Raw genomic sequence first — 260,453 nt, forward strand, 5'->3', positions numbered from 1 at the left:
GAAAGCCAGAGTCCAGCTGTTCTAAGACCAGAAGCCATTTCCCAGGATTATAGTGCTCAGGGTGACAGGACTTGAGACAGCAAGGGGAGGGAATAATCTCCCTGAGGAGGACACAGCATTTACCCACAAGGCCGTCCGGCACCCCTCCCCTTGCCAGGTGAAGAGAGCACAGCTGGGGCTCCCCAGACATCAATGGGAAGATTACAGAGCGCTGGTGAACGACCAGTCTAAAGTGCCCCACGTGGCACTGAGGGATGCTGTTCAAGGTGGCCTTCCTTATCACTGTAGCTGTATTGGTGTCCAGTGAGCAAGAGTGGAGAAAGGAGCTTTGGTAATCCTTTGCTAATCTCAAATGAAAAACTACCAAAGTAAGTATACTGATACACACAAATATACCAAAAATACCACAGACAAAAACACGTATATCAGTTCAAACATAATCTTAAGTCAACAGAACGTCAGCACCTCACACATTAACAGGACCACAGGGGGACACTGGGATCCCAGGAGGTGCCGAGACAGAGACCATGGGAAAAGAGAAGTGGCAAACCCAGGCACTCCCCGCTAACAACAGCTGTTGATGGCTAGGACCCCAGCAAACTGGCAGGTGCTTTGAAAAAAGAGCTGGGATCAAGAACAGGATGGCCAGCCCCCAGAGCCCCCAGTCTGCAGTGTGCCCCATACCTTGTGGAAGACTGCATGCCAGAAGCAATGGCGGGCCCAAGGCATATTCATCGCAGCCACCCCCCTACCATGGCATCTCCCGTGGCCTGCACCTCTCCCTCAGCAAGGAACAGGATCATTCATATCAGGTGGCAGCCGGCCTGGGGGCAGGTCTCAGTGCCCATATACACCCAGTGGCTCAGACACTGCTACGTTCCCAAAAAGGAGCTCTTTCAAGCCATGACTGTCTCATCTGTGACATACAGTTGTGCCTTGTCTGCCAGCCCCCGTGATTGACATCTCTTTCCACTCTGGCCACACTTGCCTCCCACCTCATGAAGAAATGGCTGCAGGGCCACAAGAGGATACCAACAGAGGAGAGAACACATGTGAGCAATCAAAACTCCTGCCCAGCACCCGAGGGAAGTCCCCTCGTGATTTCATCCTGGCCCAAAATGCACAAGAGTGGAATGACTGTAGCGCAGGAGTAGGAAGCAGGATGAGTGCTTACTTCATCCTGTTAGAAGAACTAAACAGGGCTCATGGCCCAAAGGACTTAAAAACAAAACCTACTGAAGGTGCATGTGATACTCCAGGGCAGAGGACTTCTGAGGGTGTTCCTAGGAGCCCACGTACCTGGTAAAGCATATACTAAGCACGCGGATTCCTGACACCACACCAGATCTGCCGCTGAATTGAAAGTTTAGGACCAGGATCCTCAGAAGGGCTAACAAGCAGCACGGATAGTTCAGACGCACACCAGCATCTGAGAATCAGTGTTTGAGATACGACATTACTTCTTCGGAAGATCATCTTTCAGCCTTGAAGACAACTCAACCTTGCTCCCCTTGTCACTTTTTTGGTATATTGCCTCCTCCAATAAAGTATAACAATTTATTAACCAGAAAAAAACAAAAAAGCAAAACTGAGAGATTACATGCCTCTTAACAGAAGCATCAGGACATTGATTTTTATTCACACAAGCACCTGTGATTATGTGAACATGTCACATTTATCACAACCCTTTTTGATTTCTTCTTCGTTACTCTTACCTATTTCCTTAAATCACTGCTAGCTAATAAGGACAAAAACCAAGAATCCAAAGGACAGAAAGAACACTAGCAGCACTGAGGCTTTAGGATAATAACTCTACCAGGGTCAAGGTCCAAGGTCTTCCCCGTGTCAGCCTGCACTTATTCCATATACGAGCAGCGAGGTGTAGGAAACAGGGTTGAGGGCAGAGGGGAGCTGTAGTCTCACGCGGAGCTAGAATCACTCTAAGGAAGATGTGACGGCAGCCAGAGGCTTGGGCTGTAGCACATGCGGGGACCTCCCGCACTCGGATGTTATCGGCTCCGTGTTTATACAGACTCCCCCTCCTGACCCCTCAGAGCCAGGGTGGGTGCCCGTGCTGCGTGCTTTCCGAGCACCCACACCCCCATCATGCTCTGACCACACTCTTCTGGGATTAACTTCTCACTTAGCCACAGCCACCCTGATCTCATCTGAAGCTTTGGCCGAGCTTGTCCCTGAGTGTGTGAAGTAGGGACAGCTGTTTGTTCCTGTGTATGCTGCAATCTGCAGGCCCTGGAGATGTGGAACCAGGCGTGCACCCTTCCTAACACATGCTCCCATTTGTACTCACCATACCGTTCCATTTCATTGCTTTGAGCCAGACAGGTTGTTTTATTTGCCAAGAAACGCATTAATAATTTATAAAAGCCATTTAAAAAGCCAACATTCAAGAAGACAACAAAGAGCATCACTTTGAAGAGACTGACTTTTCTTTTTTAAAGTGTATATTCACTGCTGGTTAAAACTATGGAGAACTTTTATCATTCCTATGTGTTCCACTGCATTCTAGCTAGGAGTACAAAACAGGGGCCAAACAGCACACGAACACATCCAGGAGCCCTCGGCCATCCAGAAAACTACAACAGTTTCTAAATCTCCACAGACTCCTCAATTAAGGGAAACCACCAGAACACACGAGGCCCTTGGCACTGGGGATTTAGCATTTACAGTTCTGTCATCTGGGAATGACTCCAAGGGTTCAGGGCATGTTTTTGAAACCTAAGTGTTATGAGGCTGGAGTGTGGACAAGTCACCAAGCTGATGAAAAACAGACCTGCTGTCAACACAGCCTTGCTGTTTTCTACCTGTCTTCACACGTCAGGAGACCACCTTGTAACTACACCCACACATCTGAGAATTCACAAAGGACCAGATGATGTCTTGCCCGTGAACCAGCCAAGGACAAATGGAAATCAACTAGTTCCATACACAGACAGGGTTTGTTTTCAGGAAAAGGGACTAAAGCACAGAGGCAGAGGATAAGAAATTTTCAGATGATAATCATATTCTCATAATACCCTCCTAACCTTACGTCAAGCTTATATTAAAGGGACAACACCTTAACAAAGGGAAGCACACAAATAAAAGAAAGCAACGAGGGAGAACTAAACTTAAAAACAAAAATTCCAAGTTACTTTCGACAATAATTTGTTTCCAGAACAAGAAAAGGTTTCTTATTACATTCTGTACCCCTTCTTTATCAACTCAAGGCTACTACACCCTTTTCCACACACATACAAGTTCAAATGTCCTGCACTTTAGCTCTGCCCCTCAGGCGATTTTAGCCAGCCATTTCTCCAGGTCCCGGATGTCAGCAGAGCCAGCGTCCCCTCTTCCGCCCTTGGCACTGCACTCCAGGAACTCCACTTTGAGGGGCAACTGTGAGAACTCAAATTCTTTGCCTTTCTTTCCCAGCTGAACAGGGGCAGTGCTGGAACTGTCCAGTGTGCTGGGGGCAGCAGAACGGGTGACTCGTAAAGTGTTGCTGTGACACAAAAGAAAAATGAGTCAGGAAGGAGAGAGTAACTTTTATATAGTGATTAAAGGCCTTTAGAAAACCACATTCATTCCTAAATATTTCAGTATTCATTTAAATACTTAATCATAAACCTGTCAATTACACTATTAAGACTGTTGAATAACCCTTTGCATTCATATACCATTCTCAGCTAGGAGAGATGTGGGTCCGGCCTGACTTCGCTTGATAAAGAGCAGGTCAGTAACATCCCCAGGTCATACCAGTGCCCCCTTTATATATCTATAGAAAATCAAGAGTCGGACACTCAAATGACTGTGCCACCCAGGTGCCCTGAACACATTTTTTAAATACACGTTGTAAATGTTATAATAACTTAAGTCTCTGAAAGTTAAATGCAGGTAGATAATTTACATTTATCACAAGTCTATGTGGATACAGAGCTTAGAAATCCAAACTCCAAATTCTCATATCCAGTTTGGGCCCAATCACTATTCTCCAACCTCTTTCCCACTAAAACCTTCCCAATTTAAGTTGTCTTACTGCCACCTGCTGGCCCCCCAAAAAAGTGCATAGCAATGCTCATTTGTCTACTTCTCCCACACTTTCTGCTATCCAGAAGCAGAGGAATACATGCTCCCCAAAGTGCTTTCTTAACAAAATAAAAAGCATTTCTTGAAGCTGTAAGGCTGCATGAAAATTAGTGAAGAATCTCCAAGAAAAACTAAACAATACCTTGCTTAGAAAAAGACACACATGAAAAAACTATTTTGAAGAAACAATTAATACAAAATTCAAGATATTACTTACCTCTTGATGGAAAGGAAGAAAAACTTTTGGGGAGAAACCCCTAGGACCTTCTAAGCAAGGTGGTGGGTCCATGGGTATTCATTTTAGTATTCTTTAAAGTCAATATATGTGTCATATCTATCCCTTTATATGTAAGATATTTTACAGTAAAAAAAAAAAACAAAAAAAACCAAAAAAAAACCACCAAAAAACCTTAGGGGAGGCTGGGTGGCTCAGTCAGTTAAGCATCCAACTCTTAATTTTGGCTCAGGTCACAATCTCACGGTTTTGTGGGTTTGAGCCCCACACTGGGCTCTGTGCTGAAAGCATGGAGCCTGCTTGGGATTTACTCTCTCCCTCTCTCTCTGCCCCTTCCCTGCTCATGCTGTCTCTATCTCTCAAGTACATAAATAAATTAAAAAAAAATTAAAAAAAAAAAGACTTAAAAAGGAAAAAAGGCCAAACATTAAATATGTACTCAGCTCTTGCCATAAAGCCACATGAACATAGTTAACCTTGTTATTCAGGAGACTATGAAATGCTTCAAAGCTGATAGGGCCTAATTCTCACAAACAAGTTAGACTCCTGGGATGCCCCGCTGGCTCAGTTGGAAGAGCATATGACTCTTGATCTTGGGGTCATGAGGTCAAGCCTCACATTAGGAGTAGAGATTACTAACAGAAATAAATAAACTTTAAAAGTAAAATAAAATCAGGCTCCTAATTTAACTGATATTAACCTTCCTAACTTTTAACATTTTGCTAAGTTACCTTGTAATGCATTTTCTTCTGTATTGCTTTTATATGGCTCTTTAGAGTAAAAAGCAAATGGACTAAGGAAAATATGTACTTTGAACACAGGAAGACTTGGGACAATACTGCTAAATAAAAAAAAAAAAAAAAAATGGGATACACAAATATGATCACTTCTTCCCCCAATTCCCAACAATTGCAACAGAGTTTCTAGAAAAAATAAACCAACTAACTGTTCCAATTTCCCTAGTCTAACAATAAACAATTTACAGTCTCAAGAGAGAGCATCAAGAGTAAGGGAAGAGGTGAAAAATATGCAATTTCAGAAGGGACAGAAACCACTAACAGTGACGTCAGCAAGAGGGCAGAATAGCAATTTCCAGCACAAGTCTTGTCACAGAACCATCAATCTGAATAACCACCTATGCATGAGAGATAAGGGATCCAGGTCAAAGATCACAGGACCTGGGTATTATACAGAAATAAAAAAAGATGCACTGAAGAGAGTAGGAAGGACAGCTTCACATTACCCACATTACTTCTCCTGCAAGCATGGAGAGATATGCTTCACTTGGGGGAAGGACAGTGAAGTGAGCACTCACTATCCCAGAGAACCCAGCACCAGGCTGACCCTCATGGCCCCAGCCCACTCATGTGGACCCAAGCTCCAGGACCACCCCAATGGACCCCAGCACAAGGCCTGCCCCAGGAGACCCAGGCACCTGGCGAGACAGGAGAGATTCAGGTTCCAGCCTGCCTCAGTGGACCCTGGTGCCAGGCCCGCTTCTGTGGACCCAGGCAGTAGGCCCACCTACCCACAGATCTAGGAGCCAGGCCAGCCTGCCCAAGGGCTCCAGCAGCAAGCCCACCAAAGGAACAAAATAAAGTACCAACAACTAACCTTAAAGAAATGGAGATCTACTAACTGACAAAGAATTCAAAATAATCCTTTGAAAGTTCATTGAACTATAAAAGAAAAAGACAACTCAATAAAATGAGAAAAACAATATATGAATAAAAATGAGAAGTTCAGGGCATGTGGCTGGCTCTGTCAGTAAAGCATGTGACTCTTGATCTCAGGGTGGGGTGTTCAAGCCCCACATTAAGCATGAAGCCTACTTAAAAAAATAAAGTTCAACAAAAAGAAACCATGAAACTTTTTTATGATATTCTGGAGCTAAATAACACAATGACTAAGGTGAAAAATTCAGAGATCTTTAACAGCAGACTTGCCAGAGCAGAAGAAAGAATCAGAGGAGCTTAAAATCAGGAATTTGAAGTTACCTAGTGAGAAGAACAAAAAGAAAAAAAAAAGAGTAAAGAGAGCCTATATAGGGGCACCTGGGTTTAAGTGTAGACTTCAGCTCAGGTCATGATCTCACAGTTGGTGAGTTCGAGTCCCACCTTGGGCTCTGTGCTGACAGCTCAGAGCCTGGAGCCTGCTTCGGATTCTACGTCTCCCTCGCTCTCTTGCCCCTCTCCCACTCACACTCTGTGTCTCTTGCAAAAAGAAGCAAACGTTAAAAAAAAAAAAAAAAAAAAAGCCTATATAATTCATAAGACATCATTAAATAAACAAAGTACATGCATTATGGTAGTCCCAAAAGGAGCAGAGAAAGACAAAGAAACAGAAATCTTATTCAAAGAAATAAAACAACAACAACAACAACAAAACCCAAATCTAGAAAGGGAAATGAACATCCAGATCCATTAAGCCCAAAGAACCCCAAACAAATTAAACATGAAGAGAAATTTTTTCTCTCTCCTTCATGTCTGATGGACAGCTTTGCTGGGTATAATATTCTTGGTGGCATTTTTCTTCTTTCAGCACTTTGAATATATGATTTCACTCTACTGGCACATAAAGTATATGCTAAGACTAAGAAATCTAGTCTTACGGGGTTTCCCTTGTTTGTGACAACTGGCTTCTCTTGCAGCTTTCAAAATTCTCTTTGTCTCTGACTTTGTCAATCTGATTATAGTAGATGCACAAAATAAAGCACCACAAATAGCACCACAAACAAATAATTAAATTATAAAGAGAAGAAAGGGACAAAGGAATTATAAAACAAAACAAAACAGAGTAAATCCTTACCTATCATTACTTTAAATGTAAATGGCTTAAATTCTTAAAACAGAGTGGATGAATGGATTAAAAAACAAGATTGAACTATGTTCTATCTCCACGAGAGACACACCAGATTTAAGGTTCTACATGAAGGGATAGAGATAGATATTCCACGCAAATGGTAACCAAAACAGAGCAGGGCTGGCTAGACTTATTTCAACAAAACAGACTTTTAAGTCAAAAATTGTCAAAAGAGACAAAGAAGGTCATTATATAAAGGCATAAGTTCATCAAGAGGATATAACAATTGTAACCATATATGCACCTAACATCAGAGAATCTAAATACATAAAGCAGATTAACAGAACTAAAGGGAGAAATAGATATCAACACAATGATAGCAGGGGACTTTAATCTCACATTTCCAACAATGAACAGATAATCCAGACACAGAATCAGTAAGAAAACAAAGTATGTGAACTAGACTAAACACAAATATAACTAACAAATATAGAACATTCCATCCAACAACTGCAAGAACGCATTCTTTTTTGTTGTTGTTGTTTATTTACTTTTGAGAGAGAGAGAGAGACAGAAAACGAGCAGAGGAGAGGCAGAGAGAGAGGGAGACACAGAATCTAGAGCAGGTTCCAGGCTCTGAGCTGTCAGCACAGAGCCCAACATGGGGCCCGAACTCATTGCGAGATCATGACCTGAGCCGAAGTCAGATGCTTAACTGAATGAGCCACTCTGGTGCCCCAAGAATGCATTCTTTTTAAGTTTACACAGAACAGTCTCCAGGATAGATAACATATTAGGCCATAAAACAAGTCAACAAATTTAAGACTGAAATCACATCAAGTATCTTTCTGACCACAATGGTATGAACCTAGAAATCAGTAATAGAAGGAAAATTTTAAAATTCACCAGTATGTGGGGAGTAAATAACATGTTTCTGAAGAACTAAGAAGTCAAGGCAAATAAAACAATATTTACACAAATAAAAATGGAAGCCCAACACACCAAAACTTACAGGATGCAGCAAAGGCAGTTCTAAGAGGGAAATTTGTAGCAATAAACATCTACTCTAAGAAAAAAGAAAGATCTCAGAAAAACAACCTAACTTGACACCTCCAGGAACTAGAAAAAAGAACAAACTACCACAAACTTAGCAGAAGGAAAGAAAAAATAGACATCAGAGCATAAAGAAATGAAATATAGACTAGAGAACAATAGAAAATATCAATGAAACTATGAGCTGGTTTTTTGAAAAATAAAACTGACAATCCCTTAGCAAGGAGGAAAAGAAAGAAGACTAAAATTAATAAAATCAGAAATGAAAGGGCTAACTTACACCACAGAAATACAAAGGATAAGACACTATCAACAAATTAGACACCTAGAAGAAATGGATAAATTCCTAGAAACACACAACACACCAAAGCCTAATCATGAAAAAACAGAAAATTGGAACAGACGGATAATGAGTAAGGAGACTGAATCAGTAATTAAAAGCCACCAATAAAGAAAAGCCCAGGACAAGATGGTTTCACTAGTGAATTCTACCAAACTTTTTTTTTTTAATTAAATTTTTTTTTTTTTTTTTTTTGAGAGATAGAATGCAAGTGAGCAAGGGACAGAAAGAGAGAGGGAGAGAGAGTGCAGAGCCCTGGAGCAGGGCTCAAGCTCACCTGATGCAGGTCTTAAACTCACAAACTGTGAGATTATGACTTGGGCCAAAGTAGGATGCTTAAAACATTGAGCCACCCAGGCACCCCTCTACCAAATATTTAAAGAAGAATCAATACTAATTCTTCTCAAATCTCCTAATTAAAGAGGAAGTAACACTTCCAAACTCATTTTATAAGGCCAGCATTACCCTGATATCAAAGCAAGAGAAGGACACTACAAGAAGAGTATAGGCCAACATCCCTAATGAACATAGATGCAACATTCCTCAGCAAAATACTGGAAAACAAATTCAACAGTACATACGTTAATGGATTGTACACTATGATCAAATGGGATTTACTCAAGATGAAAAGTTCAACATATCAATAAAGGTGATACACCACTGTAAAAGGATGAAGGATAAGAATCATATAATCATCTCAATAGATACAGAAAAATCATTCGACAAAAATCAACATCCTTTCATGATCAAAACTCAACAACAGGCACAGAAGGAATGTAGTTCAAAATAATAAGGGTCATATATGACAAGCCCACAGAAAATACTCAATGGTGAAAAGCTGAAAGCTTTTCCTCTAAGATCAGGAAAAGGCAAGGATGCTCACTCTCACCACTTCTATTCAGCATAGCACTGGAAGTCCTAGACAGAGTAATTAGGCAAAGAAAGAAATAAAAAGCATGCAAATCAGAAAAGAAGAAGTAAAATTATCGCTGTTCACAGATGACTTAATCTTATATACATAAATCCCTGAAGACCACTAAAAAGCAGAACTACTAAACAAATTCAATAAAGTTACAGGATAACAAAATTGATACACAACAATCAGTTATGTTTCTATGTATTACTAACAAACTATGAGAGAAATTAAGAATTAACAATCCTATTTACAATAGCATCAAAAATAAAATACTTAGACACAAATGTAATGAAGTAGGTGAAAGATCTATACACTGAAAATTGTAAGACATTCATGAAAGAAAGTGAAGACATGAGTAAAGGAAAAGATGTCCCTTGTTTCTGGATTGGAATAATACTGTTAAAATGGTTATATTATGCAAAGCCGTCTATAGATTCAATGCAATTCCTATTGACACTCCAATGGAATTTTTCACAGAAATAGAAGAAACAAAGGATGAAGGGATAAATAAAATGTGGAACATAGTGTGGAATATTATCCAGCCCTGAAAAAGAAGGAAATCCTACTACTTACAACAACATGGATGAACCTAGAGGACATTATGCTAAGTGAAATAGCAGACACAGACACAGTAAGACAAATACTGTATGATCACATTTATATGTGGAATCTAAATCAAACACAAAGAAGCAGAGTAGAATGGCAGTTACCAGGGGTGGGGGAGGGAGAAATGGAGAGCCTTTGACCATTAGGTCAAAGGTTATAAAGTTACAGTTATGCAAACAAGCATATGCTAGAGATCTACTATACAGGATAGTATCTATGGCTAACAATACTACCTTGTACACTTAAAATCTGCTAATAGGGTATCTTAAGTATTCTCATGAATCTCTCTCACACACACACACTTAAGGGAGCAGGAGGAAACTTTGGGAAATAGTGGATATTTTGATGGCCTCAATGGTGGTGATGGTATCAAAGGTGGTATTTATCCCCAAATGCACTGAGTTGTATATATTAAATATGCACAGCTTTCTAAATATCATTTACACCTCCATTAAGGGGTTTAAAAAAATCTCTTGATATTCAACTTGAATATTTTTTTTTTTTTGAACATTTATTTATTTTTGAGACAGAGAGAGACAGAGCATGAATGGGGGAGGGTCAGAGAGAGAGGGAGACACAGAATCCGAAACAGGCTCCAGGCTCTGAGCAGTCAGCACAGAGCCTGACGCGGGGCTTAACTCACGGACCGCGAGATCATGACCTGAGCCGAAGTCGGACGCTTAACCGACTGAGCCACCCAGGCACCCCAACTTGAATATCTTTGATAAATGATATCTTTGATAAATCTGATGAAGAGCTAACTTTACTCTTTATATTTTAAGAAGTTTAAAGCATATGGAATTAAATATATCATTCTCAACTAAAAGAAAAAAAAAGAAAGAAAGAAACCACAGAAAATGGCAGACTAGGCCTGGTAAAATTTTTCTGTCAAGAGCCATAAATTAAATGTTTTGGGCTTGTAGGTGACATTTAGTCTCTGTCACATATTTTTCTACTTTTCTTACTATTTTTTTTTACCTGTCCTTTAAAAATATAAAACTAAAAAAACAAAACAAAACAAAACAAACAAAAAAACCCATACATACATACACACATACATAAATACATAAATAAATGTAAAACTATTCCTTGTTTGCACATCCTGAGCAGGAATTTGTCAACCCTAAGCTCCTGAGTACAGGAACCACATTGTATTTCCCCCTGTAGCTACATTCTAAATGCAGGGCTTACCATATACTAGATGAATTATAGGTGCCTGTTAAATGAATAAAGGAGTAATAAGTAAATCCTAGTGGGAAAAAATGTGCTCAAAGTTGAATTTATGCAATTTTTCCTCATCAGGTTCTTTTCTTTAATAAAAGAAAATCCTGGGGCGCCTGGGTGGCTCAGTTGGTTGGGTGTCCAACTCTTGTTTTTAATTTTTTTTTAATGTTTATTTATTTTTGAGAGAGACAGAGTGTGAGCGGGGGAGGGGCAGAGAGAGAGACTGAGAGAGAGATTGAGAGAGAGAGAGAGACAGAATCTGAAGAGGCTCCAGGCTCCGAGCTGTCAGCACAGAGCCTGACGCGGGGCTCGAACTCACAAGCCGTGAGATCATGACCTGAGCCGAAGTTGGACGCCCAACCGACTGAGCCACCCAGGCGTCCGGGGGTCCAACTCTTAATCTCAGCTCAGGTCATGTCCTCACGAACCATGGGAATCAAGCCCTGCGCTGGGCCCTGCACTGATAGTGTGAAGCCTGCTTGGGATTCTCTCTCTGCCCCTCCACAGCTCTCTCTCAAAATAAAAAAAATAAACATTTGAAAAAAAAAGTCCTTATACACAGCAATAAGAAAACAAACTTGCTTCATTATAAGGTTGATGTTATCTCCTAGGTAAGCTAGCTCTTACAAAGTGGCAGAGTACAGATATGTTAGATTCCTTAAAATTCAAAAGGTTACAGCTCAATTTACAAATGTTTAAACATTAAATTCAAGCTAAATAATGTCATGTAGCTTGAAAATAAAATAAGCTATAAAATACAGTATCATAGATATTTAAATTCTTCCAAAGTGCTCCTTTCTTACTCCAACAACAAAAATTTCCATGGCTTTCAAAGTCTGTAGTTTCTAAAACCTTTCCTAACTACTATAAATGAACTAGAAACAGTGGGAAAATACACTGAATTTATAGCCTCAAAAAAGCTGAGATCTTCTATCCATGAATTTTTTTTTTAATTTTTTTTTTAACGTTTATCTATTTTTGAGACAGAGACAGAGCGTGAACGGGGGAGGGTCAGAGAGAGGGAGACACAGAATCTGAAACAGGCTCCAGGCTCTGAGCTGTCAGCACAGAGCCCGACGCGGGGCTTGAACTCACGGACCGCGAGATCATGACCTGAGCCGAAGTCGGCCGCTTAACCGACTGAGCCACCCAGGTGCCCCAATCCATGAATTTTTGAAGTATCCATGAACATCCCATTGATACTTTTTAAAATTCCATTAATTTTGTCAATTATTTAACAAATATATTTCACACTATTTATCAGACTATGATAATCATATACAACCAGACTTTAAGCAATATATCTGTATTTCCTAAGAGTTAAGATCTACATTAACCAATATGACTTATTCATACTTACAGTTCTTTCTCAAGCTGCTGCTGAATTAATTTTGCAGATTTTGCCATTGTAATGTCTGTACAGAAATAAAGACACTGTTATAGTTTAAACCAGAAAGGGTCTCTTCCCAAAACTTCTTGCACATATGGAAAATTCCTATTTAAACCAGTAAGTTTCTTTTCCCTTTAGTTTTTTAAAAGAGCTTTTTACCATTAGTAGCTCCACTATCAAAGTAATAAGCTTTATATTTGCATGCATGGGTTTTCCTACAAAAATGCTTACAAATGTATTAAGCTTGTGACCCTAAAATTGACTAGTTCTTTCCTGAAAGTTTTCTACATCTTACAGACCTTTTAAATTAATATGTACAGAAGTCCAGCCAGTGTAACAGAAAGAACACCTACCAGTTTTTTTATTGTAACAAGAGCCTTCACTCTAACAGAAAAACCCTGTCATATAAAAGTAAACTAAGCAGATTTCCAGCTGATACTAAGATGGTATGTTACTCAAGTGCACCTTGGTAAGAGATAAACACTGGTTTGCACATAGCAGAACCCAAATAAATATTACTTACTCTCTTTATACTGAAGAGAAAAAACAGAGAGGTCAGGTAATGATTCTAAGACCGATTCCTGATTAGACATCATTAAGGTTATTACTACCTGATCACTTCTGAGAAATGCAATGGGCTCTTCATAGAATCAGAATTTTAATCTGAAAGAGGACCATAAAATCAACTAGTTTATCTTATTTTAGAGGTAATGAAACTGAAGCCTAGTTTCACTTGGTATGATGAAAAGTTTTTAATGGCTATGAGGTTAAAGAAAAACAACTTCTGCAAACTCCCCTTGATGAAATGTGCTGGAAGGTAAATTTGTTTGAAAGGAGAGACTCCCCCTCTGGCCCTCCACAACTGTGTGTGAGATGACATACTGTCAATCTGACAAAACAGCTTGGTAAATAAAGTAAAATGATTTATAATTTTAAAAAATGCAAAACACTGTATCAAAGAAAAACTGATCATAGTCACTCCTTTGTATGGTAAAACTAATGAAAATGCAGATGTATAAACAATTTTAAGATTTAAAATTCTTCGTAGTCCATTAATAATTAGCTTTCTCAATAATAACAATCATAGATAAATGTATTAATTCTTAGTAGCAATCCCACAAAAATCTCAATTATGATTGCTGGAAAACATGATGGCACCTTGCTTATTGCAGGCGATTAAGAATGACGGTGTGTTCTTCAAACTCATACTGTCAATGAGAACTTGATAGAGAAACTCTGCCACATCTTTCACCTCTCGTTGGAAGGCTGCACTATCCACAACAAACACAACAGCCCTGGAGACGGAGAAAGAAAAAGCAGCATGTGAACATGCAACAGTGCAGCAGTGTGTTGAAAAATCATGTCCTTAACCTCAGCCAGTTCAATGCTAATGAATAACACACAACAGACTCACATGCAGATAGATATGCACACATGTAATCACACCACACAAATACTTAACAAAGGACTGCTGAGGAGACGCCAAGTGAAGTGTGTGCTTTTTTGATAACTGTACTTCTGGTGACTGTACAGCTTGAAATACTATTTTTTATCGAGTTGTATAAAAATGCAAAAAAAAACCCAAAAACAAAACAAAGGACTACCAAGTGTTACTATGTATCAATGACTGATCTAAAAAGATCAGTGCCTGGGTGGCCCAGTCAGTTAAGCATCAGACTCAGTCTTGGCTCAGGTCATGATCTCACAATTTGTGAGACTGAGCCCAATGTTGGTTAACACACTGGAGCCTGCTTAGGATTCCTACTCCCCCACACCGATCTCCCCTGTGTGTGCGCATGCTCTAACATACATACGTTAATATAATACATATGCATGTATACGTACATATATACACATATACACACTTATGTATACACACATATGTGCATATATATATACATACATATATACCTATACATATATATACGTATGTATATGAAGACGTTAATAGCAGAGCTGAATTTTAGCCAGACACAAAACTGGGACACAGATAGTCTGCAAAGTAGTGCATGCAGAGCACAAAGGAGTGGAACAGCATGGCCTAGAGAACTGAAGGTAGGAAAGGGGAGGGAGGAAACCAGGTAGCAAAAGGGAAAGACACACTGAGCTACAAAATTTATGCTCTTCCATTACAAAGAATATTGGTGCTTAATGGAAGACAGATACATATAAGAGGGTAATCTTATATTACCCAAGTAGGGCCCAACCTAAGGCAGCAACAGTGAGAATTCTCACGTGCTAGAAATAAAGAGGTATCAAAGCTTAAGCAAAGCAGTTCAGGAAAAATAACAGATAATAGACTGTAGGGACCAGGGTTTGAATACTCAGGTGTAGCTGGAAAAGAGCAATGGCCAGAATGCAGTTGGGGAGCTGGAACTGAACACCTAGCACAAAGCCTAGAACTCAAAAGCAGTCTAGTGGAGTCTGATGTGGGAAAATAATCCAGGAGGAATTGAAGTATCAGGTATCTTGAGCCTCACACAGCAGGGGTATGAATTTACATTCTGTCATGGTGTAAGATTCTCAAGCAGAAAGAGGGAGGCCCCCAGAAGGTGGGGCCAAGATGGCAGAACAACATGAAAGTTTTTTGTGTGTGTCTTGTCCCTGAAATGCAGCCAGATCAAAACTAAACCATCTTGCACACCTAGAAAACTGATTTGAAGATTAACACAACAATCTGCACAACCTGAACCACAGAACTCAGCAGGTACACAGCACAGAGAGGTGAACTGGAGGAGAGAGAAGCCACAGAAGGCAGGGAGCTGTTTTTGCTTGTGGAGAGAGGACAGGGACGGGGGAGACTATGGGAAAGCACCCCCCCACCCCACAAAAGCAGTTGGGGAGAAAAGGAAGAGTCTGCGAGGGACTGAACAAAGAAGGGAGAAAGGAGAAAAGAGGGGGGTTAAATTCCATTAAGACGGGGGAGCACAGAGTCTGAAACTCCGCAGCTCAATACCTGGCAGTGCTCCGGTGGGAAGAGTGAATCCCCAGGAGCAGAGAGTGAGGTCCGAGGGATCCTCGGGCCACATGTGGAGAGGCAGTTCCCCTCCTGGGAGGACATTTGGTAGAGGCTGTGTGGCCTCCCCACAGGCAAAGGTCCCAGCAGACCCCAGAGAACAACCACATTCATTGGTGTTGGGACAAGGGCATAAAGGGGAAAATCTGGTGCCAAACGTGTGCTGTGATTTACCATAATCCCTGAAACTCTGCTGCTACATGATCACACGAACTTCTTCTGGGGCGGGGTGGCACCCAGCCACAGTCTCTGGGCATCCGGCAGCAGCACCGTCTCCCGAAAGTTCCTGGGGGTGGGCAGGCACCTGGCCATTGCTCAATGAGACCCTCCCCAGACAGAACGGGTCAAAGCTGCAGTCCCTCAAAAGTGAGGGATTGGGAAACACAGCCCACCTTAGATAAAGCTCAGGAGGAAGGTGCCGCCTAGAAGCCTGACAGCTTGGTCACAGACAGTGTAAACACGGGGAGTGCACAGGAGCCAGAGACAAAGGAGGGAGGCTTAACTGATGGTCGGGGAGAGAACAGAGTTCTGATACTACAGACTGAGTAGGTGGATGATGCCATTTTCACTCCTCCCACGCAGGCACATACATGCCTACATGTGCCACAACAATCTACCCCAATAAGCTAAGCAGCACCACCTAGTGGAGAATGGAGTTGTTACACTAGGCCCCATCCAACTGGGCCAACTGCCCTCAGGAGGACCACCACAAGTCTCTGCATGCTTAGTTTACAGACTATAAAGTGCTTCCTAGTTTGACTTCTAGGGGAAACCAATGTAATTTCAATTGTATTTTCTTCACTGATCCATCTATTCAATTTTTTTTCTTTTTTTGTTATTCTTAAATACAGAAAGAGAAAATATTTTATGTTTTTATTGAAAAGATCTTTTCTTTTGTTTACTATAGTTTTGAATTTTTGGTAAATTTTTAAAATTCTATTTTCCTTCCATCATTTTATTGTATTCTATTTTATTGTGTTCATTTTTTCAAATGTTTTTTTAATCTTTGTCTTTTTTCTCTAATATACCAAGCTCCTTTCAACAACCAGACCAAAACAGATATAGCATCTAGTATCCTTTGATATTTTTGTGTTGTCTTTAATTTTTATATTTTTTAATTTTTATTAATTCCTTTTCTTCCTTCAAAATGACACAAACGAAGGAATTCACCCCAAAAGAAAGAACAGTAAGAAATGACAGCCAGGGACTTAACACAGATACAAGCAAGATGTCTGAACTAGAATGCAGAATCATGATCATAAGAATACTGGCTGGGGTCAAAAATAGATTAGAATCCCTTTCTGTGGAGATAAAAGAAGCAAAACCAGTCAGGATGAAATAAAAAATGCTATAACTGAGCTGCAATCTCGAATGGTTGCCATGGTGGCAAGGATGGATGAACCAGAGCAGTGAATCGACAACACAGAGGACAAACCTATGGAAAAGAGTGAAGCAGAAAAAAAGAGGAAGACTAAGTCAAAAGAGCATGATTGAAGAATTACAGAAATCAGTGACTCATTTAAAAGGAACATCAGAATCATATGAGTCCCAGAAGATGAAGTGAGAGAAAAAGGGGTAGAAGGGTTATGTGAGCAAATCATAGAAAACTTTCCTAACCTGGGGAAAGACACAGACATCAAAATCCAGGAAGCACAGAGGACTCCCATTAAATTCAACAAAAACAGACCATCAACAAGGCATATCATAGTCAAATTCACGAAATACTCAGGCAAGGAGAGAATCATGAAAGCAGCAAGGGAAAAAAAGTCCTTAACCTACAAGGGAAGACAGATCAGGTTCACAGCAGACCTATCCACAGAAACTTGGCAGACTAGAAGGAGTGGCAGGATATATTCTATGTACTGAACTGGAAAAATAGGCAGGCAAGAATTCTTTATCCAGCAAAGCTGTCATTCAAAATAGAAGGAGAGATAAAAAGTTTCCCAAACAAAAATTAAAGAAAGGAGTTCATGACCACTAAACCAGCCCTGCAAGAAATTTTAAGGGGTACTTTCTGAAGGGAGAAAAGAGGGGAAAAAAATAGACCCAAAGCAACAAAGACTAGAAAGGGCCAGAAAACACACCAGAAACTCCAACTCTACAGGCAACATAATGGCAATAAATTCATACCTTTCAGTACTCACTCTAAATGTCAATTGTCTAAATGCTCCAATCAAAAGACAGAGTAGATAAGAAAACAAGATCCATCTATATGCTGTTTATAAGAGACCCACTTTAGACCTAAAGACACCTTCAGATTGAAAGTAAGGGGATGAAGAACCATCTATCATGCTAATGGTCGCCAAAAGAAAGCTGGACTAGCAATACTTACATCAAACAAACTAGACTTTAAAATAAAGACTGTAACAAGAGATGAAGAAGGGCTTTATATCATAATTAAGGGGTCTATTCACCAAGAAGATGTAACAATTGTAAACATTTATGTTCCAAACATGAAACACCTAAATATATAAATCAACTAATCACAAACATAAAGAAACTCATTGATAATAATACCATAATAGTAGGGGACTTCAACACCCCATTTACAACAATGGTCAGATCAACTAAACAGAAAATCAACAAGGAAACAATGGCTTTGAATGACACATTGGACCAGATGGACTTAACAGATATATTCAGAACATTTCATCCTAAAGCAGCGGAATACACATTCTTCTCCAATGCACATGGAACATTCTCCAGAATAGATCGCATACGGGGTCACAAATCAGCCCTCAACAAGTACAAAAAGATTGAGATCATACTATGCATATTTCAGACCACAACGCTGTGAAACTCAAAATCAACCACAAGAAAAAATGTGGAAAGATAACAAAACTTGGAGACTAAAGACTATCTTACTAAAGAATGAATGGGCTAACGAAGAAGTTAAAGAGGAAATTAAAAAGTACATGGAAGCCAATGAAAATGATAACACCACAGCCCAAAACCTCTGGGATGCAGCAAAGGCAGTCATAAGAGGGGAGTATATAGCAATCCAGGCCTTCCTAAAGAAGGAAGAAAGGTCTCAGATACACAACCTAACCTTACACCTTGAAGAGCTGGAAAAAGCACGGCAAATAAAACCCAAAACCAGCAGATGACAGGAAATAATAAAGATTAGAGCAGAAATCAATGCCATGGAAACAAAAAACAAAACAAAACAAAACAAAACAGATCAAGGAAACCAGAAGCTGGTTCTTTGAAAGAATTAACAATATTGATAAACCCTAGCCAGTTTCATCAAAAAGAAAAAGGAAAGGACCCAAATAAATAAAAGCAAGAGTGAAAGAGGAGAGATCACAACCAACACAGCAGAAATACAAACAAGAGAATATTACAAGCAATTATACACCAATAAAATGGGCAATCTGGAAGAAATGGACAAATTCCTAGAAATATATAAACTACCAAAACTGAAACAGTCAGAAATAGAAAATTTAAACAGACCCATAACCAGTAAAGAAATAGAATTAGTAATAAAAAATCTCCCAAAAAACAAGAGTCCAGGGCCAGATGGCTTTCCAGAGGAATTCTACCAAACATTTTTTTTTTTTTAATGTTTATTTATTTCTGAGACAGAGAGAGACAGAGCATGAGTGGGGAAGGGGCAGAGAGAGAGAGGAGACACAGAATCAGAAGCAGGCTCTGAGCTGTCAGCACAGAGCCCGATGCGGGGCTCGAACTCACAAACTGTGAGATCATGACCTGAGCCACAGTTGGTCGCTCAACCAACTGAGCCTCCCAGGCACCCCTCTACCAAACATTTAAAGAAGAGTTAACACCTATTCTGTTGAAGCTGTTCCAAAAAATAGAAATGGAAAGAAAACTTCCAAACTCTTTCTATGAAGCCAGCATTACTTTGATTCCAAAACCAAAGACCCCACTAAAAAGGAGAGCTACAGACCAATTTCCCTAATGAACATGGATGCAAAAATCCTCAACAAGATACTAGCAAACTGGATCCAACAATACATGAAAAGAATAATTCACCACAACCCCAAGTGGAATTTACACCTGGGCATCAGGGCTGGTTCAATATCTGCAAAACAATCAATGTGATACATCACATCAATAAAAGAAATGAGAAGCATATGATCCTCTCAATAGATGCAGAGAAAGCATTTGACAAAATACAGCATCCTTTCTTGATAAAACCCTCAAGAAAGTAGAGATAGAAGGATCATACCTCAAGATCATAAAAGCCATATATGAACAACCCAACACTAATATCATCCTCAATGGGGGGAAAAACTGAGAGCTTTCCCCCTAAGGTCAGGAACATAACAGGGATGTCCATTCTCGCCACTGTTATTCAACACAGTATTGGAAGTCTTAGCCTCAGCAATCAGACAACACAAAGAAATAAAAGGCATCCAAATTGGTCAGGAGGACCATCACTCTTCGCTAACCATCACTAACCATCACTCTTCGCAGATGACGTGATATTCTTATGGAAAACCCAAAGATTCTACCAAAAAACTGCTAGAACTGACCCATGAATTGAGCAAAGTCACAGGATATAAAATCAATGCAGAGAAATTGGTTGCATTCCTATACACCAATAATGAAACAACAGAAAGAGAAATCAAGGAATCGATCCCATTTACAAATGCACCAAAAACCATAAAATGCTTCAGGATAAATTTAACCAAAGAGGTGAAAAATCTATACACTGAAAACTATAGAAGGCTTGTGAAAGAAATTGAAGAAGACACACACAAAAAAGGAAAAATATTCCATGCTCCCAGATAGGAAGAATATTGTTAAAATGTCAACACTACCCAAAGCAATCTACAATGCAATTCAATGCAATCCCTATCAAAATAACACCAGCATTCTTCAGAGCTACAACAAAGAATCCTAAAATCTGTACACAACCAGAAAAGATCCTGAATAGCCAAAGCAATCTTGAAAAAGAAAACCGAAGCTTGGGGCGCCTGGGTGGCTTAGTCGGTTGAGAGTCCGACTTTGGCTCAGGTCATGATCTTGCAGCTCGTTGAGTTCGAGCCCCGCGTCGGGCTCTGTGCTGGCAGCTCAGAGCCTGGAGCCTGTTTCAGATTCTGTATCTCCCTCTCTCTCTGCCCCTCCCCTGCTCACGCTCTGTCTCTCTGTCTCAAAAATAAATAAACGTTAAAATAAAAACAAAAAACAAAACAAAACAAAAAAAACCCCGAAGCTGGAGGCATCACAATCCAGGACATCAAGCTGTATTACAAAGCTGTAATCAAGACAGTACACTACTGGCACAATAAGAGACACTCAGATCAACAGAACAGGACAACCCAGAAATGGACCCACAAGTGTATGGCCAACTCATCTTTGACAAAGCAAGAAAGAATATCCAATGGAATAAAGACAGTCTCTTCAGCAAATGGTGCTGGGAAAACTGGACAGCGACATGCAGAAAAATCAACCTGGACCACTTTCTTACACCAGACACAAAAATAAACTCAACATGGATGAAAGACCTAAACATAAGATAGGAAGCCATCAAAATCCTAGAGTTCTGAGAAAGCAGGCAAAAACCTCTCTGACCTCAGCCGCAGCAACTTCCTACTCAACACCTCCCAGAGGCTAGGGAATCAAAAGCAAAAATGAACTATTGGGACCTCATCAAAATAAAAAACTTCTGCACAGCGAAGGAAACAATCAGCAAAACTAAAAGGCAACCGACAGAATGGGAGAAGATATTTGCAAACAATGTATCAGATAAAGGGTTAGTATCCAAAATCTATAAAGAACTTATCAAACTCAAGACCCAAAAAACAAATAATCCAGTGAAGAAATGGGCAAAAGACATGAATAGACACTTCTCCAAGGAAGACATCCAGATGGCCAACAAACACATGAAAAAATGCTCAACATCATTCATCATCAGGGAAATACAAATCCAAACCACAATGAGATACCACCTCACACCTGTCAGAATGGCTAACATTAACAACCCAGGCAATGACAAATGTTGGCAAGAATGTGGAGAAAGAGGATCTCTTTTGCACTGCTGGTGGGAATGCAAACTGGTGCAGCCACTCTGGAAAACAGTATGGAGGTTCCTTAAAAAATTAAAAATAGAACTACTCTACAACCCAACAATTGCACTACTAGGTATTTATCCAAAGGATACAGGTGTGCTGTTTCGAAGGGGCACATGTACCCCAATGTTTACAGCAGCAATATCAACAATAGCCAAAGTATGGAAAAAGCCCAAATGTCCATTGAGGAATGGATAAAGAAGATGCGATATATATACATATATATATATATATATATATATATATATATATGTATATATATGTGTGTGTGTGTATATATGTATATATATGTGTGTGTGTGTGTGTATATATGTATATATATGTGTGTGTGTGTATATATATATGTATATACACATATATATATAGGATGGAATATTACTCAGCAATCAAGAATGAAATCTTGCCACTTGCAACAAAGTGCTTGGAACTAGAGAGTATTATGCTAAGTGAAATTAGTCAGAGAAAGACAAATATATGACTTCACTCATGAGGAATTTAAGATACAAAACAGATGAATTTAAGGTAAGGGAAGCACAAATAACATAAAACAGGGAGGGGGACAAAACATAAGAGACTCTTAAATACAGAGAACAAACAGAGGGTTGCTGGAGGGGTTGTGGAAGGGGGATGGGCTAAATGGGTAAGGGGCATTAAGGAAGCTACTCCTGAAATCATTTTTGCACTATATGCTAACTAATGTGGATATAAATTTAAAAATAACTATAAAAAATTATCTTCTAGAAAGTTAATACTTATCAAATATTAGCTTCTTTCATATGAGTAACAGTATATGAGAAGCAAAATGTCAAGAAACAAATGGGGCAAGAACCATACAATGGAGGCAGAAATGCGCCCCCCCCCCCCGCCTTTCTTTAAAATAAAGAGGCTAATTGAGAAAAAAAAAAAAATGGGCAGACTCCATGAACCCCTAGGGCTCCCAACAGGAGGAAATATGAATCCTTTCTAGAGAGAGGCTTTCATATCCTAAAGCAGTAAAAAACAACAATCACAACAACAACAAAATATTAAAAACACAATACCATTATCATCCCCCCCCCCCCCCCAAAATGAACCTTTGGTATAAGTCTAATAAAATATGTCAAGATCTGTATCAGGAAAACTACAAAACTGATCAACAGAATCAAAGTGTAACTAGATAAACAGAGACATTCCACAATCATGGATACAAAGACTAAACAGTTTCAAAATGTCTCTTCTTCCCAACTCAATCTATAGATACAATTAAATCCAATCAAAACCTCAGCAACTTATTCCATGGATACTGACACATTCTACAGTTTATATGGAGAGGCAGAAGACCCAGAATAGCCAACATAATAATGAAGAACAAAGCTGGAGGACTGACTCTGCCCAACTTACTATAAAGCTTTAGTTAACCAAAACAGCAGGTCCTGATGAAAACAGAGATCAAAAGAACAAAGTCCATTAATCTGGTCAAGGGCAATACAGATGGTCCCTGACTTACAATGGTTCAACTTACAATTTTTTTTTTACTTTACAAAGGTGTGAAAACAATACGCATTCAGTAAAAACCAGACTTCAAATTTTGAATTTTAATCTTTTCCTGGGCTGGCAATATGCAGAACAATCTCTTGTGATACTGGGCAGCAGCAACGAGCCACAGCTCCCAGTCAGGCACTCGACTGCAAAGGTAAATAATCAATACACAGAACCAGTCTGTTTTTCACTTTTACTACAGATTTCAACAAGTTACATTAAGATTTTCAACACTTTTATTATAGGCTTTGTGTTAGATGATTTTGATGAACTGTAGGCTAATCTAGGTGTTCTGAACACATTTAAGGCAGGCTAGGCTAAGCTATGATATTCGGTAGGTGTATTAGATGCATTTTCAATTTTCAATTTACTACGGGTTTATCAGAATATAATCCTATTATAAGTCAAGTAAGATCTGTACAACAAAACAAAGATAATCTTTTCAACAAATGATGCTGGAACAGCTAAATACCCACATGCAAAAATATGAATACATACAATGAATAAATATAGGCTGTATACTTTTCAGAAAAATTAGCTCAAAATGGATCACATACCTAAATGTAAACCACAAAAGCACAAAACTCCTCAGAGAGAACACGGGAGAAAATCAAGGTATCTTGGGTCTGGCAATGATTTTCTAGATACAACCCTAAAGGCACAATCCATGAACAAAGATCAATAAACTGATCTTTTATTGAAAGATACAAATTTCTGCTCTACAAACGTCAGCATCAGAAGAATGAGCCACAGACTGGTAGGAAGTATTTGCAAAAGATCTGATAAAGGACTGTTATCCAAAATATATAAAAAACTCATATAACTCCATTTAAAAATAGGTCAAGGAACTTTTATAGACACCTCCCCAAACAAGATTTATAGAGAGCAAATAAGTACATGAAAAGATGTTCCCCATCATATCAACGTCTTCATGGAAATGCAAATTAAAGCAGTTAGGTATTACTACCTATGTATTAGAACAGCTAAAATCTATAACACTGACAACACTAAAGGCTGGTCAGGATGAAGAGCAACAGGAACTCTTGTTTATCGCTGGTGAGAATGCAAAATGGTGCAGCCACTTTGGAAGACAGTTTGGCAATTTCTCGCAAAGCTAAACATACTCTTACCATATAATTCTTCAATTGCACTCCTTGATATTCACCCAAAAACTAATGTCCATACAAAAACCTACACGCGATTTTTATACCAGCCAAGAAGTCGTTAGGCAGGTGAAAGGATAAACTGTTTACATCCAGACAAAGACATACTATTCAGCATTAATAAGAAATGAACTATCACACAATGAAAAAATATGGAAGCAACATGAATATATATTAGTAAGTAAAAGAAGCCGCCCTGCAAGTCTACATACTGTATGATTCCAATTATATGACACTCTAGAAAAGGCAAAGCTATGGGAACTATAAAAAAGATGAGTAGTTTTCAGGGATTAGTGGACAGACAGGGATGAATTAGCATAACACGGAGGATTTTTAGGATGGTGAAAACAGTCTGTATGATACTGTCAATGGTGAATACACGTCATTATACATTTGTTCAAATCTGTAGAATGTACACCAAGAGTGAATCCTAATGCAAAACACAGACTCAGGGGCACCTGGGTGGCTCAGTCGGTTAAATGTCTGACTTTAGCTCAGGTCATGATCTCACAATCCGTAGGTTCGAGTCCAGAATCAGGCTCTGTGCTGACAGCTGAGCCTGAAGCCTGCTTCAGATTCTGTGTCTCCTTCTCTCCCTGCCCCTCTCTCGCTCGCTCGCTCATTCACTCACTCACTCTCTCCCTGTCTCTCACAAAAATAAACAAACAAAAAAAACACACAGACTCAGAATGATTACGATGTGTCAGTGTAGCTTCATCAATTGTAACAAATGAACATTCTGGTGGAGGGTGCTTATAACAGGGAAGGCTATGCATATGCTGGCTCAAGGGCAGGGGGATGTAATATGGGAAATCTCTAGATCTGTTGCTCAATTTTGCTCTGAACCAAAAACTGCTCTAAAAAAGTTTATTTTTTTTTTTTTTAATTTTTTTTTTTCAACGTTTTTTATTTATTTTTGGGACAGAGAGAGACAGAGCATGAACGGGGGAGGGGCAGAGAGAGAGGGAGACACAGAATCAGAAACAGGCTCCAGGCTCCGAGCCATCAGCCCAGAGCCTGACGCGGGGCTCGAACTCACGGACCGCGAGATCATGACCTGGCTGAAGTCGGACGCTTAACCGACTGCGCCACCCAGGCGCCCCAAAAGTTTATTTTTTAAAAAATTCACACAACAGTCTCATCCATGATAGACTGCTCATCATCACCATCTTGTGGGCAAGGAAGAAACAACAAAATAAAAGTCAAGACATCTTCATAAATAATGAAAGAAATAACTACCACATTCCATCAAACCTAAGATTCCTCAATTAAAAGACACATTCTTATTTCAGGTACAACTAAGAAAGAGAAAAATACTGCCAATTAAGCTATGACACAAACAACCATAAAAAGCATTCATTCTAATTTCATAGATAATAAAATGTCTTAAAATCAATGAAATGTGGTATTAAAAAAAAAAAATCAATGAAATGTGGTATATTATTTCCCTCGTAAGTTTTCACCAGTGTGAGAGACAAAACAAGAATAAACTGCAGCACAAGAATTTCAGGAAATAAGAGTAACACTAGGACAATACTAAAAGAAATAAGAAAATATTGTTCTGTACTTTTGAGACATTAAATTTGGGTAATTTAAGAACAGAAATATATAATATTGGATTTAAATAACTTCTAGGATTTCACCTAGCTTTAAAATTCCTTTTTCAGATTTTAATAGCTCTACATGTAATTACAATTTGTCCTCAAAGGAAATGAAAATTTTATTAACATGGTAAGTGTTAACGCTTTCTGAACACTCTTGAGAAACACTTTCAAACATTATCTCATACAATCCTCATAAAAACCAGTAAAGGTGGGCTTGCAAACCAGACATGGTTGACCCCAGGGTCTATGCTTTCCTTGGCAGGGCACCAGGCTGCCTCCTGAATACCACCAGAGCAAATATGGGTGACCTTGATATACAGATTCAGGCAAGTTCACTCTAAATCCTACTTACCTGGCTGAAGCCTTAAAACGCTCTAAGAATTGAAGTCTCAAGCTCTCATGGCCAGGGAGATCAATCAAGGTCAGGCTAGCACCCTAAGGATGACAGCAATAACATTAAATGAATATTGTGGTCCTGATTCACATTCATAACATAAACTTTTCATATCAGATTTCAAGTACCAAAACAGTGTCCAATTCATTAATGAACAAAAAAAGGTTCACCATAATTAATGAATCAAACAAAAGTTCACAAAGCATCTTCTGTTTATAAATCATTAGTAGAGGCTCCAGGGATTTAACAGGGAGCAAAAACAGACATGATCCCTGTTCCAACAGGGTTTATAATATAATATATAATAAAAGATCAACACGGGGTGCCTGGGTGGATCAGTCTGTTAAGGGTCTGACTCTTAATTTCAGCTGAGGTCATGATCTCTTGGTTCGGGAGACTGAGCCCCACGTTGGGCTCTGTGCTAACAGCTTGGAGCCTGCTTGAGATTCTCTCTCTCCCTGCCCCTCCCCAACTCAAGTGCTCAGGCATTCTCGAGCACATGCACTCTCAAAATAAATAAACTCTAAAAAAAGAAAGATCAACACAATGCAAAATTATATATAAATGTAAAATTACAACTTTGATAAATGCTCCAAGGGCACCTAAGAAACCTGACCCTGTGAGGGAGTCATGGAAGTGTGGTCCATCTGAGGCTGGAGAAATATACCAGTATGAATAAAAACAAAAACATGTGAAAAGAGTAGTAAATTCTAACAAAGTAAATAAAGTAATAGGAGACCTACACTTTACCACACCATGTTACCATTACAGGGATCCCCAATCTTTGTAACAACAAAACATTCCTTTACATTCCCACTATAATTTAATTTTTAAATATTTGTTGACAAGACACACCATTTATTTGTTCCAAATGTCAATATTTTGTGTGAATCACGGAAACGGGAGGGGGGGGTTGTGTCCCTCCTGAGTCGACTCATTAAGCACCCACTTAAGGACTATTCATTCCAGGTCTTCATTCTTGAGCTCAGGTTCAATATGGATATGGCTTTGCTCATAGACTCTCTGGTATAATCCTGATACACTTATCAGGCCCATGGAACCTTTCTCCGATGTTCTACCTGATCCACAGCCAGCCTTAACCACTGTTCAGCAGGAGGGAGTCAGTATCCTGCACAGATCTGACATGATTACAGCTGGATTATGACCTGTCACTTTGTGTAGTCTTTTATGGGTAAAAATATGTGTGCTAGCTTAAAAAAAAAAAAAAAAAAAATTCCGTTAAGAGTCTAGGGACCTCAGGTTGGGACCCACTACCACATTTCATAATCAGCACTACACCACTATAAGCAATTCAGAAAGAATATTAATGATACACTGAGAGAGGGACTAGATCTAAAACATACTGGAGTGGGGGGGGATGTGGAGAGAAGGATTGAAAAACAAGGGAGGAATGTTCTACATTTTCAAATAAAAAATATGCAGGCCTCATATGTAAAGTTTTCCAAAAGCTGTATTAAAAAAGTAAAAAAAAAGATATAGTAAATTTAATTTAATAAATATATTATTTAACCCAATATATCTAAAATATCTTTTTAATGGGGCGCCTGGGTGGCTCAGTCGGTTAAGCGGCCGACTTCGACTCAGGTCATGATCTCACAGTCCGTGAGTTCGAGCCCCACATCGGGCTCTGTGCTGACAGCTCAGAGCCTGGAGCCTGTTTCAGATTCTGTGTCTCCTTCTCTCTGACCCTCCCCCGTTCATGCTCTGTCTCTCTCTGTCTCAAAAATAAATAAACGTTAAAAAAAAATAATAAATTTAAAAAATAAATAAATAAATAAATAAATAAATAAATAAAATATCTTTTTAACAAGTAAAAAACTCAAGAAATTGTTGCCATTTTACTTTTTTTTTTCTCATGCCAAGTTCAAGATCTGGTGTATACTTTACACTTACAACACCCCTCAATTTGGACTAGTCACATTTGAGGTGCTCAATAGTCACACATGGCCAATGGCTATTCTATTGGAAAAGCACAAGTTTAAAGTATACCCTGGGATATCCCACTTAAAAAATCTGGTCCAAGTGCCCCAAGAATTAAAGATCTCCCAAACCTGAACTTTCAAAACCTAAAATCTTGGGAGTTTAAAAATGACTGGGCTAGAAAGAGTGCTGTTATTGAAAAATGCAAAAAATATCTGTAAGACATTTAAAAGAATGTTTATCTTTGTTTACAATGTTTAATTCTGGAGGCACCAAAAAAGCAGAAAAGGTCTCTAAGATAACCACTTTAATTCATCGATTTATACATCTACCCCTCCAACCAGCCACCTAACCTTTCCTCCACTCACCAAATACCTATGCATTACAATCGACTTGGCAGTCACTTTCCACATTCTGGGGCTACACAGATACACAAAAAGTCCTTCTCATGATTCCTTACTGGTATTTTTGAAATATACTCATATACACTAAGATAGCCATTGCAATACTGTAAAATAAAGATTATAACAAACAGTTCATTAATAGAGCTCTTACTAAATTAGAACTTAATTGAATGGTACAGCCAAATACAAATCAACTAGGCAGCACTATGTGTACAAATGAGGGAGAAAAAACAACCCAACCACATCATATTGTTTAAAAAAAAACAAAAACAAACAAAACAAAACAAAAAACAGTGGGCAGAATAGACTATTAAAAAGAAAAAAAGGGGCACCAGGTGGCTCAGTCAGTTAAGCATCCGACTTTGACTCAGGTCATCATCTCATAGTTTGTGAGTTTGAGCCCTGCATCAGTCTCTCTGCTGTCAGCACAGAGCCTGCTTCAGATCCTCTGTCTCTCTCCCTGTACCCTTCCCTCGCTCACACACACACACACACTCTCTCTCTCAAAAATAATAAATAGTTAGAAAAAAAAGAAAAAAAAATTGAGGTGCCTGGCTGGCTCAGTTGATGGAGCGTGTAACTCTTGATCACGGCACGGAGTTCAAGTCCCAGGTTGGATACAAAGATTGCTTAAAGGGGCGCCTGAGTCTCTGAGTCGGTCAAGAGTCCGCCTTCAGCTTAGTTCATGATCTCATGGTTTGCAGGTTCGAGCCCTGCATCAGGCTGTGTGCTGACACCTAAGAACCTGGAGCCTGCTTTGGATTCTGTGTCACCCTCTCTCTCTGCCCCTCTCCTGCTCGCACTCTGTTTCTCTCTCTTTCAAAAATAAATAAATGGGGAAAAAAAAAAAAAAGGCTGCTTAGAAATAAAATCTTTAAGAGAAAATTAAAGGGTACACAGATATATCTGCATATACATAGACCATCTGAAGGGTACACAGAAAAATGGTAAGTTATTACCTCTAAAGAGAAGACCTAGTAGGGATGGGAAAGGCAAAATTACTTTTCATCTAATATTCTTTTTTTTGTTTATTTGAGAGAGAGAGAGAGAGAGAGAGAGAGAGAGAAAGAGACAGAAAGAAGGAGAGCAAGAGAACATGCGGGGGACGGGCAGAGAGAGAGGGAGACAGAAGACCCAAAGTGGGTTCCATGCTGACAGCAGAGAGATTAATGCAGGGCTTGAACTCAGGAACTGCGAGATTATGACCTGAGCTGATGCCAGATGCTCAGCCGACTGGGCCACCCAGGTGCCCCAAACCAAATATTCTTTTTAACCTTTTGAAATTTGGTCCCATTACATATATTACCTATTCAAAATATAAATGAAAAGGCTTAATGCTCACCCTTAAGAACTCATGGTAAAGTTGGAAAGAAGACAAGAAACAAAAACTAGTAAAATGTGATGTAACATCAGTGTGCATGAGGTACAAAGCAGGGGATGGTATGATTAAATCTGCTGCTTGGATGACCGAGAGCAGAATGTGTTACATGGACTCTACTTATCCATAAAAATAAGATATGAATGGTACCTACACCCTCAGACTAATTCATCCTACAAATGTCCCTTCCTGACAGACCAAAGTAAAGTAAAATTGTCAGACTTCCAACATTCTAGGAAACCCTTACCCTGGTATTGTTGACTCTGTACAGAGCAGAGCTGTCAGTGATCGATGTCTGAGTGTCTCTATAAAGGCCAGTTAACAACTGTTACAAAAACAAACAACAATATGAGGGAGATCAGAGTAAATATATAAATAGCAAATATAAAGAAAATAATTTTGTTCTAACTCTCTAATGGGTCAGGTCAAATAAATGAGTATTGCTTGCAACAACTGAAAAGGACTATATTGTTTTTTCCTTATAGAAAAATCTAATTAATTGCATCTTCATTCCCCTCTCCACAATGAAAGGATGGGGGTGGGGAAACTAGTTTCAAATGGTTAGTGGCCAAATTTACCAACATTCCATAAATATTTTTAATCATCACAAATGACTGCAAATTGTATTTCTGTAGTAGAAAGGAAATAATTTATCCTCTCAAAAGGAAGAATAAGAAGAAAACCTCTGCTATGCTCTGTAACAAAATACGGTTTAAAATACTAAAAAGATTAAATATTTGTGAAAAGATGGCTAAGTAATCCAATATGTCAAAGAATCAATCTTTTAAAAACCTTCCTTGACAAGTTCTCAGAAAAGTTTGTTACACAACAAATTATACACCCTACAGACATCACTGTCTTTTATCTTTCCAGCTTTTCTGGCATCCTTGGCCACAAGAGAAGGGTTACATAAAACCCTTAAATGGGATAAGGACTAAATGTCAGTATCTGGCAAGTGCAAGAAAACAGAAATGGTGAAAAAAAAAATCAGTTTATGAGTTTTTCAAGTGTCTTAGCAAGTTTTTCAAGTCTTTTCAAGTGAGTCAAGAATTAACTCCCCAGTTATCAATATCAGCCTCCTTTCCTTTCACAAGAATATTAGGATGGCCTAAAATCTTCTATCAAGTTTAGGAGAGAGGTAAATCAAAGCATTTACTCTGACAAAGAGCAATGTTTTCCCAGAGTCACACAGGCCAACAAGAAGAACAGCTCTTTGACTGCTCCTTCTGCTCCGGATGAACTTCCAGAACACTGTGGAACAGAGAAAAACAACCAAAGTTATGCCTTGTAGTATCACTAGTATGCCTGTACGGTTGGGGTAGGGAAGTTAACAGAAGTCTACCACAGAACACCTCATTCAGCCGGATCTCAGTTTTTATTGTATTTTTACCACCATTACAATCGTTTTTGTTGTTGTTAACAGTGGGAAGGCCTGAGTTGTGTAAATAGACTTCTCGGTTCTTGGATTCCCATAAAGTGTGATGTTGTGCCCCCAGGCTTCTAACGTGTAACCTATTTAACACCGTCCAGGGACTCCACCGAGTGCCGGCCACTATCAACTGCCAACCTTCCTGTGTCTACACCCCCATCCCGACTGTGGACTCCTCAAGTGCAATCTTGTCTTACTATGTATTCTCAGTTCCCAGGACACAAACTTGGAATAAAGAGCCCGAGAGTCTTGGTAATAAGAGCAAAAAAAGGAAGAGGGGGTGGGGGTAAGGACCACGCGCTCAGGCATAACAGGGGCCGATGAAGAAAGAGTAACCCGTGCACCCAAGGACGAAGACGTCCAAGGGTCGCAGGAGATCCTCTTTAACGCAGCACTACTCCCGCTGCTTCAGGTAACAGGGCAGGTTGGTGTAAGAAGTTAGTCTCCCTCTACAGATGCTCCTCAAACGCCTTCGCCTCCCGGGGTCGGCGGTCTGCACAAGCCGAGTCCAAGCCGGGACCCCGCCCGCCGTGAACCCGCCAAAACCACCGGCCACCTCTTTACCCAGCGTCAGCAGCACTGCGACAAGCGCCACCACGATTGACAGCAACGTCGGGTCCCTCTGCTGTAGCTCCTGCCGCAAGGAGTCTAAGTAGGGTTGGAAGGCGCCCCCGACACTGCCTCCATTCCCCATTCGCCGCGACTCCGCGGAAGCCATGGCTGAGATGCGTGTCTCCAGCGCCGGGAAAGCAACGTGGCCCTGGGCTCTGCGCAGGCGGCCGAAGCGGAGCATCACGGGAGTGGTAGTTCCTAAGTTGTATTTCCTCCTTTCGGGACCCGGATCGCGAAGGTCCTGATGGGAGTTGCAGTTCTCATGAACACTACATCGAGCCAGCGTTATTTCACGAGTGAAACTTTTATCTTTTAAGATAGGAGTCAAATGTCGCCACCCTTTTCATAGTTGTTGACGGAATGATGGATGAATAAAATGAATAGCTTAAGAAATCTGCACTGAGGATTTCCAGTCACTCGCTTTGTGAGGTGAGTCTTGTGAGGATCTCAAGCATTACACAAACATTTCATCTGACTATAATATGGCATGGAATTTGACAGAGGATGTACGGTGCGACATGGAAATACAGAAAGGGACGCTTAGTCCACCTTAGGTTCAGAGAAAAGCTCCTGGAGCAACGTGACGGGAACTGAGCATGAGGGATGCGTTAGCTTCCGCAGGTGTAAAAGGAGAAAGCTTTGTGTTGAAGAAAACGAGCAATTCAATGCACCTATACTGTAAATCTAGGGCTGTAACTGAGATTTCTACACGGAGAGAAGCAACTAGGAAGATCAGAGCGTGGGGTGGAGCTGTTGAAAACTGTAGCTGCCATTCCTCTCCAGAGCGGGCAGCCACTATTTTGCCAGGCGGACATATGTGGGACCAAAGTGGCCCGTTCTTCCAGTTTTTCCAGAGAAGCCAGAAAGGGAAATGCTCCATTTTTCAAATTTCAGCAAGTCATGAAAAACATTAAAACAAACAAGCAAACAAACACTTGTCGCCTAAATAAAACACCTATGGGGCCAGAAGTGGTCAGCTTAGGGGCTGCCACTTTGCATTCTGTCATTAAGCTGGTATCATTTCTGCAGAAGTGGCAGGAGATGAAGCGGGAAAGGTTGGCAGGAGTGACCTGAAGGGATAATGTGTTATGCTGAGGAGCCTAGATTTTATCCAGAATGCAATGAGAAATGTCATTTGGGGGTAACATAGATGAATGGCAGATAAATGGACAACTGTGATTTGAGAGAGGAGAGACTGAGGCAGGGAGACCAACTGGGAGCTGTTCAGTGTTTTGGCAAAAGATGCACAGGGTCTGAACCAGAACAGAGGTAGGTGTGGGAAGGAAGCCACAGATTTGAAAGATGTGTAGAAGGAAAATATAGAATGTGGTGATTCATTGGATGTGATGAGTCAAGAGGGAGAGTTATCAGGACTGCATCTGAAGCAGTTGGTGCGGGGTACTGGAAAGATCAGAGTGCATAAAGTGAATTAGAGAGGGGCTTCGGGACTGAGGGCATAACCAGAATGAAAATTGCCTCTGTTTTCTATATATTGAGTTTCAGATGCCTCTGAGCATGGGGAAATAGGTTCTACTTACATAAATGGGTTAGAAAAAAGCTTAGGGCCGCCACGGGGCAAAAGTGCCTGAAGTTAGGTAGCCAGATACTGTAATGGGATCATGAGCAATTTGTTATATCACCTGCAGGAAATTACTTTCCATCTGGCGCCAATGTATCTTCATCACAGACTCCACTTGCCCCCGGACCCTTTGCTTCTTACACAAACAAGTTAATGATTACTATCTGATAGTTTTCTTCACATTCACCACGTGTATAGGATCTTGTTTTCTTCACATTCACCACGTGTATAGGATCTTGTTTTCTTCACGTTCACCACGTGTGTAAGATCTTGTTTTCTTCACGTTCACCACGTGTGTAAGATCTTGAGCGCTCAATAAATATGGAGATGAAACCCCTATTAAGGCCTCTTGTCTCCTCTCAGACATTAGCCTCTCTCATATTCAATTCTGCATTTACTCTCTTGCTGGACAAGACAGAAGTCCAGTCTCATAGTCTGTGACATCTGAGAATTCTAAAATCTTATATTAAGCTGGTGATCCAGTAAACAAATGTACATTTTCAGCAATAGGTGCTATATTGTCATCTTAGTGTCAAACATAAACAAGTGGTCATTAAAATCATGGAGAGAATGGAAAGTGAGGAGAAAGGAACTTGCAGAGAAGCCTAATAAGGAAGAGTCAGTGACAAAGGAGTAAAACATATCCTGGAAGTGGTCAGCAGCATGTCTTGTAACAAAGGGGCTCCTGTGATGAGGGCTTGAATGAAAAGTGAGCTCAGAGGAAACACTGGGGTAAGTCAGGGGGTAGGGTCATGGTATGGAAGCAAGACTGTGGTAGATGGAGAAGAGGGTGGTTAATGAAGACAATTGTCAACATTAATGAGTACTTGCTAGTACCAGGCATTGTTTTAAATAATTTTAATTTATTAATTTGTTTAATCCTCACAGTGATCCATTATTCCAATTTTACAGAGGCAAACTGAGGCAGGGGTTAAGTAACTTATCTATTAAGCCCAGGCAGTTGGGCTCCTTTATGCTTAACTATATGCTCTAACATAGTACAATTCATTTTCCAGGCATTCCGTTGATAAATGTAGGCAATAGTCACTCCAGATTAAGAAAGGATGTTTAGGATGTGAGGCTAAAGAAAGTAAACCAACTACTTTATTTTAAATTAGAACTATCAATTAAAACTATCAGAACTGGCAGTAATTTTACCACATTCTCTTTTTTTTCTTTCTTTCTTATGGTTCTGGTCCCTGTTCTGTATCCACTACCCAGTGCGTACACACATGCACATGCACACACACACACACACACACACATCCTTTGTAATAACCATTGATTCCTCTGTTAGGAGCTAAAAATGCAGGGAAGGGGGAAGGGCTGAACAGGAGAACACTCACCATAACTGTCCTAACTGTATAAGAATTTTTGGCCAGAGCTATGTGAATGAAAAAGTGCTTGGTGGTAAAATTTGGGAATGATGAAAGAATGGTTTAACAAGACACAGACTTTTTTTCCAGGATGTTTCCTGGCTAAAGGCAGAAGAAATGCCATTCTCATGAATGAGAGCAGGAGGGAATCTGCTGTTTCCTGTCCTCTCACATCTCTGTCAACACATGCTTCCAGGAGGTGTGTGGAGATGAACCCAGAGGAAGGACAGGCAGATACTGACTGCTGCTTGCTGACCGTGTTTTGCTCCTTTACTCAAATAGCAAATGAAGAGAGTTCTAGTGAAACAAACATAGACAATTTTTCCCTCTCTCCCATTAATTAAAATGTCCCATTCTCCAGACACATTTCCCCCTGTTCTTCTGTTCCCAATAGCTCCAAAGCACACTGGAAATGATCTCAGACTCAGGGACATCAATCGTATGATTCCCGTATTCTGGCTTATCTCTTTAACTTTGTTTCTTTGGGGGGAAAAAAAACCACTTAGATGATTTTTCTAAAATAATTAAAATAGGACATGTTTGTCATATTAAAAACTCAAGCAATAGTGAAAGATCAAAGAAGAAAGCCACAAATCACTTCAGATTTATACCTGTAGTATCTGGTGAACATTACTTCATTTTTTTGTACATCTATACTGATAAGGCAGTCTAGAGAGAGGAATAAATCAAAATAAGCAGAAATGATTTCAAGAGACTACAATATGCATAGCTGCATTTACAGTCACTAGAACAGTGTCAGGCTTGTGGTAGACAGTACATTGTTGACAAAATTAGCTTTGTTGCCTCATTGCAATAAGACCCCAGAGGAACTGTTTCACCAAACAAATGTAAAGAGTTATTATAGGATTTAGGGTAAGGGTGGAGTTTAGGTGAATATCAAATAAGGCAGAGTGCTGATAGGCTCAAAGCTGTGTGTCAAAAGGTCAACATCAGGTCCTAACTGCAAAGTGAACCCAGCATCCTGTTAGAGATATGAACTATTGTGTCCAGAAATCCCCCATCTGCGGCTCTACCCCTGAGTGTACATTGAGGCTGTAGTAGGAGTGAAGTAATAAAGGGGCAAACTGGAAAGTCACTTAGAAGGCAAAATCAAAAGAACCTGCTGGCATTGGCTATGGAGTGAGAGAAAACAGTGAATTGAAATTTGACTCCTTGGTTTATGACTCCTGTATGTGGATAGAAGACAATGTCTTCAGCTGTTGTCAAATATATGGAAATGACAGTTGGTCAGTTAGGGAAGCAGAAGAGGGAAGGGGCAAGATGATCCCCTCTGTTTTCTATTTGTTGGGCTTCTGATTGCTGTGAGAACTGTGTAGTATAGATCCATAGGCAGGAGGAAGTATGAGTATGGGGATGCAGGCGGCAGGGGCCAGGAATATAGTTAGAGATGTAGGTGCCCCAGAGTCATTCGCATTGCGTAGGGAGGGCCTAGAAAGTAAGAGCATTGGATCAAGAAAAGAAGCCCGAGAAGATTTCCCTACAATTTCAGGGCTGGCAGGATGAGCCCACGGTAAGACCACAAATGGACAGAGAGGGTTAGGAGCCAAAGCAGGGAGCTGCCATGTCAGAGAAATTTGAGAGAGTTCCCAGAAAGAGTGACCAGTCAGCCATTCAAGTGCAGTAAACAGACTCAGGAATGAAAGAATTAAAATTGTTTTTTACAGATGGCAGATGGGCCATGACCTTGGCCAGGGTAGCTGCAGGGAAGTGAGTGGAACAGAAGACTGATTTCTGTGTGTTCAGCCTTTAATAAGAGGCATGGAAAGAGTGAGCCTCCACCTTTCAGAAGAAGGAGAGGAGACAGGGCAGTGACTACTGTGGGAATCAGGGTTAAGTGATAATTTTCAGATGTTCCACTGATTCACTTTTCCAGCCCATTAGAATCAGAACCTCAAGTGTACCTGATAAAAATCATTACAATTTTTTAAAAATATATAAATCTTCTATATTTTTTTCAAGGCAAAAATAGCTGTACTCCACTGAACACTCCATTTCAATAACTCACTCAGCATCCTCCTTCCTGCCCCCCCCCCAACACACACACAGCCACTTACACTTGATTCTGTTACAATGACCATGCAGACCCCTTTCAGAAAGAATTCCTACTTGGCTATGGTACCACAATCAAAGCTGTGGAAGATGTCAGATGAACTTGAGCTCTGAAGGAAGTGCTTAGTTGCAAATGTATTTAGTCAGGTAGTGTTTAAAAAAAAAATTCTTCCATTTAGAAACGAATGAAGTTTTTAAAAGATAACACCATAATAATTTTTATTTTATGTTCTGCAGAGACACCACTGCCAAACTGTGAAGCCAAACAAACCACTCAGGCTAGCTAGACCTAAAGGGAAGCTTATGGGTCACATGAGCTCCCATCTCCATCTGGTGTGGCTCCACCTCTTGAATTTTAATCTTTGTGGAAAGTACAGGCATCCAGGAGTTCTGTGGAGCAGAGAAGAGAGGTAGGTCAGTCAAAATCTACTTATGTTTATTTTTTGTTGAGTGAATGAGCAGTTAAATCAGAGACAAAAGCACTCAGACCCACTAGGGGTCTACAGGTGGACTAGGCCATTCTCTCAGTGGCCTTCTCCACTTGCCCACCCAGCTCCTGTATCTTTCTGGGCAGTACTGTGCACCAAGGATGGTAACATGGGTTCCCTGCCCTGTATCATCCCCCACCTTGTGTCTTATAGGCATGTTTCCTACACCTAAATCCATGTAGCTGGAAGGAGCCTGGTGGGACTGTCCTCTCTGGCCTCCTCAGTCAGGTGAGGAACTAATAACAAGTACCTGGAACATGCCAGTTTCCAAGCTAGGGGCTGGAGAAGGAGCAAAGAATAGCAGACCGAGACTTTGTCCCCTTCTGGAGGATATAGGTTAGGTAAATGTAACCTGGGTGCTCACAACGGTGGCTGTGGGTAAACGTGTTCCTTACGTTGGAACTATGGGACGCTGGCACAGACTTGCTGAATCAGTATCCCCACAGCCTGTGAATCAGTATTTTAAGGACCATGGCTCACTTATATGCACACAGGAGTTAAAGAATAACCTCCCTCCATCCACATGTTATTCTCTCACCTCTTCCAAATGATTTCAAGGGATTCAATGATGTCCAGCATAGTTAAAGTGCAAAGGTGTGTTTTATTGTTATTTTGAGGCTTAGAAAACTGGTGTTCTCAATGAGCAGTAGGTATAGCAACTTTATAATTATAAAAATTGTCATTGTTCAAGCTCTCAAAAGCAGTGCTGTGTAAGGGAACTTTCTGTGATGATGGAAATATTCTGTTTGCTCACCTGTCTGTTGCTACATGTAGCTACTGACTGCTTGAATTGTGGCTGGTGTAGCTGAGGAACTAAATTTTTAACTTTGTTTAATTTTAATTAATTTAAATTTAAATAGCCATAAATAATTGGAGGCTGCTATATTGGACAGTTCAGCTCTATATAAAAAGGAGTTTAGTAGGGGTGCCTGAATGGCTCAGTCAGTTAAGCATCCCACTCTTGATTTTGGCTCAGGTCATGATCTCACAGTCGTGAGATCAAGCCTTGTGTCAGGCTCAGCATGTGGATCCTGCTTGGGATTCTCTCTCTCTCTCTCTCTCTCTCTCTCTCTCTCACTCACTTACTCAAAAATCAATAAATAAACTTTTTTTTTTTAATTTTAAAAAAGGAGTTTACTGCAGAGCAATGAGCATTGGGTACATACAACCTCTTCCTTTCCCTAGTAATAACATGGAATTCTTCATGTCTGGGCAGTTCATTACCTTAGTGCCCTGAGCCTGTGTCCACCTTACCATCTGCCCATACAAGAAGCCTTTCACACGCACTGGGATTACGGTGTTCTCTCATCATCTCGTCTTGTCTATTGGTCATCCCCAGAGGGCCACAGCCCACTCCTCCTTTTCTACTCACCACCTAGAACCCCACCCATGTTTGCTTGGCATCTTTCCCCATGCTGTTTCTCTTACTCACTTGAGGTGGAGCACTGTCTCAGGTTAGCAACAGCTGTGATATACTCTGGTCCTAAGTAAGATTTATATGTTGTGCCTTCCGGAAGTTTGGCCAAACATGTTGTGTCATCCTTGAACAGAAGGTCCTTGGTGTCTGAGTGGAACATACAGAACTGGCTCGAGCAGTCATTTTCAGTTTTTCCAAACAACTCCTGTCAGATAGAGGGAAAACACATGAGGGTCTGTGGCAGTGAATAGCTGAGAATACAAGGATTGGTTTCAGGGGGATGAAAGCTGGAAACCAGCCCTGGGGAAGCAAGGGAAGCTGCAGAGGATGCCTCAGGATGTTTCCATATGTCTCGCCTGGCGTTGACCCATTTTTGGCCCCAGCTTCATGCTTTCATGAGGCCCCATGTCCTTTATGGGGTGCATCCTAGTCTCACCTCTGGAAAGTCCCTCCCACCCACCTAGTCACTCCTGACTTCCCTGATCTCTCTTCCCCACTTCATTGGCTATGGCCTTGGAGACTGCTTCCAGGAAATGAGAGGACAGAAACATGTTCCTTCCAAGTATTACTATCAAAGAAGATAGTAAACGGAGCACAACAAGGGGTGGTATAGGGAGTTGTTAAATTTCATGTTTGACTGCATCTTTGATCCCATCTTGGGCAAGAGGCTTAACTCTAGGCCTTGTAGGATTATAAGTGAAATGATGATTACAAAAAGTTTAACATTCCATTTAGCACCTAAGAAATGTTCATTAAATGCTAATTATTATTATCATTTACCTTAAGAGGGCTCACGAAAATATGCTATCTTAATTTTTTTTTTTTAAAGAAAACTAATGGCAGGCAGGAAGCTATTGTTGAGGAGAAAGTGGTGTGTGTGGGTAGAGGACTCTCAGGATTAGAATACTCAGGCAGCCTCTTCCCCCTCCCCCTCACAACAAGGCTGGCCCTGGGTTGCTTGTTCTCCCCAGAGGACAAGCTGCCTGAGGATAGAGGTCCTGTGTTTCTGGCTGTTGGAGTGGTTCTCAGTCTCTCTAAACAAGAGAAATACAGTTCACATTTCATGACTTATATCAGTGAAGGCTAGGACACAGGATTACTCTCCTTCATTTTCAAAAAGGATACAAGGAGAAAATGACGGTACCATAGAGCAAGGTCAAGGGTGAGCAAGAAGGCAGATGCATGGACCCCAGAGCCAGTGGATCACGTGGGAACTAATCTCCAGTGACCTGGAGATATAAGCAGACCTGGGCCTGGGAGATCCAGTTCCACAAGTGACAGCCTCCCAATTCTAGTTTCCAGAAAGAGAATGCTGGAGTGAGGGCTGTGCTTAACACTGAACTCCCCCAAATAATCCACACACACCAGGAAGAAAAAATGGCAGGCCCTGGCTTGTCCATACCTGCTGCTCAAGTAATGTTTTGCTAACACAAGCTGCCATATCTTTCCGTGAGACCACAGCGTGATTCGGGGCATGGGCTAGGAAGCATTTTTCAGCCTCTGTCACATTCTTCCTGCTGCCATCAGGACACAGCAGCATAAAGTCTTCCATCTTCAGATCCTTAGCCCATTCTTCAGTGTTATTTCCTGGGGACAGAGAAGGTGGGTCAGCCACAGCTGATAGCTTTGGTTAGGCACCTTCACTGAGGGCACATAACCAACCCACTGACATGTGAAGGACCTAGAGCCATTGGCCAGCAGAAGTGCACACACTGGGGTCACAGTGATGTGGAGAGGAAGAGACACTCACATGTATATAAGTCTGATTCAACAGATTCAACATTCAACCAAGAATTCCTAGTGACCATCCCTTCCAACCTGTCCCACCCAACCAGGAGAAAGTGAAATATATCTGTGAATGATGTTCAAAAACATCTTCATTTCTACTAAATTCCAAAGCATCTGGACTTCTTGCTCTAGCACAGGAAGAACGTGGCTCTCTGTGCAATACAATCTGGCATCAGCAAGCAAAAGAACTTCCCCTGGGGCCATTTTGCAAGCTGGACCAGTGTTCTAAATCTGATGTGCTCATACTGGTTCTACATGAAAATAAATGCACACATGCTTCTGTGCGTACAGGTCCATATCCTATTCTCAGCTTCTTCATTGTTTCTGTAATTTCCCTGAAAAAAAAAGAAAATCTCACCCATTTTCAAGGTTTCCTTCCTCCTGAGGCACTTCTCAAATATATTTTCCTAGTTTTTACTTCTCATCTAAAAGGCAGCGTTGCAATCTTTTTCTTAATTTAATTTTGATTTAATTTTATTTAATTGAACAACTAATGCATGAATTAGCTACCATAAAGCTGTGTATTATTTATAAAGTAAAAATACCTCTTTTCCTACCCTCCCCAAATATAGACTTACAGTTTTAATAGAAAACTCCAAATTGCCTGTGTCTCTCCCATGAGTAACTGCACACATCTTTGCTCACCTTCTAACATTTATCCTGCCCTTTCTTACCATTCCCTTCAACTCAGCTCCCTCCAAATGAAACCCACCATCATTCTCTCCAAACCAATTCTGTTCTACTTCATAATTTAAGCATTTATTCAATACTATGTTGTCCGCCCTCTGTCAGATACAGTCTTATTGGAGCGGGAAAATAGCACATAAACCAAAAGCAACAATTCCGGATGCAGATAGTAACATTTTCTATTTATATTTCTAAATGCTGTATGAGCGGAGAACCATCTTGGTGAGAACATATTCATTAGGGAGAGATGGCTGGAGGAGACATGGTTTTAGGTGTGTAACCTGTGTTATACATACTGACTGGGAGACTAACCTAGGCCCAACTGTCAGGGCAGATGATAAAGGCCTCAAAAGGGATAGAAGCTAAGAAGAGGAGTGGATTTTGAAAGAAATAGTAGAAGTTTGGACTCATAGCGGTTGAGGTTGCAGTGCCAGTGAACTTTGTATATAAAAATGACCACATGGCAAATAGAGACTCCAGAGTGTTATTTAGAAGGCAGTTGAGGCCTCTGCTCTACCTTCTCCTCAGGGGGTAAGGATTTTGGAGTCATTGCAGGGTGCAGAGGTGAGAGCTAGAGAGAGAAACCCCACTCAGAACAGTACCAAAGAAAAAAAATTTAAAAATCAAGGGGTAATAAAGAACCAATCTAGGGGTAAAACTCAAGTCATAGGAAAAAGGGCAGCCTTTAAAGGAAAAAGCAACAGTCATAGGAGAAAAGAAAGAAAAATTAGCCAACACAGTAGTCCTTCAAGTAAGTACTTAGCAACTTCTGTGTGCCACTTACCATAGTTGGGGTATAAAAGAAGGAAAAAAGAGCTCAAAGAGTTTCTGTAGCCACAGTTTATTACAGAATGAGATGAACCCAATGTACTAGTCATATGGATGGAAGATTCTGTTGTGGGATGGGGGCATGCCATCTTGGAAGGATTCTCAGAGGAGTTGGTGATAAGCTAGTTCATTCTAGATGAGTTGCTGGGATGATCTGGGATTGGGTGAAGGGACATGAGAAAGGAAGCAAGGTAATACTTACCTGCACTGTAGCAGGTTCTCTAAGCAGTTAGTGATAGGAGGGGGCAGGTGGAGTGCTCATTCTTACTAACTTTAAAAAAATTTTTGTTAGGTTTTTTAATGTCACGGCATCTAATATTCACCCACTAGTTTTAGTACCCATTGATGATTCTTGTTTGAAACAATTATTACTATATTGTTTGCCAAATGATAGTTTTTTTTAACTGTATAATTACAGTATTCCTCCATTTATTCTTGTTCCACAATAAGGAAGATGTTTCCTTTTATCCTCATTTGCTTAATCAGGATATTATTATCCCATATTCCCATTTTATTGAACAAGTCATTATCTTACTACCATTATTATTTCTTCTAGTGCTCAAAATGTCCCAGATTTGGCCAGTGGGGATCATTAAAAATGGCTCCTGTATATTTTGATATATCCCAAAATTTTCACCATGATGTTCCAGGCTCACCTTATATTTTTCCTGCCCTAGCCCTAGAATCAGCTATTTTTCCAAGTGTCCCTGGCTCCTGCTATTGGAGAATGGTTCTAGAAGTAAAGATCTTGGTGTTCATTCCCTCTGGTGTACTATTGTCTCTAGGTTTTTTTCAGTGGACCTAGAATATATTTGGAATATATATATTGGACCCAGAAACATAGGAAATAGTTAAAAAGGACCTTTTGGGGACAATTCACAAAATCTTAGTATGGGCTGTGAACATGGTAAATATTAAATGCATGTTAATATCAATTTCCTGATCTCAGTAATTATAATGTAGACATATAAGAAAATGTCCTCATTCCTACAAAGTGTGCACTGAAGTATTTAGGGGAAAGGCAATGCCTGCACCAATTCAGGGCCACTAGAAGAACCTCATGGTCCTTACCATTCTGCCTACCCAGGTGAACACTTCTCTCTCCACTGAAAAAAACAGGTCAAGGGTCAGAGCTCTGGAGTCTAACAGAGTACATACACATCCACAAAGGCATCCTGACCATAAGTGAACCCAGAAACCCCAATTTGTGGGGACAGAGGAGCATGTGAACATACCCCCAGTGTTCTCCATGACAGTCTGGTCTTTCACAAAGGCCACATCTCCCTTCTCAACCAGACACCTGCAGAGTGCCAGACAGAGAGAGAGAAGAGAGAAGGTCAGAGAGACAACATCTGTCATTCAGGAGGGCCACCTGATAGATCCAGGGCTAGCCATCTGATGTCAGCAATTGTGACTCCCATTCTATCACTAATCTTACAGATTACTAATGTAAGTAATAAAGAAAAGAAAACAAAACCTCCAATTAGCTTTGTGGTTATCTAATCTCAATTCCATACACTAAATGCTAAGTTATGGCATAGTTTCTTCAATAGAGCTATAGCATTTCCCTAGCATCAATAGAGATATTAGAGGGGCAGTGTCCCAATAAGGTGATTTCTTACTCACACTCTACTTTGTAAAAATTGGGAATCTGTGGACTGTGAATTGTATTTACACTAACTCACCAGGTGGTTCTAACTGGAGAATTAGGATAACCTTTCTTTTCTCCTTCACTACTGAGAAGTTCAGTTAGAATACCACCATCATTGTGCAGATGATGGACTCATGAACTACTAACACAAGGCTGAATCATAAGACAGTTAAAAAGCAATAAGGTCAAAAGGTGCATAGGCATCTTTGTATAAGTAACAACTACCCCATGAAATAGACTTGGCAGTTGGGAATGTAGAAGTCCTGCAGGTTACTTTTGTGTATTGCCAGGTGAATATGGCCATAGGTTCCCCAGAGGTGCCTAGAAAAGCATGAACCAGACTCCTGACTCCTGTATTCAACTCTGGCAGTGTTTCCTCACCTTGGCAATTGTGACATCTTGAGCCAAACAATTCTTTGTTGTAGGATGCTTTCCTGTGTGTGTAAGATGTTTAGCAGCCTCTACCAATTAGATGCCAGTAGCACCCTCCCTCAACCCCATTTGATCATCAAAAACATCTCCAGACACTGCCAAATTTCCCCTGAGGGGAAAATCGCCCCCCTGTTGAGAACTTCTAATCTGCATTGTACTGTCAGTCTTTGCTATGAGAGCCAGGTCTAGAGATAGTGTCCTGGAGGCACTTGGATGCTCCTTCACACAGGGTTCTAATACAGTTGCTAAATGGGGCACCCTAATACATGCAAGACTAACAGGCCAGGAACATAATAATCTCACTTTAGTTCCTAAAAAACAATCTTGTCAGGGCTGGGTTTATCATTATATTTGTGTCAGGATTAAAAGACTCACCTGAAAGCCCCCGTGTAACCATAGTATCTCTCATGGCTATTGGGAATACACTCCTTTCCTGGAGTTTTTGCCGAGCCAACACACAGAGCACAGAGACTGGAATTTCGCATAGATCCAGGGGCACAGCTCTGTTTGAAAATTTTATCTGTGTAGAAGGACAAGAGAAAGTCAGCTCTTCCTAACTGAGTCAATATGAGTAGCTTTCATCTAACACATAACAGGTGTGTATGGCCCAGGATAAGTGGAACATATTCATTCTGTGACCCACCACCAAGTCAGGACCTGCCAGGGTCCAGGCTTTAAAAGAAAACTTAATTGAGGCTGGGAATAGATGTCAGCAGAGCATTACAAGTCAGGTACAGAGGATTCCATGGGTACCTGGATAGTGTCATCATTTATCTAAAGAGAGAAGAGAAGGAAATGACATGAAAATTGACATAAAAGTGATAAAATTGAAGGTCTCACTCCCTGAGCATGTGCCACTTGTTTTCAGGATTTTCCTTCCATTGCTATTTTTTAGAAGAGACTTTAATAGAACTTAGAACTCCAAACTCAATTAAGAGCTTGGGGGTTTTACTCACAGCTCAGCTGCTCTCTGATGGCTGTGAAACTGCCAGGAAGTTCAGAAGAGCAGAGGTAGTGCCCTTGCTGGTGGGGAGCCCAAGCTTTCTGGGTATCACCCCAGCCATACTTTGCCTCCTCTCAAACTGCTGTCAGAGAACACCCCAGTGCAGAAATATCCCCGGTCCCTACACACAGGACTTGTCTGGTTCATAACTGTCTTCAGAGGCCTCTCCTTTATTTTTATTTTTATTTAAAAAAATTTTTTTAACGTTTATTTATTTTTGAGACAGAGAGAGACAGAGCGTGAACGGGGGAGGGTCAGAGAGAGAGGGAGACACAGAATCTGAAACAGGCTCCAGGCTGTGAGCTGTCAGCACAGAGCCCGATGCCAGGCTCGAACTCACGGACCACAAGACCATGACCTGAGCCAAAGTCGGACGCTTAACTGACTGAGCCACCCAGGTGCCCCAGAGGCCTCTCCTTTTAAAGCAGTTGCACATATTTGGAGGTGTCAAGGAGGAAGTACTCAGAAAGTTGATGTAAATAACCTTTAGAAACTATTTGTCTATGGTTAACTTACATATACATTTTTCAGGGGTAGAACTAAACTCATACCTGAAGATATTCAGTGGACACAGAGAATAAACTGGTTTTCACCGCTTTGAAAGGGCCTAAGAGCTGGGCAGCCCCTCAGTGAGATTGCCAAGACCTTAAAGAGATCCAAGGATTCCACACATTCACATTACCTAGAAAGCCCAGTGGCAGGGATTGTACTGTCCACCCAACAGTCATTTCCCCTTATTCCTTAGTAACAAAGATCTAGTTGGGTTTTTTTCTTTTAATTTTTTCTCCATTGTTTTTTATTGGGAGATAGATGACATGTAACATTACATTAGTTTCAGGTGTGCAACATGATTCGCTATAGCAATACATTGCAAAATGATTCCCACAATGAGTCTAGTTAACATCCATCACCGTATGTTGTCACAAAATTTTTTTCTTGTAATGAGAACTTTTAAGATCTGCTTTCTTAACAACTTGGAAAAATGCAATACAGTTTTATTAACTATAGTCCCCATGCTGTACATTACATTCCCAGGATTTATTTAGTTTATACCTACAAGCTTGTATCTTTTGCCCCTTCACCCATTTTGCCCATTGCCCCACCCCCCACCTTTAGCAACTATCAATCTGTTTTCCATATCCATGAGCTTGGGGTTTTTTTTTAGATTCCACATATAAGTGAGATTATGCAGTATTTGTCTTTCTCTACCTAAAATACTTCACTTAGTGTAACAACTTCAAGTTCCATCCATGTTGTTGCAAATGGCGAGATTTCTTCCTTTCTCACGGTTGAATAAAAGTGTTTTGTGTGTGTGTGTGTGTGTATCTCAAATTTTATTCGTTCTTCAGTGGACACTTAGGCTGTTTCCATATCTTGGCTGTTATAAATACTGCTGCAATGAACGTGGAGATGTATATAATTTTTTGAGTTAGTGTTTTCCTTTGGACAAATACCCAAAAGTGAAATTGCTAGATCATATAGTAGTTCTATTTTTAATTTTTGAACAAAGTTCTAGTTTTATTTGGGACAGAACATGCCCAAATAAAAGAGGACATTCTCGAACCTCTGTTACAGCTAAGAGTGACTGTGTGCCTGAGTTTTGAACAGTAAGAAGTTACTTGAAGTAATTGATTTAGATTTCCTGGGTAGCTCCTTTAATAAAGCGACAGCAGGTGGCATTACACTTCAAGCTCCCTTTATTCCTTGCTCCTTGAGGCTGCCTGAATCATGGATGTGATGGCTACCATTGTTGACCTTGAAGACAGAGGCCCCGTGCTCACAATGGTGGAACAGAAAGAGAGGAGCCTGGGCTTCTAGTGACCATATCAGCCAGCCATGGACTGCTTACCTCTTTTTTTTTTTTTTTAATGAAAGAGAGAAGTAAACATATGTTTACTCAAGCCATATGTGCAACCAAAAAGAACCAGTCTTATTTAGCTCCCCAGCCCTAGTAACCCTTTTAGGTATCTCCTTGAGGTTCATTTTAACCAAATTTTACTATTATAAAACCAGGGCCACAGCATTTTGCACCATACCACTTTTTTCCAGAATACCTCTTTCCAGCCTGGCTCTGATCACAGCACCCTCCCAGGATTCACTTACCGAATTCACAGCTGTTGATCCTGTTGTAGAGCAGGCCCATGGGGATGTTCCAGCCAGCAGTTCTATCTACTGCAGTGTGGCAGGACTTCCTGCCTTTCAGATTGTTCCAGGTGAGGGATGCATCTGCTGATTTTTTAACCACAGCCACAGCAAGATACCCTACAGGAAAGACACAAAAAAAGAAAGTATTAACAACCCCGGGCCTTCCAGAGTATCTATCTACAATCAAAACCTGCCATTTCCCTATGGAAACAAAATTATCCCCAATCATTCCTTCTGCCTTTGAAAGGGTCTTCCCAATAACTGACTGAGATGTAGCACCTGGCGTGCTCAGTAGAGAATGCAACTCTTGATCTCAGGGTTATGAGTTCAAACCCCATGCTGGGCATGGAGCCTACTTATAAAAACAAAACGTGGGGTGCCTGGGTGGCTCAGTCGTTTAAGTGTCTGACTCTTGATTTTGGCCCAGGTCATGATCTCAAGGTTCGTGAGTTTGAGCCCTGTGTCAGGCTCTGTGCTCACAGTGCAGGGCCTTCTTGGGATTCTCTCTCTCTTCCTCTCTCTCTTTTTGCCCCCCCCCCCATGATCTCTCTCTCTCTCTCTCAAAATAAATAAATTAATTTAAAAAAACAAAAAAGCAAGACTGAGAGGAAGTACCAGTCATTCTGTCAGATGGAGATTATTCTGAACTTAAAAAACAAAATAGTAAGAAAAGATCATCATCAGAGCAACGGTTGGTATACCAGTCTTCCCTAAATGCATAAAACTAGTAAAGTTATAAACCAGCAACTCACCTTCCACTGTGGGGTATCAGAGGAATGGATACTGAAAAGCACATGTGACTCTTACATTTTATACAGTCACAATTAGGAAAGAGTAGTAAATGACCAAATAAACTACAGGGAATATTCTGGCCATGAGGAGAATACAGGTTTGCACCAAAATAAATATGTGAAGTAGAAATTCAAAATCAAGTCAGCTACCATCTGTAGCAGGAAATACAGGCTACTCCTAAAACTGTGAATAGAATATCAACCCATGATTTCAACCTTCCAATTTAGTTAATTCAGTCAACTGTTCACACCAGAAAACAGAGAAGCCTTATCTGTGGAGTAAGACCAGGTCTTTCTATTTTCAGCTAAAGAGTCTGGCTCCTAGAATGAGGGGGAGAGGCTGGGAGGTTGTAACAGGGGAGGTCACAAGGACAAAGTTGCACACTAATGTCTGGAAAATGGCTGGAGAGATCTGAGCACCAGAGCTCTGGGACCCAGTGATCACCTTGACAAGATTTCCAGTCTTGTTCCTATCCCATCTTTCTAGACCCATCCCCACCAGAGCATTAACTGAGAGCCAAACCGGCCTGGGTTCCTGGGCCCAGCCTGGCTGGGAGACTGGGTAATTTCATGCTCCTAGACATATGCCCGTGTGAGCCGCTCTGCTCAGGCCTGCCAGGCACATATGAGCAAGACTCCTGGTGCTAACTCTCATCTAAAACTGTCCAGGCCTCATGTAATACAAAGAGTTGGGAGTGGTGGGGAGGGTGTAAATTTGCTTGCTGGATATAGGAGCCTAGACAACTTGTAACCTCATGAGCTGTTGGTTCTCTTATGGCATCCTTAAAGGATGACAGTACCCACTTAATAGGATTAAATGAGAAATCCTGCATGCAAGTCATGGCAAGTCTAAAAGAGTAACCATCATTATCAATTATCATCCTTCTAGGGTTCTTTTGTACTCTAAAAATTGGTCTCTTCTATTGCCTTACCTACTTCTGATTTGAATTTAAATATACCTTACCCTTTCCCCAAAGTAATAAGAATGAAACTCCTGAGGTACCAATCCCAACTCACCTTTCTCTGGCTTCTTGCTACACTCAGGGTATTTAGTTTCTGGAGGAAAAAATGAAAAAATCATTAAACATTTATTCATTGAAAGTCATGCCATTTCTATGTGCAGCTCAGAATAAAAAGAGCCAGGAAAACAATCTATATGTTACCACATTCCCAAACAGTCCAGGCTGTCTGGATGATTCAAGTTCACTTTCACTCACTGGCCTCTGGAAGTTAGCCAAAAATTGTGCATTTCAAGTTTCCTGCTCTGTTTTGACCTGTGGCCACAGTCCTCCGGCTATACTTGAGTCCCTGCACTGGGACTACAGGAGAAGTGATTTGGGGAAGCAAGAAGACCTTCCAGGAATCCCAGCTGTCCTCTGCAGAGAGGTCACTTTTAGCTGGAACTTCCCAGTGCCAAGCTTCCTATCCCTCTGGTGGAAAGTATGATAGAAGATTCTGTCCTTTGCCATGACTGTGGGGATTAGAGATGAGGGGGGAGCCCAGAGCCTAGGAAGCAGGAGGTGCTCAGTAAGCAAGAGCTTTATGGCCAATGCGGTGTGAATCAGGCTATGATTTTCCCATCTCTTCTCACTGGCCCAAAGGAAATAAAACACTGAGAGACACTCCCTACACTTACTGTAGTTCTCTGCCAGGACAGGCACTAGACCACACTGGCCTGCTATGTAGATGAAGCCTCCATCCAAGCTCATGGCATCAGCCTCTCCTTTCTGCAAAGACACAGCACATTAAAGCAGGTGACGAGGCTATCTCCTGTCCTACCTGTCCTTCCAGCTGTTTCCTTGAAGCAGCCTTCCCAGTACAGGCCACGAAGGCCCCAGGAGATAGCAGGTACTTATACCAGACCCCCAGAGGATCTATCAGTCAGGAACACCCAGCACAGAAAATAAAACGTACTCTGATTTTCACCCAAAGCATGATGAACTGATGATTATTTTGGGGTGCCTTGCTTAGCTTTTCCAGGAGCAAAGACCCACATTGAGTCCTCCTATCCTCTCATAAGGATGCACTGTCCTACAGACATTTCTACAATAACTTTCTGGAAACCAAAGTTCTTATTTGTAAGACAGATGAGTGGCATCAGGGACACAAGGCCATGTCTGTGGCATAGAATGCCTCCTGATGGGGCTCCGGCCCTGAATCATGGCCATGAGGTTGCATTCTCTTTCAGTGCTTGGTGTAGTCAAAGTGTTACTGAATGAGTAAAATATTCTTGAATGACCTAATTGTCAGGTTTATAAGTCCTGAATTATAGAGATGCTTAAATTCCACAAGATTGCCAAGCTTTCCATTGGGCCTGGAAATATACTTTTTCAAAATATACCCTAAAGGAGTAATTAAATATATGGGAAACTATCTCAGTGAAATGTATGATTCATAAAATGTAAAACATGCAAGTATAATTCATAACAGCAAAAAGACAGAAACTAAATGCTATTATAGATAATATGGATAAATGGCTAAGTAAACTGCATCATATCCACACTATGAAATAGATTACAACATTAAAAGATCATGTTTTCTAAAAAATGATTTGTGACATAGGAAAAGCTAACTAGATATCAGAAGAAAGTGTAGTGAATTGTGAATATGATATGATCCCATTTAACAGGATTTTCTCTGAGTTAGAAGATTATAAGTACTTCTCATTTTCTTTTTTGTACCATTCAGGATTTTCAAAATTCCAAAAGCAGACATGGGATGCTCTTGTGATCAACAAAGCTAAACTTCTGCCTGCTTGCACAATCAGCACAGCCCTGTCACACTTGTCATGGCACACCATGGGTCTCAGGCATACCACACCATGGTCCAGCCTCCCATAAGTGGACACAGCTCAGAGTGCCCTCCACTGTGTACTAACACCAGGAGGAAACAGAACCCTAAGGAGCCCTTCAGATCCATAAAATCAAAAGTACTGAAGCTTCTGTGGGGCTGGGCTCCCACACATGAGGGCAAGGTTCCTGGGAACGCAGGTTTTTATATCGTTCCTAAGAACACTCACTCAGCCTTAGGAACAGGCAGAGAGCCGTGGTAGAGATGCTGCCCTGTGGGGGCAGCAATGACATACCGCGATCATGGCAATACAGTCTTCGGTGGACTCGGCTGTTTCACACTCTATTTTCCCTACGCTATTTACACTCCACATATCACACTTGGCCTTCTCATGGTGACTTATTGCACACCATTTCACCTTCTTGCATTCATCCTTTGAGGTATCAGAGCCTAGGGCATAAAGAAGAGAACCAGATTTAGATGAGGCCTCAGAAGTTCCTGCTGGCTACAAATACTGCTAACTGTCTTCATGAAAGTGCTGGGATTTTGCCAGCAATACACAAACAGATCCCATTCAAGGAATTAATAGCCTTAGAAAACAAAGGCAGTAACAATCTCTTTGTTGTATCATTTAGACGATAATTTCTTCTAAGAAGCCAACTTCACTCACAACCCCTCTATCACTTCAGTCAGGCTCTTCCTGTTTTTTTTTTTCTTCTTTTTGAAATAGCACTTAACTACCTGAGTTGTTCCTTTTTTTTTTAATACTTTATTTTTTTAAGTTATTATTTATTTATTTATTTCTTTAGAGAGACAGAGGGAGAATCCCAAGCAGGCTCCATGCTGTTAGCACCAAGCCCAATGTGGGGCTTGATCTCATGACCATGAGATCAGGACCTGAGCCAAAATCAAGAATCAGACACTTAACTGACTGAGCTACACAGGCACATCCTGAGTTGTTCTTATTTATTTGTTCATTGTTTATTATCTGTTCCCTGCAGGAAAACATAAGCTCAGCCAGGGCAAGGGCTATGCCTGTCTTATTCTCCAAGGCACCCTCACTATTCAAAGGCGGTGCCTGGCTTGTGGTCAGTGCAATAAATGTCTGCTGAATAAATGGACATCTATTCAATTTTCAAGTTCAGTTCAAGTCACTTCCTCGGGGAAGCTTTCCCACAGCTCCAGGATCTATTTTTCTTTATTTTCATGGTCTCATCAGACCATGATATTTTGTTCTGTTGTGTTTGTTTTCCCTTCTTTTGAGCAAATCTATCATTTGTAATCAATCATTCAGTAGAGTGACTATTCATTATTTGTCTTCTCCACTGGTGTGAGAAAGTTTTATGGCAGCAGAATCTTATATATGTTGGTCTCACCATTGTATGCGCAGCACCTAGCACAGTTTATGGCTAGATGATCAATAAATGTCTGTTGAATGAAAGAGTGATCAAGCAAACCCCACAATGATCCAAGGAAGTTCAGGAGCAGGATTAACCCGTCCAGAGCTCCAGCTTCATTATGGCACATGTTGATCATAATATGGCTGCAGATGTACAAGTCTGTAGTAGTTTTGTTCTTTTTGCCTTACTTTGTGCCAGGCTAATTGGTTTCACAAAGTGGGCAGGCAGGGTGGCCCTGATTTATACAAGGGAAATAATACTCGTATCAATCCAAATCATTTTAAGCATAAGTTTCCTTCAATGCCTTTTGGTGATATCCGGGCTCATCTCATGATGACCGATACCATTTAGCATCAGTCTGACACTGGGTGGCAAAGCTGGGCAGATAAAGAAATGTCAGGGTGGGCTTCTGGTACCTGGAAAGAGTCTATTGCTGGTCCCTGCCCTTACCAGGTTTCCTAGCTCCTAAGGTCACATGATCCTTCCCTAGTACTTACGCATATCTTCCCTTAGATTCCGAAGAGCAGTGACATACTCATATCCCAGGTACAGCCAGGTGTCCATTTTAGAGGGAATCCTTAAAAGCCCTTGGGCAGAGTCCTTAAACAGTAGGTCCTTCCCCAAAGTTGAGCTGAAGAGCTGGAAGGCTGTAGATTTGTCTTTGCCATAATGTTCCTGTATATAGTAAAACACAATAGTAAATGGCTACAGCAACAAGGAATGCTGCAAAAGGAGACTGAAGAAAAACAAACCCCCCAGAAAATGAAATTAAAACGATGAAATTTTCAAGATTCCAGGAGAGAGGGCAGACAGGCCTGCTCTTTCCCACCCAGCAACTTCCCCACCCCCAGCCCTCTTACAGTCATGCAACATGTTTCTGTGGCCTATCCCCCTGGCTGGGTTGACAGCTCACTGAGTATAAGAAATGGATCTCCTTCAGAGGCTGACCCTGTGTGATTACCACTTAAACTCTTGATAGATGGAATGGCTTGATGAGAGGAGGTTGGCTCAGTGCTGGGATTCTGCTGCTCTAAGGAAATAAAGCTGGCTGTGTGTGTAGCACCCTTGTAGTCAGGCTGAGGGACATTGGGAAAGAGATCATTTCCTTCTGGGGATGTCATGGAAGGCCTTATGGGGGAGGGGGTGTTTGCCCTTGGCTTAGAAGTCCTGGTTTAGATAGAAAGAAATAGAATTAAGCAGTAATGCAGGACTAGACCCCGTGTGACCCTGAGTCCCTGCTGGGCACTTTCACACAAGTGGATAATATGTGGCACAGTTCCCACTATGTCCTGAAAACAAGGAATTCCATAGTGGCCAGAAGGGAATGTAGGAAAATGCCCCAAATCCAATCAGGAACCACTAAGCAGGAGGGAGAACAGTGAATTCAGTACCTGGGCCTTGTTGAGAAGCTCCCAGATCAAGTCCTCCTTGCCCCCCACACTTCGGGCCACAACAGCGTGGGAAGGAACCCTGGCCAGGTAGCAGTCCTCATATTTATCCACTGGCTTCCGGGAGTTGTCCCGGCAGAGCAGCTCATACTGGTCCCTGTCAGCTTTGTTTGGCAGGTTCTCTGGGGGAAGAAAGCCTGGATGAGCCAACTGTAGCCAGGACAGAGCCATGAGCTGTAGTCTCTGTCCCTATCCCTTGCAATCCCAATAAATCATAACATGTACAAGCTGAGATGCCTAGAGCAAATGAAAGCCAGAGCACATAAGAGAACTGACATAAGATCCCACAACCAGTCACAGGTAAGGAAGCTTCTGATGCCTAGTGCAGGGGTGACTGCCTGACACCCACAACAGGTCTCATCTCAGCGGGCCAAGTTCAGGCCGAGGTCAGCCAGATGAGCCCCCAATCCTTTGCTGTGGCAACATTGACCGGCAAGAAGGGTTCCTGTGTCCAGGAGGTTGAATTATGGAAAGAGGCCCAGGAGTCCAGGTGAGGACCCCATATGTACACAACTCTGCACAAGTAGAAGCCCAAGCAATGATAAAGGAGGAACACAGTATGCTCATATCTAACTATGGCCCATGAAGAGGAATGCAGAAGGAGAAAAAAAAAAAAAAAAAGCCCACAGCCTGGAGGAGATATGCAAATTCTTCTCCTGTCACTTACCCAGTACTGTGCAGTGCTTGACAAAGGCCACTTGCCCAGCGTCATCCATCAGACACCTGTGGGAAAGAAATACATTAAAAGGATTACTGCAGGGTAGGCCCTTCTCCTCAGGCTTAAGGGTCTGTCTGATCACACCATCCAGCTTGGGGACAAGGGCAGAGCCTGGTGAAGGCCTCTGAGCAGACCCACAGTTGAGGAAGCGCCATGGGGCACTGATATGCCACTAAGATGGGAGGATGAATTTATAGAAACTAGAAATCCCTCATCATGTTTCCCAAAGCAGCAAAAAAAAAAAATCATTGAAAATATTTTAATATAGAACAGAGTTTTCAAATTTCTGAAATGGAAGATAAATACATCAAGTCTCCTAAGAGAGGAAATGTGGCCTTGGCTGTCTATCAAATTTTAGGATATAACCAAGGTAAAAGATGTAGCAAAAAATCAGCCATTGAGCTGTCTGCACAGGGGTAGTGAGGGAAGACAGGAGAGAGGCCAGTGCATTGAACACGAGACACTACTACAATAGAAAACAGAGGGTCAGTCACAGAAGAATGGTCCAGACACTAATGATGTGCCTGTCCCATAGGCTCTGCTTAGCCCAGTGAGAGGACACATTGGGCAGGTTCATTGGGCTAGACTAAGTTCATTGGGCTGGACTAAGAAATCAAAAGCTCTGGGGAGATAGAAAGGGACTCCAGGAGAGGTGCTTCCCTGTCAGATATCACATGAAAGGCGTATGCACTGGCCTGGCCTGGAGGAGAGTCCCAGCTGAATCACTGAGTCACTGTGAAGAAATTAGGCCTCCTGGACACCTCTTTGCAGGCTGGGCTCTGCTGTGGGCCAGGTAGGGTCTCACAGCCTAAGGACATTGGACACTTTGGCCATCATAGAACAGCAGCTGGTCTCACTCACTTGAAGGCACCTGAGTAGCCGAAGTATGGTTCATGGTTGGAGCAGGCACACTTTTCTGTGTCTTTTCCCACACACAGTTGACACAGTTGGGGGAAGGTGGTCCGATCCACACAGGGAACACAGCTGCCCATGAAGAAATTGGACGCTGCTGCTCAACATAAGACATGTAACAAAGGCCATGAGCCACCCTGGCCACAGGCAGTTACAGCTCCCAGTCCCGGATCATGAGAGAACAGAGAGTGACTAAAGGAAAACCAGTACACCCAGTCCCAGCACACCATTATATGTGTTCACTGACCAAGATCAAGGTTTTCCAAGAGGGACAAGTTAACCTTTGTCCTCCGACTTCCCTCCCCAAGAACTAGGCCTGTGCCTGCCATTGACCCAGGCCTGTCTCAGGTTGCTGTCAGCTCCCCTCTCTGCCTGTCAGACTGGAACATCTCAGAGGTTTCCTCTAGGAATCCTATCTGAGAGATAGGAGACCCCCATATAGAGGTACAGGCCAAGTTCATGGCCAACAGATGGCCACCAGAAAAGCTCCAGCAGAATGGGAAACACAACAGCCACAGACAGGAAAGAACCCCAGGGAAGTGAACAGTAGGGCCGAGCAAACTTGGTCCTGACTGAAGCCCTCTGTCAGGCTTGATGCCCTTCCCCCCCCATTCCTCAGGACAGCTGCTGGTTGGATGTTAAGAGCTCAGAGAAGAAAAACACAGCTGACACCTCCCAAGGACTGCTGATGTGGCAGAACTGACCAGCTTAAAGTTGGTATACCTCCTACCTCTACCCCCAAAACCCATCACACATGATCACCTGATCATGTCTGAGCAACCCCAGTTTGGCCTGTGTAGGCCTGCCTGATAGCACTCACCCTCTTGCCCACTTACCCCTCAGAAGAGAGTCACGTGGCTCAGGCAACTTCCAATAAAGTAAGCCCATGGGGATGTTCCACCCAGCAGACCTGCCAAGGCCTGTGTGGCAGGATTTCTTGCCTTGGAGCTGGTCCAGATTGAAGTCACTGGTCTTTTTCACCACAGCCACAGCATAATAGTGGGTTTTTTTATCTGCAAAGGGACAGTGTGAATGAAAGACCTTTAGCCTGGGGAACAGTTGGAAATATTGCTCCTTGCTGCTGGGCTCCTTAGTAGAAAAAGGGAATCCACAGGGCACATTTCTGTTGGGTTGGGTCATAAAGAGAGAGAGATCAGGAAAACCTGCCTTGACTTGCAGGGGAAAGAAGGCACCACAGAGAGAACATTTGTAATAACCCTCCAGGCAAACACAGGGGCAAGAAGGCCACATACACATGTGGCCCAAATATTTTTGCCTACCATGGCCCTGCAGGGGGTCTGTCTGCCTATACCTACCAATCCAAGCCCACCAGGAAACAGGAGTTGTGGCACAGGGACCACATTCATTCTAAGTACTTCCTGTCCCCTGACACAGGCCCAGGGACAGCTGGTTGCTCTCAGAAGAGATGCAAGGCTGTTGGGGCTCTGAGCATAGGCTCCAGTGTGGTCTCTCCCCTGTTTGTGGCACCTATGGTTCTTGGAGGGCTCCTCTGTGTAGCTCTCAACCCCAGTGGTTCAGGTCAGGTTGTACACAGCCTGCTCTGTTTCTCCAGGGAGCACATTTCCTGGCCCAGAATGTCAGTGTCAGGAGCACCAGTCCTCAACCATCCCAAAGCCCCAAAGGCCTTGAGTTGTGTCTTCAGCAGCTGATAAGACCTCTCATTCCCCACTGATACCCAATGGGGAATGCTCATCCATCTTTAATCCCCATTACCTGCCTGAACAAGACAAACTCAGCATCTACCAGGAGAGAATAAGAGCAACAAACTCTCTCCTGGGTCCTCAGGAAGAACTTACCATCTTGTGACTTATAGAACTCTGCCACTATAGGCTTTAGGTTGTAGGGGTGGAGGCCCGCCTCGAACACCAAGCCTGCATCCAATGTCACAGCATCTGCTTCATTTGTCTGAAAGGGATAAGACCAGATCCTGATGAGGACCTTACTTCTGATAAACTTTTGGTAAACTAAAAGTGTATAGTACGAATTTAAGGAAATCATGAAAGAATATAAATAAAGTGGAAAAAAGGGGAAACAACACAAATGAACACACATGTATGAACTCAATTTTTGAAAACAGAAAAGGAAAAATCAGAAAATGAGGAAAGGCTGAACTAAGAAATCAAAAGTAATATGGCAGAAATAAGTCCATATTTACCAGTAATAACAATTATTAGTGGCCTAGTTTACCACATAAAATAAATGAGATTGTCAGAATGCATTAATAAACAAAAGCCAGCAATAAACAGTTTTCAAAAGATGTACCTGAAACAGAAGCACACAAAAAGTTGAAAATAAAGGAATGCAAAAAGCTATAGAAGAAGACTACTAAGCAGAAGAAAGTTGGTGTAGAATGTTAATATTAAAAAAATAGAGTTCAGTCAAAAAGCACTGCCAGGGATAATTGAATAATGATAAAATACCAAATTCACCAAGAATGATAGGATTATTCCCTCATACACTCCTGGTGGGAGTAGAAATTTAAATAACCACATTAATTGTCAACTACACCCCCAAAAGAAAAAAGAAAGAAAAAGAAACAACATTGAATTTGCTTAAAAATCAAACACATTTGACATTGTCTTAAAAGTCAAATTCATATCTCACGGCACAGCAAGTCTGCTCCTATACACACACACACACACACACACACACACACACATATATACACACACACATATATATATATATATTCAAGAGAAACTTCATACTTGTGTCCCAAGAGATTTATATAAAAATATTTGTCATTCCCTGATTAGAATAACAGAAAGCTGGAAATAGCCCAAATGCCTAATGACCAGAAAAGAAAAAATAAATTGTGGTATACTAACATAATGGACTATTGTAGAGCTCTGAAAATGAATGAACAATGGCTATATTCAATGATATGGGTGAATCTTAGCATAATATCGAGGAGGAAAAAACAAGTAGGAGAAGACAACACATAGTAATGTCACGTTTAGGAAACTTTTCACAAATCAAAAATGTGTCGTGATTCATACATGCCTATATACATCTTAAAATGAAAATAAAAGGTAAGAAAGTTTTAGGATTCAGTTTGCTCAGGATGGAGAAACACATCGGTGGTTTTAAGTAAGGTCAGTGGGATATACCACACTAAGTGGGGCCATTCTCATAAAATCCAGTACTGCCACACAGCAGCCCTAGAAGTAAGCTATTGGCAGTGATGAAGTTTTGAGAACCTGTGTTAGGTTTGTGGATAATATTATGTTATTAACATTTAAAGAGGGGCATGCATGCACTAAAATGGAACAAATGTCATAATTCAATGGTTAGAATTAAACCATGATTGCAACTGAGATCCAATTAAAACACGCACGCACAGCAGACCAGCTGTTCTTATCAAATCATTGATTCCTTCAGTGAATCATACTCTATCTGGCTGATCTCCCATCTCATTACTCCTTCTAGTCTCCTGCTTGCTCTATTCCTGTCATCCTGACTTCCCTACAGCAGCTTCAAAAAGCCCATCTCTCCTGTCTCAGGCTCTTTGCACAAATTGTTGTTCACCACTTGGTGTATTCTACCCATGGCACCCAGCAAGCAGGCTAACCCATGCTCATCCTTAGGGTCTCAGCTCATTGCTTCCCTCTCAGGGAGATTATCCTTGATACTCAGGCCAAAACAAGTTTCTTCTGAAAGTCTCTGTCAGAGCATTCTACTCTTTCCCTTCATTGTACATCACACAATTTGAAATTATAGTCTATGTGTTGCATGTTTTTCTTTTCTCCTGACTGTACTGTAAGCTCAAAACTAATGACCATGTGTGTTTCAATTCACCACTGCAGCCCCATTGCCCAGTACAGGGTCTGACCCACATTCAGATGTGCACAAAGATGAAGGAATGAAGAGTTTGAGGAAAATCTAGAAACAAAGGGTTCAGCAACCATCTGAAGTTCGCACTGTATTTCTCTTCCCTGGGAGCATCGTTCAACTTCCTGTGATATGTCAAGAACTTCCAAAACAATGTCATATAATAATTTTGATAGCAAACATTCTTGTTTTTCCCCTGAATTTAGAGAACTTAGTGCCTCAAAATTTCCCCCTTTTCAGAGCATTGGATTTTGTTTCAAGACCCCTTAAAAGTGAGCACTCCAATTTCCCTTTCTGAAGTGCTTTTATTAGCATTGGAGGTTGACTGTCACACACACCAGCCTCCTACCTGTGGGTAAAGAGTTGTTCCAAAATAACAGAAGAGAAAGGAAAGTACAGATTTTCTCCCACTCCTTTTTAGGCAACAGTGACTTACCGAAATGGCCCTGATGCACTCAAGGTAGGAGGTTTTCTTCACACAGCTGACAAAGGGACCAGTCTCAAGGACCGTTTTCATATTTTCGCTGAAACTGGAGCACTTACTGGCTTCATGATTTGAGACAGTGCACCATCTCACAGTTTTCTCAGGGGAGACAGCCAGACACAGCCCTAGGAGAAAGAGGCCAGAGGTCCCTGTGCTAGTGGGAGAGACAGCAGCACCCTCTGAAGGGTCTTGAAGCCTCCATCCCCTCTATCCTGTCCTCCTCCCACTCCTCCCATTAACACCCCAGGGCACAGATTCTGCTGCCTTCTGAGGCTGGGGACAAGATAAAGGAACGCTAGAGTCCTCCTAGTCACCTGCTAATCACCCTCTGCTAGCCAGAGGGATGTGGGCTTGACCATCAGCTCTCAAGTGGAGACCACTGTCTACTCCTCTCTGTTCCCTCTGCCTCCTTGCCTCACCATCCTGGGACTGCCACGGGACATAAGCCTTATTGGTGTGACAGGGCATTTTCAGCTACTTGAAGGCAGTGGCTTGAAACTACAATTTGGGGAAGCTAACAAGGTAGGAATTAGCATCTTGTGTTTATTTATGTTTTTAATATAATTTATTGTCAAGTTAGCTAACATACAGTGTATACAGTGTGCTCTTGGCTTCGGGAGTAGATTCCCATGACTCATCGCTTACATACAACGAGGAATTACCATCTTTTAAAGATGATGGAACTGGGCTCAGAAAGTGATGCTTTAGCCAAGGTCACCCAGCCTGTTAGTGGCTGAGACTGGCCTAGATACCAGGTCTCCAGACTTTGGTCTCTACCCAGGGAACAAAAGAAGATGACATTCTGAGTTATTTTCCATCTGTTTCACCAGTAGGTAGGGGCAAATGATTAATGAGATAATGAATTTGTCTATGATACTTTTCTATCATCCTCTGTTCCAGGAATAACTAGAACTCCACATCTTTAGTGGTTCTCTCTGTTTCCAATGACCCCTCCTTCAATCTTCATCAGTCTTTTGGGCTGCTATTAGAAGAAGCTAAAGCCACCCATGTCTGTAGCTATTAAAATCATGTGGTTGCACTACTCCCAAAGCCCATTGTCATCTCTACTTTCTGTGGATCAGTAGCAGAAGGCTGACTCAGGGAAGCTGATGAATATCCACAAATCACAAAGCAGGAAAGGGGGAGGGCAGTGGTTCTCCAGAATGCATAAAGAGGGGCCACAGGGAAGTTACTGCCCCAACCACACTTTACCCTACCTGTGCCCATGAGAAGTCACAGGAGGCATCAAGATTCAGTGGCAAACCCTCTCTAAACTGTCCCACCTGCAGTCTCATAGGCAGGAATTTGTCCTGAGTCCTGCATTTACCTTGCACAGTCCTATGAGGTGCTTTTGGTGGGGGGGAAGGGAGGGTGCACAGGGGAAAGGCAAGTAATGCAGGGCCAATTCTCAATGGTAAACTTCTCCAGGAGAGACAAATAAAATAACTAAACACAGAGGCTCCAAAGGTGTAACAAACGCACCGGAGTGGCAGATGAAAGTTAAAGGACAAAGGGAACCAAGCAATCTCAGGAGGTGATGGGCATTGGCAGAGGCCATCCATTGGCAGTCCCCACACCAAGGATGTGCTAGTGCCTGGATCCATGGCCTCATTTACCCTCACCTGACCCTCTCAGGCTGGGGCTGTACTGCCCTTCTCACTGGTGAGAATACAAGAAGCCTGGCTTCAGATATGCTCCAAACCTTTCAGTGGCCCTGCTTCTTAGCATGACATCATCAGTGCCAGGAGCACCTGTGGGACATCAGACTGCCAAGGTTAAGGACAGGGTCAGATCCCAGAGGTCTTGAATACCATGTTCAGCAGTTCAGACTCGACTCAGGCAGCCTCATAGAAGGGATCTGATAAACCATGATGTAAGTGCTCTAATTTGTTGTATTCTAATACTGTAAGTTTTACTGGACAATGAGGAGGAGGAAAGCAAGGAATGGAAGCAAGTAAGCACAGTGGGACACGAAAAGGCAGCAGAGGCACAGAGGGGAACTCGAGGCAGTCCTGAAGCAGGTGCAGGGGTGTGGTGGGGAAGAGTGAAGGAAATGCTCAGGGAACCCAGGGAGTGGTATGTTGGAGTGGGGGGTACAAAGAGCACCTGGGCTGACAACTATGTGGGCCTTCCCCGCGCCAGCACTCACCCAGGACCGCGCAGGCCAGCAGGGCACGGACGGCAAGCCTCATCTTCCTGAGTCTGTGGCTTGGAGCAGCGAGGACAGACCTATGGGCTTCTGCGCAGCCTCCCAGCCCTCCGCACGGCTTTATCCCCCGCACCGCGGGCCAAGCAGAATCTTTGACCTCCAATGTTTGCACAGCCCACTTGCCCAATCACCCCTCATCCCGCCCCTTTCATTCCTTGCCCAGGCCGATCACCTCATTTCCTGAGCTCTAGAAAGATGCACGGATGGTATCCAGCACAAAAATGCTGATTGTAAGGGAATTAAAGAAAAATCAACCCTTTGTTAATACGCGCTCTCTCTGTGCCAGGAGCAGAGCTGCAGCAGAAAGGGGGTTGGTGGGGGCGGGTAGATCTGCTTCTGAATCTGAGGATACCAAAGCTGGCCTTGCACCAGTCCTGTGTATTCATTCCACAGATAATAGAGGAAAGGAACTACCCCAGATCCAGACTAGAAACACAGAATAACGAAGACCTTCCTGAGAGAAGGTGTCAGAGGAGAATAAAGCTGACCTCAAAGATAAGTTCAACACCCTTCACTTGTTCCCAGGTGTCCCCAGAAACCATACCCCCTGGGCTTTCAAAGGCCATCCTAACTGAGGAACTGCTCTCTCCCTGTGTGCCCTGCTGAACTAAGGCTCCTGGACTGAAAACCTTCCCATGATGCAGCCTGCTGGACACCTTGACCTAGGAACAGAGCCACAGGGGAGACATAGGGAGCTTTCCCATAGGAAACTATCCAGGAATGTGACCAAGACTCTTGAGACTCAGAACAAAGTGTCACATGAGCACAAAGCAAGGGACCCAGGGGAGGATGTGGCCTGGTCTCAATGCTCTGGGTCATCCCTGGCCGCATCCAGCTAAGTAGTCTCCAACTGGCTTTGGTTGCACATCCTTATCAGGAAAATAGTGAGATTGTACATTCTGTGTATGTACTTTTTAAACTAATACATTGTGCACATTTCAATAGAAGTTTATAAAGTAGTAAGACAAAGATGAAACACTCATTTTAAAATGTTCCTTTGTTTATTGTGCCTTGTATACAATGAGTAATACCTCAAGGCAAAATCATACATTTAGGGAAATGGCAAGTTTCCTGATAGTAGATATATATCAGTACTCCTGAAAGTCATCAGGATAATTTTAGGGTTCTCTAAAAGTTAATTCTTTTCCAGTCTGATCAGATAATTGTTGTTTTGGGCTCTATCTACACTAATTTACAGCAGGCCTAGAAGATATCAGTACTGTCATTTTATTTTTGTTCAATTGTGTTTGTGTTATCAAAATCATCTAATTCTAATTTCCTTTCAAAAATATTTTTAAGGCACTTGTGCATTTGATGAGGTTTGGTGAGTTAAACCAAATTACCTAATGTGTGCATCCAATTTCCTGAGCACACGCAAACCACGAAATGTGGAACCCCACAAAAGCCAAAAGCAAAGGTCAGGTCAGAGGGTTACAACCACCCAGCACCCCCTTTCACAGCCCACTCCTTGTGAGGTGTTCCTGATCTTCCCTCAAGACACTTCAGAGGCTCTACAAGACATGTATCTGCCTGGCCTACAGACCAGTGAGAGACAGTGCCAATCTTCATACAAAATAGTAGTGAATGTTCATTTGTTAATCTGTTGCATTAAGAATGAACATAACTGGAAGTTAGGTTACCTTCTCTCACACCCCAATAGATTGTCTCATATACAAGTGGTTACACACACCCCACTTTAGAGAGCATTGCTATAGCAGGGACTTTCCATTTACAGTGGAGACATAAGACAAGCCTAGCCGGCCAAACACCCGCCTCACCAATGAGGAAGAATGACTGCTGCTGCCCTCCTTCCCTGCCCATCCTGGGCCCTCCTGCTTAAGCCATGAAAAACCCAGCATCATGGCGGGAGGGGCGTATTCTGACTTGCCTCTGCAACAGGCATTAGGGGGTGGTCTGGCTTCCTGTGGAAAACATTGAGGTACAGAGATGAAGATGGAGGGAGAAAGTAAGGGGAAGGGCTGGCTGGGAAAAGACTGTACAGAGCAAGCATGCCCGCATTCACGGACCCTGCAGTGAAATTGCAGGGTCTGCCCAGAAGTAGGAAGGAGAGTTGCCCAATGCCGAATAAGCCGTAAACTTGGGGAAGCTCTGTGGAGGGCATGGAAGGCAGATGGACCATGATTCTCATGCCTGGGTTCCTACTGCACTTACTCTCATACCAGAGGAGATAGTGAGCCTTTCCTGAGGCAGCTCCTCAAGGGACAGGCCCACAGCCAAGCCTGAGACCCTCAGAGAGAGCACCCTCTGGCGAGTGCACTAGAATCCCCATTTTATTTCATTTTTTATTTTTTTAATTTTAGAGACAGGGGAGGGAGAGAATCTCCACACTGAGCATGGGGCCCAACACTGGGCTAGATCCTGGACCCTGGGATCATGACCTGAGCCAAAATCAAGAGTCGGATGCCCAACTGACTGAGCTACCCAGGCACCCCTAGAATCCCCATTTTAAAGATGAGATGAGGAAACTGAGGTCCTGAGGGGTTAATAAATTGTCCCAAACCAACTGGTGAGTCAGATGCAAAATCAAGCAGTCTAATTCCAGAGTACACATACCCATCAGGTACATACAGAGACCAAGGGGTTCATCTGGGCTCACACTGAGAGGAACAGACAGGGCATTCCCAGCCCTGCCATTTCTCCACAGACACATGACCCCACACTTCAGTTTGCAGAGGGGCTTGTCCCCCTGGGAGAGGTCTGAGTGCCCCAACCGCAGAACCTCAGGCATGCACTGGGGTTTTTTTTTCCCCCCGATGGAAGGAAAGTATCACATTTTCAGTCCTTCCATTTTCCAGGAACTGTTCTGGGTCAAGATCTTTGTGATCTTGACCAACTACCTTGAGAGATGAGATCAGTTCCCCACTTTTCAGATATGGACACTACACTAAAATGACAGGTCCTCCTTCACAGAGCTCTGGGACCTGAACTCAAATCTTCTTAGTCCCAGCCTTCTCTAGACCGCAGTTGCCTTCTGGATATTTATCTTCTCTTTACTTATCCAGAAGAGGAAGGGAAGAAGGGAAGGAAGGGCATAAGAAAGGTGCCGCGGGGGGAGGGGGGGGGAGGCGGGGGGGGGGTGGGGAATGAAGAGAGCTTCCAGTTATAGACCAAGCCAAGTCATGACCCAAATCTTCCACCATAAACTGAATAAAACTCTTAAATTTCAGTGGGGTTGGCCCTCTTGTAGAAAAAGCTGAATTTGTGTGTACGTGCAGGGGGGTTGGGTTGCTGACCTAAAGGGATGGGCAGGAATGCATTGGCTCTCTGAACCAATATTTGTTGTTTCCAAATGTTGCCTCATTTACAAAGAAGCAGAGCAAACAAAGAACTTCTGTCTGGTTGAACTAGTCCCTCTTTCCCTCCCCCCTTCATTGCTCTCTGCCCAACACCAGGGCTTCTCCTCTGAAAACCTGAGTCTCGGTCTTCAGGAAGGTGGGATCAGGCAGCCTGAGAACTGATGTTTATAGGCTGACTGTCCCACAGACCTACTGGCTTAGGTAGAATGTGGTAAGAGGTGAGAACCAAGGGCACTTGATGTTAGAAAAATGTCAAGCCATTTGAAATGCCATATACCGCCACCTCTCTGTCTCTCACTTCTACCCCTCTGAAGTCCCTGGACAAGGGAAGATTTTCAGGCTTCCATTCTTTTGCCACAGGAGTCCATAAAAATATCCTTTTCATGAATAGTCAAGGGCCAGACAGCTCCACCGATGAATTCTACCAAACACTTAAAAAGAATTATAACAATCTTACACATACTTTCCAGGTAATAGAAAAAGAAGGAGCATTCCCTGACTAATTTTTGAGGCTGGTAATTATAGTTTGAAAGCAAAAACCATCAAGGACATCATAACAAAGTTAAAAACTACCTTTTATGAACACAGATACAAATATCCTGAGCAAAATATTAGCAAATTGAACCCAGCGATATCTAAAAAAGAATACTAAATCATTACCAAGTTAGATTTATTCCAAGAATGCAAGTTATCTTTTGAAAAATCAATCAGTATAATTGATCACATTAACAGAATAAAGGAGAAAAATTATATGATCATGCCAGTTGGTACAGGAACAGCATTTGGTTAAACTCAGCAACCATACTTTTTAAAACCTCTTGGTAAACTTATCCTAGGAAACGTGTTTAATCTGATTGTGTATGTGTGTGTACATATAAATACATAAAAGAGATGTTTTGTATATATATGAAATCATCATACTCAGTGGTGAAATGGTGAATGAAAGCTTTCCCTTTGAGATCAAGAAAAAGATCAGAACGTCTAGTATTATCATTTCTATTCATTTTACTTGTGAACCTTGCCAATCCAGTCAGGTACAAAAAAGATATAATATGTAGAAGAATTGAAAAGGAAAAAATAAAACTGTCATTTTCTTCACAGATTATTGTGTTAGAAGGAGCACGATAGTGATTTGTCTCATCATCAATTCTGTTAACTTTGTTTGCTTGGTTAAGGTTGTGTCTGACAGGTTTCTACACTGTAAATTTCCCTTTGTAGTTAATCAGTAGTTTGTGCAAAGATGCATTGAGACTATTTAATATTTTATTCCTCACCAGATTTCCACCCCCTTGTTTTAGCATCCATTGATTATTCTTGACTAGATCAGTTATTATCAAGTACTGATTGCCAAATAGTGATTTTCTGATTGTATCATTCCTTGTACATTTATCAGTTGGCATTCTAAAGTATACAAGTGCTTCCCATTCTCCAAGTATTTATTTTCTTTTATTTGTTTTTACAGCATGGACTTAGGGTTCTGTCTTTCTCAGTGGGTTATAATCCTTAGCTGTCATTTTTTAAATTTTTTATTGTGGCAACATAAACACTACATACAATTTATCATATTAACCATTTTTGAGCATCCTGTTCATTCATATTGTTGTATGATGTGACTATCCATTTCTACAGCTTCTTTTATCTTGCAAAACTGAAACTCTATACCCAGTAAGTAAAAATTCCTCATTTCGCTCTACCCCCAACCCCACCACTCACCTTAGAGACTTTCTGTCTCTATGATTTTGACCACTCTAAGTACCTCTTTTAAGTGGAATCATACAATATTTGTCTTTTTGTGATTGGCTTGCTCCACTTACCATAATGTCCACAGTTCAAGTTGTAGCAAATTTCAAGAGTTTCCTTCTTTTTTTAAGGCTGAATAATATTTCATTCTAGGTATGTACTATATTTATCCATTCATCTATCAGTGAACACTTGGGTTGCTTCCACATTTTAGCTATTGCAAAAAAATATGTCTATAAACATGGTGTATAAATGTCTTCAAGACCTCGCTTTCAGTTCTTCTACGTATGTAGTCAGAAGTGGAATTTCTGGATCACGTGGTAATCTTTTTAAAGTTGTTATTTAAATTTCAGTTACTTAACACAGTCTAATATTAGTTTCAGGTGTGCAACATAGCGATTCAACACTTCCATACAACACCTGGTGGTCATAACAGCAAGTGCCCTCCTTAATCCCTTTCACCTTTTTAACCCATCCCCCCATCAACTTCCATTCTGTTAACCAGCAGTTTGTTCTCTATAGTTAAGACTCTGTTGCAGGGTGCCTGGCTGGCTTAGTTGGTGGAGCATGCAATTATTGATCTCAGGGTTGTGAGTTCAAGCCCCATGTTGGAGATAGAGATTACTTAAAAATAAATCTTTAAAAAAAGAGGGGGCACTGGGTGGTTCAGTTGGTTGAGCATCCGACTCTTGATTTCAGCTCATATTATGATCCCAGGGTCATGGGATTGAGCTCTGTCTCCAGCTCTGGCTGAGTGTGGAGCCTGATTAAGATTCTCTCTCTCTCCCTCTCCCTCCCTCTGCTCTTCTCATACTCATTCTCCTAAAAAAAAAAAAAAAAAAAAAAAAAAGTCTGCTTCTTGGTGATTTGCCTCTCTTTCTCTTTTTTCCCCTTTTGCTCATTCGTTTTATTTCTTAAATTCCACATATGAGTGAGATCATATGGTATTTGTCTTCCTCTGACTGACTTATTTCACTCAGCATTTTATTCTCTAGATCCATCCATGTCATTGCAAATCACAAGATTTCATTCTTTTTTTGGCTGTATATATATATATATATATATATATATATATGCCACATCTTCTTTTTAAATTTTTTTTTATTTAAATTCAAGTTAGATAACATACAGTGTAGTATTGGTTTCAGGAATAGAATCCAGTGATTCACCATCACTTACATATAACACCGACTGCTTATTCTAACAAGTTCTCTGTATTTAAGTTTTCTTATGGTTTGCATCCCTCTCTGCTTTTATCTTATTTTTCCTTCCCGTCCCCTATGTTCATCTGTTTTGTTTCTTAAGTTCCACATATGAGTGAAATCATATGATATTTGTCTTTCTCTGACTGACTTATTTCACTTAGCATAATGCACTCTGCTTTCATCCACGTTGCTGCAAATAACAAGATTTCATTCTTTTTGATTGCTGAGTAATATTCCATTGTGTATGTGTGTATATATATATATACATATATATATACACATATATATATATACACACACATATATATATGTATATATATACCACATCTTCTTTTTCCATTCATCAGTTAATTGACATTTGGGCTCTTCCCATACTTTGGCTATTGTTGATACTCTTGATATATAAACACTGGGCTGCATGTGCCCCTTTGAATAAGCATTTTTGTATCCTATAGATAAATATCTAGTAGAGCAATTGCTGGGTTATAGGGTAGTTCTATTTTTAATTTTTTGAGGAACCTCCATACTGTTTCCAAGAGTGGCTGCACCAGTTTGCATTCTCACCAGCAGTTCAAAAATGTTCCCCTTTCTCTGCTTCCTCGCCAACATCTGTTGTTTCCTGAGTTGTTAATTTTAGCCATTCTGACAGGTGTAAGGTGGTATCTCATTGTGGTTTTGATTTTATCCATCTTCTTTATCCATTCGTCAATCAATGGACATTTGGGCTCTTTCCACATTTTGGCTATTGTAGATAATGCTGCCATAAACATCAGGGTGTTGTATCCCTTTGAATTAGTATTTTTGTATACTTTGGGTAATACCTACTAGTGCAATTGCTGGATCATAGGGTAGTTCTATTTTTAACTTTTTGAGGAAGGTCCATACTGTTTTCCACAGTGGCTGTTCCAGTTTGCATTCCTACCAACAGTGCAAGAGGGTTATCTTTTCTCCACATCCTCACCAACACCTGTTGTTTCTTGTTGTTGATTTTAGTCATTCTGACAGGTAAGAAGTGATATCTCATTGCAGTTTTGATTTGCGTGTCCCTGATAATCAGTGATGTTGAGAATCTTTTCATGTGTCTGTTGGCCATCTGTATGCCTTCTCTGAAACAATATCTATTCATGTCTTCTTCCTATGTTTTAACTGAATTATTTGGTTTTGGGGTGTTGAGTTTTATAAATTCTTTATATATTTTGAATACTAACCCTTTATCAGATATGTTATTTGCAGATATATTCTCCCATTCCGTAAGTTGCCTTTTAGTTTTGTTGACTGTTTCCTTTGCTCTGCAGAAGGTTTTTATTTTGACGAAGTCCCAGTAGTTTGTTTCTGCTTTTGTTTCCCTTGCCTCAGGAGACATATCTAGAAAAGAGTTGCTATGGCCAACATCAAAGAGATTACTGCTTGTGTTCTCTTCTAGGTTATGGTTTCAAGTCTCGCATTTAGGTCTTTTATCCATTTTGAATTTAGTTTTGTGTATGGTGTACGAAAGTGGTCCAGTTTCATTTCTTTTGCATGTTGCTGTCCATTTTTCCCAACACCATGGATGATATGGTAATTCTATGTTTAATTTTTTTGAGGAATCTCCATGCTGTTTTCTACAATGACTGTACATTCCCACTAACAGTGCACAGGGCTCTAATTTCTCCACATCCTCTCCAACATTGACTACTTCCTGGGTATTTTTTAAAAAATAGCAGCCATTCCAGTGGGTATGACATAGTATCTTATTATAAATTTGATTTGCATTTCCCTAATGATTTGTGGTGTGTATCTTTTCACGTGCCTATTGGTCATTTTATAATTTCTTTTCAGAAAAGTCTACTCAAGTCATTTGTCCATTTTTGAATTGGTTGTTTTTCTGTTATTGGGCTTCAGGAGTTCTCTCTATATTTTTAATATTAACTCCTTATCAGTTATCTGATATGCAAATATGTTCTTGCATTCTGTGGGTTGCCTTTTACTCTGCTCATAGTGTCTTTTGATGCACAACAGTTTTATTTCTCATAAAGTTCAACTTGTGTATTTTTGCTTTTGTTGCCTGTGTCTTCATGTCATATCCAAGAAATTATTGCCAAATCTAATGCCATAAAGCTTCTGCCCTATATTTTCTTCTAAGAGTTTTTTTTTTATTTGTTTGTTTGTTTGTTTTTAACTTTTAGGTCTTAAGTTTAGATCTTTAAATAATTCTTAGTTAATTTTTGTATATGGTATTGAGTGAGAATCCAACTTCATTCTTTTACGTGTTTATATCCAGTTTTCCCCACACAGTTTGTTGAAGAGACTCTTTAACCCACTGAATGCCCTTAGCCTCTTGTGGAAAATAATTTAACCATGTATGCAGGTGTTTATTTCTGGGCTCTCTATTCTATTCCATTGGTCTATGTGTCTGTCTTCATGCTAGTGCCATACTCTTGATAGCTGTAACATATGGTAAGTCTTAAAGTCAGGAAGTATGAGTTCTCCAGCTTTGTTCTGCCAAGAGATTTTAGCTATTCAGAATCACTTGAGGTTCCTTATGAATTTTGGGATTTTTTTTTCTATTTATGAAAAAAAGTTGTTGGCATTTTGATAGCAATTAATCTATAGATTGTTTGGGGTAGTATTTACATTATAATGATATGAAGTCTTCTATTCCATAAACATGGGATATCTTCACATTTATTTGTGTCTTCTTTAACTTTTTTCAGCAGTATTTTGTAGTTCTCATTGTACAAGTCTTTCACCTCTTTGGTTAAGATCATTTCTAAGCATCCTGTGATACCATCATGAATGGAATTGTTTTTCTTAAATTCCTTTTTGGACTATTCGTTGTTAGTATGTAGATGAACAACTGATTTCTGTTTGTTGATTTTGTGTCCTGCTACTTTGGCAAATTTGTTAATTAGTTCTAACAAAAAATTTTTGGTAGAATCATTAGGGTGTTCTACATATAAGATCATACCATCTGCCAACAGAGATAATTTTATTTTTTCCTGTTTGGATGCCTTTATTGTTATTTCTTGCCTACTTGCTCTGAATGGAACTTTTGTGTTGAACAAAAGAGGTGAAAGTGAGCTTCCTTGCCTTGTTCCTGATCTTAGAGGAAAAGCTTTCAGTCTTTCACCATTGAATATGATTTCTACCTTGGGGTTTTTCATATATGCCTTTTAATACACTGAAGTAATTTCCTTCCATTCCTAGTTTGTTGAGTGCTTTTTTTTTCATGAAAAATTGTTGGATTTTGTCAAATGCCTTTCTGCATCAATTTAGATGATCATGTGGGATTTTTCATTCTGTTAATGTAATGTATTACATTAATTGTTTTTCATATATAGAACCATCTTTGCATCCTAGAAATAAATCTCTCTTGGTCATGGTGTATAATCCTTTTAAAATGCTGCTGAATTCAGTTTGCTAGTGTTTTGTTGAGGGTTCCTGAATCAATGTTGATAGGAATATTTGTCTGTAGTTTTCTTTTCCTGCAGTGTCCTTGTCCAGATTTAGTATCATAAAATAAATATAGTATCATATAATAAGCCTCAGAGTAAGTTAGAAAGTGTTCCTTCTTTTTAACTTTTTTGGGGGCGCCTGGGTGGCGCAGTCGGTTAAGCGCAGTCGGTTAAGCGTCCGACTTCAGCCAGGTCACGATCTCGCGGTCCGTGAGTTCGAGCCCCGCGTCAGGCTCTGGGCTGATGGCTCGGAGCCTGGAGCCTGTTTCCGATTCTGTGTCTCCCTCTCTCTCTGCCCCTCCCCCGTTCATGCTCTGTCTCTCTCTGTCCCAAAAATAAATAAAAAACGTTGAAAAAAAAATTTAAAAAAAAAAAATTTTTTTTGGAAAAGTTTAAGAAGGATTGGTGTTGGTTCTTTAAATGTTTGGTAGAATTCACCAATCAAACCATCATGTCCAGGGGTTTTTTATGTTGAGAGATTTTTTAATACTGACTCGATCTCCTTACCAAATAAAAGTCTATTCAGATGTTCTATTTCTTCATGATATAGTCTAGATAGATTTTGTATTTCTAGAAACTTATCCATCTCATCAAGGTTATCCAATTTGTTGATATGCTATTGTTCACAGTAATCTCATAATCCTTATTTCTCTAAAATCAGTAATGTCTTTGCTCTCATTTCAATTTTAGTTATTCGAGTCTTCTGTTTTGCCTAGTCAGTCAAGATAAAGTTTTGTCAATTTTGTTGATCTTTCCCAAGAACCAACTTACGGGTTCATTGATTTTCTCTAGTTTTTCTATCCTATTACCTATTTCTTTCACTTCTACCTTAGTTTTTATTATTTCCTTTCTTTTACCAGGTGAGTTTACTTTGTTATTCTTTTTCTAGTTCCTTAGGTTGTGAAATTAGGCTGTTGATTTGAGATCTTTCATCTTTTTTAATGTGTTTATAGTATAAATTTCCCCTTAGGACTGCTTTTGCTGTGTCCCATAAGTTGTGTTATATTTTCATTTCATTCATATCAAAGTATTTTCCAATTTCACCTGTGATTTTTTTCTTTGACCAATTGGTTGTTTAACGATGTATTGTTTAACTTCCACAAATTTGTGAATTTTCCAGTTTTCCTTTTGTTACTGGTTTCTTTTTTTTTTAAGTTTTATTTATTTTGAGAGAGAGGGAGTGAGAGAGAGCAAGAGAGGGTGAGTATGAGTGGGGGAGGTGCAGAGAGACAGGGAGAGAGAGAGAATCCCAAGCAGGCTCCAGCATGGAACCTGACATGGGGCTTGATCCCACAAACTGTGAGATCATGACCTGAGCTGAAACCGAGAGTCAGAGGCTCAACTGACTGAACCACCCAGGCTCCTCTCCTTTTGTTATTGGTTTCTAACTTCATCTTATTGTGGCCAGAGAAGATATTTTGTATCATATCTGTCTTTAAAATCTGTTGAGACCTACTGTGTGGCTTAACATGGTCTGTCCTGGACAATGTCCTATGCACACTTGAGAAATTGTACTCTGTGTTATTGGGTAGAGTGTTCTGTAAATGTCTGTTTGGTTTAATGATTTAAGTCCTCTGTTTCCACACTTACCTTCTGTCTGGTTGTTCTGTCCATTAGTGAGAGTGTGGTATTGAATTCTCCAACTATCATTATAGAACTATCTATTTCTCCCTTCAAGTCTGTCAATTTTTACTTCATGTATTTTGATGGTCTGTTGTTAGGTGTGTAAATGTTTATTATTGTTATATATTCTGGCTGTATTGAACTTGTTATTAATATACAATGTCCTTTTTGCCTCTTGTAAACTTTTGTGACTTAAAATCTATTTTATCTGATATTATTATAGCCATCCCTGCTCTCTTTTGGAATATCTTTTACCATCCTTTCAGTTTCAATCTGATTGTGTCTTTGGATCAAAGTAAGTCTCTCAGTGTATAGTGGGATAGTGTGTTTTTTTCCACCCTAATTTTCGTTTTTTGACTGGAAAGTTTAATCCATTTACATTGAAAGTAATTACTGTGATAAGGAGGGACTTGCTTCTGTCATCATATTATTTGTTTTCTATATACCTTATAGCTTTTTTTGTCCCTCATTTCCTGCATTACTATCTTCTTTTGTGTGTAGTTGATTTTTTTGGTAGTGAAACATTTCAATTCCCTTCTCATTTCCTTCTGGGTATATTCTATAGCTGTTATCCTTGTGGTTATCATGGAGATTACATTTAACATCCTAAAGTTTTAATACTCATTTGAATTTATATAATCTTCAATAACATACAAAACTCTGCTTTCTTACAGCTTTATTACCCAACCCTTTCAGTTGTTGATGTCATAAAATTACATCTTTATACCTTGTGTGTCTAAAAACAAATAATTGGTTTTTTAATGCATTACTTTCATATATTATATACATATAATCGTTTAATGATGTGGTCAAGTCCTCTATTTCCACATTTATCTTCTGATATGTATATGTGTGTGTATATTTATATATGTATAAAACAAAGTAGGAAGTTATAAAATACTAGCTTTTATAATTGCCCACTTATTTTCCTTTACTGTGATGTTTATTTCTCCATAAGATTTCATATTATCTGGGAATGCAAGCTGGTGCAACCACTCTGGAAAACAGTATGGAGGTTCCTCAAAAAACTAAAAATAGAACTACCCTATGACCCAGCAATTGCACTACTAGGCCTTTATCCACAGGATACAGGTGTGCTGTTTCGAAGGGACACATGCACCCCCATGTTTATAGCAGCACTATCAACAATAGCCAAAGTATGGAAAGAGCCCAAATGTCCATAGATGGATGAATGGAAAAAGAAGATGTGGTATATATATACAATAGAGTATTACTCGGCAATCAAAAAGGGTGAAATCTTGCCATTTGCAACTACATGGATGGAACTGGAGGCTATTGTCCTAAGTGAAATTAGTCAGTCAGAGAAAGACAAAAATCATATGACTTCACTCATATGAGGACTTTAAGAGACAAAACAGATGAACATAAGGGAAGGGAAACAAAAATAATATAAAAACAGGGAGGGGGGCAAAACAGAAGAGACTTATAAATATGGAGAACAAACTGAGGGTTACTGGAGGGGTTGTAGGAGGGGGAATGGGTTAAATGAGTAAGGGCATTAAAGAATCTACTCCTGAAATCATTGTTTCACTATATGCTAATTTGGATGTAAATTTTAAAAAAATAAAAAAGATTTCATATTATCATCTAGTGCCCTTTGATCTCAACCTGTGGGACTCCTTTTAGCATTTTTGTAGGTCTACTAGTAACAAACTTCACCAGGTTTTGTTTATCTGGGAAAGTCTTAATTTCTCCTTCATTTTTATTTATTTATTTAAAAAAAAAAATTTTTTTTTAACGTTTATTTATTTTTGAGACAGAGAGAGACAGAGCATGAATGGGGGAGGGTCAGAGAGAGGGAGACACAGAATCCGAAACAGGCTCCAGGCTCTGAGCTGTCAGCACAGAGCCCGACGTGGGGCTCGAACTCACGGACTGCGAGATCATGACCTGAGCCGAAGTCGGCCGCTTAACCGACTGAGCCACCCAGGCGCCCCTCTCCTTCATTTTTAAAGAACAGTTTTGCTTTGGATATAGGATTCTTGATTTAAAATATTTTTCTTTTAGCACTTTAAATATATCCACCCACTGCCTTCTAGCCTCCAAACTTTTTGAAGATGAATCTGCTAGTAATCTTACCAAAGATCCCTTGTATGTGACAAGGCATTTACCTCTTGCTGTGTTCAAGATTCTCTTTTTATCTTAGGCTTTTAACAGTTTGGTTATACTATGTCTTGGTATGGGTCCCTACTTGAACTTCTTGGATATTTATGTCTTTCATCAAATTTGGCCATTATTTCTTCAAATATTTTCTCTACTCATTTCTCCCTTTCTTCTGTGACTCCCACAATGCATATATTGTTCTGCATTTTGATGTCTCACAGCAGGTCCCTGAGGCTCTGTTCACTTTCTTCCATCTTTTTTTCTTTACCTGTTCCTCAAAATCGATAACTTCCATTGTCCTGTCTTTCAGTTCACGGATTCTTTCTTCTGCCTGTTCAAATATGCCTTTGAATCCCTTCTAGTGAATTTTTATTTCAGTTGTACTTTTTAGCTTCAGAATTTCTTTTTGTTTCTTTTTAAGTTTTCTGTCTTTTTATTGATATTTCCATTTTGTTTATATAGTTTTCTTGACTTGGTCCACATCTTTCAGTTCTTTTAACATTTTTAGGACAGTTGTTTTAAAGTCTTTGTCTAGTAGATCCATTATCATGTCCTTTACAAAAACAGTTTCTGTGGTTTATTTTTTTCCTTTGAATAGGCCATACTTTCCTGTTTCATGGTATGCCTTGTGATTTTTTTGTTGAAAACTGGACATTTGAATCTATAATGTAGTAACTCTGGAAATCAAATTCTCCTTCTTCCCAGTGTTTGCAGTTTTTTTTTCTGTTTTGCTTTTTATTTCTGTAGGCTATCTCTGTACCAAGGATGAGATTGAAGTGAAAACTTAAGGTCTTCTCAGGTCTTCTTTCCTCCTGCTTTCCCTCAGTTTGTGCAGTAACTTTCTAATTTCTCTAGAATATATCATCACTTTTGAATGTCCTAGTCTTAAGTGTATGACTCTGAAAATGGAGAAAGAGAAATACGAAAGGGGAAAAAGGTGTTAGCTCATTAAATTCTTTGGAAGTTAACTTGAGGAGGGAAGTCTTGCGATAATGAGGGGAGGTGCAATAATGAAGGCCTCCCTCCTTTGTGTCTGCACCTTCATGTTTAGAAGCAGCAATCAGTGACCGTAACACAGATACCTAATATTGCATGACAGAATCCTTATTGCCCACCCTGGATCCCACAGCTGTGTGCTGAAATATGTGCTCCTGAAATATGTGCAACGCTGCCTGATGTAGGGTGGGAAGAGGGGAATGGGTAGTCACTGCCAAGCTAAAAACTGAAATTAATGGCAATTTACCTTCCTTCCAAGACTTCCCTTAGATTTTGGAAGCCTTCAGTATCCTTCATAATTCCAAAGTAACTGCATCAAATACATATTACCAGTACAATAGTTATCTGGGTGGGGAGACAAATTCCTGGTGCTTCCTATTCTGCCATCTTCCCAAAATCATCCTCCTTACTTATTCTGGTGTTCAGATTATTGTAAATTTGGCCATTGGGTGGCCCTTCAAGTTTGCTTCTATGTATATTTCACAGGCTGCATTAATTAATTAATTTATTTATTTATTTAACTTCAAGTTAGTTAACATACACATTGGTATTGGTTTCAGGAGTAGAACCCAGTGATTCATCAGTTGCATATTACACCCAGTGGTCATCCCAACAAGTGCCCTCCCTAATGCCCATCACCCTTTTAGCCCATCTCCCCACTCACCAGCAACCCACAGTTTGTTCTCTGTATTTAAGTTTCTTACGGTTTGCCTCCCTCTCTGTTTTTATCTTATTTTTCCTTCCCGACCCCTATGTTCATCTGTTTTGTTTCTTAAATTCCACATATGAGTGAAATCATATGATATTTTTCTTTCTTTGACTGACTTATTTCACTTAACATAATATACTCTAGTTCCATCCACGTTGTTGCAAATGACAAGATTTCATTCTTTTGATTGCTGAGTGATATTCCATTGTGTGTGTGTGTGTGTGTGTGTGTGTGTACACACCACATCTTTATTTTTTCATCAGTTGATGGACATTTGGGCTCTTTACATAATTTGGCTATTGTTGATAGCACTGCTTTAAGCCCAATTATTTTTTAAGCATTTCACTTTCTGGCAGAATGAGACGTTCAGGCCTATTTTGTACTTTCCCTTCATCACCTCTGGAATCTCTGTTTCTGGAATTTAATTTCTCTAAGAAACTTTATCCTTTAGTAGAATATGGTATTTAGGAACCAAAATCTGGATGCTAGGTGTGATAACTGCTTTGGAAAGAAATTGATACTAGAATATTTCAACAGAGCTAGAATATACACACATACACATAGACACACACATTCATAACATACATCTACATTAGTTCATACTAATTCTTCAAATTCCAGTTGAACATCACAGCAAATCTCCTAGTTTTCTTTCTCCCCATATGTGCAGCTTCGTTCTCTGACAGTGAGAAACCTGAATCCCCATATTCTCAATTCTCAATATTTTTAGGTCTTTGCTCACTTCCTCTGTACATAATCAATCTCCTGACCTCCAGCTGCCTCTTTGCCCAAGTCTCTCAAGCTCCACTGCCCCTAGCCACCTCAAGAACAAGAAAGGTAGAGAGCAAATACATGTTTTTTAACTGAATAAAAGAGAGGGGGGAAGGAAGGGAAGGGAAGAGAGAAAGGTAGGAAAAAGTAAGAGTAAAAGGGAAACCTTTTTAACTGTCTCCACAGTCACCTGGTATGCTGTGAAGAACAGAGAGCAGGATGATGTACAGAATGAGGAATAACTGAGGAGAGATGGTCAGCATCATTCAATGTTACAAAGCTCTGGTCTTATTTTCTCAACTCAGTCATTCTTCTACAATATACTGGGAAAGACAACAGCCTGTTTGTCCTCATTTCAAAATCTAGAGATATCCATTCTACAAGCAAAAGAACCTCCTAAGAAAACCCTTTCCTTGTCAGTATAATGTTCAACCTAACCCAGCTGTACCCGACCTCTAGGCCAACAGGTGCAGAGGCCACTGACCCTGGAACTGAGTAGACTCTGGAAATTGCTATGTGTAAAGGAACAAAAGTCACTGATCAAAGGCAGTCATGCAGTAGAAGCTGGTCTTCTCTGGCATGCCATTTGCAGAACACCTGGACAGGTTTGGCAAAGATGGGAACAAGGTTAGAGGTCAGGGCCAGGGGCATAGTTTAGAGCTCCATGGCAGAACTGCTTTCAGGCAAAATTGTGAAACAGGGAACACGTTATGGAAGCTGCTTCAGTCCCTACTCCAGAGGCCCTTCTGACAATTGACTTCTCCCTGACCACAAACTTGGATTATAGAGAGGGGAAAGAAAGGTTGTGGAATTCAGAGAGCATGGTATAAAGTGGGTCAGGACACCAGAATGTCAAGAAATCTGGATTTTAAAATAAGGGAAGGATCCTAGGTATAGGAATTTGTTCCCAGAAGTAGAGTTTATTCCCAGATTTGTATTTGGAAATCATCTGCCCAGTGCAAAGCAGGAATGTAGTGTTAATAAAAGTAGCATTAGATCATTATAGAAATAAAGATGAGAAATGTTCACAAATGCAAATATTAGGACAAGAGAAGGACATGGCCCTGGTTCTTCCTGATGGACAGCACCACTAAAGCTAGTGTGGTTTTGTCATTTACTTCTTTACATTCACTTCTATAGAGTAAGACTTTCAGTTATTCAGTGAATTAGTCAAGTTACTTAACTCTTGGTACCTCAGTCTCCCATCTAGAAAATGGGAATAATAATGCCTACTTCCTGGGCTTGTTATGAGAACTAAATTAACAATTAAAGTAAATCACCTAGAACAATAGCCAGCACATTATTCTCCTTCTTATTTTTATTTGTGTCATGACCAGTGTCTTTCCCCTTTAAGTTCTGTGTATGCAGCACTGTGAGCCCAGCCCCTCAGGTCACATTGCATCAGGGAATCCTACAAGTGTGTTGACCACTAGGTGCTAGACAACGTATCATAGACAATACACCACACAGAGCCTGGCAGCATTATTTTGTCTGTATATCAGTTATCTGTGCACTCCCTTTATTTACCTGTCCATTCTTGAGGGCAGGTACTGAGTATTATCATGTGCAGTCTGTGGAATAAAATGAGTATGAAACTGGAGTCAGAGATTCCTGGGTTTAAATCATAGGCCACTTAGAGAAGCTACATGATGTTGGACAAATTACTTGTCTATTCCTATACTCTGTTTTCTCATTAGTAGTAAGAATATGAATACCTATCTTCTAGGCTCATTTTGAATATTACTCAGAGTGCTATTAAGGTATTGGCCCTGCCAGTACATGGCAATGACTATCATTTTTACAAAACACCTAGTATGGACTAAGTGCTAACAGCATGTTCAGTGACTCAGTGAAGTGACCCTACATAATTTCTCAAGAGCTTTGTCTATTGCTGATGGGCCCTTCAGCAGAACATACCCTGTGAGACCATTTAGTACAATGACCTCATTTTACAGAGAGAAAAACTGAGGCCCAGCCAGAGGACATAACTTGGTAGAGTGCCCAGCAGGGCAGGCAAAGCTAGAACCTACTTTGGACTCAACATCCTGAGCTATCCCTCATCATCCTGTAACTCACTGGCCTGGAGTGTCCCTCATATTTTCTAACAAGGTTATTTAGAGATTTCGTTTCCCATTGCTCTTTCACCAAGAGAAGCCAAGTCCTGAGATCTTCAGGTGGGCCCATGAAAAGTGGCTGTTAAAGCTGAGCATAGTCTAGTACTCCTGGGGCAAAACAAACAGATCACTGATCCCTCTACTATTCCACAGCGAATGCCACTGTTTGATGTCCCTGCTCTCCATAGAAAAAGAAGAGTAAAGTCCACCTGGTTTCTCAGCTGTTCCAAAATAAACCTCTGGCCCATACAGGTCTATAGACAATTGGTGTCACCTGTTGGTTTCTACAACTGAATGGTTTTACCCTTTTAGTTCTAAATGTTCTCACAGATAGGCCTTTTACATAAATATGTACAACTTGCCAATATGTGCAATTTAGTAAGACTTATTAGCCCCACGGGGTAGCATCTGCCTGAAAACAGGTTAACTAGCCTCTATCTTCACCCCCAGAGGAAAGTGGCATGAGGTCACAGAAAAATCACTGGACTGGACCTATGGAATACACAAAAATTGTACACCAAGTAGTGTGTGTGTGTGTTGTGTGTTGTGTGTGTGTGTGTGTGTGTGTGTGTGTGTGTGTGTGTTACTGGGGTGAAAGTCCCAGGACTTTATTAAATCTGAAAGAGGTCTGGGGCACCTGGGTGGCTCAGTCAGTTAAGCATCTGACTTTGGCTTAGGTCATGATCTCACGACTCATAAGTTTAAGCCCCGCATCGGGCTCTGTACTGAGAGCTCAGAGCCTGGATCCCGCTTTGGATTCTGTATCTCCCTCTCTCTCTGTTCCTCCCCCACTTGCACTCCATCTCACTGTCTCTCTGTGTCAAAAATAAATAAAGAATAAAAAAAAGTTTTTTTAAACCTGAAAGTGGTCCATTGGTAGCCCAAATATGTTGAAATGTAAAACATTAATTATCTGTCTTCATTTCAAGTTCTTAAAATTCGAAGAAAATAGGGGCAGGATACTTGACAGCTCTTCCCCAGTGCCAGTGAAAGGTCTCTGTTGGACCATGATCTTTGGGCTCTTGCCTCAAGGTTGTGCCATTGAAGACTGCAAGGTTGGCTCTCCAGTAGGGAAATGTGGCGGTAGAAACTCAAGCCTCTCAGAGCCACTAGTCCCTGAGGCTTTGGGCAAGAATACCTGAGGATTTTGTAGCAGGTAAAACTCTAGGAATCTTCCTGGAAGCCCAACATAAAGGATGAGCATGCAGGTGGTTTCCTAGGGACAGTCTGCAGGGAGATGACCTAGGACTAGATGTGAAAATACCTTTACCAAGAAGGACCCAAAGGATCCGGAGCAATCTGGAACTAGAAGTAGAATCAAAATTGTACAGAAAAGGGACAAAAGGGATGAAGGAACAAGAAGATCTAGATCAAAGTAGACAAGAATAAAACCGAAAAGCCCCTAGAAAGCAAGCTACTATGTTTTTAAATAATGCACAAAATGACAGAAGAGGGAGCTCTGTGAAGAAAGAAACGCTTTGCCAAAAATAGTCTTATTTTAAAAGTTCAGTTCATGGGGGAGGGGAAGGAAAAAAAAAAAAGAGGTTAGAGTGGAAGAGAGCCAAAGCATAAGAGACTCTTAAAAACTGAGAACAAGCTGAGGGTTGATGGGGGGTGGGAGGGAGGGGAGGGTGGGTGCTGGGTATTGAGGAGGGCACCTTTTGGGGATGAGCACTGGGTATTGTATGGAAACCAATTTAACAATAAACTTCATATATTGAAAAAAAAAGAGTTCAGGGAAGCAAATCTCACCTAAAATTGAACAACAGAAAGTACCATGGTCAAATATCATATAAAGTTATTATAAGAAAAAATTATTTGTCCACGGACAATGAAAGCATACCAGAAAGATATGCCCACAAAACACCTAGAGTCTGTAATCTACACAAAAGTATGAAGAGAGCCAGAAACAATAAAGATATGGATAAATATTAAATATTTTGTCATTTAAAATTTTCACTAAAAGATAATTGATGCTTGATATGATAAAAATTATTGTCAAGTTTCTAATGATAATAAGAGCACACAGATAAAAGAGGGAAATCCAGTGGGGTAGTGCAGTAAGCTTATGCTGGCTCACAAAAACTGATTGTGTATATCTCTTCTAAACTCTGAATTCATTGACATCACTTTGGTAGCTTGAAATCATCTGCGGCAAAAGTATTTGCTCCATGGAATTGGCAAAAGATGCAGATCAGGGCCCTTTTTTTACCTTTAAGATCTGGTTATTAAAAGTTTATCCACGGGGCGCCTGGGTGGCGCAGTCGGTTAAGCGTCCGACTTCAGCCAGGTCACGATCTCGCGGTCTGTGAGTTCGAGCCCCGCGTCAGGCTCTGGGCTGATGGCTCGGAGCCTGGAGCCTGTTTCCGATTCTGTGTCTCCCTCTCTCTCTGCCCCTCCCCCGTTCATGCTCTGTCTCTCTCTGTCCCAAAAATAAATAAAAAACGTTGAAAAAAAAAAAAAAAAGTTTATCCACATATCACTGGGGAAAGTGGAACTGTAATATTACAGGATCTTATACACAAAGTCATATAACATTACTTCTATTTTTTATTGAAGTATAACTAACATACAGTGTTATATTAGTTTCAGGTGTACAATATAATGATTCAACAATTCTATATATCATTATAGAGTGCTCATCAGGATAAGTGTATTCTTAATCCCCTTTATCTATTTCACCCCTTCCCCCACCAACCTCCCCCTCTGGCAACCATCAGTTTGTTTACTGTATTTAAGAGTCTGTTTTTTTGTTTGTCTCTTTTTGTTTGTTTATTTGTTTTGTTTCTTAAATTCTACATATGAGTTAAATCATACGGTGTTTGTCTTACTCTGATTTATTTCACTTGTACCTCTAGGTCCATCAATGTTGTTGCAAATGGCAAAATCTCATTCTTTTTTATGGCTGAGTAATATTGAATATACACATACACACACCACACTTTCTTTATCCATTCATCTATTAACACTTGAGTTGCTTCCGTACTTTGACTATTGCAAATAATGCTTTATTAAACATAGGGGTGCAAGTATCTTTTCAAATTAGTGTTTTCATTTTCTTTGGGTAAATACCTGGTAGAAGAATTATTAGATCATATGGTAATTCTATTTTTAATTTTTTGAGGAACCTCCATACTCTTTTCCACAGTGACTGCAACAATTTGCATTCCCACCAACAGTGCATGAGTGTTCCCTTTTCTCCACATCCTTGCTAACACTTCTTATTTCTTGTCTTTTTAATTTAGCCGTTCTGACAGGTGTAACGTGATATCTCACTGTGATCACTGTGATTTTGATTTGAATTTCCTTGATGATTAGTGATGCTGAGCATCTTTTCATGTGTCTGTTGGCCATCTGTATGTTCTTTTGAAAGATGTCTTCTGCCCATTTTTAATTGGATTATGTCTTTTTGGTGTTGAATTATTTTGTTTTATTGATGGTTTCCTTCGCTGTGCAAAAGTCTTTTTATTTTGGTATATTCTCAATAGTTTAATTTTTCTTTTGTTTCCCTTGCCTGAGGGGACATATCTAGAAAAATGTTTCTACAGCCAATGTCAAATAAATTACTGCCTATGTTTTCTTACAGGAGTTTTTTGATTTCAGGTCTCACATTTAAGTGCTTAATCTATTTTGAATTTATCATTATGTATGGTGTAAGAAAGTGGTCCAATTTTATTATTTTGCATGTAGTTGTCTAGTTTTCCCTGCACCATTTGGTAAAGAGGCTGTCTTTTCCACATTATATGTTCTTGCCTATTTCATTGTAGATTAATTGACCATGTAATCATGGGTTTAGTTCTCAGCTCTTTATTATGTTCTATTGATCTGTGTCTGTTTTTGTGCCAGTACCATACTGTTTTGATTATTACAGCTTTGTGGTGTATCTTGAAATCTGGGATTGTGATACCTCCAGCTTTATTCTTCTTTCTCAAGATTGTTTTGGCTATTTGGGGCCTTTTGTGGTTCCAGACAAATTTTAGTATTATATGTTCTAGTTCTGTGAAAAATATTGTTGGTATTTTGATAGCGATTTCATTAATCTATAGATTGCTTTGGGTAGTATGGACATTTTAACAATATTTGTTCTTCCAATCCAGGAGCATAGAATATCTTTCCATTTGTGTCATCTTCAAGTTCTTTCAACAATGTTTTATAGTTTTCAGAGTATTGTCTTTTACCTCCTTAGTTAAATTTATTCCTATGTATTTTTTTTATTTTGGGTGCAATTATAAATACAATTGTTTTCTTAATTTCTCTTTCTACTTTATTATTGTATATAAATGTAACAGATTTGTCTATATTAATTTTGTATCCTGGTATAACATTATCTGACACTAGTATTAAAACAAAGATAAGTATTGCAAACTTTGGAGAAGACATTAAAAAATAAAAGAATAGGTAAAAGCCAGTAGAGAAGATAAAATGGAATACTAAAAAACAATCCAACAGAAGGCAGAAAAGAGGAAGTAAGAAACAAAGAACAGATGAGACAACAAATATTAATAACTACATTATATATAAATGAACTAAACACATCCTTTAAAAGGATAAAGATTATTGCACTGAATGAAAAAAGAAAGACCCAACCCTATGCTCTTTATAAGAAACCCCCCTTAATATAAACAGATGGATTAAGGTAAAAGAATGGAAAACAATGACCAAGCACACACTAGTCATAAGAAAGGTGAAGTGGGCATATTAATATGCAATAAAGTAGACTTAAGACAAGAAGTATTACCAGGACATAGGAACATTTCATAATGATAAAGCAGCCAATTCATCAAGAAAGCCTAACATCCTAAATGTGTATGACCTAACAGAACAAAATATATAAAGCAAAATCTGACTGAACTGGAAAGAGAAATGAGCAGATCCATACTTACAGCTAGAGATTTCAATCCTCTTCTCTCGGTGATTAATGAAAAAGTAGATAGAAAATGAGTTAAGACAGAAGATTTGAACAATAACATTAACCAACCTAACCTAATTGCTGTTTATAGAACTACACTATATATTACAGATCTACGCACGATAGAATTACACCCCAAAATACAGAATACATATTTTTTTTTTTTTTTTTTTAGAATGAAATGATCTTTTTTTTAAATTTTTTTTTTTTCAACGTTTTTTATTTATTTTTGGGACAGAGAGAGACAGAGCATGAACGGGGGAGGGGCAGAGAGAGAGGGAGACACAGAATCGGAAACAGGCTCCAGGCTCCGAGCCATCAGCCCAGAGCCTGACGCGGGGCTCGAACTCACGGACCGCGAGATCGTGACCTGGCTGAAGTCGGACGCTTAACCGACTGCGCCACCCAGGCGCCCCCAGAATACATATTTTTTTCAAGTGGACATGGAAGGATGGCAAGTCCTGTACTGGTTACTCTTTCACAGGCAGAAGCACAAGTCCACACTCATAAAACTAACATTTAACAATGTATAACTTAGGCTCCCATTCAACTTTTACTGAGGCACTATCATAAGCTGCAATTATGGTAACACTAGGTATGACAAAATCTCTGATAAGAAACTAACTTAAAAGAAATGAGTATAAATCCCACTTTAAGGAAGTTGACTATAAAAGGGTAGTAAGATTAGATTTTTTTGCAGTAATTTTAATATTTTCCAATTAATATGAGTCAGGATTTGATTCCACTTAACATTGTGAATTTTAAATGTTCAAATATGTTTTTAAAATACACAAACTCGTTCCTTAGCCTTTGTTTTTATTATGTAAGTCCTTGATACAGCACACACTGATGCTTTTTTTTTTTTTTTTTTTTTTTTGGCACACTTGTAATCACCACTCAGACTTCCTTCAGACATATTTATTACTTATATTCTATTTAAGTGACTTGACTCTTGGGTAAAATAAAGAATGGGGAGGGAAGATGAGCTAGTCTTATACAGTTCTTTACAAAGGTACAATTTAATAGATATTAGATTCAGAAGCATAACTCTAGTATAAAGACATAGTTTTCTCCCCTCATAAGAAATCTGAGAACATTTAATGAAGTTTTCTGAGAAGACACAATAATTTTCATTCATTTTAATTTTTTTATCAGTTCCAGCACATAATTACAAAATAACTGAGGTTAACACAGGCCCAGGTACAGACAAGTGAGAATGTGGCCCCACCATATCTCAGGCACTGAGCATCCCCATATGGTTGTCCACTTTGATCAGTGTTTAATGTATGTGGAATGTACAGGCATCCAGAAGCTCTGTGAAGCAAAACATAAGAGAAAGAACTTCAGGTACTGCCTATGCTTGCTAAACACAATTCTGTTCCTCTTTTCTAAAAGTAAATGCTAGGTAATAACAATTTTTTTAAAAATCTCTGTCTATCTCCTGATGTCAGTGCCATACTTAAATACCAACATTTTCCTTTCCTCCTGCTCTCATCATCTCCAACACATAATATAATTCAACAAAAATTCAGGCACACCCCCAGCAATTTGATTATCCCAGCTCTAATTTTATTTCTCCAACTTAATCCTTTTTGAGGCAGCTATGCCATTCTAAAATACATACACATATATAAAAACATATATATGCATGTATAAACTATGCCATTTTAATATATATTTATTTATATATTTAAATATAAATATACATATATATAAAATATACATATAAAGGGCATATTATAGTGCTAACTTCATTTTGTTTCTATTAATATTATTTATGCATTTGACTTAAAATCTTTGAAAATTGATCCTCTATGAGTCATGCTGTGGGTCATCTCCCAACCTTCTCCCTACACTGAAGTGCTCACACATGTGTACCTTTTCATTTTGTTAGCAAAAAAAAATGGAAATGCACAAGTAAACAAGTCCAATTTCCAAATGATCTCAAGTTCTATTGTACTCTCTGTCTCCTCCAAATGATTTGGTCTTTTCTCAGGTAGTCTTATACTGTTGTCTAATTGAGTTGCTTCACTGGTAAGTCTGAATCCTCCTGCAGGGCCAGGGGCAAGCCCTCTCCATCTTTATGTCCTATCAGTACAGGCCCAGGGCTTGGCTTACGATGGTCCTTAATACTCTACTCACCAGAGTGTAAACATGGTTTCATGTTAGCAATGGCCATAAGATACTCTGGTCCTAAGTATTTTCTGTAAGTTGTTTCATCCTGAAGGTTAGCCAAACATGCAGTGTCATCACTGAAAAGCAGATCCTTGTTTGAGGATTCAAACATCTGGAACATCCTGTATTCAAACCCATTTCTTCCAAAGAGCTCCTGAGTCAGACAGACAGACAGACAGACAGGCAGAGAGTGAGCAGCAGCACCAGGGAGCACAAGGTTGTGTATTCTGCCTCAGAAGATCTAAGTCTGCTGGGCTGCTTAGCTCCAGCACCTGGAACCCTAGGGCACAGCAACAGTTTAGGAGGCACCATTAATGGCAAAGAGCATGGCCTCTGGGTTCAGATCCTGGGCCTAGCTTTTGTTTGTCATGTGACTGTAGGAAAATTCTTTACTAAGCTCAGTAAACCTTGTTTACTCATTTGTAAACAAAGATAATAACCCTAAATAGTAAGATGATGTATGTAAATTAACTGCTAAATAGGAAAAGCTTCAAGTTGGCCACTATATCACAGTTCCACCAATCACTGCTGGATATTTTCAACTTTCTGGGTCACACTTGCCTGTCTTCCTGCTGCCCGAAGCCCTTGCTGTCTTGCCTCTGCTATTCCCTACATCTGCCCCAGGCACCTGACCATTTCCATCTCTTCCTGCCCCTCCTCTCCTTTCTTTCATTCAGCCCCCCTGTAGCCATGGGGGCAGCTTGCCCTTTGGGAGATGCACCCCTTCAAAAGTCCATGACCGAGAGCCTTTTGTTTTGCCAGTTCTCCCTGGGTCATAATCCTTTAACTGGGATGTGTGGGCAGCATATGCTAAGACATGGAATGTTCATCTGGGGCTCTTCCAGGAATGGGGTGTGTGAGTGCAAAAGGCAGATGAAGCTTTGGGTTTTCCTTAAGATCATTTGATTTAGGCATCCTGCTACTCCATAGCCCTTGTTGGCTGCCTGTAGAGGTCATGAGTTGTTTGAATGTTAGCTCTGGAACTTTCATGAAGCCTGAAACAGTGCTTGGCCTGCCCAGGTTCATTAATGCATTGGGACCCACCCTAGGTCAGGTAGAGCAGCCTCCATTCTGCTCTTCCCACAAATACCTCACCCTTGTGTTAAGGGCTCTGAGCCAACACCCTTATTTCTGTGACAGAAGAAGAAAGAGACAGCTCTCATGGAGGAACTGAACAAGTCCAGGAGGTACCAGGAGTCTGTTCAGAGAAGCAAGTGAGTCTCAGGGAGATACTTCAGATATCCACATGTCCAAGGCTTTTTCAGTCCACTTTGATACCCTAGACAGCCCCAGAGCACAAAGTGAACATGGCCACCATCTAGCTTTCTGCTTTCATCAGAGGCAGGGTTGCAAGAATCTAGTTCCACATCCCAGGGGTAAAGTCCCAGGGAGAAAGGGTATGAGACTGGGCTGGGTGTGCCTATCAGCTCTGCAACTGACCTGAGCACTCAGTTGGGAGGACTGTGTGGACAAGACCTCCTGTGTGGCCATACCTGTTGGTTGAAGAGAATTCTGCGAACAAAATCTGCCTTATCTTTCCTTGAGACCACGGCATGATTTGGGACTCTGGCCAGGTGGCAGCTCTGAGCTTCAGTCACAGGTTTCCTGGTACCATCGAGGCACAGCAGCTCAAAGTCTTCATGCTTCAGATCCTTAGCCCATGCTTCAGTGTTCTTTCCTAGGGGGAAGGAAGGTGGGTCAGCCACAGCAGACAGCTTTGGTCAAGGTGGCCTCACTGGGGGGATATGACCAACCACCAATGTCTGGGAGAATCATAGAGACATGGAAGAATGAAATAATAAGGCTTTAAAAATAAAACAGAAAAGAAAATTCATTTTCGGTCCTGTTAAAGGCAAAGATTTCTTAAACATCCCCCAAAAAGCAGTAGCCAAAAAGGAGAAGATTGGTTGAACTATATTAAAAATTAAATTTTAACTATATTAAAAATGTAAATGTTAATCAAAAGACATCATTAAGAAAGTGAAAAGTCTTTCAGAGAGGGACAAGATATTTTCAATCCATATAGCTGATAAAAACTTGTATCCAGAATATTTAAGGATTGCCTATATATTAAGGGAGCTAGACATGCTTTAATGAACTTTCCTGGTTACCTGACTGGGGAGTGACTTCCCATAAGAGACTCAGATTTTTTCCAAGGGAGGAAAGGACAGTACAGACACATACCGTCAGTGTTCTGAAAGACCGTGTGATCCTTCACAAAGGCCACGTCTCCCTTCTCAACCAGACACCTGCACAGCAAGGGTCCAGTTAGTGAGGAGGATCAATAGGAGTGAGAGGGAGAGACACCCAGAGGGAACCACCTAGGGGTTCACACCCCCTCCACCAGAGCCACCAGGCACACCTAACACTGACCACATCCACACACACAACTGTAACACCCAACTGTCCCTGGGAATTAGAGGGGAAATGTAATAGAAAAAGAAATCTGCCTGGGGTGCCTGGGTGGCTCAGTTGGTTAAGCATCCGACTTTGGCTCAGGTTATGATCTCATGGTTCGTGGGTTCGAGTCCCACGTTGGGCTCTGTGCTGATAGCTCAGAGCCTGGAGTCTGCTTCAAATTCTGTGTCTCCCTCTCTCTCTGCCCCTCCCATGCTCATGCTCTGTCTACGTCTCTCTCTCAAAAATAAACAAACATTGAAAAAGAAATCTGCTCATTTTGTTTCTATTGTAGATAATAACCCTTGTTTGGTTCCTTATTTGAAATACTGATTGGTTTCTCCAGAGAAGATGCTTGTGTTCTCCTATTAACAGGGATATTCAAGAACGGCTCTTTGGTTGGATCAGAACTCACATCAGAGGGGCGCCTGGGTGGCTCAGTTGGTTAAGCGTCCGACTTCAGCTCAGGTCATGGTCTCACGTTCCATGAGTTTGAACTCTGCGTCGGGTTCTGTGCTGACAGCTCAGAGCCTGGATCCTGCTTTGGATTCTGTGTCTCCCCCTCTCTCTCTGCCCCTCCCCCACTCATGCTCTGTCTGTCTCTCAAAAATGAATAAATGTTAAAAAAAAATTTTAAAAACTCACATCAGAGATTAAAGTCAGCATGGAAGACATGATTTTGAAGGAGTCTTTTCACATTCAGATGTCTAGTCAGCTTTAATAAAAGTTAATGTGCACCACTTAGATATGTTTTCATGATTAATCCCCTGAAAAATGTTTCTCTGTGTTTAAGGTCCATTTTTTATGAGAAATGTTGAACATACTAAAAATCAGTTCTATGACATCCAGTCAGTTGGTAATTGATACTAATGATTCATTATCAGGAGCACCTCTCCAGTTTTCTCTAACTTCAGGTCCCTCTATACTTAGCTAGGATCAGTTACTCCCATTCAATTTTCCTAAGCCTTGCCCTATTTCTTTCCTCCACCCACTCTCCATATAGTCCCAGTCCTGAATAAGCACGGTCATCTGCCTCAGGTGTGTCTGTACCTCAGCAGGGAGGCAGACCAGAGACCCTCCCGATCATTAACTTCTCTGGGGCATTCCTGTGTTCCTTGCTCTACTCTAGATCTGTGATTCTCAAAGCGTGAGCTGGGATCAGCAGTATAGGTACCAGCTGTGAACCTTTTAGAAATGCGAATTCTTGGGCCCCACCCAAGACCTACTAGATTAGAAACATCTGGGGGTGGGGCCCAGCAATCTGTGTTTTAACAATCTCCCCAGGAGATTCTGTGCTGTAGTGGTGAGAACCACTATTTCAGATAGCCACCTCCCCATTCTATAGAGCAGTGACTAAAATGTTTTCCAAATTTCCACATACTTCTATCTCTCCACATTCCCTCTCCCCAGTACTCACTCTGACATGTCCTCCTGCTTCCCAGAGAAAACACAGATAACATCACATGGGCTTTCTTCCAGCCAAATCTGTCAGTCCAAGTCTCCAGTGCTCTTCTCCTGCCCATCAGGCACAGAGAAGAAACAAAGATCTCCCTCCCAGCAGGTGTCCTCCCCAGGTGCCTTGCATCCCATTCCTGCCCATACTCTCAGGCACTTTCTCATAGTTTTCCTCTTTCTCTTATGCAATTGGAGTCTTTCCCTGTTCCCTGGGCTCTTTTTATCAGCATTTATACTTTTCTTTTTTAAAAAACAATAATCCCTGTTTTGATCCCACATTGCCCTCAGCAATGGGCATCCCTCCCCAACTCATCCAAACACCTACAAGTAATCATTGCACTTACAATCAGCATCCCTTCTCACCACCCTCACTGACCCCTGCTGGTCAGTTTATGGGATAGACTCACTATTGAATCTGCTCCCACCAGATCCAGGGGCCAGTTCACTATACTCATTTTATCTGGTTTCTCAAGTTCATCCTTTCCCCAGTTTGAAATGTTATCTCTGTTACAGACCAGATATAATGTGTCCACGTATAAGTGTTGGAAGTCTATTCTCTACCACTGATTTGTCATTCTTGCACATAAACAACTCTGTACTGATCATAATATTGCAGTATTATATAGTATTACAACATAATTTTTATATCTAGGAAAACAAAATTCCCTTTATATAATTTTATTTAAAAATTATTGACTTTCGTTTGTCTACCAAGCTTTAATATTTTGAGAACTGACTCCTTCCCCCATCTCCCCCAATCCGCCTGGTCACAGTGGAAGCAGCTAAAACTTTACAATGCAACATCACTGCATGAGTTGTGTGAACTCAAACTTTCACTGGAACTGGGCTGACAATCCCATTTCTTGAGAATTGGGACGAATATATTATAGTCTGTGTTTTACTGCTTCTGTAATAATGTTAATCACAGACATTTCCTTTCATGTAGACTGAAAAATAGAGAAAACCATCCTGCAGGGAAAGACAAAGTGAGGCAGATGTGGAGGGGACGGGGGGAAGGGAGAGGGAGAGAGAGAGAAGCAGGGTATGTTCCCTTATGCTAAAAATTAATTCACTGTTTATCTAGAATTCTAATTTGGCTGGACATCCTAAATTTTATCTGGCAACTCTTGCCTTAAAGTATCTTGGCTGTCTCCTGAGGCTCAAATCTTAGTCCTTACAAGGTGGAAGCTCCTTGGGTTTTTTCACTTGCAACCAAAGGAGTCTTTATTCATTACATTAAAGAAAAAAAATTCAACAAGTAGATAAAATATATAGTATTCTATAGAGTGAAAAGTGCTTTAAAAAAAACCATAAAGCAAGAAAGGGGGATGTGAAATATTGGTAAGGGCATGTGTGTGTGTATGTGAAATTATAGTGGCCAGGAAAGACTCCCTGATAAATCCTAAAGAAAATGAGGCAACTAGCTATGATATGAGGAGGAAGAATACTCTAAGTGGGAATAAGAGCAAGTACAAAGACACTGAGGCAGGAGTGTGCCTGATGTCTTCAGGGAATAGCTAGGATGCCAAGATGGCTGAAGTAGATACAGCAAGGGGAAAGATGTAGGAGATGAGGTCACAAAGGGCCTTCCCAGGTCATAAAGAGGCCTTATAGGTCAAAGAAGGACCCTAAATTTTACTTTGAGTGATATGGGAAATTACTGGAGGGTTTTAAGCAGAGAAGTGTGATACTCTGATTTATATTCTAACAGAATCACTCTTGCTGATATGTTGGGAATAGACTGGACGTAGGAGGGAGAAGAGGATAGAGCAGATGCCTCCTAACCCTTTAAGAATGTATGATAACAATCTGGAGAGAGAGGATGGTGGTTTGGATCAAGGTGATATCAGTGGAGATGGGTGATGAGGTCAATTCTGGTTACCCTTTGCAGGTAGAGTCAACATGATTTGATGAAGGACCAGATATGGAGTCTGAGAGAAAGAAAGTAGACATAGATAGCAGACACTAAGGTTCTGACTTTTTTCCAAAAGGAAAAATGGAGTTGCCTGTAACTGATGTGGGTAAGACTGCTGGAGGTACAGGTTTGGGTGGGAGTATGTGAAATTTTAGAAGCTCAGTTTGGGACATTTCAATTTGAGACAGTGATTAGAAATCCAAGTGGAGATGCCCACTAGGCAGTCTGGAGTTTCACCTGGAGTTCTGAAGAGAACAGGAACATAAGTTTGGGAATTGTCAGCATGTAGATGGATCGAGAGTAGATAAAACCACCAAGGGTGTGAGTATGAACAGAGAAGTCCAAAGACAGAGCCCTGGGGTGCACCAACATGTTGAGGATGGGGAAGTGAGGCGGAACCAACAAAGAGACAGGTGCAATAGCAGGAGAGGGAGGAGGGAATCCAAATAGTGTGGTGTCCTGGAGCCAAGGAGGAAAATGCATCCATTGGGAGGAAGTGATGGGTGGTATCAATGATACTGGTCTGGTAGATGAAGCAATGCAAGGACTGAAAACTGGTCCTTCATTTGGGGATGAGAACAAGTTGTGTTTCAAGACACAGTTCTGACAATTCCAGTCCTCTGTAATATTATATTAGTGCCAAGGAGACCATCAACCCTAATACCAATGCACTTTCTGATGTAAAAACAAAAAAACTACGTTAGCCTAGGTTTCATGTGCAGTATATAGTGTTGCAGTGGATCTGTGAAAATATGTCATTTATGTATGGCTTATGAAAGAGAAAATTTTGGAGATGGCAGGACAAAGTCATCTGGCAGTGTGACAAATAAAGGGGCCTTTCCTAGAGGCTCACACATTCTCCACACAACCCTGATTCATACAACATGCCTACTGCCTCAAAGTGTCCCGTGCTGCTCAGCACACTTAGAATTAAATCTACCTCCCTGATCAGGTTGATAGGGCACAGAGACATATCCAATGCTGCAGCTCCAGCTCTGCACACCCCTGATCCCCTCTCACCCATGCGCCACCACCCCTCCCCATCATGGCCTTTTCTGGCCTCAAACACGGCACAATTTGTTCTGCCCCATGCCTGTATCCTTGCTGTTCCTTCTTCCTTAATACTCTTCCTCCAGTCTGAGGTCTGACTCCCTGTCAATATTAAAAACTTTTTTTAATGTTTATTTATTTTTGAGGCAAGAGAGAGAATGTGAGCAGGGGAGGGGCAGAGAGAGAGGGAGACAGAATCTGAAACAGGCTCCAGGCCTTGAGCTGTCAGCACAGAGCCTGAGGCGGGGCTCGAACGCATGTACCATGAGATCATGACTTGAGCTGAAGTTGGACGCCCAACCCACTGAGCCACCCTGATGCCCCTCCCTGTCAATATTTAATCCTCAAATCATACAGTCCCTTCCACTTGCTGTTATCAAAACTGTCCACTACCCACGTCACTACCACACTACCCCCTTCTGTTCCTTTGTAGCTCCTACCTCAGTCAGGAAGTGATTGGCCCTTCATTTATATTTATTGTCCTACTCTCCTCATGAGAGGAGACAGGGAGCAGGACCTACATGTGTCTTTTGCTGCTATAACCCCTCTACCTAGACCAGTGCTTGCCACATACTAGGTGCTCAATAACTGTTTCTTGAATGGATGGGGAGCCTAGGAATATCTATTTTTAAAATGTACTCATCAGCCAGATGTAAGAAGCACATGCCCAGTACCCCTCCTCTGATTTTAACCTGAGACTCTGAAAGATTCCATGACTTGTCCACAATCACACAGAAGAAAAGAACAAAAGTAAAAGCATGGCTGTGACCCTGTACCCCTCATTCTTGGCTCTCCTCAGGTGCCCTAAGTCAGGTGGGTCTGCAGAAAAGTGTTCCAGAGAGGAGCTGGACTTGAGTCCTTGGGGCCGGTGGGAATCTACAGTTTTGTTTTCTAATTCTGGCTCCTCTTAAATGCAGTGCCCAGATGCTGGGCGAAGTTCACTGGGTTGGTGCCAAAGAGAAAGGTGCACAGACACTACTCACCTGAATGCCCCACTGGAGCCGTAGTATCCCTCATGGTTGTTGGGAGCACAAGTATGGGCTGGGTCGTTGCCACCACTGCACAGAGCACAGAGACTGGAATCTGGATCAGACCCAGGGGCACAGCTTTGACTGAAGAATTCATCTGTGCAGGAAAACACGGGAGGTCAGCTCTGCCTGCCTATGTTAGAAAGAGAGCCCCAGATTTTATCCCTAGAATTGCCACATTCAGGTGTTTGGTACCATATTATCAGAAATAAGAACCTTATGGAACTAAAAAATAAAGGTTGCAACTAGAGTAAAGGGGAACTGGCTGAAGTTGGGACAAGGGTCTGTGGAATAGAAGTGGCACAGGGCAGAGGTGTGGAAGGACAGACACAGTTGTAATCCTAAGAGACACAACAAAACTGAAAGTCCCAGCTGGTTGAAATTGTCCCCCATTTTTCCTGCCCTCTGCTTCCCTTGCCTTTCCTTACAAGGTATTCCATCTTGACTCCAGATCCAGGAAGGGGCCTGAGAGACCCAGCTGCCAAGCACTGTGCTGGGCCCCAGGGCACTGTGGTAAGGACGTCACATAGGCCCTGCGCTCCGGGAACCCAAGCTTGTGAGCAACAGTCATAATTCAAGTAGCCACACCAGTGAATTTATCCACCCACCCCCACCAACCCCCACTTGCTCTGGGAAAGAAGAATATGGTTCTACACCTGTAGATAAAGGAATCTAGTGCAGACCTGGGAGTCAGGGAGAGGCCTTAAGTAGAGAGATGAAGAATGAATAGGAACAGGTTTTCCAGACAGGGAAGCATCTGCAAAGGCCTAGGGCAGGGGTTGGGGTGGGGAGCAAATGACACAGAAAGGTTAATAGAGGTCGTTGAGCTGGACCACCCACTGCAAGAGTCAGTGGGGAGAAGGCAAGGTCCAGATCCCCTTTTATACCTTTGTGTAGATTTTGTTTTTTATCCTTAGAGAAATGAGGAGCTTCTGAAGGGCTGTAGCAATGGTAGACCAGGTATAGTGGGCAGGATATAGCAGGTCTGCACTTTGCAAAGATTGGTCTGGCAACGGGATGGATGGAATCCAGGCCAGATGTGGTGTGCAGGCAGCAGGTTACTGTTGTAGCCCAGGAGAGATGAAGGCAGCTTGGACTAGGGTAGTGCTAAGGTGAGGGAGATGGTGGTGAGGTGGGGGGGGGGGGGGGGCGTGGAGAACTGACATCACCGGTGATGGATGGGTGCATGCAGGATGACAGCTTGGTTTCCAGCTGGCGCAAGTGGATGGACTATAGGGTCCTCCACTGAGCTAGGCAGTTTTGGAACAGGACCAGGCTCAGCAGAGATGATGCATTCTGTTTTGAGCTTAATGTGCTTTTGAGATATTCAACTAGATAATGTCAAATAGGCAGTTCTGGAGGTCAAGGAGAGATCTGTGCTAGGGATAACAATGTAATAGTTATCAACATATAGACATAATACTAATAATAGTGATAGCAGCAAACATTTATCTACTACTGGTTATGTGCCTAGTTTTGTATGTATAGTATTTGTTTAGATAGTAATCAAGGCTGTAGGTATGGATATGAGTGCCTGAGGATTGAGTTTAGAGTAGGAGAAAAAAAATTTTTTAAGCAACTGAAACATTTATTAACCAGAATGGGAAAGTGCATTTTGCAGGGGTAGGAGAAAAACCAAACCAGTGTGTTTTCACAAAAGTCCGGAGATAGTGTTTTAAGGTGATTTGAAGAAAGAGAAGTCATGGAGGAATGGAGTGGAGCATGACCTTTCAGCTGAGCAACATGGAGGTCATGGGTAGCCTTGATCAGAGTTCTTCCTTATGCAATGACACAGGGAAGCCAGAAGGCAGGGAGCAGAGGAGTAAGTGGGAGGTGATTGGCTCAGACCTTGCTGTTAAGAAGTCTGGCAGTAAAGAGGTGGAGAAACAAGTCAAAAGTGGGAGGAGACTGCTGAGAGAGGCTGGACTTTTAAAAATGGAAAACATTGGGTGAGTTCAATGTTGAAAGAAATTGTTGGCTATACCAGAGGAAGAAGTAGTAACCAAAAGGGTGAGGCTCTAGGGAAGGGTGTGGGGGAGGGGCCCCCACGCAAAACACAGGTGGAGGGAGGCTGAGTAGATATAGCCATCAGTAGGCCCACAGCTTCGGCAGTGGGATGGTGAGGGGAAATTTTTCTGATCATTTCAATTGTCTCTGCGGCTGAGATAAGTCATCTGCTGAGAAACTTGGTAGATGGGTGTGGGATGGAAATGTGTGGACAGTGAGGACATTAGGATAATTATTAGGAAGTGTGCGGGGGGGGGGGTGGTTGGTGTAGAGACACAGTGGGAGTGCTCATGAGTGCCAGGGGCCCACTGAGGCCAGCAGCTAGAGCATTTCCAGTGGAATGAACTGCTGGGCCCTGTGACTTCTCCAGCCATGTTTAGCTGCTAAGGTGCAGAGGGTGAAGAGAGCAGGGAATGGGCTTTGCATAGGAATAGGATCTGTGAGATGGCGAGAGAAAGCAGGGGACCAAGGGCCTTTTAGGTATTGACAAGAGTGTTGCTAAAATGACGAATATGAGAATCTAAGGGAGATAAGGGTGAAAGTGAAAGATAAAGTGTCCAAGGACTTACTGGTATAGGGTTTTCAATTTTTAAAAAGCAGCCAATCTAGTTTATATGGGGAAACAATACAACACACACACACACACACACACACACACACACACACACACACACACTACTCTTGCTCTGTAACCCCAGGCTTGTTCCCCGAGCTAGTGGTAATACATAAAGAAAGGGGTATTTCCCTGATATCTGCCCTTTGGACCAAGCCGCTCCCCTCAGAAGTGAGGAGGTGAGGAGAAAGGGGAGCACCCATTCAAGCAGAGGTGAAGCTCACCTGTAATGTCTGCCCAGCCCTTGACCCCACTACCCACTTATATCATCCCTTGGCATTCCTTGCCATTGAACTGAATTTCTCTCCTACACAGGCACAGGCCCAAGGAAGGGGATGCCACACCACCTCCCAGAACATACTTACCAAATTTACAGGATCCAGTTTTGTTGTATATTAAACCCATGGGAATGTTCCAGCCTGCAGAAGTACCAACTGCAGGGTGACAGGACTTCCTGCCTTGCAGGGAGTTCCAGGTGAGGTTGGCACTTGGTTTCTTAACCACTGCCACGACGTAATAACCTTGCAACACAGATACCAAGATGCAATTTCAGTAGCTCCAGGACCCTCTGAAAATGTATTCTAGAGCTGCTACAGTTAGCCCCTCCTGCCACTCTCTCAGGGGAGGGGGAATAGCTTGAACCCCTCACCTTACTTTAGCAGAAGACCCATCCAATAACTATCATTATTAAGTATGGGGCCAAACAGTCTGACGACTGCGCTCCAGACATGTCTACATGCATGCATCCAGAAATTTTTACACATGTATTTCATACTTTCAGTTTTATCCTGCTATGCGTTCTTTACTATAAGATGCTTTATCCTCCATCAATGATATATTGTAGGCACCTTTTCGATTCAGCAGAAATAGATACAACTATCTCATTCTGTTTATTGGTTAAATCTAAGTTATGTTCCACTATATGGAAATACCATATTTTGTAATCCTCCTACTGGTGAGCATTTATGTTGTGGCCCACTTTGCCAGATTACATATCATCTGCATAAATTTTTATACATATAAGTGTGCACCTGTTGAAATATTTCTGTTGAACGTTAAGTCATAAAGAAAGAGCTTTAATGACTTCTTTTTTAAAGTTAAATCTCAGGGCTCCTGGGTGGCTCTGTCCATTAAGTGGCTGACTTCAGCTCAGGCCATGATCTCATGGTTTGTGAGTTTGAGCCCTGCATCCGGCTCTGCACTGCAGAGCCTTCTTGGGATTCTCTCTCTCCCTATCTCTCTCTGCCCCTCCTCCGCTTGTGTTCTCTCTCTCAAAATAAATAAACTTTAAAAAGAAATAAAGTTAAGTTTCTGATTTTCTAGATATGACAATATTGTTTTCTCTAATTGTGACAATTTAATCTTCTTCCAAATATTAAAAATTCTTTTCTAATTATATATATATACATATGTATATATACATATGTATATATATATATATGTAATTAGGAATATATATATATATATATATATAATTAGGAATATACATATATTCCTAATTATACTGCATTCACTTTCAAAGTAATGCCCAGTGTCTTTGGTGGGAGTAGGTCTTCTTGTCTTGTTCCTGAAAATAATGGGAACACCACTGATATTTCATATATTCCTATCCCAATACTATGTAACTGAATGTGCTTATTGAGTGAGGCCTAAACAGCAAACCTAAATTTATAAGAAGATTAGAATCATAAATCTTCAGAATTAGAAGCTGGTATGGTTCTCCACCGCCACTCCGAACCCCTCTCCCCACTACACTCCCTCTCTTGCTGTTGTGATTCAGGTCTCTAAATATTCAAGCCTAGAAAAATTGGAAGTCAACATGGCAGGTGAAAGATCTGCCTTGCCAGTTACTTCCTAAATGACCTCAGACAAGTCGCTTCATATCTAGATCCCCAGTTTGTCCTCAGTAGAATGGTGACAATGATACTCATCCCAGGGGCTGATTTAGGGGGATCAGATGTGCTAATATGGGCACATTGTACATTAGACTAGGACGGGGAAGTTACACTGCTGGGTTTCCAGCTACGCTGCTTGTGGCACAAGCAGTACCAGAGCCCTTCTTTCACTGCAACAGATTCTCCCAAGGCCACAGCAAACCCTTGCTTACCAGAATGTGCTCTATTACACCATTCCAGCAGCCAAATACTGTCACAGTGCCTTTCCTGAGGTGTAGCTGTTTCTGCACAAATAGCATCAATTACTGTCATCTGGGGTGTGTGTGTGTGTGTGTGTGTGTGTGTGTGTGTGTGTGTGGCTTTGGGGTTGATACCTCTCCATCTCTACTCACATCTAACCTTCTCCATCCCAGTCAGCCACCCTGAACTGTCTTCTAAGCATCTTTGTCCACCTGCATTTGCCTATCACTGAAGTTCCTGGCAATGTCAACCATTCTTCAAGCAGAGTTCCTTCTGACTTCACATATTCTCCAATCGATAGACTGCATGGCTGAGAAAAATGCCAGTCCTTAGGGTTGAGGGTGAAGACACAACTCACTGAAGACTGTTAGCCATGAAAGCAGAGGGGGAGAGGGGCAGCATACCCTAGGGCTTGGATTCTGTTGCACATGAAGGGGAGCTGCTGCAGGGGAGCTGCTTTGCACCCCAGACAGCTTGGTGGAGTGTGGGCATGGTGGGGCCTCTATGACCCCATTCTTAGCAGGGAACAGAGATGTTGCTGGTGCTGGGGTGCTCCAAGCCCAGGCAAGCATCTGTTTTCACCTCAGGATCCTCTGTCACTGTTGTTTTCAAAACCTAATGTGTATCAGAACCAGCTGGAGGTCTTGTTAAAACACACAACAGTAGCCCCATCCTTGGAGTTTTTGACTCAGTGGATTTGGGGTGGAGCCCAAGAATTTGCATTCCTCATAAGTTCTCAGGTGATGCTGATGCAGCTGGTCCAGGTGCTACACTAGATTAAGAAACACTGCTCCATTTTCCAAGAGTAGGTACTTCAAGGACAGATTCAGACCCTCTTTGCCCTTGTGGAGACACAGATGGGAGAACTTGTCACCTGGTCTACTCTAAAGATGAGGTCAGCTCCTCTGCTATTAAAATCAGCTGGCCAAAAGCTAAAGGGTTGAGCTCATCTTCCTCCTCCTCTTCATTAGAGCAGATATGACTCTCCTCCTCTCGTGAGGCCTCCACTTGGCCCGGAAGTGCCTGGAACAGGCTCCTGCCTCCTGGTGCAGAGATGGGCAGGCAGCATGTGACAAGGAGCGGGGTGGTGTGTCGGGAAGGGCAAGGGGATTCCAGTCACATTACCTCTTCTCAAGCCCAGGTGCAGGCGCTCCCTGGCTGTGCAGCCCTGAGCCTCACTTTCCCCATCTACACAACACGGGATAATGATGCCCACATCCTAGAGGACCGCTGAGAAGGCTAAAGGAGAATAGTGCAGGCAGGAGTCCTTTGTTGACTGTAACATACCCTACAAACGGTAATTATTGCTACAGCTTCGTGACGGATTTGCTCCTTAACAATAAGCTGTGGTACTGGCGGCTTCTCCTCATCATCCTTCTTATTTTCTTACAACTCTAATAACTTTGGTTTATTTTTAAGACTTTCCCCACCCTCTCCCCCAACAATGGCCTTTATCTTTGACCCCAGTGTTACTGATTCTGACTCACCTTCCATGGGTGTATTCACACACCTAGACTCATCCTTAGGCACTAAAAAGAAAAAAAAAAAAAAAAAAACCAAGATAATGGCATGAAACTCTCCTATTACTCAGTCCAAAGTCATGAGCTTCTCAATCTCAAGAGTGAAGGATAAAATTAAGCAGTGTGTCATTGGTTATCAACAAGCAAGTTTCTGTAGGCCTATTTTACCCCTCTCTGCCTGACCTTTGCTATTTGAACATTAGGTTCCACCTCAGAATCTCCTCAACACTCAGGGGGTTACAGAGAAAGAAAATGAGATGCCCTTTCAAGAGGGGCAAAGGCCACTGAAGATCCTGACAAAGATCTTTCTGCATTTGCTATGTGATTGAAATCATCCTGACATCCTTCTTGTCTGCAGAACCCTGGACTGTGGCGGGCAATCATCATATTCTCGTTATGTTGGAGGGGAAAAATTGAATCCATGGAGTCAGAAAACCCTAGATACGGTCTTCATTCTACCTTGGACACATCATTTAACTTCTCTAAGCCTTAGTTTTTATATCAGCAAAATGGAGCTACCATTATTTACTTAGCAGTGTTTTTCTGTATTGCAGAATAATGTATGGTTTCCTGCTCACTGCCTAACCGATGAGGTACTTCATAAATTATATTGGTGAAATCCTCTTTTTCCCAGCTTTATTTTTTTATGTGAAAGGATCCCCACTAAAGAACATGACCCTGTAGCATCACCCCTCAATCTTCCAGTGCAGCTGGGGTGAGTTGATTTTGGACTAGTAAATTTGGCACAAGTATTGAAGTTCATATGGCTCAGCCCCTCCTTTCTTTATTGAAGAGAGTGGGGAGAGGTTGGTTTAGATCTTTTCAATGAAGATTTATGACAATATGTGTTCTCCTCTGCCCTCAGCCATGGGGTAAGCCAACAGACCCGTTCTCCTGAACTAGTGGGTAACTCTAACTCAAGGGCAATTTGGCAAGCCCTGCAGCCAGCTCTGTACCATGCCCTCCAATATCACCTTTTAAGTAATAAAGATCTCCTTTGATCTCATTCTGCCTTATTCCTGTATCCATATCTTCATTGGTTCTGACTCTGGGGAAAGAGGATATTATCTGCTAGCCTCTTACATTCCAACAGTAGTTATTATCTCAACAGTGAACTAAATCGTTTCTTCATCTTTCATGTCAATGGCCTCAAGGAAATAAAACAGCGAGAGGCACCCCCTCCACTTACTGTAGTTCTCTGCCAGGACAGGCACTAGACCACACTGGCCCGCTATGTAGATGAAGCCTCCATCCAAAGTCATGGCATCAGCGTCTCCTTTCTGAAGAAATAAATCAGTAGCACAAAAGTGAGGCTGTTTCCTATCTCACTGACCCTCAGAGGTTTTCTGTCTCATTAACTTTATGTCACATGTACTTTTGATTAATCAAAACTTCTGCCATATAACCACAGGGTTTAGAAAGCTGGACATGTTGACCCAGGAGCAAGCAGCCAACACAGATCATGCTCCCTGGCATCTCTGACCTCTCATTAGTCCCATGTTGAGTACTGGACATGTCCTTACCACATTTTATTTGTGACTGTTACTACTCAGCCATCTACATGGCCAGATTCAGAGACCGTATTTACTAATGTTTCTATGAAACATGTTTTCTTCTCTATGGTGGAGTTCAACTCTGTTCCCATAATCCCATTAGCACTAACTCAGAGCACTAACACAACAGAGACATTCGATAAACAATTAATTTCTCCAGTTAAATAATTCATTAATAGGTTATTATTTAAATCAATGAAATTTTCCAACAGCAGAGCAAAAAATGTATAGATAAGGTCACTGTGATAAAAACACACAGATACATACACATGCTTCGCTTTTGATCTATTAACTGCCTTACTAGAAATTTATCTTAAAACAGTAGCAACTATAGAAACAAAAACTTACCAAGCCCTTACTATACTCCAGGTCCTTTTGAAACACCTTCCAGTGATTATCTCATGTATTGCTCACAAAATCCAACAAGGTAAGTACTATAATCCTCCCCCTTTTATACATTAGTGAACTAGATCAGAGACAGCTTAAATAATTCCTCTAATAGACAGTTACTAAGACTAAAACATAGTTTCATTCCTTAGCTCATGACCACTAACCCACACAGTCTCCAGGATCTATTTTAAAGGACACATACCTCAAAACTATTCTATATATTTTTTTCATCCATAAAATGGGCTCCTGAGCTTATTGTGAGGATTAAATGAGTTAATACAAGATAAGAGCTCATAAACATACTTGTCTCATAGTAAGTAGCTTCACAAATATTAGCTATCATTACTATTAAAGATACACCCGGAAATACTGGGGTCATAGAACAAAAATATTCAATCCGTATTATCTACAATAGCAAAGGATTTGAGAATAAATCAAATGTAGGCATTTATAAATTAGTTAAATAAATTGAGGCTGAAATACTTGGTGGAATATTATGCAGCCATTAAAAACATATTTTAAACAAATATTTCATTACCTAAGAAAGTACATCTTCTGTGTTGACTTTAAATAATAATAACAATAGATAACATTTATTGGCTGCTTACTATATGCTAGGCAATGTCCCGCGCACTCAAATTCATTTAATCTTTGTAACCGACAAATTTAGGAGACTGTATAAATTGCCAGATCTTAATGTACGGGTTATTCCCAGGAAGGCTTACGAAAATACAGATCTTCTTTCTTCAAGAAGACTGTGTGTCTCCTAGGTTTCTGTCAATTTTTTAGTATTTTATTTATAATTTTCTTTTTTTTTTTTAATGTTTATGTATTTTTGAGAGAGTGCCAGTGGGGGAGGGGGCAAAGTGAGGGGACAGAAGCGGGCTCTGCACTGACAGGCTGACAGCAGCAAGCCCAATGTGGGGCTCAAATTCACTAACCACGAGATCATGATCTGAGCAGAAGTCAAAAGCTCAAATGACTGAGCCACCCAGGTGCCCCCTGAATTTATTTTTTCTAATCACAAAAATATTGTCTGCTCTTAGAGAAAGGAAAGTTAATAACAACACAACTTCATAACTCAGAAATTATGTGGTCATGATCTCTGAGTTATGATGTTGTGAATGATTTTATTTATCTTTCATTTCTCTTGTAGCATGTAATATTTTTGGCACCAGAAAAAAGTTAAACTTAATGACTCAAGGACTGAGAAGGCTGATTTGCTTTCATAATCCACACCCTGGGATGCCACCCCACTTCCCAAAGCTCCCAGGACTCCAGAGCTAAGTACCTAAGGAGTCTGGGTCTTGGGCCAGCCTGAGCTGGAGGGTTGCATTGGGTGGAGTCGCATGGGGCTGAGGAGGGGGTGGGGCAGCACACAACAGGTACATCTTAGCCTCATGGCTGACAGGAAGACATATGGGAAAAGGGCAGAGAGGCCATGTATCTGGGTGTCCAAGCCCAGCTGTGGAGGTAGGGCCCTCCTTACCACTATGGCAGCGATGCAGTTCTCAACGGTCTCCTCCATGGTACACTGTAAGGCACCACCACTTACAGCACTCCACTCATCGCACTTGACCCTCTCATGGTGGCCCACTGCACACCACAGCACCCTCTGGGAGTCTTCCACACCTAGGACAGGTGGAGAAAAGCCCAGCATGCAAAATAAGTCCTCACATACATCTGGGAGGTTAGTGCCACTGACTGCAGAATGGCTGCCCAATGGTGTCCTCACTGACAGCAGCAGAGTGGGCATGAGACATCCCTGCTCATTCCCTGCCTATCACCCTCTGGGAGAAATGGGGAACTCAGTACTCAGAAGGAACAATGAAGGCAGAGCAGTCCCTCTCCCTACTGACCTCACCTCCTCAAGTACACCCTTCTGAGGGGAGGCCTTTCTGAGCACCAGCCCAGGTCAGGACCTTCCGGGGTTTTCTCTGACAGGACTGGGTTCTCCCATCCAGCAGCATTCCCCAGTTGGTAGTCATGTGTTATCTTTGGGGTAGGCCTAATTGTTCTCCCCTCACCCAATATCTGCTCACCACAGTATACCCACATCTAACACAGTGGCTTTTATAGGTGCTCAATAACTATTGGTTGACTAAATGAAGAAAAAAATAAGGAAGGAAAGAAAGAAAAAATGAGCCATAGGGATCCAGAGGAAGGCAAGAGCTGAAATAACACCCTCTGAAATCCTAGTTTCATTCCTAATAGTGGCAGAGGCCATGTTCCCACATCAGTTTGGGATGTGCTATTTCTCCTGGGCACTGGGAAGGTGACCCTGGTTAATACACAGGACTGAGAACCATCATTACTTCAAACTGACTGTAACCTGAAGGTCTTCAAAACCCTTTTGTGATCTCATAATTCAGGCCTTTTCTGCAGCTCAGCAGAAAATCCCCTCACTAACCCAGTGCAGTTGGTAGCTCCCTTAGGCTCCACGGGCCAGTGAAGGTTGGGTAGGATGAGGCTTGCAGGCACTGGGAAAGCTTCTCTGGCTTTCCTGCTCTGCTGCCCTCCCAGGACCTTACACACCTATCCTTAGACGATGAATGGCAGCAAAATATTTGTATCCCAGGTATAGCTTGGCATCCATCTTAGGAGGGACTCTTAAAAACCCATCGGTAGCATCTGTAAACAGCAAGTCCTTCCCATGAGGAGAGGCAAAGAGCTGGAATTCTGTTGACTTGTCTTTTCCAAAATGTTCCTGTTCAAAGGATAAAACAAACAGAGAAGGAGGGAGGCTGGCATAGCAAGGGAAAGGGAAAACAAACCCAAAACCAAATAAGGAAAACTGAAAGTGAAAAAACATGAGCACCTGAGAGTAAAGACAAAGCGCCTGGACCACCAACGTCCCTGTGGTTCCTGGGCTTCTCATGTCTCTCTCCAGGGAATACTTTACCCAAATCCCAGCTGGTCTGCCATGTGCGGCTTCAGGGAAACCGCCAGGGGCTGTCCCCCTGAGATTCGCACCAAGAGGTACGGGTTGCTGTATGCCAGGCAGCTGCTCCTCCCCAGTGTCATGTTCCCATGTGACAGGCAGTGAAGGCTGCCTGATTCCTGGCCATTAGTGGCTCTAGTGGCTCTAGTGGTCTTCGTCCTGGAGCGGCTAGTGGTCCAGCACCTGCCACTGAGCCTGGACGTCAGGAGTCCTGGGTTCCTCTCCTACCTCAGGCCTACCACTGAAGGACAAGCTGGAAACTTTCCGGCCTCCAAACAATGGAAGGGCCCTTTGCCTACAACTCCCACTAGCTGGCCCAAAGCCATTCCTGACTATTGTACCTACCCCCAAGGTCTTTCCAGTGTCTGTCCACTTTTTGCTTTTGCAGTGGCTCTACATGAAATGTGACCTCTGGCAACCTCCCATACTTCCTAGGGGTACACACAGCTTACTTCCCAGGGCTCAAGAATCTTCCCAGATATACCCTACAAATTAGTTCCTCTGACCTCTACAAAGTACACAATCCAGGTCCCCAAGGTTGTACCATTTCATCTGGTGATAATTTGTATGTATATTCATCATGTCTCCCACACTCATCTGGGAGCAACTCAAGGGCAAGTCATTGTGCCCTTCATCTCTGAATCCCCAGTGCTGAGCAGGGAGCGCCAAGAGAGAGGGGTCAGGGGATGGATAAAGGCTGGATTGGAGAGGCTGCCACCAACACCAGACAGAGAGAATGCTCATGGTGAGAGAACCTGCCACTGAGGGAAGTCAGGAGGGCAGGATCGCATGCCAGTAAGATAATAGGAGAATACTCCATAGAGGAGGGGCACCTGCCCTGCATCATGAGGACCCTTTAGAACTGAAAAGAAAAAAATGGAGCAATGAGGCACTTCTATAGAGTCTTTGGACCAGGAGGTCAATGATATAAGGTGAGGGTTTTATGGCCTCTGCTGTCTATAACGTATACAGACTGAGTGGCTTTTCAGTGAAGCAGATGATGTGTGACATGGTTCCTGTCCTACACCCAGAAGAACTTCCAGAGTAGCTAGAAGGGAATGTAGGAAAATGCCCCAAATCCAAGCAGGGACACCCCCTCCCCCAAGCAGGAAGGGAGGGTGGTGGGTGGGAATACCTGGGCCTGGTTGAGAAGCTCCCAGATCAAGTCCTCCTTGCCCCCCACCTTTCGAGCCACGACAGCATGAGAAGGGAAATGGGCCATGTGACAGTCCTTGTATTCATCCACTGACTTCCGGGAGTTGTCCAGGCAGAGCAGCTCATACTGGTCCCTGTCAGCTTTGTTTGGCAGGTTCTCTGGGGGAAGAAAGCCCAGATGGGCCAACTGTAGACAGAGCTATGAGCTGTGGTCCCTGCTGCTCCCTGAATCACAGACTGTTTGACCTTATTGTAATAACTTTCTAGGCCCAAGATGGAGCTAGTCCTGCCGAGGTACCACATAAGTAAACCAAAATTTAGATCAGCTTTTGTGTCCCTCTAAATGCTCTGCTTGACCAGAAACAAAGTCTATTCAAATCAGCAAGTCCCCGAACACCAAGCCAACCCTGGGCCTTCTAACCTAGACAAAGTTGACTATATGGCCCCAGTCAATAGTCTATTTGTCTCTTTCTTGTCCTTTATTCATTTATAGAAGCTCCCTGACTTCCACCCCATTTTTCAGCTCTCCAAAAGGAGACTGTCAACTTCATGAAATGTTAAAATGTGTTTGTATCACCTAATTTGTCTTTAATAATTTTTTAACAACCTAAAGAGGACTGAAAGAAAATTTTTTCCAAATACATTTTATACATATGAGGAACCTGAGGCCTCAGGAGGTGAAATGACTGGTTCTCACTGCAGATAGATCCGGGGCCGGGAAGCCTGTTTGGCCCAGGACCCCTCTTACTACCCCACACGTCTGTAACTCTGCCGATATGAATGATGACAGCAAATGTTTTCTGAGCACTCACAGCACACCAAAGACTGTGCTGAAGGCTTTCATTTAATCCTCATAGCAACTGGGGAGGCCAGTGATATGATGATGCCATTCTAGAGATGAGGAAACGTAGGCTCGGAGAGTTAAGGTAACTTGTGAGCTAGTCTGAGGCTGATGCATCACCATGCGAGGACAATCCAGGTCCCCCACTAAAATGGCGATCCTCCCCTGGAGGCAGAGCCTGCTGGGGAAAGGTGGTGAAAGAGTTGAAGGAGGCATAGGGCCCCAGTCAGGGTACTCTACAGGTACAAAGAGGGCCAGAAAACCTTGTGAGGGAAACAGACTGTTTGGTTCCCCTTGTCTTGGTATTTGAAAGTGTTCTGGGTTGAATTGTGTCCCCTGAAATTCCTATATTGAAGTCCTAAATGCCCGTTACCTGAGAATGTGGCCTTACTTGGAAATAGAGTCATTGCAGCTGTCATTAGCTAAGATGAGGTCACACTACAGTAGTGTGAGCCCCTACTCCAGCATGACTGGTATGCTGATAAAAATGATACACACGCAAGGAGAATGCCATGTGAAGAGAAGGACTTAGGTTGGGCTGGTGTGACCACAAGCCAACAAGGGACACCAAAGATTGCCGGCAAACCACCAGAAATCTAGGGGAGAGGCAAAGAACAGATTCCCCCTCAGAACCTCCAGAAGGAACCCACCCTACTCACACCTTGATCTTGGACTTCTAGCCTCTCAAACTGTGAGACAATAAACTTCTATTGCTTAAGCCACCCAGTTTGTGGTATTTTGTCACGGCAGCCCTAGAAAACTCATAGAGAAGGTCTTTGGGGTTCATAAACTCTCACACTGAAAGGGAAGGAGTACAATTAGAGTTCTTGTATAAGGTTACAAGTTTAATTAGGTATGTCGAAGAGAAAATACATTTTAAATCTTTATATTGAAAGAAAAAATTTTAATGATTTAGTAATATCAGAATTCAATTAAAAAAAAATCAATATGGTCTAATAGCTCCAGAAAGAAAGAACTTTACCTCAAGGTCCCAGTGGTAGCAGCAGCTCCCCAACACTCACTTGTACCCCAAAAGCCTGATGGATAGTCTCTTATAAACTTCTACTTAAAAGGCAATGAGTGGGGGTTCCTGGGTGGCTCAGTTGGTTAAGTGTCCGACTTTGGCTCAGGTCATGATCTCACAGTTCATGAGTTCAAGCCCTGCATTGGGCTCGCTGCTGTCAGAACAGAGCCTGCTTTGGATCCTCTGTCCTCTCTCTCTCTGCCCCTCCCCTGCTGACTCTCTCTCTCTCTCTCTCTCTCTCTCTCTCTCTCTCTCTCTCTCTTTCTCTTTCTCTCTCCAAGTAAATAAACTTTTTTTTCGAAGGCAATGAGTGATCTATATTAGCAGGCAAATGACTTTCAGTAAAAGTAAATGAGGACAGGCTGGGACAGCCTGTTGTTTTCAGAAAGTGAAGATGTTTTCAAATGCTTCAGGGTGAGTGTTAGAAGACTCTGCCCACTGGCATGGTAACTGTGACCACTTGAGCAACCAGAGGAAATAACAATGACAATTATCTGGAACAACTTGATTCTGGGAAATGAAACCCATGAATGACCCCACTAATCAAATTTACTGATTATTAATAAGACATGCGTCAGTTGCCAAAATGCTAACAAACCAGGTCAGTGTGTAATAATGAGGGGACTGTGAATTGTGAATAGCTGAACAAAGCAACAAAGGACCTTGAACTCCTCTTTCATGCTAGAGAAAGACACTGTGTTGTAAGGAGCTCTGTGAAAAGTGATGACTTAAAGTTTCCTTTGAGGTAGCAGACATTTATCTTAAAAATGAACCTAGCATACTGAATATTCATTTGGTTTAAACATCTTGAACAATACAAGTGTATTCTGTATGTGATAGAAATTTGATTGGTTACAAAACAAAACCCAGATTCTGTAACTTCAATTTGCCTGAAATATTATTTTGGTTTTTTTGTTTCTTTCTGATAAATGGCCCAAACTCTTTTTTTTTTAATTTTTAATCTTTATTTTTGAGAGAGAATGAGAAAGTGGGGGAGCAACAGAGAGAGGAGACACAAGATCCAAAGCAGGCTCCAGGCTCTGAGCTGTCAGCACAGAGGCCAATGTGGGGCTCGAATTCACAATCAGTGAGTTCATGACTTGAGCCCAAGTCGGCCGCTCAACCGACTGAGCCACCCAGGTGACCCGGCCCAAAACTCTTAAAAGGGTTTATTTTTTTCAATGTAGAAACACAAAAGAAATATATTTTTGTCCACAGTAATAATGCTTTTGCAACACCTCTAGTTGTAGATGTGCTAATAAGTTCTGAAATCATTATAATAATTTGTGTGTTTGTTTAAGGTGTTTGAAGCATTTAGGAGCCATTTATACTGAAGAATTCGGGAGAATGTGATTACATTTGAAATGGATATTGCAGTGGCTAAGAGAATTGAATTATTACAACTTGTTTTATTAATTGGTAAATACTGTTTCAGTTCGTTTAGTAGATTTGCAAACTGAACAAATTGAACACTAAACCAAGTACAAATAACAGAAATGATTTTTCTACAGAAACTCTCCTGTATCATTAACGGTCTTGTCATCACCCATCTCTAGATGTTAGGAAACTTTCAGGTAAGAACCAGTTCCCCTGGCCAGGGTATGGCTCACATGATTCTCCCTCCATTCAGCACTTACCAAACACTGTCATATGCCTCACGAAGGCCACATCCCCCACACCATCCTGCAGACACCTGAGGAACGGGAAAGCAATAGTCAGGCCACTGTCTGTGACTTGGGCTCACCCCTGCCCTGGCAACCCCTCAGAGGCTCTGCCCTGACCACTGGCTCACGCGGCTTTGCCCACAGTTTCCCAGACTTCAGTGTGTCCTCACAGAGGCAATGGCCCTGTCTGAGGGGCTTTTGAACCTCCACAGCCAACCCGGGTCTAAAGTAGGCAGGAGCTCTGTAAGCCACAACCCAGGTGATTCTAGGGAGGGATGGTGTGAAGGAAGGACCCGCACTTTCCCCTTTGAAGGCAGCCTAAAGTGATTGATTTTTTTTTTTTTTTTAATAAAGCCCGATTCATGGAGGATAAAAACTCAGGATAGCCTTGGATTCCCAGCCAGTTTTGTTCTGGTTTTGACCAGTAGCCATTTCTCTTACAGACATGGAGAGGTGCCTGCAGAGGGCTGAGAGGGAGGTGGGGAGAGGCGAGCACATGTCCCTGACACAAGGAGATGCTCTGCCAGAAATAAGCAAGCTGGGAGGTCTTGGCCTTTGGCCCATCTGGAAGCCCAAGCCTGTGTGTGTGGATCCCAGAGACCTAGAGATAGGTCTGTCCCCCAAGCCCTCCCTGGTCCAGGAGGGAGCACACAGGCTCCCTGGGAGGCAAAGAGGGGCTCCCACGCAGAAGGCTGCTCCTCAGGATGGTTAGGAGTGAGGGTGGGCCATGGGAAGCACTCAGGACCCTGGGTTTCACACTGACACTCTAGGTGGTCTGAGTTTCCTGTGCCTTAGTTTCCCCATCATCAGGGTGAGGAGAAGCAGGGGGGCCCCACTCACTTGAAGGCACCTGAGTAGCCGAAGTACGGTTCCTGGAAGGAGCAGGCACACTTGTCTGTCCCTTTCCCCACACACAGTTGACACAGTCTGGGGAACGCTGTCCTGTTCGCACAGGGGACACAGCTGCCGGAGAAGAACTCGGCCATTTCTGCTGTGGCTGCTCAACACAGACATATGGACCTCAGGGCATGAACTGGCTGGGGGCCTCTGGGTTGTGTATGTGTGTGAGTGAGTGGCCCTCTGTGAGATCCCATGAGGCTGTACATACTTCCCAAGACTGTCCTAAGGAAGCAGATGTCCAGAGGTGGCCAACAGTGCCCATAGCCAAAGAAGTGGATGGCCCAGGGTCCCCATGTGTTCAGACATCACACCAATGTGTGGGCCTGGGGTCCTTAGCATGTCCACTGCAGAGAGCCACCTACCTACACTGAACCAAGGGACCGCTCACCTTGTTAACTCACCACCATGGAGGCTCTAAGTGTGGCAGACAGAACTCTAAACACTGCAGGAGCTCCAATTGCCCTTTCTTACTTCGGGACATGGTCCCACCCACCCCTCTCCCCTTTGGATCCAGGAGCTATGGTAGTTGATGGTAGTTCCAGGAATCCATGGAAGAGGGTTGGGATAATTTGCCTGGTGGTTGGTAGGGGGTAGGCCAACAGTCATAACTTTTCAGACAGATGTCCAGCAGTGTCAGACATGGAGGCAAAAGAGACCCCAAGAAAGGGCAAACACGGCCAGAGCTATGGCCCAGGCTTTGGCACTCCATCTGACCCCAAAAGCCCCTTTGTTTCTATCACAGGCAAAACATGGATGCTGCAGAGTTGGCAGGGATCAAAAGCACAGAAAAGATTTGCCCATCGTCTTTCAAAGGCTAATGAGGCACCCTAGACTCCCTTGGCTCATCAAAACTGAACAAAAAGGACATAAAAAATTCTTGGCTCCAGTCTGCTCCTCACTTCTTGCCCCCATCCAAACCCTCACCCCAGGCACTGAGGCCTGACTGCCAATGGTGTGACTATAATCCTTAGTGAGCCTTCCTGGGAAGCTGGAAGGGAGTTCCCCTTTCTCATGAGCCCCAGGGATGGCCCTTGTCAAGCCAAACTGCTGGGGTTACAATGAATGTGGGGCTTTCAGAAGCTCAGAGACCAAGGGGCCTTTGCTGAGAGAAGACTCAGCTGCCAGTTCCCGAGGGTCGCTGGTGCAAGCAAACCCAGCTAGTCACATTTAAATCAGGCTGTCCTCTCCTCACCTTGTAGTTCATGAAACTCAGCGCCTGGTAGTGATTATATGGCCCCAACACAATCTATGTGGGTGACTGGCATAGGAGTCCTGCCTGAGGGCACCCAGCCCTAGCAAGCCTACCTTTTTCAGTGGAGTCAGAAGGAAGAAGTACCCCAATGGGGATGTTCCACCCAGCAGACCATCCTAGGCCCGTGTGGCAAGACTTCTTGCCTCGGAGCTGGTTCAGCTGGAAGTCGCTGTCCTTCTTCACCACAGCTACAGCATAATGGTAGGTTTGTGGATCTGCAAAGGAAAAGAGTGAAAGGAGGACCAAAGGAAGACACCGCATTATTGCTAACTAATCTTCCAGAGTGTGTGCAATGGGCAACTTCAGGAAATCCTAGGACCTGCACCATCTCCTGGTGAACAGGTAAAAAAAGAAAAAAATTGCCCTTTGATTAATAGGAGTGGGGGGGGGAGTCCATTTTCAGGGCAATGAACACTAGTTCCTTTAAGCCAGCCCCTTGTAGCCAGTGGAGACATGGGGTTGGGGCCACTGGCTACTACAGGGCCTGCAGGGCATTCTTAGGGAGACCTCAGCTCCCAGTCATTGTGATGTTACTGTTTCTCCCCAAAGGCTTTTCTCCTTTCTCTGTTTCTTTGCCTGCAGCCCAGACACAATGGTAAAGGTGTGAGAGGAAGGATGCAGGGGTGACCCCGGGATTTTGACAGAGCCCTGAAAGTTGGACACAGATTGAGGTGGGCTGTGCTCATGTACCCACTGATGACAGTTATGGACAAGTATGGGAGGAGGCAAAGCCTTATTCTTCAATTCCCCCCAAATCTCTCCTCACATCATTCACAGATCCATGTTCTGTAGCAACTGCAGGGGAATTAGCACAGCGAAGAGGCTGTCCAGATCTGTGTGTCTCCAGAGAAGGGCCTCTCAATGGTGAAACCCCACTGGGTAAGTGATGGACTCTGGACAGCACTGCCCCCTCTTATCCAACAGTACCAAGGGCATTTCGATCAGGATGCATACAGTTCACAATTTCCCAGGGAGAGTCAACATTCTAGCCCTTGTAGGTCAGCATAGATGACAGACTCCTTCAATCCAAAGAGCTCCAGCATCTCTGTTCCCTACAGGCTGACAGAGACCCTACCTCCCCCCATGGCTGCAGTGTCAGACCAGAGACCTGGGACCCCAGGGAGAACGCACCATCTTTTGACCCAAAGAATTCTGCCACGATGGGCTTCAGGTTAAAGGGGAGAAGGCCTGCCTCAAATACCAAACCTCCTTCGACAGTCACAGCATCTGCTTCATTTGCCTGAAAGAGAAGAGACCAGTCCATGAATGGAGCCCCTAATCTAGACCTCTGCCAGGGACACTTGACCCATAGATATCTGCATGGGTCAGACCTCATTCCCTCCTTATTGTCCACTCAAATGTCACCTTCTCAGCAAGGCTCTCTCCAACCACATCTTAATACAATCACTCCATGCACAAATGCTGAGCTCCCCTTTTGCTTTTTCCTTCAGTCAACCACCTGACAACCATTCATTGTAAATTCTCTTCCCCTTTGGAATGCAAGCTCCACCAAGGTGGGGATACTTTTTTTGTTTGGTTGGCTTTTTCCTGCTGTATCTCAGAACTTAGAGAAGCACCTCCTATAGGTAAGTGTTCAATAAATGTTTGTTGGAGGAGTGAGTGAATTGTCAAATATTTCCATCCATAAGAAGTTATGGCTTGCACTCACAGATCTGGATTCTCTCTTCAAGTATCTGTCAGCCTAGGATTCCTTCCTTCTTGTGAGAAGCAGCAACCTCACAGCCTCTTCTCAGAAGTGAGGTAGATCATTTCTCAACCCATCATGGAAACCTTTTTTTTTTTCTTTTAAAGAGAGAGAATGAGCAGGGGAGGGGCAGAGAGAGAGAGAGAGAGAGAGAGAGAGAGAGAGGGAGAGAGAATCTTAAGCAGGCTCCACACTCAGCACAGAGCCTGACACGGGGCTCAATCTCACAGCCATGAGATCATGACCTGAGCTGAAAACAAGAGTTGGACACTTAACCAACTGAGCCACCCAGCTGCCCTTAGAAATAATTTTTTAAATTCATTTATCAATTCACATTTGAAGTAACTTGGCTTTTTCTGAATTTAGTGTTGTGTTTCTATATACTTGCCTCCTTTTTCCTCCTCCCATTTTTCTTACATATGAATTTTATTTATGTATTTATGTATGTAGTATATAATTAATACTCTGTTATATGTATCAGAACTCAATTTAAATTCACTTAGGTAAAAGAGGCATTTAGTATAAAGGTAAAAGGACAAGAAGGCCACTGGGACTAGTGAATACCATCAAGGTCAGAAGCAATTACATACATGGGTTTCAGTTCATACCCATGGGCTCCAGCTCATTACTGGTGGTTCCAGATTGTTCTTGCTCTTCCCCCACTTTACCTACATCTTCCCTTCCTGGCTGCCTCCTCCTCAAGCTCCAAAGGCTTATGAAAAGTCAGTAGTCTTAATAGAGACTGTATAACCTGCTTCAGCAACTGCATAAGGTCAAATTCTTGTAACAAATCAATCCCCCCCATAGATGAATTAGAAAAATAAATAAAGAAAAGTTTGTATTCATGTTTTTGACCCTTACTGAATATTTCCCAATCGTCTTCCAGAAATGACACAGAATTTATAATTCATAACACCAATAACAATGCATATGAATGTCACAGAAACCTACCAGCAAGAAATTCCATCATTTAAGAAATGTTATTACATTTCTAGGTATAAACTGTTACTTTAAGGATGGCTTTATTCAGGGGCCCCTGGGTGGCTCAGTCCGTTAAGAGTCTGACTTTGGCCCAGGTCATGATCTCAGGTTTGTGGGTTGGAGCCCTGCATCAGGCTCTGTGCTGACAGCTCAGGGCCTAGAGCCTGCTTTGGATTCTGTTTCTCCCTCTTCTGTCTACCCATCCCCTGCTCACACTCTGTTTCTCTCTATTTCTCTCAAAAATAAATAAACATTAAAAAAAATTTTTTTAAACAATGGCTTTATTTGCGTTTGATCATTAAAAAGTATGAACATTTTTTCCTTTATTGTTTATATCTTTTATTAGTTGTAATTTCTTTTCTGCAAGTGGTTTGTCTATAGCTTGTTATCCTTAAGCATTTTTTACAAATTTAAATGATATCTTAATCTAGTTTTTACATTATGCTGTTTTGTCATAGTTGATGTGAATATATTTTTGTATGCTTAAGGTCTTAAAATCTTTTTTTGTCAAAGATTTAAAACTTTTACATTTCCAAGCTTATCTACCTCTGTGATTTATCTTGTTATGTCTATCTATATTAGTCAAATTGCATCAAACTGAGAGTTTGTTTGGTAAATGGATTAAACACTTCACTTAATTTTGTTGCTGAAGAGTTACCCAGGGGACACCTGGGTGGCTCAGTCGGTTGAGTGTCCGACTCTTGGTTTCAGCTCACGTCACGACCTCATGGTTGGTGAGTTTGAGCCCCGCATCCAGCTCTATACTGACAGTGTGGAGCCTACTTGGGATTCTCTGTCCCTTCCCCCCCACCTCTCTCAAAACTAAATAAACAAACATTAAAAAAGAAAAAGAGAGGTACCCAGTTGTCTCGCTAAAGAATCTTTTCTTAGTCATTTACTTAGAAAGTTTGCCTTATCACACATATCAGTGTAAATCTATACCTTATCATACATATCTGTGTAAATCTACATGTATCTTACCTAAATTTATTAAGCCTATGGCCCTAGTGCCCTAATGTTGGATATTGATCATAGCTGACATCTGCATCATATCATGTAGACAACTAGATAGATGAATATATATATAGCAAGCTGTGAATATGTATGAATTTTGTTTGCTTTCAGGCCTCCTAACATCTGCACCAGGACCCTGGTCTTTGTAATACTGCTATTTAAATATTTTATAGTTTCAGGTAGGCCTCCACCACTCCCTTGCTAATTTTCTTTTTTAAAATACTATTTATAGGGGTGCCTGGGTGGCTCAGTCGGTTGAGCATCCGACTTTGGCTCAGGTCATGATCCCACAGTTCGTGGGTTCGAGCCCGCGTTGGGCCCTGTGCTGACAGCTCAGAGCCTGGAGCCTGCTTTGGATTCTGTGTCTCCCTCTCTCTCTGCCCCTCCCCCACTCGCACTCTGTCTCTATCTCTCAAAAATGAATAAACCTTAAAATATTTTTTAAACAAATAAAATACTATTTATATTCTTATCCATGTGCTTTTTCTTAAGATTTTGTAATTATTTGATACTTCTAAAAGGACTATACTTTGATGAAAATTATATTAAACTTATTAACTTTGAGAAAATATGCAAGTATTTGATATTTAATCTTCCCATCTAGGAATATGTCATATGTGTTTATTAATAAATATTGTTCATTTATCCTAGACCTTTGTATTATATTTGTTTTTTTTTAATATGAAATTTATTGTCAAATTGGTTTCCATACAACACCCAGTGCTCATCCCAGAAGGTGCCCTCCTCGGTACCCACCCTCCCCTCCCTCCCACCCCCAACAACCCTCAGTTTATTCTGGGTTTTTTTGTTTGTTTTTTTGTTTTTTTTTAATTATTTTATTTTTATATATATATATATATTTTTTAATATATGAAATTTATTGTCAAATTGGTTTCCATACAACACCCAGTGCTCATCCCAAAAGGTGCCCTCCTCAGTACCCATCACCCACCCTCTCCTCCCTCCCACCCCCCATCAACCCTCAGTTTGTTCTCAGTTTTTAACAGTCTCTTATGCTTTGGCTCTCTCCCTCTCTAACCTCTTTTTTTTTTTTTTCCTTCCCCTCCCCCATGAGTTTCTGTTAAGTTTCTCAGGATCCACATAAGAGTGAAACCATATGGTATCTGTCTTTCTCTGTATGGCTTATTTCACTTAGCATCACACTCTCCAGTTCCATCCATGTTGCTACAAAAGGCCATATTTCATTCTTTCTCATTGCCACGTAGTATTCCCTTGTGTATATAAACCACAATTTCTTTATCCATTCATCAGTTGATGGACATTTAGGCTCTTTCCATCATTTGGCTATTGTTGAGAGTGCTGCTATAAACATTGCGGTACAAGTGCCCCTATGCATCAGTACTCCCGTATCCCTTGGATAAATTCCTAGCAGTGCTATTGCTGGGTCATAGGGTAGGTCTATTTTTAATTTTCTGAGGAACCTCCACACTGTTTTCCAGAGCGGCTGCACCAATTTGCATTCCCACCAACAGTGCAAGAGGGTTCCCGTTTCTCCACATCCTCTCCAGCATCTATAGTCTCCTGATTTGTTCATTTTGGCCACTCTGACTGGCGTGAGGTGATATCTGAGTGTGGTTTTGATTTGTATTTCCCTGATGAGGAGCGACGTTGAACATCTTTTCATGTGCCTGCTGGCCATCCGGATGTCTTCTTTAGAGAAGTGTCTATTCACGTTTTCTGCCCATTTCTTCACTGGGTTATTTGTTTTTCGGGTGTGGAGTTTGGTGAGCTCTTTATAGATTTTGGATACTAGCCCTTTGTCCGATATGTCATTTGCAAATATCTTTTCCCATTCTGTCGGTTGCCTTTCAGTTTTGTTGATTATTTCCTTTGCTGTGCAGAAGCTTTTTATCTTCATAAGGTCCCAGTAATTCACTTTTGCTTTTAATTCCCTTGCCTTTGGGGATGTGTCGAATAAGAGATTGCTACGGCTGAGGTCAGAGAGGTTTTTTCCTGCTTTCTCTTCTAGGGTTTTGATGGTTTCCTGTCTCACATTCAGGTCCTTTATCCATTTTGAGTTTATTTTTGTGAATGGTGTGAGAAAGTGGTCTAGATTCAACCTTCTGCATGTTGCTGTCCAGTTCTCCCAGCACCATTTATTAAAGAGACTGTCTTTTTTCCATTGGATGTTCTTTCCTGCTTTGTCAAAGATCAGTTGGCCATACGTTTGTGGGTCTAGTTCTGGGGTTTCTATTCTATTCCATTGGTCTATGTGTCTGTTTTTGTGCCAATACCATGCTGTCTTGATGATGACAGCTTTGTAGTAGAGGCTAAAGTCTGGGATTGTAATGCCTCCTGCTTTGGTCTTCTTCAAAATTACTTTGGCTATTCGGGGCCTTTTGTGGTTCCATATGAATTTTAGGATTGCTTGTTCTAGTTTCGAGAAGAATGCTGGTGCAATTTTGATTGGGATTGCACTGAATGTGTAGATAGCTTTGGGTAGTATTGACATTTTGACAATATTTATTCTTCCAATCCATGAGCAGGGAATGTCTTTCCATTTCTTTAAATCTTCAATTACCTTCATAAGCTTTCTATAGTTTTCAGCATACAGATCTTTTACATCTTTGGTTAGATTTATTCCTAGGTATTTTATGCTTCTTGGTGCAATTGTGAATGGGATCAGTTTCTTTATTTGTCTTTCTGTTGCTTCATTGTTAGTGTATAAGAATGCAACTGATTTCTGTACCTTGATTTTGTATCCTGCAACTTTGCTGAATTCATGTATCAGTTCTAGCAGACTTTTGGTGGAGTCTATCGGATTTTCCATGTATAATATCATGTCATCTGCAAAAAGTGAAAGCTTGACTTCATCTTTGCCAATTTTGATGCCTTTGATTTCCTTTTGTTGTCTGATTGCTGATGCTAGAACTTCCAGCACTATGTTAAACAACAGCGGTGAGAGTGGGCATCCCTGTCGTGTTCCTGATCTCAGGGGAAAAGCTCTCAGTTTTTCCCCGTTGAGGATGATATTAGCTGTGGGCTTTTCATAAATGGCTTTTATGATCTTTAAGTATGTTCCTTCTATCCCGACTTTCTCAAGGGTTTTTATTAAGAAAGGGTGCTGGATTTTGTCAAAGGCCTTTTCTGCATCGATTGATAGGATCATATGGTTCTTCTCTTTTTTTTCGTTAATGTGATGTATCACGTTGATTGATTTGCGAATGTTGAACCAGCCCTGCATCCCAGGAATGAATCCCACTTGATCATGGTGAATAATTCTTTTTATATCCTGTTGAATTCGTTTTGCTAGTATCTTATTGAGAATTTTTGCATCCATATTCATCAGGGATATTGGCCTGTAGTTCTCTTTTTTTTACTGGGTCTCTGTCTGGTTTAGGAATCAAAGTAATACTGGCTTCATAGAATGAGTCTGGAAGTTTTCCTTCCCTTTCTATTTCTTGGAATAGCTTGAGAAGGATAGGTATTATCTCTGCTTTAAACGTCTGGTAGAACTCCCCTGGGAAGCCATCTGGTCCTACACTCTTATTTGTTGGGAGATTTTTGATAACCGATTCAATTTCTTCGCTGGTTATGGGTCTGTTCAAGCTTTCTATTTCCTCCTGATTGAGTTTTGGAAGAGTGTGGGTGTTTAGGAATTTGTCCATTTCTTCCAGGTTGTCCAATTTGTTGGCATATAATTTTTCATAGTATTCCCTGATAATTCTTTGTATCTCTGAGGGATTGGTTGTAATAATTCCATTTTCATTCATGATTGTATCTATTTGGGTCATCTCCCTTTTCTTTTTGAGAAGCCTGGCTAGAGGTTTGTCAATTTTGTTTATTTTTTCAAGAAACCAACTCTTGGTTTCGTTGATCTGCTCCACAGTTTTTTTTAGATTCTATATTGTTTATTTCTGCTCTGATCTTTATTATTTCTCTTCTTCTGCTGGGTTTAGGCTGCCTCTGCTGTTCTGCTTCTATTTCCTTTAGGTGTGCTGTTAGATTTTGTATTTGGGATTTTTCTTGTTTCTTGAGATAGGCCTGGACTGCAATGTATTTTCCTCTCAGGACTGCCTTCCCTGCGTCCCAAAGCGTTTGGATTGTTGTATTTTCATTTTCGTTTTTTTCCATATATTTTTAAATTTCTTCTCTAATTGCCTGGTTGACCCATTCATTCTTTAGTAGGGTGTTCTTTAACCTCCATGCTTTTGGAGGTTTTCCAGACTTTTTCCTGTGGTTGATTTCAAGCTTCATAGCATTGTGGTCTGAAAGTACGCATGGTATAATTTCAATTCTTGTAAACTTATGAAGGGCTGTTTTGTGACCCAGTATATGATCTATCTTGGAGAATGTTCCATGTGCACTCGAGAAGAAAGTATATTCTGTTGCTTTGGGATGCAGAGTTCTAAATATATCTGTCAAGTCCATCTGATCCAATGTATCATTCAGGGCCCTTGTTTCTTTATTGACCGTGTGTCTAGATGATCTATCCATTTCTGTAAGTGGGGTGTTAAAGTCCCCTGCAATTACCACATTATTATCAATAAGGTTGCTTATGTTTATGAGTAATTGTTTTATATATTTGGGGGCTCCGGTATTCGGCGCATAGACATTTATAATTGTTAGCTCTTCCTGATGGATAGACCCTGTAATTATTATATAATGCCCTTCTTCATCTTGTTACAGCCTTTAATTTAAAGTCTAGTTTGTCTGATATAAGTATGGCTACTCCAGCTTTCTTTTGGCTTCCAGTAGCATGATAAATAGTTCTCCATCCCCTCACTCTCAATCTAAAGGTGTCCTCAGATCTAAAATGAGTCTCTTGTAGACAGCAAATAGATGGGTCTTGTTTTTTTATCCATTCTGATACCCTATGTCTTTTGGTTGGCGCATTTAATCCATTTACATTCAGTGTTATTATAGAAAGATACGGGTTTAGAGTCATTGTGATGTCTGTATGTTTTATGCTTGTAGTGATGTCTCTGGTATTTTGTCTCACAGGATCCCCCTTAGGATCTCTTGTAGGGCTGGTTTCGTGGTGACAAATTCCTTCAGTTTTTGTTTGTTTGGGAAGACCTTTATCTCTCCTTCTATTCTAAATGACAGACTTGCTGGATAAAGGATTCTCGGCTGCATATTTTTTCTGTTTAGCACACTGAAGATATCGTGCCAGTCCTTTCTGGCCTGCCAAGTTTCAAAAGAGAGATCAGTCATGAGTCTTATAGGTCTCCCTTTATATGTGAGGGCACGTTTATCCCTTGCTGCTTTCAGAATTTTCTCTTTATCCTTGAATTTTGCCAGTTTCACTATGATATGTCGTGCAGAAGATCGATTCAAGTTACGTCTGAAGGGAGTTCTCTGTGCCTCTTGGATTTCAATGCCTTTTTCCTTCCCCAGTTCAGGGAAGTTCTCAGCTATAATTTCTTCAAGTACCCCTTCAGCACCTTTCCCTCTCTCTTCCTCCTCTGGGATACCAATTATGCGTATATTATTTCTTTTTAGTGTATCACTTAGTTCTCTAATTTTCCCCTCATACTCCTGGATTTTTTTTATCTCTCTTTCTCTCAGCTTCCTCTTTTTCCATAACTTTATCTTCTAGTTCACCTATTCTCTCCTCTGCCTCTTCAATTCGAGCCGTCGTCGTTTCCATTTTGTTTTGCATTTCGTTTCAAGCGCTTTTCAGCTCCTCGTGACTGTTCCTTAGTCCCTTGATCTCTGTAGCAAGAGATTCTCTGCTGTCCTCTATACTGTTTTCAAGCCCAACGATTAATTTTATGACTATTATTCGAAATTCACTTTCTGTTATATTATTTAAATCCTTTTTGATCAGTTCATTAGCTGTTGTTATTTCCTGGAGATTCTTCTGAAGGGAATTCTTCCGTTTGGTCATTTTGGATAGTCCCTGGAGTGGTGAGGACCTGCAGGGCACTTCCCCTGTGCTGTGGTGTATAACTGGAGTTGGTGGGCGGGGCCGCAGTCAGACCTGATGTCTGCCCCCAGCCCACCGCTGGGGCCACAGTCAGACTGGTGTGTGCCTTCTCTTCCCCTATCCTAGGGGCGGGATTCACTGTGGGGTGGCGTGGCCTGTCTGGGCTACTTGCACACTGCCAGGCTTGTGGTGCTGGGGATCTGGCGTATTAGCTGGGGTGGGTAGGCAAGGTGCACGGGGGCAGGAGGGGCAGACTTAGCTCGCTTCTCCTTAGGTGATCCACTTCAGGAGGGGCACTGTGGCAGCGGGAGGGAGTCAGATCCACTGCCGGAGGTTTGGCTCCGCAGAAGCACAGAGTTGGGTGTTTGTGAGGAGCGAGCAAGTTCCCTGGCAGGAACTGGTTCCCTTTGGGATTTTGGCTGGGGGATGGGCGGGGGAGATGGCGCTGGCGAGCGCCTTTGTTCCCCACCAAACTGAGCTCTGTCGTCCCGGGGCTCAGCAGCTCTCCCTCCCTTTGTCCTCCAGCCTTCCCGCTTTCTGAGAAGAGCTGTTAACTTATGACCTCCCAGACGCTAAGTCGCGCTTGCTGTCGGAACACACTCTGTCCTGTCCCTCCGCTTTTGCCAGCCAGACTCGGGGGCTCTGCTTGGCCAGCGAGCCGCCCCTCCGCTCCGGCTCCCTCCCGCCAGTCCGTGGAGCGCGCACCACCTCGCTGCCCTTCCTACCCTCTTCCGTGGGCCTCTCGTCTGTGCTTGGCTCCGGAGACTCCGTTCTGCTAATCCTCTGGCAGTTTTCTGGGTTATTTAGGCAGGTGTAGGTGAAATCTAAGTGATTAGCAGGATGCGCGGTGAGCCCAGCATTCTCCTACGCCGCCATCTTCCCTCTCTAATAATCCAGTTTATTCTGTTTTTAAGAGTCTCTTATGCTTTGGCTCTCTCCCTCTCTAACCTCTTTTTTTTTCTTCCCCTCCCCCATAGACTTCTGTTGAGTTTCTCAGGATCCACATAAGAGTGAAAGCATATGGTATCTGTCTTTCTCTGTATGAATTATTTCACATAGCATCACACTCTCCAGTTCCATCCACGTTGCTACAAAGGGCCATATTTCATTCTTTCTCATTGCCACGTAGTATTCCATTGTGTATATAAACCACAATTTCTTTATCCATTCATCAGTTGATGGACATTTAGGCTCTTTCCATCATTTGGCTATTATTGAGAGTGCTGCTATAAACACTGGGGTACAAGTGCCCCTATGCATCAGTACTCCTGTATCCCTTGGGTAAATTCCTAGCAGTGCTACTGCTGGGTCATAGGGTAGGTCTATTTTTAATTTTTTCAGGAATCTCCACACTGTTTTCCAGAGCGTCTGCACCAGCTTGCATTCCCACCAACAGTGCAAGAGGGTTCCCGTTTCTCCACATCCTCTCCAGCATCTATAGTCTCCTGATTTGTTCATTTTGGCCACTCTGACTGGCGTGAGGTGATATCTGAGTGTGGTTTTGATTTGTATTTCCCTGATGAGGAGCGACGTTGAACATCTTTTCATGTGCCTGCTGGCCATCCGGATGTCTTCTTTAGAGAAGTGTCTATTCACGTTTTCTGCCCATTTCTTCACTGGGTTATTTGTTTTTCGGGTGTGGAGTTTGGTGAGCTCTTTATAGATTTTGGATACTAGCCCTTTGTCCGATATGTCATTTGCAAATATTTTTTCCCATTCTGTCGGTTGCCTTTTAGTTTTGTTGATTATTTCCTTTGCTGTGCAGAAGCTTTTTATCTTCATGAGGTCCCAATAGTTCATTTTTGCTTTTAATTCCCTTGCCCTTGGGGATGTGTCAAGTAAGAAATTGCTGTGGCTGAGGTCAGAGAGGTTTTTTCCTGCTTTCTCCTCTAGGGTTTTGATGGTTTCCTGTCTCACATTCAGGTCCTTTATCCATTTTGAGTTTGTTTTTGTGAATGGTGTAAGAAAGTGGTCTAGATTCATTCTTCTGCATGTTGCCGTCCAGTTCTCCCAGCACCATTCGTTAGAGACTGTCTTTTTTTCCATTGGATGTTCTTTCCTGCTTTGTCAAAGATCAGTTGGCCATACGTTTGTGGGTCTAGTTCTGGGGTTTCTATTCTATTCCATTGGTCTATGTGTCTGTTTTTGTGCCAATACCACGCTGTCTTGATGATTACAGCTTTGCAGTAGAGGCTAAAGTCTGGGATTGTAATGCCTCCTGCTTTGGTCTTCTTCTTCAAAATTACTTTGGCTATTCAGGGCCTTTTGTGGTTCCATACAAATTTTAGGATTGCTTGTTCTAGCTTCGAGAAGAATGCTGGTGCAATTTTGATTGGGATTGCATTGAATGTGTAGATAGCTTTGGGTAGTATTGACATTTTGACAATATTTATTCTTCCAACCCATGAGCAGGGAATGTTTTTCCATTTCTTTATATCTTCTTCAATTTCCTTCATAAGCTTTCTATAGTTTTCAGCATACAGATCTTTGACAAATCTTTGGTTAGGTTTATTCCTAGGTATTTTATGCTTCTTGGTGCAATTGTGAATGGGATCAGTTTCTGTTGCTTCATTATTAGTGTATAAGAATGCAACTGATTTCTGTACATTGATTTTGTATCCTGCAACTTTGCTGAATTCATGTATCAGTTCTAGCAGACTTTTGGTGGAGTCTATCGGATTTTCCATGTATAATATCATGTCATCTGCAAAAAGTGAAAGCTTGACTTCATCCTTGCCAATTTTGATGCCTTTGATTTCCTTTTGTTGTCTGATTGCTGATGCTAGAACTTCCAGCACTATGTTAAACAACAGCGGTGAGAGTGAACATCCCTGTCGTGTTCCTGATCTCAGGGGAAAAGCTCTCAGTTTTTCCCCATTGAGGATGATATTAGCTGTGGGCTTTTCATAAATGGCTTTTATGATGTTTAAGTATGTTTCTTCTACCCGACTTTCTCGAGGGTTTTTATTAAGAAAGGATGCTGAATTTTGTCAAATGCTTTCTCAGCATTGATTGACAGGATCATATGGTTCTTATCTTTTCTTTTATTAACGTGATGTATCACATTGATTGATTTGTGAATGTTGAACCAGCCCTGCATCCCAGGAATGAATCCCACTTGATCATGGTGAATAATTCTTTTTATATCCTGTTGAATTCGTTTTGCTAGTATCTTATTGAGAATTTTTGCATCCATATTCATCAGGGATATTGGCCTGTAGTTCTCTTTTTTTTACTGGGTCTCTGTCTGGTTTAGGAATCAAAGTAATACTGGCTTCATAGAATGAGTCTGGAAGTTTCCCTTCTATTTCTATTTTTTGGAATAGCTTGAGAAGGATAGGTGTTATCTCTGCTTTAAACGTCTGGTAGAACTCCCCTGGGAAGCCATCTGGTCCTACACTCTTATTTGTTGGGAGATTTTTGATAACTGATTCAATTTCTTTGCTGGTTATGGGTCTGTTCAAGCTTCTATTTCTTCCTGATTGAGTTTTGGAAGTGTGTGGGTGCTTAGGAATTTGTCCATTTCTTCCAGGTTGTCCAGCTTGTTGGCATATAATTTTTCATAGTATTCCCTGATAATTGCTTGTATTTCTGAGGGATTGTTTGTAATAATTCCATTTTCATTCATGATTGTATCTATTTGGGTCATCTCCCTTTTCTTTTTGAGAAGCCTGGCTAGAGGTTTGTCAATTTTGTTTATTTTTTCAAGAAACCAACTCTTGGTTTCGTTGATCTGCTCTACAGTTTTTTTAGATTCTATATTGCTTATTTCTGCTCTGATCTCTATTATTTCTCGTCCTCTGTGGGGTTTGGGGTGTCTTTGCCGTTCTGCTTCTATTTCCTTTAGGTGTGCTGTTAGATTTTGTATTTGGGATTTTTCTTGTTTCTTGAGATAGGCCTGGACTGCAATGTATTTTCCTCTCAAGACTGCCTTCGCTGCATCCCAAATCGTTTGGATTGTTGTATTTTTATTTTCATTTGTTTCCATATATTTTTAAATTTCTTCTCTAATTGCCTGGTTGACCCATTCATTCTTTAGTAGGGTGTTCTTTAACCTCCATGCTTTTGGAGGTTTTCCAGACTTTTTCCTGTGGTTGATTTCAAACTTCATAGCATTGTGGTCTGAAAGTATGCATGGTATGATCTCAATTCTTGTATACTTATGAAGGGCTCTTTTGTGACCCAGTATGTGATATCTCTTGGAGAAGGTTCCATGTGCACTCGAGAAGAAAGTATATGCTGTTGCTTTAGGATGCAGAGTTTTAAATATATCTGTGAAGTCCATCTGTTCCAATGTATCATTCAGGGCCCTTGTTTCTTTATTGATCCTGTGTCTAGATGATCTATCCATTGTTGTAAGTGGAGTACTAAAGTCCCCTGCATACCACGTTCTTATCAATAAGGTTGCTTATGTTTGTGATTAATTGTTTTATATATTTGGGGGCTCCCATATTCGGCACATAGACATTTATAATTGTTAGCTCTTCCTGATGGATAGACCCTGTGATTATTATATAATGCCCTTCTTCATCTCTTGTTACAGCCTTTAATTTAAAGTCTAATTTGTCTGATATAAATATGGCTACTCCAGCTTTCTTTGACTTCCAGTAGCATGATAGATAGTTCTCCATCCCCTCACTTCCAATCTGAAGGTGTCCTCAGGTCTAAAATGAATCTCTTGTAGACAGCAAATAGATGGGTCTTGCTTTTTTATCCATTCTGATAATCTATGTCTTTTGGTTGGAGCGTTTAATCCATTTACATTCAGTGTTATTATAGAAAGATATGGGTTTAGAGTCATTGTGATGTCTGTAGGTTTCATGCTTGTAGTGATGCCTCTGGTACCTTGTCTCACAGGATCCCCCTTAGGATCTCTTGTAGGGCTTGTTTAGTGGTGACGAATTCCTTCAGTTTTTGTTTGTTTGGGAAGACCTTTATCTCTCCTTCTGTTCTAAATGATAGACTTGCTGGATAAAGGATTCTCAGCTACATATTTTTTCTGTTCATCACATTGAAGATTTCCTGCCATTCCTTTCTGGCCTGCCAAGTTTCAGTAGATAGATCCATCACTAGTCTTATCAGTCTCCCTTTATATGTTATAGCATGCTTATCTTATCCCTAGTTGCTTTCAGAATATTCTCTTTATCCTTGTATTTTGCCAGTTTGACTATGATATGTCGTGCAGAAGATCGATTCAAGTTATGTCTGAAGGGAGTTCTCTGTGCCTCTTGGATTTCAATGCCTTTTTCCTTCCCCAGATCAGGGAAGTTCTCAGCTATGATTTCAAGTACACCTTCAGCACCTTTCCCTCTCTCTTCCTCCTCTGGAATCCCAATTATGCATATGTTATTACATTTAATGTGTCACTTAGTTCTCTAATTCTCCCCTCATGCTCTTGGATTTTTTTCTCTCTCTTTTTCTCAGTTTCCTCTTTTTCCATAATTTTATCTTCTAATTCACCTATTCTCTCCTCTGCCTCTTCAATCCAAGCTGTGGTCACCTCCATTTTATTTTGCAGCTCATTTATAGCATTTTTTAGCTCCTCCTGACTGTTTCTTAATCCCTTGATCTCTGTAGTAATAGCTTCTCTGCTGTCCTCTATACTTTTTTCAAGCCCAGCGATTAATTTTATGACTATTATTTTAAATTCATTTTATGTTACATTGCTTAAATCATTTTTGATCAATTCGTTAGCTGTCGCTACTTCCTGGAGTTTCTTTTGAGGAGAATTCCTCCGTTTCATCATTTTGGATAGTCCCTGGAGTGGCGAGGAACTGCAGGGCTCTTCCTCTGTGCTGTCTGGAGTAACTTGCATTGGTGGGCGGGGCCACAGTCAGACCTGATGTCTGCCCCCCAGCCCACCGCTGGGGCCACAGTCAGACTGGTGTGTACCTTATCTTCCCCTCTCCCAGGGGCAGGATTCACTGTGGAGTGGTGTGGCCTCTGTCTGGGCTACTTGCACACTGCCAGGCTTGTGGTACTCCTTCGATGGGATCTGGCGTATTAGCCGGGGTGGATCCACAAGGTGCACAGAGGCAGGAGGAGCAGAGTCAGCTCACTTTGCCTTCGGTGGTCCGCTTCAGGAGGGGCCCCTCTTCTGTGGGCCTCTCATCTATGCTTGGTTCTGGAGAGTCCATTCTGCTAGTCTTCTGGCAGTTTTCTGGGTTATTTAGGCAGATGTGGGTGGAATCTAAGTGGTCAGCAGGACGTGGTGAGCCCAGTGTCCTCCTATGCTGCCATCTTCTGTTTTCTCTCTAAAAAAACACTCTTCTCAGGACTAAATAGCCTGACTTGATGACAGAGGAAACACCACAACTGCAGGGCAGGTCCAACCGGGTTTACACCACATCCCTCAGGGTCTGTGAGCTTCAGGTCACTGACCTCACCTCCAGTTTCTCAACTGGGACAGGAAGGCTGGGCCACAGGGGAGAGAGAGCCAGGCTCTGTGCTGAGAGAGGACGCTCACAAGGCTGTTGTGTGTTGTCCCTCCACTGCAGAATCTATATTTGTTAAAATCTTGCAGATCTGTCATGATTTTTTTCCTGAAACATTTTTCTATTATATTATAGTAGATTATATTGTAGCATAATAGAATTATAGTATGTTATTTAAAATTTTTTAATGTTTATTTATTATAGAGAAAGAGAGAGCACACAAGTAGGGGAGGTGCAAAGAGAATGGGACAGAGAATCCTAAGCACGCTGTACACTGTCACCCCAGAGCCCAGTGTGGGGCTCGAACCCATGAACCGTGACATCATGACCTGAACTGAAGTTGGATGCTCAACCAGCTGATCCACCCAGGTGCCCCTTTAGTACATTATTTTAAATAAAAATAAGTCATAAATTTGGGTTACTTTTCCCCAACTAATGACTGTTGTATATGAAAATGACATTGTGATATGTTTGTCTTTTGCCAAACTAATTTATTCATTCATAAATAATTGTAGTAATATTTTTCTTTTTTTATAGTTGTACCACAATTTGTTTATTAACCAGTTGATGGACATTTGAATTGTTTTTAATTTTAACATTATGAAAAAAGCAACTGTAAACATTAACATACAGGTGCTTATGTAGACATATGTTTTTATTTTGCGGGGGAGTAGATACACAAAAAGGGTAGTATGGTAATTGTATATTTAACTTCAGGAGAAAGTTCCAAACTGTTTTCTAGATATGCTATTTTGCATTCACACCAGCACTATCTGAGGGTTTCAGTTGCTCTAAATCCTTATTAACACTTAATGTGATCAGTGTATTTTATTTTGACCATATTAGTAGATAAGTAGTGCTATTGTCTTGATTTGCATTTCTATAATGACTAATAACTTTGGATATATTTTTATGTGCTAATTTGCCGTCTGTATGTGAGTGGATGTGTGTTCAAATCTTTTGCTTATTTAAAAAATTGGGTTGGGGCGCCTGGGTGGCTCAGTTGGTTGGGCGGCCGACTTCGGCTCGGGTCATGATCTTGCGGTCTGTGAGTTCGAGCCCCGCGTCGGTCTCTGTGCTGACAGCTTGGAGCCTGGAGCCTGCTTCAGATTCTGTGTCTCTCTCTCTCTCTGCACCTCTCCTGCTCACTCTCATGCTCTGTCTCTGTCTCTCTCTCTCTCTCTCAAAAATAAATAAACATTAAAAACATTTAAAAAAAAATTGGGTTGTCTCATTATTATTGGGTTTTAAGTTTGTTTTTTTGTTTCATTTTAATTTACATCCAAGTTAGTTAGCATATAGTGCAATAATAATTTCAGGAGTAGAATCCAGTGGTTTATCCCCTGCATATAACACCCAGTGCTCATCTCAACAAGTGTCATCCTTAATGCTCCATGCCCATTTAACCTATCCTTCCACCCACAACCCCTCCAGCAACCCTCAGTTTGTTGTCTATATTTAAGAGTCTCTTAGGGGCGCCTGGGTGGTTCAGTTGCTTGGGCCTCTAACTTTGGCTCAGGTCATGATCCCACTGCTCATGGATTTGAGCCCTGCGTCGGGCTCTGTGCTAATAGCTCAGAGCCTGGAGCCTGCTTCAGGTTCTGTGTCTCCCTCTCTCTCTGCCCCTCCCCCACTCACACTCTGTTTCCCTCTCCCAAAAATAAACGTTAAAAAAAATTTTTTTTTAAATCTCTTGTTTTGCCCCCTCCGGGTTTTTATATTATTTTTGCTTCCCTTCCCTTCTGTTAATCTGTTTTGTATATTAAATTCCACATATGAGTGAAGTCATATGATATTTGTCTTTCTCTGACTGGCTAATTTTGCTTTGCATAATACCCTCTAGTTCCATCCACGTTGTTGCAAATGGCAATATTTCTTTTTTTTTTTTTTTGATTGCCGAATAACACTCTATTGTGTGTGTGTGTGTGTGTGTGTATGTGTGTGTGTGTGTGTGTGTGTATATATATATATATATATATATATATATATATATATATATATACCACATCTTCTTTATCCATTCATCTGTCGATGGACATTTGGGCTCTTTCCAAACATTGGGGTACGTGTGCCCCTTTGAGACAGCATACCTGTATCCTTTGGATAAATACTTAGTAGTGCAATTGCTGGATTGTAGGGTAATTCTATTTTTTCATTTTTTGAGGAACCTCCATACTGTTTCCCAGAGTGGCTGCACCAGTTTGCATTCCCACCACAAATGCAAAAATGTTCCTCTTTCTCCGCATCCTCGCCAGCATCTGTTGTTGCCCGAGTTGTTAATTTTAGCCATTCTGACTGGTGTGAGGTGGTTATTTCATTGTGTTCTTGATTTGTATTTCTCTGATAATGAGTGATGTTGAGCATTTTTTTTTGTGTGTCTACTAGCCATCTGGATGTCTTCTCTAGAAAAGTATCTATTCATGTCTTTTGCCCATTTCTTCACTGGATTATTGTTTTTTTTGGGGGGGGTTGTTGAGTTTGATAAGTTCTTCATAGATTTTGGATACTAGCCTTTAATCTGATAAGTCATTTGCAAATATCTTCTCCCATCCCATCAGTTGCCTTTTAGTTTTGTTGTTTCCTTTGCCATGCAGAAGATTTTTATCTTGATGAGGTCCCAATAGTTCATTATAGTAATATTCTTCTTGATTCTACCCTACTTTCCAGGCATGCAATCATCTGAAAATATTGATATTTTATTTGTTTCTTTCTACTTCATATGTATTTTGTATCTTATTGCATTACTGGAAAATTCCAAAAACAACGTTAAATAATAATGGTGATACGACAGCTTCTTATTTCTGACTCCAGTGCAATTCTGGCTTAGCTTTCCTGTTGGCATTTTCACTGAATCCTTCTCTATTAGTTGTTTAATTACTATTATTGCTTTTACTATTAATGAATGTTGAGCACCTATATTTTTCTCTCTACACGGTCCCTGTACTTTCAGGTCTTTAGCTTACTTCCTTCTCCTTTAAAGCATGGTCTAGTTCCTGTGGGAAGAAAGTTGTTCTGAAGCAATAAACACTAACAAGTACAGAAAAAGGAAGTATGGATTTTCTTCCATTCTCCTTTGGGCAGCTGTGACTTACCCAAATGGACTTGATGCACTCAAAGTGAGAGGCTCTCTTCACACAGGTGACATGAGGACCATCCGCTGGAAGGACTTTTTTCATATTGTCACTGAAATCAGAGCACTTACTGGCCTCATGATTTGAGACAGTGCACCACCTCACAGTTTTCCCAGGGACAGCCAGACACAGACCTAGGGGACAGATGCCAGAGGTGTAAGGAACCCACAGCACTCATCTTTCTCTGCTGGCAGAAGAAGTTAGAGACAAGGTAAATGGTTGCCTGAGTGGGACAGACAAAAATTGGGTTGGCTGCATGGCTCACCTGAGTTTTCAGGTCCCATTTCTCTGATTGTGCCTTTCCCCTTGGAGAAACAAACCCAAAAGCACCTCCCAAAAGCTAAACAGAATTACCACATGACCCAGAAATCCCACCCCTCAGTATATATCCCAAAGAATTGGAAGCAGGTACTCAAATACACATACATGAATATTCATAGTAGCACTATTCACGATGGTCAAGAAAGGCAGAAACAACCTATATGTACATCAATGGGTGAATGGATAAACAAAATATAGTATATCCATACAATGAAATATTATTCTGCCATAGAAAGAATGAAGTATTGCTATATGCTACAACATGGATGAACCTCGAAAATAATATGTTAAATGAAAGAAGCCAGTCATAAAAGGCTACACATTATATAATCCTACTCATATGAAATATCTAGAATAGGTAAATCTATAGAGACACAAAACAAACTGGTGGTTGCCAGGGGCTGGGAGAGAGGGGAATGGGTACTGACTGCTTAATGGGCACAGGATTTTCTTTTGGAACTGGATAGAGATGGTAGTTACACAACACTGTGAGTATACTAAATGCCACTGAATTGTATACTTTTAAATGATTAATTTTATGTTAATTAATGTCACCTCAGAAAAGAAAAAATATAAAAGGTGGAGGGGTGCCTGGGTGACTCAGTCGGTTAAGCATCCAACTCTTGATTTTGGCTCAGCTCATGATCTCGTGGTTCAGGAGTTCGAGCCCCACATTAGGCTCTGTCTGCACTGACAGTGTGGAACCTGCTTGAGATTCTCTCTCTCTTCCCCTCCCCTCCTCTTGCTCTTTCATTCTCTCAAAATAAACAAATAAACTTAAAAGAAAAACCTATGGGAAGGAATCTTCAGCCTACTGATTTAGTCATTCTTTTGACATTAGATACTCTAACCTTATATGGTACTAATTGCTGGGGCACTAAAATCAGTACATGTTTATTTCATTTTAAGATATAGTAATAAGTTTAGAGACTATTTTAAAGGCAAAATGCTGCTTACAAATCTGTAGTATTTGAGCCAAATGTTATTTTAAATAAAATCTCAAAGATGAAAGTACAGCAGTAGCAAATCCCAGTTTTGGATGAAGTCCTGTATGTCAGGCAGTGTGCCAAGCACATTACTCTGCTCTAAGGTCCACAAATCTCCTGCCATTTAAACATTAGTGTTTCTGTTTGTAGATGAAATTTAAGGAAAAAAAAACTATCAGGGACATAAAATAACTTGAGACGAAGCTAATATTTGAACTACCCAAATCTGTTTGACTCCAAAATCTGCACTGCCTTTTAAGTGTCTGTGAGTAAGAAACATCAAAAGAAACAGGACAGGAGATGCCAAATTACCTTAGACAGAATCCCATATGAAACACAGAATGACATATGGAGCTCCTCAACCCTATCTGAAAAAGCCTTTGAGAGTAGCAGCCCAAGGAAGGAGAGCAAGCTAGGAAATGGAACTATAGAGGCCATGTGCCCATGTGCAGAATAGAAACATTTGGAGTATTAGCTTTCATTTTCATTTTGAAACTTTCAAATCATGTTTAATCTGCTTCCTAATATACATTGCTAAAACATTTTGTGCTTAGAAATAACTGGCAACAGTAGAGACAATACAACTCTATAAATGAAAATGCTTTGTAAGCAGGTTAAGTTATACAAAGAGCTACTATATCCAAATGTAGGGTTTGGTTTTTTTTTTTCAGAGGTATGCACTTTTTGGGAAAGCCTTTTTGAAAGTTTATATTTTCAGTCACCACTGTGCTTATGTTCAAATGATTAAAACTAGTTTCTGCACTTCTAATTTTTTTTAACTGCGATTGCAAAACAGGGCAAATGAAGTTTGTATTATTAGGGGAAAAGTGAAAGTCTTGACAGAAGCAAAACAAAACAAAAAAAGGGAAGATGGACTTTTGCTTCTACCTATAAAGGAATAACTGATATGGGACTTGTTCTAGTACTTTAAACAACTAAAACACACACACACACACACACACACACAGTGTGGAAAAAAAACATGTGAAGAAACTTTTAAGTTATTGGATTATGGGCAAAAGAAAACCGGAGTAGCAATACTTATATGGGACAAAATAGACTTTAAAACAAAAACCATAACAAGAGACAAAAAAAGAGCACTATACAATAATAAAGGGAATAATCCAACAAGAAGATATAACAATTATAAATATTTATACACCCAACATAGAAGCACCCAAAACCATAAATCAGTTAATAACAAATGTAAAGGAACTAATCAATAATACAATAATAATAGTGACTTTAACACCCCACTTACATAAATGGATGGATCATCTAAACAGAACATCAACAAGGAAACAATGACTTTGAAGGATATACTGGACCAGATGGACTTAACAGATATATTCAGAACATTCCATCCTAAAACAGCAGAATACATGTTCTTTTCAAGTGCACATGGAACATTCTCCTGAATAGATCACATATTAGCCCACAACACAAATCTCAACAAATCCAAGAAGGTCAAAATCATACCATGCATCTCTTCTGACCACAACGTTATGAAACTAGAAATCAACCACAAGAAAAAATCTGGAAAGACCACAAATACATGGAGGTTAAATAACATGCTACTAAACAATGAATAGGTCAGCCAGGAAATCAAAAGAGAAATTAAAAAGTCCATGGAAACCTCTGGGATGCAGCAAAAGTGTTTCTAAGAGGGAAATTTATAGCAATACAGGCCTACCTCAAGAAACAAGAAAAATCTCAAATAAACAATCTAACCTTGTACCTAAAGGAGCTAAAAAAAAGGAACAACAAAACCAAACCAAAAACCAGCAGAAGGAAGGAAATAATAAATATTAGAGCAGACATAAATGTTATAGAAACTAAAAAAAACAATAGAACAGATCAATGAAACCAGGAGCTGGTTCTTTGAAAAAAATTAAAAAAAAAATCAAAAACCTCTAGCCAGACTTACCATGAAACAAAGAGGAAGGACTCAAATAAATAAAATCACAAATGAGAGATGAGAAATAACAACCAAACCATCTCCAATAAAGAGTTAGTATCCAAAATATATAAAGAAGTTACAAAAACTCAACACTCAAAAAACAAATAATCTAATTAAAAATGGGCAGAAGACATGAACAGAAATTTTTCCAAAGAAGACGTCCAGATGGCCAACAGACACATGAAAAGATGCCCAATATCACTCACCATGAGGGAAATGCAAATCAAATATCTACAATGAGATATCACCTCACACTATCAGAATGGCTAAAATTAACAACACAAGAAACAGGTGTTGGCAAGGATATGGAGTAAAAGGAACACTCATGCACTACTGGTGGGAGTGCAAACTGGTACACCCACTGTGGAAAACAGTATAGAGGTTCCTCAAAAAGTTAAAAATAGGACTTACCCTAGATTCTGGAAATCACAATACTTGGTATCTACCCAAACGATACAAGAACACTAATTCAAAGGGATACATGCACCCCTATATTTATAGCAGCATTATTTACAATACCTAAGATATGAAAGCAGCCCAAGTGTCCATCAACAATAGACAGCAATGGAATATTATTCAGCTATAGAAAAGGATGAAATCTTTAAAAAAAGAGTGAAATCTTGCCGTTTGCAATGACATGCACAGAGCTAAAGAGTATAATGCTAAGTAAAATAAATCAGTCAGAGAAAAATAATATTATATGATTTCACTCAAATCTGGAATTTAGGGAAGAAAACAGGCAAAGGGAAAAAATAAGAGATAGAGACAAAGGAAAACACAGACTCTTAATTATAGAGAATAATCTGATGGTTACCAGAGGGGGTGGGGGTGGGAGGGAATGGGTTAAAACCCTGATGTGGATTAAGGAGTGCACTTGTCATGATGAGCACCAGGTGATGTATGGAATTGTTTGATCACTATATCGTAGACCTGAAACTAATACTGTATGTTAACTAACTGGAATTAAAATAAAAATATAACATAACATAACATAACATAACATAACATAACATAACATAACATAACATAAAATATTGGACAATGGGAAGTGCAGGACTGTGATCTCTGAGAGAAGGAAAACAAATAAAGTGAGTCCTATAATCATCCTAACTTTCTTTCTGGACCAGATTTCCAGATGGCAGAGCAGAGAGAAGAAAACCAAGTAGCCTGACTGTCTTACCAAGTTGAGGAGACAGAGATCATATTTAGGTAAGGCTAAGGCAATTAGAATTTGTAGCACAGATTACCAAACAGTAGTGAATGCCAAAAAGGAGAGAAGAGAGAGAGGAGATTGAAATCTAGAGTCTACATACATTTGAGATTCTGGCTAAATTCCAACTTGAGCATTGTAGAAACCAGGCAATAACAACTGCTAGAGAAAGAAAATTCAATGGGGAGCTTAAGCCAAACATTTTCCAGAACTTCAATGAGGTCAGGAATCATTTCAAGTTCCCATGATTCAGAGTGGATAAAAATCTCATTGAATAAATAGTACAGTTATTAAAGTTCCAGAAGTAGGTTAAACTACCCTAGAATAAAGAATATTCTAGACACAGACTAAAAATCTTAGAAACTAGTTTTGAAAGAATTAAGCTGATCTGCAGATAATATGACTGCCTGCCAGAACAAAGTTTAACACTCTTTAAATAAAAACAACAAAATTCATTACACACACACACACACACACACACACACACACACACACTGTCCACACCAAATTTCAATACTCAGCAAGGTAAAATTCACAATGCCTGGCAACCCACAAAATTACTATGCAGGTGAAGAAGCAGGAAAATGTAACCCATAATCAAGAGGAAAACAGTCAACAGAATCAGAACTAGAAGTAAAAGCGATGATGAAAATAACAGAAAATAACTTTAAAACAGCTATTTTAAGTATTATAAGTATGCTCAGGGATTCAAAGGAAAGCATGAACATAATGAGGAAACCAATGTAAGCTATAAAAAGAGCTAAAAGGAATTGCTAGAGAAAAAAAAAAAACAGAACGTCCGAGGGGCACCTGGGTGGCTCAGTCAGTTGAGCATCTGACTCTTGATTTCAGCTCATGTCATGATCTCAAGGTTTGTGGGATGGAGCCCCATGACAGGGGGATCTCCACACAGTGCAGAGACTGCTTGGGATTCTCTCTCCTCTCTCTCTCTCTGCCCCACCCACTGCTCACACTTGCTTGCTCTCTCTCAAAATAAACAAATAAACTTAAAAAAAAAAAAGAACATCTGAAATGAACATTTAACTGAATGAGAATAACAGCAGATTACATACTGCAATAGAAAAAAGATAGTCTGGAAGACATTACTTGAAACTCTCTGAAATGAAGCTCAGGGAGGGGGAAAAAAGGATGAAAAACCAATAAACAGAGCCTCAGTGACTTGTCACCCAATGTCAAGTTATCTAATATATATGTAACTGCAGTCAGTCCTATGGGAAAACGTGGGGAGGGGGGCTGAAAAAATATATGTAGAAATATTTGGCCAGAATTTTCCCAAATGTTATGAAAACTATAAACTTAGTTCTAGAGCAACCAGAGAAAAGAGACAAATTTAGAGGAACAAAGATAATGAATACCATGGACTTTTTTGTCAGAATCAAGATTAAGTCATAGACAAATTGCTAAAATAAAAATAACCTGCTAACCTAGAAATCTATATCCAATGAAATTAACTTTCAGAACTGGAGGCAAAAATGAACTTTTTCAGGCAAAAAATGTTGAGGGAATTTGGTAACAGCAAATTTGCACTTCAAATACATGTTAAAGAAAGTGCCAGCTGTTGGTGGGAATGCAAATTGGTGCAGCCGCTCTGGAAAGCAGTGTGGAGGTTCCTCAGAAAATTAAAAATAGACCTACCCTATGACCCAGCAATAGCACTGCTAGGAATTTACCCAAGGGATACAGGAGTACTGATGCATAAGGGCACTTGTACCCCAATGTTTATAGCAGCACTCTCAACAATAGCCAAATGATGGAAAGAGCCTAAATGTCCATCAACTGATGAATGGATAAAGAAATTGTGGTTTATATACACAATGGAATACTACGTGGCAATGAGAAAGAATGAAATATGGCCCTTTGTAGCAACGTGGATGGAACTGGAGAGTGTGATGCTAAGTGAAATAAGCCATACAGAGAAAGACAGATACCATATGTTTTCACTCTTATGTGGATCCTGAGAAACTTAACAGAAACCCATGGGGGAGGGGAAGGAAAAAAAAAAAAAAGAGGTTAGAGTGGGAGAGAGCCAAAGCATAAGAGACTGTTAAAAAATGAGAGCAAACTGAGGGTTGATGGGGGGTGGGAGGGAGGGGAGGGTGGGTGATGGGTATTGAGGAGGGCACCTGTTGGGATGAGCACTGGATGTTGTATGGAAACCAATTTGACAATAAATTTCATATATTGGAAAAAAAAAAAAAAGAAAGTGCCAGACCCAAGTGACATACTGGTGAATTCTATCAAACACTTAAAAAAGAAAGATACGAATGCTGCACAAACTATTATATAAAATAAAGAAGGGAGGAAAACTTTTTTTTAACATAATTTATTGTCAAATTGGCTTACATACAGTGTGTAAAGTGTGCTCTTGGTTTTGGGGGAAGGTTCCTGTGGTTCATTGCTTACATAAAACACCCAGTGCTCATCCCAACATGTGCCCTCCTCAATGCCCATCACCCATTTTCTCCTCTCCCCTTAACCCCTCATCAACCCTCAGTTTGTTCTCTATATTTAAGAGTCTCTTATGGTTTGCCTCCCACCCTCTCTGTTTTTAACTATTTTTTCCCCCTTCCATTCCCCCATGGTCTTCTGTTAAGTTTCTCAAGATCCACATCTGAGTGTAAACATATGATATCTGTCTTTCTCTGACTGACTTATTTCACTTAGCATAATACCTTCCAGTTCCATCCACATTGCTGCAAATGGCATGATTTCCTTACTAATTTTCTAAGGCTGTATTAACTTGATATCAAATCCAAACAAAGATGCTACAAGAAAAGAAAACTATAGGCAAATATCGTAGACACAAAAATTCTTTACTATGCAAAACCAATCAGTCAAATTCACCATACTGCAAAATTTAAAAATCCATGATTATCTTGATAAGATACAGAAGATGTAGTTGTCAATTCAACACTCCAAGCAAACTAGGTATAGAAGGGGAGTGTCCTCAACCTGATAAAAGCATCTTCAAAAACATACAACTAACATCATGCCTAATGGGGAAAGATTTAATGCTTCTCCAGTTGAGAAACAAGGCAAAGACATATACTTTCATCATTTCTATTTAACACTGTATAAGAGGTCTTAGCCATTTTAATAAGGTATAAAATGGGAAAAAAGGGATACCAATTGGAAAAGAAGGTATAAATTTGTCTTTATCCACAGATAATGTTTGTCTATACAGAAAAATTTAAAGACCCTGCAAAAAAGCTACTGGAACTAATAAATGATTTTAGAGAGGTCACAGGATTTGATTTGATATACTAGAATCAATAAAATTTTGATGATAGTAAAAAGAAAAAAAACTGTAAAATGAAAAAATTTTATATACCACTTACAATGGCATCCAAAAATATGAAACATCTAGGGATAAATTTAACAAATTATCAATAACACTTATTCAATAAAAACTACAAAATATTCCTAAGATAAATGAAAGAAGACTAAACAGATACAGAATGCTCATGAACTATAAAACTCAATATTATTAAGATGAAATTCTTCAGTGAAACCAAGTAAAGAAAACTTCATTTTTAAAATAAAGCCAGGGGGTGCCTGGTGGCTCAGTCACTTGAGTGTCTGACTCGTACTTTCTGGCTCAGGTCATATTCTCACGGTTGGTAAAATCAAGCCCCCAGTTGGGCTTTGCACTAACAGTGTGTAGCCTGCTTGGGATTCTCTCTCTCTCCCTCTCTCTCTGCCCCTTCCCCATTCATGCTGTCTCTACCTCAAAATAAATAAATAAAGTTTTAAAAAAGCATACATATAAAATAAATAAATAAAAATAAAATAAAGCCAGAAGGCCAGAAGTGGGAGCTCTCACACCTTACCACTCCTTGTGGATTGCAGACTCAAAAAGGAAGAGAGGTACCCTGCATTCCTAACAGGAAGAAGCCTATACTTTACTGCCTAGCAGGAGGAAGACATATTTTCTCCTTGCCAGGAAACAGGCTAGCTAATGAGAGACTATCACAACTTAGCCAATGAAAAGCCACTACACTTAGCTCCTCCCAACTTCCCCTTTTCTCTATGGGGAAAAACAAAAACAAAAACAAAAACTCCTGTCTTTTGTCTTCTAGTCTTGCCTATGGTTTTGCCATAGCTTGCATGTCCTGAAATGAGATTTTCTGCTATTCCCAAAGAAACCCATTTTTGCTGGTAAAATAACTGACAATTTTTTTCAAATTTTTATTTAAATTCTACTTAGTTAATATACAGTGCAATATTGGTTTCAGGAGTAGACTTCAGTCATTCATCACTTGCACACAACACCCAGTGTTTATCACAAGTGCCCTCCTAATACCCATCACACATCTAGCCCATCCCCCCCCACCTCCCTCCATCAACCCTCAGTTTGTTCTCTATTTTTAAGAGTCTCTTATGGTTAGTTACCCTCTCTTTTTTTTTTTTCTTTTCCCCCCTCCCATATGTTCATCTGTTTTGTTTCTTAAATTCCACATATGAGTGAAATCATATGGTATTTGTCTTTCTCTGATTTTGCTCAGCATAATACACTCTAGCTCCATCCACATCATTGCAAATGGCAAGATTTCATCCTTCTTGATGGCTGAGTAATGTTCCATTGTGTGTATATACACCACATCTTCTTTATCCATTCATCAGTTGATGGACACTTGGGCCCTTTCCATATTTTGGCTATTATTAATAATGCTGCTATAAACATAGGGGTTCATGTACCCTTTTGAATCTGTGTTTTGTATCTGTTGGGTAAATACCTAGTAGTGTAATTGCTGGGTCGTAGGGTTATTCTATTTTTCACTTTTTGAAGACCCTCCATACTGTTTTCCAGAGTGGCTATGCCAGTTTGGATTCCCACCAACAGTGTAAGAGGATACTCCTTTCTCCACATCCTCACCAACACCTGTTGTTTCTTGTGTTAATTTTAGCCATTCTGACAGGTGTGAGGTGGTATCTCATCATGGTTTCAATTTGTATTTCCCTGGTGATGAGTGATATTAAGCATCTTTTCATGTGCCTGTTAGCCATCTGGATGTCTTCTTTGGAAAAGTGTCTATTCATGTCTTCTGCCCATTTCTTCACTGGATTATTTGTTTTTTGGGTGTTGAGTTTGGTAAGTTCTTTCAAGATTTTGGATACTAACCCTTCATCAGATATGTAGCTTGCAAATATCTTCTCCCATTACATAGGCTGCCTTTTAGTTTTGTTGATTATTTCCTTTGCTGTGCAGACACTTTTTATCTTGATGAGGTCCCAACAGTTTCTGTTTGCTTTTGTTTCCCTTGCCTTTGGCAAGATGTCTAGTAAGAAGTTGCTGCAGCTGAAGTCAAAGAGATTCCTGCCTGTTTTCTCCTTTAGCATTATGATAGTTTCCTGTCTCATATTTAGGTCTTTCATTCATTTTGAATTTATTTTTGTGTATGGTGTAAGAAAGTAGTCAAGTTTCATTCTTCTACATGTTTCTGTCCAGTTTTCCCAACACAATTTGTTAAAGAGAGTGTCTTTTGGATATTCTTTCCAGCTCTGTCGAAGATTAGTTGACCATATAGTTGTGTGTCCATTTCTGGGTTTTCTATTCTGTTCCATTGATCTACGTGTCTGGGTTTTGTTTTTTGGTTTTTTTGCTAATACCATACTGTCTTGATGACTGCAGCTTTGTAATATAGCTTGAAGTCCTTAATCGTGATGCCTCCAGCTTTGCTTTTCTTTCTCAGAATTGCTTTGGCTATTCAGGGTCTTTTGTGGTTCCATACAAATGTTAGCGTTGTTTGTTCTAGCTCTGTGGAAAATGCTGTTTGGTATTTTGCTATTTGGCATTGCATTAAATGTGTAGATTGCTTTGGGTAGTACAGATATTTTAACAATGTTTGTTCTTCCTATCCATGAGCATGGAATTCATTTCCATTTCTTTGTGTCTTCTTCAATTTCCTTCATAAGTGTTCTACAGTTTTCAGAGTACAGACCATCTACCTCTTTGGTTAGGTTTATTTCTAGATATCTTACGGGTTTTGGTGCAATTGTAAATGGGATCGATTCCTTGATTTCTTTTTCTGCTGCTTCATTATTGGTGTATAGAAATGCAACCAATTTCTGTACATTGATTTTATATCCTGTGACTTTGCTGGATTCATGTGTTAGTTCTAGCAATTTCTTGGTGGATTCTTTGGGTTTTTCGACATAGAGGATCATGTCATCCACAAATAGTGAAAGTTTGACTTCTTCCTTGCCAATTTGGATGCCTTTTATTTCTTTGTGTCATCTGATTGCTGAGGCTAAAACTTCCAGTACTATGTTAAATAGTAGTGGTGAGAGTAGACACCCCTGTCTTGTTCCTTACAGTGAAGGAAAGCTCTGTTTTTCCCCATTGAAGATGATACTAGCTGTGTATATGGCCTTTATGATGTTGAGGAATATTCTATCTATCCCTACTTTGTTGAGAGTTTTTATCAAGAATGGATGCTGTATTTTGTCAAATGATTTTTCTGCATCTATTGACAGGATCATATGGTTCTTATCCTTTCTTTTATTACTGTGTTGTGTCACGTTGATTGATCTGCAAATATTGAACCACCCCCGCAACCCAGAAATAAGTCCCACTTGATCATGGTGAATAATTCTTTTAATGTACTGTCAGATTCAATTTGTTAATATCTTGTTGATAATTTTTGCATGCATGTTCATCGAGGATATTGGCCTGTAATTCTCCTTTGAGTGGGGTCTTTGTCTGGTTTTGGAATCAAGGTAATGCTAGCCTCATAGAAGGAAATGGAAGTTTTTCTTCCATTTCTATTTTTCGAAACAATTTGGGAAGAATAGGCATTAACTCTTCATTAAATGTTTGGTAGAATTCCTCTGGGAAGCCATCTAGCCCTGGACTTTTGTTTGTTGGAATATTTTTTATTATTGATTCAATTTCTTTGCTGGCTATGGGTCTGTTCAAATTTCTATTTCTGTTTCAGTTTTGGTAGTTTTTATGTTTCTAAGAATTTGTCCATTTCTTCCAGATTATCAAGTTTTTTGCACATAATTTTTCATAATATTCTCTTATTATTATTTGTATTTCTGTGGTGTTGATCATGATCTCTCCTCTTTTATTTGTGACTTTATTTTGGGGGGTCCTTTCTCTTTTCTTTTTGATAAGTCTGGCTAGGGGCTGTCAATTTTATTAATTCTTTCAAAGAACCAGCTCTTAGTTTTGTTGATCTGTTCTGGGGGTTTTTGTTGTTGTTGTTTCTATATCATTTATTTCTGCTTTAATCTTTATAATTTCCCTTCTTCTTCTGGCTTTAGGCTTTATTTGCTATTCCTTTTCTAGCTCCTTTAGGTGTAAGATGAGGTTGTGTATTTGAGACTTTTCTTGTTCCTTGAGGTAGACCTGTATTGCAATATACCTCCCTCTTATGGCTGCCTTTGCTGCATCCCAAAGGTTTTGGACTTGACAGTTTAAAAAAATTTTTTAATGTTTATTCATTTTTTGAGGGGGGTGTGAGGGACATAGAGAGGGGGAGACACAGAATCCAAAACAGGCTCCAGGCTCTAAGCTGTCAGCACAGAGCCCAATGCAGGGCCCAAACCTATGAACCAAGCTGAAGTCGGACGCTTAACCGACTGAGCCACCCAGGCACCCCCAGACTTGACAGTTTTATTTTATTATTTGGTGTGTGTGTGTGTGTGTGTGTGTGTGTGTGTGTGTTCAGGTATAGAATTTAGTGATTCATCAGTTACATACAACACACAGTGCTCATCCCAACAAGTGCCCTCCTTAATGCCCACTGCCCATTTAGCCCATCCCCCCACACAACACCCCACCAGCAACCTTCAGTTTGTTCTCTTGACAGTTTTATTTTTAAGGCTAATGCTTCTCAAAATGATCCATAAATTAAATGCAATCTCAACAATACTTCAATACTAAACTTGATTTTTATAGTAGTTGATAAGCCAATTAAAAATGTATACACATATGTAAAGGATCTAAATGGCAAACCAATACTCATGTAATACCATAGAGTTGGAGGGCTTATTCTACCTGATTTCTAGACTTTCTGTAAAGCTACTATAATCAAGACAGTGTGATATTGGCACAAGAAGAGACATATAGCTTAACAGAACAGAATAGAGAGACTAGAAATTGACCCACATTTATAGGGTCAGTGGATTTTCAACAAAGCTGCTAAGGTAATTCAGTGGAGAAAGAATATCCTTTTCAAAAACAAGTCCTGGAATAACTGGATATTCATGTGAGAAAAATGAATCTCAGCTTTTACTTTAACCATACACAAAAACTAAAAGTGTATCATAAACCAAAACACAAAAGCTGAAGCTATAAAACTTCTAAAATAGGGTTCCTGGGTGGCTCAGTTAAGCATCCAACTTTGGCTCAGGTCATGATCTCACAGTTCGTGAGTTTGAGCCCCACGTTGGGCTCTCGACTGTCAGCATAGAGCCTGCTTCAGATCCTCTGTCCTCCCCTCTCTCTGCCTCTCCCATACTGGTTCTTTCTCTACCTCTCCCAAAATAATAAATAAGCTTTAAAAAAAAAACCCTCTAAAATAAACCAAAAGAAATTATTGCAGCTTTAGGGGTAGCCAATTATATTTTTAGAGAGGACATAGAGCATAAAATCCAAAAATTAAAATTTGGTAGGTGAACTTGATCAAAATGGAGAACATCTGCTCTTCAGAAGATAGCATTCAGAAAATGACAAGCTAAGCCACAAACTTGGAAAAAATAATCGCAATACATCAGTCTGACCAAGGACTTGTATCCAGCATATATAAAGGGCTTTTTAACTCAATAGTAAGTTAAATAACCCAATTTAAAAAAATGGGAAAAGATTTTAACATATACTTCATAAAAGAAGATATACGAGTGGCCAATAAGAATATAGAGAGATGCTCAACATCATTGCTCATCAAAGAAACACAAAATAAAACTCTAGTGATATACCATAGCACACCTATTAAAATCACTAAACGGGAAAAGACTGATAACACCGAGTGCTGATGGGACGTGGAGCAACTGAAATTCTCCTACATTGCTGGCAGCAATGTAAATGGTACAACTACTCAAAAAGCGTGGCATTTTCTTAACTAATTAAATATATATTTACATTATGACCCAGCAATTTTACTCCTAGAAATTTGCCTAAAAGGAATGAAAACATAAGTCCACTCAAAGACTTGTACACTAATGTTCATAGCAGCTTTATTCATAATATCCCCAAAGTGGGGAAGCTAAATGTCCACCAACGAATGAATAGGTAAACAAACTGTGGTAAAGCCATACAATGGAATACGACTAATCAATAAAAAGGAATGAACTTTAATACATGCAAAAATGTGGAGGAATCTCTAAACAATTATACTGAGTGAAGCCAGACTCAAAAGACTACGTCTATGTACTGTACAACTGCATTTATGTGAAATGGCAAAACTTACATAGAGTGACAGAGAGTGGGAATGACTAGGAAAAGGATAGTTTGAGAGTGATGGAAATGTTCTATATCTTGATCATGATGGTAGTTACATGGGTACGTGTAGTTGTCAAAATTCATTGAACTACATGTATACTTAAAATGAGTGCTGGGGTGCCTGGGTGGCTCAGTCAGTTAAGCATCACACTGTGGCTCAGGTCATGATCTCACGGTTCATGAATTCGAGCCCTGTATCGGGCTCTGTGATGACAGCTCAGAGTCTGGAGCCTGCTTCAGATTCTGTGTCTCCCTGTTTCTCTGCCCCTTCCCTGCTCATGCTCCATCTCTCTGTCTCTCTCAAAAATAAATAGTGAACATTTAAAACAAATTTTTTAATGAGTGCATTTTATTATATATAAATTATACTTCAGTAAAAATTATTTTATGTTTTTAAATGTTTATTCATTTTTGAGAGAAAGACAGAGACAGAGTGTGAGTGGAGGAGGGGCAGAGAGAGAGGGAGACACAATCTGAAGCAAGCAAGCTCCAGGCTCTGAGCTCTCAGCACAGAGCCTGATGCAGGGCTTAAACTCACAAACCACAAGATCATCACCTGAGCCAAAGTTGGATGCTTAAACAACTGAGCCACCCAGGTGCCCCAGTAAAAATTATTCTAAGAAAGAAAGAGAGAGGGGTTCCTGGGTGGCTCAGTGGATTAAGCTTCCCACTCCTGGTTTCAGCTCAGGTCATGATCTTGTGGTTCATGAGTTTGAGCCCTGCATCAGGCTGTGTGCTGGTGGCACGGAGCCTGCTTGGGGATTCTCTCTCTCTCTCTCTCTCTCTCTCTCTCTCTCAAAATAAATAAACAAAAAAGGAAGGAAGGAAGGAAGGAAGGAAGGAAGGAAGGAAGGAAGGAAGGAAGGAAAGAAAGAAAGAAAGAAAGAAAGAAAGAAAGAAAGAAAGAAAGAAAGAAAGAAAAAGAAAGGAAAGAAAGACAGTGCAAGCAAGCTAGACTATACCAATTCAGTAACACTCTGTGACAGCCATGTGACAATTTCAAGAAAGGACAATCTGAGCCCACTGTGGATATTTGAGACTGATCCTGGGAGGGAAAAGCTTCTGGTGGCCACATGCTCGTTGTGTGGAGAAATCTCTTAAGCCCCAGAGAGGCTGAAGTAGAAGGTAGAGGCCAAAGCGGAGGTGCAGGCTGTTCTGACCCTCTGGTTCTTGGCTCTTGCAAGGTCTACTAATAACAAACCCCTTTCCTTTGATCTGTTAAATTTTAAACTATTTTGGTTGCATTTCTGTCATTGCCCATCAGTTTTTTGTCGGAAAAGAACACTGAGCTTTGAAGAGAGCACATCCTAGACTCCAGGCTGGTTCATATCTAGTGGCCCACTGGGAAGGACTATGGGGGTGGGCATGGGGGAGGTAGGCAGCTCTTGCCTCTGGTTTGTAAATACAGACCTGATTGGGAAAATGACCTTTTGGCCAGTGCCTGGCATTTCTAGGAAAGGAGATAAAGGAAGAAAAAACAACACAAGCCCTGATCAGGAGCAATTAAGGAGCAACCAGGGAGCTTCACTCTGGATTCCCTGCTGGCTGTAGTTGGAACACAGCTGTACACTCCCTTTCCAGCCTTTCCCAGCCCCTGCAGAGCTCCCTGTGTGGCCCTATGTGGCACTCCTTGACCTACCTGACTTTTCCTCCTGCCGTCCCCAAGTTACCCCTCTCCTCAGGTAAGCTACCTTACCACTCCAGAAGTTATTTAAGATAGCCTGAGAACAGACAGAACCAGGGCTAGAAAGAACCAACAGTTGTTGAGCCATGCAACTGTTTTTCACATGCACGAGCTCATTGACTTTGTACCATCGCCTACCTTCCTACAGTTACCCAGCCAAGAGCCCTGGGCTCCCCCTGCCCAACACAGGAAGGGGCCTGCTACATTGATGTTCAGGATTTTTACCAGTGGTAACTCACCTGTGTCTAGAGTTCTGTCATTAGGTACTTTATCTCATTCTAATTTCGCAGTGTTGGTTGTGAAAAGCAATGCCTACTGAACTAATGAGGAAACCAGTTCAGAGAGGTCAAGGGATGGCCCGGAACTGAGCCACACAGAACTGAGTGGCAGTGGATCCTACTCTAGGGTGACCGCCTTTCTCGTACATTCCTCTACCTCCCTGTTGTGTGATAGAGATGGGAGATGTACAGTTCAAAGCAGGAAAATCCCTTCTGGTTAGATACCTGATAGGTCAAGCATACCTGACATTAAGCCCCTCCCCCGCTTAGGAGCCAGGAGCCCTGGGGAAAATCCCTTCTCTCCTTTGATCATATTTCCTTCACTGTGAACAAGATCAACAGCTTCCAGGCTAAGTGTCATAAGTCCTTTCCGCGATGGACTAATGAGTAAATAGTTTAGGCTTTGTGGGCTATAAGGTCTCTGTAGCAACTACTCAATTCTGTCCTTGAAGCCTGAGTGCAGCCACAGACAATTCTTACCTGAATGAACATGATTGTGTTCCAATAAAATTTTATTTATGGACACTGAAATTTAAATTTCATATAATTTTCATGTATCAAAACTACTGTTCTTTTCACTTTCTTTCAATCATTTAAAGATGTTAAAGCCATCATTAGCTCATCCAGCTGTACAACATCAGGTGGCAAGCGGGATTTGGCCCCCCGCCCTAGGCTACAAAAGTTTGTCAGGTGCCTGGGTTCACTCCCACCCCCAGCCCCCCCGACCCTCCTTCCGCCCCCACCCCCACCCCCGGCAGAGGCACTTTGGAACCAGCCAGGCGCTGGGCTGCTTCCGGGCCCCTAACACCCAGGCTGTGCAGTCCTACTATGGCTGACCCTCGGCTGGCACCCAGTCCGCGCCCTGGAGGGCCAGCCCCCACTCAGCTCGCAGTGCGCACTCACCCAGGGTCCCTGCGCACAGCAGGGAGCAGATGGCGAACTTCATCGTCCGCTGCAGGAATACGACACTGACGCGGGCTCCGGGAGCCGAGGCAGGCTTTACCTGACCCTCCCCAGGGGGAGCGGATCCGCCTCCCCGGAAGGGTTCACCTTTTGGGCAGATCGTCCTCGCCACACCCCCGACCAGCCCCAGCCCTCCGCAGGGCTAGAGGGCCGCAAACTCGAGCCACGCTCCTGCCGACCCGCGGCCACTCCTTCCGCCCACCTCCCGGAGCTGCTAGACCGCACCTCTCTCGCGGGATAGGGGTCCGCATGCTGGAGGTGCAAGCGGAAGCAACCTCGGAGCCCGCTGGACTGGCCGCCTTCACAGAGGGAGAAGGCAGGTGATCGGCTGGGTCCCAGGTGAGTTACTAGGACCTAAGTTCCCTGACTCTCGGCCTTCGTCTAGCCATGCAGCTCTTAAATGTTTGGAAAACACAGACCCCAGAGGAATTGGGGGCAGTGCACAGGATACACAGGCTCCAGAGGAATGGGGGGCAGTCCACAGAATGAAACCTGGAAACTCTTCCCCCAGGAAAGCATGCGCACACAGACACACAATGTTCTGAACATCATTTTCAGGCATCTTCAGGCTCTTCCTCTTCAGTCGCCCACTCCGGACGCCTCCCGGAACCCCTCCCCCCCAAAAAAGACACGGTTCCCTGCAACCCTCTCCTGACGGCTGAGGTCAGGCAAAGCGCTGAACCTTTGGGCTGCTTCTAGTTGGTTCTGCAGCCTGCCTCCCAGTCCTGAAGTCGGTGAGCTTCTCTTAGGGAAAGTTTAGATGCAGTTTTAACAACTTTTGCTGAAGTACAATAAATATACGTAAAACTTCACACATCCTAAATGTACAGCTTGATGAAATATGACCAGGTGAACACATCTGTATAACCAGCACCCACATCAGGAAACAGAACGTTCACAGAGCAGAGATGGCCCTCTGGTGCTTCTTCCAGTTGCTTTCCGTGTCCCCCACAAAGATACATATTTTCTTGGCTTCTAACAGCATGGACGAATTTTGCTGGTAGAGGTGGAATCATACGATATGTAAAATGCTGTGTCTGGCTTCTTTCGCTTGTTATATTTGTAAGAATCATCTATGGTGTTGTGTATAGCTGTCTTTCACATGTTCTCAGTGCTGCATATTATCCTCTATTTCACTTATCTTTCCTGTTGATGATAGTAGTTTCTAGTCTGGGCTCTTACAAAGAGCCAGTGAGCCCTGCTATGAACATTCTAGCACATCTTCTAGTACATGTAGGTATACATTTCTGCAGGATATTTCCCAGGAAGTGTAATTTCTTGGTCTTAAAGTAGAAGGTATGTCTAACTTTAATACATACTGCCGAACAGTTTTCCAAAGTGGCTGAACCAATTTATACTCCCAACTTAAGGGTATGAGAGTTTGGTTGCTCCACATCTTTTACTATTTTGATGGGAGTATAACTAGTTTTGCACTGTAATTTTGAGTTTCTCTGATGACTAATGAAGTTGAGCATCATTTTATGTGCATATTGGCTATTTGGGTGCCATCTCATATAAAGCATTGTTTCAAGTCTTTTGCACTGAATACATTTTATTTATTTTTTTTAATGAAATTTATTGTCAAATTGGTTTCCATACAACATCCAGTGCTCATCCCAAAAACTGCCCTCTTCAATACCCATCACCCACCCTCCCCTCCCTCCCACCTTCCATCAACCCTCAGTTTGTTCTCAGTTTTTAAGAGTCTCTTATGCTTTGGCTCTCTCCCACTCTAACCTCTTTTTTTTTTTTTCCTTCCCCTCCCCCATGGGTTTCTGTTAAGTTTCTCAGGATCCACGTAAGAGTGAAACCATATGGTATCTGTCTTTCTCTGTATGACTTATTTCACTTAGCATCACACTCTCCAGTTCCACCCACGTTGCTACAAAGGGCCATATTTCATTCTTATTGCCACGTAGTACTCCAACATTGAATACATTTTAAATAGCCTTTCTGTTGAATTAAGTTTTGGGACTGGCAATACAATTATTCAAACTACAAAACCGAGGCTTGTCTAGTAAAGTATCCTCAGATTTGGGCCTTAAGAATGTAAGACTGTGTTATATTATTTTAGCCCATCATAACTCTTTATTCTGCATCCTCTTCTCATGTGCAAAGGATGAATCTTTGCTAAGTAACTTTTTTTTTTTTCGGCCCCAGTTAAGATTGTGAAAAATTCTTCTCTCTGGCAGAGATTAACCCTGCCATCCACTGAGCCAGAGACAGTGCTGAAGTAGTTATAAGAGATTGTAAATCACAGAAGTCACCAAGTCAAGGGCAAGACACCTTGATATACAAACCTGGGCTCTCCTCTCTTTCTCTGTAATATACACACATGCACACACACACCTCAAAGTAAACAGCTTGTCCTCTTCCTTCTGCACCTTACAGACATCAGCATCCTTAGACAACCCAATGGGATATTGTCCCAATTCATCTCCCCTTTCACACCACCTCTGGCCAACTAAGCTTTCAATTTAAGAAATGTAGGGGCACCTGGGTGCTCGGTTGGTTAAGTGTCCGACTTTGGTTCAGGTCATGATCTCACAGTTTGGGGGTTCAAGCCTTGCATCCATTTCTGCGCTGACAGCTCGGAGTCTGGAGCCTGCTTCAGATTCTGTGTCCCCCTCTTTCTCAGCCCTCCCTTGCTTGTGCGCGCTCTCTCTCTCTGTCTCTCTTTCTCTCTCAAAAATAAATAAACTTAAATAAATGTACACTGTCTCTCTCTACGTGCCACATGACTAGGGACAGGGCGGAGTGAGGGGAGGACCTCTCACATCTGGTGACTCTTTGGGCTTTGGAGCAAAGACCAGCTAGAGTCCACTGAGAAAAGCATACAAGCCTCTGTACAAAGCACACACAGGGTCTGTGCTTTGCAAAGAGGCTGTCAGGCTGACCACAGCCCATCTGCGCTTAAGCTGGAAATAGTTACATCTTTCTCATCAGAGATTAAAGAGTGATCCCTGCTAAAGAGCATCCCAGAGAAAACAATGAACAAGTCCTCTCTTTGTTGAGACACTTATCAGGATGTCCCTAGCCTGGGATTTGCCCCAAGGATTGCTAAGAGGTAAACCCTTATTCTAAACCTGCTATGACGAGAACACACAGTCCTGAAAGCCACCTGCTACATCCACCCCATGCCAAAGACACTCAAGGGCAGAGTTTCCAAGAAGGGGATCATCTACTTCTGCGGCTGCTTGGAGTCAAGGAATCCTTTGACCATAGAATTTCTGAAAGTGAGAATAGGAGTGCCTTCCTTTGTCTAATCTAGAGGAAAGGGAATGTATATAGTTTTAATGCAAACCTTTCGTTGAATTTAAACATACACATAGAAAATGTACACATTGTAAGTGTGCAGCCCAGATTGGCACAACATGAGCACACCCCGAGTAGCCAGTATTCAGAAGATAGAGAAAGAGTATGTTACCAGCACCCTGGAAGCCCCTCCTCTGCCTTATAGTCACCAATGATCAAAGGTAATCATTATTCTGATTTTGAACACCATAGTTGAGTTTCACCTGCTTTTTATTTCATATAAATGAAATCAGAAAGTAAGCACTGTTCTCTGTCTAGCTTCTTTGTCTAAACCTGATATTTGAGAGAGTCAACTCTGCTGTTTCATATGTATTCTGAGGCATACCTCAGAGATAGTGCAGGTTTGGTTCCATATCCCCAAAACAAAGCAAATATCCCAGTGAAGGGATTCAAATGAATTTTTGGTTTCCCAGAGCATATAAAACTTATGCTTACATCATTCTGCAGTCTATTAAGTGTGCAATGGCATTATGTCTATAAACATGTACATACCTTAATTAAAAATATTGCTAAAAAATGCTAACCAGTCTGAGCTTTCAGGAAGTCATAATCACTGATCCCAGATGACCATAACAAATATGATAATAATGAAAAAGTTTGAAATATTGTCGGAATTACCAAAATGAGACACAGAGACACCCTGCAAGCAAATGCTGTTGGAAAAAATGGCACCCCTAGACTTACTCGACACAGGGTTGCCACATACCTTCAATCTGTGAAATATAATACACAGTATCTGCGAAACACAGTAAAGCAAAGTGCAATCAAATGAGGTGTGTCTTTATTGTAATTTGTTCATTCTTATTGCTCTGTGGTATTCCAATGGTGAATATATCAATGAGTATTAATGGAAATTTGGTTGTCTTTTTTTTTTTTTTTAATTTAAGGCCATCACGAAGCAATAGTGCTGTGAAAGTTCTCATACATGTCTGCTGGTGAACATGTGTATGCATTTCTGTAAACAGGGTGCAATTGCTGGATCACAGGGTGCACCTATATTCTGCTTTAATAACTGCCAAACAATTTTTTAACATGGTTGTACAGTTTCCAATCTCATTTCACTTCCAACAGTATGTGGGTTGCCCCGTACCAAGTATTAATACTTGGTTTGGGTGGGTGCGTGGGTGGCTCTGTTGGTTGAGTGTCCGACTTCAGCTCAGGTCATGATCTGGTGGTTGGTGAATTCAAGCCCCACATGGGCTCACTGCTGTCAGTGCAGAGCCTGCTTCGGATTTTCTGTCCCCCTCTCTCTCTGCCCCTCCCCTATTTGCACTCTCTCTCTCTCAAATAAATTCTTAAAAATACTTGGTTTGGGATGAAATATAAATTTAAGTTTTCTTTTAATTTTAGTTATTCTGGAGCACTTGATGCAGTTCATTATAGTTTTAATATTAATTTCCCTGATAAGTAATAAAGTTGAATACTTTCTCATGTTTATTGGAAAATTACGTATCTTCTTTTGTGATGTGCCCAATTTTCTATTGGATTATTTGCTTATTTTTTTATTGAGTTGTAGGAGTTCTTTATATATTGTAGCTATGAGAACTTTGTTGGATGTATGTATTTCAAATATTTTCTTACATTTTGTGGTTTGCATTTCTCTCTCAATGGTGTCTTTTCATATACAGAAATTTAAAATATTTCTGAGTCAATTTCAACAGATTTATTTATGGGTAGCACCTTTTGTATGCTTAAAAAGTCTTTGCCTGTACCAAGTTCGTGAAAATATTGTTTCCTTCTGAAAGCTTCATAGTTTTTCCTCTTACATTTAGATCTAGAATCCATCTGGAACTGATTTAAAAAAAATTTTTTTTATGTTTATTTATTTTTGAGAGCATGAGCAGGGGAGGGGCAGAGAGAGCGGGAGACACAGAATTCAAAGCAGGCTCTAGTCTCTGAGCTGTCAGCACAAAGCTGACACGGGGCTTGAACTCACAAGCTGTGAGATCATGACCTGAGCCAAAATCAGACGCTTAACAGACTGAGCCACTCAGATACCCCTGGAACTGATTTTTTTTAATACATAGATTTATTTTCCATTCATTTTGAAGTGAAATTAAGTTAAAAGAAGCAGATGACTTCTCTTATTGTGACTTTTTTTTTGTCCCAAATATTCACTCATTAGGTCTTCTCAAATTTAACAAAGGATTTATAAGTCCTTTAATTCATGCTATATAACTATAATTATAAACTGAATAACTTGGTGAGCTAGTATAATGTCATGGAAGACAAAGCTAAACCATGTGGCCTAGATTTTTGGAATTGATGTTTGTGAATGGTGAGACAGGAGCCTGTGTTCATGTTTTCTCCTATGTATATGTCCTATGGACCCAGCACCATTCCTGGAAAGATTTTTCTTTCCTCACTACACTTTAGTACAACCTTTGTTAAAAATCAGGCAATCAAATATGTGCTACAGGGCTCTCCATTCTGTTCTACTGATCTGTATATCTCACTGTCTCAATTCCTACAGCTTTATTGTAACTCTTGATATCTCATAATGTGAGTTCTTGGTTTGTTCTTCTTCAAGATGGACTTGTGAGTTCTTGGTTTGTTCTTCTTCAAGATGGACTTGGGTATGTTTGTTGTTATTGTTTTGGTTTTTGCAGTTCCACGTACATTCTGTAATTGACATGTCGATTTCCAGAAAAAATACCTGCAGAGATTTGATTGGAACTATACAGAAATATAGATCAATTTGGAGGGATTTGACATCTCCACAATATTAACTCTTGCAATTCATAAATATGGTATATCCCTGCACTCATGAAGGCCTTCCTTACTGGCTCTTCTCTTGATAATATTTTGTGGTGTTCACTTTATAGGTCTCGAACATCCTTCTTAGATTTGTTCCTAGATATCAACTGGTTTTTGGTGCTATTATAAATGGGATCATGATTTTAATTCATTTCCCGTTTCTTTGTTGCTGCTATTTGAAAAAAAACAGTTGGTTTTTGTATATTGACCTTGAATTCAATGACCTTACTAAGTTATTTTATTAATTATAATAGTTTCTTTTGGATTTTCTGTGCATATCTTTGTGTCTTTGTAAATAGTGTTTGTTTTGTTTCTTCTTTTTCAATTCTTGTAATTTTATTTCTTTTTCTTGATCTATTGCACTGAGTAGAACTTCCAGCACATCACTACATAGAAGTACTGATAGAGGAGGAACGTTTTCAATAATTCACCATTGGGTAAAATGTTTGCCGGTGCTTTGTTTTGTCTTAGATATTATTTACTAGATTAAAGAAGCTCCCTTCCTTCCTGGCTTGACTAATCTTTAAATAATGAATGAATGCTGAATTTTTATCAGGTGTTTTTCTGTACCTATTGAGATAATCATATGATTTCTTCTGCTTTTTCTGTTGATGTGGTGAACTCTTCTAATTGACTTTTAAATGTTAAGCCACTATTATATTCCTGGAATAAACCCACTTGGTTGTTAGGTATAATGATTTTGATATACAGTGGAACTTGAATTTCCAACATTTTGTTTAGGATATTTTGCATCTATCTCATCTTTTTTCAGGAGAGAAATTATTCTTCAGTTTTTCCTTTATTTTAACGTCCCCATAAGTTTGGTTTTAAAGTTAATGTTAGCTCATAAAATATATTCAGAAATGTCTCTTTTCTTATTCTTTGGTATATGTTGTATAAAAGTAGTGTTATTTTTTTTCTTAACTCTGGAACATTTCACCAGTGAAAGCCACTCATATCTAGAGTTTTATTAGCGGAAATTTTTCAATTCCAGATAAAATTTCTTTTTTTTTAATGTTTATTTATTTTTGAGAGAGAGAGAGAGAGAGAGACCAGGGGAGGGGCAGAGAGAGAGGGAGACACAGAATTCGAAGCAGGCTCCAGACTCTGAACTGTCAGCACGGAGCCTGACACGGGGCTTGAACTCAAAAACGGTGAGATCATGACCTGAGCCGAGGTTGGATGCCTAGCCAACTGAGCCACCCAGGTGCCCCAGATAAAATTTCTTTAATGCCTAGAAAAATGTTCAGATTTTCTGATTCTTCAAGTTTCTTCACGTATTGTAAGTTTTGTTTTTCAAGAAATTTGTCCATTTCATCTAAATTTCAAACTTAACTGATGTAAAGTTTTTGTCAATGTTATCTTTATGTGTTTTTTTATGTTTAACAGTTTATTACAAAGGATACTATATTTTGCAAAACTTTTTTTATGTTTATTTATTTTTGAGAGAGAGAGAAAGACAGAGTGTGAGTGGGGAAGGGGCAGACAGAGAGGGAGATACAGAATCTGAAGCAGACTCCAGGCCCTGAGCTGTCAGCACAGAGCCCTACATGGGGCTCAAACTCATAAACCATGAGATTATGACCTGAGCCCAAGTCAGACACTTAATTTACTGAGCCACCCAGGCGCCCCTACAAAGGATATTATAAAGTGTATGGATAAACAGCCAGATGAAGAGGCTCATAGGTGAGGTCTGGAAGGGTCTCAAGCACAGAAACTTCTGTCCTTGAAAAACTGGAATGCACCACCTTCCCAGCATGTGGATGCATTCACCAATCTGAAGGCTTTTAAACATTTTTAATATGTGGGAGTTTTTGCCATGATCCTCTTTTTCATTGACGATATTGGTAATTCATGTTTTCTCCTTTTTGTTGATTAGAAGTGACAGGGTTCTATCTATTTTGTTAATCATAAACAGAAAACTTTTGCTTTTGTTGATTTTCTCCACTGAAAATTCATTTATTATTGTGTTGATTTCTGTTCTCTTGACTTTCTTTCAGTTTTGTTCTTTTTCTAGTCTTTGTAAAAGGAAGTTGAAGTCATTGATTTTCAGGCTCTCTTCCACTCTAATGTATGTATTGAAGGCTATAAATTTCCCTATAAGCACTCTTTCTCTTGATATATCTGTATGATTATCCTAAATATTTTAATATATATTCTAATTCAAAATATATTCTAATTTTCATTATGTCTCTTATGGACTCATAGTTTATTGAGAAGGGTATTGGTTGATTTATAGTGTTTGTAATTTCCAAGCTGTCTCGTGCTGTTTACGTCTAGTGTAATTCCATTATGGGAGAATAAGATGCTCTGAATGAGTTGAAATGTGTTGAAGATTGTTTGGTGGCCCAGCATAAGATCACTTTTTGTTGTTTAGTGTGCATTTTAAAATAATGAGCATTCTATAGTTGTTGGACAAAGCGTTTTATTTGTATATATATTATATACACAAACATTTATTTATATATAATATGTATTACCTGTAAATAAAATATATAAATATATATCTATGTGTGTATATATGTATATACATGAAAATTGTGTTGTTTTATCTTTGATTTTTTTAATCTGATTTTTCTATTAGTACTCGAGAAAGGTGTGTTAAAGTTTCCTACTATGATTGTGGATTTGTCTATTTAATTTTTTATTTCTGTCAACTTTTGCTTTATATATTTTAAACTATATTTTTGAGTGCGTACCTATTTGGGACTGTGATATCTTACTGGTGGGTTAGTCCCTTTGTAATTATGATCATTATGAAAAGCCTTTTTATCTCCAGTAATGTTTCTTGCTTTAAAGTCTTGTCTAATATTGGTATAGTTATACTAGCTTTCTTTTGGTTATTGTATACATGATATATGTTTTAATCCTTTTGTGTTCAGTGTGTGTGTCCTTATATTTAAAGTGTGTCTTTATGAAACAATCTCAACATCACTCATCACCAGGGAAATACAAATCAAAACCATGATAAAATACCACCTCACACTTGTCAGAATGGCTAAAATTAACAACACAACAAACAAGAGGTGTTGGCAAGGATGTGGAGAAAGAGGAACTCTCTTGCACTGTTGGGAATGCAGACTAGTGCAGCCACTCTGGAAAACAGTATAGAGCATCCTCAAAAAGTTAAAAATAGAACTACCCTAAAACCCAGCAATCACACTGCTATGTATTTACTCAAAGAACCAAAAATACAGATTCAAAGGGGTACATGCATCCTGATGTTCATAGCAGCATAATCAACAATAGCCAAAGTATCAAAAGAGTTCAAATGTCCAACGACTGATCAATGGATAAAGAAGATGTGTGTGTGTGTGTGTGTGTGTGTGTGCGTGCGCATGTGCGCATGTTCACACACACACACACACACACACAGTGAAATATTACTCAGCCATCAGAAAAAATGCAATCTTGCCATTTGCAATGATGTGAATGAGGCTAGAGTGTATTACACTAAGCAAAAGAAGTCAGTCAGAGAAAGACAAATACCATATGATTTCACTCAAATGTATAATTTAAGAAACAAAACAGATGAACATAATGGCAGGGTGGAAGGAGAGAGGGAAACTAACCATAAGAGACTCTTAAAGACAGAGAACAAACTGAGGGTTGATGGAGGGAGGTGGGTGGGGGATGGGCTAGATGGGTGATGGGTATTAGGACGGTACTTGTTATGAGCACTGGGTGTTGTATGTAACTGATAAATCACTAAATTCTACTCCTGAAATTAATATTATGCTATATGTTAACTAATTCAAATTTAAATAAAAATTTGAAACAAAAAAGTGTGTCTTTCATAAGCAGCATATATTTTGAAAATTCTGTCTGACAATCTTAGACTCTAATTGGCATATATAATTTGTTGATATTTAATGTAATTACTAATATATTTGGGTGTTATCTACCACCTTACTATTTGTTTTCTATTTGGCTAGCCTGTTTTATGTTCCCTTTTCTCTTTTTTCTTGCCTTATTTTAGAGAAATCGATCTTTTAATTACTCCATCCTTTCCTTTCTATTCACTTATTAGTTACGTACTCTTTTCCTATTCTTTTGTGGGTCCCCAATAGATTACAACACACACCCTTAATTTACTATACTGAAAGGAACTAATGCTCCTTCTACAACTTCCTTGCTAATGCTAGGGGGTTTATAACATTTTAAGTTCATTTAGTCCCTTTTGTCTGTTATGCTATTGTTGTGTACTTTTAATTACATTTATAGTTTAGAATGTCATAAAATCATTAAGTCAATATTTATAAATGTTAAGCCAGTGCTTACTTATATTTAACTGTGTATTTCCTCTCTTCATTGCTCTTCACTACAGCCTCAATTTCTGTGTTTCCATCTGAGATCATTTTTATTCTATCTAAAGAATTTCTTTCCCTTAGTACAAATCTGGCAAAGAATTTTCTCAGGGTTGTAAGTGTTGGTAACTAACAGCTTTGTAGGATTTTTCCCCACTGAGTATATTTCACTGTTAGCCATGTCTTCCACAAATTTAATAATGTCATTCTACTGTTTTCTTTTACCCATAATTTCTGTTGAGAAGTCAACTGAAGTCAACTGTTGTTCCTCTGAAGGTTATGTGTCTTTTTCTCTGGCTGCTTTTAAAAATAGTCTATCTTCTTTATGTTCTTTGACTTAACCATGGTGTGCTTAATTGTGATTTTACCCTATCTGTGGGCTGTTTTTCATCATTTTTGGAAATTCTCATTATTTGTTTAAATATTCCTCCTGCCTATTCTGTTGACTCTACTTTTATACTTACATAATTGTCCATGTAGTAATGTTTTAAAACTGCACACTTGTATCATGCTTTTTTTTCTGAATCTACATTCTTTTTTTTTTCTCACTGTGCTTCAGCTGGATATTTTCTATTGACCTGCCTTCCAGTTTACTGATCCTCTCTTCTGTGTATCTATTGTACTGTTAAATCCATATAGTGAGAAATTACCATCAATTATTACCTTTTCATATAACCTCACGTGTAAAATCACATAGATTGCTTTTTGGAGTAAAAGAGTCTTTTTGCCATTCACAAGATTATTTCTGAATTGCAAAATTTTTCTTTCCTTATTTTTGTGATTCTTGTGTTCTGCCATGCAATCTTGGCTGCTGCCACGATCACAAACCAAAAGTACAAGGACACTTTTCATTGCAATCATAGTGGAATTACTACTGCCTGTCTTGCTTCTAGAATTTTCACTTGATTTTTTCTTCCTAGATTTCAGTTCTCCAATGAAATTCCCCATCTTTTCCGCTATTTTCACCATCTTTTCCTCTGCTGTCATCACATTTTTCTCTATTTTCTTGGCCCTATTGAACATAGTTTTTAAAGGTCTGGGTCTGTCTGCTAACTGTAATATCTGGCCTATTTGTAGATGTATTTATTTTGTATGTTTTTCTGTTAGTTTCTGGACATCTAGTTCTCTTGGCATGCCTTTAATTTTTTTTTTTTTTAATTTTTAACCTTTATTCATTTGTTGAGACACAGAGCATGAATGGGGGAGGGACACAGAGAGAGGGAGACACAGAATCTGAAACAGGCTCCAGGCTCTGAGCTGTCAGCACAGAGCCCGAGGCAGGGCTTGAATCCATGAGCTGGGAGTTCATGACCTGAGCTGAAGTCGGACACTTAACCAACTGAGCCACCCAGGCACCCCTAATTTTCGCTTGAACAAATGGACATGCTTACAAATTTTTTTGGAGGCTCCAGATGATACACCATCATTTCCAAAGTGGGTTTGTTGCTTTATTCTGCTAAGAAGATGGAGTGGGAACTGATCTCTTTCAATCAGTCAAGGTTGGGCTGAATCAAGACTGGATTGTAGTTTTGGTAGGCTCCCATAGCTTCCAATTGAAAGCCTGGTGTGGTAAGGAGAAAAATGGCCCCCCAAATATATCCATGTCCTAACCCCATAAATGGTGACTGTGTTATGTTACACAGCAAGGGAAGATTAAAGTTGCAGATAGAATTAGAATTGCTAATCAGACAACCTCAGGATAAAGTAATTATCCTGGATTATCTACCTGGGTGGGCCAATTGTATTCACAATGTCCTTTAAATGTGGAAGAGGGAAGGAGAAGAGTTAGTATCTGAGTGATGTGATGTAAGAAAGACTGCCATTGTGCTGGCTTTGAAAATGGAAGGGCATTGGGTCATGAGCCAAGGAATGTAAGCAGTTCTACAGCTGGAAAAGGCAAGAAAATGGATTCTCCTGTCAAGCCTTCAGAAAGGAGCCTAGCCCTGCTGACACCTTGGGTTTAGCCCAGTGAGACCCACTTCAAACTTCTGACTACAGAACAATGAGATAATAAATGTGTGTTGTTTTAAGCCACTAAATTTGTAGGAATGGTTACAGCAGCAATAGGAAATTTAACACACCTACTCTAAGGCGTGGGACTATCTTCTTTACCTCCTGTTCCATGGAGCTTCAAAATATGCCAAACATCTTAAGGGGGAAACTGGTGACTTGTCAGACCTAGCCTCTGTACCTCCCTTCTCATTGAGATGTTGCCTCTATTTCTGTTTCTCCAGCCCTGAGACTGCTGTAAGTTATGCTGGCAGTGGCCCTTTGCTCAGGCAAACCCAGATACCTCTTGTCTTGTGCCGAGAAGTGGCAAATTCCCCCAAGGAAATGTGGTTGTAGAATGTCATCTCACCTCTTTGTTATCCCCTCCCTTTTCTGGAAATTTTTTACCTCTAAGTCTCTAATGCTCTTAAATAGATGTTTTATGGTGCTTTATCCACATCTTTTAGATGTATTCAACAAGAGCACAATTCCTACATAAGCTACTTCATCATGAAAGAGGCAAAAGTGAGGACTACGTTAGCTACTAATTTTTAATCTTTATTTCTTAAGACTCTAGTATATTACTACTGGATTAATGAGTTTTATGGGTTATTGTACTCATTTATAAATGTTCTAGCTCTTCCTTCATTTATTCATACCTTTGAAAGGAAATAGGACCTATAAGGATAGACATCACATTTTTCTTGTTCAACATACAAATCCTAAGGTTGGAAAATAATGCCTGGTATTATATAGGGCTCAAAAAATTACCAAATAGATGAATAAATGCACATAAATGTTTGTCTCAAAAGCGGGTTGAGCAATCTCTGCAGACCTGTGGACAAAAACCAAATAGGGTCAAGGAATGAATATTTCTCTTAAGGTTAATGATCTACCCAAAGCTAACACAGCCCAGATCCAATAGGGCCAAGGTACCCTCTGACCTCTGAGTGGAGCAAACTCTGAAAAGTTCCTATGTACAGGGGCAAAGTCATACTGCCAAGGAAGAACATCCAGAGTGCTAAAAGTTGTCTCCCTTGCTTTGGCACAACCTGTCACAGCAGCAGAGCAGAAGGTTAGAAAATTATATTGTGGGAAACAATTTAAAGACTTCATGACAGTCTTTGGAAAACTAGGAATTTGTAAATTTATCATTAACTGTATACCAGGCACTGAGATAAGTGCTTTTCAAATATTAATTTATAGTAACCCTATGAGGCAGATGCTATTACTATCCCTATTTCATACAGGAAGAAAGTGAAAGCACAGAGAGGTTAAGCAACTTGCCCAAGGTCAGACAAGAGTACATGTCAGAGCCAGCATTCCACAGCCCACTTCCATAGTCCATGCTCTTCCCCACGTGGCCTCTGGCATTTGTCTTTGGACTGATTTTCCTGTTCCCTCTTCCCAAGGACCTTTGTGGTAATAAAGACAATTTAAACTTTGCCAAGTTTAGAATTGATTAGGTTGGGTTGGTGCTAGTTGCCATAAAAGATGAAGTTCCAAATCTCAATGGTTTACCCTAACAGAATAAAGCCCAACTGGCAGCTGTGGTGGTGATTTGTCAAAGAGGTAGGGGTAGGGAGTTTACCTGCACAGCTCTAGTGAGTCATTCAGAGGTGGAGGCTGAGAGAGGCTCTGCCATTTTCAACATGTAGCTCCCAAGACTGCCCTGTGTGTTGACTTGCAGAGTTAGGAGTGTGGAAGACAGTACGAGAGGTTTTCGTGGACTTCTACCGATACTCTGTTGGCCATAACTCAGTCACATGCCCTCCCCCACCCCCCCAGATGCAAAGAGGATGGGAACTGCAATCCCTGGCTGGGCAACTTCTTCCCTGCAACTACACATACTTTGAAAGGGAAACTGGAGTCTTGGGTCTTTTGTCTTAGTTTGACTTCCTCCAGAAAACAGACTCTTAAATAAGACTTTTCAAAAGTTATATTTGGTAAGTAAAGAAACACAGGTGAGAGGATGAGAAAGTGGGACAGGGAAAAGTTTGAGTCATTGTTTGAGATTCTTTCCATGGGTCATAATCTTGTCCTGTGGCCTGTGTAGGTGGCATAGCAGACTCCGGGCATCAGGAGAATGCCTTCATGCAAAGAAACACAGAGGCCGACAGCTGGAAGTTTGCCAGTGTGCTTAGGCATTGAAGGGATGTGTCTGGAACACTAAAGGTCTGCTACAGTCTCTGCAAGAATCTACCTTATGGTCCAATGACATATGGACTGAAAAGACAGATTGTTTCCCCTCTGCACCCCTGCCCAATCACATACCTGATATACGATGGTGGAGCAGGACCAGAGTAACTACAATAAAACTCCCTTTCAGAAAGTAGAGGAGTAGAGCCCCATAGCTGTTGCTGGTCAGTGTCAACTTTGAAGTCTTACTGGGCAGGTATTGGGTGGTTCCTCTGACTGATTAGATTCAGATTTTGCTCCTTGAAAGTATTTTTTTTGTTTTGTTCATTGCCTTCCATGGATGCCTCCATGGCATCTCCCTCTGAGAGGGTCTTCCTTCTCCATTATCCTCTCTAGCCACATCTGGATGGGGTATTAGGGAGTTTGTGCTCCTCAGGGGCTATATGACTTTCCGTCCATTTCCTATTGTGCAAGCTTGAAGATTGTGTCAAAGTTTGAGTCCTCCAGATTTCTGGCTGCCTTCACAGAGCAATTATCTCAAAACCTTAGTATCCTTCATATTTGCTTCCAATCAGTTTCATGTGTTAGTCATCAACCTCACGCATACAGGGCAAGGGGAAGGTCTGACTGATTAGCCTGGTAAAGATCCATGAGACACTTTTAGCTCATTGATTACTTCCACAGATAGTAAAAGAGGAGAAGAAGGCAAGGTGTCAGCTCTCCGGGTCCTTGTCCTATACACCAAAAGGGATGACTCTGAAACAAAAGGGCTGAGGACTGCAACCTGCATTGTGGGAACCCCACCACCGAGGAGCCAAATCTAGACAGCAGCCAAGTGGTTCTGTTCTTGGGGGGTGGGGTGCCCAGAAAGCCCCATACATCATCAGAAATCTGGGAGGCCATGAGAAACTACCTGATTACAGCCTGCTAGGAGAGGCAGGAAGACAGGTGGAAGGTGGCCTCTGAGCTAGCAGCTCCTTAGCTGTCTTCTCATGTTCCAGCAGGATCATGAGGTGTTTGGATGAGCCTCAGATATGCTGCAATTCCAACCTCTTCCCTATGTGGGTACATGCAAGGTTTCCAGGAAGTCATGGCAGAGCTGTCAGCCTACAGTAGCAGCCACACACACAGTTCTGTCCTAGACTAATTTTCCAGCCTGATACCTATCTTGGCCCACACCTCTTTCTCTCTCAGCTGATGGTACCTACCCAGGTTCAGTGGGATGACCATCCTCTCAACTAGACCTTTCCCATATGGACAAGCTGAAAGGGACATTTGTTGTGCAAAACCTCTCAAGTTCATCTCTTGTTTTTAGGGCCTGGATGTTGTCAGCTTTTCCAACCTTGCACAACCCCACATTTGGGGATTTTTAAATTCCCTTTTATGTTTTGCATGCAAACAAGCCAATTCTCTGAGTTTGTCTCTTTCTTATAGTACCTAATTAAATGCAGCCAGTAGCAACATATGCTACTAACATTCTATTTTACCTTTTCGTCCCTGCACCTCAGCAGACTCAGTATGCTTATGCTCTACTTTCTAGGTTATTGAATACAACAGTATAAACAAATGTTCTGCCACTGCAAAGGTGATTTCTGCAGCAATAAAAATCATTTATTAATCTCATTTTTAAGTTATACCTAAATTTATCCATTTACAGCATTAGAAACTTAAATATGAAACCCTATCACTCAAAAAATACGTATTTTTAGTTTAGTTTTTAATCTTCAGAAGTCTTATAAATGTAGCAAAATGTAACAAGAAATACTCATATTACCTCCATCCATATTTTCTTTTTTTTTTTTTTTTTTTCAACGTTTTTTATTTATTTTTGGGACAGAGAGAGACAGAGCATGAACGGGGGAGGGGCAGAGAGAGAGGGAGACACAGAATCGGAAACAGGCTCCAGGCTCCGAGCCATCAGCCCAGAGCCTGACGCGGGGCTCGAACTCACGGACCGCGAGATCGTGACCTGGCTGAAGTCGGACGCTTAACCGACTGCGCCATCCAGGCGCCCCTCCATCCATATTTTCAAAGTCACTATTTTGTCATATTTGTTTCTTGTAGTTTTTTTTCATTCTACAAACAGTTAAATATCAAGTTCCCTTTAATCTTATTCCAAGCAGGGCTTAGAGTGTCTGACTCTAGGTGACAGAAGTGCCAAAGAAACAGGAAGGTGACGCTGAATGCCAGAGAAGTGAGGGGAAATGTAATTCTGAGCCCCATCTTCTGAGGCAGCTGCCTGCGGGCACATCTCTTCTGTTCCCCGTTTTCACCAAAACCTTCATGAACCACAATCCATATCACCACTTTCATCCTTGCCTCAGAGATGCTGTTCAGGCCGACTTTAGGGTGCATCAGAATCAGGAGGAGGACTTGTTAAAATGGAATGCTAGAACCCACAGGCAGAGTTCCTGACTCAGCGGGTCTGAGGTCAGGCCTAAGAATTTTCATTTCCAACAAATTCCTGGTTGATGCTGATACAGCTGGTCCAGGTGCTATACTAGATTAAGAAACACTGCTCCATTTTCTGAGAGTAAGTACTTCAGGGACAGATACAGACCCTCTCCGCCCATGTGGAGGCAGATGGGAGAACTTGTCACCTGGTCTACTCTAAAGATGAGATCAGCTCCTCTGCTATTAAAATCAGCTGGCCAAAAGCTAAAGGGTTGAGCTCATCTTCCTCCTCCTCTTCATTAGAGCAGGTATGACTCTCCTCCTCTCGTGAGGCCTCCACTTGGCCCGGAAGTGCCTGGAACAGGCTCCTGCCTCCTGGTGCAGAGATGGGCAGGCAGCATGTGACAAGGAGCGGGGTGGTGTGTCGGGAAGGGCAAGGGGATTCCAGTCACACTACCTCTTCTCGAGCCCAGGTGCAGGCACTCCCTGGCTGTGCAGCCCTGAGCCTCACTTTCCCCATCTACAAAACACGGGATAATGATGCCCACATCCTAGAGGACCGCTGAGAAGGCTAAAGGAGAATAGTGCAGGCAGAAGTCCTTTATTGACTGTAACATACCCTACAAACGGTAATTATTGCTACAGCTTCGTGACGGATTTGCTCCTTAACAATAAGCTGTGGTACTGGCGGCTTCTCCTCCTCATCATCCTTATTTTCTTACAACTCTAATAACTTTGGTTTATTTTTAAGACTTTCCCCACCCTCTCCCCCAACAATGGCCTTTATCTTTGAGCCCCAGTGTTACTGATTCTGACTCACCTTCCACAGGTTTATTCACACAACTAGACCCAAGATGCTTATTGCCAACATTAGGCACTAAAAAGAAAAAGAAAGGGGCGACTGGGTGGCTCAGTCCGTTAGGTGCTGGCTCTTGTATTCCACTCAGGTCATAATCTCATGGTTGGTGAGATTTAGACTCACATCAGATTCTGTGCTGGGCATGGCACATGCTTAAGATTCTCTCTCTCTCTCTCTCTCTCTCTCTCCCCCGAGTCTGCTCACTCTTTTTTTCAAATAAAAAAAAAAGAAAGAAAATCAGATACATGGTGTTAAACTCTCATATTACTCAATTCAAAGTTATAAGCTTCTCAATCTCAAAAGTGAAGAATAAAATTTAGCAGTTTTTGTTTGTTTGTTGTTATCAACAAGCCAAGATTCTGCAGTCCCATTTTACTACTCTCCCCCTGACCTTTGCCATTTGAACATTAGGGCCCACCCCAGAGTATCCCCAACACTCAGGGAGTTACAGAAAAAGTGAGACATTAATTGAAGGGGGGCAGAGGGGAGGGGTGCATATCCCTTCGCACTGGGTGTGTAGTTTAAGTCATCCTGACAGCTTTCTTCCCTTCAGGTCATTTGGCTGTGGTAGGTGGTGCTTATATTCCACCAATATTGGAGAGAAAAGGACCCTATCTGTGGGATCAAAAAGACTTGGCTGCAGTTTTAATTCCACCACTTACTGTGTGACCTTACATCATTTAACTTAGCTAAGCTTCAGTTTTCACATCTGTAAAACGGAGATACCACTATTTGCCTCATAGAGTTGTTTTGAACCATACTATATGGTTTTACGCGCACTGCCTGGCATACGGCAGGTGTAAAATACTGATTAAGGAAACTCTTTTTTCCCCAGGGCTTTATTTTTCGATGTGCCAGGTCTTCCCGTGAGCAGCTTGCCAACTCCCAGGGGAGCTTAGCGCCCCTTCCCCCTGCCCACGCACCCACCCCACCCAAAGCCCTAAGCCCTCGTAACCCCTAAGCCAGCTTGCAATAGCACTAAACCCGCCGCCACCGCGACTTTTGACATCTCCGCCCTCCTCCCGCAACTGCGGCTGGGCTCACTTCCGCCGGAAGAGGCGGGCGCCTCCGCGCGGTTGGCGCGAAAGTCGGTTCGCGGCCTCAGCAATTTCCGGGTTTTACGTTTGCTTCGGGTCGGGGGCGCCGCCGGCTGCGGCGGGTGTGCGCCGGGGTGGCGCCCGACCCCAGCCACCGTCTTGCGGGCCACGCTCACCCTAACTCGCCGCCCGAAGACCCCCAGGCTTCACAGAGGTGAGGGAGGCACGGAGAGAGGACCCAGCTCCTTCCTCACCCTAATTGGGGGGTCGCTACACTTCCCCTGGCCTTAGGGGCCTCGTTTCCCCCGTCCGCGTAAATGGCCCATGGACCGGCGGGTGAGGCTTTGACGCCGGAGAGGACGTGACTGCGGTTGAACCTAGAGTCGGGCCTTTCTCTGGGAGCTGGCGAGCAAGAGCATTCGGCCCTCTAGGGGCATGACCTTGCTAACCGGTTTTCCGTTTATATATTGAAGTCCGTTTACTGAGGAGTGAACAAACCTCGAGGGTCGTGGACAATTTCGTTCTGTGTATCTTTAAGCTAAGCGCAACTGAATGCCCCATGGGCTTAGGGGTCTTAGAGCCCCATAACAAAAGCCCTGAGTGTAGTCAATTTAGGGACATTAATGTCGTCTTCTGATTTGCATGGATTGTTGTCACTTTTTTTTCTCGACTTTACCCACATTCTAGCGTTTCCTAGAAACTAATAAACGAATTCCTGGGCAAAGCCAGCATCTCTATCCTTGGGAGTTGTTGTCGGCACAGAAAAATAGCTGCTCTTAACGTTTAACTTCATACGGGATGTGTTTTTGTCCTTGTTAATGGCTCCCTTATTTTGACAGTTCAAAAATGTCCAGAAATGACAAAGAACCGTTTCTTGTGAAGTTTTTAAAGTCTTCAGACAATACCGAATGTTTTTTTAAAGCTCTTGAGGTAAGGGTGCTTGAAAACGCCTTGTTTGATGCTATGAATTCATTTCCTCCTTTTTAGTGTTTTTGATTTATTGGGCTTCTTATGTCTTAGTTATTTTTGAAGTTTTACTGTAGTCTATATTAGTATAGATGTGATACATATTTTGGGGTTGATGTAAACATTGTGTATTTTGGAGAGCATAAGTCTATTATGACATTTTTATTGAAAGTAACACACCTGCTATTCTTGGAAATTACATTTCTTTCTATGTGTACTAATCAGAGTAGACCTTTGTGTGTTGAAGAAATATGAATCTGTTGTGTACTGGTTACACTTAATTTTTTGGCGTTAAAAGTATGTTTCATTGTGTACAGTGTAATATGGGAAGATGTAGGGGGTTTTGTAGAGCCTTGATACTCACAGACCCCAGTAGCATTAGTAGAGTTGGAAATGCAGAACATTGGGCCCAACTGAGACTTCCCAGTTAGCACCTGCATTTTAACAAGATCTTCAGTGTGATTACTGTGTATATTAAAGTTTAAGAAGCATTATTGTAGCAGGTTTTTCTCTCAAGTTCATTCAGCAAATAATTACTGAGTGTCATGACCTGTTAAGGACTGTTCTAGTACTTGGGATACATCAGTGATCACAACAGGCAAAGGTCCATGCTCTCTCAGAGCTTACATTCTATTTTAGCAGGAGCAACTAGACATAAATCAGGTAGGATAAGTGAGTAAACTCTATATGTTACAAGGTGCTAAGTGCTATGGGAAGAGAAAAGAGTAAAACAGGTTAAGGGGTTCTAGAGGATGTTTGCTGGGGGAGGAGGGAAGTTACAATTTTAAGCAGAGTATGATCAGTGAAGGCTTTATGGAGAAGATGATAATTGAGTGCAGTTGAAGGAGTTGAGATAGTTAACCATATGTATGTCTGGGGTGAAGCTTTCAGGCAGGGAGAACAACTATACACAGGCCCCTGAGAAAGTACTTGGGAGTGTCTGTCCAACATTAATGTGGCTAAAGTGAACAAGGGATGGGGGAAGAATATTAAGGGGTGCTTTAGAGAGTAAGAGTAAAGAGGTCATGTAAAAGGCCTTGAGGGCCATTGTAAAGACTTTTACTTTTTCATTTGAGCATATCTGATTGAAGTGACGGATCAAGTCAGGTAAAGACCTGGAAGAAGAATATTCCAGGTAGTGGGAACAAGAGCAAGACCTCTAATGAGGTCATGCTTAGCTTGTTCCAGGCTCAGCAAGAAAGCAGGAGGCTAGAGAAGAGTAAGCAAGAGAGATGAGAGGTAGAAGGTAATAATGGGGAGATAGGCAGGGGCCCAGACTCATCACCTGATTTGTATTGTGAAAGAGATTACTAGCTGCTATCTGGTGAATAGATTCAGGGCAAGGAAGAGAGAAGGAACCACTTTGGAAACTTCTGCAGAGGTCGAGGGGAGAGATGATGGTAGCTTTCAAAGGGAAAAAGATTGGATTGGAGATGGATTTTGAAGGTAAAATTTATAGGACTTAAATACAGGAGAAAAATTTCAGGTGCATTCTTTCATTTTTTCTTTCAGTCAATAAAAGAGTTCCAATCAGAAGAATATCTTCAGATTATTACAGAAGAAGAGGCATTAAACATGAAGGAGAATGATAGGTCACTTTATATCTGTGACCCATTTAGTGGCAATGTCTTTGATCACCTCAAAAAGGTTTGCCAACTTTTAGTGTGTTCGTTCCGTAGTCTGATTTTCGTTTTGTTTTTGCTTCAGTGGATATAAATTCTTTATCGACCATGAAATATTATGCAGATTATGAATATAGAGGAATCCTTTGGTTTTAGGAGACCAGAATAATACTTTTAAAGGCTAATAATGTTACAATAGGCTTTTGTATTTTAGAAGATTTAACTTCATTTAGTTTAAGTGAACTCTATAGTAATGAAACATTTTAGTGATGGAGTTCTGTACTTAAACTCAGTTTGATTGCAAAATTTTCAGTAAAGATAGGAAGAGATCTCAACGTAACTCTTGGTTACTTACTGTCTTTCCTTTGTGCTCTTACACACAGAATTTTAGTATCTGTACCTTGTGCAGGGTCTGAAACATTATATGCTAAGAAAGAAGCATTTTGGAGATGAGTATTGCAATATACCAATGAGCCATCTTATTTCTTTTTGTTGATTTCCAGAGTCTACTGACTCATTACTTTTTTTGGTGTCTGGACAAGAGAGAAGCATTGAAATAAAAGTAAACTGGCTGTAATTCCATGCAGATAACAAAGAAGTGATTCTTGTTTGAAGGAGAAGAAAACATAGAAGAGTAGGTAGATGCAGTATCTGCACAATTTATGGAAGGTCTGTGCCCACCTTTGCCAAAAGCATTGTTGGTCTTACCCTCCTTTTGGAAATAACATTCCTTGTCAGATAGAATCAATAGCATTAAAAATTCACTTTTCCTATGGCTGAACAAAAAGATAGCAGTAATCATTTGCCTTTTAGATCTTTAAATCAGTCATGATTTAAATCACCCACAGACTTTTTAGTTCTGGCTTGAATGTGCTGATGTTGAGCAAGACTGTCACTTTTGTTAACTTAGTTATCAATGAAAATGAAAGGTCACCTTTTTAGCAATCTGTAATACCATAGAGAAGTCTTTGTGCATCTTGGAAAGACATTGAGTTGAAGACAAAGTGTTTAAACGCAGATGTAGAAACTGCCTAGGATTATTTTTTGTGTGTGTGACAGTGTAGGTATTTTAGAAGGGGATCAGTGAGGCTCTTATTATTTTAAACTGCTTGGTTGGCTGGGTACTTCATTTAAAAAGTATATAATGGATATTTCCTAATTATTATAGCATAAGACTGTTACTCATACACCCTATCATTAAGGCTGTGTTTGTTTTAGAGATTAAAATTTGGTGACAACTTTGACTGATGTGGCTCTTGAAGCTTATTTCTTTTGATAGACTGCATTGTTTGATTTGCATGTGTGTTTATTTAGTGTGTTGTGTCCCTAAGAAATTAAATAATTTTTCTTATAACAATTTGGGGATTTTTCTGCAGTGGTCATCACCTTCTGTAAATAATTGGTAAATATTACAAAATGTAATTTCATAATACAGGACGTCTTTTCCTACATACTAAACTTTCTCCCCCTTTTTATAGCTTGGCTGCAGAATTGTTGGCCCTCAAGTAGTCATATTTTGTGTGCACCACCAGCGATGTGTCCCAAGAGCCGAACATCCAGTTTTTAATATGGTTATGTCTGATGTAACTGTATCTTGTACAAGCCTGGAAAAAGACAAAAGGGTAAGTGTTGAGGAAAATCATGACCAATATATATATATCTCCACACTTAATCTTCCACTGTGTAGGAGACACTTTGAAAGACTTTGTAGTTGGTGTTCATGGCTTACACAAAGTCAGTATACAACAGTGTACAGTCTTTTCTATTTTAACGAATACAGTAGCATCTGTTTAATTGAAAACTGACTACTTGAAAGAAAACTCCCTTTTTCCTTTCTGCAGTTGATGAGTTAGAGTTTGAGTCATATTTTTTCCACTGTAGATGGTCGATCTTCTAAAAAAATGTTGACAGGTAGAAAGGGCTATGGGTTTAGCATTAGCTCCAAGGTAAGAAATGCTTTGATAATGCTTTCTAAGCGATAAAAATATGTATTTTTATATGTAATGTATAAAATTTATATTTAAAAGAAACTCATGGAGTTGAAAGAAACAAATATAGGAAAATAATGTGTGAAGGTAATTATTTTTGAATTTATATTTCATATTTATCTTTATACAAAAAGTAATTTGATTATTTAACTTTATAGTGGTGAGAAACATTTGTGCCTTAAAGCTAACAACAACAAAAGATATTTATGAGTCTTTGTATTAAAAATGGCAGAGATACTGTTTGCTTTAATATTAACATATTTTCTTTTGGGTTTACAGGAAGAAGTTCATAAATATGTACAAATGATGGGTGGACGCGTATACAGAGATCTTAATATATCAGTAACTCACCTTATTGCAGGAGAAGTTGGCAGCAAAAAATATTTAGTTGCTGCAAACCTAAAGAAACCTATTTTGCTTCCTTCTTGGATTGAAACACTTTGGGAGAAGTCACAAGAGAAGTAAGAAAGACATTTAGATGTGTTCTAGATTTAAAAAAATGATACATGCGATCATTTTGGCCTATTGTGGGTTTTTATAGGGGAGGTTTTATGTTGTTCTTTCGGGATTTGTTATTCAGGGACAAAAAATGGGGTTCTTAACCTTCAGTGAAAACAAGAGAGCAGAATCTGCAGGCTCTTATTGTCAAGGTATTAGTTAATAGGTAGAATAGGCTATTGATTTAATACTAGCTTCAAGGTAAGAAATGCTTTGATGATAAAGTTGTTAGCAGCAGTAAATGCTTGTAAAATAGTTGAGATGATCACTGTAGCAATTGTCACTCTTAAGTTGCATTACCCTTCCACTACTCTGCCCATATATTAAGATGGAGAGTGAATTACCATTTTGGCAATTGTATTCCCTCCCAAAGATGTCGGTCTGTGTAAAGTTGAATGTAAACATATGTAAGCCATTGACTAAGTTGTGGTCCTTCAGCAAATGTTAATCAAGCTCACTTTACGTACCTGGCCTGAGCTAGGCGTTAGATATACATAGTGAGCAAAGCAGGATACATGCTTGCCTTCATAGACCTTAGGAATAGGCATTTTTCCAGTCTTCCTCTCAGCACTGTCCAACACATCCTAAACATGTCTCCGCATCAGAACCTGCATTCCCAGCATGTCTGTCTTGCATGGAAACAAAATGGTAATGATATTTTTGTTGGTATTCAACTAAAAATCCTTGCATATTATCCATATGGTATAAGGGAAGGAAAAAAAGTCTCCTTTTCTGGTAGGCAACCAAGATTGTTTTGAGTTTGTAGGTATTTCAGACCTAAAATTTTGGAAAACACACCACTTTGGCATGGATTTAAAGAGTTAATGAAATATATTTTCCCTCAGAACAGTTTTATTTGAGAAACTCTATCTGAAGTATTACTTTTCATTAGTGACATATTGTTGAGCTAGATGAGCAATTAGTGTAATTTTGCGTGTTTGTCAGTTTCCCTTAAAAATGATTAAAATCCTAAAAAAATGAGGAAAGCCTTAATGATTTCTGTTGTCATTATTATTCTGGTAAATTTTAAACTAGTATATTAAAATGTTTATTTTTTCCTTGTTACTTACTTTCCCCAGAAAAATAGCCAGATATACTGATATAAACATGGAAGACTTCAAGTGTCCTATTTTTCTTGGTTGCACAATCTGTGTGACTGGCTTGTGTGGCTCAGAAAGAAAGGCAATTCAGCAACTCACAGTTAAGCATGGAGGTCAATACATGGGACAACTGAAAATGAATGAATGTACACACCTCATTGTGCAAGAACCGAAAGGTAAAACTATATGCAAAAAAGTACAGAATTTTCCCTAGTATTTAACATTTGAAGATGTTTACAGAATAGCTTTTCCTTCTGATATGTTACAAATCTGGTATATTTTTTTCCTCTGAAATCTTACAAAGAGAGTTTGGTTCACAATCTGTAGAAAAATTACATGACTATCCAGGTTTATTCAGATCATTAAAAAAACTTACAGGACAAGAAATTTGGATGAATAAAAAAAGGCTAATGTAGCTAAATTACATTTCTTTCTAATGACAAAAGGCTTGGCTTAGTTTTTAATTGAACAAATCAGCTTTATTAGATGAACTACAAGTTGTAACCTGCAGATATACCTTGCAGCACATGAGGCAGTTAAAAGAAGAAAATGCATTACCATTTCAGTTACCCCACATTTATTCCTCAGTTTTATTTTATTTTTTTTTAATGTTACTTATTTTGAGAGAGAGAGCAAGAGAGAGCATGAGCAGTGGAGTGGGAGAGGGAGAGAATCCCAAGCAGGCTCTGTGCTGTTAGCACAGAACCCAGCATGGGGCTCAAACCCACAAACTGAGATTATGACCTGAGCCTAAATCTGGAGTCAGACTCTCAACTGACTGAGCCACCCAGGCACCCCATAAATTACTCAATTTTAAGAGATTAAACCCCCTTATATGGCATGTGTATTTACACAACACATGGAAAATATAGTTGAGTAATAACTTAAAATATTATTTTTTAATATACTGTATAGCATACTGTTTGAAAGTAAGAAGTGGTAACTTTAATTTTGTTTCAGGTGAGTTTTTCCCCATAACCTGTAATACTATGAATATTTCTACAGAGATAGATTTTAATGGTTACATTTCTCTTTCTGTTTCTTAATAAACATAATAGGTCAAAAATATGAATGTGCCAAGAAATGGAATGTACACTGTGTGACCACACAGTGGTTTTTTGACAGTGTTGACAAAGGTTTTTGTCAGGATGAATCCATATACAAGACAGAGCCTCGACCGGAGACAAAGACTGTACCTGATACTTCAACTCCTACTGGCCAGATCAACACAGTTGATAGTAAGTCTCAGTGGGATTAAAGTAAACAGTCATTTTTAACAGTTTTCTATGTAAGAATTGATTTGTAAATAGAATCAGTTAGATATAGTAAGGAATGTCATTCTTTCTTGGTATGCTCCCAGGCATAGTTGTATAATAACTAAATTGTATGAAAATTAGTCCAGAACTCCTGGTATTTCTTTTTATAATGAATGTATTTTCTTTATTTTTCTGATTGAATGCAAAAGATGATTAAAGAAATCAAGAATACTAATAAAGACTTAAAAGATTTTTCAGAACTTGACTGATGTTCAAATAGTAATACATTTTTATTAGTTTACTGCAGTTGTTATAGACCATCTGTATTCATGTAAAATTTAAAATCATTTCTATCTTATAGGTGCCATGTTGGCAATTTATCAGATGTTATGCTTTCTTCTTTCCTGGACCCTACAGCCAGCAACTTCCGATTTTTAATGGAAGCAAGCCACTATTAAAATATATTAAATTTATTTTTATTTGAAAAAGATGTGAAAGTTAGTTTCATTTTCCCTTCTCACTTGGCCACCAAGACTTCAGTAAAAACATTTGATTCTTACTTTGAAAATTGTTCACAGCCCTTTGTGTATAAGAAAAGTTAATCTATAGGGAAGTAGGTAATCACATTTTTATCTCCATAAATTTCTACATCTTTGTTTGATATGTAGGTCGTACTCTTTCGGATGTCAGCCATATTTCCAACATCAATGCAAGTTGCATAAATGAATCGATATATAATTCAGTTCTTAATAGCAAAGTGGAGCCTACACTTGAAAATCTAGAAAATCTGGATGTCAGTGCATTTCAAGCACCTGAAGATTTACTAGATGGTTGTCGGGTATGTCTTTATCATGTAATACATGCAGTGATAATATACATCAGTGCTACCTAGCCTAACTTTGAAGACACCTCAGAGTTGGGCTTGCTCTTTGTCTACGTAAACCTTCACCCTAGCTAAGCAGAGGCAAACATTAGGCCATACCTGTCCTTCAGCTGTCAGGGTCCCTCTGCCTGGGATGTGCCTTCATTTGTAGCTTTCAAAGTTTTTATTATTTTCAATTCTGAACCATCCTTACCAGTAATCTTTCTACTCTGTTTTGAGACCACTTAGTTTCTGAACCACTTAATGGATTTTTATTTATAACTGTCACTTAATAAGTGTTTCTAACATGTTAGACTGTGCATGTTGTTAATATGTTATATATAATCTCATTTAATTCCCACAAATCTAAAATGAGTATTACCCTGAGACTGAGGCTTAGCAGATTAAAATTCTTGTTCAGAATCACACAGACATTAAGTAGACAGACATCTACTCCAAGGCCTATATTCCTAGGCTTTATTCCAGGGTCCTATATTCCATTAGACCCACTGCTTTGTTTAGTGTCCCTTGGGCTACTTAATTTTTTAATGTATGAATAATTGTTTTATAAGTGCCTTGATGAAAACATCCTATGCTATTTATCTCCTAGAGCTGAATACTTATTTAATATATTTCTATGTAGGGGTGCTTGGGTGGCTCAGTCGGTTAAGTGTCAACCTCTTTATTTGGGCTCAGGTTATGATCTCAGTTCATGGGATCCAGCCCTGCCTCAGGCTCCATGCTGTCAGCATGGTTTTGTCTTTCTCCTTCTCTCTTTCTGCCCCTTCCCCACTCGCATGTGCACTCTAAAAATAAATAAACTTTAAAAAATGCATATATATAATTTTTCTACTTGTAGAGTGAATAGGCTATACATTAATTCTCAATAGCAAAGATGTAACCCTGTTTTATTGTTAAGAGAGGAAATTGGGCAGATTACCTTATCCTTCTAAACTTATAAAACTTACCAATTTATGGGGCTCCTGGGTGGCTCAGTTGGTTAAGCGTCCAACTTCAGCTCAGGTCATGATCGCACAGCTTGTGAGTTCGAGCCCCATGTCGGGCTCTGTGCTGACAGCTCAGAGCCTAGAGTCTGCTTTGGATTCTCTGTCTCCCTCTCTCCTTCTGCCCTCCCCCTCTCATGGTCTGTCTCTGTCTCTCAAAAATGAATAAACATTAAAAAACTAGGGGCGCCTGGGTGGCTCAGTCAGTTAAGCGTCCGACTTCAGCTCAGGTCACGATCTCGCGGTCCGCGAGTTCGAGCCCCGCGTCGGGCTCTGGGCTGATGGCTCAGAGCCTGGAGCTTGCTTCCGATTCTGTGTCTCCCTCTCTCTCTGCCCCTCCCCCGTTCATGCTGTGTCTCTCTCTGTCTCAAAAATAAATAAACGTTAAAAAAAAAAAATTAAAAAAAAAAACTAATAAAAACTTACCAACGTATTAGCAGAACAGAGAGTATCTTGTATACTCTTTTTTATCCTAGACCCTGCCAATTCTGGATATGACTTTTAATTATTCTTATAGGAAATTTATGTGACAGAAATCATGATTCCTCATTTTTGTTCAAATATATTCTAATGGAGGTTATTTAATTTGGGATATAAATGCAGTTAGGAATAGATTTGTCATTTAAGAAATTTTTTTAAAGACACATGTAAAATAGAGATGAAAACGATTTTTATATTTATTAAATTGGTTTCAATACATACATACTGATAGTTAAAAATAAATTTTTGCATATGTATTATTGTCAAAGCACGATCCTCAGCTTGACTTAAATTATCTTGTGTAATCAACTCTGTGTAAAAGGTATCTTAATTTATGGGTAAGAAAATTGATTTAAAGAGCCTGAGTAACTTACTGTGGTCATGTAATTAATTATTGACAGCTGAGCCAAAATTTAAACCCAGGTTTCCTGAACTCAGACATATAAACTCCAGTTTATTTCTATAATCTAAAATTTACAAATAGTAAGATATTCAATATTTAAGAAGCTACCGGCATTTTAGACATTGCTGTGCACTAATATTCAGAAGATAATTGAATTCTAGCTTCTATTTTATTAAAGCCTTAAAATACATATCAGGTGTCTACTGTGAAGGATGATGATGCTATAGAACTGTGAAGAAGTAATAGTAAAAATTTCAGAATTGTTAAAAAAAATCCAAGTTTCAGAATACATTCCATTCTTAATGTATTTTAAATGTACACGAGTTGTCTTATTTATACACAATGGATTTAGATATATATATTTTTTTAATAATTCTTTTTCTGTTGAGAGAAATAAGCCATCTTCAATGCATTAATCTAAAGTAGATATTTTCTTTCTTTGCAGATATATCTTTGCGGTTTTAGTGGCAGAAAGCTAGATAAACTGAGAAGACTTATTAACAGTGGAGGTGGAGTTCGTTTTAATCAGCTCAATGAAGATGTAACTCATGTTATTGTGGGAGATTATGATGATGAATTGAAGCAGTTTTGGGATAAATCGGCTCACAGGTTTTGTCAGTTTTTATATCAAAGAATTTTCTACTCTGTAATGATTTTTCTTAAAATTGCATATCCATGTGGTTTTGGAAACAGCATGGCAAGTGGGATGATGGTCTTTATAGTTTGAACTAATATATAATTATGTACTATTTTTGTAGGCCTCATGTAGTGGGAGCAAAATGGTTGCTAGAGTGTTTTAGTAAAGGTTATATACTTCCTGAAGAGCCATATATCCATGCTAACTACCAACCAGTGGAAATTCCAGTTTCGGATAAACCTGAAAGTCAAACAGCCCCTTTAAAAAAGAACAACAGCTCCTCCAAGAGGGACTCTACTCCTGATGGAAAACATGAGCAAGCTGATGAAGATCTCCTCTCTCAGTATGTAAATAATAACACAACAGCGGGTAAGAAATAGTTGATTAGTATTTACAGTCATAAATTTAGAAGAGGAATGCATACATATGTGATTTCTACCAGGTTTTCTAGATTTTAAGTTAAACCTTTTTCTTAATGTTTTATGTTTGTTACTTTTTTTTTTTTTTTTTTTAAATTTTTTTTTTTCAACGTTTTTAATTTATTTTTGGGACAGAGAGAGACAGAGCATGAACGGGGGAGGGGCAGAGAGAGAGGGAGACACAGAATCGGAAACAGGCTCCAGGCTCCGAGCCATCAGCCCAGAGCCTGACGCGGGGCTCAAACTCACGGACCGCGAGATCGTGACCTGGCTGAAGTCGGACGCTTAACCGACTGCGCCACCCAGGCGCCCCAATGTTTGTTACTTTTTGTAAGCAGGCAAGGCCAAGGGGTGCTGAACCCTCTGACCTCCTCCTCTCTTCAACTATCTCCACTTTGATCTGTTTTATATACCAGCATCACTTTGTGTGAGTTTGTAACAGCATGAATTTTTATTTTAACCTTGTAATTAATTACCTCTTACTTGGTTATTGTGATCTTTAATGCATACAGTGCTGCACTGTGAACTGTGACCTCTGTATGTAATCGTCTCAGAATGGGAAGGAAAACTGCCAGTGAAGAGTTGTGAGCAGCATTTCTTCTTTTTTAAGAAAAAGTTACTGTGAGGGGCGCCTGGGTGGCTCAGTCGGTTGAGTGTCCGACTTCACCTCAGGTCATGATCTCACAGTTTGTGAGTTTGAGCCCCATGTCGGGCTCTGTGCTGACAGCTCAGAGCCTGGAGCCTGCTTCAGATTCTGTGTCTCCCTCTCCCTCTGCCCCTCCCCCACTGTACTCTTTGTCTCTCAAAAATAAATAAATGCAAAAAAAAAAAATGTAAAAAGTTACTGTGAAATATTTAGTACATTGAGAAAGATATGAAGAATAATGTGATGCGTAACCATATGCTACTACCTAGGTATAAAAAAAAAATAGAATATTCCACTATACCAAAAGCCTCCTGTAAGTCTCCCCATTTTCCTTATAGTTTACATGTGTATATATCTGTTTGCAATGTATATACTCTTTAATTTGTGTGTATTTTAACTTATATAAATGACATATGGTAAGTACTTTTTTGCTATTCTCCTCCAACCATGAGAGAGATTTATCTAATCCAAGTAACTGGTTGTGAATACACCACATTGTATCCATTTTCCCACCTATAGACATTTATATTGTGTCTTTTTTTTGCCAGTACAAACAGTACGGCTGAGATTGTTCTTAACCATGCCTCTGTGATTGCGTGGAGGTTTCTATACATGCATATGATACCATGTTTTGTCTGCTCTATCTGAATTAATGAAATAGAGATGTTAAACTCCACCACCATAATGGTGGCTTTGACAGTTTCTCCATGTAGTTCTGTCAGATTTAATTTTTTAATATATCTTGATGTTTTATTACATGATGATTCTCATTTTCCTAATTTTTTTCCTTAAAATCTGTTTTATCTGATATTAATACAACTATCTGTGCCTCGTGTGAGTATTCATTTAGTGTGACTGACTTGTTTTCTTAACTGCAAATTTGGTCAGTTTTCTTTTATTGTTACTTGTGATCTATTTTTATTATTTTATGCCATCTTATTTTGTGCTTTTTGTTTGTCTCATTTTTCTATGCTTCTTTGTTTAAAATTTTTGCCTTTTGGGTAGCTTGAGCTTGCCCCCTCTTACCTTAGTCTCCCAACTCTCTGTCTTCCTTCTTCTAATGTAGAAGTTAGATCTGTTTTTATTTTCAGTGATTACCCTTGGAACTTAAAGGTGCATCATAACTTGAAATCTAAAGTTAATCAGAATTTTGATCTTCATCTTTTTTTTTTTTTTTTTAATGTTTTTATTTATTTTTGGGAGAGAGAGAGACAGAGCATGAGCAGGGGAGGGGCGGAGAGAGGGAGACACAGAGTCAGAAGCAGGCTCCAGGCTCCAAGCTCCAAGCTGTCAGCACACAGCCCAACGCGGGGCTCGAACTCACGAACCGTGAGATCATGACCTGAGCTGAAGTTGGACGCTTAACTGACTGAGCCACCCAGGCGCCCCTGATCTTCATCTTAAGTACAAAAACTTTATAACACTATCTTCAACATCTTGCTAATCACACCCCTCTACACACACTCACTAGTACACTCAATTTATGTGATTTGGGCTAGTATTTTCATTGTCTTTTTTAATCTCACAATTAGATACTTATTGTTTCATGTGGCCCATATTTGTTTTGATTTATCAACATATTTAGCGATTTCTTTGCTTCCCATTCCTTGTTGGCATCTGAGACCTCTCCTCTGGAATCATTTTCTTTCCTCCTATAAAATATATCCTTTAGAAATTCCTTCAGTTTCTGTTAATGTCTTTATTTTGCCTTTGCCTTAAAAAATAGTTCTTCTCTGAATACAGTCCTAGACAGTTACTTTGAGCTCTTGGGAGATGTTATTTCATTGTCCTCTTTCTGTGGCTGGTGGATAAGAAGTCATTCAGTCTAATTGTTATTCTTTTGTAGGAAGTCTTTTTCTTTTTTTCTGGCCTTTTTTAATATCTCCTTTTATTTCTTGTATCCTAGAGTTTTACCATGTACTTGTCCTACTTGCAATTCATTGTGCTTTCTAAATTAAGGATTAGTGGGGGGTTTTTGTCTTTTTACTTCATTGTAAAACATTTTTCATCTATTATCACTTTGAATATTGCTTCTTCACCACTCTATATTTTCTAACTGCCATTACTCTGTGTATGGATCACTTAACCTGCCCTTCTGATTTCATCTTTTTGTCTTTCTGTGATTTATTATGTGTAATTTATTCAGGATTTCCTTTCACATCACTGTTTCTCTGTTTAGCTATTGCCTAATGTGTTTAACCCATCCATTAAATTTTTTATTTCAATAATTATTTTTTTCAGTTCCTAGAAGTTCTGTTAATAATCTTATTCTGTATTCATGTCTTATTAATTATTTCTTGAAACACATTAAACATACTGCAGTATTATGAATGGAGGGGAGAAGTAGTTCTCTGTTCATGCTGCCTAGTTTCTTCATGTCTTTGTGATATTATAAACTCATTAGGCCTCTGGAAATTCTAAGAAGCTTGAAGGTGAGGGTTTGTTCCTCTAGAAAGGGTTCATATTTAAATCTGCCAGAAGTCTAAGGGTTTTCCAACTCAGGACACATCTCAGTTTATTGGCTGGATGTTTTTTGGACCACCAGGCTAGTGTGAATTTGTACTCTTCACCTACTTTGAGGACCCAGCCTATGATAACAAATTCTCAGGAGAGATCTTTTTCCCCCTTGACCCAAAGCCAAAATCAAGTGTATTTGTCATCTCCTTTGCAGGGTAGATTTTTTGTTGTTGTTTGATTGATTTTGGTCTGCATTGTAACTAGACATTTCCCTTTAGGGTTTCTGGGTTTGTTTACTCATTGTGTACTCCACCCCACCTCTAATTTGTGTGAGACCAAAGGCTTAAGTTGTTTCCCTCCACGTGATGTTCCTGAATTCTGAGAATCTAAGTTTCTGGAAAAATAGATTCAGGGTAACCATTAGTTTTAGTAACCACTCAGTGCTCTGGATTCATGATACTACTTCATTTTCAGTCCTTGATTTCTTGCTTTCTTGCAAATTCAGCTCTGCATTTGTACTGATGCCTTTAATATTTTATTCTTTATTTTCAAGTGCTTTTAATGAGAGGGTTTTGCATGTCTAGCCTATCATATTTCTAGAAGGGAATTTGCAGCATTTTATCTTTTTCTTTTTTAGCTTTAATTCCAGTGAGTTAACATACAGTGTTATACTAGTTTCATGTATGCAGTATAGTGATTGGACAAGTCCGTATATCACCTGGTGCACTCCTTAATCCCAGTCACCTGTTTAACCCATCCTGCTGATTCACCACCCCTCTCGTAAACACCAGTTCTCTATAATTAAGAATCTGTTTCTTGATTTGTCTTATTTTTTTTTAAGTTTATTTATTTTGAGAGAGAGAGCACGAACAGGGAGGGGAGGGGCAGAGAGAGGAAGAGGGAGAGAATCCCAAGCAGGCTCTGCACCACTAGCGCAGAGCCTGACCCAGGGCTCAAACTCACAGATCATGACCTGAACCAAATCAAGAGTTGGAGCCTTAACCGACTGAGCCACCCAGGCGCCCCTGTCTCTTATTTTTTTTCTTTTTGTCTGTTTGTTTTCTTTCTTAAATTCCACATATGAGTGAAATTATATGGTATTTGCCAGTGACTTATTTTGCTTAGCATTATATTCTGTAGCTTCATCCATGTCATTGCAAGTGGCAAGATTTCCTTCTTTTTGATAGCTGGATAATACTCCATTGTGTGCGTGTGTGTGTGTGTGCGTGCATGTGCGTGTGCACGCACATGCACACACATGAACACGCTACATCTTCTTTATCCATTCATCATTCACTGGACACTTGGGCTGCTTCCATATCTTGTCTGTTGTAAATAATGCTGCTATCAACATAGGGGCTCTGGTATCCCTTTGAATTAGTGCTCTTATATCCTTTGGGTAAATACCTAGTGCGATTGCTGATCATAGGGTAGTTCTATTTTTAACTTTTTGAGGAAACTCCCTACTGTTTTCTACAATGGCTCCACCAGTTTGCATTCCCACCAACAGTGCATGAGGGTTCCCTTTTCTCCACATCCTTACTGACATTTGTTTCTAGTGTTTTTGATTTTAGCCTTTCTGACATGTGAGGTGATAGCACATTGCAGTTTTGATTTGCATTTCCCTGATGATGAGTGATAGTGAGCATCTCTTCATGTGTCTTTTGGCCATCTGGATGCTTTCTTTAAAGAAATGACTGTTCATATCGTCTGCCCATTTTTTAATTGGATTTCTTGCTTTTTGGGTGTTGAGTTGTAGAAGTTCTTTATATATTTTGGATACTAACCCTTTACTGGAAAGGAATATCCTCCCATTTTGTAGGCTGCCTTTTAGTTTTGTTGATTGTTTTCTTCTCTGCAGAAGCTTTTTATTTTGATGTAATATTCCAATAGTTTATTTTTGCTTTTGTTTCTCTTGCCTCAGGAGACCTATCTAGAAAGAAGTTGCTATGGCCAGTGTCAAAGAGGTTACCGTCTGTGTTCTTTTCTAGGAATTTTATCGTTTCAGGTCTCACATTTAGGTCTTTAATCCATTTTTGTGTATGATGTAAGAAAGTGGTCCAATTTCATTCTTTTGCACATTGCCGTCAAGTTTTCCCACACCATTTGTTGAAGAGACTGTCTTTTTCCCATTGGATATTACTTCCTGCTTTGTCAAAGATTAATTAACCACGTAATCATGGGTTTATTTCTGGATTTTCTATTCTGTTCCACTGACCTGTGTGTCTGTTTTTATGCCAGTGCCATACTGTCTTGATGACTATAGCTTTGTAATATAACTTGAAGACTAGAATTGTGATACCTCCAGCTTTTGCTTTTCTTTTTCAGGATTGTGTTGGCTTTTTGGGGTCTTTTGTGGTTTAGAGTTGTTTGTTCTAGTTGTGTGAAAAATGCTGTTGGTATTTTGATGGGAATTGCATTAAATGTGTAGATTGCTTTGGGTAGTATAGACATTTTAACAATGTTCTTTTAGTCCATCAGGGTGGAATGTCTTTCCATTTCTTTGTGTTGTCTTCAGTTTCTTTAATGAGTGTTTTATAGTTTTTGGAGTACAGGTCTTGCACCTTTTTGGTTAGATTTATTCCTCTATTATTATTACTTCTTCCTAGATATCTTATTAAATAGTACTGTTTTCTTAATTTCTCTTTGTGCTGCTTTGTTACTGGTGTATAGAAATGCAACAGATTTCTGTATGCTGATTTTGTGTCCTGCAACTTTACTGAATCTGTTTCTCAGTTCTAGTATTTTTTGGTGGATTCTTTCAGGTTTTCTATATATAGTATCGTGTCATTGGCAGACAGTAAAAGTTTTACTACTTCTTTACTGATTTGGATGCCTTTTATTCCTTTTTATCATCTGATTGCTGTGACTAGGACTTCCAGTACTGTGTTGAATGAAAGTGATGAGAGTTGACACCCTTGTCTTGTTCCTGACCTTTGGGGGAAAGTTCTTAGTTTTTCCCCATTAAGGATGATGTTAGCTGAGTGTTGTTCATATATGGCCTTTATTATGTTGAGGTATGTTCCCTCTAGACGTACTTTGTTGAGAGTTTTTTCCATCATTGGTGGTTGTACTTTGTCGAATTTTTCTGTGTCTATTGAAATGATCATATGGTTTTCATCCTTTCTCTTGTTGATGTGATATGTTGGTTGATTTGCGAATATTGAACCATCCTTGCATGCCAGGAATAAATCCCACTTGATTATGGTGGAAGATTTTTTGAATGTATTGTTGAATTTGGTTTGCTGATATTTTATTGAAGATTTTGCATCAATACTTATCAGGGTTATTTGGCTTATGGTTTTTGTTTTTTTTTTTTTTTTAGTGGTGTCTTTAGGTGGTTTTGGTATCAGGATAATGCTGGCTCATAGAATGAATTCCGAAGTTGTCCTTCCTTTTCTATTTTTTGGCATAGTTTAAGAAGAATAGGTATTCTCTCTTCTTTAAATATTTAGTAGAACTCGCCTGTGAAGCTATCTCATCTTGGGCTTTTGTTTGTTGGGAGTTTTTTAATTACTCATTTAATTTCTTTCCTCGTTACCAGTCCAGTTTTTTTTTCCCCCACACTATTTCTGTTAATGGTATATTGAAAAATTGGTTTTTGTCAGACTATTTGCTTATGCTTTAGTAGTACATTATGTCAGGAGATCCTCAATTTTCTGGGATGTTTTGGCATAAAAAAGCCGCAAACTGACTCAGCAGTTTTATGCATTATCCTTCAGCCAAGGGTACGTGGTGGAATCAAGTGATTAGTTTCTCAAATCTTCCTTTCTCTGGCAGTTAGTGGTCTACCTACTTTGGAAGGGTTTAATGATAGTGAACCTGACAGAATCCCCAAGCTCCTTAGAATGTAATCAAGTTCTTTATAGTTCTTAAAGCAAAATTATTTTTGAGAGTGCTTACTCAGTATTAGGTTTATCAAGATGTGTTTATTGGGCTCCTAAACAAGATCTGATGGAAAGAAGGATTCTGTTCCAGTAAATGGAAAGGACCGCTGTAGAACATGCTAATTTATTCTGAGTCTCTTCATAACTTGAGGGTTTTACTTGCAGCTTATAAGAACTTAGTATTGCCAGTTTGTTTTTATGTATTAGTTTAAAATTCCACATGGTGCAACTACGTGGATGGAACTAGAGGGTATTATGCTAAGCGAAATTAGTCAGAGAAAGACAAATACCATATGACTTCACTCCTGTGAGGACTTTAAGACACAGAACAGATGAACACAAGGGAAGGAAAGCAAAATAACATAAACACAGGGAGGGGGACAAAACATAAGAAACTCTTAAATATGGAGAACAAACAGAGGGTTACTGGAGGGGTTGTGGGAGGGGGGATGGGCTAAATGGCTGAGGGGCTTTAAGGAATGTACTCCTGAAATCATTGTTGCTCTATATGCTAACTAACTTGGATGTAAATTAAAAATAATAAAATTCCACATGGTTTCCATCTTCCATTTCACCAGCAGGATATAGATATCAAACAACGTTGTTTCTTTTCCCTTCTAGATGTGATTATAAAATAATTATAAATGCAAAAAAAAGTCTTTTTATATTAAGAATAGCTATTTTAAAACAGGGAGGCAAACCGTAAGAGACTCTAAATAGAACAAACTGAGAGTTGATGGAGGGAGGTGTGTGGAGGGATGGGCTAAATGGTTGACAGGCATTAAGGAGGGCACTTGTTCAGATGAGCACTAGGTGTTATATGTAAGTGATGAAGCACTAAATTCTATTCCTGAAATGAATACTATGCTATATATTAACTAACTAGAATTTAAATTAAAAAAGTAAAAAGAATAGCTATTTTAAACATTACTTTCCAGGATATTTTCTATTTTCATATTGCCTTTGTGTATCATATCACCTTTGTTTCCTTCTAAGCTTATTCATCCTCACCTATCTCTAAAATTATAAATACACTATTAACCCTTTTTCTTTATATAATGAATCTGAAGTTCAAAGAGTCTCCTGATGTATTGAACAGTAAATGTTCTAGATAAAACTGTGCTTCTTCAGAGTATGAATAAGAGTAATTAAATACTTGTATGAAGTAGGAAAATTTTATTAAGTTTTATTTTATATGGCAATAGTTTAAAAATTACAGTGTTAATGTTGGAGATGAGGATAGAAATGAGAAGGTGGCACTGTAACAGTGTTATGGGTTCTGAAGTCAGACAGCCTTTGATTTATATATCATTTCTGCAGTTAACTGTATGACTTTAGGCAAATTACTTAACTTCTTTAATCCTGAGATTCCTCTTGAAGAAAGGCTATAGATATACTAGTATTATCAACCTCATAGTGTCACGAGCACTAATAACATGTATGTGCTTTACATGTACATGAATAAATGAAGAATCCGTGAATAGCTTCCAGGCTTGTTGAGATCCCATAAAGCAGTGGCAAGCTTGTCTTGTAAAGGACAGGATGGTAAATACTATAGGCTTTGTCAGTCACATTCTGTCTCTGTATGTATTTTATTTTGTTTTGATTATGTTTTTACAACCATTTAAAAATGCAAAAACCATTCTTTTTTTTTTTTTTAATGTTTATTTTTGAGAGAGAGAGAGAGAGCATGAGCAGGGAAAGGGCAGAGAGAGAGGGAGACACAGAATTTGAAGCAGTTTCCAGGCTCTGAGCTGTCGGCACAGAGCCTGACACGGGGCTTGAACCTGCGAACCGTGAGATCATTACCTGAGCCGAAGTCAGATGCTTAACCGCCTGAGCCACCCAGGTGCCCCTAAAAACCATTTTTAACTCACAGGCTGTGAGCCCAGTTTGACCCCTAACCTGTAGTTTGCCAATCCCTGTACATAGCACCACTAGGGTTTCTAAAAACCTTACCGAGTTTTGCCCTTTTAAACTTTTAGCCTTGATTTGACAATGTTTATTGTGTATTAGGTATTACATATTTTAGTTTCTGACATTTATGTTTTTATACACCTGTTGTTTTTTTTCCTACCCATCTGTAAGCAAACTTGACTCTAAAATGAAATAGTTGAGACCATTTGCTTGGGTTCTTAATCAGTTCTCTTAAATCCATATAGTAGCTAAGTAGCTGCAATTTTAATATGGAAATTTTAGGAGTTTACTTCTGTTTTTCCCTTAATGATATTTTCTCAATTCTGTTGTGAATTATTAAAACAAGTTTTGGAACTGAGATAGGCCCAGTTACTGGAGCTTCAAAATTTTCAACTAATTGGGAGTTTCTAGTATAGTAGGAACATTTAGAACAGTAACATGATTGCTGTTATCATTCCGAAGGTGGAAATAGTGACAATACTCTTGGTAACCAAGAGGATGGGTTCATATCTTTTCTTCATTGTGTACTTACCGAGCCTTAATTTTTGAAGTGTGGTCACAATTCTCAGGCTCCCTGTTACCTTTATATCTGGTAGAATACATTTCTTTGTCTCTTTCAGTTGAAGCTGCCAAGTCTGAAGTTGAGCCCTTTAATGACTCTACTCATATTTCCCTGCAAGAAGAAAACCAGTCTTCTGTCACTCATTGCCATCCTGACACTTCTACAATTACTGAGGAAGGTTTATTTAGCCAAAAGAGTTTCCTTGTTGTGGGTTTTAGTAGTGAAAATGAATCTAATATTGCAAACGTCATAAGAGAAAATGCTGGAAAAATTGTCTCCCTTCAGAGCAGAATTGTTGCTGATTATGCTGTGGTTCCTCTGCTGGGGTGTGAAGTAGAAGCAACTGTAGGAGAAGTCGTTACAAATACGTGGCTGGTAAGAAAACCCTGGAGTAGTTGAAATGTAGTGTGGAAGGATGTCAGATACGAAGGATGTCAGATGCCGGAAGTGTTCATGTGTATTTCCTAGGCAGTGCAGTGCAGTTTAGGTATATTGGTATTTATGTTTGAGCAGTTTAGATTTTGCTTTTAGCAAAAGAAATTCTAAGATCTGAAAATGTGCAAGCTTCTTGGTCCTGGTCCTGGTACAGTAGAGCTTATTGTTTCCTTGGGGCCACAAGAGCAGCTTTCCTTCTAAGAAAGTTATTCCAGGTCATCTTGTACTGGTTCAGTCTTCCCTGTTTTCTCACAACCAAAGCATGACAGGCACTTTTGTATTGTTGCTTGTTACTGGCTGAACACTGGTAACTTCACCAATTTTTTTTAAGTTTACAAGAATTTAAAAAATTTATAAACTAATACTTCGGAAGACATTAAATTTAAAGCAATATTTCCTAATTTTGATGATAAACCTGACTGATCTTAATATCCTATATAATTTGATTTTTTTTAATTATAATTTGGAATATATTGAGAATGAGCATACACAAGGTTATATTAAAGTAAAAGTGCTTTTCATCTAAACTAAAATTACTGCTGTAACTAACCCAGTATTAACCACTGGTTGCTCATTTCAGGTTGCTGTTATTGTTTCTCTTGTTTTTAAAAGGTAACTTGCATAGACTATCAGACTTTAATTGATCCGAAGTCAAATCCTCTCTTTGTGCCAGTCTCAGTAATGGCAGGAATGACTCCTTTAGAGGATTGTGTTATTTCATTCAGCCAGTGTGCAGGAGCAGAAAAAGATTCGTTGATATTCTTAGCAAAACGCCTTGGAGCAAGGTATGAGGTATTTTTCACGCACCTACTATCATGGTGTACCTTTTATGCTTTTGACTTAATTGGTGAATATTCAAATTGGAATTAGGCTGAGTGTCTTTATAATATTTATGGGAATTATGCAGTGTACCTGCGTGATGGTTCAGGGTTACTAGATGGATTCCTGGCAGATGTTAAGATCACGGGCATTAATGCTTACCTACCAGGAAAGGGAAAATCTAAAGCTGATACAAGGGCCATTATTGAATATTACACATCTAAGCATTATTCCCTTCCATGTACCATATGGATGATTGATTCTTTTTCAGTAATTCTTAGGAAGGGAAAAAAAAAAAACTTAAAAGTTACTTCCAAAATCCATATGAGCCCAACCCCTAAGTGAACTTTAAGTGGTGGCTGTTTTAAAAGGAAGTACCAAACTGTTATATATATGGTAAATGTAAATGGACTAAACTTTTATATTAAAAGTTCTTTTGTCTCTCAAAAACAAAAAGAAATTTTTTAAAAAAAGTTCTTTTAGGTTAGATCTTGAAGCAACACTTAAAATGATTTTAAACAGGAGATATACCTAAAACAAATTGATTTGAGAACGTCTCAGAAAAAAAAAAAAAAGATGGGCAAAGGTATGTCAAAGAAATGCAAACAGAAAGAAGGGGTTGCAGTTCTAATGTCAGACAAGTTTGGGTTCAATTAAAAAGGTGTTAAATAAGAAAAAGAATAGCACCGTAAGTAAAGAGCTGTTTACACTGAAGGTTTTATTTACACACACACACACACACAACACACACCACAAAGAACATGACTGTCATGCATAAGACAAAACTTAGGAGATAGGAGGTGGAATCAACAGGAATACATGACTTGTAGGAGACTTTAACTCTCATCTTTTACTTCATGACAAGTCAAATAGAAAACAGGGAAAGATCTAGATTTCAGTAGCATAGTCCCCTATCCTGAAAAAGTGAATATACCTTTTCCAGTGCCTGTGAACACTTATAAACATTGTCTGTGAAATTGGCCACAAAGAAAACCTCAGTAAATTTCCTAAACTAGAAAGAGCACAGACCATATTCTCTAATCACAGTGCAAAAAGATTAGAAATGAGTAGTAGAAATAGAAAATGAAAAGATCTTATTAACTAGACATTTTAGAACTGTTTTTCATAACTCTTGGTTCCAAGAGGAATTCAAAACCATTTATATACCTAGAAATCATTATCAATCGAATGGTAATAAGTAATTCCAGTGCCTAGATTGTGATGTTAAAAATACCATTTCCCACTAAAAAATTAAAATGTAAAGAAATGATTAAGTTCACAAAAGGTGCCAGTAAGTCTGGAATATGGTCAGACCAGATAGCAAGGACTACTAAGGAAGTTGTGTGCAAAGGACCTCCACTAGCCAAAGACAGGAAAATTTATGTGTCACCAGAGATCATAATGGCAGTGGATGCAAACACTTCAAATAATATTAAATGAAGACTTTATAATGACACCAAAGAAAGCTAATTGGTCATGTTGAAAGATGCTAGGAAACCAGCTCTTTTTTCTTTCTTTCTTTCTTTCTTTCTTTCTTTCTTTCTTTCTTTCTTTCTTTCTTTCTTTCTTTTTTTTGTGAGAGAGAGAGAAATGAGGGTTACTCGATGTGGGGCTTGGGCTCACCTGAAGCAGGACCAGCTCATTATTTTGAAAGTGTTAGATAAAGAGAAAGGATCGGGGCGCCTGGGTGGCGCAGTCGGTTAAGCGTCCGACTTCAGCCAGGTCACGATCTCGCGGTCCGTGAGTTCGAGCCCCGCGTCAGGCTCTGGGCTGATGGCTCGGAGCCTGGAGCCTGTTTCCGATTCTGTGTCTCCCTCTCTCTCTGCCCCTCCCCCGTTCATGCTCTGTCTCTCTCTGTCCCAAAAATAAATAAAAAACGTTGAAAAAAAAATTAAAAAAAAAAAAAAAGATAAAGAGAAAGGATCAAGTATTTATCCAGTCTTTCCTATGTAATCGGTATCTAGAGTACCATAATAACGGATAAGAGAGTTTCCCTTTCAGAGGTATTCCAACAAATAAATGAAGGATAGGGTTATAACTCATAATATCATATATGATATATATGATAGCATCGAGCCTTGAAAATCAGTAATCACATAATAAAGAGGAAAACAGACATTATATGTCTCTTAATGTAGAGCATAGTGCCACCTTGAAGTGGCCTTACCACAGTGATGTGACGTCAGTCTGATGAAGCCTCTAGATTCAACTACTGATTCATAGGAAGTAGGAGAGTAGTATGTTAAACTAGAGCATAGAATGCAGTCAGCAAAATCAGACTTGGAGATAACCTTATGTTATAAATAATACAGTGTCTTCACAAATACACATTAAGAGGATAGGGAAAAGGACGAATCCTATAAGCTAAAAGACCAAAACAAGCAAACAAACATGTAGGGTGCCTGCGTGGCTCAGTCAATTTAGCATTAAGACTCTTTGATTTCAGCTCAGGTCATGATCTCACAGTTCATGAGGTCAAGCCCCATGTTGGGCTCTGTGCTGACAGTGTGGAGCCTGCTTGGGATTCTCATTCTCTCTCTCTCTGCCCCTCCTCTGCTTGCGCACTCGCTCGCTCTCTCGCCCTCTCTCTCTCAAAAATAAACTTTACTTATATAGATGTAGTGTTTAAGGATGCACTCTGTGATAAAACCTAGAAGGTAAAGAGTGATTACCATAAATATCCAAATAGTGGCTACTGTTATTAAGAAGGGAGGGATGGTGGGGTTGTAATTGAGTAAGGGACATGTTGGAAAGGTTCTGGAGTGGCTGGTAAGATTCTGTCATCTGATGTAGGTGGTAGATACAAGGGTTTTCACCTTATAATAATGCTCTAAATTATATATTTCCTTTTTTGTTGTGTCCTGCATTTGAATTATACTAAACAATAAAAAACGTTTAAAAAACCCCTGAAGTTGCATGGGGTGCGTAGGAGGCTCAGTCAGTTAAGCATCCAACTTCGGCTCAGGTCATGATCTCACGGTGCCTGGGTTCGAGCCCCACGTCGGGCTCTGTGCTGAGAGCCATGAACCTGGAGCCTGCTTTGGATTCTTTGTCTTCCTTTCTCTGCCACTCCTCCACTTGTGCGCGTGTGCTCGCTCTCTCTCTCTCTCTCTCTCTCGCTCTCTCTCTCTCAAAAATGCATAAATACTAAAAACAAAACCCTGAAGTTGTAGAAAATCTAGAAAGTAACAATAGCAAAAGAATGAGATCAGACTCCATGGGGTAGACCAAAGCAATACTCAGAGAAAAATGCAGTAAAATGGCTATGTAGGAAACTAATACACAGAAACCATTGACATTCGTACAACCAGTTAGAAAAGCTAATGAAAGCTAAGGTTACAATGAGAGATAAAATACCAACAGATTTAACATGAAACTTGGAAGACTTATAGAAGCTTATAAAACTCTATTAAGGGAACAATAGAAAAGATACACATGTTCTTGGAAAGAAGATTATAAAGTTTCTATTTCCCCTACATTGATATATAAATTTAACATCCCAGTAAAAGTGCCATCCAAAGTTTTTAGGGAGGGCAATAAGCAAGCATTCTTAATTTCATTAGAAAAGGTTAGAAGCAGAAAAGTTGTGAGCACACATTGGTCTCTGTGCTGGGCATGGAGCCTGCTTGGGATTCTCTCTTTACCTCTCTCTCTCTCTGCCCTATCCCGCCCCAAAATAAATAAACATTTTTTTAAAAGGATATCAAATGAGATTATGTGTGAAGATGCTTTGGGAAGACATAGTGAGCTAGAAAGATGAGCAGTCAGTTAAGCATCCAACTGTTATTCATAACCTTTCTATGCTCCCTAGTTCCATGTCTCCTTTTGGGAAGAAAGGCCAAGGTGGGTAGGTGAGACTAAGGAGGTAATTTTCCTGGTTAGTTCTTGAAAGTCTAGTTTAATTTGCTAATGTTATTATAAAAAGTTTTATTGTAGCAATGCATTTTTACCTTGGAGTAAGCATTTGTAAGAGGATTCTTAAGTGTATCAAATTTTTATCAGCAAGTATGATCTTAGAACGGTAACAACAGTTGTATTAGAAACTTTCTTCTTAGTTTGCACACTAGTTGTATATATGACCATTTGCTTTTATTTAAATATACTTTTCAGCGTTCAAGAATACTTTGTTCGCAAATCCAATGCAAAGAAAGGCATGTTTGCCAGTACACATCTTGTATTGAAGGAACCAGGTGGTTCTAAATACGAAGCTGCCAAGAAGTGGAATTTACCGGCAGTCAACATATCATGGCTATTGGAGACTGCTAGAACGGGAAAGAGAGCAAGTGAAAGCCATTTTCTGATTGAAAAGTCAACTAAAGAAGGTTAGTACTTTTGTTCTTTTGTATGTATTTTTACAATTTGATGGTTCCTGGAATATGAATGTGCCAAAGCTTGTTTTTAGGAAAGTTCATTGAGTTTTGCTTTTCACATCGCGTGTAGTGCATATGATGTTGAACATTCCTTATCGGTTGGCAAAATAAACATGTTCATAGCACAGATGTTTAATTTGTATCTGCTCTCCACTGTAGGTACTTTCTGAAAGCTGGAAGATACAAAACAACCTTCTAGCGATCTAGGGTCTCAACATTTGAAGCCTTAAGATGTGGGCTCGGATCCCATTTACTGTTCCTTCTGTGGCTCACACTGACTATAATTCATGTGCTCTCTCTTCCTCTCCTCTTCGGACTTTTACATCTTTTCTCTAGCCTACTTCGTGCTTACCTCTTCATCCTTATCTTTCAGTTCTCAGCTGGAATGTCACTTTCCCTGGGAAACTTCCCTTAATCCACCAAGTACAGCCTTTGGCCAAAACTCCCTTCATTATGCCTTTTATACTTCTTATCCCAATATCCTAATTCTAATTTGCTTTTGTGTCTTCCCACTCATTATAAGCTCTGAAAGGGCAAAAAATATGCATGTCTTGTGCATTATATATTTTTCCTTGGCTAGCACTGGGCTGGCATGGCCTAGCCATCTAATTGTTTTTGTTAAATATTGAAAAAAGATAAGCGGATGGAAAGACACAGTAGCTTCTCTTCTAAGGTGATGGCATCTCTGTGCAAACTTCAGGGTCAAATCAGTATCTTGGGATTAGCTCTCAGAGCCATTACTTACCCATACAGACTGGAAATTTTACAACTGAGGCAAAGTGATGTTTAGGACATATTAAGATTTCACTAAGGACTTTCCAAAAACTCCACTGTATTTGTTAACTCAGAGTACACATAATTGGGATTTTTTTTTTTTTAACTCTGCCATTGACTTAAGATGACACTTAGATAATTTTTGGCAAATTGTGAGCTTTATTGAGAATATTTCAAGTTAAACAAGATGAAATAGAAAATTTCATTAATTGTTTCAGCTGATGTGCTTTGTCTAATTCAACATAGATTTTAATACATCATTTTGTTTTGTTTTGTTTTTGAAAAGTGGGCATATGGGGTCACTTGGATGGTTCAGTCTGTTAAGCGTCCAGCTTCAGCTCAGGCCATGATCGCACAGTTTGCGCATTCAAGCCCCATGTCGGGCTCAGCACTCTCTGCCCCTCCCTCTCTCCCTGTCTCTCTGCCCCTTCCCCCCCCTCACACTTTATTTTTCTCTAAAAATAAACGTTTAAAAAGTGGGTATATATAACTTTGTGGTTTAAAGTATACTTGAGAATTCATGTGAAAACTAACAAGGTATAAAAGATCACTTCAGGTGTGTCTCTTTAGAGACAAGTGATGACATTAGTGGCTTACATTTGTTTCTTTTCGTTTTAAATCTCTAGAACAAGGTTTGGAAACTGAAATAACAAACAGGGTGAATGTAAGCCCAGATACTGCAGAGCATCCTGTCACACACCTGGACACTCACAGGAAAACAGCCGTTACACCTTTAGATATGAACAGCTTTCAGAGTAAAGCTTTCCATGCCGTGATCTCCCAACACACCAAACAAGTGTCTGTGTCCCCACCAGTAGGACAGCCACTTCAGAAGGAGCCCTCCTTGCATCTGGATACACCATCAAAATTTCTGTCCAAAGACAAACTCTTCAAGCCTTCCTTTGATGTGAAGGTAACGTTCATAGAAAATGGTCCTGGAGTTAACAACTTCGTAGTGTATAAAGTTAAAGCTCCAAATTCTGCATCACCTCTAAAGTTTGTAGTAGTAAGTTTTGTAGAGATATTGGAAGGTAGATTCATGTTACTGAGTCCCACCGTATACTCAGGGTTGAGATAACAACTGGAGGTAAAATGGTGTGAAATCAGGACTGGGTTCAAGTCCTAGATCTGTCATGAACAGTGTGACTCTAGACAGATCATTTGGCATATCCAAGCATAGGTCTTTTTCTTTTGTACAAAGAGAATATCACTTGCCCTGAAAACTCACAGATTTATCATAGGATCAAATGAAATGGTGTGATGAAATAATTTTATAAATCCTATAAACACATTGCTACTTATGTTTCAATTCTAGCAGTGCACTTGGTGCTTGCTTTCTGAGAATGTGTCTATTACCACCTTATTTTGCAGTCCTTTCCCTTGAAAAGATGAGTTAAATCTGCTTCTTTGTTTGATCTCCTGAGCACTTGGAGTATGACACCCTTTCTAAAAAAAATTCATGCACAAATCAAGATCTCATTTGACAATAATTGGTTTCCTTTTATTCCCCAAAGATGATTTTCTTTGTTATTCCTTTAACAGCTGTTGGCCTTTCAAGTGGCTATTCCAATCGTTGTTTATGATTTTTTACTTTTTATCTATGAACCTTTGCACAAGTATAGTTATTACTCATATATTAGAGTTTGCTGATAGGGTATTAAGAAACAACATTCTAATAATTTTTACTGGTGCGTTTTGGAGTAGGCTTATAAAGTTTACAGGTTGTTTATCTTCAGAAAATAAATATGCATTGATATTTGGACAATTTTCACCAAGCAAAACCTTTGCTGAGATCTCTTCTAAAGTAACATTTTGTACTGTGATTAGCACTGCTTGTTATGCCTTAAGAAATAGAGGAAAACCACTGGTTTGATATCCGAGATCTAGAATCAGGCCTCTGCTTTGTTTCCTACTTCTTTCAGCCTCTTTAGGCTCCATCATCCCCATCTATAAAATCATGAGGTATATTTAGATGGTCTCTCAGGTCTTATAGCTCACAGATTCTTTGAATAGTAAATGAAATGTTATTAGTAGGCAAGACAATAGAAGAAATATTCCCAGTCATTGAGACGGTTCTTCTTTAGATACCTTTCAGAAAGGTACAAAACACACTCAAAGGTTTTATTGTTTAGAGTCATAGTTTACTTAGCAATGTTTTTCTCTTTCTTGGGGAGGGGGGGAGGTTTGGTGGTTTTTGGTGATAAAATAGTGCTTCATCTTAAAATCAGTGGTTCTTCACATTGACGTAACATGGTATATTGAAATTGTTGCTCTGAAAACAGAAGAGCCCATGGAATAATTACAAAATTGAACATATGTTAGGCCTCACATTTTAAAAATCTCCTATATAAACTTAACTTTTAATTGATATACATCAGAAAAGTACAACAAATGTGCTGCTAAATGAAGTCAGAGTTAACAGCTGGGAGGCCACTGTATATGTTCAGAAAGAGATCACTGCCAATGCCATAGAGCCTCCCTCATGCTGCTCCTCCTTACTGTTTTCTCCTTACTTCTAACACTGTAGCTTTGTTATGCTTGTTTTTGACTCTTAAATATGTCGAATTATAATATGTATTCTTTTGAGTAATTTTTTTCCTTGAGCCTTCACTTGAAAGCTGTGTCCATTTCCCTGTAACTGCATTTCATTGATTTCATAGGTGTGTAACATTCCATTATATGGACATGCCACAATTTACATATCCATTCCACTGTTGGTGAGCATTTAGGTGGCTGCTAGATTTTTGGTGTTACATAATGTGGACATTCTTGTGCATGTCTCTTGGAATATGTGTGCATGCATTTCTTTTTGATATATGCCTAAAAGTGAAATTGCTGGGTCATATTTCAACTTGAGGGGAGACTGACAAACTGTCAAAGTGGTATACCAGTTTATACTCCTACTAGTAATGTTTGAAGCACCCAGCATTCCCCATCCTTGCCAGCGAGGAATTATAAGTTGAGGTTTTTCTAACTTTTCACTTGGAAATAATTTCTAACTTACAAAAAGTTGCAAAATGAAAATACTAGAAGGAATACTCATATACCAATTGTTCAGAAATGGAGTTTTCATTACTTTCCAGATGGAAAGACTTTGTTTTTAATTTCTTATTACATTGTGATCAGAGTGTTTATTTCTGTTTCATAGAACTTACTGATTTTTTATGTGTATTCCCTGTCATATCAGTATATAATAACATTTCTTGATTTTTGAGAACATTTTGTGAGAAGATATATTCTCTATCAGGGATAGTTTTTGCTACACACACACACACACACACACACACACACACGTATACACGTATACACGTATACACACACATACATATATATACACACACACACACACACATATACACAAACACACACCCCTGAAGATCAGACTTTACTGATTATGTTGTTTAGTTAGATCCTTTATAGTCTCTCCTAAAGTTTTTCATTTAACCCATCTCATAAGTGGTATTTTCAGGTTTCCTAATATGGCGTGTTTCTTTTTTTTTTCTTGCATCACATGTGGTTTTGTTTTAGATAGGTGATTGCTATGTTAATTAGTACATAGATATTTGTAACTGTTGGTGTAACTTGGAATGTGTCCTTTGTCTCATTTAACACTTTTTGGCTTGTGAAGTCTACTTTGGTATCAGGATTTCAATCCCCGCTGTTTTATTTTCTTTGCCTTATAAATCTGTGCGTTCCTTTATTTTGGCCTCTTTGGATTGCTGTGTTTTAAATGTAGAATTAAGCATAGAACTGAGTTTTGCTTTATGAGCCATTTTGAAAATTATTCTCTTTCAACTGAGGGACCTAAGCCCTTTCACATTTAATATGATTTATATTTGGTCTCAATTCTGTCATATGTTGTAATTATTTTATATCACGTATGTGTGTATACTGTGTGTTTCTTCACATATTGTGTCCTCTGTTTTGGGATTTTTTTTTTTTCTTTTCATATTTAGGAAAGGATTTGTTAGTTTTATTCTTATGGGGCCCTTAAGCCCCCTTCTTACTTAACCTTTTGTCAGTTTTAAATTATGTTTTGACCCCTACTTATTGCATCTGTTGCAGTCAATGATCTTATTCTGTTTCTCCATTTTCTCTCTTCCACTGTTTTTAGTTATGTTTTTCTACTTTGTGAGGAAATAAAATGTTTATATAGTTTTTCAACCCATGGCCCTCACCCTTGTTTTAATCTTAACCCTACAATCAAATACGTGAAAGGCTTTCTGTCATCTTTTGGTAAGATGAAATTCATCCTCTAATAGAATACTCAGGAAGGTCACATGTGTGTAGCAGTTCCTGAGTTGTGCACATTCAGAACCTTTACCAAGGCTTTGATTATTCGACAGGTTGTAGTGTTCTTGGTTTGCATTTTTGTTTTCGTGAGTTTCCTGAAAATGCTGCTCTGCTGCTTTTCTTTGTGTATATTGTTTTTGAAAATTCTGATGCCAGTCTACATTTTTTTGTAAGTTATTCCATCTTTTGTGCCTGAAGGCCATGTGGAGTTTTCTTTTACAAGGATATGTCTAGAATACTGATCATTCTCCATCAGTTTTCCCTAGAACATAGCAGGTTTTTAAATGTTTGGAATTTGGATCCTTCTCCAAATGTTTGGTCTGAGAGATAAGAAGAATGGAGATGCCAGTCAGCTGAATTGAATGGAATGGATTGGGATCAGATCAAGAGTTTGTATTTTGGACACATAATGTTAGAGATGCCTGTTAGATATCCAAGTACTGTTGTCAAATAGGCAGTTACATGTAGAGCTTGAAGTTTGGGTAATGATCTGGACTAGAGAAAGAAATTTGGGAGTTGAGGTTTGTAGGTAATATTTAAAGCCATATAAAATTTAGATGCTAAGAGAGCAGGAGAAGAAAAAAAGTCCAGGAATACTCTCAGGGGTTCACATTTAGAGGATGAAACAGCAGGGGCGACTGGAGAAGGAGCCACCAGTGAGGGGAGAGAAAGCCTGGAGATTGTCTTAGAGGTCACATAAGAAAGTATTTGAGGAAGTAGGGGTTAACTATTCAGATGCTGCTGAAAGTCAAGAGAGGTAAGAATCAAAAATTGGCCATTGGATTTAGCATTATGGAGGTCAGTGGTGATCTTAACAGGAAGAGTTTTGATGACGTGGTATAAGTGCAAGCCAGTGTAGATTCATACAGGAATGCAGAAGTTTGGAGACATTGGATATAAACTATGCATTTGGGGAATCTCACCCTGTAAAGGGGAACCAAGAAATGGGGTGGTTGCTGTAGGGCAGAGTAGAGTTAAAAGAAGGTTGTTTTGTTTGCAAGATCGAAAAAATAACTGTGTGCCAATATGGCCAATCTAGTAGATCCAGTTGATGATGCAGACAAAACGGGAGAATTGCGAAAGCCACATCTTTGAGCTGGTGCGTGCTAGGAAGTACCAGAAAGCAAGCAGTGTTAATGGCACAGGTGCAGAAAGAAGGTAGATGTGGTATGGGAGGTTCTGATTTTTTTTTTTTTTTATGAAAAACCCTTTGAATGCTATATAGAAACCTTTAAAAATTTTTAGCAAATAGAAAGCCTTACCATGTTCTCACAAAAAAGATTAAACATTGTAAAGATCTATAAAGATAATATAAATCCTATTAAAAATGCAAGCAAAAAGAGTATTAAGAATCTAAAGAATAACTGAGGGTAAGCACTAGCCCTAATAGTTATTCATACATCGTATGAAGTTGCAGCAATTTAAGGAGTGTGTTATCACATGAGTACTCAATACACAGGATTACACCCATAGTTAGGAGAATGTATTATATGATAAAGGGGGCATTCAAATCAGGCAACTGGTTAACATCTGAGAATACACTTGGGATGAGAACTTAACCCTTACCCCTTATATCAGAATAAATTTCAGAGGATTAGATATTATTTACATACACAAAATGAAGGCATAAAAATTATAGAACAGACCTTGAGAGAGTCCGTTTGTTTTTCAGTAATCCCACCATTAGGAAGTCTTTTCTAACTATAACATATACCCTTAAGAAAGTAAAGGATTCTGGGGTGGCTCATTTGGTTAAGTGTCCGACTTCAGCTGAGGTCATGATCTCACGGTTTGTGAGTTCGAGCCCCACGTGGGGCTCTGTGCTGACAGCTCAGAGACTGGAGCCTGGTTTGGATTCTGTGTCTCCTCTCTCTGCCCCTCCTCCACTTGTGCTCTGTCTCTCTCTGTCTCTCAGAAATACGTAAATGTAAAAAAAAAAATTTCTTTTTAAAGTAAAGAATTCATGTGAATCTGACAGCATTAAAAGAAATTCTCCACATTCAACTGCAGATTTTACAAATGTGCAATAAAAGTATTTCAAAATTCTCCATGGCAAAAATTTGACAACAAATGGAAACAAATATATGTATATCTCAGTGGGTATGTATACATATAAATTTATGCAAATATTTAGGCAAGAGAATAAAAAAAAAGACAAACCAATAGGAAAAATGGGCAAGAGCTAGGAAGAGATAGCTGTCACAAAAACTTCAATAGAAATATTATAATGCATAAAGATGTTTAATATCATTTGGTATAATAGGGTGGGAAATTAAATTTTTTTAACCTGTCAGATGGGCAAAAAAGAAAAATCTGATTACCCACTGTGCTGTCAAGCATGTTGGGAAACATGCTTCAAGGCTCATGAGAATGTCAACATTGTTATATAAGTTTTGCTTAAATGTTTCCCTTTACTCTTACATGGGAAAAATGGTGTGTGTGCAAGGTTGTTCATTGCATCATTATACTGGCAAAAGATTGTTAATCTAAATATTCATCAGGAGAGCAGTGCTAAATACAGTCAGTCAGCTGTCTGCATGGAATACTATACAGATGGGAAAGAGGGGCAGCAGCATGGGCCCCTTCCCATGGAACTGTGGGTGGCTTGGGAACAGGAATATATTTTGTTCCTTTGAGGATTTTTCACAATTCTCAGCTCAGTCTGACTTATTAACCTTATAGTTCACATCTTGGTTATATCCATCTTTGTTTATCTGTTCCCTTCCCTGTTTTTTGTTTGTTCATTTTGGTTTTGGGTGTCCTTAATTTTAACTGCACCTCCTAGTCTAAGATTTGGCCGAACATGGGTAGCACAGCTGAAAATGTAAGTGTGTTTGTCTCTTTGAACCCATTTGTTGGACAGTACAAAATTATTTTTCTTTATTGTGTTCAGATGCAGATAATATTTCATTTTTTTTGTTGTTTGGAGGAAAACTGGAGGAGGCTAAAGCTGTAATCCAGTTAATTTTGAGGATTCTCCTCTCTCTCCTCTCTTTACCTCTCCTGTTTCCCTTTCCCTGTACTGTTTACGTTCCTCTTCTTTTATCTCTTCCCTTGTCTCCTTATCTCCTCTTCCTCTTAACCTTTCTTTCCATCTCCCTCACCATACATCTAGGATGCACTTGCAGCCTTGGAAACTCCAGGAGGTCCCAGCCAACAGAAAAGGAAACTGAGTACACCACTTTCAGAAGTCATTGTCAGAAACTTGAAACTTGCTTTGGCAAACAGCTCCCGAAATGCTGTTGCTCTTTCTGCCAGCCCTCAGCTGAAGGATGCCCAATCCAAGAAGGTAGAATTAGATTTCTTAGTAAAAGCAAGTTGTATGTAAAATATTTCAAATAATAATAGTTGATCAGTTTCTTTTATTTTCTTTCCAGGAACAGGAAGAAGCTCCAAAGCCACTTCACAAGGTAGTGGTATGTGTTAGTAAGAAACTCAGTAAGAAGCAGAGTGAGCTGAATGGGATTGCAGCCTCTCTAGGAGCAGATTACAGGTAGTTGACACAACTTTCTGTTTGGTACTGTTATTGTCTGAACTTATAGGAAAACCTAAAGTTATTGTGAGCATCCACAAAGGAACATTTATTTTTCCTTTTCCTGTATTGTATTGTCTACAGTCTCCAATTAATTTTTAATTTACTACATCCTTGAAAAATACCCTCTTCCATATCAATTCACTTTGATATGTGTATTTCATAGGGTGTAATGCACAAATATTTGAGAACCTATTTTGTGCCACTCACTATGCTGGAAACTTGGGTTCCATGAATTATGAATATAGTCTAGAAGAATCCTTGTCTTTAAGGAGTTTATAATCTAATAATACAGTTAATGAGATGAGGTCTGAGATTAAGCATATTTTTAGTAGTGATTTTCAGAGTAGAGCCCTGTGAGTAGTGCTAAAGTATTGCTACGCTCCTGAATTAAAGTGGTCTTTTTTTAAGGATGTTTTGATTTCTATTCATTGTTACTACTTTGGAGACCTGGGTTATCAGATCTGCCCCTCCTCCTGACAGCCAGGCTAGAGACAGGTCTCTAGCACAGATGGTGCGTGTGCCAGGGATGGAGAGGCCCTGGCCTATGCCAGGCAGTCCTGGGTTGATCGTACTCCACTGTCTGCAGTGCTAGCTTTCTTGATCGCTTGTATCCAACCATTTGTGGCAGCATAATGATTGGCTCTTCAAGTAATAGACAGTTGGAGAAATATGTTTGGCTTCATCTTCCCTTTGGTAAGTCTTGTTTTAGTTAGTTTTCTGATAGATTAGATTGGGAGAATATAAAAATAAAAAGTATCTGGGATAGTTATAAGCATCTTAATGTATTTAATGTATCTGTTGTAGAAAAGAAAAGCTTTTTACTTGTTATTATTTGTATTACCTGTTTCATATGTTACTATATAATCTTATCGACTGTATAATTACATGTTACAGTATTCGTCTTCCCTTTTACCAGTTGCTGAGTTCTTAGCATGAGCCAAGCTTTGTCTCATTTCATTCTCACAAAAGTCCTATGAGGGTGTATATATTTGTCAAAATTGAATGCTTTCTTTATTCTCTTTGGATGTGGACTTGATATAAGATGTAAAAGGAACCTATAGGACTTGTGTTTTAATAAGACTTAAAATGCCAGTCCTCTCAGTGTGAAAAATAGAATCTATTCTGAAATTCCTAAAAAAGATATAACTGATTTAAAGTTTGCATTAAATCTATTCCTGAAAGATTTCTCAGACTTGGTGATAAAAGAGAGGGAAGAACACTTTAACATGTAGAGTTTACAATACTTAATCCATTCTCAAATAAAACTGTCCTAGAAGTTCCCATCCATAAGCTAGAACAGAACATCCTGAAGAGATCATGACACAGCCTACCACTTCCTACAGTTTAAACATCTAGACCAGATCTCCTCAGCATGTCATAGCATTACCTCTACTAAATGGATTTCACAAATATAACTTAACTACTTTTGTAATTTTATTTTTTTATGTTTATTTTTTGAGAGAGAGAGATAGAGCGTGAACAGGGGAGGAGCACAGAGAGAGGGAGACAGAATCCGAAGCAGGCTCCAGGTTCTGAACTGTTAGCACAGAGCCCAACACGGGGCTCAAACCCACAAACTGTGAGATCATGACCTGAGCCAAAGTCAGACACTTAACCAACTGAGCGCCAGGTGCCCCAACTACTTTTGTAATTTTAAAAACTAAAAGTCATCAGAAGGCACGTAATCATAGGATATATATTTAATATGTAAATGCCTGTGCCTGATGACACTAGAAGAAAACAGTATTCTTATGTTTGCATACATATGTAAAATCACTTCAAACGCTGTAGCCACAAGGCTGAAACCGATGTAGAGACTCTGATACCATGAGCAGCATTTCTGTTGGTAACAGGACTTTACCAAGAGTTGTTCACAGTTTGGCAAAGTTACAAATTAAGCAAAGTACAGTCCTCCATCAATTACTTAGTTGGATGTTTGGTATATTAGTGTATATTAAAAATGCAAAAACAAAAAAAAACACTTGGGCTTGTAAGTAAAACAGGCTTCTAGACTCATGTAATTATAAACAAACTTTTTTTTTTTTTTTACATCTGTGAATTTGTGTCAAGACATTAGAAAATCATGTAAGACATGGGATAATTGTATATATAACTATACTTCAGGATTTCTAGCATCCCTCGACTTTACTGAATGCCAGTAGCACCCTCCATCATATAAACACATTATTGTAACAACCAAAATCACTCCTACAAATCTACACAATAGCTTGTAAAGTAACAATTTTGCTGAAAGCACTGATCTAGACCAGAGGGTGGATCACAGCATGCCTATTAGTTTACCTATTATCTGTGGCTGCTTTCATACAAGGCAAGAGTTGAGTAGTTGGAAAAAGAGATTTTCGCTGCAAAGCCTAAAATAATTATCATCTGGCCTTTTAAGAAAAACTTTTTGGGGCACCTGGGTGGCTCAGTCTGTTGTGTCTGACTCTTGATCTCAGCTCTGGTCTTGATCTCAGGGTTGTGAGTTGAAGCCCCGTGTTGGGCTCCATGCTGGGTGTTAAGCCTACTTTAAAAAAAAAAAAAGAAAGAAAGAAAGTTTTCTAATCCCTGGTCTCAACCATTTATAACCATTGAGAGTCTGTCCTTGAAGGATCTCTGAGGACTAAAACCCATAGTTTCTCTATTATCACAGTGAGTAATGAAGCAAGATGAATCAGGCAAAAACATTCTTCTATTTTTAAAATTATTTTTATGATTTATTTACATTTGTATTATTTTCCCTAACATCAGAAATAGGAACAACCATTAGAAAGACTAACAACTCGCAGTGCCTGGGTGGCTCAGTCAGTTAATTGTCCAACTCTTGATCTCAGCTCAGGTCTTTATCTCACTGACAGCACACAGCCTGCTTGGGATTCTCTCTCCCTCTCTTTTCTCTCTGCCTCTCACTGGGCATAAAGCCTACTTAAAAAAAGAAAGACTAACAACTAAATTAGGCAAGGTGTTCTTTACTATTATTTTTAAGGAAACACAATAGAGTAAGAAATAGAGATGTTTATAATATAATTTAGAAGGAAATATGCCTTAATTAATTTGACTATTTAAAAACCCTAAAGATATATTTTTTTTAAATGTTTGCTTACTTTGGGAGAGGGCACGCACATGAGAGAGAGTGTGGCGCAAGCAGGGGAGGGAGAGACCGAGAATCCCAAGCAGGCTGCATGTTCATGGAGCTGTCACAACTGTGGGATCATGACCTGGGCCAAAATCAAGAGTCAGATGCTTAACCAGGGATATTTCTTAGTTAGGAAATGGAAAGTATGTTAAGTGTCCATAAAGAGAAAACTCTATTTAACTTTGGTGATTTTATGCAGAAATATAATTTTACTTTCTCTTTGGCTTTTACTTGATCTTTTGAAGGATGGCACGTATTTTACAATTTTTAGATTACTTTCCTAGATCAGGAAACTGTTACGTGGGAAGAGTCAGGAGATTGTAGCATTATGTATTAGTTAATATGGGTTTTGAAGTCAAAACTACCACTTACTGAATATCCTAAAACATGTTACTTAATTGTGTCCTTTAGTTTTCTTATCTGTACAGTTTTAATATAATAATATATAATAATACCAGCGTGTTAGGATTGTTGCGAGGAATGGCTGAGATAATGTTGTTTCAAGTACATAGTTTATTACAGGGCATAGAGCAAATGTACAGTGACCAGTGACCTCCAACAACCAGAGGACAGATTGGATGTTTTGCCTATTTTATTGATTTGAAAATACCTTTATTGTTACTATAAAGTGATACTCATTGTAAAAAGAAAATTTAAACAATTCAGAAAAGTATAAAGAAGGAAGTAATACTTTTAAAGACTATCTTTCCTGGTATCTCTCTGTATTTACATACCTGGTGTGTGTAAAATTTGACCCCCCCCCCCCCAAAAAAAACGCCTGTCATTTAATGTCCATGTTTACTCCGGATCTTAGAAGTTTTTTGAAGGTAAATATATTCATGGAGAGTAATGATCGTCTTAAATTTAGATATTTCTTTTAGTTATTTGTTAAAATTTGGTTGTTTCAGATGGAGTTTTGATGAAACAGTGACTCATTTCATTTATCAAGGCCGACCAAATGACACTAACCGAGAATATAAATCTGTAAAAGAAAAAGGAGTACACATTGTTTCAGAGCACTGGCTTTTAGAAGTAAGCAATACTTTTTTTTCCTTTTCTATTAAATGAGAATGTATATAAACATTTCCAGACATAAGCTAGTTTCCACGTATGTAAACAAGTTTGATAACCTTAGTTAACAGTGCACATTTCATTTCTTTGGCATTAAAAACTTAAGATCTTTGGTCCCTAAATACTTTAACAAGTCTTTTTTTTTTTTTTTTAGCATTTATTTATTTTTGAGAGAGAGAGAGAGAGCATGAGCGGGGGAGGGGCAGAAAGAGGGGGAGACACAGAATCTGAAGCAGGCTCCAGACTCTGAGCCGTCAGCACAGAGCCCGATGTGGGAGGACTCGAACCCGTGAACTAAGGTGAAGTCAGATGCTTAACCAACTGAGCCTCAAGGCGACCCCATACTTAACAAGTCTTTAATGGATACTCTTTCTGACTTCTCTGATTCTTGTCGCTAATAAAAATGATGTGAAATAAAATGTTCTAAAAATTTAAGGCGAATTAATTTGGCACACCAGTGCAGTTTAGAACTGTGTTTTCTAGAATTTTTCTCTGTTTCTGGGTATTCCCAGGAATAGGATTGATACTTTGGCAAAAGCACAGGAATGAAATATGTTTTGTTCTTTAGTGTATATGACATTAAACGGTGAGAATAATTTTTCGTTTGTATGGTGGAATGTTTCAGTGTCACCTACTTTTCAAAACTTTAATTCTGTAAACTTTTGCCATCTTAGAACATAATGGATTGGTTGTCCTTATTCTCCTTAACATTATTTATTCATTAAGATGTTTTTCAGCCCTGTTTTAAAGCCTGCCATTGTATTGCAGTGTGCCCAAGAGTATAAGCATCTTCCTGAATCTCTTTATCCACATACTTATAATCCCAAAATGAGCTTGGATATCAGTACAGTGCAAGATGGCAGACTCTGTAATAGTCGACTACTCGCAGCTGATTCAGCAACAAAGGATCATGAGGTAGATGATATGGATGATGCATTTACCCCCTCCTTAAGCTGAATGCATAATCTTATAGTGCTGTGAAACCAAATTTAATGACTTGTTTTGAGAAATTATAATTCTTCTCCTTGAATAGCCAGATCATTTGCCTGTAGAAGAAAATGACATAGACAATATGACCACCAGTAATAAAGAATTAGTAACATCAAATGGAGATGGAAGGAATGACTCTAAAGGAGGTAAAATATTTTAAGTTACAAAAAACATTTTTTAACAAATCTCTATCTTTCATACAGAATGCTTCCTTTGTTTTCTGTGTTGCTAAATACAAGCAAAGCATATGTTTGAGGATTGATTTGAGGTTATATGCCAATCATTAAGTAATAATTTGCAAAGCTTTAAGTGATTTATACGTGTCCAAACTTGTGAAATCTGTGGAACAAGTTATTTTAGAGTTAGTGTGATACAGCCCTATTCTGTCAAAGGTAGGTGGAATTGGTGGTTTTGTAAAAATTTATTCTTCAGTTCAGTTTTCAGTAACTTCCAAAAAGCTTTATTGTATATGTGGTATATTTTAATATATTCACATGGTTTAAAGGTATGGAAGGAGGCATGAAGTTTCTCCTTGCCTTCCAGTGTTTTTGGTTTCTTATGTATCCTAGAGCTGTGTTATGCATATACAATCATAAATACATATGTTGTCTCCTGCACTTTTTTCTTAATATTAATTTTTGGGAGAGCATAAGTGGAGGAGGGGCAGAGAGAGGGGGACAGAGGATCCAAAGCGGGCTCTGTGCTGATAAGCTGACAGCAGCAATCCCGATGTGGGGCTCCAACTCACAAACCGCAAGATCATGACCTGAGCCAAAGTCGGACACTCAACTGACTATAAGCCACTCAGGTGCCCCACTCCTTCTGCACTTTTAAAAAAGTGTATAAATGGTGGACATACTATATATGCTATTTTATACATTCATCTTTATCTTTTTGCTTAATAGTTCAACTTTTGGAGTGTTTCATATTAGTACATAAGGAGCTTCTTTGGTCTCTCTCTGTATCTTTTTCTTTTTTTGTAACTGTAGAGTATTGATTGTGTTGACCAAGAAGAGGCTACAAAGCAACCAAAAGCAATTATTTGGGATTTTCAGGATTGCAGTCCAGGAGATAGAGTCCATTGAAACTCGTCATTGCAAGCAGGGAGTACAGGCTTATAAAGGCAGAAACAGCAAGGTTATATAACTTGCTTTGGAAGAAATATGATTGGGGCTGTCAGAGTTTAAATTGACTATCTAATACAAGATTGTTATTTAGCTAACAGATAATAACCTTTATTTCAGTCCAAAATAGAAGGATATGTTCTAAGAGGTGGTGGAGTTTGTGGTTGACAAGCTGCAATTGACAGAAGTTAAAAGCTCATAGTGTTCCTGAGAATTGAAACAGGAGACTTTGCATAGCCTTACTTCCTTTGTCCTTTGACTCTATTTTGAGTGACTTTCTTAGCAATGCTTCCATTTTGAATCTTCTTTCACATTTATATGAATGACCATTTAGTCAGTTCCTTTTATGGGCATGCAGGCTATTTCTAATTTCTTGCTATTACAAAGAGTACAGCAGCAAATAACTATCTGTAGATGTCCTCTTTTTAATGGATTAATATTTTCTATTTTCCTTACTGATCTTACCCTACTGGAGCTTTCCTTATGACTTACCTATTTAGTTATTTAGTTAGTCCCACTCAGTTCATTCCAAAAATGTTTATTTAGGATCTATTTCTGTGTTTACAAGGAAACCAAAGATATATATTGTGGTCTGTTTTTAAGGACCAAGGGGTAGAAATCACATACATTAATTATGGATGCACCTCAGAGCATAGTACATAACACAAGAGGGTCAGAAGCAGACAGGGAGCTCTACAAAAGGGAGAATCACTGCAGGTCTTAGCAGGATGTCTTGGAAGGGCTTTTTTGATTTTTTCATATATGGTCCTTCTGGTAAGGACGGCCTAAGGTTCTGCAGTATTCATAGTCTTGTTCATTACTGTTGCCTGTAGTAAGCAATAAATGTCAAGTTAATAAATCTGTGTTCAAATATAGACAAAATAGTTAATGTGAATGAGATGTGATAAAAAAGAGAAACTTACCTTAATTGGTGTATTTGCATGTGTTTCAAGCTCTGACACAGACATTGGAGATGAGAGAGAACTTTCAGAAGCAACTGCAGGAGATCATGTCTGCAACGTCAATAGTGAAACCCCAAGGGCAGAGGGCTTCCCTTTCAAGAAGTGGTTGTAACAGCACTTCTTCAACCCCTGATAGCAGTCGCTCTGCCCGCAGTGGGCGAAGTAGAGTCCTGGAGGCACTGAGGTATGTACCTGTCACTGGTGGCAGACAGGAGCAACTGGGTGACTCAACAGAAAGGTAGCTCCTTATTTGGGTTCCTACTTGCTCAGTTCCATAAGTTAAGCCTCATTCTGCATTTTTTTTTTTCCAGCAAAGCAGAAGTTTAGAATAACAAGAACAGAACAGGAAAAAAGGTTATAGTACTGGGCCTTACTTAGCCCAATCTATATACATATATTATATGCAGATACTATACTGGTTATAGACTTTTCTCTCTTCCATTACTTCCTAGCTTTTCCTCCTTCCCTCTCTTGTTCCAAGCAGTTGTAGAATTCTTACTTTGGGGTAAGAGGTAGACAAAGGTTTGTTCCACACCAAGCAACTGCTTCACATTGAGGCATGATTAATATTTTTTATTACCAGGGCTCCTGGTGGCTCAGTCAGTTAAGCATCCAACTTTGGCTCAGGTCCTGATCTCACGGCTCATGAGTTCAAGCCCTGCATCAGGCTCTGTGCTGACAGCTCAGAGCCTGGAGCCTTCTTTGGATTCTGTGTCTCCCTCTCTCTGCCCCTCCCCTGCTTGCACTCTGTGGCTCGCTCTCTCTGTCTCTCTCTCTCTGTCTCTCTCTCTCTCTCTCTCTCTCTCAAAAAGCCTCATTTGAAATGGATTCAGTGGATAATTCTGTTCTGTCATGTTAGTATTAAATAATAATCGTTCTAAACATTGTAATATATAGAGAGAAATTTAAATTCTTTTAGAACCACATGCATTTTGTATTCTCTTTACAAATTTACCTTCTAGAAAAGGTGATTACAGATCTCAGTGTGATATGACAAGTTCAGTTGCATAACTTCATCTTTTTCCTGATAGAAGGATCTCTAATTGTAGGATGACTGTTAGGGGACTTCTGTCTTGAATTGATTGATTGAACTATGCATCTGTCTTAAGCTACCTGTATATTTCATGAGGCCATTTCTATATCTGCATAGTGAGTAAACGTGACTTTTTGTCTAATATACTTCAGATGATGTTTTGTCATTACAGAGAGCCTAAATCTTGTGCCAAGTCAGAGTAAATAAGTATACTCAGAATAAGGCTATCTGCCTTGTATTTGAGGCAAATGAACTCTCTGGGCTAAATTATTTTTGTTAAGATTCCATTTACATACATTGAAAGATTTGATATTTAGAAGGAAAACAGTTGGAATTATATTTACTGTCTAGTGGAATTATTATAATTATGACATAAAACATGCTTCACTCTAGTTCAGTATATGACTGATCTAAGACTCTGGGAGGTTCGGTTACCAAGAGCCAAAAGCACCTTCTTTTAAGGCAGCTTTTATAGGGTCTTTCCTGTGTAATTATAGTTCTTATTATTTCAAGTGATAAAAATACAACTGCTGGTAAGCAAAGTAACTGGTTTTCTAAACATTACCGTGTTTCCCTAAGCCTGTATAATTAAGAAAAATTCCATTTTCAAATGTAGTGATCATTTTAGAATTTTGAAAACAATTTCTTGACAGTAAACTTTCCCTTTTAAAGTTTTAAATATATGGACATTCAGTCGAAATAGATATTTTCTTTTCTAACTAAAACAGTAAGTTTTAGAAAGAAATATTTTTAAAAGAAAAAATTTCCCAAAGTTCATTTATTCCATATTTTCAGGTGCTTACTGTGTGCTAGATGGTGGGCATACAAAGGTGAGCCTCAAATTTGCAGTCTTACGGAATTTATGAGTGTAGATTTTGTCGTGCCTATCTGTTTATGAAAATTGTCACTTTTACTCCTTAGGCAGTCTCGTCAAACAGTACCTGATGTCAACACGGAGCCCTCCCAGAATGAACAGATCATTTGGGATGACCCAACAGCCAGGGAGGAGAGAGCACGGCTTGCCAGCAATCTGCAGTGGCCTAGTTGTCCCACACAGTATTCTGAGCTTCAGGTTGACATTAAAAAATTGGAGGATTCTCCTTTCCAGGAGCCTTTACATGACGCAGAAACTGCTGAACAGGGTAATGAGAGGAAATCTATTCATTTGTTTGCGTGAAGTACACATTGACTTCTTAAAAATAGATAAGCACATTGTGGTTCTCTGAATGACACATGCAAACAAAAAACTTACTAGATATTTTTTATTTTAGTAAGAGACAAAAAATAATTATAAATTGAGATAATTTATCAGTAAATTGAATAACATATTTTGGTTCTTAAATTTGGAAATTGAAGATTGGGCAGTGTTTTCCAGACATAGTTTTTCAGTATTGTTCTTTCTCTCCTTCTCATCCTTTGTACATTTGTGTCATTAAAGTTTGGACTTTGCCCAGTTACTTTATTTTCATTTAAATCTTCTAAACTGAGCCAGCAGGTACCTACATCTGTTCTTTGAATTTGTATGTGTTTCTTTCTGAATTCTCCTATTTTTTCCCTTGGGCTCCACCTTGAAGACAAAATGATTCCTATCTTTCATTTTTGGTCATTTTTTCTCCCCCTTTTTCTCATATCGCATGATTCTATCTCTACACTAAATAGATTTTCTCCAATTGTAGCTTTTGCTGTCATTTTACAAATTTGGGTTCCATTTTACTGATGAAAGCTTGGTATTTAAAGAAAGGGTTGGGAGAATCCCATAGATAACCTATTTGCCTTTTTAAAAAGCTAATTAATTGCACTTATTTATAAGCTCTAGAGGTAAGCTACTTTTACATGTATATTCCAGAGTTTGTGTTTAATTTCATCTTGGTTAAGACAGATGAGACTATTTGGCTGAATTTGTTCTTAGTCATATTTGGGTAACATCACACTGCAGCATTTTATTGCCCTCAGCTGTCTGTGATTCCGGAAACATGTGTGTAACTGAAGCCCCAAAACACCCAATCTCTGAGGAACTGGAAACACCAATTAAAGACAGCCACCTGATCCCTACACCTCAAGCCCCCAGTATTGCCTTCCCCCTGGCCAACCCACCGGTGGCTCCACACCCTAGAGAAAAGGTTAGTTTATCCTAAGTATGATGATATGCCCTTTTGATATTGCTATTGTGTTGCATTAAAAATTTATTGATAACAGTATCAGGAGTTCACAGATGTTGAAAACTGCATTTCTTTGCAGTGTATTATTATTTCTGTATTTGATAAACCGGAAGACTAAGTAAAATGTCACTGAAAAAGAATCATATAGCTGATGATAACCTTTTTAGTGTTAATTTTTTTCTAAAATAAAACTCTTCCATTTCAGACTATAACAATAGAGGAAACTCATGAAGACTTAAAAAAACAGTACATATTTCAGTTGTCATCTCTGAATCCTCAAGAACGTATTGATTATTGTCATCTGATTGAAAAACTAGGTACAAGTATTTTACTTAAGTCAAAAATGCAACCTTATTTGGAAACTAGTGTAGTTGATATCATTTGTAAGGTGTAGAAATTGAGATTAAAAACATTGGAGCGGGGGTGCCTGGATGGCTCAGTCAGTAGAGCATACAAGTCTTGATCTCGGGGTTGTGAGTTCAAGCCCCATATTGGGTGTGGATCCTACTTGCAAAATAAAATTTAAAAAGATGGGTAACTTGTCTAAGGCTGTATGTATTGAGTCAGCATTAGAACTTTGATTTTATAAAGGTCTAAATAAATCTGAAGTCACTGGGTTATAGCATGTAAATATTTAAAGTTTATTTAGATCGAAACCAACCATCAAAATGATTTAAGAGTGTGCTGCTTTGAGCTTTTTGTTCATTGGTGAAATCATTGCAATTGTAGGTTTAAAATAACACTGCATTTAATTGAGGTTGAAGGTAGAGTAATACCCAGAGAGGAACAACCTCTTCTGTAACATTCTACTATATATGTCAGGCTGTCCACCTGATGTCATTCTGGAAGCAGCATACTAGGAAGGTAACCTGGTGCTCTTTAGCAGTACTGTCCAACCTAAAGAGAACATAAGCCACATATGTAATTTTAAACTTTCCAGTAGCCACATTTTAAAAAGTAAAAAACAAGTGAAATTAATTTTAAACATACATTTTATTTAACCTAATGAACTCAAAATCTTATATTCAATACATAATCAATATAAAATACCAATGATATCTGCCTTACTAAGTTCTTGAAATCTGAGGTATATTTTACACTTCTAGCACCTCTCAATTTGGACCGGCTGTGCTTCAAGTGTTTGATAACCACATGTGGCTGGTGCCTACTGTGTTGGACAAAGCAGCTGTACAGGGTTAGGGAAAGTATAGGAAGAGAACTTAATCTGACAGCTTGGTATTGAGGAAACATTAAGATATAATGGTTGTTTTAGGGGCACCTGGGTGGCTCAGTTGGTTAGGCATCCAACCTTAGCTCAGGTCATGATACCGTGGTTAGGGAGTTTGAGCCCTGTGTCGGGCTCTGCTGACAGCTCAGAGCCTGGAGCCTGCTTCAGATTCTGTGTCTCCCTCTCTCTCCACCCCTCCCCCACTCCTGCTCTTTCTCTCTTCTCTCAAAAATAAACAAACATTAAAAAAAAATTTTAAAAAGAAGAAATGGTTGTTTTAGTAATGGCCCTGAGTTATCAAGAAAATATTTAATGTTATTTAGTGCTATCCTTTTGAGAATGTGGAAAACCATGATTTTTTTAAGGTTTCTGTCAAATACTGGGGCACTTGGGTGGCCCAGTCAGTTGAGTGTCTGACTTTGGCTCAGGTCAGGATCTCACCATTTGTGAATTTAAGCTCCACATCAGGCCTGCTGCTGTCAGCTAAGAGCCCGCTTCGGATCGTCTGTCCCCATCTCTCTGCCCCTCCCCCCCACTTTGAAAAATAAACATTAAAAATTTTTTTTAAAATTTCTGTCAAATACAGTCATTCAGGGGCGCCTGGGTGGCTTGGTCGGTTAAGCGTCCGACTTCGGCTCAGGTCATGATCTCACGGTCCGTCAGTTCGAGCCCCGCATCGGGCTCTGTGCTGACAGCTCAGAGCCTGGAGCCTGTTTCAGATTCTGTGTCTCCCTCTCTCTCTGCTCCTCCCCTGTTCATGCTCTGTCTCTCTCTGTCTCAAAAATGAATAAAGGTTTAAAAAAAAAAATTAAAAAAAAAAAACAAATACAGTCATTCAGTTGCAAAGCTGTATTTCTTAGAAACTGGACTCATGTGGAACAGTTTCTCAGTTACCTGCTAAATCAGATAGAGTTGTAAGTCACAATTGTTAAGCTTTACATAGAGGTCCCAAAATGAAAGAAGCTGTTTCAGGTGTCCATCTCCTGTATTTTGTTCCATCTCTGTAAACTGTGGACAAGAGTAGTATCAACTAGCAGAGCATTTTCTAGAAAAGGGCAGAGAAAAGAGGCAGATGAGGACAGACTGTGCTGGAATTGAGTCTGAATAGAAAGTTTTTGATACTAGAATGCAGAGAGACCATATTATAAATGAAGCATGGCCAGCTGATACACATGAGTCAGTATATTGTGTTGTCTGGGTTACAGCATGAATTTGTTATATAGGATTAGATCCTGTTACAATATGGAATTTTCACCTTACTGTTCTTTTGTCACTCTGATAGTGGGTGAGTTACTGTGTGTCTGTGTCATCATGGGTAGATTGCAGATAACAATAGTCACCTACCTTCATAGAGTTGTGGGAATTAAAGGAGTTAATAATCTGGAGCACTCTGAATAGTCCCTGGCATATAATAAGTGCTCAAACAGTATTGCTGCCATTATTAGACTCCTCTGTAAAGCATGAGTAGAATTTGAATGTTTTGTTGAATTCTCACGAAGTCCTTAAAACAACTCTGCCTAACCAGTAATCTCACTTCTGAAGTATAAATCAAAAGCCATGCTTTACATATGCTTACGCCACCTTCTTTCCTCTAAGTCAGGCTTCATACATTTGTATGAGAAGAGGGTCAGCCCCCACCTGCTGCTTCATCTCTGTTTACCTATTGTGTGTGTTTTCCTCCCAAGCTTCTATGTGGTTGGGCTACTGACCTTATTTCCACTCACAGAAAATTTTCTTCTGCTTTTAGTCTGTAGAAGCCCCTTTTTGACTTCTGTCTCCCTGGTTATGCATATTCAGTGCTTGAAAACTGCAAAAGTGGTTGAGACTTGAGATACCAGCAGTAGTATATGGCCTCTGTTTATATTCTGTTTCTTTTTATATCTTAATTTTAACCAAGTGTGGAACAAACTGGAAAGTTTGAACAAGAAAATGTATTGAGATAGCAAAGAACTTTTGTTAATTGTATTATATCTGATAATGGCATTGTGGCTGTATAAGAAAATTACCATGTACTTTAAATTTTTTTTAATGTTTATTTTTGAGAGCAAGTGAGCACATGAGTGGGTGTAGGGGAGGGGCAGAGGGGGAGACACAGAATCCGAAGCAGACTCTAGGCTCTGAGCTGTCTGTACAGAGTCCATTGTGGGGCTCGAACCCACGAACCGTGAGATGATGACCTGAGCCAGGGTCTGACGCTTACTGAGCCACGCAGGCACCCCTGAAAATTGCCATGTACTTTAGAAATGCATACTGACTGGACAGGGATAGGGTAACACAATGTCTGGAATTTACTTTAAAATAGTTAAGTCGGAAAGGAGGTAGACTGAAGTGGCATAGCAGGATTTTGATAATTTTAGAAGCCAGGTAGCCAGTATGTGAGTGTTCATTTTACTGTTTTGCTTTCATATTTTAAAGTTTCATAAAAAATATTACTTTATAAAAATGTATGTGAAATGAAATAATTTTCAGTCAAGGTTTTTTTTTATTTGGTGCATTTTGTAAATTCTGTGCAGAGTTGACATGTTTTTTTTCCTAGGAAAAGTTAAGAATTCCAATAAAGTATCCATTTTTCTCTACTTTAGGTGGACTAGTAATAGAGAAGCAGTGCTTTGATCCCAGTTGTACACACATTGTTGTGGGACATCCACTTCGAAACGAGAAGTATTTAGCTTCATTGGCAGCTGGGAAGTGGGTGCTTCATCGCTCCTACCTGGAAGCATCCCGGACTGCTGGGCACTTCGTGCCGGTGTGTATTCAAATTAACGTGAAGAATCATGTTTCTTTAAAAGTAAATTTCTTAACAGTTGATTCCGGTACTTCCACTGGCCATTCATATAATTGAAACAACTAAATGTGACAAATTAGATTATACCAATTTTATAAGGCCCACAGTAACAAAACAAAAAAATGTATAGAGATCACAAACCCAGATTCTTAGTGATATCAATTTTAATTCGGAAGTGGGCCTTTTTTTTTTCTTATTGGAACATTAGAAAATTTCAAGATTATCTCGTTATAAGCTTTTATCTTTACTGCCAGTCCATTAAATACTAAATTGTGTGAGATATTTTGGTTCCTAACTAACCATCACAGTAATACCTACCATGTAGTTTTTTGAGGTTTTCAATCAACATCCCTTAGGGATCTGATTTCTGTCGACAGGTAATCAAGCTGTTAATACAGGTGTCCACTGAGAACATGTCCTTCTGTGAGGTTCATCTTACAGTAGATGAAACCAAATAATGTATGTTTATCAGTTACTAAGGTATAGTTATCTGTGTCTCTTAGAAACGTATGCAGTATTTTTCTGATTTCTAATTAAAATCCCGGTATCTGAATCGAAATTCATGTACATTTCCTTCTCTCTGTTCAAAAACTGATGCTTATTTTGTGCTCTATATTTATAACAATTGAGTGTATAGCTTTTAACTCTTACTAGATCATGGACTCCTTAAGGACATACTGTAGAACAACTCCAAAGTGTCTTGTACTGATTGTCTAGGAAGAAGACTACGAATGGGGAAGTAGTTCCATACTTGATGTTTTGACTGGAATCACTGTACAGCAACGAAGACTAGCACTTGCAGCAATGAGATGGAGAAAAAAAATCCAGCAAAGACAAGAATCGGGCATTGTTGAGGTATTAACATATATATAGTTATGTAGGTTATTTGAATGGCATTCAGTATTATGACTTTACAGATTTTAAATTTAAGAGAATATGCTTAACAAAATAATGATTCTAGTTATGAGTCTCCTGGTTGGCCTAGTCAGTAGAGCATGCGACTCTTACTAGTTTTGGGATCGTGAGTTCAAGCCCCATGTTGGGCACAGAGCCTACTTTAAGAGAAAAAAAAAAAAGAAAAAGGAATTCTAGTTGTCTTTTATGCCTTGGTTGATATACTTAGTTTGGGCATTAAATTGAGCTTAATATTAACTTCTAATTCTTCTAATTATGATTGACAGGAAGATAGAATGTGGATGGCTCTTTTAAAAATATATATGTAAAATGTGACACACACTGTATTTCTTCCAAAGAAATCTTCACCCTCTACTTTTAGGAGCTCTTCACATGGGGTCCACAGACTCTCCCAAAGGAATTGTAGATTGAATTCAGGAAGCCTGTATACACACTCTGGATGGGGCGGAAGAATACATCTTTATTTCTATTAACATCTAATTGAAAGCATTTCCTTTCATTATAGAAGTCTGGGTAACAAATCCCAACGCTATTAACAGTACCAGTGACTTTACCCCAACAAAAATCAAGATATTTTTGCTTTGCATTATATTGCAAGTATCTTAAAATACTATTTGTGTTCATCACTTTTTTTTAAGTTAATGTTTATTTTTGACAGGGAGAGAGAGAGAGACAGCATGTAAGTGGGGGAGGGGCAGAGGGAGACACAGAATCCAAAGCAGACTCCAGGCTCTGAGCTGTCAGCACAGAGCCCGACATGGGGCTCGAACCCACGAACTGTGAGATTGTGACCTGAGCCAAAGTTGGATGCTTACCTGACTGAACTACCCAGGTGCCCCATCATTTTTTTTAATTGAAATGTAGTTGATGCACAGTATTACATTAGTTTCAGGTATGCAACATAGGGATTAGACAACTATACATTATGCTATGCTCACCAAGTATAGCTACCATCTGTCTTTACTGCTCTAAAATTTTAGTAGTTATTCAGCCATCACTAGGTCTTTTGTGCAGAAGCACATCTATTATGTTATAAATTTGTAAATATTTGGATAATTTTTTAAAAGATGTGGGGTTTTTTTGTATTCCTTTATATATTAAAAATATTTTAGGGGCGCCTGTGTGTCTCAGTCGGTGAATCATCCGACTCTTGATTTCTGTTCAGGTCATGATCTCAGTTTGTGAGATAGAGTCCTGTGTCAGGTTCTGCACTTACAGCACAGAACCTGCTTGGGATATATTCCCTCCCTCTCTCTCAAAACATTTTTTAAAAATCTTTAAAAAAACAAAACAATATTTTTTTTTAATTTTTTTTTTTAATTTTTTTTTTTAACGTTTGTTTATTTTTGAGACAGAGACAGAGCATGAACGGGGGAGGGGCAGAGAGAGAGGGAGACACAGAATCAGAAGCAGGCTCCAGGCTCTGAGCCATCAGCCCAGAGCCCGACACGGGGCTCGAACTCACGAACCGCGAGATCGTGACCTGAGCTGAAGTCGGACGCTTAACCGACTGAGCCCTATTTTAAAACATTGTTCATGTGGCATGGAAATTACATTTCAATAAAGCTGTTACTTTAAAATCATTATTTAAAGAACAGGTCCATAGGTTTCACCCAACTGTCAAAGAGGTCCTGGCTTACGAAAAGGTTAGGAACCCAAGTTAGATAATCTTTTGTGTTGTATTCTGAGTTCTCTCCTTTATCCAAGCCCTTGTTAGCCTTAATTTCCCTTCTTTAGGGTAATTCCATTGGCTTCTGTTGATTGTTATTCCCTAGCTAAATATTTTGTATTTCCAATTTGCAAACATTTTCAAGAGAAATATAATGGAAGCTTCTTTAAAGAAGCTGTGCATGAAATTCTACCCTGGATTAATTATAAGAAAAAAGACTAAACAAAGGTCAATTTGCTTTGTTTTCATGTTAGCTAATCAGTAAAGCATTTTCCTTCATCTTCAAGTATTTATTGATGGCCTACTGTGTGCCTAACACCCTGGCTGTGTGTTTCAAAGTATTCTGACCAAAGACAGTTACCACTTGTGGCAGAAGTAAAGGTTATTTGTTGACATAAAACTAAATTTACAGATAAAATAATGTATTTGTATTTTATTTCCCAAATAATTTCAACACTGATATTTTTTCATTTGTAGGGGGCATTTAGTGGGTGGAAGGTCATCTTACATCTTGACCAGTCGCGAGAAGCAGGATTCAAACGCCTTCTTCAGTCAGGAGGAGCGAAGGTTTGTATTGAGTCAACTTACTAAATTTTTTACACAAGTTATTTTCTAACCATGATTGCTGTGATCAGGTGATTTTCTGTACTTTATGAGATGGTAATCCTCAAGCACAAATTATACAGTTGAACTACTTTGGGACAATGATAGATTGTAATGCTTATTTCTTCTTCAGGTGCTACCTGGTCATTCTGTACCTTTATTTAAAGAGGCCACACATCTCTTCTCTGACTTCAGTAAACTGAAACAAGATGACTCAGGAGTTAACATAGCAGAGGCTGCTGCCCAGAATGTGTACTGCCTGAAAACAGAGTACATTGCTGATTATCTGACGCAGGTTTGTACGAGTTTGTCCTTGCCCTCCTCATCCCCAGAGACAGGCTTATATGCATAGGGAGGGGACCGCACAACAAAACCCTTGTTAGCTTATTTATTAATAGAATATTCGTCTCCTGTTATTCTCCTCTATGCAGTTCCTTTCAGTTTCATTCTGTTTTTTATAATAACACATATGTAAACATTGAGCTTGGAGTTAAATGAGGCAGGTATAAAAATCTAGGTACCTCTAAAAGCTTTAAAACTGCTCTTTACATAAAGGTAAGCCAAAACAGCTTGCTGTGTAGGTTTTGCTGTTTGTGTTTGGGAGTTGGCTCGGGATTTATAGAAAGAATGGCTAAAACACATTTATGTTTTTTTACGTTTTTTTTCTTACATTTTTTTTTTTAAAAGCCTTTATCATAAAGCAGTGAGGTGTACCGAAGAGGAATTAGTAAGGCAATACTAACTCCTAGAAACACCTAAATAACTTTTTAAAAAATCGAGCTTTTTCTTTCCCTGCCTCTCTTGGGGCTGTGTTGGGAGTTGGGTACTAGATGTCTGGAGGAATGCAGTGGGGGAGTAGTAGGGTGCTCTGTATTTCTGTGTCTCAGCTCACCACTGCCTACCTAGCTCTCAGAAGTAGCTCAAAACAGAACACTTGCATGGAGCAAAGCAGCAGAATAGGGAGGGGGGAGTGGCGACTTCATGTTGAAGCTCATGGTCGAGATAAGCCAGGTACAAGTACAACTCAGATAGGCTCACCACAGTGTTCTGACCTCAGGTTAAAAGCTAGGTGCATTGGGGGGAATGAACGAATGAATGAATTAAAAAAAATAAAGGTGGGTGCAGTAGCCACAGGGATCTTGGTGATGATAGCTTTTAGCTTGTCTTTAGCCACGTCGCTCCAATCTGGACGGTCACCCTCTACTTCTGTGCTCTGCTGTCCTCCCAGGACCTCCATTCACTATCCTTTCTCTTTGTCAGATCTCCTGTTTCTGAATCCCATGTCATCCTGATCTCTCCTTTTGTTGAGGGTCATCTTATAGTAATTACTTGAGAAAGCACATGAGAGATAAACAGAGATTTTCTATGTGTGAAAGTTTTTTCTTCTGTGCTCACACTTGACTGATAGATGAGTTCCAACCCAGCCTTTGACGCCCACCCAAGCTGTTTTCTCCTTGGACTTTTGATTGCTTGTCTCCTTGCTCTTAGTATTGCTGTTGGGTAGTTAAAGCCTTCCTGATTCATAATCTATGTAACGAATCTAGTAGGAAGCTCTTTTTATCCCTAGTTTTCTAAAATTTCAAAATGATAGGTTATCATGTGGGTCTGTTTATTTAATGCCATACATGATAAGCCTCTTCTGGTCTGGTAACTTGTATCTTTCAGTTCTGGGAAATGTTGAATTATTTCAGTGATGATTTTTATTTTCCCTCTCCATTTTCTGTTCATTCCTTCTAGTACTTCTGCTACTTACATATTGGATTTTCTTATTTCTCAAGTATTTTTAATCTTCACTTTTTGAGAGGTTCCCTCAGTTCATTCTTCTCCTTTTGTTAGCTCTTCACTTGGGTATCATGTTTTTAATAAGCAAGACCTTTTTTTAGTTTTTTTGAATTTACATTTTAGTATTTTAATAACATCTTTTTTTGCTTCATAGATGTGATACCTTCTACTAGATGTCAGGATTTACTGGTTTATTTTTCAAACTTCTCTTATTTCTGCATACTCTCCACATCCACTAAGCTGCATTCACCTCTTTGGGTCTTTATCTTCCACGTTAGAGGAATTTATCAGACATTTGGTAATTCTTGGCTTTCTGTTCATGGTTAAGAGTAGAGGATTAAAAGCTGATTGGAAGTACCGAGTGCACAAGTCTTGGCAGCTTTGATCTGAATGCAGTAGTCTGGGTGGTCTAGTTATTGGGGACTCTCTTCTAGGTTCATACTTTCATGTACTTCTTGAATTGTTTCAGTTGATTCAAAAAGGAGTCTTCCTGTGGATGGAGATAGAGTGTATTCTAAGTGAAATAAGTCAGTCAAATAGCCTGTGATTTCACTCATATGTGGAATTTAAGATACAAACCAGATAAACATAAGGGAAGGGAAGCAAAAATAAGATAAAAACAGGTAGACAAACCATAAAAGATTCTTAAATACAGAAAACAAACAGGGTTGATGGAGGGAAGTGGGTAGGGGGATGGGCTAGATGGGTGATGCATACTAAGGAGGGCACTTGTTATGATGAGCATTGGGTGTTATATGTAAATTATACACATGAAACCAGTTTACCGTACGTGTTAAGTAGAATTTAAATAAACAATTGACATGAAGAAAAACAACGAGGAGTCTTGCAATCTGCCTCAAGGAGGAGTCTGGCCACCTTTTGTTTTACCTGAGATGCAATTGACATAACATTAATTTCAGATGTCCAACATAACAATTGCGTGTGTTAATGAATATATATATACAAAATGATCACCATAAGTCTAGTTAATATCCATCACCACACATTGACAAGTTTTCTTTCTTGTGAGAACTCCCAAGATTGAGTCTCTTAGCAACTTTCAAATATACCATACAATATTAACTGTGGTCACCATATTGTACATTACATCCTCAGGACTTACTTATTTTATGACTGGAAGTTTGTACGTCTTGGTCATCCTTACCCATTTCCCTAAGCCCTCCAGCCCTGCATCTGGCAGCCTCTGTTTGGTTCTGTGTGTCTATCACATTTGGGGGGATTTGTGGGTTTTATTTTGGTTTTTGTTTTAGATTCCACTTACAAGTGAGATCATCTGGTATTTTGTCTTTTATCCGACTTATTTCACTTAGCATTAAGGCCATCAAAGTCCATCCATTTTGCTGCAGTTGGCAGGGTTCCTTGGCTGAAATATTTTTTATGGCTGATTAATCCATTGTTGTGTGTATATTACGTTTTTATTCATCTGTCGGCAGGTACTCAGGTTGTTTTCATATCTTGGCTATTGAAAATAATGCTGTAGGGGCGCCTGGGTGGCTCAGTCAGTTGAGCGTACGACTTCACCTCAAGTCATGATCTCACGGTTCATGAGTTTGAGACGCACGTCAGGCTCTGTGCTGACAGCTCAGAGCCTGGAGCCTGCTTCCAATTCTGTGTCTCCTTTCCTCTCCCCCTCACACTCTGTCTCTTTATCTCAAAAATAAATAAACGTTAAAAAATTTTTTTAAAGAAAATAATACTGTAATGAACATAGGGGTGCAGAAATCTTTTCAAATTCTTTTCATTTTGGATAAATACATACAAGTCAAATTGCTGAGTCATAGGTAGTTCTATTTTTCATTTTTTTTAAATTGAAATATACAGTGTTGTATTAGCTTCAGGTGTACAATATAATGATTCAACAATTCTGTACATGGTTCAGTGCTTATCAAGAGAAGTATACTCTAAGGTAGTTCAAGTTTTAATTTTTTGAGGAAAAAAATAATGGCTGCACCAATTTATACCCCACTAAGAGTACAAAGAGTTCTCTCTTCTCCATATCCTCACCAACACTTTTTAATTCTAATGTGTTTGGTAATATTTTGTTATGGTTTTGATTTGCATTTCTTTGATGATAAGTGACGTTGAACACCTTTTCATGTACCTGTTGACTGTCTATATGTCTTTGGGAAAATGTTCAGATCTTCACATTTTTAATCAGATTGTTTTGGATATTAACCCCTATCAGATACATGATTTGCAAATAATTTTCTCCCTTTGTTAAGTTGCCTTTCTTTTTGTTGATGGTTTCCTTTGCTGTGCAGAAGCTTTTTAGTCTGATGTCATCCCACTTGTTAATTTTTGCTTGTGTTGCCTTTGTTTTTGGTGTGAAGTCCAAAAAATTTTTACCAAGAGAAATGTCAAAGGAACTCACTCATTACAGGGGCGCCTGAGTAGCTCAGTCAGTGAAGCGTCCAGCTTCCTCTCAGGTCATGGTCTCATAGTTCGTGGGTTTGAGCTCCACGTTTGGCTCTGTGCTGACAGCTCAGAGCCTGAAGCCTGCTTTGGATTCTGTGTCTCCCTGTCTCTGCCCCTCTCCTGCTCATGACCTCTCTTTCTCTCTCTCAAAAATAAAAATTAAAAAAAAATTTTTTTTAAGGAGCTCCTTACAGATTTCTTTTAGTTTTATGGTTTTATGTCTTGGGTCTTTCATCCAAATCTTTAATCCATCTTGAGTTTATTTTTGAGTATGATGTAAGATCACGGTCCCATTTCATTCTTTTACATGTGGCTGTCTAGTTTTTCCAACACCATTTATTGAAGAAACTATCCTCTTCCCATTAGATATTCTTGGCTCTTTTGTAATTGACCACAAATCCCTGGGTTTAATTCTGAGTTTTCTATTCTGTTCTATTGATCTCTTTGGATGCCAGTACCATACTGTTTTGATTGCCATAGCATTGTAATATAGTTTAAAATCAGGGAGCATGATGCCTCCAGCTTTGTTCTTTCTCAAGATTGTTTTGGCTATTTGGAGTCTTTGTGAGCCATACAAATTTTAGGTTTGTCCTATCTCTGGTAAAAATATGCCATTGGAATTTTGATAGGGATTGCATTGAATATGTAGATTTCTTTGGGTAGTGTGGACATTTTAACAATGTTAATTCTTCCAGTTCTTGAGCACAGATATCTATTTACTTGTCATCTTTTAAACAGGGTATCTTTGGGTCTTGCTTGTTAATTCTTTAGTGTAGTTATCGATATGACTGGGTTTATGGTTTTTTGCAATTTGTTTTCATTTTCTCTCCTTTGTTCTTGTGTTCTTCCTTTCTTGCGTTTTTTTTTTGCTTGGTGGCAGGGTGTGTTTTGCTCGACAGATTACAATATACTTCCTTAACCTTTCATAGTCTAGGTAGAATCATGTGCCACTTCACACAGAAGGCAGAAAACTTGGAATCATACGGGTTCCTTTGCTTCCCCTGTCCTTTAAATTCAGGGACAGTAAACTGTAGCTCACAGGCCAGATCCTATCCCCTGCTTTTTTATAAAGTTCTACTGGAACACAGCTGCATTCACTCATTTGCATATTCTCTGTTCTTCTTTTGCACTCCTACAGCCGGCTTGAGTAGTTGCAACAGAGACCATCTGTCCTACACAGCCTAAAATATTTAATGTCTAGTTCTTTAATGTAAAGCAGGGGCCAGCAAACTTTCTGGTATCAGTTTTCCTTCAGCCTGAAAAATTTTGGTTTGTAGTGTAAGTCTGATGGGACCAATTCTAGTGGGGTTTTTTTTTTTTTTTTTTTTCTGTTTTTGAAAGTGTCTATTTTACCTTTATTCTTGAAGGATCTTTTTGTAGGATATAGGATTTGGGGTTGATATTTTTTTTCTTCTTCTGCTACTTTAAAGATTCCACTTTCTTGTGGCCTCCATGGTTTCTGATAAGAAGTCAGTGGTAATTTGAATTCTTCTGTATGCAATGCAGTATGTCATTTTTTTTTTCCTGACTGTTCACAATTTTCATCTTTGGTTTTCACCATTTATGATATTTCCAGATGGTGTTTCTTTATATTAATCGTGCTTGGTTTCTGTGGAGCTGTGTTAGTCTGGAACTTTCACCAGATTTGAGAAATTTTGGCCCTTATTTCTGCTCCATTAGGAATTTAGTCACTCATACCTTTTGATATAGTTCCACAGTTCCCTAAAGCTGTGTTTAGTTTACTTGCAGTCATTTTTCTGTGTTTTTCTGATTGACTAATACCTCTTTATCTGCCTACAACTTTACTGATTTTTTTGTTATTTTCATTCTGCTCTTAAGCCTATTCCAGGAGATTTTTTTTTTTTCAATACTAAATTTTGTTTTATTTAAATAGGCTTCACACCCAGCACAGAGCCCAAGGCAGGGCTTGAACTCACAACCCTGAGATCAAGAGATGGAACACATAACCAACTGGGCCACTCAGGCACCGTGATGTTAAGTTTTTTTTTATCTGGAATCTCTATGGCTTCTAGTTCTGCTTTTTCATTTCACTCAAGTGTAATAGCTGCTTTGGTATCACTGTTTACTATCTCCAACATCTGGGTCATGACAAGATGTTCAATTTATTTTGAGTTAATTGTAGATTTAAAAATGCAGTTAAAAGAAATAATCCAGTGTCCCCCAGTAGATAAGGTCTTGCAAAAATGTAGTAAAATTTTACGGCTAGGGCATTAACATGATGCAGTTTATGTGTATTCCAGTACCCCCACTTCTCCTTATGTGTCTGCCACCACAGTCAAGATACAGAACACTCTGTCACTAGAGCCATCCTTCATTTTGCCTTTTCTTACTCACACCCACCTCCTTCCCTTCATTCTCTTCTCTGAGCTGTCTTACTTCTGGCAACCACTAATCCATTGCCGGTTTCTATAATTGTGTCATTTAAAATCTTAAATGGAATCAGTATAGTATGTAATCTCTGGCTTTTTTTTTAATCAGGTTGTTACTTGTATCAATTTTATCTTTCTTGCTGAATAGTTCAGATGTACTACAGCTTTAACCATTAACCTATTGAAGGACATCTGGGTTATTTCTAGTTTGGGGCTGTTATGAATAAAGCTGCTCTGGGGCACCTGGGTGGCTCAGACACTTGAGCAACCAACTCTTGATTTCAGCTCAGGTCATGATCTCCCAGTCATGGGATTGAGCCCTGCTTTGGGCTCTGCACTGAGTGTGGAGCTTGCTTGGGATTCTCTCTCTCCACCCCCTCTCTACCCCTCCCCAACTCCCATGTGTTCTCTCAAACATTAAAAAAAAAAAACAAAAACTGCCATGAACATTTGTGAGAAAAGATTTCATTACACTGGGATAAATGATTGAGAGTGTGTTTTCAGAGTGGTCATATTTTAAATTCCTACCAGTGTTGTTTTTCTATATCCTTATCAGCATCTGTCTCTTTTATTTTAGCCATTCAGTTGATGTGTAGGTAATCTCTCGCTGTGGCTTTAATGTGTATTTCTATAATGGCTCATCAGAGTGACTGTGATATGCTTTTGTCCTCTTCATAAAGGTCCTATGAGGTGTGAGGTTCATGTAGGTATGAAATTTAGGTAAAAAATGGTCTTAGAATGTCCAGTTGCTCCACCATCAAAACCATCCTCCATTTAGTTGCTTTGAACCTTTGCCAGAATTCACTTGGGCATGTTGTGGGGGCTATTTCTGGGTTTTCCTTCCTACTCATCTAGGTGTCTTTACCTCTGCAATAGCGTCCTATTATACATGTAGTAAGCCCTGATGTGAAGCAGTCCTCTTTACTCTTCTTTTTCAAGACAGTCTCAGCTGTTCTAGGGCCTGCACCTTTCTGTGTAAGTTTTCAAATGAGCTTATTTACATGCCTACGAAAACATTTTGCTACCATTTTGATAGGAATCACATTAAGACTATGAGTAAATTGACATCTTTACTATATTAAGCCTTTGGTCCATGAACACAGCATGTCTACTTAGGTCGTCTTTGATTTCTTTCATCAACATTTTGTAAATTTCAGTATATGTTTTAGGTTTTATATCTATTTCTTTTTTGGGCTTTTGGATTCTAATTGTTTTTTCTTGAGAATGGGTCATGTTCTTCAGATGTGGAGTAATTTTGGATATATCTGGACATTATAAGTTGTAGAAACTCTAGATTCTGTTGTGTTCCTCAGGAGAATGCCATTCTGTTTGCTTAGCAGGCACCTTCTGCAATACGTGGGGGCTTAAATCTTTAGCCTTACGTTGAGCCACCTCTGTACATCCATGGGGAGAAGTGAAAGATTTGGGCAGAGTTCACAACAGATTTTGGGACTTTCCCTGCTCCTTCCTGAGATTTCCCACCTCATTTTCCAGTGGCTGTGGTTTCAGGCCGTTAATGCTGCATGTTTTCTGTTGAGGTTTAGCCAGACCACATGACACAGACTGGGGCTTCTCCTCAGACCAAAAACAAACAAATGACAAAAAGAGAAATTCACCCCTGACCCAAGTGTCAACCCCTTCTAGTATTTGCCTGATCTCGTTTCCTCTCCTGTGTCTTGTGTTAGGTGCTTTTAATATATTTGGGTCACAAGTTGTCATCCAGGGGAAGAGTCCAATCAAAAGATTCATTTTCATGTTATCCAGTGTGCCATCTTGCTAGAAAACCAAGTTTTATCACACTTGTAATAGGGAGGAAAGGTCCTTTTCAGTCAGGATATGGTTATAAGAGAATTGCAAAGGTTTTTGAGGCAGGTAGAGCAGAGTATATGAATTTTGACTTTGCCACCTGCTAGTTCTATAATATTATTTAACCTTTATCTTATCTGTAAAATAAGTAAAAAAGATTTTCAAAAACTGACACTAAGTATAAGGTGTCACTTCTTAACCCTACTTTACAAATCAAACCGTTATCAAGATCCAAGCTATGAATTTTTCTGATAAAAGGTGAGATTTTGTCACACACAGTCTGTTCCCTAAATGTGACAAGGGCTAGGTAGCACCTTAAAAGACAAAATTATTTTGGGTAAAGAATTACCTAATAACACTTCGAAATCTGAAAAAAAAATGAACAATGTTTTTTTTCCCCGCTTTTATAGGAATCCCCTCCTCAAGTAGAAAACTACTGTCTATCAGAAACTATTTCATTTCTTCAGAATAAGGAACCTGGGCCTGGATCATCACAGAAGAGGAAAGCTCCTACAGAGAAAAAGAAACTCAAACGACCTAGAGTAAACTAATCGTGTTTACTCTTTAGTGACCAAACCTGATCTTTTTAAATTACAAAACCTGAATGCTACGGTCATGGATTTGCATAGTGATTTAAAGACAAGTGTCTGAAGAATTCAGGTTCAGCGTATAATAATGACCTTGCTTGAAATTAGTTTTTAACACCTGAAATTTTAATCACTGCACCATTAACTGTCTTACTTGAAATAACAACAAAATACAAATCCTCCTCTAGCTTGTCATTAAACCACGTTGAAGTGTGTAAGGGACTTATTTATTTTCTTGTAAATAGCTGAGGCTGTAGTTTAGTGGAAGTTTTAGCAAGGTGATGGATTTTACCTTAAAATGCCTGCATTAATTCATAACAAGGAAGTTATCAATTGGGATTTATTCACGTTTCCCCTGATTCTCCTCACTACTTTCCTGCTTTTTAACAGGAGCCTGAGCACAAGGTTTAATGAGGAACCAAGGCTTTAAACTAAAATGTGTGAGTGTATATATATATATGTACATGCATGTTTGTACAAATCTCCATGATATTTGCCAAGTTTGGGTGCTAAAACTTGGAAAATAAAGAATAAAAAAGAAAGAAAACCAAAGAAAACCTATCTGGGCAACTAGTTTGAGTTTAAGTAATCTCTACACCCAACATGGGACTCAGACTCATGACCCTGAGATCACATCACACGCTCTACCTACCTACTGTGCTGGCCAGGTGCCCCCCATTCAATTAAGTTTTTAAATGCAAAGCATTTCTCTTGTTGAAACAATAAATGATGTGTAAAATTTAGCTTAAGCAAATTGCTCTATTTCTCATTTATTTAGAATATTAACTGGGTTAAAAAAAAAACCCTTTTGTTGGAACTATAAAATTACATTAGCCTTTATTAATCTAATCTGAACCCCAAGTACTACATGTGTTACCACAGTCCTCTACAGGTAAAGCTACCTCATTTTGTTGAAGGGACAAACCAGAATTAGAACCATGGTTTTTATGTAAATGGTCCCATTCCTAATGATTTTCTGAAAGGCAAACTCAAATGGTGATGGGTCCAAGTTCTTAACCTGGAACAAAACCTCTCAAGTTTTTATCAGATCTTCCTCTGAATGGAGGGAAATAATGGGTTATCACAGCCCTCACAATTGGCCCTTCAAAGTTTTCAGCTTTGAGCTAATTCACAGCTTAGGACAAAAATTCCTATACAAATAGCCTGCGAATGTAAACTTCACCCTCCCCACATAGAAACCACACTGGCCTGTTTTTTATCAGCCATTTTGTGTGATCTGAATTTTCACTGGCAGTAAAAGATCCTATTTCTCTCTATCCCACATAAAATTATATAATGTACCATATTCTTTTCTGCCAAGATTATGAACGGTTTCGCCAGTCAGTTCTTAAAACACATAGTTTATAAAGAGTCCAGATGTCAACTCTTCCCGATTCTCCAGAATCTCTATATCAACAATTTTGGCTTTGTCTTTGCTTCATAGGCCTTCTTACATGCAAATAATGCCAAACAGGAAATTCTCTCATTTAAGAAGAAAAACAAAAGCTTTCCTTGGTTATTCTTAGTTTCTCCAAAGAATTGCAAGCGCATTTTTAATGTGACACTTAAATTAGCATTTCGTATTCCTCCATGCGTTTTCTTGTACATCTGCCTGGTGTCCAGCATTCATTAATCCAAATATTCCTTAGAATGTAAGTAGTACGTGGGATTCAGGAGCAAACCACCTAGAAAGCATGCCTGCTCACAGAGATTAAAGAGGCAGGATCTGTATTACAGACTGTGTGTGTGAAACAATTCAAATTCAGAAGTTGAAGCCTAACCCCCAAAGTGACTGCTTGGAGATAGGGCTTTTAAGGAGGTAATTAGGTTAGACAAGATCTTAATGTTTACTTTTGAGAGAGCATGAGCAGGGGAGGGGCAGAGAGATGGGAGACAGAGGATCTGAAGCGGGCTGTGCACTGTCAATGCAAAGCCCAACGTGGGGCTCGAACTCATGATGAACTGTGAGATCATGACCTGACTCGAAGTCACTCAACCGACTGAGCCACCCAGGTGCCCCTAGAGTGCAAAGATTCTTAACCTGGGGGCCATAATGGCTGGAATGGACACAGGAACAATTTGGTATATGTACACTTTTAGGGCAGAGCTCCTAGTTTTAGAACTCACATCTATAATTTCCCACTCGAAATAGACAAACCACTGTTGTAATTAATCTAAACCTGTTTCACAGGTACACCTCTCACCCAGAGGTGCTTTAATACACATTGCTCTATATCAGGGGTTGCCAAACTTTTCTATAGAAGTCCAGTTAGTAAACATTTTAAGCTTTGTGGGCTGGATCTTTGTGACATTTTCTCCCCAACCTTTTAAAACCATAAAAAAATCACAGCTACACAAAAATAGGCAGTGGACCACAGAACACTGACTCCCACTCTATAATCCTAAAAATACTTTTAATCTAGATCTGTCAACAAAGCAAAGCACGGAGCTCTTTGTTTTTCTGCAATCTCAGCATAAACCTCACTTCTGGTTCGCAACCCAGTCAGGAGGGACCTCACGACCCCTAGCGAACTCCCCAACTGAACGGCTTGAATCCCACATCTGGCACTCCCAACTTTTAAGAGCCACATCTGAGAGATGAGACCCCAGAACGACTAGCTTTGAAAGCCAAAGGGACTTGTATCCAGGAGACCCACAAGGCTGCAGCAATCTGAGAAACAGCTCTTAAAGGGCTAGTGCGGACTCCAGGGCCCAGAGCAGAGGCAGCTGACCAGAAAGTGCCCGTTTTGTACAAGAGGCCTAGTTGCTTATCTTAAAGCTCCAGCCTGAGGGTCAGGCACCCAATTTAAAACGCATAGGCCCTACTGAAATACTCTCCAAAGTCTGATACCTGGCAGGCGCCATCTTGCCCTCTCCCTCTGCACCCCCCCCCAACTATCCTCCCCCCAACCCCCACCCCCACACACACTGGGAAAGGAGCTCGTGCACCCATGTGGTGCTCTGATTTTATGTCTGGTGCCCCAGTTTTTGCAGCAGCTGCCACCCAGGGGACACCTCTTGATCACCCGGCACAAGCAGCTTACATTTGTGGGTTCCATGGGACTAACAAATGCAGCAACAGTTCTTAACTGGCTACCGCCTCCCAGGGCACAGTGTGGAGCCAGCCACCGAAACGTAGCCCAGACTTTGTGTGAAGGAGGCCATGTTGCTTATCTTAACCTTCAGCCTGAAGGGCAGGCTTCAGATGTCACACATCTAGAGGCCTGAGGGCACGGTTTCTGCCCCCTCCTCCGGCCTCACTCCGGGTCACTGGCATTTCCCAGGGAGGAGCTGGTGCACAAATCTGGTGCCCAGGTTTGTGTGGCTTCTGTATAGAGAACACCCCTGGTCACCTGGCTCTGGTGGCCAGCAGGGCTTAAGTTCACAGGTCCCGTATTTTAACAAATGCAGAAAGAGTGCTTCACTGGCTGCCTCCTGGGGCACAGCCTGGGGACAGCCACTGAAACACACGGCAGTCTTTCTGTGAGAGCTCTGTCAGCTTAGCTTTATGGCTGTGGCCTGAGGGGCTGGCTTCTAATTAAAACATGTATCTAAGGGCCAGTACAATTCTCTCCAGAGACCTGAGTGCGATGCTATCCTCAAATTCCCTCTGCCTTGCTCCAGGTCACCAGTATCTCCTAAAAAGGAGCTTGTGCACACATTTGGTGCCCCACTTTTTGCAACTACTGCCTAGGAGACACCCCTTGAGCACCTGGGTCTGGTGGCCAGCAGGTCTTATGTTCATGGGTCCCACAGGGCCTTGATAGTCCAAGAAACAGTTCATAAGTGGCTACCACCGCCAGGGGCCAGCAGACTGAAAAAGAGAGCCTGGAGGTGTGTGAGAGGCTGATTAGCCTCATAGCTGTGGTCTGAGAGGCTGGCTTCTAATTGAATACACATCTGGAGGCCAACTACCATCTTTTGCAGAGACCAGGAAGGGGGTCCAGTGGGCACCATATTCTCATTCTCCCTCTGTCCTACCCAGGTCATTGGTGCCTTTGGGAAAGGAATGTAGTGCCCCAACACCATCTGGTACCCCAGCATTTATACCACCCAAAAGGTTCCTTGATAGCCTGGCTCTGGTGGTTGGTGGGGCTTCTGTTCAAGGTTCAATGGGACAGTAGCAAATAAACATTTCTTAACTGGCAATCACCCCAGGGCTCAGTGCAGAGGGGGCAGACAGAAATGCTCATTTCCCACTCTTCCCCTGAAAAAGGTATATTTGCATACTTTAAAAGCTTCTGTGTGAGGGTCTGGCTTCCAACCAGCCTGCATCTGGGTACTGACTGAGATCCTCCCCTTTGGGACATGGACAGGTCTTGGCACACTTTCAACTACCAGAAATCAGTAACAATAAAGTAAGCTGCTTGTACAATCACAAAGGTTGATGAGACACTCAAGAGCTAGGGCAGGGTTGAACAATAAGGATGGTCTCCTACACCAGCCCACTCCTTCAAAATTGAAAGGGGTGGCTCTGTCTCTAATACACAGAAACCAACAGAGAGGAAAAGAAAGAATAAAAGCCTCAGAATAAGGGGCACCTGGGAGGCTTGGTCCATTAAGCATATGACTCTTGACTTCGGTTCAGGTTGTGATCTCGCGGTTCGAGAGCTCGAGCCCTGCATCCAGCTCCGCACTGACAGTGCGGAGCCTGCTTGGGACTCTCTCTCACTGCCCCTCCCACTTCTCTCTCTCAAAATAAAGAAATAAAAACTTAAAAAAATAAACACCTCAAAATAAGATCATAGTGAAATGGAGATAAGTGATTTACCTTATAAAGAGTTCAAGATAATGGTCAGAAAGATGCTCACCAAACTCAAAATAATGAATGAACGAAGTGAAAATTTCAACAGAGAGGAAATATCACAAAGTACCAAACAGAAGTCACAGAGCTGAAGAATACAATAGCTGAACTAAAGGAAGCTAGATAGGGGCACCTGGGTGGCTCAGTTGGACTGAAGCGTCTGACTTTGGCTCAGGTCATGATCTCACCATTCTTGAGTTTGAGCCCTGCATCGAGCTCTGTGATGACAGCTCCCAGCCTGGAGCCTGCTTCAGATTCTGTGCCTCCCTCTCTCTCTTGGCCCCTCACCCACTCATGCTTTCTCTCTCTCTCTTTTTCTTGCTCTCTTTTTCTCTGTTTCTCTCTCTCAAAAATAAGCATTAAAAACACACACACACACGAAAACAAAAGGAGGCTAGATGAAGCAAAAGAAAGGATCAGTGAACTCAAAGACAGGGCTGTGGAAATCAATGAATCAGAACAGCAAAAAGAAAAAAGATGAAAACAAGTGAATATAGCTTAAGGGACTTACAGGACATCATCAAGAAAATCACTATATGCATTACAGGGCTCTCAGAAGGAGAAGAGAGGAGGGCAGAAAATGTATGAAGAAATAATGGCCAAAAACTTCTCTAATTTGGGGGAGGAAATAGGCATCTAGACCAAGGAAGCCTATAGAGTTCCAAATAAAAAAGAATCCAAAGAGACCCTCACCAAGACATGTTATAATTAAAGTGTCAAAAGTTAGAGACAACAAGGGAAGCTTAAAAAGATGGCAGAGTAAGAGGATCCTGAACTCATTTCCTCCCACAGACACATCAAGCCTGCAGCTAAATATAGTGCAGCTCACTCTGTAAGTGACATGAAGATTGGCAGAACAGCTCTTCCACAGCTAAAGTCATAAAGAGAAAGCCATATTGAGAAGGAAGGAGGCCAGAGATGTGGTTCGGAACAAAACTCCCAGTGTGGTGAACCACAGGTAGGGAACCACACACCCAAGGGTTATCACAGTACAAAGATCCTCCCTGAGGAATGAGGGGATCATGCCCCAGATCCAACACACACTGCCCTGGGAAGACAAGCCCCCATAATTTCTGGCTTTTAAAATCAGCAGGGCTTAATTCTGGGAGACCCAGAGGGATACAGAAAACAGAAACTCTACTCTTAAAGGGCAAACACACTATCACTCACTCCAAGACCCATCACAGAGGCAGCAGTCTCAAAAGCACCTGGGTTTCATGTGTAAGAAATTGATGGACTGTAGGGCATGTGTCAGAGGGGCAAGAATGTGTAAGAACTTTCTCCAGGATAGAAGTGCTGGCACATATCATTTTTCTTGCCCTCCTTCAACCTAACTGCCCCAATGCTGATGAGAGCCAGTTTGGACACTCTCCATGTAATGGTTAGCATCACTCACCCTACCCCAGCATTTCCCTTCAGACCCACACCACCTACCCCAGCAGGTGCTCCTCCAAAGGAGCTCCTGCCCAGCCACACCCAACTGACAGCCTTGGATGGGACCAGCATTCTCCCCAAGTGACTACTGCCCTGACACGTTGGACAGCCCTTGCCAGAACCAGCAGGGAGGGGGAGGCAGCCTTGCCCACCGGCACGTCAGCAAGAATTGCGGCAAGGACTCTCAGTGAGCTGTTCTGGGGACTAACCTCACCCAACAGGACAGCAGCTGCAGCAGGGCCTCTCAGCCAACTGTGCTGGAGGCCAGCCCTACCCACCAGCACGTCTGCACCAGTTGCAGTCAAGTCACAACAGGAGGACACACACAGTCCACACGTGGGAAGACCTGGAGGGCCTGGTTCTAGCCTGGTTCTATATAAGGGCACTACCTTCAAAACCAGGACTGTAAGTGGCCTACCTAATACACAGAAACAAACACAAAGTGTCAAAGTGAAGAGACAGAGGAACATTCCATGTTCCAAATTAAAAGACAAAACCTCAAAAGGGAACAAAACAAAACCACGATAACCAATCCACCTGGTAAAGACTTTTCAAAATTAAGGGTCATAAAGATGCTTGCTTATCAGACTTGCGAGAAGAGTAAGAGTAGATGAACTCAGTGAGAACTTCAACAAAGAAATAAAAAAATGTAAAAAGAACCAATCAGAGCTGAATACAGTAAGTAAAATGAAAAATACACTAGAGGGAGTCAACAATAGATTAAAGGATGCAGCATCATGAATCAGTGATCTGGAAAACAGGGTAGTAGAAAGCAATCAAATTAAACAGCAAAAAGAAAAATGTTTTAAAAATGAGGATAGGTAAGCATCTGACTTTGGCTCAGGTCACGATCTCGTGGTTCGTGAGTTCGAGCCCCGCATCAGGCTCTTCTGCGCTGATAGCTCAGAACCCGGAGCCCACTTTAGATTCTGTGTCTCCCTCTCTCTCTGCCCCTCCCCTGCTCACGCTCTGTCTCTGTCTTTCTCAAAAATAAAAATACACATTAAAACAAAACAAAACAATAAAAATAAGGATAGGTTATGGGGCACTTGAGTGGCCCACTTGGTTCAGTGTCTGACTTTTGATCTCAGCTGAGGTCTCAGTCTCAGGATCGTGAGTTCAAGCCCTGTGTTGTACTCCATGCTGGGCATGGAGTCTACTTAAAAAGCATACAAATAAGATTTTTAAAAAATGAGGATGGGGTGCCTGGGTGGCTCAGTCGGTTAAGCTTCTGACTTCAGCTTAGGTCATGATCTCGCTGTCCATGAGTTTGAGCCCTGCATCGAGCTTTGTGCTGACAGCTCAGAGCCTGGAGCCTGCTTCAGATTGTGTCTCCCTCTCACTCTGCCCCTCCCCTGCTCACCCTCTGTCTCTCAGAAATGAATAAATGTTAATAATTTTTTTAAAGAAAAAAATAAATAAATGAAGATAGGTTAAGGGACCTCTGTGACAACATAAAATATACTAACATTCTATTACAGGGGTCCCAGAAGTAGAAAAGAGAAAGGGGGGAAGAAAATGTATTTGAAGAAATAATATATAAAAACCTCCCAAATCTCGGGAGGGAAACACAGATCCCCATTCAGGAAGCCTAGAGCTTCCCCCAACAAATGCAACCCAAGGAGGTCCATTCCAAGACACATAGCAATTAAAACGGTAAAAAATGGTGACAATGAAAAAATTTTAAAGGTTGTAAGAGAAAAGAAGACAGTTATGTACTAAGGAAACCCTATAAAGATATCAGTTAATATTTCAGCAGAAATTTTGCAGGACAGAAGGGAGTGTCATGATGTATTCAAAGTGCTGAAGGAGAAAAATCTGCAGCCAAAAATACTCTATCCAGTAAGGCTATCATTTAAGGCCATCATTCATGGCTATCATTCAATAGAAGGAAGGATAGTTTCCCAGATAAGCAAAAACTGAAGGAATTCATAATCACTAAATGAACCCTATAAGAAATATTAAGGGGAACTCTGAGTGGAAAGCAAAAATCATAAGAGTAAGAATAGGAAGCACAAAAGCAAAAAATTAAGTATATCTATAAAAATCAGTCGAGAGGAACACAATGTAAAATATGATACCAAATATTGAAACATGGAGGAGAGTATAGAATGAGTTCAAAATGAAGTGACCATCAGTTTAATGTACTGCTATATGCAGATATTATATATAAACCAAATGGTAACCACAAATCAAAAAACAGTAATAGATGTGCAAAAAATAAAGAACAAAGAATCCAAGTATATCACTAAAGAAAACCAGCAAATCATCAAAGAGAAAAAAAGAAGAAAGGATCAGAGAAAAGCTACAAAACCCACAAAAGTAACAAAATGAGAACAAATACATATCTACCAATAATTAGTTTTGGGGCACCTGGGTGGCTCATTTGGTTAAGCGTCCAGCTTTTGATTTCAGCTCAGGTCATGATCTCACAGTTCATGAGATCAATCCCTGCATCGGGCACTGCACTGGCAGCATAAAGCCTGCTTGGGATTCTCTCTCTCCCTCTCTGTCCTTCCCCCTTCTCACATGCACACACGCCCTCTCTCAAAATAAACAAACATTAAAAAAAACGAAAAACAAAAAATTATTAGTTTGAATGTAAATGGACCAAATGCTCCAAGCCAAAGACACAGAGTGACAGAGTGGATGAAAAAACCAAGATCCGTCTATATGCTGCCTAGAAGAGACTCATTTCAGACCTAAAGGCACCTGCAGATTGAAAGTGAGGGTATGCAGAAATATTTATCATGCAAATGGGCGTCAAAAGAAAACTAAGTAGTGGAGCACCTGGCTGACTCAGTCATTGGAGCATGCAACTTTCAGTCTCAGGGTTATTATGTGTTTAAACCCTATGTTGGATGTAGTGATTACTTAAAAATAAAATAGAAAGAAAGAGAAAGGAAGGAAGGAGAGGAAGAAGAGGAAGGAAAGAAAAGAAAGAAAGGAAAGAAAGGAAAGAAAAGGAAGAAAGGGAGAAGGGAAGGGAAGAAAGAAAGATATAAATAAAATAATAATAATGAAGGGGATACTCCAACAAGAAGATATAGCCATTGTAAATGTTTATGCCAACATGGAAGTGCCCAAATACATAATACAGGTAATAACAAACATAAAGGAACTAATTGATAGTAAAACAATAATAGTAGGGGACCTTAACACACCACTCACATTAATGGACAGATCATCCTAACAGAGTATCGCTGAGGAAACAGTGGCTTTGAATGACACACTGGACCAGATGGATTCAACAGATATATTCAGAACATGCCATCCAAAACAGTAGAATACACCTTCTTTTCAAGTGAACATGGAACATTCTCCAAAATAGATCACATATCAGGCCACAAAACAAGCATCCACAAATTCAAAACAATCAAAGTTGTACCATGTATCCTTTCTGACCACAATGCCACGAAGCTAGAAATCAACCACAAGAAAAAAGTCTGGAAAGACCACAAATACATGGAGGTTAAAAAACATGTTACTAAGCAATGAATGAGTCAAACAAGAAATCAAAGAAAAAATAGAAAACTACATGGAAACAAATGAAAATGAAAACAGTCCAAAACCTTTGAGATGCAGCAAAAGCTGTTCTAAGAGGGAAGTTTATAGCAATACAGACTTACCTCAAGAAACAAGAAAAATCTCAAATAAACCTCCTAACATTACACCTAAAGCCAGAAAAAGAACAAACAAAATCAGTGGAAGGAAGGAAATAATAAAGATTAGAGCAGAAAGAAAGGATATAGAAACTATGAAAAACAATAGAACAGATCAATGAAGCCAGGAGCTGGTTCTCTGAAAGGATCAACAAAATTGATAAACCTTTTTAACCGGATCTGTGAAAAAGAGAGAGGGGTGCCTGGGTGGCTTAGTCAGTTGAACGTCTGACTCTTGATTTCAGCTCAGGTCATGATGTCTGGGTCATGGGATTGAGCCCCACATTGGGCTCTGCACTGAGCATGGAACCTGCTTAAGATTCATTCATTCTCTCTCTGCTCCCCCTGCCCCCTGCCTCAGCTTGCACTCTCTCTCTCTCAAAGAAAAAAAGAGAGACAGACAGACAGAGACAAAGGACTAAAAAAAAAAAAAAAATCACAAATGAAAGAGGTGAAACAACCAATACCACAGAAGTACAATTTTAAGAGATTATGAAAAACTATATGCCAAAACATTTGACAATCTAGAAGAAATAGATAAATTCCTAAAAAATTTAACCTACCAAAACTGAAACAGGAAGAAATAGAAAATTTGAACAAACAAATTACCAACAAGAGGATTCAATCAGTAATCAAAAAATTCCCAAATAAAGTCTAGGATCAGATGACTTTACAGGTGAATTCTACCAAACATTTTAAAGAGATAATACCTATTCTTCTCAAACCATTCCAAACAATAAGAAGGAAGGAAACCATCCAAATTCATTCTATGATGCCATCATTACCCTGATACCAAAACCAGAAAAAGACACCACTAAAAAAGAGAACTACAGGCCATTATCTCTGATGAACACAGATGTAAAAATCTTCAACAAAATAATAGCAAACCAAATCCAACAATACGTTTAAAAAATCATCCAAGTGGGATTTATTCCTGGGATGCAAGTGTGGTTCAATATTTGCAAATCAATCAACATGATACAACACCTTAATAGGAGAAAGGATGAAAACCATGTGATCATTTCAATAGACACAGAAAAAACCATTTGACAAAGTACATCATCCATTCATGATAAAAAATCTTCAAAATAATGAAGGCTTTATATGAAAAATCCACAGCAAACATCACACTTAATGGGGAAAAACTGAGAGCTTTTCCCCTAAGGTCAGGAACAAGACTAGGATGTCCACTCTCACCACTTTTATTCAACATAGTACTGAAAGTCCTACCCACAGTAATCAGACAACAAAAAACAAAGAAAAAGCATCCAAAGTGGTAAGGAAGAAGTGAAACTTTCACTATTTGCAGATGACATGATAGTTTATCTAGAAAACCCTAAAGACTTCATCAAAAACCTACTAAAACTCCTGAATGAATTTGGTAAAGTTGCAGGATACAAAAATCAATGAGCAGAAATCTGTTGCATTTCTATACACTAATAATGTCGCACCAGAAAGAGAAATTAATCCCATTTACAAATACACCAAAAATAATAAGATACCTAGGATAAACCTAATCAAAGAGGTGAAAGATCTGTATTCTGAAAACTATAAAACATTGATGAAAGATATTGAAGACAACACAGAGAAATGGAAAGACAGGGGTGGCTCAGTCAGTGAAGCAGCTGACTCTTGATTTCAGCTCAGATCATGATCTCATGGTTTGTGAGATCAAGCCCTGCATCAACCTCTGTGTTAACAGCATGGAGCTTGCTTGGATTCTCTCTCTCCTTCTCTTTCTGCTCTTTCCCCACTCATGCTTGCTTGCTTTCTCTCAAAACAAATAAAATGAACTTAAAAAAAAAGGAAATGTAAATTCATTCCATGTTCATGGATTGGAAGAGTATTGTTAAAATGTCTATGCTACTCAAAGTAATCAAAGTAATCAAAGTAAATATTTAATGCAATCCCTAACAAAACACCAACAGCATTTTTTACAGAACTAGAACAAGCATTCCTAGAATTTATATGGAACCACAAAAGACCCCAAAGAGCCAAAGCAATTTTGAAAAGCAAAGCAAGGCTGGAATAGAACTATCCTTGGGGTGGCTGGGTGGCTCAGTCAGAGTCATCTGACTCTGACTCAGATCATGATCTTGTAATTCATGAGTTGGAGCCCCGCATTGGGCTCTGTGCTGAAAGCTCTGAGCCTGGAGCCTGCTTCAGATTCTTTGTCTTCCCCTCTTTCTGTACCTCCCCCGCTTGCTCTGTCTGTCTGTCTCTCTCAAAAATAAATGAACATTAAGAAAAAAATCTTATAATCCAGTAATTGTACTACTGGGTATTTACCCCCAGAATACAAAAAAACACTAATTCAAAGGGATACATGCACCCCTACGTTTATGGCAGCATTATTTACCATGGCCAAATTATGGAACCAGTTCATCAGTAGATGAATGGATAAAGCAAATATGGTGTATATACACAATGGAACAGTATTCAGCCATAATAAATAACACCTTGCCATTTGCAACAACATGGATAGAGCTAGAAAGTATAAATGGTAAATTGAATAAGTCAGAGAAATACAGATACTGTATGATTTCACTCATATGTGGAATTTAAGAAACAAAACAAACAGGCAAAGGAGAGTGAGGGAGAGAGAGACAAACCAAGAAACAGACTCTTAACTATAGAGAATAATCTGATGGTCACCTGAGGGGAGCAGGGGTGGGAGGATGGGTGAAATAGGTGATGGGGATTCAGGAGTGCACTTGTCATGACAAGCACAGGGTGATGTATGGAATGGTTGAATCACTATATTGTACATCTTAAACAAATATTAACACTAGAATAAAAAATAAATAAATATATATGACATGACTTAAAAAAAGAAAAAGAAAGAAAGAATAGCTGAAAATGGCCTAACCTGGGAAAGGAAATGGACATTCAGGTCCAGGAGGCCTAGAAAGCTCCAAACAAGATAAACCTATGGAGGTCCAAAACAAGATACATAGTAATTAAAATATTAAAAATTAAAAATCAGGGGCGCCTGGGTGGCGCAGTCGGTTGAGCGTCCGACTTCAGCCAGGTCACGATCTCGCGGTCCGTGAGTTCGAGCCCCGCGTCGGGCTCTGGGCTGATGGCTCGGAGCCTGGAGCCTGTTTCCGATTCTGTGTCTCCCTCTCTCTCTGCCCCTCCCCCGTTCATGCTCTGTCTCTCTCTGTCCCAAAAATAAATAAAAAATAAAATAAATAAAAAATAAAATAAATAAAAAAAAAATCAAAGAATTTCTTCAAAAATTAAAGAAAAAGGGAGTCTTAAAAGCAGCAAGAGAAAAGCAATGAGTTATATACAAGAAAACCCCTGCAAAGCTATCAGCTAATTTTTCAAAAGAAACTTTGCAGTCCAGAAAGGAGGGACAGGATATATTCAATGTGCTAAAAGGGAAAAAAAAAAGCCTACAATCAAGAATACTTTACCCAACAAGGTTATTATTTGGAATTGAAGGAAAAATAGAGTTTCCCAGATACAAAAGTTAAAGCTCATCACAACTAAACAGCCTTATAAGAAATACTAAAAGGACTTTTTTTTTAAGTGGAAAAGAAAAGGCTATAAATAGAAGAAAGTTTTGAGAGGAAAAAAAATTTACTGGTTAAAACAGATACTAAAGGTAAAATAATCACTTAAAAAGCTAGTATGAAAGTTAAAAGACAAAAGTAGTAAAATCAATTATATATACAATAATTTAAGGAATACACAAAATAAAAGGATGTAAAATATAATGTCTTGTATATAAAATGTTGATTTGAGGATGGGCAGTAAAAATGTAGTGCTTTTAGAATGTTTGAACTTAAAATGGCCATCAACTTAAAAAAGACTGTTCTATACATAGGATGTTTGATATGAACCTCATGGTAACCACAAATCAAAAACCTATAATAGATACACAAAAAGTAAAAAGAATCCAAACATAGCACTAAAGAAACTCTTCAATTCACAAGGGAAGAGAACAACAAGAACAAAGTCGAAATACAAAGACAATGAGAAAACAATGAACAAAATGGCAATAAGTCCATACCCGTCAATAATTACTTGTATAAAATGACTAAATGGGGTGGCTGAATGGATAAAAGCAACAACTCAAGACTTATCTATATACTGCCTACAAAAGACTTCAGACCTAAAGACACACACAGACTGAAAGAGAAGGGATGGAAAAGAATATTCCATGCAAATGGAAGAAAAAAAAAAAAAAGCTGAGATAGCAATACTTAAATCAGACAAAATAGGTATTTTTTCAAAATAGACAGTAAAACAAAGACTGTGACAAGAGACAAAGAAGGGCATTTCATAATGATAAAGGGATCAGTCCAACAAGAGGATATAACAATTATAAATATGTACGCACCCAACATAGGAGCCATGTAAATATATAAAGCAAAAAACAATTTTTATGCAGCAAACATTAAGAGACAAAGGCAGAAATTAACAATAATACAACAGTTGTGGAATTTAACATCCCACTTACACCAGTGGATCATCCAAACAGAAAAATCAATAAGGAAACTGTGTTGCAACAGTGCATTAGCTGATGGGGCTTAACAGATACATACAGAATACTTCATCCACAATAGAAGAATACGCATTATTTTCAAATGCACATGCAACACTTTACAGGACAAATCACATGTTAAGAAATAAAACAAGTCTCAATACATTTAAGAAGACTGAAATCACATTAAGCATCTTTCCCAACCACAAGACTATGAAACTAGAAATCAAATTACAAGAAAAAACTGAAAAGGGGTTCCTGGGTGGTTCAGTAGGTTAAGCATCCGACTCTTGATTTTGGCTCAGGTCATGATCTTGCAATTCATGAGATGGAGCCCCACATTGGGCTCTGTGCTAACAGCGCAGAGCCTGCTTGGGATTCTCCCTCCCTCCCTCTCTTTCTCTCTGCCCAACTCCCGCCCCCCCGCTCATGTGTGTGCACTCTCTTTCTCTCAAAAGAAAACATTTTTTAAAAACTGAAAAACAAAACAAAACACAAACACACATATGAAAGCTAAATAACATTTTACTAAAACACCAAAGAGTCAATGAAGAAAGAAAAAAAATAATACCTTGAAGCAAATGAAAATGGAAACAGAAGACTTCAAAAATCTTTGGGACACTGTGAAAGTAGTTCTAAAAGGCAACTTTATAGCAATACAGTTCTACCTCAACAAATAAAACATCTCAAAGAATCTAACTTTACATTTAAAGGAACTAGAACAACAACAAACAAAGCCCAAAGTTAGTAGAAAGAAAGAAAGAAAGAAAGAAAGAAAGAAAGAAAGAAAGAAAAAAGAAAGATCAGAGTAGAAATAAGTAAAATAAAGACTAAAATAATCAGTGAAAAAGATGAAATTATGAGCTGGTTCTTTGAAAATATAAACATAATTGATAAAACGTTGGCCAGATGAATCAAGTACCAAAGAGAGAGGGCTCAAATAAAACCAGAATAAAATAAAAGCAAAGACACGACTAACACCATAGTAATATAAAGAATTATAAGAGAATACTATGAAAATTATAGGCCAACAAATTGGACAGCCTAGAAGTAAATAAATTCTAAAAAAAAAGAAACATACAATCTTCTAAGACTAAGTCAGGAAGAAACAGACAAGTTGAACAGATTACTAGTAATGAAATTGAATTCAGTGTTAATAATTCAAAAATCTCATAAACAAAAGTCTAGGACCAGTTGGCTTCACAGCTGAATTCTACCAAATATTTAAGCAAGAGTTAATACTGATCCTTCTTAAACTATTTCAAAAAAATAGCAGTGGAAGAAATGCTTCCAAATTCATTCTATGAGGTGTTAAAAACCAAAGACACTACAATAAAATTACAGACCAATATCCCTGATGAACATAAACAAAAAAATCCTCAACAACATATTAGCAAACTGAATTCAACAATACATTAGAACGATCATTTACCATAATCAAGTAGGATTTAGTCCCAAAATACAAGGATGACTCAATATCCATAAATCAATCAACATGATACATCCACATTAACAGAATGCATGATAAAATTCATATAATCTTCTCAATAAATGCAGAAAAAGCATTGGACAAAATTCAACATTCATCCATGGTAAAAACTCTCATTGAAGCAGGTATTAAGGGAATATACCTCAACATAATAAAGGCCATATGTTACAAACCCACAGTTTACACCATACTCAATGGTGAAAAGCAGATAACTTTCCCTCTAACATCAGGAACAAGACAGAAATGTCCTCTCTCGACACTCATTCAACAGAGTGCTACAAGTCCTGGCCACGGCAATTATACATGAAAAATAAATAAAAGGCATCTAAATCAGTAAGAAAGAAGTAAAACTGTTGCTATTTGCAGATGACCTGATATTATACATAAAAAACTCTAAAGCCTCCACCAAAAACTATTAGAACTAATAAATGAATTCAGTAAAGTTGCAGGATACAAAATCAATAGGCAAAGATCAATTGTGTTTTATTTTATTTTATTTATTTTATTTTTATTTTTCAAGTTTTATTTATTTTTGAGAGGAAGCACAAGCAGGAGATGGGCAGAGAGAGAGGGGGTACAGGGAATATGAAGCTGGCTCTGCACTGCTGTCAGCCCAGAGCCCGACATGGGGCTCAATTCCACAAACTGTTAGATCATGACTTGAGCTAAAGTCAAGAGTCAGATGCTCAAGCTCAACCGACTGAGCTACCCAGGTGCCCAATCAGTTGTGTTTTTATGCACTAATAATGAACTATCAGAAAGAGAAATTAAGGAAACAATTCCATTTACGATTGCATCAGAAGAATGAAATATCTAGGAATAAACTTAACCAAGGAGATGAAAGTCCTGTATATTGAAAACTAGAAGACATGATAAAAGAAATTGAGGATGACAGGAATATATGGAAAGATATTCTGCACTCACGGATTGGGAGAATTAGCATTGTTAAGACAAGAATTAACATTGGTAGGGGCCCCTGGATGGCTCAGTCGGTTAAGCCTCTGACTTCAGCTCAGGTCATGATCTCAAGGTTCATGGGTTTGAGCCCTGCCTCTGCACTGTTACCACAGAGTCTGCTTCAGATCCTCTCTCTCTCTTTGAACCTCCCTCGGTTGGGCACATGCTCACGCTTTCTCAAAAATAAGTAGACATTAAAAAAAATTTAACATTCTTAAATGTTAAAACCCAAAGCGATCTACAGATTCAATGTAATCTTTACCAAATCCCACCGGCATTTTTCACAGAAATCCAACAAACAATCCTAAAATTTGTATGCAGCCACAGAGACCCTGAATAGCCAAAACAATCTTTAAAAATTTTTTTTCTTTTATTTGTGTATAGTTGACACACAACTATATTATATTAGTTTCAGGTACACAACATAGCGATTCAGCTTCTTTATATGTTACCCTATGTTCACAAGTGTAGCTACCATCTGTCATTATACAATGCTATCAAAGTATAATTGAATATACGCCATATGCTGAGCCTTTTATTCCTGTGACTTACTCATTCCGTAACTGGAAGACTCTATCTCTCACTCTCTTTCACCCATTTTGTTCATCCCTCCCCCCCACTTCCCTCTGGCGAACATCAGTTTGTTCTCTGTATTTATAGGTCTGCTTCTGCTTTTTCTTTGTTTTTTAGGTTCCACATATGAGTGAAATCATATACACATTTGTCTTTCTCTGACTTATGCTTCTCTGAAGCATTTGTCCTTCTCTGACTTATTTTGCTTAACATAATATACCCTAGGTCCAATCATGATGTTTCAAATGGCAGAAATTTCATTCTTTTTTATGGCTGTATAATATTCCAGTGTGTGTGTGTGTGTGTGTGTGTGTGTGTGTGTGTGTGTATGCACCACATCTTCTTTATCCATTCATATATTGATGGACACTTGGGTTGCTTTTATATCTTGGATATTGTAAATAATACTGCAACAAATATAGGAGTGCATATATCTTTTTGAATTAGTGTTTTCATTTCTTTGGGTAAGTACCCAATAGTGGAATTCTTGGAGAAGGTATTTCTGAAAGATTTTTACGTGATTTTTACACCCAGTTTGGGGCTTGAACTCACAATCTTAGGAGCTACTCTATCAGCTGAGCCAGCTACATAACCCTGGGTGAGATTTTTATTTTTAATTTTTTGAGGAACCTTCATATTGATTTCCATGATGGCTGTAACAATTTACGTTCCCACCAACATTACATAAGGGTTCCTTTTTCTCACAACTTTACCAAAACTTGTTATTTCTTTTCTTTTTCATACTAGTTATTCTGACAGGTGTGAGGTGATAGCTCATTGTGGTTTTGATTTGTAGTTCCCTGATAATTAGTGATTTTGAGCATCCTTTCATGTGTCTGTTGGCCCTCTTTAGGTCTTCTTTGGAAAAATGTGTAATCAAATGTCTACTTGATTACTATGGCTTTGAAGCATATCTTGAAATCTGGGATTGTGATGCTTGTAGCTTTGTTTTCTTCTTTCTTAAGACTGCTTAGACAAAGAAGAAACAAGAAAGAAAAACAAAGCTGGAAACATCATCCTCTCTATGTTCCAACTATATTACAAAGCTGTAACAATCAAACAGTATGGTGTGAGCATAAAAAAAGACACACAGATCAATGGAACAGAGAACCCAGAAACCCACACACATATGGTCAATTAGTTTATGACAGAGGAGACAAGAATATACAATAGGGAAAGTACAGCCTCTTCAATAAATGGTGCTGGGAAAACTGGACAGCCACATGCAAAAGAATGAAGCTGGACCACTATCTTATAGCACACACAAAAATTAATTGAAAGTGAATTAATGATTTGAACATAAGGTCTGAAACTATAAAACTCCTAGAAGAAAACATAGGTGGCAAGTATTTTGACATTGGTCTTGGTAATGAGTTTTTGGATTTGACACAAAAAGCAAAAATAAACAAGTGGGACTACATCAGACTAAAGAGCTTCTGCAGAGCAAAGGACACCATCAACAAAAGGAAAAGGCAACCTAAGAAAGGGAGAAAATATTTGTAAATCATCTATCTGATAAGGTGTTAATATCCATACAACTCAAAAGCAAAAAAAAAAAAAAAATCAATCTAATTTAAAAATGGGCAGAGGATCTGCATAGACATGAAGAAGACCTACAGATGGCCCACAGATATGTGAAAAGTTGCTCAACATCGCTAATCATCAGGGAAATGCAAATCAAAACTACAATGAGATATCACTTCACCCCTGTCAGGATGGCTGAAATCAAAAAGACAAGAAATAACAAGTGAGTGTTGGCAAGCACATGGGAAAAAAAGGGCCCCTTGTGCACTGTTGGTGGGAATGTAAATTGGCACAGCAATTATGGAGAATAGTATGGGGGTTCCTAAAAAAAGAACTACTGTATGATAGAACTACTATATGATCTACTACTATATGATCCATCAATCTTACTTGTGGGTATCTGTCCAAAGGGAATGAAATCAGTATCTTGAAGAGATATCTGTACCCCATGTTCATTGCAGCATTATTTATAACTGCCAAGACAAGGAAGCAGCCTAAGTGTTCACTGATGGATGAATGGATGAAGAAACTGATGTATATACACGCCCACACCCCACAGGAATATTGTTCAGCCATAAAAAAGGAGGAAATCTTACCATTTGTGGTAACCTAGATGGACCTTGAGGACATTATGCTAAGGGAAATTAGTCTGACAGAGAAACACAAATACCAGATGATTTCACTTATATGTGGAATCTAAAACAAAAAAAAACAAAAAAAACAACAACAATCCATACTCATAGATACGGACAACAGATAGGTGTTTACCAGCAGTGGGGCGTGGAGTAGGAGAAATGAGTGAAGGGGGTCGAAAGGTGCAGACTTCCAGTTAAAAATAAATATGTCCTGGGGATGTAATGTACAGCATGGGGAGTATGTTAATACTGTATTGCATATTTGAAAGATGCTAAGAGAATGAATCTTAAAAGCCCCCATCACAAGAAAAAAATTTGTAACTATGTTAACAGATAATAACTAGACTTATTGTAGTGATCATTTTGTAATATATACAAAATATCAAATTACGTTGTATGCCTGAAACTAATAAGTGATATGTAAATTAGACATCAATATAAACAAAAACAGACAACATAGGCTACCACTGTGTCCCAAGTTTTGGTGACCAACCAAACAAGCTGTTAGTCTTAAGAGCTAATACTTTAAACCCAGAATCTCTAGTAAGTGCACCCATATCAATGAATTCAGCTCCATCTAGTGTTACATTCTGTTCTCCTGGCTCTCTCCCTTCAAACACACTCCTGCGCATTTTCCCCAGATTTCTGACAATAACGTGTTAGGCAAGTCTCTTTCTTTTTGCTCACTCTAGCTATGGGTGTAGTGGCCACGAAGAAGTTCTTGAGAAATGAGCGTGTCTTTGCAAGGCAATCTGTACCAAGTGTGGAATCTCAGGATTTTCAAGAAAAGGTTAGCCTTCTCAGCTTAGCACAGAAGGGCAAACTATGTCCAGTGGCGAGGCAAGCTCAGAGAGATTTCGTGTTTTGTGTTTTCTTAAATTTTTTAAGTTTTATTAAGTCCGGTTTATTTATCCAGTTTTTTTTTTTTTTTTTTTTTTAAAGTAAGCTCTATGCCCAAAGTGGGGCTTGAACTTACAACCCCAAGATTAAGGGTCACATGCTCTACTGACTGAACCAGCCAGGCACCTTGAGACTTGAAGTTTTAAGATTTTCTGAGTCCGACCCCATGTTGCCATTTCAAGTGTCAGGTGCCATCTTTCCTGATCAATATCCTAAATGTCACGCAAGAAGACAAGGCTGCGAATTCAACTGATGTTGTAATTCTGCAATCTGGACAATTTTGTTTGGTTTTCAGGAACATCCATCAGTCCCCCACCTATATGAAATGATTCTATTAGGTCTGGCTTGGAGGTATTCTGGTCCTTGGACTGTGGCTTAAGCTGAGAGCTTAAGGACCTGAGCCTCCTTGCCACTTATTCTCATAGGATCACAGTGGATGCAGAACTAGCCCCTCACAGGTCCTTGCAGATATCATTACTGCTGTGAAAGTCAAGTGCAACCCAGGTCCTAGCAGCTCCCACGGCACTTGCTTCATCACAAGAAGAGGCGGCAGCCTCATTGTATTGCCACTGCGTGTCACGGATTAGGAGTACCCCATTTCTCACCGGCAGGGACCTTATCATTTCACTGGAGTCCAAAGGCACCAGCAAACTAATCCCAAGAACCAAACTTTGAAGATTTGTCTCCTGAGACCATTCCTGGTACCATTTCATTAGCCAATATTTAGTCAAGAAGCAAATTAAGCCAGTAATTTTAATAGGAAAAAATGTAATGCAAAGAATGATTAACTAGTAAAAGGTTTGGTTAACTACTAAGAAGGGTAAGAGAGTACATGGGGTACAGCAGCAGCAAGCAGAGAAGGCAGGCACTACCCCTACAGTTGAGGAGGGGTGAACACCGAAGGAAATTAGAAACTTAAAGGTGGGGTCCTGCTCAATGCTGAGGCTCAAAGCCACGAGCAGAGACATGGTCGCAGTGCAGCACCCAGCCTGCCAGGGGCACAGAAACTTGCTGGAGCGGGGAGTGAGTCGTGGCTGATCCCTGAGGGTTGCTGATCTGCCAGCTGCCCTGAGGACCAAAAGCAAGGCCTTTGCTCTTGCCCACTCTACACTGTTCCTCCAGCAGCCTCTGTAGGCAACACCTGTTGGCACAGGTGAGATATGTGCAGGGCACAGAGTTCCTGACTCACAACACGGGGCAAAGAAGGGCAGCTCTGGAAGACAGAGGCCATAAATTAGTAACGGGCACACCACTCAACTCATTCATAAGAAAATCTAGGAAAGCAGCCTACTGAATTCAGAACGTGGAAAATTCTACAAGCCAAATGACCAGGTTTTTTCAATAACTGAATGGTAAGACTAAAATGGGGAAATTCTGGGAAGCTTAGAAAACTAAATAGGTCATCCTTTCCTGTATTCTGTTTCAAACAAACCAACTGTAAAGAACCTTGCAAAATCAGAGAGAATGTGAACACCAACAAGATATTTGATATTAAGAAAATGTTAGCTTTTTTTTAGGTGTGACGATGGCATTATAGTTAAGAGTCTTTATCCCTAGGTGAAATATTTATGGATGAAGTAGGTCTGGGTTTAGCTTAAAAACGATCTGGGCGGGGGTGGTGGGGGGGTGGTGCCTAGTGGCTCAGTTGACTAAGCATCTGACTTCTGCTCAGGTAATGATCTCATGGTTCATGGGTTCGAGCCTCACATTGGGCTCTCTGCTGTCAGCACAGAGCCTACTTCAGATCCTCTGTCTCCCCCTCTCTTTGCTCCTCCCCTGCTAGTGCTCTCCCTTTCAAAAATAAGTAAACATTAAAAAAAAAAAAAGATCCAGGGAATGGGAAGGGTGTTCACAAGTGAAAGAAGAGTGGATGCAAATTGATAATCACGGAAGGTGGGTTATAGGTTCAAGGACATCCATTACACTACTCTCTGTACGCATGTATTTGAAATTTTTCATCATAAAATATCCTAAGAAAAATAAAATCCCATCCCCAGCAATTAAATAAGGGATAGTACAACTCACCTCAACATTAGGAGGTCTATATTCTGCTGTTCTGAGAGAGAGAGAGTGAAGAAGCCAGGCTCTAGTGCGCCCATGCTGACCTTGGGACAGGAATAGGGCAAAAGGGGCTCTCAAGTCAAATTCGAAGAAGCATTTCTTTCCCCTCTCCTTTCTCCAGCCTGAAGTCTGGCTAGAGCAGTGGGAGCAGAGCCTCATGGTTAAGAACATGCTGGAGGCAAAACACCTGGGGCGGGATCCTGGCTCCTTCCTTACTAGCCTTGTGATTTAGGCAAGCTACTTAACTCGCAGAACCTATTTCCCCATCTTGAAGGGACTGCCAGGGATTAAATGAGCAGCACTTGTTCCTGGTTAGAAGGGTGCCTGGCCCAAGGTTAAATACTATATGAGTACTTTAAAAAAATCCAATGAATGATTTGCTACTTAACACTCTTGCCCACTGGAACTAAGTTTAAAAAAAACGAGAGAGAAGGAAGGAGGGAATGTCAGGGAAGAACAAAGAAATATAATGGATACTTGCCACTTCCCTTTACCCCCATTACTATGGTGCCGTTGAGGATGGGAATTCCTGATTTCTAACTTTAATCCGGGTTCTAATGAAAAGCATAAAATTTGAACGGTAAAATCAGAGAAACCCAGGAAGAAAACCACAATCATCCGAGCAGGTTAAAGTAAAAAACAAGCCTAGGAGAACGCCTCTCTGTGCCTACACACCATTAAAACAGATGCCAAAGTGCAGCCCACCTGACCCTTAAAAGGAAGGAGCTGGTGAGTGAAGTGAACCTCAGGCCAAGAGCGTGGGTTGTTGAAGCATCTGAGGTTCTAATTCCTAAGTAGGTGAGCTCCCGGATTCTGCAGTTGCTGATGCTTATCTCTTGCAAAGTTAATTAGGGTTTGTTCCACAGTCATCAGGGAGAACTGCACAATTCTAAAGAAAGCCCTGAACCCCAAAGGTGTTGTAACTGGGCAACCTAATGGATGGGCAAATTAAAAGTGGCCACAAGTATGGAGGGCAGATTAGCATTTACAGTGAGAGAATTCTGACCTGGTTGGACTTACTGCCAAGACACCGCCCAACAGAGTCAGATCACTGTATAGAGAAGGAAAGCAAAGTAGCTACAGTAATCCTATTAATGGGGAGGTCATTTTCTAAGAAATGATGGGAAACACTAAAAAGGGTATTTGTGTTGACAGTTATGAACTATAAAAAGGTATACATAAAAATCAAGAGCTTAGTATTTCAGCTTACAAGTCTCCTGCCACCTCACTTCAGTATCAATTTACCTCCATTTCACAGTATCCAAAAGTGCATTTATAAATATGATAATCCTTCTGGGCTAAGAACCAACTGAAAATATTTTTCTACATTTCTCTATCTAGCTCTGTGACTTTTCCAACTCAGTCACAGAGAGATCATTTGTCCCTTATTTTGAAGTAACCCAGTGGGTCCCAAACTTTGCTGCACATTGGAATTTACTGGGGAACTTAAAAAAAACAAAAATTCCCTATGGGCAAATCGCACCATATACCTAGTAAACCAGAATGCCAGGTGGAGGGTGGAGGTGGGAGCCAGGCATCATCAGTACTTTAAAAAAATATATATATTTTTTCTTATTTTTATTTTTTAAAAAAGTTTGCTTTTTGAGAGAGAGAGAGAAAGAGAGAGAGAGAGAGAGAGAGAGAGAGAGAGAATAAGTGGGGGAGGGGCAGAGAGAGAGGAAGACAGAAAATTCAAAGCAGGCTCCAGGCTCTGAGCTGTCAGCACAAAGCCTGACATGGGGCTCGAACTCATGAACTGTGAGATCAGGACCGTGAGCCCAAGTCAGACACTCAACTGACTGAACCACCCAAGCACCCCTTAAGTTAAAATGGAAGAACAGAGACTCTGTCCTGAGGTAACGTTTTGTGTTTCCATATGCTAACATTCAAAATAATTATTAGTTTATTTTGTATGTGTTGCCATCCTACACAAAAAGATTAAGAAACCAAAGTTTGAGTTTTCCTGGGAATAAGGTAAAAATCACCCGATAGGTGTTAAGAGACCATATAGAAAATTATTGTGGGGCACCTGGGGGGCTCAGCCAGCTAAGTGTCCGACTCTTGGTTTCAGTTCAGGTCATGACCTCACGTTTTGTGAGTTTGAGCTCTGCATCAGGCTCGGTACTGACAGTGTGGAGCCTGCTTGGGATTCTCTCTCTCCTTCCCTGTCTCTGCTCCCCCCCTGCTCTCTCTCTCTCAAAATAAGTAAAGTTAAAAAAATAAAAAAACAAAGAAAATTATTGCCACTTTGTCCTAATAAGGTAAGAAAAGGCAAAATACATTGGTTTAAGATTTAAACCTTCAGATCTTGGGGTCAAAAACTGCTCAGGTTTTTAATGAAAAACAAAAACAGAAGACCAGGTTTCCTAAAATGTCACTGCAAAATATACAACATTACACTAAGTATTTGCAAGAAACTTTTTTTAAATGTTTATTTATTTTTGAGAGAGAGAGAGAAAGAGAGACAGAGTGCAAGTGGGGAAGGGGCAGAGAGAAGGGAGACACAGAATCCGAAGCAGACTCCAGACTCTGCGATGCCAACATAGAGCCCAAAGTGGGGCTTAAACTCACAAGCCATGAGATCATGACCATGAGATCATGAGGTCAGATGCTTAACTGAGCCACTCACGTGCCCCTGAAAGAAACTTTTTAAAGTTATTCCCTGTTAAATTTACTACCTCTTCAGGTGAGAAAATGGCTGCCTCCTACTTGGTTGTTAACCCAACATCTCACTTGATACTAAAGCTATCTGCTCCAGCCTAGCAACAGTTAGACTACAGGGCCGGGTGCTGGGTGCTGCGTCCTTCCTACTTAACACATCGTTTTCCATCATGTTTGGAGACAAAGGAGCTTACCCTCACAAAAGTGTCCTGCTGCATGCTCTGACAGGATCCCTGGAAAGTTCAGCTGGAGGAGGGTATTCCCACATGAAATGAGTTGACAACTTAAGTTCAACCCAGCTTCTGTGTTACTACACATCCAATGATCATTTAGAATTCCAGTCTCATTGGGCTACAGTGTCAAATTTTATGTCCACATCAAAATTATGTCCACATCAAGGATTTAGGATATGTATATCACAAACCTGCAGTATCAGGAGATTAGTTAGCAGAGTATCTGTTTATGATTCTCTATTTTGACTCTCCTGCCTAGCTGATTACCGCATTAACTTCTGTCTCCACTTCGTAAATAAAGGCATACCTCATGTTATGCATGCTGCTTTATTGCCCTTTGCAGATTCTGTGTTTTTTACAAACTGCAGGTTTGTGGCTGCCCTGCATCGAGCAAGTCTATTGGCGCCAGTTCTCCAACAGCATTTGCTCACTTCATGTTTCCATGCCGCATTTTAGTAATTCTTTGAAATATTTCAAGCTTTTTCATTGTTGTATATGTTACGATGATCTGTAGTCAGTTGAGGTCACTATAATTGTTTTGGGGCATCACAAACTGTGTCTATGTGACACTGAGCTTAATCGGCAAAGGTGTGTGTGTTCTTGCTGTTCCACTGACTGGCCATCTCCCTGTCTCTCTCCTCCTTGGGCCTCCCTATTCCCTGAGACACAACAATATTGAAATTAGGGCAATTACGAATCATATGTGGGGGTGTGTGGGTGGGTCAGTCAGTGAAGCGTCTGACTCTCGGTTTCGGCTCAGGTCATGATCTTACAGTTTTGTGGGTTCGAGCCCTGTGTCAGGCTCTGCACTGGCAGTGCGGAAACTGCTTGGGATTCTCTCTCTCTCTCCCTGTCTCTCTGCCCCTCCCCTACTCACACTGTCTCTGTCTTTCTCAAAATAAATAAGCTTAAAATTTTTTTTTTTAATAAAAAAAAGTAGAACCATATGTGTTCATGTGAAAGGAAGAGTCACATGTCTCTCATTTTAAATCAAAAGCTCGAGGGGCGCCTGGGTGGTTCGGTTGGTTGAACATCTGATTCCATTTTGGCTCAGCTCATGATCCCAGGGTTGTGGGATCAAGCCGACGTTAGGCTCTGTGCTGAGCATGAAGCCTGCGTGGGATTCTCTCTCTCTCTCTCCTCTTGCCCCTTTCCCCCATTTGTGGTCTCACTCTCTAAAATTAAAAAAAAAAAAAATCAAAAGCTAGAAATGATTAAGCTTAGGGAGGAAGACATGTCAAAAGCTTAGGGAGGCCAGAAGGAGACCTCTTGTGCCAGGTAGCCAAGTAGTGAATGCAAAGGAGAAGTTCTTGAAGGAAATTAAAAGTGCTACCACAGTAAACAACACACAAGTGATAAGAAAGCAAAAACAAACAAACAAACAAACAAAAAAAACACCAGTCTAATTGCCGATACAAAGAAGGTTTGCAGGATCTGGAGCGATCAAACCAGTCACAACATTCCCTTAACCCAAAGCCTAGTCCAGAGCAAGGCCCTGACGCTCTTTAGTTCTATGAGGGCTAAGAGGTGAGGAAGCTGCAGAAGAAAAAAGTCTGAAACTAGCAGAGGTTGGTTGGTTCATGAGGTTTAAGGAAGCGGCCGTCTCCATAACAAGGTGAAGCAGCAGGTGCCCATGGAGCAGCTGCAGCCAGTGACCCAGAAGGTATGGCTGAGACCGTGAATGAAGGTGGCTGCACTAAGCAACAGATTTTGAATGTAGGCAAAACAGCTTTATGTTGGAAGACGAGGCCATCTAGGACTTTATAGACAGAAGTCAATGCCTGGCTTCAGAGCTCCAAAAGACAGGCGGAGTCGGTTAGGGACCAGTGCAGCTGGTGACTTTAAGTTGAAGCCAGCACTCATTCACCATTCCAAAAATCCTAGGATCCTGAAGAATTATGCTAAATCTTCTGCCTGTGCTCTGTAAATGGAACAACAAAGCCTGGATGATAGCACATCTGTTCACAACACAGTTTACTGAATATTTTAAGGCTATTGTTGACACCTGCTCAGAGAAGGCAAAGTATTATTGCTCATTGGCAAGGCACCTGGTCATCCAAGGGCTCTGATGGAGATTGACAAAAGTCATGTTTGCATGCCTGCTAACATTCATTCTGCAGCCCACGGATCAAGGAATACTTTTGACTTCCAAGTCTTATTATTTAAGAAATACATTTGGTAAAGCTCTAGTTGCCACAGATTCCTCTGACGGATCTGAGAAAAGTAGACTGAAAACCTTCTGGCAGGATTCACCATCCAAGATACCATCAAGAACATTTCGTGATTCATGGGAAGAGGTCAAAACGTAAGTATTAACGAGGAGTTTGGAGGTTGGTTCCAGCACTCATGGATGACGTTGAGGGGTTCAAGACTTCAGTGGAGGAGGGAACTGCTGATGTGGTGCAAACAGCGAGAGAACTGGAAGTGGAGCCTGAAGATGGGACTGACTTGCTGCACTCAGGATAAAACTTGAACGGATGAGGACTTGCTTCTTATGGATGAGCAAAGAAAGTGTTTTCTTGAGACGGAATCTATTCCTGGTGATGCCGGGAAGACCGTTGAAATGAAAACAAAGGATTTGGAAAATCACATAAACTTAGTTGATAAAACAGCGGCAGGGTTTGAGGGGACAGACTCCACTTAAAAAATTTTTTTTTCATGTTTATTTTTGAGAGAGAGAGAGAGAGAGAGAGAGACAGAGTGCAAGTGGTGGAGGGGGGCAGAGAGAGAGGGAAACACAGAATCCGAAGCAGGCTCCAGGCTCTGAGCTGTCAGCACAGAGCCCGACGCGAGGCTCGAACTCACCGACTGAGAGACGGTGACCTGAGCCCAAGTCGGATGCTCAACCGACCGAGCCACCCAGGCGCCCGGATTGACTGCACTTTTGAAAAAAGTTCTGCTGTGGGTAAAATACTATCAAACAGTATCACATGGTATACAGAAATCATTTATAAAAGGAAGAGTCAGTCGATGTGACAAACTTCACTTTTTAAGAAATTGCCCTAGTTAACCTCACTTTCAGCAACCACTACCCTAGTCAGTCAGCAGCCACCGACAGAGGCATGATCCTCCACCAGCAAGATTACAACTTGCTGAGAAAGTTGTGATGATGGTTAGCATTTGATAGCAATAAGAGATTTTTATGTTTTTTAGGGTTTATTTATTTTGAGAGAGAGAGAGAGAGAGAGAGAGAGAGAGAAAGGGAGAATGAGTAGGGGAGGGGCAGAGAGAGAGAGAAAGAATCCCAGGCAGGCTCCACACTGTCAGCGTCCAGGCTGACACGGGGCTCGATCTCATGAACCTGAGCCAAAATCAAGAGTCAGACACTCAACTGACTGAGCCACCCAGATGCCCCAGCAGCAAGATATTTTTAATTATGTAAATTGTTTTTTTAGAATAACGCTATTGTACACTTATTAGACTACAGTGTAAACATAACTTTTATACACACTGGGAAACCAAAAAATTCATTTGACTCACTTCATTGCAATATTTGCTTTATTGTGGTGCGCGGGAATGGGAACCTGTAACATGGAGGAATGCCTGTACAGATTCTGACCTCTGTGCTTCGTCAGCAGACTCAGCCTGGCTTTTCTTCCCAATTCCTGTCCCACACTCCCCAACTCGACATCCCTTCCTACGTTTCTACTGCAAACCAGTTTCACATTCTAGTAGAGGCAGATAAACAAGTAAAATATTTAGGGTGCCAAATAGTGGAAAAGTCTTCAACAAATGATGCTGGATAACTGGGTATCTACACGTAAAAGAATGAAGTTGGACTCGTTCCTCACACCATACTCAAAAATTAACTCAAAATGGATCAAAAATCTAAATTAAAGAGCTAAAATTGTAAAGCTTAGAATAAGCATAAATCTTTGTGATCTTGGTTAGGTCAATTCTGAGACACACCCAAGGCACAAACAACTGAAAAAGATACATTGGGCTTCATCAAAATTAAAAATTTTTGTGCTGGGGCCAACTGGGTGGCTTCGGGCATTTAAGCGTCTGACTTCGGCTCAGGTTGTGATCTCACAGTTTGTAGATTTGAGCCCCCCATTGTACTTTCTGCTGTCAGTGCAGAGCCTGCTTCCAGTCCTCTAGCTGGGTCAGTTGGAAAAGCATGCGACCTTGATCTTGGGGTCGTTGAGTTCAAGCCCCACATTGGGTGTAGATATTACTTAAATAAGTAAATCTTAACAAAAACAAAAACAAAACTTGTGCTTCAGAGGACACTAAGATGGGAGAAAAATATTTGCAAATTATGATAATGAGGGGCAAGTATCCAGAATATATAAAGAACTCTTATGACTCAATAATAAAAGTGAATTAAAAAAATTAGCAAAGGATTTGAATAGATCTTTCTCGAGATATACAAATGGCCAATAAGCACACAGATGTTTAGCATCATTGGTCATTACAGAAATGCAGATAAATCAAAACTACAAGATATCAGTTCACACCAACTAGGATAATTAGAATTAAAAAGTCAGGTTAACTATCTGTAGTTATGAAGATGTGGAGAAATTTGAATCCTCCGATATGGCTAGTGGGAATGGAATGTGGTGCAGCCACTTTGCAAATTTGGTACTCAGAAAGTTCTATGACCCAGCAATTCCACCCCAGATAAATACCCAAGAATTGAAAACATGTTGATCCAACTTGTACACGAAAGCTCATAGCAGCATTATTGGTAAGAATGAAGTGGAAATAACCTAAATGTTCAACTGACGAAATAAACGAACGTGATGTACCCAACTGTTTGGCAATAAACAGGAATGAAGCAAGATGCACACTGCAACAGGGACAAACCTCAGAACCCACCAAGTTAAAGAAGCCAGTCAAGACTACATGTCGGATAGCGCTGTTTAGAGGAAATGTCCAGAGAGAGAAATCTAGAGACAGAGTATTTGTTGCCTAAGGCAGGGATCTTGGGGAAATGGTAAAGGATTGCTAATGGGTATGGAATTTTTTGGGGAGATGGAGGAGTATGTTCCAGAATTCATAGTGGCGATGGTTGCACAACTTTTGAGAATGCACTAAAAACTACTAAGTGTACACTTTGAAAAGGCGACTCAGGAAAAAAAAACCCACAAAACACTATGGAGTAACTGAAAGCAGGGATGGTGTTTTGTACGTTTTTAATTTTTTTTTTTAATGTTTATTTATTTTTGAGACAGAGAGACAGAGCATGAATGGGGGAGGGGCAGAGAGAGAGGGAGACACAGAATCCGAAGCAGGCTCCAGGCTCTGAGCCATCAGCCCAGAGCCTGACGCGGGGCTCGAACTCATGAACCGCGAGATCGTGACCTGAGGTGAAGTCGGACGCTCAACCGACTGAGCCACCCAGGCGACCCTGTACGTTATTTTTTAAAAGCACTTTCACGAGCTCACGATTCGGGAGTTCGAGCCCTGCATCTAG

At 40.0% G+C, this 260,453-nt stretch overlaps 4 protein-coding genes across 8 annotated transcripts; 1 reads left to right on the plus strand and 3 right to left on the minus strand.

The window, feature by feature from the left end:
* Positions 1-2,329: 2,329 nt before the first annotated feature.
* Positions 2,330-32,301, minus strand: SRPRB (SRP receptor subunit beta). Of its 2 annotated transcripts, XM_053903801.1 has the most exons (8): positions 32,102-32,301; positions 31,265-31,359; positions 30,356-30,433; positions 26,344-26,426; positions 13,811-13,947; positions 12,623-12,677; positions 5,936-6,000; positions 3,392-3,502 (listed from the first exon to the last, which is right to left on the minus strand). In XM_053903801.1, exons 1-7 carry the CDS (start codon positions 32,253-32,255, stop codon positions 5,937-5,939), a joined length of 666 nt encoding a protein of 221 aa, XP_053759776.1. In that variant the 5' UTR covers positions 32,256-32,301; the 3' UTR covers positions 3,392-3,502; position 5,936. The 2 variants fall into 2 exon arrangements, with proteins under 2 accessions (XP_019292441.2, XP_053759776.1); XM_019436896.2 differs by lacking the exon at positions 5,936-6,000 and having other exon boundaries at positions 2,330-3,502; positions 32,102-32,298.
* A 5,075-nt stretch (positions 32,302-37,376) lies between these two features.
* Positions 37,377-62,290, minus strand: TF (transferrin). The gene is made up of 17 exons (XM_019436870.2): positions 62,158-62,290; positions 59,961-60,133; positions 57,490-57,598; positions 56,509-56,685; positions 55,622-55,769; positions 54,710-54,765; positions 53,986-54,164; positions 53,092-53,269; positions 51,490-51,644; positions 50,041-50,131; positions 49,422-49,460; positions 47,572-47,730; positions 44,841-44,985; positions 43,618-43,682; positions 40,482-40,666; positions 39,095-39,284; positions 37,377-37,564 (listed from the first exon to the last, which is right to left on the minus strand). The coding sequence occupies exons 1-17, from the start codon at positions 62,198-62,200 to the stop codon at positions 37,530-37,532; spliced, it is 2,127 nt and encodes a 708-aa protein (XP_019292415.2). The 5' UTR covers positions 62,201-62,290; the 3' UTR covers positions 37,377-37,529.
* Positions 62,291-86,283: 23,993 nt separating this feature from the next.
* Positions 86,284-149,313, minus strand: LOC109259326 (inhibitor of carbonic anhydrase-like). The gene is made up of 17 exons (XM_019436891.2): positions 149,144-149,313; positions 132,294-132,466; positions 114,306-114,414; positions 113,228-113,389; positions 111,863-112,019; positions 110,996-111,051; positions 107,474-107,652; positions 105,933-106,104; positions 104,887-105,029; positions 102,644-102,734; positions 101,422-101,463; positions 98,165-98,320; positions 95,135-95,276; positions 89,519-89,583; positions 88,828-89,012; positions 87,302-87,488; positions 86,284-86,473 (listed from the first exon to the last, which is right to left on the minus strand). The coding sequence occupies exons 1-17, from the start codon at positions 149,184-149,186 to the stop codon at positions 86,439-86,441; spliced, it is 2,097 nt and encodes a 698-aa protein (XP_019292436.2). The 5' UTR covers positions 149,187-149,313; the 3' UTR covers positions 86,284-86,438.
* Positions 149,314-168,048: 18,735 nt separating this feature from the next.
* TOPBP1 (DNA topoisomerase II binding protein 1) lies at positions 168,049-230,349 on the plus strand. Of its 4 annotated transcripts, XM_019436834.2 has the most exons (28): positions 168,049-168,214; positions 168,840-168,930; positions 170,479-170,613; positions 172,067-172,210; positions 172,856-173,037; positions 174,154-174,350; positions 175,233-175,412; positions 176,099-176,268; positions 178,625-178,788; positions 178,938-179,185; positions 188,763-189,079; positions 189,752-189,924; positions 194,069-194,280; positions 195,729-196,015; positions 202,511-202,684; positions 202,773-202,888; positions 206,975-207,098; positions 207,906-208,052; positions 208,171-208,273; positions 210,205-210,397; positions 212,168-212,388; positions 213,200-213,366; positions 213,611-213,722; positions 217,216-217,379; positions 218,136-218,273; positions 220,480-220,569; positions 220,739-220,900; positions 229,430-230,349. In XM_019436834.2, exons 2-28 carry the CDS (start codon positions 168,847-168,849, stop codon positions 229,568-229,570), a joined length of 4,545 nt encoding a protein of 1,514 aa, XP_019292379.2. In that variant the 5' UTR covers positions 168,049-168,214; positions 168,840-168,846; the 3' UTR covers positions 229,571-230,349. The 4 variants fall into 4 exon arrangements, with proteins under 4 accessions (XP_019292379.2, XP_019292389.2, XP_019292395.2 ...); XM_019436844.2 differs by lacking the exon at positions 168,840-168,930; XM_019436850.2 differs by lacking the exons at positions 168,049-168,214; positions 168,840-168,930 and adding an exon at positions 171,092-171,257 and having other exon boundaries at positions 170,500-170,613.
* Positions 230,350-260,453: the final 30,104 nt, after the last annotated feature.

Source organism: Panthera pardus, unplaced genomic scaffold, assembly GCF_024362965.1.
Source record: "Panthera pardus isolate Hobbes unplaced genomic scaffold, ASM2436296v1 HiC_scaffold_16, whole genome shotgun sequence".
Taxonomy (NCBI): Eukaryota; Metazoa; Chordata; class Mammalia; order Carnivora; family Felidae; genus Panthera; species Panthera pardus.

Excerpts from the sequence above, each read along its gene's own strand:
- LOC109259326 (XM_019436891.2), bottom strand. The coding sequence starts at position 149,186 with ATGAAGTTCGCCATCTGCTCCCTGCTGTGCGCAGGGACCCTGG. Across the intron at positions 106,105-107,473 it reads AGCTTCTCAACCAGGCCCAG|GAACATTTTGGAAAAGACAA; the intron begins GTATTCCCACCC and ends TCCTTTGAACAG. Across the intron at positions 89,013-89,518 it reads GGTCTTTCAGAACACTGACG|GAAAGAACACTGAAGCATGG; the intron begins GTATGTGTCTGT and ends CCTTCCCCCTAG.
- SRPRB (XM_019436896.2), bottom strand. The coding sequence starts at position 32,255 with ATGGCTTCCGCGGAGTCGCGGCGAATGGGGAATGGAGGCAGTGTCGGG. Across the intron at positions 31,360-32,101 it reads CGCAGTGCTGCTGACGCTGG|TGTTCTGGAAGTTCATCCGG; the intron begins GTAAAGAGGTGG and ends TCTGTTCCACAG. Across the intron at positions 3,503-12,622 it reads CAGCAGCTTGAGAAAGAACT|CAACACTTTACGAGTCACCC; the intron begins GTAAGTATGAAT and ends TTTGTGTCACAG.
- TOPBP1 (XM_019436834.2), top strand. The coding sequence starts at position 168,847 with ATGTCCAGAAATGACAAAGAACCGTTTCTTGTGAAGTTTTTAAAGTCT. Across the intron at positions 194,281-195,728 it reads TGAAAAGTCAACTAAAGAAG|AACAAGGTTTGGAAACTGAA; the intron begins GTTAGTACTTTT and ends TTAAATCTCTAG. Across the intron at positions 218,274-220,479 it reads AAGAATCGGGCATTGTTGAG|GGGGCATTTAGTGGGTGGAA; the intron begins GTATTAACATAT and ends TTTCATTTGTAG.
- TF (XM_019436870.2), bottom strand. The coding sequence starts at position 62,200 with ATGAGGCTTGCCGTCCGTGCCCTGCTGGCCTGCGCGGTCCTGG. Across the intron at positions 47,731-49,421 it reads TAGCAAGAAGCCAGAGAAAG|GGTATCTTGCTGTGGCTGTG; the intron begins GTGAGTTGGGAT and ends TCTTTCCTGTAG. Across the intron at positions 40,667-43,617 it reads TGTCATGGAGAACACTGGGG|GAAATAACACTGAAGAATGG; the intron begins GTATGTTCACAT and ends CTCTGTCCCCAG.